The 288,358-nt window shown below is 35.2% G+C and overlaps 8 protein-coding genes and 2 long non-coding RNA genes across 27 annotated transcripts; 8 read left to right on the forward strand and 2 right to left on the reverse strand.

The window, feature by feature from the left end:
• Positions 1-1,286: 1,286 nt before the first annotated feature.
• Positions 1,287-59,104, reverse strand: MagR (Iron-sulfur cluster assembly 1 homolog MagR). 2 transcript variants are annotated; one of them, XM_076539285.1, is made up of 3 exons: positions 58,815-59,088; positions 31,760-31,813; positions 1,287-3,153 (listed from the first exon to the last, which is right to left on the reverse strand). In XM_076539285.1, the coding sequence occupies exons 1-3, from the start codon at positions 58,896-58,898 to the stop codon at positions 2,899-2,901; spliced, it is 393 nt and encodes a 130-aa protein (XP_076395400.1). In that variant the 5' UTR covers positions 58,899-59,088; the 3' UTR covers positions 1,287-2,898. The 2 variants fall into 2 exon arrangements, with proteins under 2 accessions (XP_076395400.1, XP_076395402.1); XM_076539287.1 differs by lacking the exon at positions 31,760-31,813 and having other exon boundaries at positions 58,815-59,104.
• On the forward strand, positions 6,472-8,830 carry LOC105663565 (uncharacterized). The gene is made up of 2 exons (XM_076538854.1): positions 6,472-6,586; positions 7,581-8,830. The coding sequence occupies exons 1-2, from the start codon at positions 6,472-6,474 to the stop codon at positions 8,828-8,830; spliced, it is 1,365 nt and encodes a 454-aa protein (XP_076394969.1).
• Positions 59,105-61,216: 2,112 nt separating the features above from the next.
• On the forward strand, positions 61,217-82,396 carry eIF3d1 (eukaryotic translation initiation factor 3 subunit d1). The gene is made up of 3 exons (XM_003705541.3): positions 61,217-61,446; positions 61,539-61,584; positions 80,812-82,396. Exons 1-3 carry the CDS (start codon positions 61,273-61,275, stop codon positions 82,278-82,280), a joined length of 1,689 nt encoding a protein of 562 aa, XP_003705589.1. The 5' UTR covers positions 61,217-61,272; the 3' UTR covers positions 82,281-82,396.
• A 5,905-nt stretch (positions 82,397-88,301) lies between these two features.
• Positions 88,302-101,179, forward strand: LOC100881760 (BRCA1-associated RING domain protein 1). Of its 7 annotated transcripts, none has more exons than XM_076539315.1 (10): positions 88,311-88,604; positions 88,941-89,485; positions 89,655-89,843; positions 91,147-91,324; positions 91,432-91,512; positions 91,617-91,813; positions 100,011-100,241; positions 100,348-100,454; positions 100,539-100,675; positions 100,737-101,179. In XM_076539315.1, the coding sequence occupies exons 2-10, from the start codon at positions 89,457-89,459 to the stop codon at positions 101,109-101,111; spliced, it is 1,524 nt and encodes a 507-aa protein (XP_076395430.1). In that variant the 5' UTR covers positions 88,311-88,604; positions 88,941-89,456; the 3' UTR covers positions 101,112-101,179. The 7 variants fall into 7 exon arrangements, with proteins under 7 accessions (XP_012146062.2, XP_012146061.2, XP_076395430.1 ...); XM_076539316.1 differs by having other exon boundaries at positions 88,941-89,127; XM_076539317.1 differs by having other exon boundaries at positions 88,312-88,604; positions 88,941-89,571.
• A 1,017-nt stretch (positions 101,180-102,196) lies between these two features.
• mas (trypsin-like serine protease domain-containing protein masquerade) lies at positions 102,197-171,126 on the forward strand. Of its 4 annotated transcripts, none has more exons than XR_013040391.1 (11): positions 102,197-102,579; positions 136,755-137,059; positions 137,662-137,695; positions 138,865-139,328; positions 149,417-149,608; positions 149,725-149,884; positions 154,604-154,783; positions 155,580-155,835; positions 156,960-157,237; positions 157,874-158,012; positions 166,542-166,611. XR_013040391.1 is itself a non-coding variant. In XM_076539312.1 (11 exons), exons 1-11 carry the CDS (start codon positions 102,477-102,479, stop codon positions 167,522-167,524), a joined length of 2,295 nt encoding a protein of 764 aa, XP_076395427.1. In that variant the 5' UTR covers positions 102,203-102,476; the 3' UTR covers positions 167,525-171,126. The 4 variants fall into 4 exon arrangements, 3 of the variants coding, with proteins under 3 accessions (XP_076395427.1, XP_076395428.1, XP_076395429.1); XM_076539312.1 differs by lacking the exon at positions 157,874-158,012 and adding an exon at positions 167,357-171,126 and having other exon boundaries at positions 102,203-102,579; positions 166,542-166,696; XM_076539313.1 differs by lacking the exon at positions 157,874-158,012 and adding an exon at positions 167,357-171,126 and having other exon boundaries at positions 102,204-102,579; positions 149,761-149,884; positions 166,542-166,696.
• A 21,739-nt stretch (positions 171,127-192,865) lies between these two features.
• LOC143265679 (uncharacterized) lies at positions 192,866-193,762 on the forward strand. The gene has a single exon (XM_076539235.1). It carries the CDS (start codon positions 192,866-192,868, stop codon positions 193,760-193,762), a length of 897 nt encoding a protein of 298 aa, XP_076395350.1.
• A 16,586-nt stretch (positions 193,763-210,348) lies between these two features.
• On the forward strand, positions 210,349-213,720 carry LOC100876994 (iron-sulfur cluster assembly 2 homolog, mitochondrial). The gene is made up of 3 exons (XM_003705508.3): positions 210,349-210,488; positions 210,735-210,956; positions 211,031-213,720. Exons 1-3 carry the CDS (start codon positions 210,412-210,414, stop codon positions 211,203-211,205), a joined length of 474 nt encoding a protein of 157 aa, XP_003705556.1. The 5' UTR covers positions 210,349-210,411; the 3' UTR covers positions 211,206-213,720.
• On the reverse strand, positions 213,111-219,448 carry LOC100877445 (uncharacterized). 3 transcript variants are annotated; one of them, XM_076539309.1, is made up of 10 exons: positions 219,328-219,448; positions 219,026-219,243; positions 218,003-218,184; positions 216,693-217,683; positions 216,364-216,514; positions 215,951-216,046; positions 214,955-215,806; positions 214,739-214,885; positions 213,424-213,657; positions 213,111-213,351 (listed from the first exon to the last, which is right to left on the reverse strand). In XM_076539309.1, exons 6-10 carry the CDS (start codon positions 216,011-216,013, stop codon positions 213,325-213,327), a joined length of 1,323 nt encoding a protein of 440 aa, XP_076395424.1. In that variant the 5' UTR covers positions 216,014-216,046; positions 216,364-216,514; positions 216,693-217,683; positions 218,003-218,184; positions 219,026-219,243; positions 219,328-219,448; the 3' UTR covers positions 213,111-213,324. The 3 variants fall into 3 exon arrangements, with proteins under 3 accessions (XP_076395424.1, XP_012145932.2, XP_012145931.2); XM_012290542.2 differs by lacking the exons at positions 219,026-219,243; positions 219,328-219,448 and having other exon boundaries at positions 218,003-218,331; XM_012290541.2 differs by lacking the exons at positions 216,364-216,514; positions 216,693-217,683; positions 218,003-218,184; positions 219,026-219,243; positions 219,328-219,448 and adding an exon at positions 216,139-216,357.
• Positions 219,449-221,585: 2,137 nt separating this feature from the next.
• On the forward strand, positions 221,586-228,982 carry LOC143265703 (uncharacterized). Of its 6 annotated transcripts, none has more exons than XR_013040383.1 (8): positions 221,586-222,026; positions 224,566-224,694; positions 225,108-225,639; positions 225,711-225,866; positions 225,935-226,055; positions 226,127-226,189; positions 226,289-228,102; positions 228,178-228,982. It is a non-coding gene; the product is annotated as an uncharacterized LOC143265703 (long non-coding RNA). The 6 variants fall into 6 exon arrangements; XR_013040381.1 differs by having other exon boundaries at positions 221,587-222,026; positions 225,108-225,866; positions 226,289-227,310; positions 227,402-228,102; XR_013040378.1 differs by having other exon boundaries at positions 221,587-222,026; positions 225,108-225,866.
• Positions 228,983-238,353: 9,371 nt separating this feature from the next.
• LOC143265704 (uncharacterized) lies at positions 238,354-247,135 on the forward strand. The gene is made up of 2 exons (XR_013040384.1): positions 238,354-240,723; positions 240,806-247,135. It is a non-coding gene; the product is annotated as an uncharacterized LOC143265704 (long non-coding RNA).
• The last annotated feature ends 41,223 nt before the right edge of the window (positions 247,136-288,358 follow it).

Consider the following 288,358-nt stretch of genomic DNA (forward strand, 5'->3'; position numbering starts at 1 on the left):
CACGCTTGTAATTTATAATGAATCCTACCTAAGTGTAATTCGGTTTCTAACTTAATATAAATGAAATTTTACAAAATTAGTAATGTTAGCGCTTTTATAGTCTACCACCGCGCCGCGAGGAATTCGACCTAAGTGAGATTCTCTAAACGTATTAGGATACGTTTTCGCAAAATTAGACAGATTTATCTGCTATCTAACGCGGTGTAGTCGACTACGTGAATTATACATTTATTACCGACAGTTTACTGAATTCTTATGATACTCGATTTGTCTAATGTCGCGGTCGGTAAGGGAGAAATACAGTCGATAATTGAAGAAATGACACTGCAATAAAAGTTTGAAAATTCTTCGGGGATGTTACAAAAATTTACGACACAATAATTTTTGTAGAAGGAAACACTTATTGTATTGAATAAATCCAACAGACTCACATTCATAATTAATACAAATGATATATTAGTTAAAGAAATAAAATTCAATTATTAATTAATTTTACGTCGAAGTCCGGTATATGCCGGAACATAACACACCATGGAAAAAAACCAAGTCTAGCGGGCTCGAACCTGTGACAAAAAAGCATACAGAGATTACGAGGTAGGACTCTTAACCTCTTAACCAATTCTTTAGTTGAAGTATCGTCTTACGTTCCGGAATATAATGGACTACAACGTAAAATTAATTAATAAATGAATTTTATTTCTTTAACTAATATATCATTTGTATTAATTATGAATGTGAATTTATTTAAAATTACTCAATATATATATATACATATTGACAAAAGAAGGCACGCAAAGCGGAAAGTACTGTTTAAAAAGAATATATTGGTTTTTGATTTTTTTAACTGCGGCGCAGCTCACCGAAAAATCTGAAAAAATTAGGGAATATTGGTTATGCAAATATGTAACTATCACATTAATATAAAAGTAGTGGTCCGACATCTTCATTAAAAAATCGCATTTTTTTTATTTTTTTGGGGGTTTTTAATTTTTTATAACTGCAATTTGCGATATAAGAATCTGAAATTAGCTGTTGCTTGTTTCAGCGTGTTTTTGTTGTATTGGAAATCTCCAGAAGTTTGATGAGCGCATATTTCTTCGCGTATTGTAAAGTATAGCGCGAAGTCCCTCTAATACGCCCTTCAAAATGTGTATCTAACAAAAAAGAAATGTTGACATATGAACTGATTGAATGATCCTTAATTTGTTACATTGTAAGCACGCTCTCTCAAATGGCGATGACTTCGCAGCTATGATTGTCGTCAAATCAGGAAGAACTCGGCTGGATGTTGTTTAAGACGTTTATTTTTCTTCTAACTGTTACAGTAACGCCCGCACAGAGTCAAGGTTAACTTAAAACTGAGTATATGGGTCCGTCGAAGGGCCTTCTTATATACTAGAATTTCGAAGGGGTGGTAGCCCAGTGGTAGGGAGAGGGTCCTGGGAAATGAGGTTTTTCCACAAAACCATAATTAGGTAGGGACATAGAAAGGAAACCATAAATTGGCGATAAGTGGTTTTCGTAGTCTAGCGGATGTTGGCTTGATAGGCAGGTCCCAAATCTTGGGACCGAGAGTGGTGTGACAAGGGATGGAAAAGTTACGGGGTATGGAAAGTTATGGGGGTCCTTCCGGGAAGCAGGGAAAGCTGGGCGATAGAGATCCGAGGGTTACTCGACATGATTAAGTGAAATATGCAACTTTGTAACACATGTCGTACGACCACACCCTAGGTTGTAAAATCTCGTGTCACCATCTCGAAACCGGAAGTAACTCCTTCAACGCGGCCGTAAATCTACAAGTACCAGTTTAAATACTAAAATAAAACTTTTTCTATTTCTTCGCATCGTCGATAAACTCTAGTTTTTAAATTCGACACCCAACGTAAATCATGCATAATCCTTTAAAAAATTCCGAGGTGGATAACAATAGTGTAAAATAAAGTTATGTTATATTACAAGTTGCAACATCTGTTGTATGTATATTAGTTTTAAAACATAATTTTCGTAAAATCCAATCGTATATACTATTTAAATTATGAAGTAATCTTGAGCAGCGAGTTGCCATTACATATTCGGCTTATTTATAAAAAATAACGGATCATTTTTTAAGACCGATTCCCAAAATTAGTGGATATAGAGACACGCGAATATCGAACCCTATTTCCTGAACCGTTAAGACGACTTTACTGTATATAGAATATCATCTGAAATGTGCGATTTATCATACATGATATTCGGTAATTACAAAAGGTATCTAGAATAAAAAATATTTAATTACATCATTTGCTGTAATTATTTCTAAAATTCTACCAAGAAAGTTTAATTATTATTTAACTGTATTTTGATAAAGAACATTATACATTTATACGGATTTTTATACAGATATAAATAAATACACTCATATACATACTTATACACTTCTGCAATATTTTTACAATAATATAAAAACATAAAACAAATTCAATCGTATTACATAACAAAGAGTTTTTATTAAAAAAGAAAACAACAAAAGTAAGATATAATTTCAAGATACTTGTACGTGTAATAGATATTACTGTCTTTGAGGAAAATTATTTCACAAATTAGTATATAATTTGATAGTACTTAACATGATTAAATTTAACATTTTTAGAACTAAGTTTAAAGATATCTACGGTAACGTTGATTGGTATTTTAAATACCGATGTTTTTTCACGCTATTTTGTACATATATATTTTGCTGTATCGCATAATGAATTACAATTATTATTGGTAGGCAAAAGTATTAACACTAATAAGTATGGAACAAAATCATACAAAGATTAACAGAATATTTAATAAAATCGCTATTTAGTGAGTTTACAGTTGATTCATTTCGTCATACTTTTAATCTATTTTAACTACAAGTGCTTAACCTAACTAAACGGAAAAGCTTTCCCCACATCCACAAATTCCTTTAATATTTGGATTATTAAAAATAAATTCAGAGCTCAATTTACTTTCTATGTAGTCCATTTCAGTGCCTAAAAGAGATAATTGTGCCTTTTTGTCAATTATAATACGAACACCATCCTGAACAACTTCTTCATCAAGTTTTGATTTTTCTGTGGCATAATCGAGAGTATAACTCAAACCGTTACACCCACGTTGTTTCACACTAACCTTTAAACCGATCTGAAACATAAAATAACAATTTCATTCAATATTTGATTTTAAATATCATTTGCAATATTAGACACATAACATTTAATATAAATTTCTCCTACTGTAAATAGATTTTTATAATTCTATTGCATTATGATAAAAAGTGATTTTGTTTAATATTTGCTAATATATCATTGATATTGGTAATATATATATATATATTACATGTATACAGTCATCATATGAATATATTACATTCATATGTTGTTAAGTATACAGGGTATCTCACAATTAGTATAGGTCTCGGAAATGGGGGGTCACTGATGTGATTCTGTACAAGACTTTCCTTTACAAAAATGAGGTTTAAGAATTCGTTTTCGAGTTATTAAAGTAAAACACGGACCAATCGGAGCACAAGAATTGCGCATGCCAAAACGTGAGAGCGACAGCCCGAGCCTGATGACCGAGCGTAATCCTGAACAAACATCTTTGCGCCGGAGCAAACTAAACGTTTAATAAGAAGCCCTTATGTTAATACTCAGTTATAGTGATTAAACGAATTAAAAATAAAATTTACTTATTCATTTTTCGCAAATACGTGATAAGCAAATTTGAGTCAAACTCACTTATTGTTTAAAAATAATTATGTTCCAGTAAAATTGTATTCTGTTGATTTCATCGACCTTGATCTTTCGTAAAAAGACACACTGCACGATATCTAATGTCACAGCCTAATCAGTGAACTCGTTTCACTTCGTTGTCACTTCTAATTGGGATTTTTAACTGCAATATTCTGCTATCACTGTTCACTAATTTCTTAATGATATAAACACAGATAAAGAACGCGAATGAAAACGCATGACGTTTATTCATCAATAATTTTAGTGACTTTTTATTTTCTCTTTGATGTTGAATACCCGACGATCTGTTCTAAACTTCCGAACGGAACGCGATGAACATCGACGGAAAATTTAGACAATAGTCCTTTGTGACAAGAACGTTTGGTACTTGAACAAAAGTAAGAATGTATTTCTTTAGCAAAATGCAAAAATCGTGTATGGTTTTTAGAAAGGGAAAGGAACAAGGATTTCCTCATCTTTGTGAAGTTGGTGAGACATTTATAAGAGTTCTAATGGCCCCCTTGAGAATTTTAGAATTCTCTTATAATTTTACAAATAGTTCCGGCATTTAAAGCTACGAAAATAGCATTTAAATTTACGGGAAGCTAACTTCATATTTTTTTGCAAATTTGAAATGGCAAAACTTTTTTATGACTAATTTTAACGTTCCCATTATTGAAAATAATTTTTAGAACTCTGTAACGTCCCTGAAAAAACTTTTTTTTTGATTCCTTCACCATCATGATATTATTGTACCCACCGATAGGAATAGTTAATTATCGATAGTAGTTGCCAAATTACCGACAGTACATCACGTATCTATTATCAATTCTATTAGATTCGACAGTCGGTAACCAATATATATACAGGGTGTTAGGCTACTGGTGGGCATAATTTTAGGGGGTGGTAGCTGGGGTGATTCTGAACAACTTTTTCCTTTACCAAAATGCTGGTTAAAGCTTAGTTTTTGAATTATTAATGAAAAACACTGACCAATCAGAGCGCGAGAATAGCACGCGCTCAGATGCGAGAGCGACGGGTGCAAGCGTGACGGTTGACCCTGGTCGCGAACAAACAAATCGCGCGATATCGGTAACATAGTTACCATCATCGGTAATACGTCAGCCGGTAAGTAGTTATAAAATTCACAACTATTAATAAGTATAAAATTATTAACGAAACTAATTGTATGGATTAAGCGAAAATAAAGGTAAAGATCAAGCGCAGTTTCTTTAGGTAATTCAAAAAAATGATTATTTGTTTAACGACATAAAATGAAAGAATACTCGGACGCTTACCTCATGAGTGAATTTACGATGCGAGAATTCCTCATTAATTTTGAAGTACATCGTCGTATGACAAGAAACCTATTTACTCGCTAAAATCCACAAGAGCATATCGATACCCGCTCTATGGGATTGTCAAGTAAAAAGGGTGACTGTCATATTTGATGTTTTCCGTATAATAATAGTACAATTTTCGGAACCCACACTAAACAAACACACAATCACACAAGCACCACGATTGTCCAGTCCTTAGTATCGAAACGTTAAAAATATCCACCTTTTTTACACATCAATTCGTTTACGAAAGTTCCTCACCATGTACACATGACACATTATGCGCGATGAGTAATTCAAAGAAAAGAATCAGTTATTGCAAGATGTATTATTGCGATCGCACAATTGAACGTCCACATTAAGAGTATAGTATATTCACTAACTTTTTGAAATATAACGCTTATTTTTGTTTTATTTTTAATTTTTTTGGCAAGAAAATAATCCCGTGTGATTAAATGTAATAATAATACTTGTTTTAAATGCTGGAACGACACAGCGACCGCTATACTTTCGTTTGAAGTCTTCAAATAGCGCTACAATTGGCCGTGAACAGCTAATTCGCCGCGCTGGTCCACTGTGCGTCGTTTTTGAGTTATTAACGAAAAACACGGACCAATCAGAGCACCGGGATTACGCGCGCCGAGAAGCGGGAGCGAAAGTTTCGAGCCGATCGCCGAATTGCGAACGCGATCAACTGAGTTTTCCTCGGAACTGTCTTAACGTCTAATAAGAAGTCTTTACATCGAAACTCAGTTAAATAACGAACAGAATAATTAAAAGTAATGTTCATTTATTCATTTCTCATGAAGGAGGATCGGAATTAGTAATGTGTAATTGACATGAAGTATGCAAATGGAATTGATTGAAAACTGCAATTCGTTATCGATAAGGAATGTGACATTAAATACCGAAATTTTTTTGTTTTATTTCCGACAGTAATATTGGTCAACGAATTTACGTATTTTAATAGGAAATATTTATTCTGTTTGTGAAAAAAAAGAGCTTCAATGTTCGATCTAACAAATGTATTGACGTCTCTACTAATTTACAAGAAATTTATTAAAATAAGACTCACCCATTCTTTGAAAATAATCCTGTTTGTTAATAATCCAACAGTGAAAGTGATGGGGTAATTGCCATTGCGTCGTCCTGCTGACGTTGGCCTGTCGCAAACATTGGCACCGTATAACACAGCTGGTGGCACTCACAGGTTACTGCACTGTCTTCATTTCAAAGCACTTTTGTTTTCACTTTCACCTTCTGGAGAATCCTTGGTAAAAAGTATTGTCCCTTCCGATGCCTCCGAGGGTGTTGCTCATTGTCCCGTTTAGGCTTGACCGTGCAATAAATTGTGCGAAGGCGAACTAACGAAAAGCTAATTACCTTAGATGACCATTTTAGCAGACATTAAACATTCTGGTATTGCACACGGTTTTCTGTCCACTGGTCACTATCTGTCCAGGTCAATACCTGGCCAGATAGCACGAAAATACAAAGCAGTCGGTACGAGAAATGGACTGTTTTACGGCGCCGAACGTTGTTTTGTAAAACGGCTGCTGGTACGTGCTATACTAGAATGTTTAATGTCTGCTAAAATGGTCATCTAAGGTAATTAGCTTTTCGTTAGTTCGCCTTCGCACAATTTATTGCACGGTCAAGCCTAAACGGGACAATGAGCAACACCCTCGGAGGCATCGGAAGGGACAATACTTTTTACCAAGGATTCTCCAGAAGGTGAAAGTGAAAACAAAAGTGCTTTGAAATGAAGACAGTGCAGTAACCTGTGAGTGCCACCAGCTGTGTTATACGGTGCCAATGTTTGCGACAGGCCAACGTCAGCAGGACGACGCAATGGCAATTACCCCATCACTTTCACTGTTGGATTATTAACAAACAGGATTATTTTCAAAGAATGGGTGAGTCTTATTTTAATAAATTTCTTGTAAATTAGTAGAGACGTCAATACATTTGTTAGATCGAACATTGAAGCTCTTTTTTTTCACAAACAGAATAAATATTTCCTATTAAAATACGTAAATTCGTTGACCAATATTACTGTCGGAAATAAAACAAAAAAATTTCGGTATTTAATGTCACATTCCTTATCGATAACGAATTGCAGTTTTCAATCAATTCCATTTGCATACTTCATGTCAATTACACATTATTAATTCCGATCCTCCTTCATGAGAAATGAATAAATGAACATTACTTTTAATTATTCTGTTCGTTATTTAACTGAGTTTCGATGTAAAGACTTCTTATTAGACGTTAAAACAGTTCCGAGGAAAACTCAGTTGATCGCGTTCGCAATCCGGCGATCGGCTCGAAACTTTCGCTCCCGCTTCTCAGCGCGCGTAATCCCGGCGCTCTGATTGGTCCGTGTTTTTCGTTAATAACTCAAAAACGACGCTTCAAACCCGATTTTTGCAAAGGGAAATTTTGCTTAGCATCACGTCAGCTACCCCCCATTTCAGGGACCTACACGAGTTGTGAGACACCCTGTATACAGCAGCGTCGCTAGTGTATGATAAAATAATTAAAAGTGCGGTAGAAGGGGAAAGAAGGAAAAATGCTGAAGCTGGAAACGTCGAAGATGAGCTTATCGTATCCGGAGATGGGACATGGAAAAAGAGAGGTTTTTCCTCTTTATTTGGAGTAGCTACTCTCATAGGAAAATACAGCAGAAAAGTCGCCGATATCGTTGTGAAGTCCAGTTTTTGTCGGATGTGCAATGTTTGGGCAAAGAAAATGGACGATGACGAATTTGAAAGTTGGCGTGAAAGCCACGAAGAAGTGTGTGCCGCAAACCACTCCGGAAGCGCGGGTAAAATAGAAATAGATGCTGTGGTTGAAATGTTTCTAAGATCTCTAAAAAGACATGATGTAAAATATACGACATATATAGGTGATGGCGATACAAAAACATTTAATGGAATATTAAAATATGAACCATACGGCAAAAACGTTGTCGTAAACAAAAAAGAATGCGTTGGTCACGTTGAAAAACGCATGGGTGCTCGGTTGCGGAATGCGAAAAAAACAAATAAGGGCATTGGGGGAAAGGGCGCTGGAAAATTAACAGATAAAGTAATCGGCGAATTGACTAAATACTATGGATTGGCAATTCGACGAAATTCCAATTCTGTTAATGAAATGCGTAAAACAATTTGGGCTACCTATTATCAGAAAAGTTCAACGAACGAAAAACCGCAACATAGTTTCTGCCCGTCCGATTTGCATAGTTGGTGTAAATATCGCAAATCTGAAGCTGAGGAAAGTGTAGAAAATTTTACACGTAATAAGCTATCTTTGAGCGATAAGGTTTTGAAAATATTAAAACCGATTTACGAAGACCTAACATCAACAAATTTATTAGAAAGATGCATAGGAGCAGAGACTCAGAATAACAACGAGTTGCTCAATTCCCTTATTTGGACGTTTGCTCCAAAACATATCCATTGTGGTGCACGGACAGTACAGATTGCAACGTTCCTAGCAACGTGTATTTTTAATGAAGGACTTTCATCGGTACTACAAATTATGCACGTTATGGGGTTGTCTATTGCTCCTCAAACTGATATGTTTTGCGTTCGGCGCGATTCACACCGAATTCAACGTTCCGAGAGATGGTCGACAGAAGCGGCAAAACGAGCCAGGATCGATATTCGCGAAAATAAAGTGGCCCAACAGGAATTTCATGAAACAGAGGAAGGTGTACTGTATGGGCCAGGTATAGCCGATTAGTGGTAAGTGTAACAGTCTGCATGTAAACTGCTTTTAAATTTCAAACGCGTTTTTCTCGAAACGACATTTTTCAGGCTGGTCACCATGATTTCTCAAAAATGATTTGACCAATAGGGTTCAGCTTATACATACATGTTTAGTAGATGCGTGGATGTTGTCCCTACCACAGGTATACGTAAATATTAGTTTGTTTAAACTTTGCAGCATAGAAAGTCACGAAAAAATGTGCCAAAATAACACATTCAATATTAAAATTTGCACCACTTTGAAAGCTGTTAATATCTATTCAAACCTGAGGTACGGGCGATAGCCATATTCATATATTTTAACAATCCTTTCGATTTTGTAACTACGGACCAACTGGAGGGCAGTAAACATGGTGACTAGTTGGATAGCTTTTCTCGAGGGGTTAACATTGTAGAAGATCTCAGCCGTCTAACTGTACATAACTTCACTTCGAAAAAATTATTTTTTATATACCTAAACATAGATAAATAAACGAGAAATGTTTCAGGACTGAAATGTGTTAATCAGTTATTGAAAAAAATTCTTGACTAACCGCTAAAAATAGTCGCGTCATACTGGAATACCCCCTTAAAAAAATATTTTAAAATAGGTCAAATCATTCGAACGAAGCAAAAGCAAATTTAGCTAAATCTGTTAAGTAATTTCTGAGAAAAAATTCGTAAGTGAAGACTATTTTTGTCACTGAAAAGGTAATAAAAGGCGGATGCAATATATAGACAAGGATATATATATTTAAACACAAAACTAAAGATAACCCAATTACTTTTACGCGCAATCCTTACGCATGTACCCAGCAGAGAGAAGTACGAATCGCTCGCTCTCGTCCCCACGCGATCCTGTTCCCCCACCATCACACAAGGAACAAAGGAATACAGATGTATTATATTAACACGCCTCCTTACATCTGTATTTCGCACTCTAATTCTATAAACATACTTTTACAATATTGGAATTATTTTGCATACTCTCGTCAAATTTACTTTATGTTCAACAAGTCTCTAAACTTTTCAAATTTTTCTTTACAAAGCGCCTTAGTAAACACATCCGCAATATTATCGGTAGAATCTATTTTAATTATCTCAATCATTCCATCTTTTACACACTCATGCACAAAATGATAATGAATTTCGATATGCTTCGAATTCTTTGTATAATTTCCAAACTTTGCTATATTTATCGCACTTGAATTGTCCTCATAAATCTTCACCGGTTCTTTCATACTTATACCGAAAATATTTATCAACTCTTTAATATATTTTAACTCGCTTACGACCTCTGATAGCGCTACGTATTCTGCATATGTAGATGCTTTTGTCACGCATTTCTGTTTCCTCGATTTCCAGTCAATTAAATTTCCATACATTTTTATAACATATCCGGACGTAGACTTTCTATCCAAAATATCTCCCGCCCAGTCAGCATCTACATAACAGTCCAAAATTTCACAGTTTTCATTCTTTCCATAACGCAACTTCAAATTTCTAGTTAAATACAGGTATTTTAATATTCGTAACGCATATCTAAAATGTGACTCGCTATAACAGTTCTGAAATCTACTCAAATAATTAACGCTATAACTTACATCAGGTCTCGTACTCGCACTTATATACAACAAAGCACCAATCAAGTTTCTATACTTAATGTCTACTTCACATAATTCAGCCTTTTCAATCTTTAGATTTGTTTCCATAGGTGTATTATATAATTTACTGTCTTGTATTCTATATTTCTCTGCTAACGCCTCAATATATTTTGTTTGACTTAGATTCATTTCACTTTTGTGGTAATCATATTCTATCTCAATACCAAGATATTCACTTATTCTACCTAGGTCCTTCATTTTAAATCTATCTGACAGGAGTTTTTTAACACTTTGTATTTTCCCTTCACTTTTACTGCAAATTAATAAGTCATCAACGTAAATTAGTAAATATATTATTTCGTCCCCTACTCCCTTTTTATATAAACAAAGATCTACTTTACTTCTTTCAAACCCTAACTTAATCATGCACTCATCGAAACACTCATACCAGTCTCTAGGACTTTCCTTTAAACCATATAGTGCTTTCATTAATTTATACACCCGTTTTGTACCATCTTCAAAGCCTTTAGGTTAATTGACATATACCTCCGTGTTAATCTTTCCATTCAAGAAAGCAGTTTCTACATCCATTTGTTCAATTTGCAAATCATTTTGGCAACAATAAAAAAACAAAATTTTTAACGTCTGATTTTTTGCAACTGGAGCGTATATGTCATCAATAACATCTGTTTGTTGGAAACCTTTCACGACTAGCCTAGCTTTATATCTATTGTCAGTCTTTCTTGTGTAGACCCATTTTACATCTAGGACTTTTTTTCCTTCTTCTCTCTCAACTAATTTCCATGTTTTATTTTTATTTATGCATTCTATTTCTTTATTCATTGCTTTTTCCCAATGTTTACTATCTTTATCACCTAGCGCCTCCTCAAAAGTACAGGGAGTATCTACTCTACAGTATCTTACACAAATGTTATAACTCTCATTTTTCGGATATCTAATGGGACTTTTTTTATCTCGTACAGACCTACGTGGAGGTTTACATTCTTCTTTTACAATATTTGTCACTTTCGCTTCATCTTGGTTTTCTTCCACTTCATCTGCGCTTTCAAAACTGTCATCCGATAGGTCATCATCTGTACCAGCTACACTTCTATCATTATAATCATTCTCATTTAGATTTATACACTTTACATCCCTTTCTATTATGTCTACATGTCTTGCAACAACTATTTTTCTATTCACAAGTACTCTATAGCCTACATCACTATAACCCAGTAGAATTCCCATGTCTGCCTTTTTATCCCATTTCGAAAGTCTTTTTTGCTCTGGTTTTCTAATAAAAACTCTACTGCCATACAGACGTAAATGTTCTACATTTGGTTTCTTTTTAAAAAATATTTCATACGGTGTTTTCTTTTCAATTGTATTTGCAAGAGTACGGTTTCTCAAATATGTTGCTGCGCATACTATTTCAGGCCAAAAACATTTATGCACCTGCGCTTCCGCTAACAAACAACGTGCCATATCCATTATTGTTCTGTTAAATCGCTCTGCTGTACCATTCAGCTCATGTACATACACTGGACAATTATTTATTATTATACCCTTCTCTTTGGCAAATTCATAGAAACGACTATTTACATACTCTTTCCCATTATCACATCTCAAAATTTTTACTCTTTTTCCAGTTAAATTTTCGCTTACATTTATGAATTGAATAAAACAGTCAAAAACCTCATCTTTGGACTTTATGCAGTAAACCTTAGCTATTTTGCTATAATCATCAATGAAAGAGACAAAATATCTTTCGCCATTTAAACCCGCTGTTTTAAAACTACCACATACATCAGTGTGAACAATCTCTAAAATATCTCTTGCTCTAGTTCTATTATTATTAAACGGTAAGTTATGCATCTTATTCTCTATACAGGTCTTACATTTCATAAATTCTGATTCGAGTTCTTTTGGAATGCCCATTAATAACTGTTGCCTACTCAAGGTATTCAAATAACTAAAGTTCACGTGACCTAAAATTCTATGCCACTTTTCTTTTTGACTCATGTTATTGTTTCGTTCAGCGCTACTTACAGAAATCGTATCACATTTAAGCTGACCTTTCATTTTAAACGTTCCACCCTCTTTAAATGCTACCGCTACAACTCTGTTATTCTCATTAATAATCTTTGTTATGTTTCCTTTCGAAATAATAGTATTCTTATCAGTTAACTTCCCGTAACTAATCAAATTTGCATTCATATCTTTCGCGTAAAATACATTTTTCATTTCCACTTCATTCTGCTTACCAAACGCATCAAAATAGTTTACTACAGTTCCAATGCTCGTTGCCTTTATCGACCTATTGTCTCCTAAATAAATATTTACAGGTTCTTTGAGCTTTATATAGTCTCTGAAAAAATGTTCATTGTTTATAATGTGATCGGTGCATCCACTATCTAGCAACCATTCAATTTCACCACTACATAACCTGTTCGCTTCGCTACTATGCGCCACGTGTGCCGATGCTATCCATGCGCTCGCTCCTGAGCCGCTTTCGTCTCTCGTGCTTGTTTCCTGCTGCGCGCCACGGAAGTTGCCGCGCCCTCTGCCGAAGCTGCCTCTACCGATCCTGCCTCGACCGCGACCACGTGTTGAGCCTCGCCATGTTGAACCGGTTCGTCCTGCTTGGCCGCCATCTTGACACTGTCTTGCAAAATGCCCAAATTTTCCACACCTGAAACAGCTTTCTCTTTGACTTTTCTTTGCCGCAAACACATTTGTCCTTTTTTCACTCTGTCCACTATGACCCTTCATTTCAGCCAACTTAATTTTATTTCTAACGTAGTCTGCCGTTTGATCTTCCTTGTTTAATGTATCAATCAAATCTCCAATGTAACTGTATGACTCTGGCAATGTGTTTAGCATATAGTTTAATTTTTCTTTTTCACTTATTTTAGCACCGGCACCTTTTAACTCATTAACTGTTTTTTCGAAATCACTGAAAAATGTCTCTGAATCACTATAACTATTTAATCGCATTTTTTCCAGTCTGTTCCTGCACACAATTTGTAACGCCGTTGACTCCTTCAGGTACATGCTGTCTAATTTTCTTATGATCCCAAAAGCAGTTGTTTCATCACACACAAATTCCAATTGTTTATTAGATATTGCACCATAAATAATATTTATTGCTTTCAGATCGTTCTCATCCCATACTGCACTTGTCTCTGTTGGGGACTTCTCTCTTTCTATTACAACATCACACTTTTTCAATTTTAGAAACATTGTTATCCTTTTCTTCCACATACTATAATCCTCTCCATCGAACACCGGTATTGAAATCTCTTTCTTTTCCATTTCGTCTACAAGAATCTCGAACTTTCCTTCGTGTTCGTAATCCTGTTTTTAACCGACTTCGAAAAAGGAGGAGGTTACTCAATTCGATCAGTATATATATTTTTTTTTTTTTTATTATTATTATTATTTTCTATGTGTGCCCGCCGATTACGCCTAGCTGGATGCACCGATTGGAACGAAACCTTTTGCATCTGGTAGGTTCTGACTCCCCATTGGTACCATTATCAAAAAATTTTTCATTTTTTAATTGCAAAGTGTTGTTATTGCAAAAAAACCGACAACTTTTGAAATAAACTTTTCTCGATTTTAGTGCGCTTTTAATATCTTATCACGGACATGATTCTGAACAATTTTGTTCATATAAAAATTTCGCGGAAAGCTTTAGTTTTCGAGATATTAGCGAAAAATTGTTGAAAAGTTTTGAAATCAACTTTGGACGATTTTAATGTCCTTTTAATATGTTATCAGGGGCACGATTCTGAACAACTTTTTCCTTATCCGCAATTAAGGGGAAGCTTTAGTTTTCGAGTTATTAGCGAAAAACTATTGTTATTAATGTATTGAATTCTACGTATGCCTCCGTGTCTCTGGTGGTGTATAAGGCAACATGCAGTCGCTGATTTTCTACTGTTTCTACAAACACGTCCTGTCGGCCGATAAAAAGCGTGAAATAAAATAATTTTAAGAAAAAAAATACGCCGACTTCGAAATGCACTAAAAAGTATAAAATAATTTCTATTTCCTAATGAAGTAATTTCTATTTCATTCAATCATACAATTACGTAACAGATATGAATGAAACCTATTTACTCGTTAGGTATTATATTAAATACATTTCAACCTTTTCGGAAGCGGCGCAAAATTAAATAACATATTCAAAATAATCTTTTAATTTTGCGCCGCCTCCGAAAAGGTTGAAATGTATTTAATATAATACCTAACGAGTAAATAGGTTTCATTCATATCTGTTACGTAATTGTATGATTAAATGAAATAGAAATTACTTCATTAGGAAATAGAAATTATTTTATACTTTTTAGTGCATTTCGAAGTCGGCGTATTTTTTTTCTTAAAATTATTTTATTCAAATATTATCTCTTCCTTTGTTTCCGGCGTCTCTTCTTTGTCCATGCACCCGCCACGTGTTTTCAGTTCAATTCGTAATCTATGCACATCACCACTTATTCACACTTTTTTTGCAAAACTTTTCCGTCTATTCAAAAGTCCGTTTATTTTATCTTCGAGTCTTACTTGTATTTTTCTTTCGTCGTTAATCAAGCACTTTGATTTTTCACTTTGAACTTTTCCACACCACGTGGCCTTTTTTTTTTTTTTATCTCACAAAAATAACGAAAATAATGCGAACCACGGATTGCTACCATGAAAAGGTAATAAAAGGCGGATGCAATATATAGACAAGGATATATATATTTAAACACAAAACTAAAGATAACCCAATTACTTTTACGCGCAATCCTTACGCATGTACCCAGCAGACAGAAGTGCGAATCGCTCGCTCTCGTCCCCACGCGATCCTGTTCCCCCACCATCACACAAGGAACAAAGGAATACAGATGTATTATATTAACAGTCACAATGGATAAAAATTGTAAACTTGGAAGGCTTATTATTCCTGAACAAATTTAAAACCGGCAAAATGATAACTTAACCCCCACACTCCACCCCGAATTCGACATGGACTACAACATATTTTGATTAGAGCAAAATAGCAGATGGTGACGTCCAAAAATGATCAATTTGACGTGGAATGACCCATTAAAAAACCAACACCGAGGGACGCCAGGCCTGGGGACGAGCCACCCCAGCTGCCACCCGAAGGGGCCCCAGGAACTGGCAAAGACACGCTACTTGGCCCATCCCTGGCGCCGAAATCCTCGGGGAAGGGAACTCCGCGCACCGAGGACCCGAGCCGCGGATACGGAGGGGGAAGTCAGCGAGCCGCGACGAGAACTGTACGCCACCACGCGCCTTGAATCTCGCCGTACCCCGAGTTCCTTTAACGCTAAATTTTCTGTTTCTTTTTTTGTTCTTTCTCTTTTTTTATCTTATTTTCTTTTCCCCTCCTCCGTTTTTTTTTTTTTCGTGTGTGTGATTATGTGGGAGGACGGCGACGTCGACACTGCGCATTTCGAGATACGCCCAACGAATAAAGGACCCAGAAAGGTAGGACCTTGCCTCCTGGCGATTTTCCTGTTATCGTGTGCGTGTGTGAGCGTGTGTGCGTGTGTGAGCGTGTGTGCGTGTGGGTGGTTCCTGGCGATAGGACCACCAGCCCCGGCGACGAGGACCCTAGTCCTCCCTAGACGGATTACCTACTAGATTACCTACTAGAACCCTAGTACGGATTATTTCTCCTCTTTTCCGCTGTATTTTGCATTTAGGTCCAGCGTTCCCTTTGCTGTCCATGACCCCCAAGAGGGCGTGCTCCCCCAAAGCGTACCGCGTTTCTTTTCGTTTCCGATTTTGTTCCCTTTCCGAACTTTGTACCACGAAAGGCTCGTTCGCGTTCTTCTCGAAGGGCTAGCTTCGGCCCTTAATAAAGCTAAAGTTATCTTAGATACTCGCGGATTCTCTACTTATTTTCTGTCCCCCCTTGAGTACCGCTCCCGGAAGAGCTGCCGGAAGGGCGATTCCCCCGGACGCGTGCGTTGCACTGGCGCCCCTTTAACCCATTGACTGCCAGCTACGAGATATCTCGTAGTAAGCGTGTGTATCAAAATTGCCAGCTACGAGATATCTCGTAGTGCGTGCTGCAATTTTAGATTAATTACAAATGGCTATTTCAGTTAAAAATATTTTAAAAAGGTGAATGAAAAATGCTATTTATTACTGTAAATGCTATTACAATATTATATCAGTAACTTAATATAATTATATTTTGTAAAATTTCATGTATTCTTCAAAATAAAACCTTGGCACCCAGGGCAAGACGCTCTAAATATGTCTGGCAGTCAATGGGTTAAAGAAATCGTCCGTGGGTGTGCGCATCGGGACGTGGAGGACCGCTTTCCCTGGCTGCCCTCCACCTCAGGGACTTTTCCTTTCGTCCCTCCCACCGATTCGTCACAGTATATCTTCGATAAAACTAACAAATCCAGTATAAAAGCACTGAAATATAAAAATGAAACCCAAATAAAACAATGTCAATAACGGAATTATGTAAATTATACTTTTCTCTCCTATTCGAACACATACATGTGATAATAGACGCTTTCAGCAAGTACATATATTGCCTTTGTTGGAAAACTTGCAAAACTTGCAACTGAGACAAGTGAGTCAACAATATTACGGCTTATTTGGCTGAATTATTCAATGGCTGCGTTCTTTTAGTGTATTTCAAATCATAACTGAAGCGGTTCGTCGCAAGCGCCGCGCCGCGGCGCGCCGCCTAACTACGCGGGACGTGAATTCACGTCAGCGGCAACCAGGAATAAAATTTAAAATGACGTGAATTCACGTCAGCGGCAACCAGCAACAGAACTTGAAAGGACGTGAATTCACGTCAGCGGTCGCGAATGTGTTAAGATCAATCATAACATTATTCGAGCGGGACCCTGCACTCCTCGAATAAACAACTCCTCGCATGAGTAACCATTGTAAGGTGGTATCAGAGCAATCACAACACTATTTGAATGGGACCCTACACTCCTCGAATAGGCCACTGTAGGGTGATATAGATATATCGTAACAATATTTGTGTGGGACCCTACACTTAGGTCAGGCTCCAGGCCCGCCGCGTTGCTGTCTTTGAAAATAAGTTCTTGCTTCCAGCGGGGCCGCAGAGAAACGCGCGGTCGGGGCGATTCTTGCACGCCTGGAACAGTGGATGGATCGCAGCCACGAGCGACTGTTGTTCCGAGTCACACAGGTGCTGACTGAGCATGGGTGTTTTGCCCAGTACCTGTGCCGGATCGGCAGGGAGGAATCACCGGGATGTCACCATTGTGGGGTGGGACCGGACAATGCGGAACATACGGTCGAGGAATGTCAGCGTGGGCGTGGCCACGCCACTTTCTTGAGTGTAAGGTAGGAATGAATCTGAGCGTGAGTGTGTTTGTGGAACGTATGTTACATAGTGAGTGTGAATGGAATGGCGTCGTCTCCTTCAGCGGGACTGTTATGTCCCTGAAAGAGTCGGCGGAGCGCGAGTGTCAGCGGCGCGGGGGCCCGTGGCACCATTCCATGCAGCCGCGGGGTCGAGTCGACGGCGGGCATGATGACGTCGTCGGCTCGACTATAGGGGGGTTGGTATTATTCTTGAGGTGGGAGGCTTCTCCTCCCACGCGAGTTGGGCGCGAGAACGCGCGAATCGACTGGTGGGTGGTGGCGCCGCTTATGCGTCGGGACCCATCACCCGTCAAAGCCGTAGAGGATGGGCATCACCGAGGGGTTCTAGTAAGAATCTCACACTCCCCCTGGTCCACCCCCGGAGGGGGGGTCCTATGAAAATTTCCCAGCGTAAAAAAAAAACCTTACACTCTCCGAATAGATCATCGTGAACAATCCTACGCAATGTGGATTATAACACGAATCGTGACAACATTGACCAAGATCCTGTGCTCCTCAAATCAATTAACAATCATACCCAACAATATACACAACATATACTCAATCATTCTCATTTTCACCGTTCAATCACGAACAAATATACATATACACAATATGTCAGAAAAATAACCGAATTTTTTAAATAAAAAGAAAAAAATTAGTTATTTTGCCAAAATTAATTTTTTTTATTTAAAATACATCCCTTCCGCATCAAAACACCGCTAGGCACGCTCAAGCACCGCGCGAGGGAAAGTGTAGAGCAAAAAGGCCGGTTTGCAAACATCCAACATGGCGGAGGAAGGGTCGCCACAAGCGCGTGGAGAGCAGCCCTTAAGGACGAAACTTAAGGGTAAAGCGGAGGCACGCGGCAACAAGCAAGATGGCGGAGACATGGCGCGCTTTTCAAATGGCCAGCGGAGAGGTTGAAGCAAGAAGACAGTGAGGAGGAGAAGAGGAAGAGGCGAGGCGACACGGAACAGAGTAAAAGGAAGGAATAAATAAATAAATAAATGAAGTGAACAAGATGGACTAATAGATTAATAAATATTAAATATTAAATTAATTAATTAATTAATATATAGTGAAGTGGTTAATAGATTAATAAATGAATAATAAATAATAAATAATTAATAGATATTCATTTAATTCGGTGTAGTGTTGGGAAAGTGTTGTGGAACGGCAGTGAAGTGCTATGAGTGCCATGAGTACAGGAAAATACACGGAACCACGTGCGCAGGTGCAGAAAAAGTAGTGCAATGCGGGAAAATGGCGGAAAAGCGGCGGAAGAGCAGTGGAAAGCGCTCCAGCACCTTGAGAAACTCCGAAAATCACAACGATGGTGAAGCAAAGGGGCCGGTTCGAGGATGTCCAGCATGGCGGAGGAAGAGACGCTGCAAACGCTTGGAGGGCGGCCCTAAATGGTGAAGCGAAGGGATGCGGCAGCAAGCAAGATGGCGGAGACATGGCGCGCTCTTCAAACGGCAAGAGGAGGAGAAGAAGCGAGAAGACAACGAGGGTGAGAAGAGGAAGAGCCGGAACGGAAGAGACGGGGAAACATAGACACGACCGATCGAACGACTCAAACCTGCAAGGCAGGAAACCGGTGTCAGCCTGGTCATAGCATCATTAGGGGGCGACAATGGGGACCGAGTGGGACCGGCAGGAGAGAGGAAGAAAGAAACTGTATCAACGAGAAAACATAAGACCCGAAAGTTTATTTTGCATATGCCCGGTTGGTCGAGGTAGCAGATCCGCAGCCCTGTTCGGCAGGGTCGGATTAAAAATACATCTGTCTAAAGTGACAAAAGCACCTTGTAGTGAAGTTCGTTAATGGGTGCTGTACTCGTAAACACTTCATTTTTGCAATATTCGAACGTTAAAGTCGAATATACGAAAATCGACTCATCTCTCTCACACCAATACGATGTGCGAAGGAGACGAAGTTTTACTCCACCTAACAATTTATTTTTCTACCGTGTCACACCCTGTTCCTACATTAAATAACCAAAATGGGCCAAAAACCGGAATTTCTCTTTGCCCTTTTATTACCCCCACGGATGAGATACGGGGTTGAATCTTGGTATGAAATTTTTTTTTGGATATGCTACCAACTAACGTATTGGGTTTTTTATTTGACTCAAGGGCACATTTGATTAGCTTATCCAGCTAAACCCTCTGATAATAGCACAAAATTTGATACAGTCGATCAAATGGCCAGAAAATATACAGTAAAAGATAGTTCTCGTAGATGGTCCCCATAAATTTTTTTCAATATTTCAAATTTGGCTACTAAAAATGCTTGGATCCCTTACAAAGAAACAACAGGAATAAAAATATATGTCGATGCCATCGAAAAATATTTATTGCCTTGAACATGGTCTGTTGTACTTGAGATTCAAATACTTCGTGGTATAAAATGGTCACGTTTTGAAAATCGCGTAGAATTTTGCTGTGTATCACATAATGAACCACTATGCCACATATGTAGGTGGCGTAGCAATTATTTCTGTGCTTGGTGTCGAAAACCATTCTGTTTGAGTCATTTCTTCGAGCAGTACCATTATTGCCGAGATTATGTTCCCTAACTTATTCAAACTGTTCTTTACCTAATAAAATTGACACATAGAATGCCTACGTACTATAACAATAAATGTTTTGAAATACAAATTTAATAAAATTAAAAGTTATTTATAACGCAAATATAATTGTTTCTCATCTATGCTTATGAATAACGTGGACTAATAGTGTATATTCGGTAATCGGTGAAAGGGACTCGGGAACTCGGGGGGTTTTCAATAACCCGTTCAAATAAATTTTACACTGTTTATTAAACACCAAATACATAAAACGAACTCACTCACTACACGCACACTTGGACGAACAACGACGATACGAAAAAGAATTATAAAAGTATAATAGAAATGTAATAGATCGGTTTCGCGCACCGCGTATTTACTATGTAGGATTATCGCGTCTTGCCTTGACAACGGTTGGCTTTGTTTTCTCCTTCGCAAGAGTCGGGCGATCACCTAAATTCGAGAATCCGCGGTAAGTGCCGTCATCACGGTCCAATCAGCTGTTGCTTATTAGACGTGACAACGACGGGAACCAATAAATTTTATTGTATATCGGTAATTTTATAATGGGGGGGGGGGGGGGGGGGGTGGTGTTCGGTATCTCTCGATCCTTCGAGAACGCACCGAAAGAGATCTTCCGATACGTCCAGGAGGACGAGAAACAGAAAACTTCACAGTTGGGATTTGAATTCAGGGATCGCCCTCTCCTACTTGCCCAGATACTGAACAGTGTAATATCGTCCGACTTGATCCGGTTTAGTATCGTGAGGGGCGTCAGCGGGTGCGAGCGCGTAATGTTTATAATAGAAATCTGAGGAATTGTTGGACGCAATATCCTATATATTGTGTGTATATATATATATATATGTGTTAGCGTCAATGCATTTTTGAGAATCGTTGGAGTCAATCAGCTGTTGCTGTTTTGTCTTCGAACGATTTATGAGTGGGAACGATGTTCATTATGAATCTGGCCACAAAGTGGGGAAGGCGAGGATGCAGAAAGAGTGAATGAAGTTCGGTATAATTGCTATGAATCGAGCTTAAAAGAAAAGAAGGATGTCGATGGTGTGTTGTTGTCGTTTACGTGCAGAAAGTCGTAAATGGTTCGGGCATTAATAATAAAATATAATAATTTTCAGAAAAAAAATACACCGACTTCGAAATGCACTAAAAAGTATAAAATAATTTCTATTTCCTAATGAAATAATTTCTATTTCATTCAATCATACAATTACGTAACAGATATGAATGAAACCTATTTACTCGTTAGGTAGTAAATTAAATACATTTCAACCTTTTCGTAGGCGGCGCAAAATTAAAAGATTTTCTTGAACATGTCAACCTTTGGACAGCCAAACATAGGCAAAGCTTGTATAGCTATTTTTTTTCTATACATATAACTCGACAGCACACCGCGAAGTAGGTGTTAGTGCGTATAGAATGTAACTATGGTCTATCTAGCCCTTTGCGGAGGGGACGGTTCGAAGTGAACCGTACCGTGGGGCCGAGCTCCTGCCGCGATAGTCATTAAAAATTGCCAGCGCAGATTTCTGCTTAAACGCGGTTTTCGTTCATAGCATTCCACGTCAAATTCTGGACATATTATATGTATATGCACAGATTTACGTGCATGCACACATAGTTAAGTTTCTCGGCCATACCCACGCATTTACGTGGGACACATATATGCGTTTCTCGGCTCAATCAACTGTTTTCGCCAAACGCATATATAAGTTCTTCGGCATAATTTGATAATTTACGCAGAACACATATATGCGGCTGTAGTCCGCAAAGAGCTTGTTCGGCCGCGAACCGAAACCTATGTCGCGGCTAAGCAATTTATTGCAGGGCCCAAGCTGTCGGCGCGTAGGCCACCGTCAATAGTTTTTACTTCGGAGTACGGGTCACCGAGTACCCTATTGTCTATCAGATCCGGTCCGAACGAATCTTACCGTAGACATGTACATACCATAAATCAGCTAACAGCTGAGTTTTTCGTTTTAAAAACAGTTTTGGGCAAACAAAAGCATAGAGTTCTTCCTAACCGTTACCTTCGGAAACGCGAGGGTATTTAGGCGATCTTTCGTACAACGAAAAACACAGTCGAACGTTGAAGCTTACACGGTTCGGATCGAGAGTCGAAGAAGTCAATCGTGACTTAGAAGTTTCCGCGTAATGCGACGTAGCATAGCCAATGCAGGGTGGTTCGGAAATCATTCACGACGCCATTCGAGTGAGACCCTGCACTCCTCGAATGGGCCACGGTAGGGTGGTTAAGTCACACACTGTATACTGTTCGTGCGAGTCCTACACCCTCGAACGGGCCACGGTAGGGTGGTTAACGTACATACACTGTACACTGTTCGGGCGAGCCCTACACCCTCGAACAGGCCACGGTAGGGTGGTTAAACGTACACATCAACATGATCCGAGTGAGTCCTACATTCTCAACTCGATCATCGTGAATAATCTCACGCAACGTGAATTATCACTCAAAACGAACAACGCTGAGCGAGACTCTGTTCTCCTCAAATCGAACGACATTGAGCGAGACCTTGTTCTCCTCAAAACGATTCTCATTCAATACGCAATCAACACAACGTACACGTACTCGAACACATTTTCACCGTAGAGTCATTAACGAACACATATTTTTGTAAGGGGTTTTTTATGCCGCAAGGCTTTTTCCCTTAATTCGAATCGCTAGAGCCAATAAACGATCACGATTTTTCAGGCTCAATTGTGTCTAAACAATTTTTATTTACCCTCTTCCTCAATCGAATTCATATATTCCTTGAAACACGAAATTTCTCCATGTTGGACAGATTTCGACGATACAGAGCTAGATTCATAGAGTGTGCGACGGTAAGACTCGATCGCCGCATATATTAGGTTGGGGAATAAGTTCGTGGCGTTTTGACATTTTCTTTTTTTTACAGCGACATTTTGCAATTTGCAAGAAGTTATAATATTCATTCGATAGAGCTCTTTCTGTTCTACAAAACTGTGTTAATCGTTTTTTTCAGTAGATTCATTCGTCATTGCTATTGAGGCTCTGAAATGGAATATCCAGGAGGTAAAAATTAGCACTTTCGACACTTGCTCTTCTTCGCTTTCCATCGCGGCCAAAAAGTTGTGAAAAGTTGTGAATAGTTGCTGAAACAGGCCGGGGTATTTGCAATGTATACGGAGAAGGTGTCATAGGTGAGTCGACAGTACGGAAATGGTTTGCAAAATTCAACCTAAGGTTGGGCAATAAGTTCGTAGCGTTCACTTCGTGAGGCACCCAGGCTCCCAATTTTTCGACAAATCCCATTGAATGGAGATGATTGAGAATAGTTTTGTGGTCGCAGTTCATTTTTTCGACTAATTCACGACTAATTTGAGGACCATCCTGCTTCACACGTGCTCGGAGACGCTCTTCGTCGAACTTAAAAGGTCTTCCGCTGCGGGGCGGGTTTTCGACGTTAAAATCGCCACTTTTGAATTTTGCAAATCATTTCCGTGCTATCGACTCACCTATGACACCTTCTCCGTATACATTGCAAATATCCCGGGCTGCTTCAGCAGCTTTTTTGACCGCGATGGAAAGCGAAGAAGAGCAAGTGTCGAAAGTGCTAATTTTTACCTCCTGGATATTCCATTTCAGAGCCTTAATAGTAATGACAAATGAATCTGCTGAAAAAAACGATTAACACAGTTTTGTAGAGCAGAAAGAGCTCTATCGAATGAATATTATAACTTCGTGCAAATTCAAAAGGTCGCTGCAAAAAAAAAGAAAATGTCAAAACGCCACGAACTTATTCCCCAACCTAATACTATAAAGATAGAGTCCATCTGCCGCAAATTTGGTAATTCCCGCGCCGTGGACTCCGTTTATAGGTTCTTAGATCCATAGCTTCCACACGCGAAAGAAGTCGATTCAATTTCATTTATATCAGAAACGTTGCGAAATAAAGATGCAGTCGTTACATTTATGTATATTACCAGATGTAACGACTCTGGAACCTAAGTTCAGATAGTTACTAGCGCTAAGAAGGTAAAGAGCGGCTTTTACCAATTAAACGACTCGTTTTGGAAAATAACTAAATCTAAAGATTGTGGGATTCGTGTGGTGTGCGGTTAAGGAGTGAAATCCACAGGCCAATATCTTTCAACAATAAGGGTTTATTCAATAAAATAACGAAGATGATGAATTTAACAAATAACAAGTAACAAATAACAAAATATGAAAAGTATACTGGTTTGATTAAAGAAACTAGAATAGACTTGATATAATATTAATAATAGAAATAACAGAACTTGGCAAATTAAGCAATACGTAATAGATAATTATGAATCTAACTAAATGACTCTCGCTAGGTAATACTTTATATTACTTCGTACCTAAGTCTGACTTCGCTTTTATATAATTACTGAATTTGATATTCTATATTATTTTAATTCTTGTTTCGAACGCTATCGCAATGACAAAGTTTATCTTGATTGATACGTTTGTAGTTTATATAATGAGTATTCTTTACGGAATTATTAATAATATTAGCGCGTGATAGTCTACCGCAGCGAGGAACACGACCTAAGTGTGATTCTCTAAGTGTACCTAAATACGCTTTCGCAAAGTTAGACAGATTAATGATTTTATCTGATATCTAACGCGGTGTAGTCGACTACTGAGATTACGCTGATGACAGAACAATATTCTTTTATTAATTCAAGTTCAAAATTTGTTTGAATCTAAATGAATTATTACCTCGGAACAGTTACTCTTTTAGTCTGACTCGACAACTAATTGTACATGACCCTTTTCGTCAAAACGAACACTGACAGCCAAAACCAGATCGCTTAATTGGGGAGCCTGCGTTAGCTAGCTACTAGAACGACCCAACGATACAGGAAAAGGGTGAACAGTATAAGTTGACAGGGTAGCAAATCAATTGATTCTAATATAAAATCGTAATTGCTGAACTGCCACCCAAAAGACACGGGCTTCAGAGACCAAGCCGCTCAAATGGGGAGCCTGCGTTAGCTAGCTACGAAACGACCCAGAGCGAGCTCCGAGAATCTGATGGCGCGTTAGCAATCCGATGTAAAATCAAATATGAGTAGCTGAGAGCTATCCTTTCGATATCTTAGCCTTTCTTGGCGCCAAGTATAGCACTCTCCTAAAGGAGTTTCAGATACGAGACCGTTTGAATGGGGAGCCTGCGTTAGCTAGCTACTAGAACGACCCACGACCAAGTATCCAAATGGCGTATACCCGCTTTACCAGTCAAGTATTAAGAATCGTTGCGACTCTTCACAGCGAAAACTGTTCCGGTTATACTTATCTGAAGACTTCTAGCTGGCTCGACTTCGAAAACTGCTCTGCAATTTTGGCGAGCTCCGCTCGGCCTTTTATACTCGCCAGCCTGGCGAATTCTCGGAAAACCCCCATAACGTCGAAATATATAATTGTCTTATAAATTCGTAATTAGACATTAATTGTACAAACGAACGGTTTAATTACATTATTAATATCGCATTCTACATAATGATTTATATTCCTGATATAAAAATAGTAATTTAATAGTGTTTTAATGAAATTGCATTTTCTATCCTTTTCTATGTACTACGCACGACTTCTATATGATTCGGAGCTAGATGTATAAGCATAGGATGCTTCTAGAATATTCCATTGAATAATATTATAATTTACAACATACACTCCGCGACAAAACTATAAGACATGTGCGAAATTCCGTGAAAATTCTATGTAAAATTTGAGTCTTGCCTTTCACAATTTATATTGTTACTATTTACGTTGTATCTAAGTGTATTCTACTGTTCTACGAAATTTCGAATGTTACAATTCTAGGAATGTGCGAAATCTATGTAAACAGTCTGTTCCATTCGCGACAAAACTATAAGACAGTTGCTTTTCGTCAGTCGATCTTACATTCTGATTGCAAATATTCGGTGTATTCGGAGTATTCGCAGTATTCGGAGTAATTATGGATTTGAAATTAAACATTTTTAATTTTATTTTCTCATAATATAACTATAATGCCGCGTGGGAAAAAGCTGACAGACAGTGAAATGCGAGTGATTGTGAATTTGAAGGAAAAGAATACTTCCATTTCGGAAATTTCGAAAGTGATTGGACGAAGTCGTTGTGCCGTGCTTAATTATTTAAGAAATAAGGACAATTATGCAAAAAAGCATCCTGGTGGACGTCCAAAGGCGACAACCGAGCGACAACGACGAGCCATTCTGAGGGTAGCGTCGAATTCTACTCTGACAGCACGTCAAATTGCAGCTGAAGCTGGCGTTCACACTAATATTCGTAATGTGCAACGCATAATCAATCGTGCTCAACATTTAAAAAGAAAAAAATTGCAAAAAAAACCGCCTCTGACGCATCGACACAAGGCGGCCCGCGAGGATTTCGCAGAAAAACATCTTCACTGGAAGAATAAGTGGAAAAAAGTGATCTTTTCCGATGAAAAACGCTTTAATTTGGATGGACCAGATGGTCTATCGTATTATTTCCATGATTTGCGGAAGGGAGAATTGCATTTGTCAAGGAGGCAAATGGGCGGAGGAGGCATCATGGTATGGGCTGCAATAGGTTACCATGGCAAGAGTGATATAAAATTTATTAATACCAGTCTAAATGCAAATAATTATTTGGAAATTGTAGAAGAACAGTTAACTCGACATGCAACAAGAATTGCATGTGCAGATTTCATTTTTCAACACGATAATGCGCCTGTGCACACAGCGAAACGCGTAAAAAAATATTTTGAAGACCGTAATATTCGAACTTTGCCATGGCCTGCGCGGTCACCAGATCTAAATATTATCGAAAATATCTGGGGAATTTTAGCGCGGGGTGTATATGCAAATGGAAAACAATTTTGGTCAGTACAAGAATTAAAAACTCATATCGAAGAACAATGGCACAAATTAAATCAAGAGCACGTAAAAAATTTATATAAATCGATACCACGGCGATTAATTGAAACTATCAAAAATAAAGGCGGCTCAACACATTATTAGTAAGTAGATTAAAAATAGTACTGATTAAATTCTGTCTATTTTTTCCTACACAAAATATACCCTGTCTTATAGTTTTGTCGTACCCTATTTCATAAAAAATTGAAAATTTTAGTGAAACTTAATTCGGTCAAATTCGATAACGTTGCCGCCTTGGAAATATATGTATTTTAGTTCATTCTTTGCATTAATAATAAAAATATTTATCGAAAGATTAGTATTAAGATAATATTAGCTAAAATCACAGGTGTCTTATAGTTTTGTCGTGGAGTGTATATTGCAATAAACTAACGTTTGACTTTAATTCTGGATAACATAATATTAGTACGCTTGATATGTAGTAACTGATTTGTTTAGCTAATAGTTTTTGATAATTAATAATATCGCAATTGTAAAATGTATTTCTATCCTTCTCTAAGACTACGCGAGAATTCCAGGAAATTCGGGGCGAGCTTCGCGGCACGTAAACACATAGCATTGCGGAATTTTCCTTATAGAATTATATTTATATATTTATTACCGACAGTTTACTGAATTCTTATGATACTCGATTTGTCTAATGTCGCGGTCAGTAAGGGTGAAATACAGTCGATAATTGAAGAAATGACACTGCAATAAAAGTTTAAAAATTCTTCAGGGATGTTACACAGATATATCTATAATGGAACGTATTCTTTCTCAGGATTTATTAATATCCAATACGCCATACCACAATCAACTGGTTATTGGCAGCAACGTTTACTGAGGTATTTTTAATTTTGCGCCTCCTCCGAAAAAGTTGAAATGTATTTAATATACTACCTAACGAGTAAATAGGTTTCATTCATATCTGTTACGTAATTGTATGATTGAATGAAATAGAAATTACTTCATTAGGAAATAGAAATTATTTTATACTGTTTAGTGCATTTCGAAGTCGGCGTATTTTTTTTCTGAAAATTATTTTATTTCACGTTTTTTAGTGGAATGGGGAGAATTGTATGGGATACTGTGAGATAGTTCTTCCGGGCTTTTTTTTTGTCTGCTTAAATGCCATGAACATAATTAAGTAAAAGACAACATGGATATTCGTTTTTCAATTTTTTTTGCAACAATAATCCTTTGCAACTAAAAAATGAAAAAATTTTTAGTAATGGTACCAATGGGGAATCAAACTCTACAAGATGCGAAAGGCTTTGTTCCGATCGGACCACCCACGTAGGAAAAAACCGGCGAACATGCATAGAAAAAAAAATAAGGGACACTCTTTCAGGGACAAGTACAAACTAATTACATCATGATTGAGGGTGCTTCATGCATTTGTTCTTTGTTAACTTTCTTTGCAAAAATTTACTGCGCATGTGTACCTCGTACGGTTTAGAACTGCGCAAGGGTCAAAGTATCCGTAAAATAATAACAGATCCTGCGCAACAAATTTTCTAACAAATCAAATTGATGCATTTTTAGAACGATACGGAGACTGTACCAAGCAATGGGAATAATACACCAACGTCAACGTGAACTCATCTTGCTATTTAAGTCGCGTGTTACAGCGGTAAAGCTTAGTTGTATTTTGGTACAGTGCATTGTAATTGCCCTTTCTTGTCTTTCCCGTGCATAGCGCGGGGCGTTCCACTAATATTAATAACAATAGTTTTTCGCTAATATCACGAAAACTAGAGTTTTCCGTCAATTATGCATAAGGAAAAACTCGTTCAGAATCATGCCACTAATAACGTATTAGAAGGACATTAAAATCGTTCGAAGTTGGTTTCAAAAGTTACCAACAATTTTCGCTAATATCTCGAAAACAAAAGCTTTCCGTCAATTATACAAGAGGAAAAAGTTGTCCAGAACCACGTCCCTACCAAGATATTCGAAGGACATTAAAATCGTTCGAAATTGATTTGAAAAGTTAATAACAATTTTTCGCTAATATCTCGAAAACAAAAGCTTTTCGTGAAATTTGTATATGAACAAAATTGTTCAGAATCATGTCCGAGATAAGATATTAAAAGCGCACTAAAATCGAGAAAAGTTTATTTTATAAAATAATTTTAAGAAAAAAAATACGCCGACTTCGAAATGCACTAAACAGTATAAAATAATTTCTATTTCCTAATGAAGTAATTTCTATTTCATTCAATCATATAATTACGTAACAGATATGAATGAAACTTATTTACTCGTTAGGTAGTATATTAAATACATTTCAACCTTTTCGGAGACGGCGCATAATTAAAAATACCTCAGTAAACGTTGCTGCCAATAACCAGTTGATTGTGGTATGACGTATTGGAAATTAATAAATCCTGAGAAGGAATACGAATCATTATAGATATATCTAGTAATATACGTGAGATGAGTGAAAATTGTGATGATGAATGATATATCTGAGGTCAGATATCCGATGCAAGATGGCCGAATGTACGGAGGGTTTTAAGAACGACGTCGCCGATACTGACGATGTGAATGTAATTAGTAATACCGTAGTGAATCGATTGAATGATACGATATCTTTTCATCATTTGTTTTTTGCGATGTGGTTGCGAGGTAACGAAGTATAATTTAAAAGAAGGGAGAGTCGTTGATAAGAATTTGAATTGTGCACATCGTGAAATTTGTTAAAGCGTGGTTAATTGTAATAAGGTTTATTGTATTTCGAGGTTTGGAGGTGTGGAGTTGTAATTTCGATTATTATTATTGTTTCAATTAAAATTATTTATAAAATTCTTACAGTAATGTTAAATGTTTCATGTTGAATTAACTAATTTTTAATCTATCAAAGGCAAAATAATCGTTCGCCATATTCAATTAGCCGTTAAGCTAGAGCTAGGTTGGCATTAATCTTATATTGTCGCATTTCCATAAAAGCGGTAAGGCATAGAAAATTTCTCTTTGATGGTACAAATTAGTACAAATTCAGTAGTAAATATATTAGCTTTGCTTTTTTTTTATTTTTATCAATTCTGACGTTTGCTCCTGCCAATTGAATATAGAACTGGCAACGCCACAATTTTTTTGAAAACGGCACGAAGGACAAAATTAATTTCTATAGTACAAATTAGTACAAAACAAGTACTAACAAGTATTCCGCTATATCTGAAATGATCTTAAAAGATAAAAAATACCTGAACATAAAGTTTTAGACGTTGGTCCCCCGCCCTCCCGCCGTTCTCACGATTTTATAAAAACAGCTGTGGCTGTACTTCCGAATGACCCCCATCGAGTTGAGTGCTGAAATTTTGTATGCACGTAACATTTTTCATAAAAATTCCACATCTGTTTTTAAAATTAACAAGAGTTTTACGGTTTAGGAGATATTCGTATTTTAATGTTTGAATTGCTTATATGATTGTTCATGGAAACACTAATGCAAAAGTGAAATACACATATCAAACCCCGATCTAACTTAATCTAACTTAACCTACCCTGATCTAACGTCATTAACACGCTGAACGCGACGCCGATTTTGCTATGCTTTCCGCTTAGCCGGCAATGAGCGAATACTTGGCAGCGAGCGCGATATTTGTGATGGAGAGAATAAACGGAGGACTACTTTGTTTTACTTTATGTTCCTTTCGAACTAGGAACAATAATGCTGCTACAAGTAAAACTGTATACACACTTCAAAAGACACGAGGAGAAGTGCATAAAAGGTGCTTAACGTGTTAATATTGTGTGGCACCCTTGGCACCACATACGCCATTGCCTTTTCTGTTTTCTAAAATTCTGTTTCCTGTTTTCTATCTTTTTTAGCTCTACGTTTTCTAATTGTTCACGTTTTCTATAGGGTCTCGTCTGGGCCTGGTCAGTGTCAGCGCTTAGGCTCTTGCGAACCTCTTCACTTTCTATTTTATGATTCACTTCCACTGTACCTCTCCTTTTCCGAACTTTGCAACGATTTTTCTGGATTTTCCCACTTTCTATATTTTCTCTCTTTCTAACTGTTTCTTTCTTCTTTTACTGATGAGTTTTCGAGGAGAGGTTTTGGCCAGCGACGTGAGCAGTCTGTCAGAGTCGTTCGAATACCTTACATCACTTTTTTCCTGCTCGTACGCATTTAATAAACTTGTGTGGAACGCAACTTAGTCTTGATTATTATGTTTAACCTTTTATGCGATTCCCACAATTGCAATGAACTTGAAATGTGAATATCTTGCGAACCGTAAAAGATCCGTTGATTTTGAGAACGGATATAGAATTCTCGTAAAAAGTTATGTATGTACACAAAATTTCAGCATTCAACTCGATGGGGGTCATTCGAAAGTACAGCCACAGCCTTATTTTGTATCACAATATGTAACTTAAACATTATAGGGTTATAAGTATATTACATTCACTCACATATTCAGTTTTATCTTTCAACAACTCCTTAATTTTTTTCACTGCATTTGGTGTCTGTAACAAAAAGATTTCATTATATGAATTATTAATGTAACTATAAATAAGAAAGCAGCGATATTAAGAAACAACGAAGACGACACATTTGTAAAACTGTTATTACGTCTATGTGAATGTTTACCCCCAATTCCAAAATGGTCAACATTTAGCGACATAAATATCTCTTATACAAATACAGTATTGCCTCGAAACAAGCAACAGTTTCGAGCTTCGTAATTAGCAAATTTTTATCCCCACTTCTTTGATTGAAGTCCGCCGCCGAGTGAGAAAGCATTATGTTCTATCCTTGTCCAAACAATAACAGCGCTCGGAAACAAAAGTAAATCAAATAGCATACCACCTTCGAAATAAGCAACTGGTCGGTCCCGAGCGTTTCGAGTAATTCTTACGGTTGACCGAACAGCTCAGTGAAAAAAGGACAGCATATCTATATTGTTTTCTCACTCTATCACATAGCGATATAAAAAACAAACGTAAGCCGAATAGCATACCACCTTCGAAATAAGCAACTGGCCGTTCCCAAGCGTGTTGCTTATTTCGAGGCAATACTGTATTTAATTCGGGAAAATACATATAACGTAATATTACAGGATTATTTTCCTGTTCGATTGCATCGATTGCAACGACGGTGTCATGATACGCGCAAGATCGTTTCCACACGAAACGTGAACCATGTCTTTTTAAAGACATAGTTAATGTCACGGACACATACAATTAGTCACTCTCCGAAAATTTAAGCGGCAAAAGAAAGAACGAGCCTGAGGCAAAAATATATGTATACACACACAGAAACAGGGTGTTCGACTACTGGTGGGCATAATTTTAGGGAACTATAACTATAATTTTGGTAACTGGGGTGATTCTGAACAGTTTTTTCCTTTACCAAAATGCTGGTTAACGCTTAGTTTTTGAATTATTAATGAAAAACACTGACCAATCAGAGTGCGAGAATAGCGCGCGCCCAGATGCGAGAGCGACGGATGCAAGCGTGACAGTTGACCCTGGTCGTGAACAAACAAATCGTGCGATATCGGTAACATAGTTACGATCATCGGTAAAATACGTTAGCCGGTAAATAGTTATAAAATTCACAACTATTAATAAGTATAAATTTATTAACGGAACTCATTGTATGGATGACACAAATATAAAGGTGAAGACCAAGCGCAGTTTTTATTAGACGATGCAATTAGCGCGACGATTCTAGCAGAAGCAGAATTTTGGAAAAAGCCAATTACGTTTGAAAATAGCTGAGGATTTTTCGCGAGCAGTTAATGAGCAGTTATAGGCTTCGTCCTGTCATCAGGAACTCAACAAACCGCTAGGGTACTGTAGCAACAAAAATTTTACCAACAGTATCAAAAAATGGAAGATCATGGGAGGAAACGAGCCCAGGATCCTTGGAACAACAAATAGCCCAAAACCCTAAGAGCCAAGATCCAGTTAACCCAACAATTCTGAAACGGCCTCCAATAGTTAAACCTTCTCCCCCTACTTGTACATTTTGTAACAACATTGGACATACAATCGAGCAACGCTGGAAAAAGGCGTATGAAGAAATAAAATAATTTTAAGAAAAAAAATACACCGACTTCGAAATGCACTAAAAAGTATAAAATAATTTCTATTTCATTCAATCATACAATTACGTCACAGATATGAATGAAACCTATTTACTCGTTAGGTAGTGTATTAAATACATTTCAACCTTTTCGGAGGCGGCGCAAAATTCAAAGATTTTCTTGAACATGTCAACCTTTGGACAGCCGAACATAGGCAAAGCTAGTATAGCTATTTTTTTTCTATATATATAACTCGATAGCACGCCGCGAAGTAGGTGTTAGCACGTATAGAATGGAACTATGGTCTATCTAGATTCATAGAGTATGCGACGGAAAGACTCGCTCGTCGCATATTCTATAAAGATAGAGCCGATCTGCCGCAAATTTGGTAATTCCCGCGTCGTGGGCTCCGTTTATAGGTTCTTAGATCCATGGCTTCCACATGCGAACGAAGTCGATTCAATTTCATTTATATCAGAAACGTTGCGAAATGAAGATGCAGTCGTTACATTTACGTATATTACCAGATATATCTATAATGGTTCGTATTCTTTCTCAGGATTTATTAATTTCCAATACGCCATACCACAATCAACTGATTATTGGCAGCAACGTTTACTGAGGTATTTTTAATTTTGCGCCGCCTCCGAAAAGGTTGAAATGTATTTATTATAATACACTACCTAACGAGTAAATAGGTTTCATTCATATCTGTGACGTAATTGTATGATTGAATGAAATACAAATTACTTCATTAGGAAATAGAAATTATTTTATACTTTTTAGTGCATTTCGAAGTCGGCGTATTTTTTTTCTTAAAATTATTTTATTTCACGCTTTTTATCGGCCGACAAGACGTGTTTGTAGAAACAGTAGAAAATCGGCGACTGCATGTTGACTCATACACCACCAGAGACACGGAGGCATACGTAGAATTCAATATTTAGTAACAATAGCTTTTCGCTAATAACTCGAAAACTAAAGCTTCCCCTTAATTGCGGATAAGGAAAAAGTTGTTCAGAATCGTGCCCCTGATAACATATTAAAAGGACATTAAAATCGTCCAAAGTTAATTTCAAAACTTTTCAACAATTTTTCGCTAATATCTCGAAAACTAAAGCTTTCCGCGAAATTTTTATATGAACAAAATTGTTCAGAATCATGTCCGTGATAAGGTATTAAAAGCGCACTAAAATCGAGAAAAGTTTATTTCAAAAGTTGCCGGTTTTTTTGCAATAACAACACTTTGCAATTAAAAAATGAAAAATTTTTTGATAATGGTACCAATGGGGAGTCAGAACCTACCAGATGCAAAAGGTTTCGTTCCGGTCGGTGCATCCAGCTAGGCGTAATCGGCGGGCACACATAGAAAATAATAAAAAAAAAAAAAATATACTGATCGAATTGAGTAACCTCCTCCTTTTTCGAAGTCGGTTAAAAATCAAAAGAACGAACAGGTCCGTAATACGATTTTAATAGTACCTACAAGAATCATAAGAAAACCCCCGATCATCGAAGTAAGGCGCAAAATCTTCCAACAAGGATCTACCTTATTCATGGTAAATACAGGATCAAATCTTAATTTGATCACGAAAAATGCATTATTATATCCCACTCATGACCACACTGATATTTGCCTGGAATTAAGTGGTATTACTAAAGTGAAAATTTCAACCATAGGATACATCAAAGTGAAGATTTACAACACCGAAGCTGTCCTACACATAGCCGAAAATTTTCCAATTGAACAAGATGGAATCCTTGGCAACGAATTTTTCCAAAATGCAAGAGCTATAATAAATTACCCCAAATCCGTGGTAATAACAAATGCTTCACAGTACCATTTCAAGAATCTATAATCGAAATTAAAGCCAGAGAAGGAAACGTCATCCTAGTAAAAGTATTAAAAACCAATAGTAATGTAACGTCCCTGGGGAAACCTTTTTTTTCTACCACTATCATGACGACAATCTTCTGCCCACCGATTAGAATACCCAATTATCGACAGTGGTTGCCAAAATTACCGACAGTATGTCACGTATCGATTATCGATCCTATTAGATTCGACAGTCGGTAACCAATATACAGGGTATCCCGCAATTAGTGTAGGTCCCGAAAAGGGGTGGTAGGTGGGGCGATTCTGAACAACTTTTTCCTTTGCCAAAATATTAGTTGAGGCTCCATTTTCGTGTTATTAGCAAAAAAACACTGACCAATGAGAGCGCACATAGACCGGGCGCGCGAAAGCGTAAGCAAAAGCTTCGAGTGTGACGGCTGATCGTCGTCGTGAACAAATGTATCGATACCGCGTCGGTATAATGTCGGTATAACGTCGGTATAATAGAAAACTGTTAGATGAAAGTTACATCGAATAATGAATAAAAAATCTGGATTATTCTTGAATTATCATTCATTCATGAATAAGAAATAACGAAATCAGTCCCTACTCACGTAATCAGAATAAATCGAATTTATTCGATACGTTTAATCGTTATGGCGAAGAAATAATGGATAAAATATGGAAAATTATTTTCGTTCGATATTGTGATGATGAAAAAGAACAAATTCTCATTTTTAAAAAATTAAATAACTTCTATTCAACAAATAAAAATTTGAATTGAATAATTAATAAATTTAAATGTAACTCACCCATTGAACCGCGAATAATCACAATAAAAATGCGTCTCTGTCACCGGTCCGATCCACCGATCCTTACTGTTAATATAAATCAATCACCATACAGAAACTCTCAAAAAACTCTCAAGAAACTTCATTATCACCCATCACTTTCATCTTTCATTATTAGTTCTCATTATCATTTTTCTTTCTCATTTTTCACTAATTTGCACTAATTTTCACTGTGAGTCCGACACGTAAATAGGACGAATGAAAACACGTGAACGAAAATTCATAAATAATTTAAACTATACTATCTTGAAAGCAAGAAAACGGAATTTTCGATTAAAAACAACGATACATTTTATTTCGACATGTTTCTTTCGACAATAAACGATGACTGTCGATCGACGCCGCAGTCGTTCAATAGATCATCGTTGCATGGCAACCGTTCGCGACGTATGCCTCGCGATCGAGAACAAAACCGCGATCCGTAGCCAGTCTAACAATGTCTTCTAATAAAATATAATATAATTTCGATTCCTCAATTCGAATATCTTATAATGAGAATAGTGTATCGTTAAACATACATATCTATGAATAATCGTTCACGCGTTTTCATTCGGTTCGTTTACTGGTCATGCTTATGCTGTGCAATTATTAGAAAGAGACAGTGAAATAAATTGAGAGTTCATTGACCCTACCAGGACATCAGCTGTTGATGCTCTGATCGATGGATCTACACGGTGACACAAATATTTTTTATCGAAGCTAGTTTTTCCATGAATCAATGAGTAAGTGTTATTTAAGTTACCTCTGTATTTTTAAAATGAAACGTACGCAGCAATAGATTTATTTCACTTCAATGAGATACTACATTAGATATTCTATTCCAATTCGATCTCATTTCATAGGCAAAATTGACAAAATTAATTTTCGTGAATTTATTCTTTTTCCTTTTTGAAGGCATAAAATAAATACAATATACTTCGTCTGGTTGTTGTAAACAACAACTAATTGGTTTATTTCTCATTCACGAATTACGAAGAATTTAATATTATTTTTAACATGTTAATTCATTACTCGATTTAATTTTTACCTAATAGCTTCCTGTTATACCGACGTTATACCGACGTTATACCGACATTATCGATACATTTGTTCACGACGACGATCGGCCGTCATATTCGAAGCTGTCGCTCACGCTGTCGCGCGACCGGTCTATACACGCTCTCATTGGTCAGTGTTTTTCATTAATAATTCAAAAACTAAGCTTTAACCAGCATTTTGGTAAAGGAAAAAGTTGTTCAGAATGGCCCCACCTACCACCCCTTTTCGGGTCCTACACTAATTGCGGGACACCCTGTATATTATCATTTATATTAATTATCTTATAATTTTGATTTAGAGTCGCTAATATTTCCCGTAAAAGTAATTGAATATTAAGTTAGAATGCTTAAACCAAGATTATGTATTACTTTATTTTAATTCTAATAAATAGTTTTGTATGAGAAATTTCCGTTGCGCTATGATGTGCCTACGTGCCGCGATGCTCGCCCGAAATCCTTGAGATCAGCGCTAATCCTAGAAAAAGATGGAGACACTATTTCTATTTACGGCATTATCAGATATTAAATTAATTAATTAACTAAATCAATTTATATATGTAAAATCAGTCAGTACTAAACTATTCATAGCCAGAACAAAAATTATTTCCTTCAATTAAAAAGCTGTAAATCAGAATAGATTCGACTCACGTAGAATTTGTGCTCAGTTCATTAGAAAAGGACAGAAAATGTATTTTTCGCTAAAACACCATTGTACTATTATTTTAATACCGAATTGTTAGCCAGAAATTAAAGAGCGACATTTAAAATATAATTAAACCATTCAAATTTATAATTAATATATAATAACGAATTTATATGAAAATTTAGATATTCTGACGTCACAGAAATTCCAGGAATTCGGCGAACTTGCGAGTATAAAAGGACGAGCGAAACCCGTCTACGAGCAGAACAGTTTTCGAAGTCGAGCTATTCACAAGCCTCATTAATAAGTATACTCGGAACAATTTTCGCTGTACGAACCGAACAGATTTTAAGTTCTCGATTGGCAAGCGAGCACATGCCATTTGGGTTGTTTTAGCAGCTAGCAAACAGCGGGCTCCCCGTTCAAGCGGTCTTGTATCCGAAACTCCGTCAGGAGAGTGCTATGCTTAGCCCCAAGAAAGGCTAAGACATCAAACCGAGTGTTCTCAGCTACTCATACTTAATTTTCTGTCGAATTACTAACTCGCATTCAGATTCTCAGAGCTCGCTCTGGGTCGTTTCGTAGCTAGTTAACGCAGACTCCCCATTTGAGCGACTTGGTCTCTGAAGCCCGTGTTTTTTGGGTGACAGTTAAGTAATCACGACTTACAAGTAGAGTCACTTTGATTTGCTACCCTGTTTGACGTATATTGTTCATCTGACTCTGGATCGTTGGGTTGTTTAGCAGCTAGTGAACAACGGGCTCCTCAAATAAGCGATCTGGTTTTGGGTGTCAGTGTGCGCTCTGACAAAAAGGATCATGGACAATTAGTTGTCGAGTCAAATTATAAGAGTAATTGTTCCGAAGAAGTAATTCCTTAGATTCAGATAGATTTTGGTCATTTGAGTTAATAAAGAATACTGTTCTCACTCTAGCGTAATTTCCGTAGTCGACTACACCGCGTTAGATAGTAGATAAATCTGTCTAATTTTTGCGAAAGCGTATTTAGGTACTCCTAGAGAATCACACTTAGGTCGAATTCCTCGCTGCGGTAGACTATAACACGCTATTTATAAATTTTGTAAAATTTCATTTATATAAATCTAAAAACCAAATTACATTTTAGATAGGACTCATTACAAATTATAAACGTGTTAGTCAAGTTAAATTCCGTCATTTCGATAGCTTCGAGCGCGAGAATCAAATATAAAAGTATAAAGAATATCAAATTTAATTACCTTTATAAAAGCAAAGTTAGCTTTATCAAAGATCAGATTTAAATACGATCCAACATAAAGTATTAACCAGCGAGTTTCGTTTCGTTAAATTCACGATTACCTATTACATATTGTTTAATTTGTCGAGTTCTATTATTTCTATTATTATTATTATATCAAGATCTATTTAGTTTCTTTGTTGTAATCAATCATTTCTAATCTATATATTTTCCTTATTTTGTTCTTATTGTTATTTGTTAATTTCATTTTTATCGTTTTATTGAATAAATCTAATTGTTGAAAGATATTTGACCTGTGGATTTCATTCCTTAACCGCACACCACACGAATCCCACAATCTTAATTTGCGAAAACGAGTCGTTCAGTGGATAAAAGCCGCTCTTTACCTTCCTAGCGCTTGTAGCTATCTGAACTTAGGTTCCAGGGTCGTTACATTAACACCGGATATATTCCAAAATTAAATTTACATCCAAATCTGCATCTTCGTAACGCTGTTGTAACTAATAGAAGCGGAGTAGCTTTTTTTATGCAATAAATGTTTCGTCAGTAGAAATTGAAATAAACATGCCAAAAGTAGAATTACAACCTTACAAAGAATCGCCAATTGAAGACCTGCATTTTGAAGATACAAAAAGGATAGAAAAATTATTTGAATTATTACGCTTAGACCATTTGAATGCCAAAGAAAAATCTAATGTAGAAAAACTAATTAAAAACCATGCCGTCAGATTTAATTTATCAGAAGAGAATCTTAAAGCCACTAACAAGATATATCACCGAATAATTACTACCGTTGATGTACCAATAAATGTAAAGCAGTATCGTTATTCATAGTGCCATAAAGAAAAAATAAATAAACAAATTAACTATTTATTAAAAAAGGGAATTATAGAACATTCCATGTCACCTTATAATTCTCCCTTATGGATTGTACCAAAGAAATAGGACTCACAAGGGAAGAAAAAATGGAGATTAGTCATCGATTTTAGACGATTAAACAAAACAAAAAATTGATGAAAGTGGTGTCAAACCAGATCGCAGGAAAATTGAAGCGATTGAAAAATTCCCTGTGCCACAAACTGTAAAACATATAAGACAGTTTTCAGGACTATATGGTTACTACAGAAGATTTATAAAAGATTTTTCTAAGATAGCAAAACCACTTTCAGATCTAACAAAAAAGGGGCGGAAGTTTGAATGGACTCACCTACAACAAAAAACATTTACAATCATTAGGGATAATTTATGTAAAGAGCCTATTTTGACGCATTCGAACTTTTCGAAGTGTTACGTTCCGAACAGGAATATTTTTCAAAATTTCCTTTGTAGTTCTTACCGACCGGATGTGTATCGATAATGCGTATTGCATTCTGGGAACACCCTGATCGAACGCAGTAACGGTATTTTATGTTATTAGATAGACTATCTTTTGGCGACTAAACTAAGATTGTTAATATAACACATTCCTTCCTTGAAATCAACGTGGTCCCACGGCCAAAATTTTAGATCATTCTACTTCTTCAAACCGCCAAATATAAACGGAAGTTACACTCGTGTGGTCTGATAACGCCAAGCGTTCTGGAATGTTCCTCAAGAGTCCGCGACGCAATATAGAATTATAATAGAAATTGTCTTTGTAACATTACAATATTATATAAATTGCCCACAATATTTCATTATACCGTTATTACAAATACACATACGTCAATCAGTCCTACAATAGTTACAGTACCGAGCGCAATTTAACTTTAATAATCGTAAAACCAAATAGATAATGTGTAGGACAGTGACAACGGTCGCGCCGCAAACGTACCGCGAAGTTTCGAGAACGAAAACATAAACCGCCGTCGAGCAAATTCGTTGCCGGTGAGCGTGTCGTTCCGAGTATGGGTGCGAGTGCGAGAAAGAGTGTGAGAGAGAGAGAGAGAATGAAAACGCGGCGAACGTTGAGAAACGATCGCGAGGCTTCGAGCAACCGAAGACTCGCGAAACGTTCGAATGCCGAAATTCGGGAATGTTCGATCGACAAGTAAATATAAGGGTGTGTCCGCGGTGCGAACGTTAGAAGCTAGAAGCTAAGAGAGAACAACGAGTGCGCGACGATTACGAATACGATCTTTACGGTTACGATTGCGGATCACGATTTACGGATTACGATTTACGGCTTACGATTTGTGGACTTTTGGATTACGATTTGTGGACTTTTGGACTTTTGTGTATTTTGTAGCTCGTGCGTGCGTGTGTGTGTGCGTTCGTGAATTTCCGTGTACTCTTCATTACTGTTTTTATCGTGTACTTCAATAAAGGTTTAGTTCTTGTAAATACTAATCCTACAATTGGGGGCTCAGCCGGGATCTCAACAACGATCCAAAAGTGCATGATAAAACAGTGTTTGTGAAACGGACAATTACGACAAAATGGAGGAAAAATCCTTGCAAGACCTGACCACGGCACGCTTGAAAGAGATCTTGCGGGAGAAAGCCCTTTCTACGAGTGGTACGAAAAATGAATTAGTCGCGAGACTGCTCGAACACAGCACCCAGGTGGATGATGTTTTTTACGGAGGCGAGACGTCGCACGACAACGACAGCAAACTGGGACCGACGCCTCATACACCAGCTCAGTCTACGGAATTGGAGCTGATGAAGCTACGACTGGAACTTTTGGAAAAAGAGAAGGAAATGGCCCTCCGAGAAGCAGATCTGGCGAGGCGTGAGCTGGAATTCGCGCGCGCGGCTCAACGCGGGTCAACCATCAACGAGAGCGGAGGTCGCGGCTGTGCCACCCGAACCCCTTCGCATGAACATCACGGCTATTGCGGATCTTTTGAACCATTTCGATGGATCAGAAGGCGCATTTGAAACGTGGTCGAGACAACTACAGCTTCTACGGGAAACCTACAGAGTGCAAGACGATGCATGCCGCTTCCTCATCGTGTCAAGACTCCGAGGGAGAGCGCAGGAATGGTTCCATTCCCGCCCCGAGCACATGACGATGACGATTGAGATCCTGCTGGGGCGAATGAGCTCTATGTACGATCGACGCCCAAATCGATTGGTGACGAGACGGCGATTTGAAGAGCGGACGTGGCACCGAGGGGAAACCTTCGCCGATTACCTTCACGAGAAAGTAATCCTGGCGAACCGTATTTCTCTAAACGAAGAGGAGCTCATCGACTACGTCATCGACGGGATTCCCGATCCCGTTCTCCAGGACCAGGCTCGTCTCCAGAGGCTCAAGACGAACGCCGATTTGCTGGAAGCATTCGGCAACATCACCTTGAGGCCGAAAGCGACGAACACCATGGGCAAAGGAGGAGAGTCAGCGTCGAAACCTCGAAGCGACAGTGCAGCCAATGCAGCAACGGCAACGAGAAGATGCATCAATTGCGGTGATAGAGGACATCCAACAGCGAAATGCCCCACACAAGACAAAGGTCGTAAGTGCTTCCATTGTAATCAATATGGTCATATTTCCCGCGAATGTCCGACAAAAAAAAACACGGTGGTTAAAAACGTCCTCGCTGTCGCAGAATCGTCAGATACGAAATGTAGAAAAGATGTTCGCGTGAACGGTTGCGCCGCGGTAGCCGTCCTTGACACCGGTAGTGACGTATCTCTAATTCGTGAAAACGTATACCGCGATATCGGGGCACCGGCTTTAACGAACGATAAAATACGTCTTCGCGGAATAGGCTCGCAAGAGTGCCGAACTCTCGGGAAGTTTAAAGCGGAAATTGTGATCGACGGGGAAATACGCGAAGCGATGCTGCACGTCGTTGAAAACGCAGTTTTGAGTTACGGAGTGTTGCTGGGTTACGATTTTATAAACGCCGCAGAATGGATAGCAAAAAACGGAACGATGATTTTAGCAAATCAATCGAACGCACGGAATTTCGCGCTTGAAACGCTGTACGTTGGTTGCGATCAGGAACACGACGCGATCGACTTGTCTCACGTCAAAGACGAGAAATTACGAAAAGAAATCGAAACGGTCGTTCGCAATTACAAGCCCGATCAAAGTCGTGACGTTGGGGTAACGATGAAAATCATTGTCAAGGACGACGAACCGGTATATCAGCGCCCGAGAAGGCTTTCACCCTCCGAGAGAGATGTGGTTAACAGACAGATAGACGAGTGGATGCGAGACGGCATTGTACAACCCTCTCTCTCAGAGTACGCGAGTCCGGTCGTTTTAGTTAAAAAGAAAGACGGTACCGCCCGTCTTTGCGTGGATTACCGACAATTAAACGCGAAAATTGTTCGAGACCGTTATCCCCTCCCACTAATCGAGGATCAGCTAGACGCTTTGCACGACGCTGTTGTATACAGCACGTTAGATTTACGAAATGCATTTTTTCACGTCCCAGTAGAACCGGGTAGTCGGAAGTATACGTCCTTTATCGTGCCCGACGGACAATATGAATTTTTAAAAGTACCGTTCGGATTGTGTAATTCGCCCGCCGTTTTTCAGAGGTTCGTAAACGCCGCGTTTCAGGATTTGATCGCGAAAAGGGTTGTTCTCACGTACATTGATGATTTAGTTGTACCCGATACGAATATTGAAAGCGCGGTTCAGCGGTTAAAAGATGTTCTCAAACGAGCGGCAGAATGCGGACTGCACATTAACTGGGCAAAATGCAAATTTCTTAAAACGCGGGTGGAGTACCTCGGGCACGTAGTGGAGGGGGGTACCGTGCGTCCATCCGAAAGTAAAACCCAAGCGGTAGCTCGTTTTCCAACTCCGACAACGATTCGACAGCTGCAGAGTTTTCTTGGGCTATCTGGATACTTCCGGAAATTCATCCCTAAGTATTCTACGATTGCACGACCATTGACACGACTATTAAAGGCCAACGTTCCCTTCCGGTTCGGACCGGAAGAACTAAACGCGTTCCAGTCGCTCAAGGAAGCTCTACTCAAAAAACCGGTCTTGCGAATTTACCGGCCTGAGCGGGAAACGGAATTGCATACCGACGCTTCAATGTACGGTTACGGGGCGATTCTGCTGCAGCGCGATAGCGAGGACGGCGCGTTTCACCCCGTGTATTACGCGCGCGGGATGACGACCGCAGCAGAGCAGCGGTATTCAAGTTACGAACTCGAAGTTTTAGCGATCGTAAGGGCTCTAAAAAAATTCAGGGTTTATTTTCTCGGTATCTCCTTCAAGATTGTTACGGATTGTCGGGCATTCGCACTGACCATGCGAAAGAAAGACTTTTGCGTACGCGTAGCGCGCTGGGCGTTGTTGTTAGAAGAATTCCAATACGCGATCGAGCATCGGTCCGGAAACGCTATGAAACACGTGGACGCGCTCAGTCGAAACCCGGTGGCGGCCTGCTTGACGATCGAGAGCGAGGACAGTCTGACAGCACGAATTTGCAGGGCTCAAGAACAAGACAACGACCTACAAAAAATAATAAACGGCGTGAAGGAACGCGGGGTTGATGGCTATGCGTTAAGGCGGGGGCTCCTGCTCCGACGAATGGACGGCGATTGGCGTATCGTGGTTCCGAGAGGGATGCGGACGCAGATCATACGCAGGGCACACGAACAGGGGCATTTCTCCAGTGCAAAAACAGAAGCAATACTCCGACGCGACTACTGGTTTCCGGCCATGCAGTCCAAGGTCGAAAAGGTTGTAAGCAACTGCGTAGACTGCATACTTGCCGAACGAAAGAAGGGTCGGCAGGAGGGACTGTTCCACACGATCGAAAAAGGAGACCGTCCTCTCGATACGTTGCATGTTGACCATCTCGGCCCGCTACCCTCCACCCGAAAGCAGTACCGACACATTTTCGTTGCAGTGGACGCGTTCACGAAATTCGTGTGGCTGTACGCCACGAAGACAACAAATACGGCGGAAATTATCGAACGATTGCGGAAACAGGCGGCAATATTCGGCAACCCACGCAGGATCATATCCGATCGAGGTACGGCCTTCACCTCACAGGCATTTAAGGACTACTGCAATGAGGAGGGAATAGAACACGTCCTTATCGTCACGGGCGTACCACGAGGCAACGGCCAGGTAGAGAGGGTAAACCGGACTCTGATTCCGCTCCTCACGAAGATGTCGGCTTCCAACCCAGCGGAGTGGTTCAAACATCTCTCAAAGGTCCAGCAATTTCTAAACGCCACCCCTCACCGCAACACCGGAGTGCCTCCCTTTACCCTGCTCGTGGGCACTCGCATGCGGCTTAAAGATGACCAGGAGGTAAGAGCGATAATCGAAACGGAATTCCGAGAAATGTTTCAGGCCGATCGGGACGAGATACGTCAACACGCCAAAGAACAGCTGCAGCGGGTTCAACAGGAGAATCAAAAACAATACAACAAGCGGCGTAAAAAGGCAAGAAGTTACAAGGAAGGCGATCTCGTGGCAATACAGCGGACGCAGCTCGGGCCTGGATTGAAGCTAGCCGGAAAATTCTTGGGACCATACGAAGTCTCTCGAGCACTCCGCAATGACCGATACCTGGTGGTCAAGGTCGGTGAGCACGAGGGACCTAATCAAACGTCAACGTCGGCAGACCACATGAAGCCATGAGTAGAAGAAAGCGAAAGCGAAGAGGAAGACGAAGAAGAGGTAGACGGAGGGTTATGAAAGGCATCTGGGGTCATATGCCTTTTTAGGATGGCCGAGTGTAGGACAGTGACAACGGTCGCGCCGCAAACGTACCGCGAAGTTTCGAGAACGAAAACATAAACCGCCGTCGAGCAAATTCGTTGCCGGCGAGCGTGTCGTTCCGGGTATGGGTGCGAGTGTGAGAAAGAGTGTGAGAGAGAGAGAGAGAATGAAAACGCGGCGAACGTTGAGAAACGATCGCGAGGCTTCGAGCAACCGAAGACTCGCGAAACGTTCGAATGCCGAAATTCGGGAATGTTCGATCGACAAGTAAATATAAGGGTGTGTCCGCGGTGCGAACGTTAGAAGCTAGAAGCTAAGAGAGAACAACGAGTGCGCGACGATTACGAATACGATCTTTACGGTTACGATTACGGATCACGATTTACGGATTACGATTTACGGCTTACGATTTGTGGACTTTTGGACTACGATTTGTGGACTTTTGGACTTTTGTGTATTTTGTAGCTCGTGCGTGCGTGTGTGTGTGCGTTCGTGAATTTCCGTGTACTCTTCATTACTGTTTTTATCGTGTACTTCAATAAAGGTTTAGTTCTTGTAAATACTAATCCTACATAATGTTTCATTCTAAATTTTTATAATGTGTATAAAATTAACATTTTATACTGTATTGGTTATGCATGTAAAAAAATTATTTAATAGTTATTCAACAGTCCATAGCTCAAGAGTAAAGGAAAAGAACTATATAGGAAGAGAGAGAGAGATAAGAGCTGGACAAGGGAGGAACACATATGCACCCACCATCACTACCTAATTAACGAATCACGATCTCTTACGCATTGGCCTCGCAGCCTAATTCGTTAGGCGCATATCAATGCAACATACACAATTTCGGACTAGGTCCACTCTGGTCTTCTCCGAGAGGTGCAAGTTGCGACACTCTTCAGTGTATAATCGCGAGGTGCGTGTCGAGGGTCCGTGAAGTGGTTTAGAGACGAATTTGTTCTTGAATTTGTTAAAGTGCAAAATTCAGACAAAGACTCTATCTTCACGTAAAGCTTTCGCGTTAATAATCACGTTAAATTTTTAATTCAATATATTATTTTATTTTTTCCACTCAATTATATTCAATTTTATTCTTTTTAATTTTTAAAGTATAATTTTATTTTATAGTTTAATTGAATTCAGTAATTGGTCAATTTCAAAATTCTCATTGGTGCAGCGCTTACATGTGTGTGTGTTCTTCCCAGGAACCAGGCGCAGCCGTTATTTCACATTTTACAAGAGGTTGATTTATTCTAAATTCATACAAGTACAGATATTTTGGGTGAGTTGTTTCCTTTATTGTTCCAGCTATTTTATGAATTTTTCGGCAAGTAAATCAGTAGTTAATTATTTAACTGTGGGATTTCACTGGATTATAATTTTATTTTGTATTTGGGTAATTGCTTCTCTTTCAAATCTTCGAATTGCGCGTCTCGGATATTTACAATATTTTTGTTCAATTCATTGTAATTCACATTATATTATATACGCTACCATTCTAATCGCTTCATATTCTATAAAATATAATCTTTTGAATATTTTAATTAGTTTGAATTACATTTCTTTAATTGCCTCCGTCATTTCCTCTAAACATTGCGATCTTGTGAAAGGGCCAGTATGGGACTAGCGTGTCTCCGGATCCACAAAAACATTAAGTCCCGTTAACAATTAATTTTGTTAGGGCAAACAAACCTTCGAGGCTTTATACGCGCGCTTCCCGCACGTAACAGAAGCCTTTCAATATCACTACAGATGCATCAGAAATTGCGATTGGAGCTATATTCAGTCAGGGTGAAATCGGTAAGGACCGACCAATCTCTTACGCCTCTAGAGTCCTTAACCCTGCTGAAACAAGATATTCAACAACTGAACAAGAATTGTTCGCCATTTCCGTCCATAAGTTTATGGACGAAAATTTTTTCTTATCATGAACCACAAACCATTGGTCTGGTTTATAAACCAGATTGTAAATTAAATGTAAATTACCAGAATGTAAATTAAATATAAATCTAGGAGTTTGAACGTTAACATAGATTCACTGTCATGAAATCTTATTCAAACAACAGTATTACCGATAAACTCTAAAAGACCTAGATCAACAACAAATTCAGACACTAAGAGAAAATTAAAAAGAAGGAAGAATGGCATCAATGTGTCATTCGAGAACGGGAATCAACGAAATTAAAAAGAAGAAATTCTATTTCTTGCCCTTCTTCTTCTATTTAATGCCCTACTCATCCGTTAGAAGATAAAGTTAATGACGCCCTACCAGATAAAAGGAGGAAAAAGATGCTACAGGAAGAAATAAATTCCGATGATTCTAATTATTACGACACAGATGAATCGAAACCCAAACAAAGGAACGAGGGACATAAGAAGAGAGTGAAAGCACAAACTCATCAACCACGCTCAGAATTTAAAGAAAGGATTTTATCACCTCAAAGTATAAGAAAAGACGAGCCAATAGTAATTGGGGACGAGGTAGAAGAATTAGATGACGAAGTTATTCTACCCAAACACATATTCAGGGATACCCCAAAAATAGACTCTTCTTCAGAATCCAAAAGGAGGAACCTTTTTCTAAACTTGAAGAAAAACATAGAGTCAGAATGCAGCCCAACAAAATCCGAGCCAGTAACACCAATTAAAATTAAAAGGAAAGATGGTAGACTTACTATCAGCAAAGCGGACAAATCCAAAATTATAATACAAAAATGACAAGAAAGAAGCCAATAGTAACATTTTGGGATCTACAGAGAAACCCTACAGACCCTAAATCAGAAAATTTTATCAGGAAGAAGGGAATTAAATCTACACCTGAAAGGAAAATAACATCAATTAAATTAAGAAAACAATTAGTATTTGAATTAAGTATATCATCGATAGAAGATTTACCTCAAGCTCTGAGAAAACTTGCACTGCTACTTCAAGAACAGAATATTAACAAAATTAGCTTACCACATGTAAAGAACATTAAGAAAATTTTGTACATTGTATTTGTTGATACGTCCATCAAAGTAACAGTCTGCACAGGAAACATTAAAACACCGCTGCGGGAAGAAAAGATTACGATTATTTAAGAAAACCATAAAACACCAATAGGAGTTGAGTATATCTAAACATGCATAGATTGCCAAAGAAATAAATTGGTACGCATCAAAAATAAAGAACCAATAGTAATAACAGATACTCCCATCGACGCATTGGACCAGATATCCTTAGACATCCTAGGACCCATACCATTGGCTTCAAAAGATTACAGTTACATATTAACAATTTAGAACAATTTGACAAAATACTTAATAACAGTACTCTCATATCTATCACTTCAGAAGACGTTGCTAAAGCTTTCACTGAGTAGTTTATTTGGAAGTTTAGGTGCCCCAAAGCGATCCTTACAGATCAAGGAATATGTTTCATCAGCGCTCAAATAAAAAAACTAGCAAGAATCTTCCACATACAAACATTCAGAACATTAGTCTTCCATCTTCAAACAAATGTGTTGGAGTTTTGAATTTACGCGCTCTTAGAGAGGAAATTCGCGGACTTCCGCTATTCATTTATTTTTTGGTTGTTGTGCGGTGTGTTGGCGTGTGTTGCATACCCCGTCGGCGCGTTTTTCTTTTCGATACCCGACGTCTTGCTCTTATAATGTAATTTGCATATTTGTAATAAAAATAACTGCAATTAATATCAAAAAACCATCAGGTCATGGACCCAAGGGACTCAGAGACTTACGTGACCCGTGAAAAATAATAATTAACACTTAACGATCGAATGCCGTCATACTCGCGACATTATAAATATTCTAAACAAATTGAATGCCGCCATACAGGCGGTATGACGTGATATTTTAGGAAATCTGTTATGTTTGGCCTTAATTATACATGCAACAATTAAAGGCGATCGGCAATTGTTTTTTGACGCGCTCTAGAGCATTCCTCTCCGAGCATTAAGCGAAAATACATCGTTTTGTATACGGTCAATAAAGTTTGTTATTGTCATTTTCGGAGCACTATCTGTTAGAAGAAAGAGAGACGGAGTCGTGCATGCATGCATGCTATTTTTATTTTTTCTATCCACAATTTAAGCCTCATAAAATATGGCGAAGAAAAGGAGTGTTGAAGAACCAAATACCAGTAGAAACCTGAAATTTTCTAGTAGCGAAGATGAATTTTATATGTTTGGAAAAGAAAATTGGAGAAATGTAGTAGATGAAGATGAAAGTGATAATTACGTTAGTTCTGATAGTGACTTACTTCTTAAAAAAAAAAAAATGTTATGCCTATTACGGATAGTGATACTGATGATGAACTCGGCCAGAACGAAAATATAAACGGTGATAGCGACGATTCAAGCGAATGGGAAAATGTTACTGAACGAGATGATATTTTTCAACAAATAAAATTTACAGTATCTCCAAAAGTTACAGGGCCACAAATTTCTTCTAATATTGTTGAGCCTATTGATATATTCAAGTTGTACTTTACAGATGAAATAGTTGATAATATAATAAAAGAAACTAATAATTATGCAAATAGCAAAATAAGTGGAAGGAGATTGACAAAACGATCAATTTGGAATAATTTTGGAAAAATATAGAAAATTTGGGGCTTTTCTTTCTGTAATTTTCAATATGGGCACAATGCCGTTATAAAATAAATTTGAATATCGGTCAACAAGCAATATTAGCAGAATTCCATTCTATTCGGATACATTTACAAGGGATCATTTCAAATATTTTGGATGCTGCACTTGAAGAAACTTCCGCCCGGGTATCCATCTTTGAAAACGCGAATTCAAAGAGCTAGTCATTTTTTGGAATAGATAGATTCCAAGTTTTCACAGTACTTTATACCAGATCAATGTATTTCGGTACATGAAGCAGTAGTTCATTTTGAAGGCAAAATTGGTTTCATTACCTATAATCCCATAAACCCAACTAAATGGGGTATAAGAATATATGTTTTAGCCGATTCAAAATCTAGATATGTGTATTCTATTCTACCGTACTATGGTTCTATAACAACGGAAAATCTTCCAATAACTACCAGAATACCATTATATTTATATAAAAAATTATTAGAAAAAATTCCATCAACTGAAGAATATCATGTATTCACAGATCGGTATTATACAAGTTTATCTTTAGCTACCGAATTACTAAAACTGTTTGTACCACCTTCACTTTCGTTTGTACCTCAAAGGGAACTCTAGAGTCTAGGAAGTTCTAGAGAGCTCTAGGGAACTTCTTCAGAAGGCGATACAAACGAACCCTTTAAAGTAAAAACGAAAGTGAAGGTGGTACAAACAGGTACAAACGATTAGGAAATAGCACCCGCAGGAAAATTTGAAATATCTTAATAAATGGGGAAGTTACCCCTTGGGGGTACTTTCGAAAGGCGGTACAAATGGACCCCTTGGGGTACAAACGAAAGTGAGGATAGTACAAACGGGTACAAACGTCTCTTTTTATGATGGCGTTGAAAGAAATAAAAAATGTTAAAGTGGGGTGCTGGGGTATTTTCACCCCCTAGTAACTTTTCACTCCTTAGGGTACAAACGAAAAGAGAGGTGGTACAAACGGGTACAAACGAAGGCGAATATGATAAAATTCAAAGAAATAAAATTTTTAAAAATCGGGTACCAGATTCAGGTAAGTCTAGCAGGCTCCCTAATTAAGCGATCTGGTTTCGGCTGTCAATGTTCGTTTTGACTAAAAGGGTCATGGACAATTAGTTGTCGAGTCAAATTAAGAAAGAGTAACTGTTCCAAGGAAATAATTCATTTAGATTCAAACAAATTTTGAAATTTTGAATTAATAAAAGAATATTGTTCTGTCATTAGCGTAATTTCCGTAGTCGACTACACCGCGTTCGATATCAGATAAAATCATTAATCTGTCTAACTTTGCGAAAGTGTATTTGGGTACACTTAGAGAATCACACTTAGGTCGGATTCCTCGCTGCGGTAGACTATAACGCGCTAACATTACTAATTTCATAAAAAAACATTTATATAAATTACAAACGTATTAATCAAGTTAAACTTTGTCATTGCGATAGCTTCGAAACGAGAATCAAATAATATAGAATATCGAATTTAGTTAATTTTATAAAAGCGTAGTTAGCTTTATCCGAGATCAGACTTAGGCACGATTTAATATAAAGTATTAACTAGCGGATTTCATTTTGTTAGATTCACAATCATCTGTTACGTACTGTTTAATTTGTCCAATCAAAATCTATTTACTTTCTTTTGATCAAACCAGTATACTTTTCATATTTTGTTGTTATTTGTTACTTGTTATTTGTTAAATTCATCATTTTCATTATTTTATTGAATAAACCTTATTGTTGAAAGATATTGACTTGTGGATTTCACTCCTTAACCGTACACCACACGAATCCCACATTCTTTAGGTTTAGTTATTAATACAAAACGAGTCGTTCAATAAGTAAAAGCCGCTCTTTACCTCACTAGCGCTGTTAACATCTGAACCTAGGTTCCAGAGTCGTTACACATGTATTAAATACTGTAAATATAGAAATATTAATACCCTGTGAATATAAAAATGTAGGGATGCGAAAAACATCAACAACCGTTGCCGAACGGTAACCGTTGCGACAAGGGCAAAAATTTGTGTTCTAAAAACAGCTGTTTAGGACGCGTGCAAAAATCTCCTTTGCCAACGGCTTCGGTAATGAACATTGCAGATAGGTGATTGATCGCGGTACTGTGTGCGAGACAGAGAATATTATGAAGGGTGATAACCGCGAAATCCAAGTGTCCGTAAATGTATAGAAGATTTATGTATATAAACCGCGGCCTAAAATAGGAATGGTAAAAAGAATCATACTGTAATACCAGCGAGTATATAGCGAAAAGATTGTGCTAAGATTATAAAAAGAAGATCTACGAATAAATTATCCAACCGAAAAATTACGAGGGATAGTTCTCTTAACGTACCATATCCTTACAGAAATGTATAACAATTAATCAAAAACACGTTGAATCTATATTAATTATGTTATCGCTCATTTCAATTAGATCCTCAAATGTTAAAATAAAATAGTATCTATATAATTTTTCTTTACTGTTCTCTGCAATTACGATATCGTACACGTATATTAAAAAGATTTTGTGTTTCATTTAAAGTTATTGCTTTCGTTTTAAAATAAATTCATTTACTGTTCAAATTGTGTTAATTGTGTTGTCTTATATTTAATAGTTTTCAATATTGTATTATAAATCTACATATACTCCCATTTCCATTAGACTCCTAACTTCTTAGCCAATTCTTCAGTTGATAGACCGTCTTATGATCTGGTATATAATCGACTACGACGTAAAATTAATTAATAAATGAATTTTACATCTTTAACTAATATATCATTTGTATTAATTATGAATGTAAATCTATTTAAAATTACTTAACACATTGACAGCCGGCCCCGCGAAAACGCGAGTTTCCGAGTCTGTCGCTTGAGCGCCGACCGCGCGAAAACGCGGATTTCTGAGTCTGTCGCTTGAGTAGCTGCCCCACGATTATGTGTATTTTTTTTTACTGATATAAGTGTTTTACACATCTATTTGTATTTACTTGCCATGGCTACGCCGATCTTCATTTGTCATACTCTAAAGACAAAACGTATACGCCGGTTCAGAAGCCTGTGTACTCCGCAAACAGTATATCTTTCGTACAGTTATGTTTTTGGTTAAACAGTATAACAAGTCTTTTTCTTCTGTAATTTTTTACCCATATAATATGAGTGAAATTATTAATGAGCATATTGTTAACTCTTTATCGGATTATTCGATACATTGAGAAGATCCTGATATAGAAGTCGAGGACATCGATAGTGATCTGGGTCCTAGAAGAAGATCAAGAGCTATTCCACTACAGCATTCAAGCTATTCCGATGATTTCAGTGATTGTGAAATGTCCACAGAACTGCATAGTTACAGTGAAGTATGGTCAGATGTCGATAAAATTCCTAACATACCAGATTTTACTGGTGAGCCCAGCCCAAAGATTTTTCCTACTAATAAGAAAAGCATAAAAGAAGTCGTCGAATTGCTTATTGGCAATGATTTGTTTCAATTAATGATCAATGAATCCAACATCTATTACCAGTAAAATAAGGACAAGATGAGTAAGAGGAAGAAAATGTCAAAGCGGCGTGATATTACTCTAGCCAAGATGAACAAATTTCTTGGTATAATTATAATGATGGGCCAGGTAAAGAAAGATGCAAAAGATTATTACTGGTGCTCCCATTTTTATACAAAAACCCCATCATTCTCCACTATAATGCCACGTAATAGATTTCGCCTTTAGAAGACATGGCATTTTTCAAACAATCAAACAATAACCGGTTTTAATAAGCTCGAGAAGATTCAGTCCATTCTGAGCTATTTATTAGATAAATTTAAATCAGTATATAGGCATAGGAAAGAACTTTCACTTGATGAATCCATTATTCCATGGTGTGGAAAATTATCTATAAAAACATACAATCCGGCAAAAATAATAAAGTATGACCTACTTTGCCTATACATACTATGCGAAGCTAGAACCGGATACGTTTCCAATATAGAAATATACTGTGCAGAAAGCAAAAAATTGGACCAGACAATTATATCATTACTTGATAAAAATATATGTTTGGGACACTGCTTATTATATGGACAATCTCAGATTGAAAACTGGAGAATATAGATGTAAAAGAAAAGGTGAAGTTTTGGTACAGGTGTGGAAGGCGAAACAGAAGGTCATATACATGGTTTCCATGATACATTTGGGAGAATTAATGAAAACAAATAAAATACAGTAGAAAACGAAACAAGAAATGATAAAACTGCATTCTGTCATAGAATATTATAAATATATGATGGGTATAGATTTGGCAGATCAGTATTTATCATATTATTCCATCATGAGAAAAACAGTGAAGTGGACAAAGAAGACAGTCTTGTTTCTTTTAAATTGTGCAACGTTTAATGCATTTAGATTATATGTACAAATGAAGTATAAAGCATTTTTCTTTTACTGTGTAATGTTTGGAAATTTATTTCATTAAGCATTAAATAATAGCTATGAGAAATAAAAAGTATGGAACAACTGCTATGCTTGGCAGCAATCCATACAAAGGGTATAGCCGGATAAGGTGGTCAAATGTGCCCTTGAGTCGAATTTGAGACCCAACTCGTCAGTCGGTAGCATATCCCAAAAAAACACCTCACACCAAGTTTCAACCCCCTATCTCATCCGTGGGGGTAGTAAAAGGGAAAAAACGAAATTCCGGTTTTTGGCCCTTTTTGCCTATTTAATTTCGTACAAAAATTCTGAAAAAATTCTAAAACATTGAGGTCCGGATAGCGCATCTTACAGAATTTTTTCAGATTTTTTGATCGCAAACTGTAGTCGTGAAAAATCAAAAACCGAAAAAAAATCCGAAAAAATGCGATTTTTTAGTGAAGATGTCGGAGCACTACTTTTATATTAATGTGGTAGTTAGGTATTAGTACAACTATTATTCTCTAATTTTTTCAGATTTTTCGGTGAGGTGCGCCGTAGTTAAAAAAATCAAAAACCGATTTTTTCGCGCGAAAAACTAACTTCTGCTTTGAATTTTTATACCATTTTCCCATAAAAGATGCATTAAGTAATTTTAAGAGGATTCACGTTCACACAATTGATCTATGGATTACAACAATGCAATTAACGTAATTAATTAGTTTTATGGTACGTTCTTTATATACTTAAATGTTTGAAGGGCTTTCAACGACATCGGTGGCGCAGCGGTTATGGCGTCTGACTGATAAACCACTGCATACTTTTTTTGACGCGGGTTCGATCCCACCCGACCTTACATTTTTTTTTCTTTTTTTTTTTTCTTTAAATTGTTAATTTTTTTAATTCTAATTATAGAACAATGAGTGTTACTTATTTAAAAACATTTCTAACGCACTTTAGATATATTTCAAGGTTTGTTTTTTTTTTAACTTGAAAAACTTTGACAACTTTAAATTCACATAAAAATAATTGTGGAACATTTTGACTATATATCTTAATTGTGCTACAAGTTTATAAATTTTCAGTTGAGTGCATATATCAGTACAATTTTTAAATACTTCATTTCTGGTAACTAAGTAATAGAATTATGTCTATTACTTGTTGTTATAAGCATTTTGTTAATCTTGAATAGTTGAAGATTAGGTTTTTTCCTACTCAGGTATCCGACCATTGTACGTCGGGATGTTGTAAACTTGATGTTTGAAAAATGGTTAATTCAATTCATCCTTGAAATAATCACGATGTACAATATTAAGCAAAATATGTCAAACAGAGCAAGTGATACCTGTTACAAATGAAGGCAGCAATGACGACGGATACATTTGACATAGTATTCCTTCAACAATGGAAAGTGATAAGTTACGAAAAATAAAATGTTTAAAAATAAAAATATATAAAATCGTAGCACAATTAAGACATGTAATCAAAATACTTACAATTATTTTTATTTCAACAGGTAGTTGGGGCTTTACTGGATAGTCTGCGATTAACGTAGGAGTCCCACGCTAGTCTAAGAACGTATAGACTGTGCGTAAATAAATCCTTTTCCCCAATGAAAAAAAAAAACAAACCTTGAAATATATCTAAAGTGCGTTAGAAATGTTTTTAAATAAGTAACACTCATTGTTCTATAATTAGAATTAAAAAAATTAACAATTTAAAGAAAAAAAAAAAAGAAAAAAAAATGTAAGGTCGGGTGGGATCGAACCCGCGTCAAAAAAAGTATGCAGTGGTTTATCAGTCAGACGCCATAACCGCTGCGCCACCGATGTCGTTGAAAGCCCTTCAAACATTTAAGTATATAAAGAACGTACCATAAAACTAATTAATTACGTTAATTGCATTGTTGTAATCCATAGATCAATTGTGTGAACGTGAATCCTCTTAAAATTACTTAATGCATCTTTTATGGGAAAATGGTATAAAAATTCAAAGCAGAAGTTAGTTTTTCGCGCGAAAAAATCGGTTTTTGATTTTTTTAACTACGGCGCACCTCACCGAAAAATCTGAAAAAATTAGAGAATAATAGTTGTACTAATACCTAACTACCACATTAATATAAAAGTAGTGCTCCGACATCTTCACTAAAAAATCGCATTTTTTCGGATTTTTTTTCGGTTTTTGATTTTTCACGACTACAGTTTGCGATCAAAAAATCTGAAAAAATTCTGTAAGATGCGCTATCCGGACCTCAATGTTTTAGAATTTTTTCAGAATTTTTGTACGAAATTAAATAGGCAAAAAGGGCCAAAAACCGGAATTTCGTTTTTTCCCTTTTACTACCCCCACGGATGAGATAGGGGGTTGAAACTTGGTGTGAGGTGTTTTTTTGGGATATGCTACCGACTGACGAGTTGGGTCTCAAATTCGACTCAAGGGCACATTTGACCACCTTATCCGGCTATACCCTTTATATTGAATTTATATTCAATACCTTTAACATGAAAAACATAATACAAATATTAGATTATTTTTCCATATTCTAAAACATGCTTTATTAATTGATACAATAGTCTTTTAAGGGTATTAGGGTTGACCTACAAGTTAAAAGCTACAAAAAATAATGTTTCTGTTACGTGTTGTAAAAGATAAATTAGATAAAAAAAATAACACAAGTATTAATACAAACTTTGTATAAGAACTTTGTAGAAGAAAAAGAAATCAAATTTTTAAAATGCAAATTAACAGTTAAAAGGAGTTATTGAAGAATTAATTTCTAATATTTTATGATATAGAACCATACGCCCTGAGTTACAGAAATAGCGGTGATAAAAATTTTATTTTCTGAAGGAAATTAATAATAACAGCTCTTTATAGAGCCATATGATGCGCAAAATCCATTCAGAAACCTCTGCATGATGCACATCAGGTAACGCTAATGCCAGTGGTATATGCCATAAATGCAAGGATTTCTTTAAAACGCTGTATCTTTGCAGAAAAAAAATGGCAATGGTGTTTCACATACTGGCAATTAAAAATAGAGGTTTGTACTTTATGCTCCTATAAACAGTATTGCCAGAAAAAAGTGGCAAGTCTACGCATTTCATCAAACTTTGTAATTTTCAATATAGTAAACATACCCCCGCATGTTACTGTCTACTCTTATCTACTCTCACAACCAATAGCTTATCAAATAGTGACTATACTTTTTAATATTTGAGCATAGCAAAATTCCTACACGTCCTAAAAATATATTTTCTTAAACTAATAAACATTGAAGAAAAGTAATTAAATCATTTTTCTAATAACTGTTTATGAAAATCACTGTCAATGTAATATTTCTAAGCAGGAATGTCTTCTTTAACACTAATTGTGCTACAATATACCGTGAAATAGTCAGGAAATCTGAAACATTAGTTAAAATTTGCTTTATTTGCCATTAAACAATGACAATATTCTAGCTTTAAATAAAATTGACACTAGTTCCTTATATATTATCTGAGTTATCTTGTACTTAAATACCTTAAATAAAATAAACATTCACATGTACTTGAGCCTATGCTCACGGTACAATTTCCATTTTCGTTATAATTGCCATTGATGGGTTTGATTTTAAATAAATGATTGTGAACTTCAATGATATGTTTAATGTTATTAAAAAAATACATGCTTTTATCTGTATAAAAAAGTACTTAAAAAAAAAAGTGCTAATATTTTATATCAACAGAGCTTTAATATTTCTTACATTACTTACATCTACATCACAAATACACATAATTTTTAATTTAATACTTCTAAATTTGAAGAGTTATATACTCAATTTTATTTATTAAAACTTCGTTTTTTGTATTAAACAAAACTTTAAAATATAGTACATTCATAGTAAATTTTTCAATGACAAATCGTCAAATTTTATCATTGAATTAGTCTACATAACCAATAAAATGATAATAATAGTTATATTTGTTGTGACATATTCGAAATTAGAAGCATTTGTTTAAATAATAATAAATTTTACATGCATATCGTTAAAAACATGAGGAGATATGTTATAAAATTGTTAACCTAACCTTAATTTTTTGAATTCGCAATTGTATTTATCAATGTTGTGCAATCAAAAAATATTATATAACAATAATTTAAAGCTATCAAATCAATATTAATCAGTCATTAACTCACCAACGTAAGAGCAGCTCTTGTAGCAAGTATCTTTCTACCTTTAATAGCACGAACTGTTGCAGTAGCAATTATAGAAGAAGCCATATTAAATTCACTGTAAATACGGATAAATAAAATATCACTGAACTGATTTAAAGTTCAGTAGCCAAAATACATTTAGGTTCCACGCGAGATTACTGTGACAACATACATATTTCATCTTATGAAACAATTTCAAAACATGTTCAACTAAGAGTAGGTTTAACAAGAGGTAACACTCCAATAAAAAAAAACTACGTTTAGAGAGAGACGAAATGTAAAAATCGAACAGAGTAGGGATATATTTTAGATAAAATACTCCGAAAAACAAGCATTTATTCAAACAAACAGTTTATTTAATACTAACATAGTGCTACCTGTCCTGTAAATTATATGAAATTATTCATGTACCATAAAATATATTGTAAGTTTTATCCATACTTACTACATAAGCAAACAAAATTATTTAGACATTTCATTTGTACATATATTTCCAATATAATGAAGAATAATAAAGAATATCTGAAATCTTCAGTTTATAGGTCCATTTTATTCTTCTAGTAAAAAGAAATTATAAAAATTCATCTTGAAAAATCAATGTTCCAAATATCATGCCATTTTGAGATTTGAAAACAAATAGCATATAATATTGAAAGAACAATTTAATAAACTGAACATTTAAAGAACATTTAAATTTCTAATCAAGCAATAAAAGATATTAATTAAGCAGATATATGCAAAACTTATTAGTAGCTCATTTATAGATAATTCTAACGATTGAAAGATAATTCTAAAAATTCATGCAAACTTCGTTTAGTATATGTATAATACAATATCTTTTAACATTTTTAATTTGTTTCAACTTGTGTATTATTTGATTTAGGAAGGGATAAAGCTATTAATTTCGATGAAAAATAGGAAGGCCTGACTTCAATTTACCTATAAATATTTTAATTACTCCATAATCAATTGGTTAATGTATTTTTTGTAAGTGGAGCACATTTATTGTAAAATTAATAATTAAAAATTAAGCAGATTTTTTTCAAACACAGTTATAAGAGATGTACAAGAATCTCCAAAAATAAAACATAAAATGTAGCTGTTACTATATGAAGGTGTTTCTCTAAATAGTGTTAGTTTTGAATGAGGAAAAAAGGATAATGTAATTAAAGGAGTATAGACATATAACTTTATAATGCGCATTTCAAAATTAAATATTTTTACACATAATACAAATAGTAAACAATAATCAAATGTATCAATATCGCGATGATTGAAAGTATATCCCTAACATGTTAAAAGCATTATGTGAGTTCATTATTATGTGTTGTTAAATTATATCAATTTTTATTTATATCACACTTTTATTACTATTTAGATAATATCTAATACTTTTGTTGTTTATATATATATATATATTTTTTTTTTTTTAATTTAAAATATATATATGAATTTCAGTTCACTACATCAAAATGTGTATTTGGTGCTAAAATTATTTAAATTTATTAATATAATCTATTTATTATTTTGTCCTGAATAAACTATTTAATTTAACATTGACATATTTTATTTTAATTGTATTTTAATTAAAAATAAATTAATACATATGTACAACAAAATAAACGCAAAGGTATTAATTATTTGTAAATATACACAATAATTTATGTACCATATAATTACAATGACTATAACTTTCTTCCCATCAAGTGAGTTATTACTCTAGAGTCTTATTTTCTTTTAAAATATTTAGTAAAATTCTTTCTTTCTTTTTGTGCTTTTCAAATTAGAGCCCGCGCACAACCAGCAACATGGCGATCTTTTAGTCATGAGATTAAAGGTGCCGACACCAAGTGAACCTACTGTGCTTTCTTATACTGTGACCCAAATCAGATTCAAACGATAGTGTTACAGTATCTTTCTCATGTCATCACCAATTCTTGTCATTTCTCTATTTTATCTCACTGCGTATATGACCATGAAGATGAAAGTAAACCATAGGTCATAACACTTGTGATTAGAAAACCTGCATGAATTAAGTCCTTTCTCTCATGAAACGAAGTATACTCTAAATTTGTAAAAATATATACAAAATATATACTGTTAAAAATAGCCTTGACAAGATCTAATACGAATATAGCAAATTAATAGCTTTTTATTTAAATTTTGTTTGCGACATTTCTTTTAGCATAGTCTGACTCATTAAATATCAAATACACGATATTTATCGCATGTGGGCTATGCTATGCGATATATGATATTCCAATAATAATTATAAAATATTGTATGCAATAGTTTTTTTTAGAATAAACCCCGTCTTTATTTGACTCTTAAGCCGCATTTAAATTAAGCGAAGGATGGTTCTGTGTCTTTGTCAATATGGCGTCTCCAACTCTTCCGTTTAATCGGCCATTTCGTTGTTCTGTGATATCAGAAGTGTACCATGAGGGACGACGTAACTACTTCGGACGATCCTGTTCAAAAAGAAGAAGAAGTAGCCCATTTTCAAGCACCAGCAATTCAACATAATCCTGATGGCTGGGGTCCTTGTGAACTACCTGATCAATTTAAGGATATACCTTATCAACCATTCTCGAAAGGCGATAGACTAGGAAAGGTTGGTTATTATTTTATTTTCCATTTTATTTCATATTATATATTATAAACTATGCATATTTTTCACATTGATTATTATTATTTTTGCTACAGATATCTGATTGGACAACACCAGCGTTCCAAGATAAGAAATTTCCTAGTAAGTGTCTTTTATATTCATTTAACTTATACGTATGTTTCTAATAAATTTTTTATTTTATTGTTTAGTAAAATTTAATTACAATGTATTTATTATAAATATAATGAAATTTATTCTCTAATATAAAATTATATTATGCTAAACATATTTACAAAAAATCTATAATTTTGAGTTAATCATTATATTTATACATTTCTATATTTTAGAATTATGAAATAAATATTTAATTATTTACACATCTTTTCAGTTACAAATGCATTAATAAGTATTCCTAAGGATTTATTCTTAATAATTTGTAAAGTATGTATTTTATAAAATCCTTTTTTTATATGGGAATAATATAATACTGAAATTAGAATGTATATAGAAACAGGTTTTTTTTTATGTAATTGTTTGTATACAAAGTATCAATGTGATTTTATACTTTTTAAAGCAAATATTTATATTTTCATTCCAAAATTTAAAAGAAAAGCAGATTTTTTATAAGAAAATACTAAATTTCACTTGTTTAAAAAAACCATATAATTAGCATTTATGAACATCAAATATTTATAGGAATGTTATTTGTGGCCCCAATAATCTTTAGTAATGGTAGATATATAAAGTGATATCCATCGACTTTCATATAAATGTGTAATCTATTAATTAATAACAACAGAATAGATTGAATTGTCTTTATAATAATAAATTTTGCATAGATCTTAATAATTTAGATTTATTGGTGTCTATTGTTGATGGTTCACAATAAATGACTAAGCACTATTTTTCTATAAGAATATGACCATGAAATATAGGGTAAATAAAGTTTAATACTTTAATAACTCACTGCTGTTTCAAATTTTGATACAAAATGTTATGTATTTCATTTAAAAAGTTCAAACCTGTCATGATATTTTAGTGAAAATTATTTTAAAAACCTGTTTCTGCACCATATGTTTTGTTTGATATCAAGGAGTTTTTATGTAAGATAAAAAATCTTCTTAAAGAAAACTTATTACAGAAGGTATTTGGAGTAGACATATGATACATTGTCTGTATAAAAGTAGTGATAATAAACTATGTATAATATTGTTTAAAATATTAATTTCAAAATTTTGGAAATAGTATATAGGAATATATTCATTATTACATTAGAAGTAGAAAAATATTGGCGCAAGTACAATGTACAAGCTGAATATTCAAATCAAAATGACACTTTAAAATAATCATTAACTTGCCTTGTTATTGAGATGTCTTAACATATTATGTATGTATAAGAAAATGATGGGTAGATATATTAAGGAATAAACTTAAACATAAATCTTTAATTGTTGTTTTTGATGAAGACTGAAATGTATTTATTGATAAATAATGCATATATATCAAGAAATGTTCCAAGTTTTCAAACTGATTTTGTTTGTTGTAATATAAGTTTTGAATGTGCAAAAACTTTTAAATCTTTTTAACGAGTCTAATTGTTTTCTTAATTTTCAATTATTTGTATATTTTAAAGTGATGTTAATAGCTAATCAATGAACAGTTAAATAGTATTTACTATTTATTAATTATAATGATACATATTACATATATGTATCATACTTACTATATATATAGTTTCAGTGACTAAATCTCGTAATTTCATTTAATGGTTAATATGTAAATAAAAATTGCTATAAATCTTGATTTTATAAATATAAGGAGTTATGTATATAATTTAATGTAGATAACAATTTAATTAATATAAATAATTTGCATGAATTACTATTACTGGATAAGAACATACAATTAATTTTATAAAACATGCATTATACACATTTAAAATTCACTGCGCAGTGACACTACCATAGTTCATACACCATCCATCTGCATACATCATGTTCGCATGTACAACCATTATATTACCTACCACTTGATTTACTAGTTTTGTTTGTGCTATTATTCTCTTCATTTTTATTAGTATCTATTATCAAATATTTTTCTCTTTTTATATTGTACAGGTCTGTAATGATTTTGTACTTGGGACAGTAAAAGATATTGCTTATAACAACCCTTCTGCAACAACAAAGCCTTTCCCAATTTTTGTAGTATTTTTTCCATATCCTTAATAGGATTTTCTGTTGTAACATTATTTAGTATACTACTATCACAGTATTTTTTCAACCTTTATTTCGCTTGAGAGAATCAATGTTTTCTCTACCTACCTGAACTTAGCACCCGACTTTCAAAAATTTTATTTCTTTCAATTGTATCGTATTCAGCTACGTTTGTACCCGTTTGTACCACCTTTCATTTCGTTTGTACCCTAAGGGGTGAAAAATACCCAGCACCCCACTTCAACATTTTTTATTTCTTTCAAAGCCATCATAAAAAGGGACGTCTGTAGAGGTTTGTACCACCCTCACTTTCGTTTGTACCAAGAGGTGCGCTTGTACCGCCTTTCGAAAGTACCCCCAAGGGGTAACTTCGCCATTTTCTGAGATATTTCAAATTTTCTCGTGGGTGCTGATTCCTAGTCGTTTGTACCCGTTTGTGCCACTTTTACTTTCGTTTGTACCTCAAAGGGTTCGTTTGTTTGCCTTTGAAAAGATCCCCTAGAGGTAACTTCGCCAATTTTGGGCAGTTTTCAAATTTTCTTGGGGGTTCTGTTTCCTCTTCGCCTGTAGAGGTTTGTACCACTTTTACTTTCATATATTTAGTTGTAATTTCAAATGCTGAACGTACATCGATGACTTTACTACAATAAGATATTGCAAGTAAATATAACTCAAATTACATCGTGTTTGGTATCATTTTAATCAGAAATACAAAGCAAATACGATGGTAAAAGTTCCATTGACGAAAAACCAAAAATAAAGAATTTTGATTTCTGAATTTAAAAAACAGAACACGCGCGAGTCTTTCGTATTTGTCGAACGCTTCAACCTTCTACCTCTCTTTCTTTTCCATTCGCCTTCCGTTTTTATGTTAAAAACTTTATTCACTCGTTACACATGCAATAGTTAACGTAATTATATCATGTTTGGTGTCATTTTAACCAGGAAAGCTAGATAAATACAACAGTAAAAATTTCATGAAAAATTAGTAAGAAATCAGAAAATTGCAATCTTTTCCTTTTCTTGCATTAGTATGTGTCTCATCGATACTCGATGTTCGTCGGCTCTGTAAACGATCGTATGTAGCCTTTAACTGTTTATTAATTTTTACTCTTACGACAAAGATATTTTTCACATTTACGAACACCATACTGTATATGTACAATATCGCAGTTAACCCAACGGTATTTTTTAAACAGTCGGTATAGACGAACCCTTTGAAGTACAAACGAAAGCAAAAGTGGTACAAACCTCTAGAGACGAATAGGAAACAGCACCCCCAAGAAGATTTGAAAAATTCCCAAAATTTACGAAGTTACCTCTAGGGGGTATTTTCAAAGGCCGGTATAAACGAACCCTTTAAAGTACAAACGAAAGTAAAGGTGGTACAAACCTCTATGGACGTCCCTTTTTATGATGGCTTTGAAAGAAATAAAAAATGTTAAAGTGGGGTGCTGAGGTATTTTTCACCCCCTAGTAACTTTTTACCCCTTAGGGTACAAACGAAATGAAAGGTGGTACAAACGGGTACAAACAAAGCTAAATACGATACAATTGAAAGAAATAAAATTTTTGAAAGTCGGGTGCCAGGTTCAGGTAGGTGTTTTTTCTGTCCATATTTTTGCATTCATACCAGTTTGCACATTGTAGCATCTTATTAAAAATTTTACTCTTTGATACATAATAATTGCATTCAATAATCTATTATTCTAGTAAGTGCTAATTTTTACGATCTTATTTTATCTATTTCTAGTTTTATCATGTAGCTGGGTTATTCCACGCCAAATCGATCACATTTGGACCTTATCATCTGTGATTTTACTCTAATCAAAATATGTTGTAATCCGTGAGAAATTTGAGGGGAGGGGGTTTAAAGTTATTTTTTTGCCGGTTTCGAAGTTGTTAAAAAATAACAAGCTTTCAAAGTTTTCAATATTTGCACATTTTAGCGAAAATAGGATTCACTTACGAATTTTTTTCTCAGAAACTACTCATCCGATTTAGCTAAATATTTATTTGTTTACTCATAAAGGATTGGTCTATTTTAAATTATTTTTTTTTAAATTCGTCAGTTTGTTATAAAATATAAAAAAAAAATTAAACAAATTATACTTTTTGCTTTTTTTTCAGTGAGGACTATAAAGGATTTAAATTTGGAAAAATATAGTCATATTCTTCAAAATTTCCCTTTTAATATAAGACCTTAAGAAAGATGGAGCTTCGAAAATTGATGTCTCAATAAACTGAAATAGGATGCGGTGTACCTCCGTTTCAAGTAGACGAGTCGTACGTTCCGCCATTATGATCGGTTGTTTTGTACCACTGTTCTTAAAGCAATACGAGAAGATTTTGTACACAACTAAATAACCCTATTCATACCCCGAAAGGTATACTAGCAGTCACTCTTGATCAATAATGCATATTCAGTTACGTCAAACCTAACACTGAAGCGATATGAGTGGGATCCATTTGTTCGGTCATCAGTTTCAAAATATTAAAATAGTAAAAATTGTTAGGTTGTAAAAAACATTGACAGGGGAGCTGCGCAATATAAAAGTAAAGAGAATTATATTAATTCCACTAATTATTTTTACGATTTCGATGTTTCTGTAGAATGACATTGTTTTGTAATAACTCATGGTAAGGGACCATATGCTGGTACTTAAAGGAGCATTAAGGCACTTGCATACTACACGCATACTACATGCATACTACAGTATTCTCTCCGTAAATGTTAAAATGATCTCTACCGTAAATGTTAAAATTCTATCCCCACTCCTGGGGGGATCCTCCTCGAAATTAGTCAAGAATGAAACACAATCAATCGCCGAAACGACGAGGATCTAATCGGTGAGACACATACTAATGCAAGCAAAGGAAAAGATTGCAACTTTCTTATTTCTTACTATTTTTTCATGAAACTTTTACTATCTTATTTGTCTAGTTTTCCTGATTAAAATGACACCAAACATGATATAATTACGTTAACAAATGCGTGTGTAACGAGTGATTAAAGTTTTTAACATAAAAGAGGACGGCGAATGGAAAAGAAAGAGAGGCAGAAGGTTGACGCGTTCGGCAAACATGAAAAAATCGTGCGTATTCTGTCTTTTAAATTCAAAAATCAAAATTCTTTATTTTGGGGTTTCGTGAATGAATCTTTGATTATCGTATTCGTCTCGTTTTTTTTATTAAAATGGTACCAAACGATATAATTAAAATCACAATTACTTGTATAGCAAGCCGTTAGGAGGAATTCGTATCTCTACTGTAAACGTAGTTTCCCGTAAGTGTGAAAGCCCGAAACTTTTATGGCTTGTTACATAAATAATTACGATCGTAATCATATCATGTTTGGTGTCATTTTAATCAGAAAGACGAGACAAATACGATGGTAAAAGTTCCATTAACGTAAAACCAAAAATAAAGAATTTTGATTTTTGAATTTAAAAGACAGAACACGCACGAGTCTTTCATGTTTGCCGACTGTTCGAAACTGTATCCCTTCTTGTCTTTTGTATCGCTGTCTCTTTCTACGTTTTTAAATGATCTGTACGATATGTGCAGCAAAGTTATCCCCACCACTGGGGGGAAGACCCCTTCAGACGCCAAGAAGCTCGATCGCCGAGAAATGTAACATGATCCGGGGTCGGGTATATCCGTGAAGCAATACATATGCAAATATAAAACTTTTTTATTTTTGATTTTTTCGAGAACCAACTTTTACCAATAGATTCTTTACATTTTTCTGATTAAAATGAGACCAAACACGACATAATTTGGGCTATATTTACTGGTTTAATTGACGATAAAAGTTTTTCATGTCGAAGAGGATAGCGAGTCAAAAAGAAAGAGACGCTACGATCGTGGCAGTCGGCAAACATCATAAAATAATTTTAAGAAAAAAAAATACGCCGACTTCGAAATGCACTAAAAAGTATAAAATAATTTCTATTTCCTAATGAAGTAATTTCTATTTCATTCAATCATACAATTACGTAACAGATATGAATGAAACCTATTTACTCGTTAGGTAGCATATTAAATGCATTTCAACCTTTTCGGAGGCGAAAATACTGAGGTATTCTTAATTTTGCGCCGTCTCCGAAAAGGTTGAAATGCATTTAATATGCTACCTAACGAGTAAATAGGTTTCATTCATATCTGTTACGTAATTGTATGATTGAATGAAATAGAAATTACTTCATTAGGAAATAGAAATTATTTTATACTTTTTAGTGCATTTCGAAGTCGGCGTATTTTTTTTCTTAAAATTATTTTATTTCACGCTTTTTAGTGGAATGGGGAGAATTGTATAGGATACTGTGAGAAATTTCTTACATAACAATACCAAAGAATAGGATTTTGCAATAACAATAGTTATTATACATGTGCAGTAAAGACTGGATAACTGCAACAAAATCGGGACCCAAGCGTTGCAGTTATAGAGTCGAGGTGTCGATTTTGTGTTTACATTTGGCTCGAGCCGAGCGCCGAACGTAGAAAAGGACAGAGACTGAAAGAGAGAGAGAGGTCCGAGGAAAGAAAACAATCGGCAGGACGTATCGATGTGACAACACTAATGCAACAGTAAAATTTTTTTATTTTTTGGTTTTGCTAAATATTACTTTTACCAATGTAATTGTGAGATTCTCCTGATCAAAATAAGACCAAATACGGCATAATTTGACCAACATTTGTTTATGTACCAATATTGTTTGTTTTTTCGAGTGTATTGAGGTGCGATTTTATATGGAACCAAAAGACCATTACTCACCCGACTTTACTAAAAATTTAATTTTTAATAGCCTCTCACGTTCGCTCTCTGTCCTTTCCTACATTTAGCGGTCGACGCGAGCCAAATGTAAACAAAGAATCGACACCTCGACTTGATAACTGCAACACTTGTTCCCGATTTTGTTGCAGTTATCGAGTCGAGGTGTCGATTCTTAACTTTTAAATAGCCTCTCTCGTTCGCTCTCTGTCCTTTCCTACGTTTAGCGGTCGCCGCGAGTCAAATGTAAACAAAGAATCGACACCTCGACTTGATAACTGCAACAAAATCGGGAACAAGCGTTGCAGTTATCGAGTCGAGGTGTCGATTCCTTGTTTACATTTGGCTCGCGTCGACCGCTAAACGTAGGAAAGGACAGAGAGCGAACGAGTGAGGCTGTTTAAAATTAAATTTTTAGAGAAGTCTGACGAGTAATAGTCTTTTGGTTCCATACAAAATCACGCCTCCATACACTCGAAAAAACAAACAATATTACTACATAAACAAATGTTGTTCAAATTATGCCGTGTTTGGTCTTATTTTGATCAGGAGAATTTCACAATTACATTGGTAAAAGTAATATTTAGTAAAACCAAAAAATAAAAAAGTTTTACTGTTGCATTAGTGTTGTCACATCGATACGCCGGTTCGGATTATATTACATACGCTGCTCGCTCGTCAAGTGTCAAAATTCAAGGGGGATCCCCCTAAGTGGTGGGGATAGTAACGTTGCAGTTATCCAGTCCATCGTTTGTCGCAGTTATCCAGTCTTTACTGTATACTGATTTTCGGCCGACAAGACGTGTTTGTAAAAACAGTAGAAAATCGGCGACTGCATGTTGACTCATACACCACCAGAGACACGGAGGCATACGTAGTATTCAATATATTAGTAACAATAGTTTTACGGTAATAACTCGAAAACTAAAGCTTCCCCTTAATTGTGGATAAGGAAAAAGTTGTTTAGAATCGTGTCCCTGATAACATATTAAAAGGACATGAAAATCGTCCAAAGTTGATTTCAAAACTTTTCAACAATTTTTCGCTAATATCTCGAAAACTAAACCTTTCCGCGAAATTTGTATAGGAACAAAATTGTTTAGAATCATGTCCGTGATAAGATATTAAAAGCGCACTAAAATCGAGAAAAGTTTATTTCAAAAGTTGCCGGTTTTTTTGCAATAACAATACTTTGCAATTAAAAAATGAAAAATTTGTTGATAATGGTACCAATGGGGAGTCAGAACCTACGAGATGCAAAAGGTTTCGTTCCGATCGGTGCATCCAGTTAGGCGTAATCGGCGGGCATAAATAGAAAATAATAATAATAATGAAGAAAAAAAAAAAAAAAAAAAAATACTGATCGAATTGAGTAACCTCCTCCTTTTTCGAAGTCGGTTAAAAAAGTCTATTCAATTGTTCACAATCCTAATACGTTGCTAACTTTTTTATTTTTTATCAAATTTTTATAAAACTTTCTCTATCATGTTCGTGACATTTTCCTGATTAAAATGAGACCAAACACGACGTAATTCGAGTTATATTTACTTGCAATATCTTATTAGAGTAAAGTCATCGATGCACTCGTAACACTTGAAATTACAAGTAAATATGGCTCGAAGTACATCGTGTTTGGTCTCATTTTAATGAGAAAAATGTTACAAATATGATGAAAAAAATTTCACAAAAAAAAAATAAAAAATAAAAAAGTTTTATTCTTGCCTTAGGAGTGTCCTTCTGGTAGGTCACTGTTTGTTTACGTTCAGCCTCCTTCGCTCGAAATGTAGGAACTGTACGATATCTGCACCAGTTCGACGTTCGGCAAAACATCAATCAATGTAGGAACTGTACGATATCTGCACCAGTTCAGACCCGAGAATGGTGCACATATCGAATATTTACTGTACATACCTACCCCGTAAATGTTACAATCAAGACCGGCAGAAGTACATTTACGAAGAGAATACTATAACTTAAAAAGACCGTAAAGAAATCAAATTCTCGCCCCTAAAAATCTATTGGAATGGACAGAATTATCTTTCTAAACATAGCATTTAATTATCTAACACAAAATGAATACATTAAACATGCGGATTGTTTACAAGCATACGTTTTAACAGCGTCATCAATAAATAGGCACTAGAAGTTTGCACAGCTTTGCGTCATTATTAAATAAAGAAATAAGACTTGCTTGTGCGATAATGAAGGCTCTGTGTTTAGTGTAATGAGACAGTTGTCATTATAATTTTTTCCACAATTCTTAAGTCTATACCATACAATGATGTTCTCCATACTTTTCATCATAAACCCCTTTATCCCATTACGATAGAAGAAAGCCGCCACTTTTTCACGGTTTCCATCGAGCAATGACGCTTATTTTCCAGAATACAAACAATAAATGTAGGAGCTTATGTATAAATGAAATTCTGATTAAAATATGTGATTGGCCAAAGATGGTTATTAATATACTTTTCGAGATATGAACAGGGTCATTTAGCATACGAAATCTTGCATTGCTTTGAGAACAGTGATATAAAACAACCGATTATAATAACAGAATGTACGACCGTCTATCTCAAATGGAGGTTACCATGTCCTTGTGACGTCACTTTTCGAGGTTCCATCTTTCTGACGGGCTCATTTCAAAGAGGAAATTTTGAGGAATATGACCATATTTTTTTAATTTAAACCCTTTACGTCCCTCATTGAAAAAAAGTGCAAAAAGAGAATTTATTTAAATTTTTCGATATTATAAAACAAATTGATGAAGTCGAAAAAAATATTTTTTGATAGCACAATCCTTTATGCATGAAGTAAAAAAATATAACTAAATCGGACTACTAGTTTTTGAGAAAGAAATTCGTACGTGAAGACTATTTTCACAAAAATGGATAAAATGGCTTCTTATTTCTTAACAAATTCGAAACCGGCATAATGGTGACTTACAGCCCCCTTTATTTCACACTGACTATAATATACTTCGATTAAAACAAAATGGCAGATCGTGAGGTCAAAAAGTAATCGATTTGACGTGGTATGACCTGTGTGATATCATCGAGATGTTTCCTAAGTTTCGGAAGAAATTATAACACAGTTGCTTTATTTGTTGCATCATTTTACAATATAAGGACAATTATACATTTTCCAAAAAGACATACAAGGATTTGTGAAGCGAATAAAAAAGTATTAACGTATATTTTTTAATTTAAAACTTATTTGTAGCTTACTCAAATTGTTCGCTAAAAGGACAAGCGTTGGCAAATTTAGAGCTACATAGTCAGCCACAAAAGTATTCGTCCATTTACCATATTCGACATATATGGAAGAAATAGTAGGCAAATAAATGTACAATTTTTCATATAAAAGTACAAAAGCAAACCTTTATTTACGTAAAATAAGACACCATTCGCGAAAGTTGATAGATAGTATATAGAAAAAATAATTAAAGGGTATGCTGAAGTATATTAGAAAATGGCACTATAAAAGTATTCGTCTATTGATGATTTTGTTAAATTATAGATATTTTAAACTTATAAATAGTTGTTTAATGTTATTAATTTAACATTTTATAGGATATCTGTTAAATCTGATTATAACTTCAAGTCTTCTAGGCATTGATTTTATTAATTTTTCTGTAAATTCCACATATATTGTTTGCCATTCTTCCTTAAATCGCTCTTTTAAATCTTCTTTATTTTTAGATGGTCGTTGCTTAATTTTCTTTATATTTTCTATAACGTCATAGATTTAAATAAAAACTCATTCTCGATTAAAACTAGAGGTATGTGTACATATATTGTGTACAATATGTTCATTGATTTCTACAATATATTCAAGGATCATCGACATCGGAAAGTATATATAATTTTGGTACATCTGTAACAACCCTGGAACCTAAGTTCAGTTTATTACAAGCGCTGAAAGGTAAAGAGCGGCTTTTACCCCTAAACGACTCGATTCTACAAATTAAGATTGTGGGATTCGTGTGGTGCGCGGTTAAGGATTGAAATCCAAAGATCAATATCTTTCAACAATTAAATTTATTCAATAAAAAGAAATAAAACTAACAAATAACAATAACAACAAATAAAGAAAAGTATATAGATTATAATTGATTAATTAGAATAGAGAAACTAAATAGATCTTGAAATAATAATAGTAATATAATTTGATAAATTAAACAATATGTAATTGATAATTGTAAATTTAACGATATGAAACTCGCTATGTAATACTTTATATTGGACCGTATCTGAATCGGGGCTCTGATAAAGCAAACTTCGCATTCGTAATATTCACTAAATTTGATACACGATTTTTGTGTTCGACGCTATAATCTAAGAGCAATTCGGTATCTAGATATATATATATATATATATATATGAAATTTTATAAAGTTAATAATGTTAGCGCTTTGTAATCTACCGCCGCGAGGAATTCGATCTAAGTGAAATTCTCTAAACGCACCTAAATACGCTTTCGCAAAAATTAGACAGATTTATTCTACTATCTAACGCGGTGTAGTCGACTACGGAAAACGCCAAAGTGAGAACAGTATTCTTTTAGTAGCTCAAGTTACCGGACTTTATCTGACTCTAATAACTTATTTCTTCGGAACAGTTACTCTTTATCATCTGACTCGACAACTAATTGTTCATGACCCTTTTAGCCAGAACGAATACTGACAACCAAGACCGGATCGCCTAATTGGGGAGCCTGTTGTTCACTGGCTACTAAACGACCCAACGATACCGGAATCAGATGAACAATATAGGTCTGACAGGGTAGCAACTCAACTGACTCTAATTGTAAAAGTCGTAATTGCTAGACTGCCCTCGCTGGCATGTCAGCAATTTGACCAAGATCAAGTACGAGTAGCTGTGGGCTTTTCGCTCGATGTCTTAGTCTTTTCTGGCGCAAAGTATCGCACTCTCCTGACGGAGTTCCGGTTACAAGATCGCTTGAACGGGGAGCCTGTTGTTCACAGCGACCAAGTACCCGAATGGCAAACACCCGCTTGACCAGTCAAGGCTTAAGAATCTGTTGGCCCTTTAACAGCGGAAACTGTTCCTATGTATTCTTAGAGAGTTGTAACTAATTCGACTTCGAAGACTGTTCTGACCCGAGACGAGTTTCGCTCGCCCTTTTATACTCGCAGGTCCGCAGAATTCCTGGAATTTCTGTGACGTCAGAATATCTAAATTTCATATAATTTCGTTATTATACATTAATTATAAAATTGAACGGTTTAATTATATTTTAAATATCGCTCTCTAATTTTTGACTAACAGTTCGGTATTAAAATAATAGTGTGGCGGTGTTTTAGCGAAAAATGTATTTTCTATCCTTTTCTAATTAGTTATGCACGAGTTCTACGAGAGTCAAATCTATTCCGATTTACAGTTTTCTTTTGTTGAAGGAGATAATTCTGGTTTCGGATATTAATAGATCGGTATTAATTAATTTTACATATATATATATAAATTGATTTAGTTAATTTAATTAATTTAATATCTGATAACGTCGTAGATAGAAACAAGAGAGACAGGGAATAGTATAATTTTTTTTTTTTTTCCCCTATGTGTGCCCGCCGATTACGCCTAGCTGGATGCACCGATCGGAACGAAACCTTTTGCATCTCGTAGGTTCTGACTCCCCATTGGTACCATTATCAACAAATTTTTCATTTTTTAATTGCAAAGTATTGTTATTGCAAAAAAACCGGCAACTTTTGAAATAAACTTTTCTCGATTTTAGTGCGCTTTTAATATCTTATCACGGACATGATTCTGAACAATTTTGTTCCTATACAAATTTCGCGGAAAGGTTTAGTTTTCGAGATATTAGCGAAAAATTGTTGAAAAGTTTTGAAATCAACTTTGGACGATTTTCATGTCCTTTTAATATGTTATCAGGGACACGATTCTAAACAACTTTTTCCTTATCCACAATTAAGGGGAAGCTTTAGTTTTCGAGTTATTACCGTAAAACTATTGTTACTAATATATTGAATACTACGTATGCCTCCGTGTCTCTGGTGGTGTATGAGTCAACATGCAGTCGCCGATTTTCTACTGTTTCTACAAACACGTCTTGCCGGCTGATAAAAAGCGTGAAATAAAATAATTTTTAGAAAAAAAATACACCGACTTCGAAATGCACTAAAAAGTATAAAATAATTTCTATTTCCTAATGAAGTAATTTCTATTTCATTTAATCATACAATTACGTAACAGATATGAATGAAACCTATTTACTCGTTAGGTATTATATTAAATACATTTCAATCTTTTCGGAGGCGGCGCAAAATTAAATAACATATTCAAAATAATCTTTTAATTTTGCGCCGCCTCCGAAAAGATTGAAATGTATTTAATATAATACCTAACGAGTAAATAGGTTTCATTCATATCTGTTACGTAATTGTATGATTAAATGAAATAGAAATTACTTCATTAGGAAATAGAAATTATTTTATACTTTTTAGTGCATTTCGAAGTCGGTGTATTTTTTTTCTAAAAATTATTTTATCTTGGATCAACGCTGGTCTCAAGGATTTCGGCGAGTATCGCGGCGCATAAACACATTATAACGTAACGGAAATTCTTATACAAACTATTTATTAGAAAAATATAATAAAATAACATATTATCTTGTTTTAATTATTCCAACTCAATATTCAATTCTTTTATAGAAAATATTACCTACTCTAAATCAAAATTATAAGATAATTAATATAAATGATAATATATATTTATTATATTGATTACCGACTGTCGAATTTGATAGATATGGTAATAGATACCTAATGTATTGGCAACTACGGTCGATAATTGACTATTCTAATCGATGGATAGAAGATTGTCGCGATGATGCCGGTAGAAAGAAAAAAGGTTCCCCAGGGACGTTACACATCTACTGAAGTTATTAAATGCTATTTGTATCGTATTGACTTTGATCGTTACGCAGTTTTTATAAAAATAATGAACAAGCAGTAATCTTATGCTAATGCATACATACATATATTACTATGGATACGTATGCAGGATTTATTGTAACAGTAGCTTTTGGCAAATCCTGAAAAGTAAAAAATCTGCCTATTACATACAGTGGAGGACAAAAGTATTCGTATACTTGAAATATAGAAATAAAAGCAACAATATTTTTTATATCATTAAGTATATTTAATCATATATAGCTGTATATTATACATAACACTTCTAGCAACAAATGACCCAAAGTCGAAGCCAATAACATCATGTAGTGACTTGAATTGATTTGAAATTCACGAGACCATAAGAAATCGTCGGGGCAAAAGTATTAATTTAGTCAGTAGTAATCGTGGCGAATATACTTTAACACTAATATTTGCAATGTATCGTCGAAATCTTTCTAACATGGAGAAATTTTTTATGTTTCAAAATAATGTATGAACTTGATCGAGCAGGAGGGTAAATAAAAAGTTAGTTAGACAGAATTGAGCCTGAAAATCGTAAAAAATTTATTGGCTCGAATGATCCGATTTAGGGGAAAAAGTCTTGTGGTATAAAAAACCCCTTGCAATATATATTTGCTCGTCATTGAACGGTGAAAGTATGAGCGAATATATGTATATACGTTGTGTATGTTGTTGAGTATGATTGTTGATTGATTTGAGGAGCACAGAGTCTCGCTCAATGTTGTTACGATTCGTGTTATAGTCCGCATTGCGTAGGACTGTTCACGATGATTTATTCCAGGAGTGTAGAGTCCCACTCGAATAGTGTTACGATATGTATTTCATGCCACCCTACATTGAATATTTTACGTTACTCTAGGTGGAACTTCTTGTTTCTCAGTCCGACGCGCACAAGATTCAACGATCGACAGTCTATTTAATATATAAAAATCGCCCGAACACCCTCGCATTTCAGAGGATGACAATTGAGAAAAACCTATGCCTTTGTTTGTTAAAACTGCGTGAAAAAAAAAGGTAAGACCGGTCCGGACAGGATTTGATAGACAAAAAGGTCCTCGCTGACCCGTATTTCGAGGTATAAAGTTATTCATGGTGGTCTATGCGTCGAACCACTTGAACTTTGTAATAAATTCTTTAGTTGCGGCAACGATTTAAGTTCGCGTGCGAACATGTAATATGGGGCAAAGCGCAAAGAAACAACATTGAAAGAAAGAAAAATTGTTATATGGTTACATGAAGAAGGTAAATCATACAGGAATATATCAGAAATACTAAAAAGAAATCGATCGACTGTACAAAGTATTATAAACAAGTATCAAGAAGGAGGAATATTGCGGAATAAGGAAAGAACCGGTAGATCCTGAAAATTATCTAAAAGAGAAAAGCGTAAAATCGTCGGAACTATTAAACAAAAACCAGATACCAGTGCATCTGAAATTACATTACACCTTAAAGAATATATGCTGAAGGAAATTTACCCTAAAACAGTACGAAAACTGATCGATATTGGACCGGATATAACAGTAGAGTTGCAAGGAAGAAACCACTTGTAAGCAAAGTAAACTAAAAGAAAAGATTAGAATTTATAGAACAATATATAAATGCTAATGACGACTTCTGGAAAAACATAATACTTTCCGAAGAGTCAAAATTTAATATTTTTGAGTCGGACAGTAGTAAAAAATATGGCGGAAAGCTAATACTGAATTGGATTTCAAAAATATGCAACCGACGACGAAACACGGAGGTGGAAGTGTGATTGTGTGGGGATGTATTGCTGTTTCTGGAAGCGGCAATTTAGCAATAATAGATGAAATAATGGATAAATATTTATATTTAAATATTTAAAAAAAAAAATTTGAAGTAATGCAGATGAATTAAAATGAATTAGATTTATGAATTAGATGAATTTTATTTTCTGCAAGACTGTGACGCGAAACATACAGCCTATATGTATAATGCGTTAGTTGTTGTCAATACCAATACTCTTCACAGGTTAGCAACTCCTTCACAATTGCTTGACTTAAATCCTATTGGACATGTATGGGCGAAATTAGAAAAAAATGTGCAAAAACATGATATAATGTCGAAAAAGCACTTGAAAGAAATATTAAAAAGAAAATGGTGTAATATAGAACCTGTCTTCGTTAAAAATTTGGTATTGTCAATGCCCGAAATATTACATAAAGCGATTCGCCGGAAGCGTTATAATACGAAATATTAATTTATAAAATTTCTGCGAAAATAATTATAGCAATAATTAAATGTACGAATACTTTTGTTCCGGCGATTTCTTATGGTCTCGTGAATTTCAAGTCATTTCAAGTTATTACATGATGTTATTGCCTTCGGTTTTAGGTCATTTGTTACTCTAAATGCAATGTTTAATATACAGCTATATGTGATTAAATATATTTAATATTATAAAAAATATTATTTTCTTATTTCTATGTTTCAAGTGTACGAATATTTTTGTCTTTCACTGTATTCAGAACAAAAATACTCAAGGTTCTGATTACCACAACATCTGTATTTGAACTTTATTTTGCTTTCTAAAATACTGATTTATATGCGAACAAATTTTCTACTATTTCTACTACTTTATCGACTTAGTTTCTTCAAGTACTACTTTATGTTTGGTTGTACAACTAGATCAGAAGCACAATACAATAATAAATCGCAATATTTTTGTATAAATATTATTTAAAATGTATTGCACGTATAATATATTCTACAGGGTGTCCGCGCCAAAGTGTGACAACGTGATATCTCATGAACTATTGATGCCACGAAAAAGTGCTTATATGGAAATTGCAGGGCAAAAGAGGCTCTATGTTTTAGCAGAAGCAAAATTTTTTTATTATTATTAATGTAAAAGATATGATGGTGAAATTTCGTTTTTTGAATGGAACTATATGTTTTTTTTTCCGATCAGGCGGTAGTGCTTTTCAAGACGCATTCATCAAGGTTTTATGTACTTACCCGATTTTGATTAGTTTTCGTGATATAACGGTTACAAATTTAGTGATTTTCAGCAGTGACGTCTCGGTTTGACGAGTAAGTCATAAAAACGGTTTTATTGTTACGGTAAGTGCCGCAGGTTTGACTCTGCCTGCCGAAACAGATAGCCGGGGTCTATGGTCGAAATATTAGGTTGTCCGGAAAGTTCTTTTCGTTTTTTTAATAGGTGTTAAGTTTGAAATATTTTGCGTTCAGTGTATTATTCTTAAGTAATATATAATCCGTTCTGTTCTACCACCCTTCTGCCATCTTTCTGGAAGCCTCATAATGCCACTTTTCCAAAATTCTCTTGGTTTACTGTTAAAATATTCTTCAAGACCGATTTTTATTTCATTAATTGATATGAATTTTTTATTGCGAAGAAAATTTTTTAGGGAAAGCAACAAATAATAATCCGATCACGCAATGTCTGGAGAGTATGGGGGATGTGGTAGAACATCCCAATCGAAGTCTAAAAGTTTCTTTCGCACAGGTAAAGAAATGTGTGACCTCGCGTTGTCATGGTGGAACGCGACACCACGTCTATTCACCAATTCTGGACGTTTTGTGAATATAGCTTCCCTAAATTTTTCGAGTTGCATGCAATATTTCTCGTTGTTAATTGTTTCCCTTGGTTTTTCATTGAGGTAGGCCTTGATAAGATCGGTGTCAGTGGTGGATGGACGGCCGCTGCGAACTTCATCTTTAAGATTGAAATTTCCGGCTTTAAACCTCCTAAACCAATTACGGACATTTTGAACAGTTATAGAATGATCTCCATAAACATCACAAATCTCTTTTGCGGTATTTCCAGGCGTAATGTCTCTTTTAAAACAGTAAAACATGACATGACGCAAATGCATCTTTTGATCTTCCATCTTTCACAACGCGAAAAATAGGGATTCAATTTCTACTGATGCTTAAAACAGTCCTCTTGTAGTGCCAGAGAATGACACTGGACCAAATAATTGATTTTGGAGTGATCTGGATGTTTGTTTACTTAAGCACAACAATGTAAAGCCTCGAGCGACAAACGCGAAAAGAACTTTCCGGACAACCTAATAGTAACTCCGAAGAGTAAGAAACGTGAAAATTATTATCCATTACGGTCTAAGTTTTCCGTATCGAAGATGATATTAATAATTTGGAAGGTTGGGATATTTATTTAAATGTTTCAGTAGAGGGTAGGTATAAAGACAATTTAACAAAAAATAATATGCAAAAAATTTATTCCACGTGCTTTCCGCTATTTGAAATACAAGTTTGTGGCTGCGTAAAGTATTCAACGACAAATGAATAGGTTGTGGTGGACCAATTTCTTGGCCACCGCGGTCACCTGATTTAACCTCGTGCAATTTTTTCTTGTGGGGTTACATTAAACAAGAGATTTATAAAACACCGATAAACGTTATAACTAACTTAAAAAATAGAATACACAATGCATGCGTAAATATTCCGTGCGAAATTATGGAAAACGTCGAGAACGAATTTGTAAAACGTATACAAACTTGTATTTCAAATAGCGGAAAGCACGTGGAATAAATTTTTTGCATATTATTTTTTGTTAAATTGTCTTTATACCTACCTTCTACTGAAACATTTAAATAAATGTCCCAACCTTCCAAATTATTAATATCATCTTCGATACGAAAAACTTAGACCGCAATGGACAATTCTTTTCACGTTTCTTACTCTTCGGACCTGCCGTTCTGACCATAGACCCCGGTTATCGGTTTCGGCAGGCAGAGTCAAACATGTGGCACTTGCCGCAACAATAAGACCGATTTTATGACTTACTTGTCAAACCGAGACGTCACTGCTGAAAATCACTAAATTTGTAACCGTTATATCACGAAAACTAATGAAAATCGGGTAAGTACATAAAGCTTGATGAATTCATCTTGAAAAGCATTATTGCCTGATCGAAAAAAAAAATATATAGTTCCATTTAAAAAACGAAACTTCACCACCATATCTTTTACATTAATAACAATACAAAAATTTTGCTTCTGCCAAAACGTAGAGCCTCTTTTGCCCTGCAATTTCCATATAAGCACTTTTCCGTGATATCAATAGTTCATGAGATATCACGTTGTCACACTTTGGCGCGGACACCCTGTACATTCTATTTACTTCACATTTTATACTTCGTTTCAACGTAATCACATGATTACATCTATATTTAATTTAATTTTTTAATTTTCAGTATTACACTGTTTCTTCTTTCAATGATACTGATTTGCAATTTTTGTCTTATGTTGGTCATAAAGAATGCTTAAAGTTAAGAATTTTATTAACGTCTTATTCTTAACTCATACTCATTTAATACATTTAATAATGTTGTTGAGTAATATATTCTTTTATTTATAAATATAAACGAATAATTTATTTCATTACTAAAAGTATGTGTTTTTTTTTTTTAGATAAATACACATCACAGTTTGGTTCAGGCAGCCAATATGCTTACTTCCACGATGAAGATGAGACAACCTTCCATTTGGTTGATACAACTCGTGTACAAAAACCACCCTATCAACGTGGTGGTCGTTTTCGTCATAATCAAAGAAATTTACGTGGCCGTGGAAATCAACGTGGAGCGTTAAGTCAAATGCAACAACTGGGTAAACTAAAACTTCGAGAAAGAGATCGTAAGGGTCAAACGAAACGCTGGGGTAGGCAGCAAGGCTTACGGAACCATAAAAATCAACCGCCAATTAAAATTCGCGATGCTTCTGTTACTGTAAGACCAGATTGGGTTACAATTGAAGAAATGGATTTCCTACGTTTAGCGAAATTATCTTTACCTAGTGTGAAGGATGGGGAAGACATTTTATGTTGTGGTTCCCTGGAGTATTACGATAAAACTTATGACAGAGTTAATGTCAAAAATGAAAAGCCATTGCAAAGAATTGATCGAATTTTCCATACCGTTACTACTACTGATGATCCAATAATTCGTAAACTTTCAAAAACAGAAGGTAATGTTTACGCTACGGATGCCATCCTGGCAACAATAATGTGTTGTACTCGTAGCAACTACTCCTGGGACATTGTAATTGAAAAAATAGGAGATAAATTGTTCTTCGATAAACGGGATAATACTGAATTTGACTTGCTAACTGTAAATGAAACCAGCGTTGAGCCTCCTCAAGATGATGGAAATTCTTTAAATTCTCCTCGAAACTTGGCATTGGAAGCCACATTTATTAATCATAATTTTTCTCAGCAAGTATTAAAATCTAATGAACCCAGGTATAAATTCGAAGAAGGTAATCCGTTTATTTCTGAAGAAGAGGAAAGTGACGTTGCTAGTGTGGCATACCGATATAGAAAGTGGGATTTAAATAATGGAATTGTCCTTGTTGCACGATGTGAACACGATGCTGTGATGCAAGGTCCTAATAATGAGATACAATTCCTAACAATCAAAGCTTTAAATGAATGGGATTCAACATTAGCCAATGGCGTTCAATGGAGGCGGAAGTTGGATACACAGCGTGGTGCAGTATTAGCTAACGAATTACGTAACAATGCATGCAAATTAGCAAAATGGACTGTCCAGGCACTATTAGCAGGTTCGGATCAATTGAAATTCGGATATGTGTCTAGAGCAATGGTCAGAGATTCTAGTAAACATGTTATTCTTGGCACTCAACAATATAAACCAAATGAATTTGCAACACAAATCAATCTTAATATGGATAACGCTTGGGGTATTTTGAGGTGTATTATTGATATTTGTATGAAACAAAAAGATGGAAAATATTTAATTATGAAAGATCCAAATAAACCAATGATAAGATTGTATGATATTCCGGATAATACATTTGAAAGTGAAGGAGAAGAAGATGAAGATGATGATGAGCCTGTCAATGATGCTTTCCAAAGTTAACATCTTTACCTTTCTAAAACTTCGCCGAATCATTTTCTTTAATAATTATTGCTATAAACGATTAATACTATAAACATGTATTATAATAACGAAACAATAAATACATTCTAATTTAATTTGCTCTCATATTTTTATAATAATCCTACACAATTTACATAGTTGAAGTTAAAAGAATTGTAATACAAACGCTAAGAATTATTGTCGTGCTTGTATTTTCACTTATTTTGTTTTTAATGTACAGTTCCTAGTCGTCGAATTAGGACCACATACGACGATTGTCTTAGGTCACTCAATTATTAAAATATGTTTAATGCGTTGATAACGATATACACTGCACAAAAGAAATATGGCATAGAAAAATTTTAGGCAAAAATTGACCAAATTTGACTGATGGTAACTCCGTGAAAAATCATCGCGAAGTTATGCTCTTTTTTTTAAATTAAAGCTTGAGATCTCTACTTTAAGACCCTGTAGTTTGATTTTAGATTTGATGCATCCCTATCATAATAATACCGTAAATGTAAGGTTATGTTTGCAATATTGAAAATTACAAAGTTGGACGAAATGCATAGACTTGCCACATTTTTTTTGGTGATACTGTTTACAGCAGCATAAAGTCCAAACCTTCATCTTTAATTTCCAGTATGTGAAAAACCGCTACCATTTTTTTCCCGCAAAGATACAGAACTTTAAAGAAACCCTTGCATTTATGGCATATACCGCCGGCATTAGCATTACCCGATATGCACCTGGGAGAGGTTGCTGGATAGATTTTGCACATCATATGGCTTTGACAAGAGCCTTTTTTGTGTGTGAGTATCTGTGTATGTGTATGAATTATCGTTGAGAGGCCTCGTTGAGAATCATTCTCGAATTTTGCAGTCCCAATTGAATTCGATTGCTTCCACATCCTGCAGTAATTCTCATCAGAGCGTAAGAATTACGCGCGTCAAGAAGCTTCGAGCTTTGCAGCTAAGCCCGATCATGATCAAGTGTCTATACGCTGGGACGGTCTAAACGTTTAATAAAAAGCCCTTACATTAAAACTCAGTTAAATAATAAATAGAACAGTTGCAAATAATGTTAACTTATTTGTTTATCATGAGTAAGGGACAGAATTAATTATGTGTAATTAACAGAAGTCGGGCAACTAAAATTTCTGTAACTTTAAATTTAAATAAAACTTCTGAACTATTAAAATAATCTTCGCCAATTGTTTAAAAATAATCCTGCTTGATTGAAAATGAATCCTCTTAACTAGATCGTTCTATCAATCGTAACTATTCGTAAAAATAATACGCAACCCACAATAGCTGATATCGCAGCCGGTTCACTTCACTATCATTTTTTATTATCATTTTTCATTGTAATATTTTGTTGCCATTTCTCATTAATTTCGTAACATAACAACGATGGATAAACAAGCAAAGATGCGGAAACGATTATCCGAAAATTATTTCTGTGATTTTTTACTCTTTAACGTTTCGCTTTGGACGCTCTGTCCTAAGCTGCCGATTGTGACTCCAAATATTTTGAGCCTAGAGAAAGCGAGAGTTCTGAACAACGTCTTTGGTTGTTCGGACCGTCGAGTCAGACAATCATAAAACAAGTAAACGACTCCATTTTGCACCCTGGACGGTCGCTTGAGACTCTAAAGTTTAGAGGCATCCGAGAAAACCGTTGTCCCTTTCTTTTTCTAAAAGGCAAAAAACGGTTTTCACATTTCCTAGAGAAAGGCATACTATCACTTTCGTTCGAGTATCGTATGTCCTTGTTGCGAGGGACTATTGTCTAAATTTTCCGTCGAAGATGTTCATCGCGTTGCGTTCGGCAGTTTAGGACAGATCGTCGAGTGTTCAACATCAAAAATAAAATAAAAAGTTGCTAAAATTATTTATGAATAATCGTTCATGCGTTTTTATTTGTGATATTTATCTGTGGTTACTTCGTTACGAAATTAGTGAACAAGGGTAGTAGAATATTACAGTTAAAAGTGACAATTAGAAGTGACAGTGAAGTGAAATGAGTTTACTGTCCAAGCTGTGACATCAGATTTTGTGCAATGTGTCTTTTTATGAAAATCAGAATCGATGAAGTCATGAAAACACAATTTTACTGGAACAGGATTATTTTTAAACAATAAATGAGTCTAATTCAAATTTACTTACGAGGTACGATCATTAAGTTCCGGGATTGTGTCTGCTGTGACCAAACGAATGACACGATTGACATACGCTCGCAGAACAACAATCTTCGAGACATATGACACGAAGTTTGGAAGCGATATCTGCATTCAATCCTGTGTTATACAAGTTTATGGTAGCATACGCACGTTCTCCTTTGCGAAATCACGATGGATTCCAAATTGGAACAGAGGGACAAAAAAAAAGAAACATGGAAAATTGTCGTTCTTCCTCACCCTCCGTATTTATCAGATTTGGAACCGTATTATTTCTTTTTGTTTCCCAAAATGAAATTAAAGCTCAAGGGTCGCCGATTTGATACGGTGGACGAGATTCAACGCGAATCGCAGCTGGTGCTTGACACGCTTCAACAAGAAGACTTCTAGGAAGCTTTCCAAAAATGGCAGAGGCTCTGGGATCGATGCATAGCTGCACAAGGGGACTACTTTGAAGGGGATAGTAGCCAAATTTGAAACATGTGACTTTATCTGCATAGACGGGACCAGTCCTGGAATTTAATGATCGCACCTCGTATCAAGTATTCACGAAGAATGAATAAATGAACATTACTTTTAATTATTCTGTTCGTTATTTAACCAGTTAACTGTGGCGATCTTTTTGCAAAGCGCGCACCAGTGTGTGTCGTGATAATCAAGCGATGACGAGTTACCTCTCAAGAATTTATGAATCCGTCTCAAATCATTTTCAATTTTTATTTGTTTATTTCATTTCGTGTTGACCCCTAAACATTTTAAATATATTACAATTTACGACTATAATTTAGTTTTCGTCAAAATTACAATTTAAATATCAAATAGTAACAAAATTTTACGCATGACGGATATAGTCGTCATGATACAAGATACTGCCACATCCCCATGACGGATATAGTCCTCAAACACACTTAACTGGTTAACTGAGTTTTTAACCGACTTCGAAAAAGGAGGAGGTTACTCAATTCGATCAGTATATTCTTTTTTTTTTTTTTCTATGTATGTTCGCGCGTTACGCCTAGCTGGATGGACCGATCGGAATGAAACCTTTTGCATCTGGTAGGTGCTGACTCCCCATTAGTACCATTATCAAAAAGTTTTTCATTTTTCAATTGCAAAGTGTTGTTATTCCAAAAAAAAACCGGCACTTTTGAAATAAAATTTTCTCGATTTTAGTGCGTTTTTAATATCTTATCACGGACATGATTCTGAACAATTTTGTTCATATACAAATTTCGCGGAAAGCTTTAATTTTCGAGATATTAGCAAAAAAAAAAAAATTGAAAAACAAATACATATTCATGTTGTCTTTTACTTAACAGACAAAAAAAAGCCCGGAAGAACTGTCTCACAGTATCCTATACAATTCTCCCCATTCCAGTAAAAAGCGTGAAATAAAATAATTTTAAGAAAAAAATACACCGACTTCGAAATGCACTAAAAAGTATAAAATAATTTCTATTTCCTAATGAAGTAATTTCTATTTCATTCAATCATACAATTACGTAACAGATATGAATGAAACCTATTTACTCGTTAGGTAGTATATTAAATACATTTCAACCTTTTCGGAGGCGGCGCAAAATTAAAAGATTTTCTTGAACATGTCAACCCTTGGACAGCCGAACATAGACAAAGCTTGTATAGCTATTTTTTTTTCTATACGTATAACTCGACAGCACGCCGCGAAGTAGGTGTTAGTACGTATAGAATGTAACTATGGTCTATCTAGCCCTTTGCGGAGGGGACGGTTCGAAGTGAACCGTACCATGGGGCCGAGCGCCTACCGCGATAGTTATTAAAAATTGCCAGCGCATATTTCTGCTTAAACGCGGTTTTCGTTCATAGCATTCCAAGTCAAATTCTGGACATATTATATGTACATGCACAGATTTACGTGCATGCACTCATGTACGCGTTTCTCGGCTCAATCAACTGTTTTCGCCAAACGCATATACGAGTTCTTCGGCCAATTTGATGATTTACGCAGAACGCATATATGCGGCGGTAGTCCGCAAAGCGATAGATTCATAGAGTATGCGACGGAAAGACTCGATCGCCGTATATACTATAAAGATAGAGCCCATCTGCCGCAAATGTGGTAATTCCCGCGTCGTGGGCTCCGTTTATAGGTTCTTAGATCCATGGCTTCCACACGCGAAAGAAGTCGATTCAATTTCATTTATATCAGAAACGTTGCGAAATGAAGATGCAGTCGATACATTTACGTATATTACCAGATATATCTATAATGGTTCGTATTCTTTCTCAGGATTTATTAATTTCCAATACGTCATACCACAATCAACTGGTTATTGGCAGCAACGTTTACTGAGGTATTTTTAATTTTGCGTCGCCTCCGAAAAAGTTGAAATGTATTTAACGAGTAAATATATTTCATTCATATCTGTTACGTAATTGTATGATTGAATGAAATGGAAATTACTTCATTAGGAAATAGAAATTATTTTATACTTTTTAGTGCATTTCGAAGTCGGTGAATTTTTTTTTTTGAAAATTATTTTATTTCACGCTTTTTAGTGGAATGGGGAGAATTGTATAGGATACTGTGAGACAGTTCTAGGCGTTTTTTTGTCTGCGTAAATGCTATGAGCATAATTAAGTAAAAGACAACATGGATATTCGTTTTTCAATTTTTTTTGCAACAATAATCCTTTGCAACTAAAAAATAAAAAAATTTTTGGTAATGGTACCAATGGGGAGTCAGACTCTACAAGATGCGAAAGGCTTTATTCCGATCGGACTACCCACCTAGGAAAAACCGGCGAACATGCATAGAAAAATAAATGAGGGACACTCTTTCAGGGACAAGTACAAACTAATTACATCATGATTGAGGGTGCTTCATCCATTTGTTCTTTGTTAACTTTCTTTGCAAAAATTTACTGCACATGTGTATCTCTTACGGTTTAGGACTGCGCAAGGGTCAAAGTATCCACAAAATAATAGCAGATCCTGCGCAACAAATTTTCTAACAAATCAAATTGATGCATTTTTAGAACGATACGGAAACTGTACCAAGCAATGGGAATAATACACCAACGTCAACGTGAACTCATCTTGTTGTACAAGTCGCGTGTCAGAGCGGTAAAGCTTAGTTTAGTGTTTTGGTACAGAGCATTGTAATTGCCCTTTCTTGTCTTTCCCGTGCATAGCGCGGGGCGTTCCACTAATATTAATAACAATAGTTTTTCGCTAATATCACGAAAACTAGAGTTTTCCGTCAATTATGCATAAGGAAAAACTCGTTCAGAATCATGCCACTAATAACGTATTAGAAGGACATTGAAATCGTTCGAAGTTGATTTCAAAAGTTAATAACAATTTTTCGCTAATATCTTGAAAGCTAAAGCTTTCCGCGAACTTTGTATATGAACAAAATTGTTCAGAATCGTGTCCGTGATAAGATATTAAAAACGCACTAAAATCGAGAAAATTTTATTTCAAAAGTGCCGGTTTTTTTTGGAATAACAACACTTTGCAATTGAAAAATGAAAAACTTTTTGATAATGGTACTAATGGGGAGTCAGCACCTACCAGATGCAAAAGGTTTCATTCCGATCGGTCCATCCAGCTAGGCGTAACGCGCGAACATACATAGAAAAAAAAAAAAAGAATATACTGATCGAATTGAGTAACCTCCTCCTTTTTCGAAGTCGGTTAAAAAGATACTTGCATATCATAAATCATAAAAATTGCTTCACTGATCTCAAAGATATCGCAATGTTTCCATTTTAGTCTTACATTTTGAAGGGTTATCTTATGCCCTAAATTTGTTTTTCCACAGATAAAAAAAGTGTGTCCTTTAATTTTTCATGTAATATAACATATCCATATTTCAGAAAAATATGGATATATAGAGAGTAACACTTCCGCAGGTTTACTTGTCAGAGATTGTGATCTCTAGTTGTATCCCTACTCTTTGACAGAGCATGATTAGTCTTGTTATATCTGAACTTTAATATACGGCGGTACTTCAATATACAAATATAAAGTGGAAAAGTAACACAGTTTTTGATTCTAACATTATAGAGTATTGTAAGGTAGTATTTAAATATGAATTCATCATGGAAGAATACTCGTGATGCTCTCAAAAACTTCGCAAGTGTATTAATATGTAACAAATGGTAATTTTTTACTTATAATATTAAACATATTAAATATTCCTAGGAAACGTTTTATTTAGCAATTGGGTAAAGTTATACATTATTCAATTTATTATGTGGCTTACATTATAAATTTGTATAACATTATTTGCAAAGATTCGTTTTTTTATATTAAATTGGTTATGAATTTTCAATAAAAAAGTAAAATTAAGAATATAATGAAATGATGAACTAATTAGACTTTGCGGTGAGCTTTATCTGATGAAAGTGAAACTCTCCTGGCAATCCTTGTTATTCTAGTACAGAAAGGTAGGCAAAAAAAGTAAATGTTTTGACATTCAAAAATGTAATTTCTAGGAATTTAAGGTTAAGAAGCAACATTTTTTACCGCTTTTATTCTTAAGTTCGATGTCAGTTGGATTATGTTGATGCAGATCAATGTTGCATTTTAAAAGTAACTAATTGTTTTTCAAATCACAGTAGCCCAAAGAGATGTAGCATTACTACTAATAATGCATTAAGAAGATGAGATGAATGCAATAAAGTAATGTAACATAGTACAGAGGAAAGAAATAATGACATTCATTTATTTTGACCTACAGATAAGTACATGAACATGTTGAAATATATTTTGCCTCATTTTTTTATTGGATGTTTATAGCTAATTGTAGGAGAAAGAATTTCCACAATTAATGACATACAAAGTATTAATGTGGTCAATAAAATGAATAACATATAATTAGTCACAATTGTTGAATAGACCATTCCCTGGAAATATATCATATTATTGTTTAAAAAATATAGTGGATTTCAGTTATTTCGAACAAATTAGGACTAGCATATTTTGTCCTATTTAAATCGACCATTTAGCTTATGCATAGCATCACATGTAAATACACTAGGTAAAATAATACCGTTCTACAAAGTTGACAAATGATGACATCTGAAATCATATAGTGTAGAGTAAAATCCACTATAATATGTTTTTGTATATATTTAATAACTTTTTTTTAAATTAATGTATGAAATATTATTGGTATTCTTTCTAGTCTATTTTTGTTTTTGTTTTAGTGGAAATAAACCAATAAATGCAATGAGGTATACCAATTGTGGTCATTTTTTTTGCAGTCACTGTATTTTAAATCATTCAGAATGTGTAAAATGCAATACACCTGTGCAACCACTTGAAATATCTAATGATCACTTAGTTAAGCATCTTGTTTCTTCCTGTGATATTATTGCAGAACTAATACAGGAAAAGTATGTAAATATTATTGAATTTGGGTATACATTTGTATGTTAATTTAATATAAAATCTATTGATTTAAAATTATTTTGTACTTTGTTGTACTTTGAAGAATCTCACTCGTGATGCACTCACAGCTCAAACATAACAAATCTTACTAAAATTGTTAAATATTATAGCTATGAATGATTAGTTTTAACTGATGCACCTGACAAATAAATTGTATGATAAGGGGTTAATATAATACATGTATTTTTAAGTTAAGTTGTATGTAATTATTTTGCGCTTATTTAATTTAATTCAGAATACATTCAATTCTCTTTTTACATGGTATCTAGGTTCCAAATATGTTATAACTGAAAATTATGTAAAATAGGGTGCATTATGTATGGAAAAGTCTAGGAGTGGTAAAAAGTGGAAACCTGATACGAATACATCTTTGTTTAAAATAAAACATGACAAGTATTAGATATGCTTCTTTTTAATTTTAATGGAATATTTTTTTACAGTGTATTATTAAAACAAAAAATCTAAAAAGCCTAAATATATCTCTGCATGTAGCTATTAGCTAAATTTTATTTGCCATTTTCTGGTCATTTTTTTACAGTAATCACATTTATTGATCACAGTAAATCACTTGAAACAATTTGGCCATTTAATTCAAACTGTAATAGTGAAACATTTTCCTTAGTACAATGAATTTTAGCATTTATTTTCAATAATTAAAAGAGATTCTTCAAAATCCAAGTTTAAGTGCATATATATTGCTTTGACAAATAATATATTTATTGCAAATACTCTTTTTAACGAAATACAAATAGGAATGTTAAAAGTAAGTGCCATTTAAATTATGTTTAATAGAAATTTTGTACGTAAAAATAAAATTATTTTCTTTTTCTGAACCATATGATTTTGAGATCATATAAAAGAAAGTCATGTAGCAAGAGAATTAAGTGTATTATACTATTTTTATTAATAACAGCTTTATTAGCATCAAATAAAAAATTTAATATCAGATATATTAGTTAGAAAATTAATCTGGAACAATACAATCTTTAATATGTTCCGTGCTATGTTTACCACTGGTGATACGCTCAGACATATTTATCCAATGAACCGAAAATATATGTTCATGATAAATTTAATTCTGTAAAAAAATATTTCTACTAAAGGATTGAGGCATTATACAAAATGCAGTTAAGAACAAAGCACATAAATTTGTTTAATTGTTATATTTACAATAATTAATAATTATATGTAATGGTTGATTTTGATTTTTCAATCTTTAGTCTTTAGTGTTTAATACAAATTTTTTAGAAATTTGTGGAACACAACAACTACAAATTTAAATAACCTAACTCAAATATCTACTCAAGTGTCTACTACAACAGAAGCCAGAACCAAGGTTACCAATGTGAATTATCGTATACCAAAGAAAAACATTGACAAACCAAATGATAAAGGAGAAACAAAACTACATAGTGCTTGTTTAAAGGTATACTTGTAACACTTCTAAAACATTAAAATTCTATATATAGGAATTAATAAGTACCTTCATTTAGAATAAAATCAAATTTAATAAAATTATCAAAACATATTTAGAATCAGGAAGAGCATGTAAAAGGACTTTTGCGTCTTGGTGCAAATCCAAACACAAAAGATAATGCTGGTTGGACTCCTTTAGTAAGCTATTTTTTTATTTTTTTTTTAAATATCTACATTTGAAAGTATAATTTTTACAGTTATATAGTTTATATTTTTCATTTTGCTTTTTTCTTTTTTTGCAGCAAGAAGTTGTATGTTATGGATATATTAATATATGTAAGTTACTTCTAGAATGTGGGGCATTGCCTAATACACCTGGTTTAGAAAATAGAAGAGCATTACATGAAGCTGCTTTAAATAACAGGTTGCAAGAAGCAGAGATGCTTTTAAAATATGGTGCTAGAAAAGATGTATTTGATGACTCTGGAAAGAAGCCCATGTATGTGTTATTGAATATTTTTAGACTGTGAATTTTAATGCATTCACGATATACTATGGTTCACAAAACATACGTAAATCATGCAATCTGTAATTCTCTATATCGGAATTATGTAACACTTTTGGTCTTTAGAACTCTGATCTTTTCTTCATCATCCTGAATACAAAGTATGCTGTTCTGAGATTTTCAACAAAGAGATTTATTCTTTCTGTCATAAGTAGAATCAAAGGGACGTAGGGTTCTTGTTGAAATGTTAAGATATTAACCCTTTGCACTCGGCTGTCCCCTCTGAAGGGACATTTTGAACGACAAAATAAACTTTCCGAGTGCAAAGGGTTAAGATCTTTGAGGCCTTGATTTCAGTACACATATTTTATACTTTATTAGTATTTTATTAATATTTTATCTAAATATTGTGATATCTGAACTTGATTTTTCTATGCAAAAGGGTGAAATTTATATGTTATGATAATTACAATTTTATTTTATATCTTTTGGATTAGTGAAGGTCTGTAAAAAGAAAGTTGTGGCATAACTGATCTTAATCTTCAAAGAATCTAGCCAAATAAGATCATCAAATGTGCAATTAAGCTAAATACAACTTTAATAGTACATAATTTAATAGTAGATCCGAATAAACATCTCACATCAAGTTTCAATCCTCTACAGATGAGCTAATAAGAAAAAACTGAACTTCTAGTGCTTGTTCTCTTTTTCTTATTTAATAATTCTCAAACAATCTAAAAAATGTGACTTTTAACTGAAGATATAGAAGTACTATTTTTACATTATTGTAACAATAACATATTCGCATAATCGTTATTTTGTAATTGTTTCAGGTTTTTCGGTAAAATGCACTATAGTTAAAAAACGCCATAACCGATTACTTTGCGTATAAAGTATCTTTTGTTTCGAATTTGCATGTTTTCTTTCAGCATATCTATTAAGTAGTCTTAAATATATTCACATTCATAATTGATACAAATAATACATCAATTAAAACATAAGATTCATTTATTAATTAATCTTTTGCTACAATTGGTTATACTCTGGAATGTAAAAGTTTGATGTAACAATATTGGTGAAATGATGAAGTAAGAGTCTTATTGCGTAATCGCTAAAGATTAATTAATAAATGAATCTTATGTTATAATTAATGTATTATTTCTATCAATTATGAATATGAATCTGTATAAAACTACTTAATAAATATACTTAGTTACTTAAAAATAGAAGACTTTATATACGAAAATAGATTTCAATTTTTTCTTGTTATTTCACCACCGGTAGGGGGTTGAAACTTGGTGAGAAATTTTTTTGAATATACTGTCAATTGACGTATTGCAAATTTCATTTAGCTGAAAGGCATAGTCGATCATCTTATTCTGTTATAGAGTCAAATTTTTTTCAATCATTATCTTAAAAAATTAGGTTAAAGTTTTATTATCGATAACGTGATACACGATGTGTAACCAGAAATTAATGATTTTATGTGAGAAAAAAAAAATATAAATTTGATATGCAGATTTTTCATCATGTACTTCGTTTCTAGGAAAAACGGTTTTGAACATTTGTCAAATCTGTATACGACTAGCTGCAATGTTACTGTTGCTATACGAAAGATATGTAACGTAATGATGCAGCAAACGTATGGATATTTATCGAAACATTGAAATCGATTTTCTCAAAAATAAGGTTTCAAACGAAAAAACTTTGTATAAAATTTTTCATTTGCTCTTTTTCGTAGAATCGTCCACTTTCTAAGTATATTTTGGTTATTATTCAGTCTTAAATTAGAATAATGAAATTTAAACATCATTTTTCAAGGGAACTTTTGAGTTTTGTTCCACTGTTCTTTAAAAATGTCTTATTTTCTTGGCACGTCCTGTAAGTTACGATAATAAAGAGATTTGACTTCGAATTTTAATGTTGTGGTAATTTTATGTTACAGATCTTTGTCAGTCTAAAGATGTAGAATAATGCCATTGCAGTCATGTCATATAATTTTCAAAATATCCTGCGCATTCCTTTACCGAAACACTTGGATTCCTTTTAAAAAAAAGGAGAACCGTTTTAATTTTGAACTAACTAATCTAAACTATTTGTAGCAGTAAGAGGTATTAATTCACCAACTGATGAGTATTCATTGTTTTAAAAAAAATGGTAACTGATTAGAATAATGGGAAAAAATGAAGGTCACTTTAAAAAAATGTATTATTTGAATTGTTCATGAAAGGTTAAAATATATCTTGTGCAGATTTAAGTACATTACATGTACGGTGAAAATTTCATCACAATTGGTTAATATACGGAGCAGCTATAAACAACTATAATAGTCGAAAACCATGTATTTTTACCTAAGAAGTTTACCATGACTAATTATAACCTTAGATAAAAATATTATTTTTATCAATTTTAATTGTTGTGGCTCTGGTAGCACATATTATACAGTGTCTTCAAAAAGTCCTGGACTGATTAAATAACTTGAAACGTAGGGGTTGCTCAAAAAATTGGTTGAAACAAAAATTGTAGGAAATTTCCCTGGCCATCCAACCGCGACCTCGGCTGTCACCTTGACCTTCAAGGTAACCACCAATTTTGACACTGGAAATAAAAAGGGTGGACAATTTTACGTCTAGATACGATCTTGACCATTCGAAAAATTTGGCCTTCATTAGCTGGGTATCACACCACCTTGCCTTAATTGACTGTGACGAATGCAAATCTCAGTTTCTTTACGTTACCTTACCTTAATTGGCTCGTATGAATGTAAGTTTCATTTTATCGAATTCTTTAAAAAAAATTATTCCTTAATATGACCTCACAGATCAAGATATTACCATGAGATAGCCAGGACAATTTCCTACAACGTTTTGCTGAAACATTTTTCTTCGAGCAACGTCTACTTTTCAAGATCTCCAACCGGTCACAGCTTGACTTTTACTTGATCTTCCGAGGTCATATTTTTCGAATGATTAAGATCGTATATAGATGTAAAATAGTCTGCCTTTCTCATTTCCAGTGTCAAAATTGGGTTGTTGCTATTTAAAAAAATGAACTTGGCCTTGAAATGGTCTTGAAGGTCAAGGTCAAGATGACGGCCGAGGTCGCGATTAAATAACCAGTTAAATTTCCTACAACTTTTGTCTTAACCGCTTTTTTGAGCAACGCCTACGTTTTAAGTTATTTAACCGGTCCGGGACTTTTTGAAGACCTTGTATATATAGCCATGTTATAAATTCTGTTTATGATGAAAATAACATAATTTAATATTTAATATCGCCATTTAACATATTATATTTGTAAAATATGTTGTAATATAAATGTTCAAATTCAGGGTCACATTTTGATTGTGGTAGCGTACAATGCTTGCCAAAGAGATGAATAGTTTTAAAGGATTCGTAAGTTAGAACTCAATAGGTTTTTTTTAAAATTATATTAAAGTTCGTTTGAGATTTATGTAATATACGATGTGATAGTAACAAAAGTTTGACTTTAAATGTAGAGATTAAGATTAATTTTGCGGTCACTTTTGTTTGCAAATATTCACCAATCCAGAGATATAGAATAATGTTATAGAATGCATGAAAAATTATTATAAATTATTGCCTATTATGTATATATATTTTAAAATCGCATGATTCTATATTCACTATTTTCTAGCATAAACGAAATTATTCGTCACACACGTTTGAACTTTCCGCATGATTTGTTTGTAGAAACAAATTATAATGTATAGCAATATTTTTCTATACGCAAAATCCTTAAGAGATTGATTTGCGTTTTTATTGCATTTATACAAAAACAATCAACAACTTTATATTATATCTATACAAACAAATCATGTGTGACAGATAATTTTACGAGAAGTAAAATTGACAGCATACAGATTAATATTCTCATAAATAAGTCGAACATATTCCTCAAGTTATGTATGGTGAAACCATTTTTGTAGGAATTTAGTATTCAAACCTTTTGACGTCAGAGTGTAGTGTTCAAAAAATATTTATAACAGTAACCTAATATTCAATTTTATGTTAACTGTTATGAATAAATTTAAATGGAATGTATTGTGCTTTGTTTTTGTGAACCTATTTAGTTAATAAAACAATATAGAATTATCAATTTTCAAGATTTTAAATAATATAAACACTTGGTTGTGTGCGATAGAATTTATAACATGGGTATATGTAAAAGACTAGTGTACTCAGAATGTGTATAGATAAATGAAGTAAAATATACATATTAATATTTAACTCAAAGGAATAAATCCTTATCAATATAGTACGGGGTAATACTTGTACTTATGGGTCAATCCACACCAAATCGATCACTTTTGGACGTCATCATTTTCGATTTTGCTCTAATTAAAATATGTTGTAATTTATGTGAAATGAAGGGGGGGTTAATGTCATCATTTTGCCAGTTTTAAATTTGTTAAGGAATAACAAATCTTCAAAGTTCGTCCATTTTTTTACCGACTTTTACGAAAATCGACTTTACTTATGAATTTTTTTCTCAAAAACTACTCAAACAATTTAGTTAAATTTTGTTTTGTTTTATTCATAAAGGATTGGGCTATTTTTAAATATTTTTTTTTAACTCCGTCAATTTGTCATAAAAGGTCGAAAGATTTAAACAAATTCTTTTTTGTGTTTTTGTCAATAAGGGGCGTAAAGGGTTTAAATTAAAAAAAATATGGTCATATTCTTTGAAGCTTCCCTCTTAAAATGAGCTTTTCAAAACGATGGAGCCTAGAAAACTGCCGTCACTACAGTTGCAGGGTACGAAGATAAGTCGCGATGTACCTTTGTTTTAGGTAGGTGAGTCGCGCGCTCAGCTTGCTTTGGGACCAATGACATGAAACAACCGATCATAATAACTGAGCACGCGTCTTGCTTATCTAAAACAAAGGTACCCCGCGACTTTTCCAGCTTGTAGTGACGTCAGTTTTCGGGATTCCGTCGTTCTGAAGGACTCGTTTTAAATGGGAAGCTTGAAAGAATATGACCATATTTTACTTAACTTTATACTCTTTACGCCCTTCGTTGAAAACAACGTAAAAAAGAACTTGTTTTAATTTCCCGGTATTTTATAACAAACTGACAGAACTGAAAAAATATTTTAAAATAGTCTAATCTTTTATGAATATAACACACAAAATTCATCTAAATCGATTGAGTAGTTTTTGAAAAAAAATTCGTAAGTGAAGCCTATTTTCGTAAAAATGGGCCCAAGTTGCAACTTCGAAGGCTTGTTATTCCTTAATAAATTTGAAACCGTCAAAATGATGACTTAAATCCACCTCCCTTCATTTCACACGAATTACAACGACGTCCAAAAGTGATCGCCTTGGCGTGGAATGATCCTTACAAATTAACTGAACTATTGTTCCATTGAATTGAAAGTATTGGACTTAATATTAAGTAGGTTAATCCTAAGATGTAATTATAATTTTTAAGTGTTTTAGTATTGATTTTATTAATTTTTCCGTAAAATGTGAAGAATTTATTTTTAACTCTTGTATAATGCTGCTATTTTAATTCATCGCGATTTTTAAGTTTTTCTGGAATATTTTTATTTTTACCAACAAACTTTGTATCCAATTTAATTCTTTATTCTGAAATGGGAATGTACAATATTCTTTGATGATTGGTATTGTGAGTTTTGAATCATTATGTTATTGAAACAGGAAATTGTTTTTATTATAGCTTGCACAATGGAAACTATTAAACAAGATTGACACATTTCTGTAACTGGGTTACAAAAAATATATTGTCGATTTTAGCAAAACTTTTGTAATTCAGGGAAAGTAACTGAAAGTAACTGAATTAATTGTAACTAAAGTTTGTAATTTGTATCCTAATATAAATTTTAAAAAATTTTATTTTAAGTAATTTTCTAATACAAATGAAACAGAAATGATCTAAAATGAAACAGAGTTGCGATTCATCTTCGTAATTTTTACTAAAAATTGAACGCTATTAACATGATAGCTTTATAATTTATAGTAAAAACCTCGGTTAGTGTAAAACGGAATCCTGTAAAATATTTATAACAAAATGAATAATTGACACAAAAGATATGAAACACGATGATTACTAAAAATCGTACAACCAATAATTTGTTTGACGTATCGTTCATAATTTCAATTTTGTAACCTCTAATAATCAATTGTTATAGATTATATATGTAAATCGTTGTATTACAATAATTATAGCTTTTGAAAAAATCAATTTAAAACAAAAATTGCAAATTTCTAATGCAGGAAATGTTTTGTAGATTTGTGATGATAATTATTTAATTCCTTTTGATACTACATTACTTTCTGAACGTATTTTGTTTATTTCATTACTTTTTCCTGAACGGCAAATGGTTTTCGGAAAAAACAAACGGAAAAAATATAAAGTAGTCTGAGCAAAACGTATTCAAGTTTGTTTTTGAAACTTGAACTTAATCATTTCTGACCAAAGAATATTAAAAAATATATGTAGTTTTTATTTCAAATGACTTTTTTCCTTTAAAATCAGAAAACGTCTTTACTCAGGTCGGAGAAAATTGTATTTTTGGATCTAATTGAAGGAAAACGTTTGTCGTAAGAAAATAAAAAAATATGCATCCTAATTATTAGGTCAAGTCATAAGTAACTTCCGTTTTTTTATCAGACATTTATTTTGTTCTCATTAAACAACAAAATTATATTATTTTATTATATATTCACCACTATTTTCTATAACCTTCTCCCATTTTCTTGTAAAATGTGGTTGGTTTGGACTGGAAGAAGCTTTACTTGAGAGTTACCCTTGCTGTATGCGGTCGCGCGTTGTCGTGTAAAAGAATGACATTTCTGCGATTGACGAGTGCAGGGCGCTTTTCTAGGAGTTTCTCTTGCACTCTTTGCAATTGCTGAATGTATTTATCCGCAGTAATAGTTAAATTTGACTTTAACAACTCGTGGTGACTTATACCTTCATAATCTCACCATACACACAATAAAATCTATTTAGCTGCATCGGAAGTTACTTAAGACTCGACCTAATAGATTTATAACTTGTAGATCTCGAGTGTCGAGTTATGACGTTACTGTTTTTTCTAATATTGATTATGCATTTTCTTGTATTTCAGAAGTTTTTATAATAAAAGTAATCAAGTAATCAATCCATGTGAGGATTTTATCTGATTACTTTCTTTATAAAATCTACAATAAGAAATAACCTCCTCTTTCAACAAGATAATCATCATAGAAGAATATGTGTTGCCATTGCAGCCCTCAAATATAATTTCAGTAGAAAATTTCTAGGCAGTATCAAAAAATAGCTACGGGAACATTGCTTAAATATCGGATACAATTAAAAGAGTAACTTTATACAAGAGTGAAAAAGTATTTCGTAAAACTATTGGAATTAAAAAGTAATACTTAGATTTAAGAAGTTTCCTACTAAATATTAAGTTTCATAATTTTAGGTCTAATACAATAACAATTAAATTAATTTATAAGTAATGGAATAGTTTTTATGTTCGTAGATATATTTTATTGATTTTGTCTTTGTTGCATTATAACTACGAATTTTTGCAAGTATTACATTTTATTTAAATGTTATATGCATATGCATTTTCTTTTATTATCTATACATATAGTATATTGGGTGGACAAATGTGGTTGATTGTAATTAATAATTGCATCATTATGTTACTGGTATAAATAGGAGAATGAGTTGATTTTGTTATTATTACTATTGTAATAGTTGTTAATAATAATATTGTTATTGTTAAGTTTATTGAAAGTGAAATAGTAACTTCTTTTAACAAGACAAACATGGTGTTTTGTTAACAATATTTTAATTACTCGTTAAACACATTATTGATCTTTCGTTAATTTCCAAAATTATTTTATTGAAGTATTAACAATGAAATTTTCTTTCGCATTTTACTCATACATCTGTTCCATCTGTTTTTAATTTTTGCTTCTGATCTGTTAATAAATTGGTTTTTTTATTTAATGCAAAATAACTATTTTTTATATCTGAAATAATATTATTTGAAGACCAGTATATTAAAAGTTAATAAATCCATATCAGGATCGTGATCAATGCGAAATTTCACAAATTTTTCAGTAGCATGGGAATGAGATTTTAACTTGTGCCCATTATGGCTTATAATAAATGACTTAATTTTATTCTGTATTTTTGCATTTCAGAGATTATTGTAAGGCACATAGCGAAATGTGGAATATTTTAAGTGATAAAAATGAGTATCACAATACAAGTGAAGAAGCTGTACTTCTTAACAGTACTTTACATCAATCATTTTCTATGACACAGTCATTTGACACAATTGTTATATTTGCATCAAATTTAAGGACACATAACAGAAAATATCTGGAACAAATGATTTCAAAACATAAAATTAAAACTGTATCTGTTTTTCGGTATGCTACTAATTTTAGTTCTTACTAGATTATAATTTTAAATTTAAATAAAGATAAAGGATATTAATATTTATATTTTTAAATATTATGTACTATTGTATTTTAGATCATGTGTAACTCACATCATAGTAGAAGCAAGTCAAAATGTTACTCGATTGACATATGATGTTATGATGGCACTTTTATGTGGTTGTTGGATACTTAATACTGCATGTAAGATAATAAATAAATTTAACAATAAATTAAACAACAAGAATTAATTGATCATTAGATGTTAACAAACTTTTTATATGAAAGGGATTCAGTACGATATGGACATAGTTGATATATTAAAAGGAGATTTGGAAGTATTGGAACTATTTGAAATATTTAAAACAACTGGTTCATCAAAAGAAGGAATTCCAAAAAAGGCTAGAGAAAATGCACAAAATCAGGTAAAGTTAATTATAACATCATGAAAAATCTTTAGAATAATATTTTGAATTTTATTTTTAGAATCCAAGACTTTTTAATAAATGTCATTTCTATTTTGCCATGGAACCAAAGAATAATTATCATATAAATGATATGGTACTAACAAAAGATGCTTTATCAAAACTTGTACAAACAGGTGGTGGGACAGTCTTGAAAAGAGAACCAAAGCCTGAAGATATAAAAAATAAGGAACAATTTATCAATTTTCATATTGCAAATGAACCTACTCATCCTTTATATAAGTGTACTCATTATATTATATATGTGTCAGATAGAGATGGGCCACACATAAAATATAATATGCCTCATATAAAAACACTACCAATTGCCTGGTTAATTGAATGTATAGAACAATTTACACTGGTTGATCCATCAAAATTAGGTTTACTTAGATAATAACGCAACTTATTTTTTATAATACTAACTATATTATATAACAGAATAAATGTTATTAACAAATTTAATATTGCTTTTTATATCTTCTTAAAGTAGTTATAATAGTTTACTCCGTGATCAAACCTATTCTTTACAAAATAATTTTTCTTACTCTTATCGTGATACTTAAAAATATTAAAATGAGGAATAACTTTTGATATTTAACTGTTATCCAAATTTTTAGAAGGAATAAGATAATAATTCGGTATTATGATTACTAAGAACTGGTTGTTGCGTAAAGAACGATAAATTCCAAAGAGAAATATCGTACGGTATCCTGTACATTTACGGATAAAGTACCGCTAGTCGCGTACATATACATATATATGCAGTGAGAAAGAGGGAACGAAAGAAACAAGGTTGGGGGAATAAGAGAGAAGTAAGAAGGAGAAATAGTATGAACATAGAGAAGGATAGGGACATAGAAATTCTAATATAGTTAATAATAGGCAATAAGAAATATCTAATTTAAACGAAAATTGGTAGAGAAATACATACAACTAATAATTTAATATATTAGAAATCAGTTTTAGTGAAAGAACATAAAGTATTATAATTAATTTAAGGATAATGTGAGTACTTAATAACATAATTATTATAATTTGTTCGTGCGAAAATGATATGAATTAAAATAATATATATAAAATTATATAATAAATTGAAAATAAGTAATTTACTAAAAATGTTATTAACTTTTAACAACAATATATCCAAATTGAAGTTATATAAAGTTTATATCTTGCGAATTCTTAATAGAAATAGAAATTATGTATTAGAAATTACGGTCACTAAATTGTAATTATTGATGGTTACAATTTGTGAAATTCAGAATTTGTTTTATTATTAAACTTTCGATTTCTATTAATATTATTTTTCTGATTTTATTAGTTTGTTACCAGTGTAATTCATGAAAATTGAAGTTTTCAGTAATGTTCACAGAATGTAGGTGTTTTTTAACTGTTCGTCCTCTTTTTGATTAATTCTCAGTAACGTCATCAACAATCAATATCTACTTTTCTGGTTTTATTATTTATTCTCTTTTTTTGATTGATGTAAAAGAGGGGATCCGCATGCTGACCCACAAGTGGGCTCCGGTACCTCTTCAGTCAGTCAGTCAGTCAGTCAAACAAGCCGAACAGGCAATGCGGGTCCGTATAATACCGTGGCTGCCGAACTCACGGTAAAGTAGTTTGACACGCACGTGTTCGAATCGGGTTACGATATAGTGTATCTTTTTTCAATTACTTTTACGGTTGCGTTTTAAAGTCGATAAAAAAGGAAGAAAGGAAATCAAATAAAAAAGATAGCAAACGAGGGAGACTGAAGATGATACTAAGAACAATTTCTGGGGGCATTGTCCTTTTCCTTCTACTTAGCGATTCAAGTGTTGCTCAAGATGACGATTCTCTGGCTGGTAGTTTTTTGTCAGGTAAATAAATTATTTATTTTTGCTTGTTATTGATGTCTATTATCATGTTCGATATTAACAACGTATCTGACGTATACAATTCTGTTAAAAGTGAGAAAATGCAAGTCAATATTTTTAGAAATGAAACTATACATTTTTGCTTACACAAATTGATCCTTAAAAAGGTTCTCGCTTAAAAAAGAGTATTGGAGTAAAATAGCAAATAATTAAATATTTCGGCAGTAAGATATTTCAATTTATCAAATATTTTATTTTTAAATTTAAAATTTATTATTGACTATTGATTTGCTTCATTTTATATATTCATAAAATGCCCTAAAGAATTAATTGTAAAAAAATATGCAATTTTATGTAGCTAAATAGAACACCCTGTATATATACATATATTGCTGAAATAGTGCAGTTTTATAACTTATCTTCAACCTAGTAGCTATAAATAATAGTAAATTGTAAATTTTTGAAGTATTTTAGTTCTATATTTTTTTTAGTTGGTTATGTTATTTAAATAAATCCAAAATGTTTTAAGCACTTATTTAGCAGTTTTAAATATTTTTGTATATTTTACTTCCACTTTTCGTTTTCTAAAATAAATTTGCACATTGTGGTGTTTAATTAACTCATTCATTCTCTTTATTTCAACCACATTTCAAAAATTTCTAACAAAATTATAACATACATTGATCTTGTTATCTATTGTTATTTAATTTCGACGACATATTGTTGTATAAACTTGCATATTGTTCATTGAAATTTATAGAGCATAGCTGTAAATATAGTCAGTTCGTACCAGAGGTTTCGAGAAATAGAAATTCGCGTTCGTGAACGTATGCTGTGCACGCTTATATAGGTAGCATCTGGAAGGATGCGACTGTCCCACTTAGGAAGTTTTACAACGCTATATGGATAGCGCTCAATCCACTGTTGGTGAGAAGGTCGTTGGCAACCTTGAAAAGTACACGTTGGTAGATATACGGGGTGTTACAGTAATTGTGGTGTAGCCAAGAAAGGATTGATTCTTTTTGAAAATATATAGAATTTACTTTTTTCGTTTTTATGGTTTCAAAAATTTATTAGAATCTTTCTACAAACAGTTTATTATAGCGAATTATTTAGGAGATTTTTAAATATTTATTTAATTTTAAATATTTGTCCGTTTTTACATTTTTGAAAAAGGTAAAAAGATAATCGTTCAAATGATCTTTCGAATGATATTTGGCGTACAGTAGCTGCAAGTACGCCGCAGTTTCTTAGTTGTTTTGTTCAGATAATTGATATCGGATAAACCTTGTGTTTCAAAACAGTTCCTACAAATGCACACATTTGATCTTCACTTTTACATTCCACCGTTTGTGTATACTTTTGCTCTCTCCTATATTAATCTATTATATGTATACTTAATTATATATTTGCCGATCTCCAAGATTTGTTACAAGTCGTAATTCAAAACTGGAATAACATTCCGCATGAAAAAATTAGGCCTTGCATTAACACGAGTAATCGGCAGCAAGAGGTAATTCAACAACGCTGCGGAAACACTGTTATTAGAATTTAAAGATACACACACGCATACACACATACAGAAAAACGACTCTTTTCAAAGTCATATAACGTGCAAAATCCGTCCGGCAAACTTCCCATGGTGCGCATCGGTTAATACCAATGCCGTCGGTATATGCCATAAATGCAAGGGTTCTTTAAAGTGTTGTATCTTTCCGAGAAAAAATGGCAGCGACTTTTCCCTTACTGGAAATTGAAGATGAAGGTTTGTACTTTATGCTCCTGCAAACATCTTCAGATACCTGTAGTGTCTTCGAAAAAAAATGTAATAAGTCCGTGCATTTCGTTCAACTCTGTAATTTTCAATATAGCAAACATGCGTTCACATTTAGTATCTTAAAGTAGAGACTTCAAAATTTAATTTAAAAAAAAAGAACATAATTTTATGTTGATTTTTCACGGAGTTATCATCAGTCAAATTTAGCCAATATTAACCCTAAAATTTTTCTATGCCATATTTCTTCTCAGCAGTGTATAATGATATTTGGGTATCTTGGAACATACTTATTTATGAAAGTTGTTTAATTGTTATGTATGACATGTTTATAAATACTGTAATATTTATATATAATCCCGAATCACAATCAGTTATATTTTAGTATTTATTTAATTTACTAGTAATGATAGATAATACGAATAATAAATTATACAAAATCCGTCAATTTGTGATTTTGAAAAATGCAAAACGTAAATCATAAAAAAGCTGCTGTTACGATATGTTATACTGAATATAATGAGATGAATTGAGATTATTAGATGGTTGAGGTAATGTGTAGGATTTGATATACGATATGTATGTCAAAAGGAAAATTATTAGAGATATATATACCAATTTTATATTAAATGTATCAAAGTTAACAGCCGGACTTTTAAAAGAGAGCGGAAGGAAAGCAAATTCTTAAAGAATATGTAATGTATTAAAAAAATGTGATTACAATATGCGAATTGGTCGGAAACAACCATACGCAAATGAAAAAAATAAATAGAAAACGTGTTGTTTTTAAAATGAAGAATTTAAAATTTAAAAACATTTGAGATATAGTTATTTAAACATTGCAGTTGGTGAATTAGTTTATATTAATAGTATAACTAAATAGAATACATATAATAAACATATAATAAACAAGAAACGAATGCTGTACAAGAATATTTAGTTTATCATCGTTGAAAAAATTTTAATAACTTAGACACGTCGGTGTGAAATAAGAATGATAGGATAGATCAAATGAATGTTCAAAAGAAACAATTTGTAGCGTGTATTAACGTTTGAAGCAGGTCATACAACAACAACATCCTGCAAGGTATTATCAGTTTTTTCGTAAGGAAATTAATACATATATAATTATACCATTCCAGTCTTAGAATATTAATTTATCGTTAAAATGATACATTACTTTGTTCAAAATACGCAATATGTGTAATAGCTGTTATAAGTTACGAACATAAAGTTTATATTTTTGTTAACTAAATAAAATTACAGGGTGTTGAAAAAAATGTAATATACTATTCGAATGTCGAAGTTGCTTTATGTATATATAGAATATTTTCATTCTTTTTACTCAGAAATTTTTCGTTATTTGTGCCAATGTAAAGAAATGTGTTGAAATCAATAGTTGTTTGTTTTTGAACAACAAATACTATGGGTCATGCTTTCCTATTCAATGTTATTTTTTAAAATTTTCAAAACTCTTGTGTTTTCAATAGTAGTGACATAGTTATCGTGCAAGGGGTGATGTAAATTTATGTTATGTATCATATATTGATTATCAAAAGATAAAATATTAAAAAAAGTTAAGAAAATATGTAGAAACGTAATCATTTGAACAATTTATTATTTCTATTCTAAATATTACCTTGCAATTCTTTCGTTTCTATTGAATCCTTACTGAATACGTTCAGTTTGGTAGTGTTTTTACAAATCAAGATGATTTCGCAAAAATGTAAATCCTTCATTACAAGTAAAGCCCTTTTATTAATTAACAAAGCCTTCGTTATAGATGTCTTAAAAATAATGAAAAACACAAGGAACATTTTTTAAACATTTAGAACAGAAATAAGTAGAATATCAATTCATCACCCTTTTTCTTTCACAAATTATCATGAATTCTTTATACCAAACGATATGAAAGTCTACAAATCATACATGCTATAAGTTTATTTTCCAATTATAACAATACAGATAAAAATATTATTGCTATTAAAACAAACAGCAGTGACTTCAAGAATTCGTAAAAGGTATACTTTGTAAGAAAAAATCATGAACCACATTATTTACTGTTTGAAATCAAAATAAGTTTGTGTCGATTCATTTTTCTCTGTCGGCAATGATAAGTTGAGCAAGTTATCAGAAATACTCTATATAACAAAAACACAGTATACGTTAGTTATTATTCTTCAATTATATTATTATAATTCAACGTTTATTGTGAATTTTAATTCAATTTTTGTTTTTTTTTTAAAGAAAGTTCGGAAAAAAATTTCAAATTACAGAAATAGCATTTTATATAATTTTTTCTGAAATTTTATATTAAATTAATATTGATTGTAATTTTCTATGTAACATTCTACTAGGTTTATTCCAATAACTAAATTTCCATAAATCTAAATTTATCATCAGCTTAAGATAATACGTTAGAACAGGAATATGTAGTACTCACGACGACTATGTGATGGAGTTGAACCGTTTAATTAACTACCGTTATGTTTGTTTGGGCCGTTATACCTGCCAAAGTGAAAACAGCTAGAAGTCTATGCTATAGTCTGTATGAACTTTTTCAAACTTTTTGACATTAATAATTTTTGCAAAATTTTTATCAATTGGATGTTCTTTTATCAAATCTGTAATATTTTTAATTCTGCTTTTTGCTGTGTGATGATATTTTCTATACATATTTTTACTTTATTTGCTGCATTACTACACGCAAATGCATATTGTTATCATCTCAATTTACGAAGATTACTGCGCGTGGAGAACAAATGGTTATATTAATGTATGATTGTAAAAGAAATTACATTTTTTTTTAAATATAAAACTTTGTAATAGGATTGACATAACTATCTGAAGCTTACCATTCAAGTTTCGATCAGTGGGGGCGCCAGGTTATTTTGTGCTCTACGTTAATTTAATTAGTGCACCTCTTTTATTACAAATTAGTTACGTTTCTTTAAATTGAACTTATGAAATAAAGAGAAGAATAGGAAACAACAAATCATCATACTTATTATTAGTTACACATACTATTAACAGTTGTATTAAAAATATTTCGAGATGTTGCTGAGCTATTTGCAAAGACACTTTCTCAAACCGTTAAGGGAGCCTTATTGTTTATTGTAATTTATTAATCGTGTTAAAGATACTGTATATCTTTTGCTCCATTGAATAAGGGCAGTTTGATTTTTATGTCTTTAGACTGCTTCTGAGTTAGTGTAGTTTAATGATAGCGACAGCCCTTGTACCGGTATTTGTTTGTAAAGGAATAGAATAATAAAAAGAAAAATTCTATTTATGAAAAATTTTTTACGTTATGACTATCTATATTAAGGTAGAAATAATACTGACAATCTATTAGATATACAAATGAATAATCCAATTTTTCTGCTTCATTCAAGGTTTATTTTAAAAGTTACTAAATTGAATTGTTCAATCAAAGTAGTCGCCATTTCTTTCTATAACTTTAAGCCATCTTTCTGGTAGCTGATGAATTCCATCTCGGAAGAATGTTACGTCTTTAGACGCGATGAAGTCGTCAAGGCATTTTCGGATCTCGTCCACTGATTGGAAGTGCATATCAGATAAGGCGTGTTGCATCGACCGGAATAGGTGATAATCTGACGGAGCAGTGTCCGGTGAATATGCCGGGTACTGCAAAACATCCCATCCAAGACTCATTATGACATCTTTTGTATTGGAAGCAATGTGTGGCCTCGCGTTGTCGTGCAACAGTTTCACTGGTCGTTCTCCTTTGCCAGTATACGGTCGTTTTCTTTCCAATGCTTGACTCAAGCAGATTAATTGTCGCTGGTAGCAATCTGCAGTAACTGTTTCACCTGGTTCTAACAACTCATAGTAAAGCACGCCCTTGATATCCCACCAAATGCATTAATTTTATAACAGCTTAAAATAATTTGGATTATTCATTTGTACACCTAATAGATAAGTAATAATATATATAGTCAGTATTTCAATATTGCTCGTATTACTAAATGTGTAAGGAATAGGGAAAGATATCTTATCGATATTGTATAACTTTACTATTTTGCTGGGACGGCATACGAGCACGACGTGTAGAACATTATTGCTTTCCATAGAATATCGTTATTTTGTATTAATTGTTCACCGCAGTTTGGTAGCGAATCTCTGACGCTAATTTCGCGATAATATCCGCATTTATAAACCACAAGAATCTGATATTTTTCTATAACCCTTTAAAAATGGATCAATCAATAAAACTAATAAAGATATTTTAACAAGTGTGACAAATAAAATGTGAAGAGATTTTCGCAAACTAACCTAACATAGTTAGATAACCTAGCAAGTATCATATGGCAAACATAATATGTAATGGTTTTAAAAGCAATTATGAAATCAAATAATCTTGAAGCCAGAATAGTAAGTTGTGAAATATTAGCAATGTTGTGACAAATTAGTTTCTTAATATATTGTATATTAGGTTATATTTTATATGTATGTAGATATAAATAAGAAAGTGATACAAAAGTTTTCTTAGTGAAATGGCATTGCCAGTGTATCATCATAATTTTATTTATACATAAAAGAAATTTGAATAGTTTTTGATGACGTGTGTGGCGGAACAATTCCGAAATGGCTTTGGGGACCTCGTGCGGCAAAACTGAGAAACTACGAGCGATCCTTATTTATCTTACGTTGATGAATATGGATTGATTGATTGATTCTTGTTGCGGGCGTCGACTACTGTGGTCATTACCCCGATGAATATGGAAGTGACAAGAGTAGTAACCAGCTTGATATTATAAAAAATACAACTTTGTTCATAACGAACGAAAACATATCAAAATATACTTTGTATGAAGTCGTGAAAGCAAAATTGCAAAGTCAAGCCTATAACATATTCTATGTGAGAATATGGCTTCTTCGCCTCAAATTTTTTGAACAATGAACTCTCACTTATGAATGTCAAAATGACTATTATCCTTACCTCTATCGCATTATAAAGCGGTCAATTTTTTATTACTTTTAAAACAATCGTGTAAATATAGTTCACAAATTTCATACGGTCAATTGATTAATGAAAACGTTTTCAAATAAAGTGGAAAATATTTACTTGATTCAAACATATCTCTATGTACAATATTATACGATTATAATTTAATAATTATACATTTCTATTACCGTACTTCTTATATTAAATAAAATAAAACATATTTCTAGAGTGATGTGAAAATGTTCAAATCTGAGGATCAAAGTTTTAGTTGATTTGGGTAAAGTGCTGCACCATGCGGCTAATTCTAGAAACGGTTTCATCGTATCGTACACAAGAAATACACTTTGCAGTATACAGTTACACGGTAGCATAGACAAGAACCGATTTGATGCCATCATACTATAGACAAAAAGTAGGGATAAAACAAGAGGCGACATTAGACAAGGAAACTTACCTCTTAGAGAAAGACAGAGGATACATACAACCGATTTAAATGCTCAAATCAAAAGAATCGGGGATGCGTATGTGCGTAGTGTAGAAGTATGGCTGTCAAAAAAGAATGTTTTCAACGGGAACACACAGAAAACAATGAGAAAAGTTGCCATATCTCTGTAACACATTCATCTGTAATTTCTTGTGATATATAGTTTTTCATTTTCTTATAAGTTATTTGTAATATTCATTTCCGTAATATATATTCTTCAAATATACATATTTTGTAGAGCAATTATTTTGGTATATTTTCTTTGTCAACTTTTCAATGTCATAAAATTGATAAAAATATCTCAAAAGACAATATTAGTAATATGCAGAAAATTTATTACAAATATATTCCAAATTATTAGCGGTTGACATGAAAGTAGATTTACTTGATTTAAATTTCTCGCTCGTTTATACAACCAACTTAAAGGGACAGCGTTTTCGAGAGATCAAAAATACCGACAGAGAGTGTCGCCTCTGATTTACTTTGTGCTATAGATATAAAGTCATTTAATTCTATAGTAGCATAGACAAGAACTTGTTTGATTTGAGGGTAAGATATATGTGATTAAAGTAAGTCTGACCAGGATTTCAAATAAATAATCAAATTTTTAATTCATTGATGAATAATTTAATTAACAATGAAAGATTAATTTTTAATGAAATGTCTCTTAATTAAATTTAATTCGTAACTGTTTATTGAATGATTTTCTAGTTACAAGTAAAAGTTTAATTTTTAATTTGAACATACCAGATTGAAGATGAAACATTAATCTTAATTGAGACCTTTTAATTAATGGTTGATGTTTAATCGATAACCAAAATTTCTTATTAAAAATAACATCTTAATTCTTTATTTATGGCATCTGATTAAAGATTAAAATTAGATATAATTTCTTGAAACTAATTATTACAATTTAACATCTGATTGAACATTATGTTAACAATTTAACATTTTAGTTAATAATAATATTTATATGTATCTTTATATAGAATGTACGTATTTAATCGTGCCTAAATTTAGTAAACAAACTAATGATTATACATGATATTAATTTATTATTATTTAAGTTTATTATTTATTGTTACTGTTAATAATAGAGATGGTCCAATAATAAGTATATATTAATAATAATACTTGAACGAGTAGAAGAATAGGTAGGTGAGCAAATAACAATAAGAATAATAATATTCTATACAAATTTCACCTTAATTAGTAACGAAAATACAGCTTAAAATCGAGAAATTAAGTGTTAATTTGCAAACAGAAGTATTTATATAAACTTTAATTAGAAATTAGATTTCAATTTTCAGTTTTTATAAATTACAATTCAAAATCAAAAATAAATTTTTACTTGACAAATCGTTGACTAGACGCGATTAAATTAAAAATTAAAGTATTCATAATTAAAGGTTGAAAATAAATCCTTAGTTGATAAAGTCTTCAATTAAAGTTAAGAGTTAATTTAATTTAGTTAATTATTGACAATTACTATCCAATTCTTAACTGAGAATCGTTCAATTACTGATTATAATGTAAATGATTACTTCTTAATAGAGTACTTAAGAATTCTGAAATCTTGAGACACGGAACTACAAAGAAAATTTTTAAAATAACAATAGAAATTAGCTTAACCACGGGCTTCTTCCTGCCATCAGTTCTAGACCGTTTAAGTAGCCATAAATTTTCACTTCCAAAAATCCACTTTCTTTCAATATTTTACCCAATCCCTGTTTCTTTCCTCCACCCTCGTTAAATAACTTCAAGCAATTACAATTCTGCAAGGAGTTTTTTTTAGATTTAGATTCCTACCAGTGCTCGGCTGTGCTGGTTATATTTAACTTGTTATTAGAACTAGAGTAAGATTATTTGTGTGATAATAAATTAACTATTTAAAGTTAAATCCACTTTATTTGAATCCGCTTCTTCAACAAAATAAAATTAGTGCTTTTTAAGTTTGTTTTTTTTTTCAATGAAACTTTTGTTAATACACTGATAGAATTTTTCAACGAATTTGTGGATTAATCGCATTATCATCGATTTTGAAGATTTTAAAATATATTGTATTGTATTGTAGAATTCCACATTCTGAACCGATTTTTGGGTCCTTTCATGTCAAACGATGTTCTATGTAAATGTTTTTTCTATTTCTGCAATTTTCACAAATACTCCTGATCTTGTCTCTCTCTCTATTCGTTTAATGGCGTGTTCCTAAATCTTTTTCATAAAAATAACGAATTTCTTTCGTCAAGTACTTACACCTTTTATAGTTTTAACCATTTTAATACATTATATTTGTTTCCCTGCCTTTTTTCTTATGTTTTTATTAAGGTTCGTAATTTTATAATGCCACTATTTTTATTATTCCCACCTTCCGCCTTGTTTTTTTTTCTTTAATGTTTCCATTTTATTTCCCAGATATTTCATTTTGCTCGCTAACTCTTTTCTCTTTTCATCATCCTTTCCTTTTCCTTTTTTCTTAATTTCGCTTTTTTTTTCATTCATTGTCGTTTATATGTTTTTTAGTGTCTTTATAATATTCTTTTCGCTGCTTTCCTTTGCGATACCCTAGTTGTCTTTTTGTATGTCTGCTTTTCCCTTTTGACTTTTTTTTCTTTGGTCTAGAAATCTTTCAATCCCATCGTTTGTTTTGACCTAGCTTACATTCTTTACATGTCGCTTGTGTTGTTTTTCTTCTTAATAACATAATGTCTTCGCGCATGCTTTTCGTTTCTGCATAAATCTAGCCTACAATTTCCTTGCCTTTTTACGCCTCCTACTAATATCTTTACATTCACTTCTAGCTAATTACTCGTTAGCTTTCTTTTCCCTTTATTACTGTGTCTTTCTATCCATCTCTATTTTATCATTTTTTTAACTTTTTCTTTTACTACTTCTTGTTCTTTTAACTATTCCAAATATAAGCTTGCGCTTTTTGATTCTCTTCCTCATACCTTAAAGTTATTTACATTAGTACTGTAGCGTACAAGAAACGAATTGTGTGAAACGCGAGCGAATAAGATAAATTGTTTATTAAGAATCAGATATAGAATCTGTTAGGAACCCCATAATAATTGTATAGAATAGACTGAAATAATATATAGCGTCGCGAATATTCTAGAAAAGCGGAATTTCTCGAGAAATTTAATTGTATCCCGACGTGAGAGATCGTTGTCTGCTCTGCGGAGCGAGAGACAAAGCGCGTCATGCGGACCTAACAACGAATGTGTTGATAACGCGGCCGCGTGATAGTAACCGGCAGATATAAACTAGAGGCGCGCGACAGGGATCGGCCTATTTGGCAATCTGAGAGAGAACGTGGTAAGGACCATTAGCCGTTCTTGGACTAGCCTAGGGACTCTGACAGGAGAGTTCGGTGACAAATACCAGGACGCCTGTAGAGTTAGTAGAGCTAGTAAAGAAACTCTGACAGGAGAGTACCTCCTGCCTGGAAAATATGGAGAGTGTATGGGAGCTTGTTCCTGGACACTTGTTCAACATGCAGAGTTTGGCAGCTGTCGGTCGAGAGAGGATAGAGCATCTCTCAGATGCCCCGAGTAAAGTATAAGAGAGTACGGGAGAATATTACTGGCCGCCCGTTCGCGAACGGAAGAGAATTATTTTCGTATAACGTTCCAAATATTATTTTATTAATAGTCCCAATGAATCTTATAAGGGAATCGAACCGCGACACACCTATTTCAATGAAACTTATGTGAAAGATAGTTCTCAAGAAAATATTTGACACGTATTTTTGTATATCGACCATCGTTCACATTGAAGGAGTGATATTAGCCCTTAAAGTTAAGGGCTGAAATCATATTTTTGGAAGTATGCCCGAAATTAAAGGAGATAATTAGAAGCTTTTTTTTGAATTGTGGGCCTTTCAATAGAAAATTTTTCTGCGTAAAAGAATTTTAATAAACTTTATTTGTTTAAATAATATTTTGAAAATTTACAGTATTTGTTCAAATTTTTTTACTAAATGTTGAACTATTTTTTTGCAACTTGTTGTACGTAAATTGCAGATTAAAATCGAGAATACGTGTTTTTGGAATTTGTTGATTGTGGCAATCTTTATTAGATATATGTATAATATAAAATCGCCTTCTGTGAAGAGGGGCAATTAGCATTTATATTAAAAATATCATTATTTTTTAAATCTTTTACTATATTCTGGATATTATATACCTCTTCATATGTTAATTGATTTCACAATAATTATTATAAGCGTTGCAGGTATGAGCATGACGCGGTTCTAATCACCGCCGTAAGGAACATAGGCTTTTATGGCTATTGTTGCTAAAAAATAATTGTTAGTAGTGCTTTTCATTTCCTGTTGCTCGATAATTTTCCCACAGTGTGGTAATATAATTCTTTGTATTTATACACTTCAATTATTGTTTTATTCAGTTTCTTTTCAAGGGTTTTGACTGGGCATGACGTTAAGAAATGCAAGGGGCACATGGTTTCTGATATAATATAATATTATATAGTAATACTACAATTTATGAGTATTACGATTGCTATGTAAGATGAAAATAGGTTAAATTTTGTTTAAAACTATATTTCTAGATTGTAATTGAGTGGACTGAATATGTAGTAAAATTTTATTTAGAAAGATGCATGATCCGTCTAACCTAAAAATGTATGGAATGTCGATGTTTAAAAGAAATAATTAAACTTATGAAATGAATATGATTAAGTGGCATATCAGCTACATACAGCAGAAATGCTCATATTTAAACAAGTATGAACAATTAATTGTGATTTTGTGTTAATATTTAATGCAGGGTTCTTGATACATGCATTCGCCGCTCTTACTTTTTAACAATAATATTTTTAATAGTTCACTATATCAATATTTTTTACAACACATTGATCAATCTTCTTAATGGCACTCTTTCAACCTTTACTCTGCCAAAGGTTAGAGTTAAAATATTATAATATATTTATTAAGAAAATAGCTTGATACTCATAGTTCTATGACTTGGCCATCTTATTTGCTGGATTTGAGTTCATTGATTACTTTTGGAGTTGCCATACTGTGAATTCATGTTGTTTTGGATGAGTTGTCAATTCATTCCATTGTTTGAATGTCAGTGTAAATCAACTAAAATATGTAATAAGAAATGTTAGCAAATGCATTAGTCTGTAGACTATTCCGGGTTAAAGGTAGGAAATCAATTAAAGGCCGACAACAATTTAACGAATAACGATACGGAGGAGGTTTAATCTTTCAATGTCAAATTCTTAGCGGAGACTCTCTCGCATCTTTTTTTTACAAAGTACATATAAACTTCTCAGGATTCTGAGAAGGAAGAAAATACGGGGTGGGAAATGTGTGACGTCTCCCGAAATCGGAAATTGTCACTTTCCCCTGCGGCGGTCATCCGGCCCAAAACCGTTGACCGGTGACCCATCCGACTTACAAATTACCGTAACAGTAATAAACCCAAGGATCGCCTCGACTTTTCAAATTACATGTACCGAAAAAAAGAAATACAACTACGCCAACCCTGGGCTTAATGTGCCTACCAAATGTAGTGTACAAGTAATGGTTCCTTGGTCTTTTATTACTGCTATGTCAAACCTTCAATGTCATAAACCGTCTTAAAATCTAACATTTTATCTACAAGTCAATGTTTAGAATACAATGATTTCAAGATCGCGATTGGACACATTTGAAGTTTTAGAACAATGATATTCTATTTGTTTTTGGGTCTTATGACATTCTGTGTAGGTTTGTCAAGACTTCTAGATTTGAGGTTTTCTCAAATGCCTCGTTAAGCGCAGTTGGCATTTATTATACAACCGCGTGTGATATACGTGTGTGGAATCTTCTAATGAAGGATTTACATACTATTCGATCAAAAAGTAAGAAATGTAATTGTTATCGTATCCATTATGGGCGCTACGAAAAGTCTTGTAACGTGATAGCATAAAATAATGAATATAACACTGTCCAATTTTTAACTTTTTTAATAGTTTTGTTATAGGTTTTGTAAAAGCGCGCGAATGGTAAGAGCGAATGGGCTAACGAATGAGCGATGAGGACGAGAGAAAGAGTGAGAGAGAGTGAGAGAGAGAAACGAAGGTGCGAGTCAGTAGGAAGTTAGGAGATTCAGATCGAATCAGATCGTTAGTAGAGAGCGACGCAAGCAATAGATTTTCTTCAGTTTTCCTTGTTCAAATATACAGGGTGTTCGGCTACTGGTGGGCCTAATTTTAGGGGGTGGTAGCTGGGGTGATTTTGAATAACTTTTTCCTTTACCAAAATGCTGGTTAAAATTTAGTTTTTGAATTATTAATGAAAAACACTGACCAATCAGAGCGCGAGAATAGCGCGCGCTCAGACGCGAGAGCGACGGGTGCAAGCGTGACGGTTGACCCTGGTTGTGACCAAACAAATCGCGCGATATCGGTAACATAGTTACCATCATCGGTAATACGTCAGCCGGTAAGTAGTTATAAAATTCACAACTATTAATAAGTATAAATTTATTAACGAAACTAATTCTATGGATTAAGCGAAAATAAAGGTAAAGATCAAGCGCAGTATTTTTAGATAATTAAAAAAAATGACTATTTGTTTAACGACATAAAATGAAAGAATACTCGGACGCTTACCTCATGAGTGAATTTACGATGCGAGAATTCTTAATTAATTTTGAAGTATATCGTCGTATGACAAGAAACCTATTTACTCGCTAAAATCCACAAGAGCATATCGATACCCGCTCTATGGGATTGTCAAGTAAAAAGGGTGAGTGTCATATTATTTGATGTTTTCCGTATAATAATAGTACAATTTTCGGAATCTACACTAAACAAACACACAATCACACAAGCACCACGATTGTCCAGTCCTTAGTATCGAAACGTTAAAAATACCCACCTTTTTTACACATCAATTCGTTTACGAAAGTTCCTCACCATGTACAGGGTGTCCGCGCCAAAGTGTTACACCTTAATATCTCATGAACTATTGATGTCACGAAAAAGTGCTTATATAGAAATTGCAGGGTAAAAGAGGCCCTATGTTTTGGCAGAAGCAAAATTTTTTTATTGTTATTAATGTAAAAGATATGATGGTGAAGTTTCGTTTTTTTAAATGGAACTATAATTTTTTTCTCGATCAGGTGATAGTGCTTTTCAAGACGAATTCATCAAGGTCTTATGTACTTACCCGATTTTTATTAGTTTTCGAGATATAACGCTTAGAAATTTACTGATTTTCAGCAGTGACATCTCGGTTTGACGAGTAAGTCATAAAAACGTTCTTATTGTTACGGTAAGTGCCGCTGGTTTGACTCTGCCTGCCGAAACAGATAGACGGGGTGTATGGTCAAAATGGCAGGTCCGAAGAGTAAGAAACGTGAAAAGTATTGTCCATTACGGTTTAAGTTTTCCGTATCGAAGATGATATTAATTGTAATTTGGAAGGTTGGGACATTTATTTAAATGTTCCAGTACAAGGTAGGTATAAAGACAATTTAACAATATAACTGACTTGAAAAATAGAATACACAATGCATGCGTAAATATCCCGTGCGAAATTATGGAAAACGTCGAGAACGAATTTGTAAAACGTATACAAACTTGTATTTCAAATAGCGGAAAGCACGTGGAATAAATTTTTTGCATATTATTTTTTGTTAAATTGTCTTTATACCTACCCTCTACTGAAACATTTAAATAAATGTCCCAACCTTCAAAATTATTAATATCATCTTCGATATGGAAAACTTAAATCGTAATGGACAATAGTTTTCACGTTTCTTACTCTTCGGACCTGCCATTTTGACCATACACCCCGCCTATCTGTTTCGGCAGGCAGAGTCAAACCAGCGGCACTTACCGTAACAATAAGAACGTTTTTATGACTTACTCGTCAAACCGAGATGTCACTGCTGAAAATCAGTAAATTTCTAAGCGTTATATCTCGAAAACTAATAAAAATCGGGTAAGTACATAAAACCTTGATGAATTCGTCTTGAAAAGCACTATCACTTGATCAAGAAAAAAATTATAGTTTCATTTAAAAAAACGAAACTTCACCATCATATCTTTTACATTAATAACAATAAAAAAATTTTGCTTCTGCCAAAACATAGGGCCTCTTTTACCCTGCAATTTCCATATAAGCACTTTTTCGTGACACTTTTTCGTGTAACACTTTGGCGCGGACACCCTGTACACATGACACATTATGCGCGATGAGTAATTCAAAGAAAAGAATCAGTTATTGCAAAATGTATTACAGTAAAGACTGGATTACTGCAACAAAATCGGGAACAAGCGTTGCAGTTATCGAGTCGAGGTGTCGATTCCTTGTTTACATTTGGCTCGCGTCGACCGCTAAACGTAGGAAAGGACAGAGAGCGAACGAGTGAGGCTGTTTAAAATTAAATTTTTAGAGAAGTCTGACGAGTATGTAATAGCCTTTTGGTTCCATACAAAATCGCGCCTCCATACACTCGAAAAAACAAACAATATTACTACATAAACAAATGTTGTTCAAATTATGCCGTGTTTGGTCTTATTTTGATCAGGAGAATTTCACAATTACATTGGTAAAAGTAATATTTAGTAAAACCAAAAAATAAAAAAGTTTTACTGTTGCATTAGTGTTGTCACATCGATACGCCGGTTCGGATTACATTACATACGCTGCTCGCTCGTCGAGTGTCAAAATTCAAGGGGGATCCCCCTAAGTGGTGGGGATAGTAACGTTGCAGTTATCCAGTCCATCGTTTGTCGCAGTTATCCAGTCTTTACTGTATTGCGATCGCACAACACGTATTACCGACAATATTAAATTTACTTTATTTATTTTGATGAGTCGAAAAATTTATCTTTACGACACGAATTACTTTTAACGAATATACTGAGTATAGTGGAAAGACAATACCAATGCAAGTTCTTTGTTTCTAAAATTCTGTACAAAACGTCAGTTGGTTGTCGATAATCGAACGGGTGCGCTTAGAAGAGAATGGTGCACATTTTAAACATTATAGTAAATTTAATATTATCTACACGTGTTGTCAACCGTCACGCTGGCACCCGTCGCTCTCGCATCTGAGCGCGCACTATTCTCGCGCTCTGATTGGTCAGTGTTTTTCATTAATAATTCAAAAACTAAGCTTTAATCAGCATTTTGGTAAAGGAAAAAGTTGTTCAGAATTACCCCAGCTATCACTCCCTAAAATTATGCCCACCAGTAGCCGAACATCCTGTATATATACATACATATGTAGTAGTATCAAAAGAAACAAAGTTGTGTAAATATAAAAAGGACAAAGTTATTATGATTGAGTCTGGAAAAAGTCTTACAGTTACATTTGCAGAAAAGTGACCAACAATTTGTTTAAACTAAAAATTGGTATTTTATTGGGTACGCACGACTATATGTATTTTACCGCACGCAATCTATTTCGCATGTATTTTGCCAATTTTTCAGTAAGACTGGGTTTAATTTTGCTCCATTCTTCTATTAATATTTAAAGTTTTTATTAATTAATTCTATTCCGCACGTCACTAATTATTATTAAATTATATTTTAACCTTGGTCACGAAATTGTGAGAATCTTTCGCTTCAATATCGGTCACGAAAAATATCAAGTGCAAAATCGTATTATAAAGATTCCAAATGTGCATATTAAAATGCATATTTTTGATACCAGTATTTTCCATAAATTTTCGTTTTAAGAGAGCTATTTTGGATGTTAATTCAGCCAAAATTTATTGTTAGGGACATGATTTTTATCCATTTTTTCCTACACATATAACGAGCAGACATTTTTAGAGTTTTGGTGGAATATGCATGATCCAAGGATCATCTTCTGTTCCTACGAATACATTGCTGATACTAGTAATCTGTATGCATAACGGATGAAATCGAAATTAATGTTTTTCTAACGATTGAACATTGACCGTACATATAATCTTATGTCTGTTGGCTTTACACTAAAAATTGCACTAGAAACCGTGGATTTCAGACTTTTAAAAAGTGCAGGAAATTACATTCGTTACATTTTAAGCTATAGTACTACTAAAACTACGTTCACAATTTGCATACTTTTTTAAAAATTGTTTTTCAAACTTTGAAGTTGAATACTTCTGCTCAAAATAGTCGAACTTTAAAAAACCAAAATCAGTTCATTTGCCCCAAGTGAAATAATCGGAAGAATGATTTTTAGATTATGTACTATTATTTTTATGGGTATCGTTCACACACTGAAATTTTGATCCTGAACCCAAAGTATAAGACGGTATAAAATAATATTAAATCTGATTGTGAGATTTTAATTCCAAGTCTTCAAAGCTATGATTTCAATCTTGAAAATAATTTTGTTCTCATTTGTGTACAATGACCCGTTTGCCTAATATGGTTTGTTACATTTAGAGAAATGGTTTTCTTAGTTAAAATGCAATAACTCGACAAGAAAAAATCATACGGCAAAAAGTACGAAACAAAGTGAAAGCTAAAAGAACAGCTTTTTATGCGAATTTATCACGGTAATAAAAAAAATCACTCTACGAGGCGCGATGCATTAAATTTGAAATTTTTATTTCCATACTTGCTCTATTCCATTTTAAGGTCATATAACTCCAAAATTGATGAGTGTATTATCACGTCCCAAAAAGCATTATAAAATAGATGTTTCCTCGCAGAGTTATAGCACTCTAAAGTTTAACAATTTAATCAAAAAAATATTATTCTCCCCTTAATTCTTTTGACGAGTGTATATTTCAAAATCGGCCATATTGTACATTTTCTTGTACATTTATCGAAGTTTGTAGTACTGATTATGCTGTATTGCTGCAATGTTTTTTTTTTTTAGAAACAGTAAATAAATGGCTACTCCGCTTACAGCGGAATTCATTGTAGTAATAGTAGTAGTTTTTAGTTTTGGTTTACGAGGCGCGATCATTAAGTTCCGGGACTGGTGCCGTATATGCAGATAAAGTTACCTGTTTCAAATTTGGCTACTATCCCCTTCAAAGTACACCTCTTGGGCAACTATGCACCAATATCAGCGCCTCTGCCATTTTTGAAAAGCTTCCTAGAAGTCTTCTTGTCGAAGCGTGTCAAGCGCCTGCTGCGATTCGCGTTGAATTTCGTCCATCGTGTCAAATCGGCGACCCTTGAGCTTTAATTTCGTTTTGGGAAACAAAAAGAAATCACAGGGTTCCAAATATGGTGAATACGGAGGGTGAGGAAGGACAACCATGTTCCATTTTTTTTTTTTTTATGTCCCTTTATTCCAATTTAGAGTCCATCGTGATTTCGCAAAGGAGAGCGTGTGTATGCTACCATAAACTTGTATAACATAGGATTCAATGAAGATATTGCTTTCAAACTTCGTGTCATATGTCTCGAAGATTGTTATTCATATATACTACGAGCGCAAGTCAATCGTGTGATCCGTTTGGTCACAGCAGACACAATTCCGGAACTTAATGATCGCACCTCGTACCTTGAAAACTAAATTAGTCCGCCTGTTGTACGTATATGAAAAAATTGTAAAAAATTATTTCCTCACCAAAATTTGATTGACTATTAACAAGTTGCAATAATAAAAATTTTCAACAAATTTTATTTTTATAAAAAGTTATTTAAATCTTTCCATAAGCATAATTTCATTCACAATAATTTTGTATTAATTGCTTTTATAGCGCTGCCTTGGCGAATTTCTTCGCACGTTGTATGACATATTCCATAGTTTGAAATAAATCAGCATGAAAAATCGATTGCAAATGATTCCATGTATCTTACATGTTAAATTTATTATATGAAGCGTAAAGTATAACATTTTATGTAAACTATTCAATGGATTGTATGTAGTATAATTAGTGCAATTATTGTAAGAGTGTTGATTTGAAACAACAACAGCTAAGCACAGGTGTTCCATTCAAAATAACGATGTGTAATGTGGTAAATACTGTGTGAACATAGTTATATGTAATTAATTGGGTAAATATGCATAACGCGATTGCACTTCCGCAGGTGTTTAACATTAGTTGCTATAAATAGTGTGAATTTTCCTGACTATTTTGCAAACACTATAATAAAGCAACCGCGATTGTTTATTTATATATAACAACTTAAAACAATAATTTCTCAATAACTTTTTACAATAGTACATTATCATATTTGTAAGTCCCTTCGAAATGTATACACGATATAGAAGCAAATCTTTTAAAACCCACTTCTGTATTAACTATAATAAATTAATTAGAGTAAACATGAATTTTCACGATTGTATATATTTAACGAATAACAACGCAGGTATGATTACATTTTTATATTCACGATAGTATTACACAAAGTACTTTTCAATAAAAATTATTTTTAATATGTAAAAAGTTCATCTTAACCTTTTGTCTATCTATTCACTTTAACCGTTCATTTATTGGTTTGATAACTCTATTATTGATTTTCATGAATTGCTTGTTCCTAATCTAGAAGCAAAAGCATATTGTTCAAATACTGTATCGTCGAAATCTGTCCAACATGGAAAAATTTCGTGTTTCAAGGAATATATGAATTCGATTGAGGAAGAGGGTAAATAAAAATTGTTTAGACACAATTGAGCCTGAAAAATCGTGATCGTTTATTGGCTCTAGCGATTCGAATTAGGGGAAAAAGCCTTGCGGCATAAAAACCCCTTACAAAAATATGTTTCGTTAATGACTCTACGGTGAAAATGTGTACGAGTATGTGTACGTTGTGTTGATTGCGTATTGAATGAGAATCGTTTTAAGGAGAACAAGGTCTCGCTCAATGTCGTTCGATTTGAGGAGAACAGAGTCTTGCTCAGCGTTGTTCGTTTTGAGTGATAATTCACGTTGCGTGAGATCATTCACGATGATCGAGTTGAGAATGTAGGACTCACTCGGATCATGTTGATGTGTACGTTTAACCACCCTACCGTGGCCTGTTCGAGGGTGTAGGGCTCGCCCGAACAGTGTACAGTGTATGTACGTTAACCACCCTACCGTGGCCCATTCGAGGAGTGCAGGGTCTCACTCGAATGGCGTCGTGAATGATTTCCGAACCACCCTGCATTGGCTATGCTACGTCGCGTTACGCGGAAACTTCTAAGTCACGATTGACTTCTTCGACTCTCGATCCGAACCGTGTAAGCTTCAACGTTCGACTGTGTTGTTCGTTGTACGAAAAATCGCCTAAATACCCTCGCGTTTCCGAAGGTAACGGTTAGGAAGAACTCTATGCTTTTGTTTGCCCAAAACTGTTTTTAAAACAAAAAATTCAGCTGTTAGCTGATTTATGGTGTGTACATGTCTACGGAAAGATTCGTTCGGACCGGATCTGATAGACAATAGGGTACTCGGTGACCCGTACTCCGAAGTAAAAACTATTGACGGTGGCCTACGCGCCGACCGCTTGGGCCCTGCAATAAATTGCTTAGCCGCGGCATAGGTTTCGGTTCGCGGCCGAACAAGTACTTTGGTAAACTACTATTTTTGAAGACTTTTGCATTTTTTAATTTTATTATAAGCCTATAAGAGTTAAATATCAGTTATCGGCATATTACGTCGACTTATCCTATTAAAACGCAAGCTGTTAACTAAATGTTCACATTGGTACACTTTCTTTAAAAGTAACAGTAAAACAGGTGTATTGTAGTGATCATATTTGTGGCGGTATAAACATACAAAGTAATATAAGCTACTTTATAATTTTATTTTATAATTATAGTATTTATAAAATAATAAAATTTTTGTGCTCAACAAACTTTAATTGAATATTAATTATATTTATAATTACGTATAACATATCCCATGCCGAACAAATTTTAGAACCACGAACAAATTGTAGAATTTTGAACTGGGAATTCTTTCCCATGACAAAAAGATAAAAATTCCGAGATATTTACGAAAAGACATTGTCCCACTACTGTAAATGTATAATCATGTATAATGCGTTTTAATTTTTTATTATCAAACTTTGTCAATACATTCCATGTGCAAAAATAATAAAAAGTTTGTTAGGAATGTCGAAGTAAATATGTATTCTGCTGGAATACAAGCATTCCGATACTATGTTTCTCTCTACTAGCAATACATGTATTTCTCGAAGGCTGAACCATTACTTTGAAATGGGCAAGTCATGTGGTAGACGGTTGTGTTCACGACGCAGATTTTGTTGAAACAGGTATTTTTGCCCTGACCTCCGATTGGACGTGTCATTCAGTAAAATACACAGGCATTAAAGAAAAATGTCTCGCTGCGGCCACCTTGCTTGTTTACATTAGTGTAACGTCCCTGCGACTAGACTCAGGTATTTTACAGCATTTATGAAGCAAAGAGCGGCTTTTGCATATTAAGCGACTCGTTTTTACTATAACTAATTCTAAAAGAATGTGGGATCGTGGTGGCGTGTGGTTAAAGAGTGAAATCTGCAGGTTAATACCTTTCATTAATTAGGTTTATTCAAATAATGAGAAAAAGAGTTATAATTAACAATTTCTTTAGCGAATATAAAAATGTATGTATGACTGAATTCTATAAGTAAATTGGAGTATAATAGACTTGTTGTTGTCGCAAATCGTAGAACGGTAGCTAACTACTTCAATTACGCGGTTTTATAATGATATATGCAACACAAAAATATAACACAATTTTACGATGGATCTAGATCCTAACAAAACTGTCAGAACAATATTTGGTTAATTACAAAAACTCTAAAATTTGTATTAGACGTGGAACAGTTACTCCTTGTTTGACTCTAAACTAATTAGTTCATGGTCCTTTTTGTCAGAGCACAAATCGACACCCAAAACCTGATCGCTTAATTGGGGAGCTTGCGTTAGCTGGCTACTAAAACTACCCAACGATGCAAGAATCAAGTGACCGACGTGTGACCAACAGGGTTGCAAATAAAAATGGCTCGACTTTAATTATTTATCGAAGTTACCGAAACGCCACCCAAAAGACACGGGCTTCAGAGACCAAGCTGCTCAATAGCATGGGGAGCCTGCGTTAGCTGGTTACTAAACTACCCAGAGCGAACTCCGAGAATCTGACGGCGAGTTAATAACTTAGGAAAGTAAGAAATATATATATATGAGTGACTGGAGAGCTCTTATTTGATGTCTTAGTCCTTTCTGGGGCTGAGCATAGCACTCTCCTTACGGAGTTTCAGATACAAGACCGTTTGAACGGGGAGCCTGCGTTAGCTGGCTACTAGAACTACCTAACGATCGAGTATCCAATTGGCTGATACTCGCTGTCCAGTCAAAATTAAGAATCTTGTAGGCTCTTACCAGTTAAAACTGCTCCAGTTCGTCGCTTCCTAAGAGGTCCGGCACGTAGTACTTCAAAGATTGCTCTGCGTTCGCAACCGCTGCTGCACGCCCTTTTATACCCAGAGAATCATGGGTTTTTCCCGCTCAAAAGCAGTTATTATTTTATTACGCTTTATTTAGTAGCAAATATATATTAGTTTGATTAATAAAAATACGCTTTGATTTATTATTAATTAGTTTCTCACAAGTTTTCCCGTTAAATCGTATTTTTAATAACTTTTAGATCCGCGAATTATAAGTGTTTTAATGGAAGAAATAATTAATCGCAAACAATACATAAAATAATATCTAAAAATATAACGCAATTTATAATGAGTGAATAATTAATAATATATATAATATAAACATTTAAATAATAATTTATAATAACTTCGTTTCGAAGTATATCTACTGTCTATTTCTAACTAACACGTGCACCATCGATCGGTGACTACTCTAAACAATGTTGTACGCGTGAGCTACCCCATCCAATTGCCACGCGAATTTTTATGGTGCGGTCGGTAATTTGCGGTCAGTAATGGAATAGAAAAAGATATTCGGATTAGATGCTTCTTTATTTATCGACAGGATTTAATGTGATGTTCCCGGGGACGTTACATTAGCGTCTGTCTCATTCCTGCACCTTTGAAAATTCGACTTTATTAAGTATACGGTATTTATTGCTGTCTAAAGAGACTAGATCACCTTGTAGTGAAGTTTACTGATGAGTGCTGTACTCGTAAAAACTTCATTTTCGCAATCTTCGAGTGTCAAAGTCGAATCTACGAAATCGCCTCGTCTTCTTCGCACATCGCATTGGTGTGAGTTTTCCGTTACTTGAACAGATCTGATATAATCTACTTTTTTTTAACGTGGCGGAAATCTTCGAAAAATACCCTCCTTCAAGGGTGCGGGATTATGCTGGATTTTTACCGGCTAAAACCCCTACGGTGGTCCTACCCAGACGCATTGGGGGCCCCAGGAACTCCAGAAGAACACAATTGGGGCCCCCGCGCCAATGTTCTTTTGAGCTCTTCCCGGAGGAGGCCCGGACCACCGAGGCACCGCCGTGCCATCCCGCTCGTGGTAGCGTGCAGGGCGTTCTGGGCCCTCACCCAGGACGCGACAGCCCCTGCGGCGGCTCTGCAAGAGGAGACATAAGGTCTCCCCGGAACCGCCGCTTTCCCACCGGAACCGATTAAAACAGCCCGGAAGGCCGGCGATCTCACTCTGCATGTGAGGAAGCGCCGGCCTGCAACGTTCAGCTGGGAGAGCCAGGCCGGGCCCTTCGGCATCCCCGGCTGCTCTCCTGTCTTCTTTTTAACATAACCTTCATGCCCACGGTGCCACGAGGTATACACCTTCCTCTGCTAGGGAGTGTTGAAGGTCCTTGACGGCTGCGCTCCCTAGCCCTTCTTCGCGGGTCCGCTCGCTCGCGAACCCGTTCCGCGGCCTTCTTCTGCAGTATACAGTATTCACTCCGTAAATGTTACTTTTGCCGGTCTCGATTGTAACATTTACGGTAGAGGTCCTACATTTTTTGTAGTGTGCCGAACGTAGAAAGAGACAGTGATACAAAAGACAAGGAGGGATAGAATTTTGAGCGTTCGGCAAACATGAAAGACTCGTGCGTGTTCTGTCTTTTAAATTTAAAAATTAAAATTCTTTATTTTTGGTTTTTCGTCAATGGAATTTTTACCATCGTATTTGTCTCGTTTTTCTGATTAAAATGACACCAAACATGATATGATTACGATCGTAATAACTTATGTAACAAGCCATAAATGTTTGGGATGTAACATTTACGGTAAAGGTGCGAATTCCTCCTAAAGGCTTGCTATACAAGTAATTATGATTTTAATTATACCGTGTTTGGTAGCATTTTAATCAGAAAAACGAGATGAATACGATAATCAAAGCTTCATTGATGAAACCCCAAAAATAAAGAATTTTGATTTTTGAATTTAAAAGACAGAAAACGCACGAGTCTTTCATGTTTGCCGAACGCGTCAACCTTCTGCTTCTCTTTCTTTTCCATTCGCCGTCCTATTTTATGCTAAAAACTTTAATCACTCGTTACATACGCAATTGTTAACATAATTATATCAAGTTTGGTGTCATTTTAATTAGGAAATCTAGACAAAAAGAACAGTAAAAGTTTCATGAAAAAATAGTAAGAAATAAGAAAGTTACAATCTTTTCCTTTGCTCGCATTAGGATGTGTTTCACCGATATTTGATCCTCGTCGTTTCGGCAACCGATGGTGTTTCATTTTTGACTGATTTCGAGGGGTATCCCCCCAGTAGTGGGGATACAATTTTAACATTTACGGTAGAGATCTTTTTAACATTTACGGAGAGAATACTGTAACTTGCGTACAGAAGGAGGCCACGGCCCTCCAATTCCTCTCGCCATCCAACAGTGCCCCAACTACTGCTGTGAGTGAGTGATTTAATCTACTGATTCAACTTACACGTACCGCTATCCATAATTTTAACTAACATTTTTGTTATTAAAACAAATATAATTCACGGTATTAAATATAAACTTTATTAAATTAACTCGAATCGATTGTTTTATTCGGCATCGCTCACTAAACCGAACTTTGCAACGTCGAGCGCGGTCGGAAATGAATTCGCGAACCTGAACCGGACGACACCCGCCAATTCGGCGATCTTCTTTCAAAATTTAATTGCTATACATTTTTAATTATTTATTCTGTTATATTCACATTACCGCTCAAAGTATCGAGACAGTTTGTTCTATAGGAAAAATCAGAAAAAACCGAAAGGTAGATTATAAAATTAATACAACGGTGGAACTAGATAAAATGTCTCGTTTATTCTGTGACGTGTTTCCACGCTCGCAGTCAGTACAAGAATGCCTCTTCGGCAAAACATTGGCCGTAAGGGCATCAATGCCACTATGGCCCTTGACGATTATTCATTATTCATTAGCCTAATGAAACTTTCCCTTGCAACCAAGAAAGCACCTTAACAAAACGCACATGGCCTGCTCTCGCTGTTTGCATCTATACAAACTCTAAAGTTCTAACAATTCTGTATGTTAAAACATACTTTAACTTTGTATGAAGGCTATTTAGAACGTTTGTATTTAAGTTGTTGCGTGGATAAAAACGCGATATTTATTTAAAACTAATTTATTAATGTAACTACTTAAACTATCCTTAATAAACTAAACTATATACAATGGTAAACGGACAAATGTTGTTGCGACTGAGCAAAAGTTGAGCTCAGTGTTTCCAGTGCGGACCGCACAACGACTACCTTAACCCGTTAGTCGATTTTTAAAAGGATCTCAGGTTTTACTTCATTTCATCTCTATGGTGCAGAACGACTTCAGAGTGTTCTTCGATATCTATTATGTGTGTATAAATTGTTGATAACATGTTTATTTTTTCTGGATAGAGATAATAGTGATAACGCAAGTTACTGGTGCAAGTTACATATATATTTTGCAAGTGTCCGGATACTTTTAAGCAGTAATGTACGTTTAAATTGAGTTAGGATTAGATTAATATTTGGGTCGCTATCATGCGACCGGTAAATTGAGCTGATATTCAAAACCATTGATTAAACTGTTTGATTTCCAAATTCGCCAGTTGTATAGGATAACACGGGTTAGCAGATCACTACTTTTTTGATCTTTCGATTCCAGTTCAGTGATTATTATAAGCAATATACTGATTTTTTGTGCTGATTACGAATTTGCAAGCCGTTTGTCTCCAGTGCGTACAGTTTTTGAGAAATTTGAGTTTGAAGAAAAACATTTTTCAAATTCAGTACGTAGTTGTGAGTACGTAGTTCAGTACGAGGTGTGACACAAAAGTAACGAGACTAGGTCTGTAGCTTGAAAAAACAATAGAATTGGCAGCAATTGTTTTTTGTGGCATCATCCCACATACCTCCTCTATCCATCTTGTCAATTTCGATTGAATCGGTCATACCATTTGGAAGTATTGCGTTATTTAGTGAACACGTGCAACTGCATTCTGCCGGAAAAATGTCTAACGTAAAAATCGAACAGCATATAAACATCAAGTTTTTTGTAAAATTTGTTGAAATCTTTTGTAACATGTGATGAGACTTGGATTTTTACCTATGACCCAGAATGTAAGCGCCAGTCAATGGAGTAGAAGTCTCCAGGAACCCCAAAACCCAAAAAAGCACGCATGTCAAAATCAAAATTCCACATTAATGGAATTGTAATGATTGAGTGGTTTCCCAGTGGTCAGACTGTTAACCAACACTAGTACCTTAAAGTCCTAAAAAGATTTAGTGAAAAAATTTGGAAAGAAAGGCCACAGTTATGAAGCGATGGATGGTCGTTGCACCAGGACAATGCATCCGCTCACACGGCACTGTCTGCCAAGTAGTTTCTGACCAGTAAAAATATTATTGTGATGGGGCATCCTCCTTATTCACCTGATTTGGCTCCATGAGACTTTTCTTTATTTCCTAAAGTAAATTTTTGCTTAATGGGAACCCATTTCACCTCACAAGGAAACATATCGAACCGCGACACACCGATTTTAATGAAACTTATGTGAAAGATAGTTCTCAAAAAAATATTTGACACGTATTTTTTTTTATTGGCAATCGTTCACATTGAAGGGGTGAAATTAGCCCTCAAAGTTGGGGGTTGAAACCATGTTTTTGGGAATATCTCCGGAACGAAAGAAGATAATTGAATTCTTTTTTTTGTAAATTGTTCGTCTTTAGATAGGAAATTTTTATGCGTAAAAATATTTCAAGAAACTTTATTTGTTTAAATAATATTTAAAAAATTCATCATTTTTGTTTAAATTTTTGCACTAAATGTTGATCTATTTTTTTGCAACTTCGTGTACGTAAACTATGGACAAAAATAGAGGATACGTGTTTTTGGAATTTTTGTTTGTTGCAATGTTTATTAGATATATAATTTAATATCACCTCCTGTGAAGAGGGGCAATCATCATTTTTATTAAAAATATCATTATTTTTACAATCCTTTACATTATTTTAGAGATTTTATACCTCTATATATGCCGTTAATTGATTTCTGAATAATTATTGCAAGTGTCACAGGTATGAGCGTGTCGCGGTTATGAATAACGCTGCGTCATAAGGAACATAGGCTTTTATGGCCAATACTGCTTTTATACTTTTACAGGCGTAAAGACTTTATTCTAAATAAAATATTTAGAACTTTTGGAAACATTGGGATTTTTTAAGAAACTCAGAAAATAAAAATAAATTAAATTATTTTTTAACAATATTGGCCATAAAAGCCTATGTTCCTTACGGCGATGATTGTAACCGCGTCACGCTCATACCTGTGACGCTTACAATAATTGTTCAGAAATCAATGAACGGTATATGAAGAGGTATAAAATCGCTAAAATAATGTAAAAGATTGTAAAAATAATGATATTTTTAATAAAAATGATGATTGCCCCTCTTCACAGGAGGTGATGTTAAATTATATATCTAATAAACATTGCAACAAACAACAAATTCCAAAAACACGTATCCTCTATTTTTGTCCATAGTTTACGTACACGAAGTTGCAAAAAAATAGATCAACATTTAGTGCAAAAATTTAAACAAAAATGATGAATTTTTTAAATATTATTTAAACAAATAAAGTTTCTTGAAATTTTTTTACGCACAAAAATTTCCTATCTAAAGACGAACAATTTACAAAAAAAAGAATTCAATTATTTTCTTTCGTTCCGGAGATATTCCCAAAAACATGGTTTCAACCCCCAACTTCGAGGGCTATTTTCACCCCTTCAATGTGAACGATTGCCGATAAAAAAAAAATACGTGTCAAATATTTTTTTGAGAACTATCTTTCACATAAGTTTCATTAAAATCGGTGTGTCGCGGTTCGATATGTTTCCCAGTTAAAGAGGTTCAGACAGAAACGGAGAATCTCCTAAAGGGACTTCCAAAAACCTCGTTCCAGAATTGTTATCAGCAATGGCAGCACCAAATGCAAAAGTGTGTGAATGCTGAAGGGGACTACTTTGAAAGTGATAATGTCACGGAGAACTGATTCTGCAGGTGCAATGATTTATTGGACTAGTCTCGTTACTTTTGTGTCACACCTCGTATGTAGCTGTTTGTGTCAAAAGATTTTATAGACATTCCTTAATACAACGGTATCTGTTTTTTATGCATTCTGAATATTTAAATTTGTTTAAACAATCTTTGAACATGGAGATAAACTAATTTGCATCAATCTCTCTGTATATTTTTCAACTTATTTTGAAATGTAAAAGCCTAGTGGAAATTTAAACTATATCACGCGATAGAGCAGATATTCACCTTTAAAAAACACTTTAAGAAAAGTGCAATGTCATTTTTTTTATGATTACGATTTTTTAAAACGTAAAATAGCAACGCTGAGTTCGAAGCAAAGACAGTGATGCTCCTTCAAAACGGTCCTTCGGTGTCCCATCTATGTTAACGCGATACAAGTTATTAAATATTTATTGTTTTTGTTGCTAGTATTATTAGTATTGATGTTATATTAATTATTGATACACTATTAGTCTCTTCATTACATAACTGTATGTACTATTGAAATAGTCGTTTTTACAAATAATGTATTTCATAATAAAGTAGAAAGTTTTTATATAAAAATCACAATTTACTTACAGAGTTTAGTTAATTACACCTATTTATAATGTTGTTTTATAGTCTTAGTTTACGATCCTATTGGGCTCTATTAATTATTAATAATAAATAAACTAATAGCATAGCAATGAGCAGCATCAATACGAATGATACTAACAACGACAACAATGACTGTAATAACAATAATTGTAATAAACTGATTCAGTTTACTAAAGCTTGCGTTAAGAATTGCGTCATTATAGACATCAACTGCTCGCTCCGACACGGAGCATCGCCGTCTTCATTTCATTTCTCGCATGGCTATTTTGCTTTTCGGCATCGTAAAAAAAAACGATGTTGCAACTTTCTTTGGGTGCTTCTTAAAGCATTTGTACTTTAACATTTTAAGATAAATTGAAAAATATACTTAAAAATTGGTGCAAAGTTGTCTCTCCGCATTCAATGATTGTTTATACAAATTTAAATATTCAGAATGTGTAAAAAACAGGTACTGTTATATTCAGAAAAGTGTATAGAATCTTTCGATTTAAACAAAATCTTAATAACTTTATATCTTTACACAATAGTTATCTCAGAAAATTGGTTTTAACTTGAAAAATGTTTTTTTCTGTGTTTTCAAAATCAAATTTTTTGAAAGCTGTACATGCTGGATATAAACAAAGTGCAGATTCGTAATCAGCTCAAGAAAGGCTATAAAAATCACTAAATGGATATCGAAAATTGAATTGACGGCTGGACAATGTAATCACACAAGTCATGGTTATATGCTGCCTTGGTAAGGACACTTGTCCGCTGTTACCTCTTAATTTATTTGTTCGCTGGTAAATTAAGAAAGTCCGATATTTTTGTTAAAAGAAGTAGTTACTCAAAATATCGAATTCTAAAACATATTTAGATCATCCAACTGTAGGGAAGGACTTAAATATATACTTTCACCAATATTTTGAAGCAGTTGGGAAAATTGACTTATATTAATTAATTCCAGAACATTGTAATTGTATTATAGTTATTACTTCATATTCTACATATAGTATATAGTGTAATATTGTGTCAATACTTTATAAGAAGACATGGACACGTGAGCTGCAGATAAGCTGCGTGAATCGTGTATACATAAAATAATTTTCAGAAAAAAAATACACCGACTTCGAAATGCACTAAAAAGTATAAAATAATTTCTATTTTCTAATGAAGTAATTTCTATTTCATTCAATCATACAATTACGTAACAGATATGAATGAAACCTATTTACTCGTTAGGTAGTATATTAAATACATTTCAACCTTTTCGGAGGCGGCGCAAAATTAAAAGATTTTCTTGAACATGTCAACCTTTGGACAGCCAAACATAGGCAAAGCTTGTATAGCTATTTTTAACCGACTTCGAAAAAGGAGGAGGTTACTCAATTCGATCAGTATATATTTTTTTTTTTTTTTTTTTTTTTTTTATTATTATTTTTATTTTCTATGTGTGCCCGCCTATTACGCCTAGCTGGATGCACCGATCGGAACGAAACCTTTTGCATCTGGTAGGTTCTGACTCCCCATTGGTACCATTATCAAAAAATTTTTCATTTTTCAATTGCAAAGTGTTGTTATTGCAAAAAAACCGGCAACTTTTGAAATAAACTTTTCTCGATTTTAGTGCGCTTTTAATATCTTATCACGGACATGATTCTGAACAATTTTGTTCATATAAAAATTTCGCGGAAAGCTTTAGTTTTCGAGATATTAGCGAAAAATTGTTGAAAAGTTTTGAAATCAACTTTGGACGATTTTAATGTCCTTTTAATATGTTATCAGGGGCACGATTCTGAACAACTTTTTCCTTATCCGCAATTAAGGGGAAGCTTTAGTTTTCGAGTTATTAGCGAAAAACTATTGTTACTAATACAGTATTCACTCCGTAAATGTTACTTTTGCCGGTCTCGATTGTACATTTACGGTAGAGGTCCTACATTCTTTGTAGTGTGCCGAACGTAGAAAGAGACAGCCATGCAAAAGACAAAGAGGGATAGAGTTTCGAGCGTTCGGCAAACATGAAAGACTCGTGCGTGTTCTGTCTTTTAAATTTAAAAATTAAAATTCTTTATTTTTGGTATTTCGTCAATGAAACTTTTACCATCGTATTTGTCTCGTTTTTCTGATTAAAATGACACCAAACACGATATGATTACGATCGTAATTACTTATGTAACAAGCCATAAAAGTTTGGGATGTAACATTTACGGTAGAGGTGCGAATTCCTTCTAAAGGCTTGCTATACAAGTAATTATGATTTTAATTATACCGTGTTTGGTACCATTTTAATCAGAAAAACGAGACGAATACGATAATCAAAGCTTCATTGATGAAACTCCAAAAATAAAGAATTTTGATTTTTGAATTTAAAAGGCAGAAGACGCACGAGTGTTTCATATTTGCCGAACGCGTCAATCTTCTGCTTTTCTTTCTTTTCCATTCGCCGTCCTCTTTTACGTTAAAAACTTTAATCACTCGTTACACACACAATTGTTAACGTAATTATATCATGTTTGGTGTCATTTTAATCAGGAAATCTAGACAAATACAACGGTAATAGTTTCATGAAAATAGTAAGAAATAAGAAAGTTACAATCTTTTCCTTTGCTTGCATTAGTATGTGTCTCACCGATATTCGATCCTCGTCGTTTCGGCGACCGATCGTGTTTCATTCTTGACTGATTTCGAGGGGGATCCCCCCAGTAGTGGGGATACAATTTTAACATTTACGGTAATCTTTTTAACATTTACGGAGTGAATACTGTATATTGAATTCTATGTATGCCTCCGTGCCTCTGGTGGTGTATGAGTCAACATGCAATCGCCGATTTTATTTACCAATTTTACAACAATTAATAAAAAAAAAAATTGAAAAACGAATATCCATGTTGTCTTTTACTTAATTATGTTCATGGCATTTACGCGGACAAAAAAAAAGCCCGGAAGAACTGTCTCACAGTATCCTATAAAATTCTCCCCATTCCACTAAAAAGCGTGAAATAAAATACTTTTAAGAAAAAAAATACACCGACTTCGAAATGCACTAAAAAGTATAAAATAATTTCTATTTCATTCAATCATACAATTACGTCACAGATATGAATGAAACCTATTTACTCGTTAGGTAGTGTATTAAATACATTTCAACCTTTTCGGAGGCGGCGCAAAATTAAAAATACCTCAGTAAACGTTGCTGCCAATAACCAGTTGATTGTGGTATGGCGTATTGGAAATTAATAAATCCTGAGAAAGAATACGAACCATTATAGATATATCTGGTAATATACGTAAATGTAACGACTGCATCTTCATTTCGCAACGTTTCTGATATAAATGAAATTGAATCGACTTTGTTCGCATGTGGAAGCCATGGATCTAAGAACCTATAAACGGAGCCCACGACGCGGGGATTACCAAATTTGCGGCAGATGGGCTCTATCTTTATAGTACATGCGGCGATCGAGTCTTTCCGTCGCATACTCTATGAATCTAGATAGACCATAGTTACATTCTATACGCACTAACACCTACTTCGCGGCGTGCTGTCGAGTTATATGTATAGAAAAAAAAATAGCTATACAAGCTTTGCCTATGTTCGGCTGTCCAAAGGTTGACATGATCAAGAAAATCTTTTAATTTTGCGCCGCCTCCGAAAAGGTTGAAATGTATTTAATACACTACCTAACGAGTAAATAGGTTTCATTCATATCTGTGACGTAATTGTATGATTGAATGAAATAGAAATTATTTTATACTTTTTAGTGCATTTCGAAGTCGGTGTATTTTTTTTCTTAAAAGTATTTTATTTTTTCTATATATATAACTCGACAGCACGCCGCGAAGTAGGTGTTAGTGCGTATAGAATATAACTATGGTCTATCGAGCCCTTTGCGGAGGGGACGGTTCGAAGTGAACCGTACCGTGGGGCCGAGCTCCTGCCACGATAGTCATTAAAAATTGCCAGCGCATTTCGTTCATAGCATTTCAAATCAAATTCTGGGCATATTATATGTACATGACAGATTTACGTGCATGCACACATGTACGCGTTTCTCGGCTCTATCAGTTGTTTTCGCGGAACGCATAGTTAAGTTTCTCGGCCATACCCACGCATTTACGTGGGAAACATATGTGCGTTTCTCGGCTCAATCAACTGTTTTCGCCAAACGCATATATGAGTTCTTCCACCAATTTGATGATTTACGCAGAACGCATATATGCGGCGATAGTCCGCAAAGGGCTAGATTCATAGAGTATGCGACGGAAAGACTCGATCGCCGCATATACTATAAAGATAGAGCCCATCTGCCGCAAATTTGGTAATTCCCGCGTCGTGGGCTCCGTTTATAGGTTCTTAGATCCATGGCTTCCACATGCGAACAAAGTCAATTCAATTTCATTTACATATATCAGAAACGTTGCGAAATGAATTACCAGATATATCTATAATAGTACGTATTCTTTCTCAGGATTTATTAATTTCCAATACGCCATACCACAATCAACTGGTTATTGACAGCAACGTTTACTGAGGTATTTTTAATTATGCGCCGCCTCCGAAAAGGTTGAAATGTATTTAATATATTACCTAACGAGTAAATAGGTTTCATTCATATCTGTTACGTAATTGTATGATTGAATGAAATAAAAATTACTTCATTAGGAAATAGAAATTATTTTATACTTTTTAGTGCATTTCGAAGTCGGCGTATTTTTTTCTTAAAATTATTTTATATTACTAGCTATCCCTGCTGCCTCTGCAAAACGTTTTCACATTTCTCCCATTTTATTTCAAAGTTTAACCAAAAAATATATTTTTTTTGAACTAAAAATTAAAAATGTATCGTCTAAAAATGCGTATTAATTATATATGGAAGGTTCATAATAAAAAGATTATCAGAAAGTATTTGAATTATATATTACATACTATGCTAATTATATTTTGTTCGAACTTCTCATGTTTATGCAGGTTTACTAGATTCCATAACGAGTACAGCAAATAGTGCAGATTGTCCAGGTGTGTGCGTACACGCATTCGCAACATTAATATGTTATGAAGTTCTGGAACATGTGCAATGTCCAACTAGTATGCGATGTTGTATTGAAGCACCTATAAACGGTACTACTGGAACTTCTGAAAATATTGCTAGTGATGATGGTTCAACTTCAGTTATGACGACTAGTGTTAAAGTAACAACTACAAGCACGACTGTACCACCGACGACCACCAGCCTTGCAATTTCACCGTTAACAACTTCGTCAAAAATTACTTCCGTAAGTGTATGGAATTATAATGTTAAATAATAAGAATTATATATAATAACTTATATGATAAACAGGATATATCTTATAACAAGATCTACGAATTTTGAATGGTTTTAAGTAATTTATCAAAACAATGATCTCTTAAAATTAATTAGTTCTTTATCACGTATAAATTGCAGTTGAAAATATTAAAACACGTTCTTTTCATATTGAAAAAAATGTAGATCGCCTTAATTTATTTTTTAGTAGAATCATGTATTAATCGATGCAGTTTGTTATTTTCTATAACAAAGGTTAAATAGGACTCCGTATAGTGCGACACTTCTGTGACGCAAACTTCTGTCTTCGTAGAACTGATAAAAATGCTGCTGAAAATAAATTTATTTGCGACATGAAAGGATATGCTTTATTGAACTAACTTAAAATTACAATTCCACATTCTCTTTTGTATTGAAAAGGTTGACTTGTTTAACGTGTATATTGCATGGCAGTTATTAATTTTTATTTTATGCTATATGCTCCCGAATGAAAAGCAAGGATAAATAGATTTAGAATTATACATGTTTTAAGAAAAGCAAAGATGTAAATTATAAGTATATTCTTGTTTTTAGGATATTCAGAAAGAAACAAACGACAAAACATCAAGTATGTAAGAAATTTTTATTATTAAACAAATTATATAGGGGGAGTTCCCCTAACGTCGAACAGCATCTAGTATCGGACATCAGCTATTCATCGCATTTGAAACACTATCAAGCCATTTCTTCAGTTTTGATTCAGTTTCGACAAGTTCCAGTCGCGTATGCACAGCTGAAGATATCAGTTGATTGTTGTATTTGACAGAAACCCGGTGCATCGTATGAATTATAAACTATTATATCTACCAATTTTCGTGGTTAAAATACGCGTAAGTTGCGTTATTATATTTTTTAGTAGGTATTTTTAAAATTATCTTTGTATTTTGGGTATGCAGTGCACTGGTTTTCATAAGAGAAATTTTTTAATAGCTTCACTTTCCCCTGGTTCCTGACAGAACATTTTTTTCTATTACCGGACGGTATTTATACTATTTCAGTCTTCTGTTTTGCTCTTCGTACTGCAACTTATTGTATTGATTTTAATGATTGAATGATACATCTGAAGAACATGAATAATACAAAAAATTAGAATGAAGAGTTAGAAGGTAGTAAGAACTATAATAAGATAATAAGATCAAGAAACATAAACCAGAGGTGATCAAAGGTGATCAAGGTTGCAGTTCAACGTACCAAAAATGGATACCTGAGTCTTCCGTCAATATCTTCGAATGTTCTGGCAACTGTGTTTGCAAAAAATTACTCGTATATTGAAAGCGTTCTGTGATACTTTATTAGTTTTTACTGTGTCCGGTATTAGGTGTCACTTAATGATTTCCCAGGATCATATATCAAAGTTAAACATTAATTTATGTTAACTCTTATGATAATTTTATTTTATGTTGCTTATGTTTATTTTGTTGCTTTATATTAAATTGTAACATCGTCAAATTACAAATAACGCAGAGTGAAAAGAACGAAATATTATTTGTTCTTATTTGTTTAAACAAATCTTAAGTGTCCGGCACTAGGGGAGCTCCCCTAAGTATTACAAATATTTGCATGATAATTTATTTTAAATAAAAACAACAACACTTTGTGATAATACGTAGCTAATACATAGCTATAAGATTTAGCTTATACATATCAATTTTTAATCTAATAATTGTAAAAGGTAGCAAGAAGAATGTTTGTCTGCGATGAAATGTATTTTCTTAACAAGGCATTGATTTTTTGCAGCAAAAGCTTGTTCTGGAATTTGCATGGCAGAGAGAATTGCCGATTACTGCGATGCTGTTTTAGCAATAGACACTATTTGCAAGCCGGGATATAAATGTTGCGTGTCTAGGGACGCATTTGGAGATTCACCTCCGGCGGAATTGCTGGTAATTGATCGTATGAATTCCAGTCGTTTTGATGAAAAAACCGGCATTAATATGTCATACAAAGGTTCTTCGACCTCTACAACAGTAATACCAAATACAGCTGTTTCTACGAACGTATCTACAAATTTAATAACAACAACTACAATAGCAACGACGAAACAATCAGCGACTACAATGAGACCAAAGATTACAATAAAAAAGCCATGTAAAGGCGAATGTGTCAGTGGATTTTTTGCACTTCTTTGTGATAAAGTGGACGGAGAAGCTGAATGTCCCGATGATGGATCCTGTTGCGTTATTGATGCATTCATAAAAACGGTAATTAGTCTATAACTCACTATGTTGTTAAGATTATTACTTTCAACTTCTTCTGAAGTAAGGTCAATTTATGCTATTTCGTATTGTCAGCGTGTTGTTAACATGATTTTCCTATTTCATGATCGTTTTCCTACATATACATAGATACTGTTACTTATGACCTATCTCGACATCGAAACGTTATTTATCTTTTTCCAGTAGCGGTAACGGCCCGATTTAGTCATAAATTGACCTTTATTTGCCATTTAAAAAAAATGTTTGAAGCGTATCTTGCTTTATTTCGAGAAGAACATATTATGAGCACACATCTAATTTAGATAAAAGCACTATCGAAGCTTTCAAGTAATTATTGCTTTGTTATGAAAGTAAATATTCATCTTTTTACATAAAACAATTTATCTAAACAGTGTAGTTAGAAAAATGTTAAAGTACAGTTTTAATATTTTATGTAGAATATTTTGTAGAACTGGCTTATGTATAAAAACGAAAATCAAATTATATAAAGAAACGTGCATTTACATTTTCTTGTTTATGAGACTGAATACTTATAATTACACAAACCTATTGTACAAAAATTCTACATAAAAGACATTAGATTCCAAAAATATTTCTAATTTTTGTATGAAATATTTGAGTTTGGAACTTACAAGATACCATGAATTATTGAGCGAGCGAGCCGAAGGCGAGCGAAGCTCTTATACTTGACTTCGCAACTTCTTTATCCGCGTTTTTCTTTCGCATCACTCAACCAATTCTCATCAAATTTTGCACGCACATGCGTATGTACATCCAGATGGACATAGAAAAAAAAATTTTAAATCGGACGTACCACGGAGGAATAATCACCGAAAAACCAGATCCCCGTAGACTTCAATGCAAAATTGAATTTGCTCGCGTTTATGTACTTGACTTTTCAACTTTTTTGTCCACATTTTTCTCTTGCACCACTCAACCAATACAACCGGATGATACGGTTGACTATTTTTGCTTTAGCGTGAAATTTACTCGCTCGCTCAACATTGTTAGGTTAGGCGCGGAGCGCCAATCAAACAGACTTAGTAATTTAATACTTTCCTAAACATAATATGTCGAAAAACTGACGTAGTTAACTTCAGCGTCGTTAAAAACAGTCATCCTGGCATTTCGACTGTTCTTCCACCTAAATAAGTTTTATATCCATAATATATGGGATGTTCATCATAAATTAGTATATGAAATTTATTTGAAACACTTATTTCAATAATAAATAATGTGGTTTATGGAAATTAATCAAACAGTAATTTATCGTAAAATAGTTCTTCATAATTTAATTAATGAACTTCTTCCTATATACATATACAACTGTTTATTGACTAACTCGATTGCTCATGCTATAACAAACAACACAAATTTATTCTTAACCAAATATCTCAATTCCAATTTCTATAATGCTTCCACAGTTTTTATACTTCATACCCTTCCTTCATATCATTCTTTCTTCGCTGTTATCACGTCTATATTATTCTTATCCATATCAGTTTACACGTGAAGATTTTTAATTGTCGGGAACATCAAAAGTAAAAATTTATGCAACTGAAATAGTTACACGTGATGTACTGGGATAACAAATTAAATTATACAGTTATACAGATTAATAGAAATCCTCCATGAATTCTCCGTGCCACAAACAAAAATTAAACGATTTTGCAATTTATGTTCTAACTTCGTAATGAGACATACCAGTAAAAAATGAATTAATATTTCGTTGCACATACATATATTTTACATATATTTTACATATATTTTCAGTATGAGTAAACTTATAAATTGGTTATAGCAGTCCCCCGGCATCAGTCAGATTTAAAAGTAAAGATGGTAGATGTACTTTCCTGAGTTCCTAAAGCTCATAGTGTAATGGATGCATAGTGCATGCGTATTTAATTATTCGCATAATTCAATTTTCGAGCCGAACCAGTTAACATCTTGACCTTGCATGAGTTAATGCTATAATTTGATAGATACGCAAAGTAGCAACGTTTCTATCGTTGAATAAAGTATGGAGAATTAATTTTTTTAAAAACCCATTCATTTAATGGCCAATGATAGTTAAACTCTTCTCCTAGTTGGTTCGATTGCTTGTTTGACATAGTTGTACACCAAGTGGGTTCCACGTAAACCCTACTTGATCATCATAACCATGTCTGTTAAATTTAGAGATACTCAAAAAGTATATTCATAAAAATTCTATACCATCAATGTGGAAATTATTTCGTAATAATATAATATATTGTTATAGGTAGCAGATCCTTAGAGGTTTCAAAATTAAGCCAATTTTTCCTTAATAGAAATAGCATATTATACAATGAATCCTATATGAAACATTCTATATAACAAAACATTTAGGTATTGTATAAAACATAATTTGTAACATATTTTATATGCAAGATCTGAAATACATAACGAATTATTATTTTTTGGACAGTACATCCTATTACATTCTTTTTATAAAAAATGGTCGATGAAAATTTACTTATACAACAAAAAAATATATAATTCCATTAAAAGAAAACGTAATTAGAATTTCATTTAAATTGACGAATCAAAAAACCAAATAAACCAAAAAATGGAAAATTCCTTTTTTTTATATTATTGTTTATAGTCGCACCAACCACTAATTGGGTTATTAGCGACTTAATAATTCGGTTTACAATTTATTATATAGTCTGGTATCTTTGTATTGATTTATCGTCCTTCAGATTATCCATCCATGTAGGTTTTACGATCAATTTCTGTTTGCCCTCAGTATACTTTGTGCATTGGATGATAAGGTGATTCATTGTTACGTTGATCTTATAATACATAGCTCGTAGATTGGGGGTTCTTTTGTACTGAGGAGGTGCTGATGTGTGATTTTTGTGTGATCAATTATGATTCTTGAGATGACAACTTGGTCACGTCCTTGTAAGGAGCTAGTAATAATTTTCGTGTAGAATTTGCTTTTGATTATTGTCAATTTAGGTTTAGGTTGAATAGTACTTGAGGAGTTAGGTAATTTTTGTAGTAGTCGCTGGAAATTTGCTGCTTCTTTGGCTACTCTATCCGCTGTGTCGTTACCCACGATGTCTACGTGGGAAGGGATCCAGACTATTCTAACTTGGTTGTTTCTTTGTATTGATTTGATATAGGTTAGTTGGTACTCTTGTATGGGGGTGTTGTTTGTCTATTAGTTTTGGATTGTGGAGATGGCGGTTAAAGAATCACAGAAGATGTTTTGTTCGGTAGCAGTGAGCTCAATGGCATATTTTTGAACCGTCAGTGTATATATGCGACTTGTTTGAGTAAGAATTTTTAAGCTCTTAGAGTGATGTCTTCAGTAAATTTGTATTTGTTTCTTCCTTACTGCATAGATTGCTTTACATGTTATAGCTTGAATTTCCATGTCATGTTCTTTCAAGAGGTTTCTTAATCTTTGATAGAAGGGAAGGTGGAATTTGTTCCTTTATTGCATCGATTGATTTTGTTTAAAGATTACTTGGTAAACAGGGTTTTGTGAAATAGAGGCGATTTTGATTGCAAATATGATGCTTAGCAATTTTCTTCTAACGTGTAGCGACAGTTCTGTTGCTTCACTAAGGATACCATTAATGGAGCTAGTTCGGAAGACGCCAGTTGCTATTCTTACAAGGAAAGGCACGCAAGTGTCCCCCTCCGATTTTGATGAAACTTCGTAGGTTTGTTAAGCAGGCAAAAATAAGGGACACGTATTTTTTTTTATCGGCTGAGACGCGGGTTTAAGGGGTGAAACGAGCCCTTAAAGTTTCGATCTCTTTTGGCTATCACGAAAATCATATGAGATCCATTAAAACTTCTAATAGGAAAGTTGTATGGTTTCTTGCGTATAATAACAGGATGTTAATGGATTTTGCAAAATGCAATTTGTTTATAACAAACAAATTTTTCATAACCTTATTTTACAATTTATTCAAATTTGTATAATGACAAAAAGTGTAGAGAATTTTATTACAAATCCATTGGTATATATATACGATATTGCCTCCTACAATTCCTCAGATTTTTATTATAAATATTACGCGCTCGCGTCCGCTGACGCCCCGCACGATGCTAAACCGGATGAAGTCGGACGATATTATACTGTCAGTCAACATTATTTATAAGCATAAATGAGAAACAATTACATTTGCGTTATAATCAACATTTATCGTTAAAGTGCACAGATATTCTATATGTTAATTTTATTAGGTAACGAATATTTTGAATAAGTTAGGGAACATAATCACGGCAATGGTGGTATTGCTCGAAGAAATGATTCAAACGGTTTTCGATGCACCATGTACATGAAATAATTGCTGCGTCACTACATATGTGGCATAGTGGTTCATTATGTGATGCATAGCAAAATATAGGATTTTAAAAATGAGGTGGTCTTGACGATATGTATCCACTTTATACCATGGGTTATTTGAACCTCGATTACAGCAGACCATATTTTTGTTATGGCATCGACATCCGGAAAACTTACAAAAGAAAATTTTAAAACCTGGTTAACAGAAGTTTATTCTCCAAATACAAACAACAAAACAGCTCTATTATTAGATTCTTAGAGCGTGCATTGTTGTCGTAGAGTTGACGAAGCTATTCCAATAAATAAAGAAATAACGTTATTTATGATTCTAACTGGAACTACAAAATATTTACAACCATTATACGTGTACGGATTTCGCGTATGGAAAAATTTTGTCCGACGCTTTTCGGACATAGTTGTTATATTCCAATATGACATTAATCTCCACACACGAAACAGCATTCTAAAACTACAATGACTTGTTCATAATCAGTTTTCTTCACCGTGATTTGAAAATTTCATTAAGTGTTCATGATATAAAAGTGAATACATATCGTCAAGACCACCTCATTTTCCAAATACAGTAGAATTTTGCTATGCATCACTTAATGAACCTCTATGCCATATACATATGCGGTGACGTAGCAATTATTACATATACTTAATGTCGGAAACCGTTGTGTTTGAAACATTTTTTCAAAGAATACCATTATTGCGATTGTGTTCCCTAACTTATTCAAACTATTCGTTACCTATAAAAATGACATATACATAGAATACCTATGTACTTTAACAATAAATGTTTTGTAATACAAATTTAATAAAATTAACAGTTATGTATAACGCAAATATAATTGTTTCTCATTTATGCTTAAAAATGACGTTGACTGGTAGTGTAATAGCGTCCAATATGATCCGGTTCAGTATCGTGCGGCGCGTCGCAGGCACGCACGCGTAATGTATATAATAAAAATCTGAGGAATTGTAGGAGGCAATATCGTATATATATATACCAATGGATTTGTAATAAAATTCTCTACACTTTTTGTCATTATACAAATTTGAATAAATTGTAAAATAAGGTTATGAAAAATTTTTTTGTTATAAAAAAATTGTATTTTGCAAAATCCGTTAACATCCTGTTATTATACGCAAGAAACCATACAACTTTTCTATTAGAAGTTTTAATGTATCTCGTATGGTTTTCGAGATAGCCAAAAGGGGTCGAAACTTTAAGGGCTCGTTTCACCCCTTAAACTCGCGTCTTAGCCGATAAAAAAAAATACGTGTCCCTTATTTTTGCCTGCTTAACAAACCTACGAAGTTTCATCAAAATCGGAGGGGAACACTTGCGTGCCTTTCCTTGTTAGTGCGTTATTGTGAATTATCTATAGTTTCGATCTAACTATTGGTTTGTATGTTAACCAAAGGGTGTTTAGGTCAGCTACTCAGTTGTTTGCTGCTATTATTTTGAATATGTTTAGATGTTGAAAACAGTCGGCTTTTAATTTGGCAATATGGAAGTTCCATGCCAATCGTGAATCGAAAGTTAAGCTTAGTAGTTTAATCAAGGATGTTTCAGGGAGGGTTTGGTTATTGAGCGTGTTCCGAGTTGCACCATTCTCGTTACTCGAAATAACATTGGCTTAATATTTATGGGTATCCAGACAAACCCAAAACGTGCCTACGTTTCATTCATGCAATTTTAATTGGATACTTAAAACGACATGAACATCTCCACAACTTGACGTTCTAAACTATTGTCAACAGCCTTATAACAGGCCAAAAAGCATATTACTCTAGTGCCAGTATATCTTCCTCTGTTTCCTTTATCCTAAACTATGCACCCTTGCAGGGTACAGTGTCTAAGAAGTCCTTGTCTACCCGACGCGACGGGCCAATGCATTCGAACTCGATTATTCAGCAATCTCACGGTGTACCTCATTGCCGAGTTTCTTTGAAAGACCTAAATTACTCAAGTGTTTGGGTCACCTATATCAACCAACAACTTTAGAGTGAGGATTAAAAGTCTCGCGTTCCCATTCGCTAAGTAATTTCACCAATCAGTGTTTTTACCAAATTACAAACTATTCTGATTCGTCCTTTATGGTAAACGTCTTTACGTCCCGACCTTTTAATCCTCTCTAGTCTTGCAGTTTCTGGGCAACTCGTTCTAAGTCTTGGTAAATCTCTGATAAAGTGCACACACTTTTACAAACCATCGCAACATTCAATATAAGAGATTCAAGTGATATACCACTATCACTCAAGACACGAGGGTATATGACGTACGAGGTGGGACGGATAACGCAACTTCTGTTGATCTGATCAGCTTTGTGACGATCCCCGAGCCACACGAGCCCGCAATAGAATTATACAACATTTGTAACACATGGGGCGGATAACGCAGCTTCCGTTGATTTAAACATACTACAGTGTGAAGATTCCTGAGCCACTGCGAATTCACCAACTGATTCCACTACAAACTCACAACCAAACTGAATCCACTAGGAATTTACAATTTGCTTTCTCTATATCGAAGAAGCCTATCAACTTTTGAGATGATGATTTGCAACCTTTGTTGATCTAGGCACACCAGTCCAAAGGTCTCTCAGCCACTATAATTAATCCTTTCTTATAAGATCAAGTCTAAACAGTTTAATATATAATCTCCATCACCGTAACAAGATGTGGAAACGCAATGGGTGGAAGATTTATAACCTCCGAGACCAGCCCACGGAAAGTTCATATTTACCCATTGCGCGAACAGAGCGTTAGTTGAATTTTTCTCGAATTATTCTCGATGTAGAGGTGGAGAGTTTTAATTCTGAGATAAGGCACCATTTCTCAAGCTTATTTAATATTTCCTGGAGTAGTACTTGAGAGGTTAGGGGGTTTCTTCTTTTGCATATTGTCAGATTGTTTTGTCGAATAACAATTCCGCGGACCTCTTTGAATGTATCTTTATTCCCGCACGGCTCATATCTAACTCGTGCTCGTTCGTCCCCTCACCTTTACATGAGCTCCGCACGCAACACGCGTTTTGGGGCAGATTTACAACACTCACGTAACACATATTATGGTAAGATCATCTGTAAATAGTAGGCTTAAAGCTGGGCTTATTATGTTATTCAAGATGTCATTGATGGCAATTAGAAATAGGGTGACGCTTAGGACAGAATGCTGGAGGATTCCAATGCCCACTACTTTTGTGGAGGAAAGGATGTTATTGACTCTTACTCGGTTTTTTCTGATAGCCAAAAAGCTTTTTATGAAATTAAAGATGTTTTCTTTCATACCCTGTTTTTGGAAGATTCCTAGAATACGGTTTCTCTATACTATATCATAAGTCTTTTCTATGTCAAGGTCTACAGCGATTGTATGTTGTTTGTTGACAAAGACGTCAAGTATTATCGTCTCTAGGTTAATAAGGTTGTTAATAAGAGGTTAATAAGATCGTAGATAATAGATCGTGAGAATTTCCAGTAACCATCTGAGTCTTAAGTTGACGATTTTCTCTATTAACTTGCACAGTGGTATTGGTTAGAGCAATTGGCCTGTAGTTGTTTGTGTCTAGTGGATTTTTGCCGGGTTTTAGAACAGAAACGGTTATAAGCTGTTAAAGATTGTAAAATGTACGTGCAACTTCAACGACAGTAATATTTTTTCCACCAGCGAAATTAAAAATTCCAATTTATCCATATTTTTTCTTTGGACCCATAGCTTATGTATGTGAAATTTGATCAAAATGGTACAACGTTTCATTAAAAAAATTTACAAAATAATGTTAATTTTTAACATATTTTTTAAACAAATACATTTTTCAAAAACCTACTTACGCCGTATTATTGGCCTTCTAAAACAGAAAAATTTGCACTTTGAATTTTTTATCTAGGCCTAATAGTTTCCGACATATTTGCGAAAATAGTTTTTTCAACCCCAACTTTAAGGGTTATTTTCACCACTTCAAAGTGGATGTTTGCCGATAAAAGAAAATACGTGTCAAATATTTTTTCGAATTCTATAACATATAAAAATTTCATCAAAATCGGCGTGTATCAATTGGGTAATGTCCTTTGTAAGATTATTGCAAACATAAAGATCCACTTCATTAATTTGAACGATTCTGTAATATGTTTTCAAAATTAACGTTGCGAGTAACATTTTTCTATGTATATAACTATTACTCGATGTTACTTTCAGAGATATAAGCAAAACTATTTTATATTGTAAATAATAATTACAGGTTTGGTATATACTTAACTTAGATTTAGAATATATTTAATAAATTCCGCTTATATTTTTTGGAATACATAAACATTGTTTTTTCAATTTACGAAAACTGTTGAATTTGTGGCACCTAAAGCTATAGCGAAACCAATTTCATCCATCTTTTTAAGTCTTATATGTTTATAAATTATATGTTGTCTTTATTTATTTTTCTAATATGTACTTCAAAGGATGATTATTATTATGTACTGCAATTATTCCTTTTGCTGTTTGCATGTTAAATAGTGTGACTAAAACAATCGTTTGAATCCATGAACACATACTTTTGATAATTAATATAACATTTGTATCGTCGAAATCTGTCCAACATGGAAAAATTTCGTGTTTCAAGGAATATATGAATTCGATTGAGGAAGAGGGTAAATAAAAATTGTTTAGACACAATTGAGCCTGAAAAATCGTGATCGTTTATTGGCTCTAGCGATTCGAATTAGGGGAAAAAGCCTTGCGGCATAAAAACCCCTTACAAAAATATGTTTCGTTAATGACTCTACGGTGAAAATGTGTACGAGTATGTGTACGTTGTGTTGATTGCGTATTGAATGAGAATCGTTTTAAGGAGAACAAGGTCTCGCTCAATGTCGTTCGATTTGAGGAGAACAGAGTCTTGCTCAGCGTTGTTCGTTTTGAGTGATAATTCACGTTGCGTGAGATCATTCACGATGATCGAGTTGAGAATGTAGGACTCACTCGGATCATGTTGATGTGTACGTTTAACCACCCTACCGTGGCCCATTCGAGGAGTGCAGGGTCTCACTCGAATGGCGTCGTGAATGATTTCCGAACCACCCTGCATTGGCTATGCTACGTCGCGTTACGCGGAAACTTCTAAGTCACGATTGACTTCTTCGACTCTCGATCCGAACCGTGTAAGCTTCAACGTTCGACTGTGTTGTTCGTTGTACGAAAAATCGCCTAAATACCCTCGCGTTTCCGAAGGTAACGGTTAGGAAGAACTCTATGCTTTTGTTTGCCCAAAACTGTTTTTAAAACGAAAAATTCAGCTGTTAGCTGATTTATGGTGTGTACATGTCTACGGAAAGATTCGTTCGGACCGGATCTGATAGACAATAGGGTACTCGGTGACCCGTACTCCGAAGTAAAAACTATTGACGGTGGCCTACGCGGCGACCGCTTGGGCCCTGCAATAAATTGCTTAGCCGCGGCATAGGTTTCGGTTCGCGGCCGAACAACATTCTATATTCTTTCAAGGTTATCAGGAAGTGTCCGCTCTATTTTTTATTATTTTTCTTAACAACTATCCTATCCAAAATATGGAAACATACAACATTACTAAATTTTTTTCGAAAATATTAAAAAAAATATGAATCGCTCGATTCTCCTGAATTTTAATAAAAATTATAGATAAATGTGATGCAAAAATCAAAATTATATGATAGAGATAAAAGTCAAACTTCGTTTAAACTTATGAGTTTATGTTCATTCTATTAATTAGGAAACGACAACAACAACAACAACAGTCCGACCAACACCGAAGCCATCACAACCAAAATTGCAACCGTGTCCAGGATTTTGTTTATTGACTATTATGGCGGCTTTCTGTGAACGACCGAATGTAATAATACCGAAGACATCAACTTGCCAGTCTGGATCTATTTGCTGTGACAACACAAAAAGCTCTCCACAGGTGATTCTATTTCTTTCTTTTCCGTAAAATCCTTTTAAAGGAACGATTAAATTGAAACAAGTAAGATAATGAATAATGCTTGCAAAAGGAAATTGAAATTTATCATTGATGTATAGAAAATAAACGTAGTTACACCATCTTCTTCGTATCAGACTACAAGGCCAAGGCCGAGGCCCACACCGAGACCGTCGATTACTACGGTTTCTTTGCCACCAGATCTTCGCCCAGAGTGTCCTGGTTCCTGCATTGTTTCTTACTTATCTTTCACCTGTTTCAGTAAGTGTTTTTCTGTCAACTGACAATAAATTTAATGCACCGCATGTTAGATTTTAATGCATAAACGCTATTATCTCCTTCAACTACTGAAAATGTGAAGAAGTGTTTCATATGAAAATTGTTAGATTTTATATGTAAAACATAATAGAATGTAAAAACATACTATCTGATTTCTATTTACGAGAATATTTATATTAAGATAATTTTAAGAATAGCTCATAAAAACTAACATATTATGAATCATTTTCTTTTTGACATATATTACAGAAAAATAATTTTAAGAAAAAAAATACGCCGACTTCGAAATGCACTAAAAAGTATAAAATAATTTCTATTTCCTAATGAAGTAATTTCTATTTTATTCAATCATACAATTATGTAATAGATATGAATGAAACCTATTTACTCGTTAGGTAGTATATTAAATACATTTCAATCTTTTCGGAGGCGACGCAAAATTAAAATAATTTCTTGAACATGTAAACCTTTGGACAGCCGAACATAGGCAAAGCTTGTATAGCTATTTTTTTTTATATACATATAACTCGACAGCACGCCTCGAAGTAGGTGTTAGTGCGTACAGACTGTAACTATGGTCTATCTCAGTGCTCGGATTTAGATGCCCTTTTCGAGCCGATTTCGGAGTCGACGCCTACCGTGCTCCTACTACCGCGCTCGACTGCCCACGTGACGCCGTGCGCCAGGGACGTCGCACAATAGATTTGTCGGGCCATGGGGCCCGTGATTAGAAATTTTCCTTACACTGTTAATAATTATTATTTTTATAGATTATTAAAATTGTTAATACTATGTTTGCATTTATAAACATCTTCCATATATACATATAATACCAATAACACAAGTTATAATAATTACATTTTTGTCAATAGCTTTCCACATCACCCAGGAGGTATTATTGTTGATGCGTTTTTTCTGTGGATATACCATCCCTTGTAGAATCGTGCAAACGACCCAGAATATCAAGAGACTTTTGAACTATTTTCGATTTCTATTTTCCTGCCAAGTCACTGTCGTTCTTCTTATTTAGTGGAATAGGCCTATAGGGGAAACCACTTTAAAAAAACGCATCAACAATAGTACCTCCTGGGTGATGTGGAAAGCTATTGACAAAATTGTAATTATTATAACTTGTGTTATTGTTATTATACGTATATATGGAAGATGTTTATAAATGCAAACATAGTATTAACAATTTTAATAATCTGTAAAAATAATAATTATTAACAGTGTAAGGAAAATTTCTAATCACGGGCCCCATGGCCCGACAAATCTATCGTGCGACGTCCCTGGCGCACGGCGTCACGTGGGCAGTCGAGCGCGGTAGTAGGAGCACGGTAGGCGTCGACTTCGAAATCGGCTCGAAAAGGGCATCTAAATCCGAGCACTGGTCTATCTAGATTCATAGAGTATGCGACGGAAAGACTCGATCGCCGCATATATTATAAAGATAGAGCCCATCTGCCGCAAATTTGGTAATTCCCGCGTCGTGGGCTCCGTTTATAGGTTCTTCGATCCATGGCTTCCACACGCGAACGAAGTCGATTCAATTTCATTTATATCAGAAACGTTACGAAATGAAGATGCAGTCGTTACATTTACGTATATAACCAGATATATCTATAATGGTTCGTATTCTTTCTCAGGATTTATTAATTTCCAATACGCCATACCACAATCAACTGGTTATTGGCAGCAACGTTTAATGAGGTATTTTTAATTTTGCGCCGCCTCCGAAAAGGTTGAAATGTATTTAATATACTACCTAACGAGTAAATAGGTTTCATTCATATCTGTTACGTAATTGTATAATTGAATAAAATAGAAATTACTTCATTAGGAAATAGAAATTATTTTATACTTTTCAGTGCATTTCGAAGTCGGCGTATTTTTTTTCTTAAAATTATTTTATTTCACGCGATTTAGTGGAATGGGGAGAATTGTATAGGATACTGTGAGACAGTTCTTCCGGGCTTTTTTTGTCTGCGTAAATGCCATGAGCATAATTAAGTAAAAGACAACATGGATATTCGTTTTTCAATTTTTTTTACAACAATAATCCTTTGCAACTAAAAATGAAAAAATTTTTGGTAATGGTACCAATGGGGAGTCAGACTCTACAAGATGCGAAAGGCTTTGTTCCGATCGGACCACCCACCTAGGAAAAAACCGGCGAACATGCATAGAAAAAATAATCCTTTGCAACTAAAAAATGAAAAAATTTTGTTAGAACGGTAGGGAGACTGTACCAAGCAAGGGGAATAATACACCAACGTCAACGTGAACTCATCTTGCTGTATAAGTCGCGTGTCAGAGCGGTAAAGCTTAGTTTAGTGTTTTGGTACAGAGTATTGTAATTGCCCTTTCTTGTCTTTCCCGTGCATAGCACGGGGCATTCCACTAATATTAATAACAATAGTTTTTCGCTAATATCATGAGAATTAGAGTTTTCCGTCAATTATGCATAAGGAAAAACTCGTTCAGAATCATGCCACTAATAACGTATTAGAAGGACATTAAAATCGTTCGAAGTTGGTTTCAAAAGTTAACAACAATTTTCGCTAATATCTCGAAAACAAAAGCTTTCCGTCAATTATGCAAGAGGAAAAAGTTGTCCAGAACCATGCCCCTAACAACATATTCGAAGGACATTAAAATCGTTCGAAGTTGATTTCAAAAGTTAATAACAATTTTTCGCTAATATCTCGAAAACAAAAGCTTTCCGCGAAATTTGTATATGAACAAAATTGTTCAGAATCATGTCCGTGATAAGATATTAAAAGCGCACTAAAATCGAGAAAAGTTTATTTCAAAAGTTGTCGGTTGTTTTGCAATAACAACACTTTAGAATTGAAAAATGAAAAATTTTTTGATAATGGTACCAATGGAGAGTCAGAACCTACCAGATGCAAAAGGTTTCGTTCCGATCGAATTGAGTAACCTCTTCCTTTTTCGAAGTCGGTTAAAAATACATTGTTAAATATCATACACTTTGAATTTTGTGGTACTCCATTAAGAGTATAGTCTTATAGAGTTGGCATTAAAAATGATGCAAACAAATTTAGTATAAGACTGACAAGAAAACTCTCATATTAAAGAGTTTTGGGAAACGTTAATATTTACTGAATATAAAAATCTTCACCTACAATAATTAATGATTTTCCGAAGCAGTAGCGCATGCTTTTAAAGAAAATTTGAGTATACTTTTTTTAACAACCCTCGTGGCTACTGCATAGAGTTAGCAAGCTTTAAACTAATGAACAAAAGGTAATTGCAAGTTCAGAACACTTTATTACAAATTTTATATAAAATATACATGATAATACCCGTAATTTTTTAAGATCAATTTTCTTCAGAATTGTGCCCTACTGCCTTGAGAAATCAATGTTTGAGTAAAAGTCTGTATATCAAGTATAGTTCGTAGGATCGAATAACTACATGAGCCTCTTCCCGTAAAAAACGTGAAGAATTTCTAGACTTCATTGTTAGACAATATAAAATTTCTTTGATTACGAAGTTATAAAGCTTATGATCGCCATATTAAATCCAATTTAAATGTAATTTCGACACTGAGTTTATAATCAGTGAGCTCAGAAATCTCGTGATAAATTCTATCAAATCAAACAAGTTTCGTACGAAATATTTCTTCACATTTTCTATGAACGACTTAGCCACCAATATAAATGGTGACAATACGGAAGTAGTCCGTAATTAAGTATATACATACTGAAATCGCTCGTTTGAGCTAAACACAAGGTGTTGCATGAACAAACCGACTTTCGTCAGGAAATATATGTACATATCTATATTTGGGACATCATTTTAAATAAAAAATGTTATATAAGCAATTGACTATTGATACATCTCTTATGTAATTGTCATATTAAAAGATAGTATTTGCGTTCTGATTGTAATGAACAAATCGTTCTTGCAACAACAGCAGACATATTACTTACGCTACTCATTCTTTGAGCTTATAATTGTATGTGAAAAATTTACATTCTATCAAATTTGGTAAAACCTACAATTGGTAAAATGTATACAAGTCTTTCAATCGAAAAATATATCGACATTATACATATCTGCACAGCTGGTATACACGAGTAATTTAACACGTTCCGTGCCAAGCCATTTTTGCCTGACTTGTCGTTTAGGCCATCTGATATTTTGACTAAAGATTAATATATTATCACACAATATTTCATTACATCCTCAATACATAAGTAATTCTTTTTTTCTTTTATTCTATACTGCATCTTGTATAATGCTTCATTTTTTAGGTAGAAATATAATTTATAATTTGTAATAAAATATATGTTTTCAGCGCATTGAATAAATATGACTGCGTGTACCACCGGTGGTACACGTGGCCTGACAATCAAGTTTACCGTGTACCACCGGTGGTACACGTGGCACGGAACGTGTTAAATACATTTAACCATTTGCGTTCTTATGTCAAATTTAATTCCATGCCAAAATTTTGGATTGTATAAGTAATTTAGATAAATAGATTAGATAAATTTATTTATATATATATATATATTTTTTAGTTATCATTTGCATGTTTTAAATAATAAACATTTTTAATAACTCGAAATATAACTAAAATTTAATATCGACGAGAAAAGTTATTTTGAATATATATTTTTGAACAATTGTTTTCTTGTTATACAGTATATTACGTATCATTTTTCTTGGTAGGAAATGCTGAACTGACAAACTTATTTAAGTGTAAAAAACAAAGGCATCAGTGTTGTGCACCCAAGTCATTGATACGAGAATTCAGTGAAGGAAATTCTAGCGTGCCAATATCGATTAACCGGAACGACACTATGTTCATTACATCGAAACCATATACAACCTCTCTTACAACAACAATGTGTAAGTTAAAAGATTACTAGAAGTATGTAAGCTATAAAATATCTCAAATAATTGTTCATTTATTAAAATTATATATAAAATGTGTAGTAAGAAATTCAGCTTATTTTAAAAGGTAAGGAAAATTTATTTTAAAAGGAAAAGGAAGGTTTAGTATATTTTATTTAATAGTTTGTAGTTTTAAACCGTTGACGGTTTTTGTAAAACTCTTTTGCAAAATCGCTACTGTTACATTATTTATGTTTAAATTAAAGCTGAGAATGTTTTTACTTATGGCATTTTCTCTTATGGCTGGCTTTTTACTTGCCCCTGTGCGAATTGTTTCAAGGCCAAAAGCATTACATAAAAAAAACAAAATAAAAAATTGTTATTTCGGTTTGGCTTTTTAAATATAATCATAAAGATGTATTACTTAAAACGTGTATAAAATTCAATTTATTACCTTAACGTAAGTAATATATTTTTCAACATCTTTATATTATAGTATTATTTTTCTAAACATGTACATATTATTATTATTATTATTATTATTATTATTATTATGTACAACATATTAAAATACCAGGCGTGAGAACATAACCTTCTTTTACCTTCATCTCAACTCTATATGTAGATCTGAAACTCCAAAAGCAGCCTGCAACATTATAGCTAAATGTTTCCTGTCATTTTTAGTAAATAAAATCAAATGTCTCAATAAAATATTGGAATTGCAAAGATACCGAAAACAACCGTACTATTTCATCATTATCTTTTATTATAATTTCATTATAAGCCAGAAAGATTATTTTTATTTTTATAGATGAGACAACGCCGATGACAACAACTGTAAGAAGTCCTGTTTACAGTAAGTACGTGTGTGGTGTAAAAGGAACTTATCGTGGACCAGTCCAAGCTCGTAACTTTAAAAGGGGAGCACGAGTTGTTGGCGGAGAAGATGCCGATGCTAATGAATGGTGTTGGCAAGTTGCTCTAATTAACTCCCTTAATCAGTACCTTTGTGGAGGTGCACTTATTGGAACACAATGGGTCCTCACTGCAGCACATTGCGTGACAAAGTAAATATGATTGCTTTCTAAAATTATAAACACAACATGTTATACTGATTGGAATATAGTTTCAGAATAGGGACGAAGATTTTAACGAATTTTGGTTTTTACGTTAGAATAATTACTAATTATTTACTTTTAAAGATTTCTCACCGATTTCGAGTATCTTAACTTATGTTGTCAAGATTACTGTTCTGAATAACCTTTCCCTATTCATGTTATCGCCGCGCCGCTCGGCTTTCGATTTCGAAATATTCGCAAAAAAAACTTCAATTATCTACTTCTATCATCCAGGTATCAGTAAAATTAGGTTAGATTAGATTAATATTCTAGCTAACGTGAAATCTTGTACAAAGTTAAAATGATGTAAATACTACGATTAAATTATGTCGTAACACTATTTGTAAACAGCCACAGATAAGGTATTCTACGAGCCGCTTTAGTGTTTACAAATGTATTTTGGGTATTATTTAAGTAGAGAAGATAAAGTTATATGAATTTTTAGGCATATGTAATGGAGATAACAAATTAATAGTTTTCTTTATTATTAAGAGTGATATGAATTGCAGAATGTTGAATTAAGTGTGGGAAAGAAATGAAATTTGACCGAACAAACTTTGAAGCGGCGCGCTGCAATCAATGTCGTGTATACTTCAATCACAAAAATGTATGGCCCTAAGTAATGGAATGATGAGATATAATCGTTGAATTTGTTTTAAAACCCATTATAATATTATACATAAAAAATGTAGGGTGTCAATTTTCTGATTATTCTCGTATACACACAATCTATATGAATTAAGATTGAATTACTATCAAGATGAATTTCATATTGATAAATTCCACGTTAGTGTGGAACAAGAAATAAATTTCCAGGATGTAGAATCCGGAGAGGATTATATTGGTTATATTGCTGAATTTTTGGTATAATGCAAATATGATTTCAGTAAAAGCACAGTTGCATTTTTTTATATTGATATTCCTCTAGCTTCTATTAATAATAATTGTCATAAAATTCGGCGAGAAATAGTTACAATAAATAATTATCGAATAATATTTCATGAAAATAATATATTTAACGCAGTATAAATAAATTATATGAAAAACCAATAACTTCAACAAATGCATTGCAGCATTGTGAGATCTGGTGATGCGATTTATGTGAGGGTGGGAGATCACGATTTAACTCGTAAATATGGAAGTCCAGGTGCACAAACTTTACGAGTAGCAACGACTTATATTCATCATAATCATAACAGTCAAACACTAGACAATGATATAGCACTGTTAAAACTACATGGGCAAGCAGAGCTTAAAGATGGCGTTTGTCTTGTATGTCTTCCTGCACGAGGAGTTAGCCACACAGCTGGTAAACGATGTACCGTCACTGGTTATGGATATATGGGAGAAGGTAAGTACTTATATTGAATATACAAAATATTTCAGTACACTTTGATTCAAAGTAATTTTGTTTAGTGTAAATTTGTTTCAAAAGAATATATCTTATTGCATAAACTGCACAAATTGTGTAGTTGTTATAATATAGATCAGTTCTATGGAACATTCTATATAAAAAAGTAGAGTTAAATTCTATAAAACTGATTTAAAAAAATAATTTTGGATAAAATGTGTCAATTTTATATTTAAAATTTTATAAAATCAACTTACGCAAAAAAAATACGTAGTTGAATTTAAGAAAACATTGGTGATTTTAAAATGTTGAAAAAATGCTTCACATAATACGTTGCCTTTCGAACAAAAAAATTCACCTTTTAAACTGTATAATAGATTTATTGAACACTCTACTGTATATTCAGCATGTAAACGATGCACAAGAATTATACAAAATATTTGCCATAGCTTTTCGTGTAGAATCGTTCTTAAAATTAATATTAAGATATTAATTTAATATAAAGAATGTTATATATCTTAGCAGTAGTAGTCCAGAAAACTTTAATACGGCGCAGTTTGTGGACATTATTATAAAATAATTTAAAATTCGTCATTTAAATCATAAAAGTTAATAATTATTTTATTTGTCTTCAAGGAATTTGACAATCATGAAGCAAAACGGATAAACATGTAATACTATTATGTTACAAAAATCGTTGCAACGAATAGATTTTTACACGTATTTGGACATATTATACTTATGTTCAATTTAAGGACAGTTTTAAATTTCTAAGGTTAGAAATAATTTTCAGTATTTAACTAACATTAATAAAAAGAATCATTTAAAGATAAAGGTTGCTAAGCTCAGGTTCTTAATTTTTTTTTATAATTTTAATGTCAAAGTATTTGATTATTATTGTAGTAAAACATTCAAAATACAAAAATATGTAACGAAGGCTCGAGTATAACTAACGCGGAATATATACTTAAATATATGTGAAATGTTAATGTTTAGTAAATATTTTTGTGAAAAACAATTAAAAAATAATATTTTTCTTTTTATTCATTTAGACTTTTCTTCTTATTAATAACTATAACGTTTACTTTTATAATCTTTGGATCAACACATTTCTTACGTACTCAAGTTTCCCACATTAAGTAATTGATCTGCCTTTCGTGATCATAAGTGGAAAAAAGAAAAATGAGATGAAATTGTTGGAATACGTTTAAATGAAATATTATATTTCATAATAATTAGACGATTGTTGAATATTTATGCCAACCTTAAATTCGCTTCACTATAAAGTACATACTTCACATTAGAACCTTTATACGTATAAACTACAATACTTATCGTTAGGATAGTGACATTGGTAACATTAAAAAACCCGCAACGAGCACAATTTACCCAAATATTAAACTAAAATATTTATTTTCTATACTTATTTATCAATTTGTTTCAAAAACGAATGATATAACTCCATACACCAAACATTTTGGTTCCACAAAACCGAAAATACTTGACAAAAAACGAATTCTTTACAGCAAATTTGTAAAAAATTAATCTCTTATAGATTTCGATGCTTTTGAAATATGTTATAAAATTTGAAATTCTAAATAATATTTTGCTGTGATAAAATTATAACGGGCGAATTATGAAACCAAACTTTGTAAGCGACTTTAATGATTTCGAGTTTCAGTTTGTGCAGCCGGCCATGTAATGACAGTCAAGATATTAATCTAACCCGACCAAACTTTTTTATTATTTCTTCTGTTACTTATACGTACAGGTTTGATTAAATAAACTCATTCGAGACGGCGATTTATTTTGAACGCGGTCCCCAAGAGCGATGCTTTTTTTCTTTATATTATTCATTTTTAATAAAACAAAACCTGTTTACTCAGAATATTTTTATTGCGAGGAGCGGTTTGATCACCATGTGTGTAATATAAGGTCTTACCTCGACAACTACTTTACTCACAAGGGACATCACCAAGGTGTTACACGCGGATTTTAACGAAAATTACATATGCGGTAGCTTTTCAAAAATCATTTGACACGTATTTTTTTATATCTGCGGATGCATGTTGAGGGGGTGAAAATAGCCCTCAAAGTTCGGGGTTGAAAACACATTTTCTTCAATATCTTGGAAACTAGAGGGTGCAGGAAGGTGAATTTTTGTTTAAATTGTGTAGTTTTTAGTCAGGAAATTAGTTAGTGACAAACCTTTCGGGAGAAATTATTTATTTAAATAATATATTAAAAAATTGGACTTTTTTTTCAATTTTTCACCCTAAACGCAGTTCAACTTTTTTGCAGATTTGTATACAAAAAATATGGATCAAAATAGGGGATACGTGTTTTTGGAATTTTTTGTTTATTGCAATTTAGCAATAATTATTACATATACAATTTTCTCCTACTTTTTACGGAGAAATAATTTGAGATTTGTTTTCGAAGAGGGTCAGCCCTTTTCATGCGATAATCTGTTACGTTTTTAACAATTAGACAATATCAGATGTTTATTGTGCCATCGGTAGCCAGGGAAGGTCCAGCGAACAGGTAAAAATCCGCTGCGGTACCTGTCGTCGCTATACGGAACATGGGTTTCTATGGCCAATGAAACTTTTAGCCGAAGGTATAAATTTATTTATTTGACTTTTAATAATTTGAACCGAAATGTTTAAATGATTCGTTTAAATGATTTGGTATTTCTGAAAAGCTGATTTTTATAGTTCTGAAAACAGCTGATTTTGGTAGTTCTGTAAAGAGCTGAAGATTTGAACAGTGCGCTGCTGTTGTTTCTTGGTTTTTTATACGTTGCTAAAGTGGAAGTGGGAAATTTCAGAAATTTGTATTGGTCGTTGAAATCCAGACAAGGGTAAGTAAGTAAATTATTCCAAAATATACTGTTGCAGGAACGTGGGTATAAATAAGTATATGGTAATTGTATTATTGTTTCCCTTTTTGAACATTTGTAAAATTTATTTTTTACAAGTATGAATGTTAATGCCATTAATGTTATAAATATTTTAATGAAAATATTTAACTCTAATAAGCAGGAAGCACACATAAATCGAAACAAACTTAAACTGGCATAAAGCATAACAGATGCAATTCATATGTATAAAGAATGGGCATATACAGATATAAAAATGCAATAAGAGGTTATATTTAATGACTGGACGTATGTCTAAATCTTGCTAATTTTTGCGAATTAAGAGGAAATAGAACAAGCTTCTACTTAAAAACCTGCCAATATATTTTTATTCCGTGTGAACGAGAAAATACTGTTTTGCTTCTTGATTCATGGAAAAGATATAGCGAAAACAAGTTATGTCAATCCTAGGTCAGAAACAGTGTAAGAAACAGGAAATGTTAAAAATACCAAAAAATACCATACCGTTTGTTCAACCATTTGACGCCGATAGGTTTCGAAGTTAAAAAAATTTTGTTCGAAAATTTCTAATTCTTTAGTTTTATTGACTTTAGATACAAGTTCATTCACAAAAGACAATGTAATACAAATTAATAAAGCTAAAGTTAAATGCTTGCTTCTCAAGATTATACTATATAGTGTGCACAACAATGAAATTCAATGAAGGAATTCATTATTAAAAATCGAATAAACGAACTTATATCTCCGGCTAAAAGTTTAATTGGTCATAGAAACCGATGTTCCGTAAAGCGACGACTGGTACCGCAGCGGATTTTTACCTGTTCGCTGGACCTTTCCTGGCTACCGATGGCACAATAAACATCTGATATTGTCTAATTGTTAAAAACGTAACAGATTATCGCATGAAAAAGGCTGACCCTCTCCGAAAACAAATCTCAAATTATTTCTCCGTAAAAAGTAGGAGAAAATTGTATATGTAATAATTATTGCTAAATTGCAATAAACAAAAAATTCCAAAAACACGTATCCCCTATTTTGATCCATATTTTTTGTATACAAATCTGCAAAAAAGTCGAACTGCGTTTAGGGTGAAAAATTGAAAAAAAAGTCCAATTTTTTAATATATTATTTAAATAAATAATTTCTCCCGAAAGGTTTGTCACTAACTAATTTCCTGACTAAAAACTACACAATTTAAACAAAAATTCACCTTCCTGCACCCTCTAGTTTCCAAGATATTGAAGAAAATGTGTTTTCAACCCCGAACTTTGAGGGCTATTTTCACCCCCTCAACATGCATCCGCAGATATAAAAAAATACGTGTCAAATGATTTTTGAAAAGCTACCGCATATGTAATTTTCGTTAAAATCCGCGTGTAACACCTTGGTGATGTCCCTTGTGAGTAAAGTAGTTGTCGAGGTAAGACCTTATATTACACACATGGTGATCAAACCGCTCCTCGCAATAAAAATATTCTGAGTAAACAGGTTTTGTTTTATTAAAAATGAATAATATAAAGAAAAAAAGCATCGCTCTTGGGGACCGCGTTCAAAATAAATCGCCGTCTCGAATGAGTTTATTTAATCAAACCTGTACGTATAAGTAACAGAAGAAATAATAAAAAAGTTTGGTCGGGTTAGATTAATATCTTGACTGTCATTACATGGCCGGCTGCACAAACTGAAACTACCACATTAATATAAAAGTAATGCTCCGACATCTTCACTAAAAAATCGTATTTTTTCGGATTCTTTTTCGGTTTTTGATTTTTCATGTCTACAATTTGCGATCAAAAAATCTGAAAAAATTCTATAATATGCGCTATCTGGACCTCAATGTTTTAGAATTTTTTCAGAATTTTTGTACGAAATTAAGTAGGCAAAAAGGGCCAAAAACCGGAATTTCGTTTTTTCCCTTTTACTACTCCCACGGATGAGATAGGGGTTGAAACTTGGTGTGAGATGTTTTTTTTGTATATGCTACCGATTGACGAATTGGGTTTCTAATTCGACTCAAGTGCACATTTGACTACCTTATCCGGCTATACCCTTTATCCATTATACGATTGATTACCGGACGGCGTATGATTATTCGAGTGTAATGTGCAGATTTTTTAATAAGAATACGTGCAACACACTTCTAATTGCCATAACTTTTTTCGTCTTCCTGCGTGTTAATATAAAAAATGCACCGTATTTTTTATACCGTTTTCTATTACATATTCTAACTTTGTGACAATATACAGTAAAGTTCCGCAAAGTGTTCGTAACGAAATACTGAAATCGAGCTGTTACGATGAATAATTGTGATTTTTGAAAACGAGTTACGTAAACAAATCGTTAGTATAACAAATGTAAAACAAATAAACGTCTGCTGATGTGGACGTAATATTATTTCAACGACAATATTGTCGTCATAAATGTTCGCACATCCGTTCATTCAGTTTTTTGCAAGACGGCAATATGCCTCCATTTATGTGTACCGCCATCAGCTGATATTTATTAAATTCCTTGTAGTTAAAGTTTAATCGAAAATTAACCGTAACATAATTGACTTTCAAAATTATACTTACCTAGGACTTTTTCACTACACTCGTCTCTGTGTAACTGTTGAAATACTCCATGTGAGTTTCACTACCAATATTAACGTGTCCTTTTGTAGTATAGTGGATATCACACAATTCTTGATTACAATCATACGACAGTCGCTTATGTTAGTGATGGTCTCGAACGTCTAATGATCATTTATATTTTTAACACAATTGTATTCTCCTTTATCAAATTTCGCTTGGTCGATTTTTAAAATTGTAGAAAACAGAGAAAATCACGGAAAATGACTCTGGACAAAATAACAATTAATTTATTTTAAATGAGATTCTATATAAATATTGTATTTAACCAATATAACCAAGAAAATGCACAGCATAGCTTTTAGAAACTATTCTCTTTCATTTAATTATTTAATATGCTGAACTAAGCTAGAAGCGTTCGAGAGATTTTTCCATCCATTCCCTGAAAAGCGCCCGGCGGAAGAATCAGCCATTGTTTCCATTTCAAGAGCGACTAGGATATACTCTATACTCTTCTCATCAATAGGTGATCGGCGGCAAAATGCGGCAGTTCTCTTCTATATTCCACAAATTAATAGACGTTGTCCGGCGATAAACTTCAACTGTTCTTTCCTATAACCCTAGTACGACCAAAGAGCACTCTCTCATTTGCTCTCCGTGGATGACATACGGCGATAGAATCCAGCTGTTCTCTCCATCCCAGAGGAAGTGACTCTCTGGCCTTCCTCAGGCGTCCGGGTTGTACCGCCGCTAATTTCTGGAAGGCAGATTAGAACCCCTGTACTCTCCTGTGGTAATCCAGTTTCCGAAATCTGGGCTTTGTGCTCTCCTTTACCCTAATGGGCACCGTAGTTGAATTTATCTCATTCTCTCCCAGAAAACCTTAGCTGGAATCGCGAGCTCGCTTCGGCGTCAGCGAAATTTCTATCTGTTTTTTAACCAACTTCGAAAAAGGAGGAGGTTACTCAATTCGATTAGTATTTTTTTTTTTTTTCCATGTATGTTCGCGCATTACGCCTAACTGCGTGGACCGATCGGAACGAAACCTTTTGCATCTCGTAGGTTCTGACTCCCCATTGGTACCATTATCAAAAAATTTGTCATTTTTTAATTGCAAAGTGTTGTTATTGCAAAAAGACCGGCTACTTTTTTCTTTTTCTATGTATGTTCGCCGATTACGCCTAACTGGGTGGACCGATCGGAACGAAACCTTTTGCATATGGTAGGTGTTGACTCCCCATTGGTACCAATATCAAAAAATTTTTCATTTTTTAATTGCAAAGTGTTGTTATTGCAAAACAACCAGCAACTTTTTTCTCTTTCTATGTATGTTCGCCGATTACGCCTAGCTGGGTGGACCGATCGGAACGAAACCTTTTGCATCTCGTAGGTTCTGACTCCCCATTGGTACCATTATCAAAAAATTTGTCATTTTTTAATTGCAAAGTGTTGTTATTGCAAAACAACCGGCAACTTTTTTCTTTTTTCTATGTATGTTCGCCGATTACGCCTAACTGGGTGGACAGATCGGAACGAAACCTTTTGCATCTCGTAGGTTCTGACTCCCAATTGGTACCATTATCAAAAAATTTTTCATTTTTTAATTGCAAAGTGTTGTTATTGCAAAACAACCGGCAACTTTTTTCTCTTTCTATGTATGTTCGCCGATTACGCCTAACTGGGTGGACTGATCGGAACGAAACCTTTTGCATCTGGTGGGTTCAGATTCCCCATTGGTACCATTATCAAAAAAGTTTTCATTTTTTAATTGCAAAGTGTTGTTATTGCAAAAAAACCGACAACTTTTTTCTTTTTTCTATGTATGTTCGCCGATTACGCCTAGCTGGGTGGACCGATCGGAACGAAACCTTTTGCATCTCGTAGGTTCTGACTCCCCATTGGTACCATTATCAAAAAATTTGTCATTTTTTAATTGCAAAGTGTTGTTATTGCAAAAAGACCGGCTACTTTTTTCTTTTTCTATGTATGTTCGCCGATTACGCCTAACTGGGTGGACCGATCGGAACGAAACCTTTTGCATATGGTAGGTGTTGACTCCCCATTGGTACCAATATCAAAAAATTTGTCATTTTTTAATTGCAAAGTGTTGTTATTGCAAAAAGACCGGCTACTTTTTTCTTTTTCTATGTATGTTCGCCGATTACGCCTAACTGGGTGGACCGATCGGAACGAAACCTTTTGCATATGGTAGGTGTTGACTCCTCATTGGTACCATTATCAAAAAAGTTTTCATTTTTTAATTACAAAGTGTTGTTATTGCAAAAACACCGGCAACTTTTGAAATAAACTCTTCTCGATTTTAGTGCGCTATCAATATCTTATCACGGACATGATTCTGAACAATTTTGTTCATATACAAATTTCGCGGAAATGTTTAGTTTTCGAGATATTAGCGAAAAAAATAGTTATTAAATTTTGAAATCAACTTCGAATGATTTTAATGTCATTTTAATATGTTGTCAGGGGCATGGTTCTGGACAACCTTTCCCTTATGCATAATTGACAGAAAGCTTTAGTTTTCAAGATATTAGCGAAAAAAGAAATTGGAAAACGAATATCCATGTTGTCTTTTACTTAATTATGCTCATGGCATTTACGCAGACAAAAAAAAGTCCTGAAGAACTGTCTCACAGTACGCTATACAATTCTCCCCATTTAACTAAAAAGCGTGAAATAAAATAATTTTCAGAAAAAAAATACACCGACTTCGAAATGCACTAAAAAGTATAAAATAATTTCTATTTCCTAATGAAGTAATTTCTATTTTATTTAATCATACAATTACGTAAGAGATATGAATGGAACCTACTTACTCGTTAGGTAGTATATTAAATACATTTCAACTTTTTCGGAGGCCGCGCAAAATTAAAAATACCTCAGTAAACGTTCCTGCCAATAACCAGTTGATTGTGGTATGACGTAGTGGAAATTAATAAATCCTGAGAAAGAATACGAACCATTATAGAGATATCTGGTAATATACGTAAATGTAACGACTGCATCTTCATTTCGGAACGTTTCTGATATAAATGAAATTGAATCGACTTCGTTCGCATGTGGAAGCCATGGATCAAAGAACCTATAAACGGAGCCCACGACGCGGGAATTATGAAATTTGCGGCAGATGGGCTCTATCTTTATAGCATATATCGAGTCTTTCCGTCGCATACTCTATGAATCTATATAGACCATAGTTACATTCTATACGCACTAACACCTACTTCGCGGCGTGCTGCCGAGTTATATGTATAGAAAAAGAAATAGCTATACAAGTATTGCCTATGTTCGGCTGTCCAAAGGTTGACATGTTCAAGAAAAGCTTTTAATTTTGCGCCGCCCCCGAAAAGGTTGAAATGTATTTAATATACTACCTAACGAGTAAATAGATTTCATTCATATCTGTTACGTAATTGTATGATTGAATGAAATAGAAATTACTTCATTAGGAAATAGAAATTATTTTATACTTTTTAGTGCATGTCGAAGTCGGTGTATTTTTTTACTGAAAATTATTTTATCGTTGCGCGATTCTTCGTTTCGCGACACAATATGCCAAAATGGCAAGTAGCTTCAAATCTTGTCCGATCTTTGTTAGCTTTATATCATGAAATATAAACTTAGTAAATAGATCTGATCCTTCAAAATGGAGTATTCATTGAAATATCAATTATTGTAAAAGTTATCTCAATTATTTTATTATACTTTTATAATTATTATGCTATTCATGTTTTTCTGTACGTTATATTTTTACAAATATTTATTAGTATACGTTCTAAAATAATTACATGTTTAGAATGAAATTTATATGTAACATATATTAATTTATGTACAGCTGGTCCTATCCCACTTCGAGTACGCGAAGCTGAAATACCAATCGTGAGTGATGCTGAATGCATACGAAAAGTAAATGCTGTAACTGAAAAGATTTTCATCTTACCAGCAAGTAGTTTTTGTGCTGGCGGTGAACAAGGCAACGATGCATGCCAGGTAACAAACATTTAATATTGATAATATTACAATTATTAATCAAATTTACAAAGAAATATGCATACACTAATCTAATTATAAAGAGTATAATGTAAAATGAAATTGTAACTTTTCTTATTTTAAACAAACTATATTGTGAATAACTTGTTAGCACCATGTTATTGTACACGATAAACCAGAAAACTCACATATTAGAAATTCTCATTTATCTCCTCTGATTTTCAAAAAGTACTTTAAATTAAAACTTTGAGAGGTGATTTCATCCTTTAAACTAGTGCCTCAGCTGATAAAAAATATGTATTTCTTATGTTTGGATATGTAACAAATATATACACATGTTATGTCAAAATTAATGTCATCAGAATTGCGTTCCAAAAAGTAAATACTTACTATAAATTTTTAAAGTCTGTTAAAAATTTACCAGGTTTTGAACTAGTGTTATCTAGTTCCATATTTATTATGTTAATAAATAAAACAATTAATTAAAATAACAACTGTATAAATTTGAAAAATAAAATTTCAAGGAAAACATAGATTGTTCTATCTACATGTATGTTTCTATCTACGTTCTATCTATGTTGTTGTATCTATGGAATCTACTGCTAAATATATAATCAAAACTTCATATTAATAATAACTTATAAAATTCAAATGTTTAAGGGTGACGGAGGCGGTCCTTTGGTCTGTCAAGATGATGGATTCTACGAATTGGCTGGACTTGTTTCATGGGGCTTTGGTTGTGGAAGATTGGACGTTCCTGGTGTTTATGTCAAAGTTTCGGCATTCATTGGCTGGATTAACCAAATTATCTCCGTAAATAATCTTTAGTTTTTTGTATACTGTTAATAAAAATAAAAGTATTTATTTATTAAGAAAATGTAGTACCTTTACGCGCTTGATGATGTTAATATTTTGTTACGTATGTAGCAACATCAAACAAAGTTGCTTTTGAAGGATAAGTGTACGACAAAATCGTTTAAAGAAATGTTCATTTTAAAATTGTTATAACGTCTAGAGTATAAATGCGTAACGTAAATCTTTATAGCTTTAATAATAAAAAGTAAACAAATTTTGTAATAACACTATAATTTTAAATAATTAATGCAGTAAACTTCTGTTTATTTATTTTAACTAATTTTTTAATTATCATCATATAATCATTCATTATTTTATATAAAAATAACAAATATTCATAAATCATCTAAAATTTGCAATCTTACAAGTTTTTAATAAAATAGTATTCTTTATGTATGCCGTACCTTTAAGGTAACAAATTAGAATTAAAATATATATAGACTTTTTTTTTGAACATCATATTGAAGAAATAAGTCACTTTTGTTTTTTACAATTACATCGTTTTCGCAATTATTAAACAAATTTGATTTCTTCACTTATCGAAAAATAACTTTACAATAATATGGAAACGAAAGTTTACTGCACGGCAATTGATAAATAAAAATTTATTACCGTCTAAATTCGGTGGTAAATTATATTAAGATTAATAATTTATAATGTTTATTTCGTTTGGGATAATCGTGCCATCAAGTGCGTCAATTTTAGATAACAAGGATATTTTTTATATGCGAAATGATTTTAATAAAATTATCAAATATTAGATATTTTAATTATTGGGTCTACCGAGAAATTCTATCCGCATCTACATATATTTAAAAGTAACTGATGATATATCCGTTGTAAATATATAAACTACTTTTGGTTGTTGAATTCTTATTGAAAATATTTCTAAAAACATCGTCGTTGATTTTCAGCAATCTTTTTGAATAAGGCTCATTTTCAAAACTTAAATCTCCGCTCCTATATCTTTCAAATCATTGCTAATTCAGAAATTTCGATCTTGCGAACTTTCCTAAGTAAATAACAGAAACTCTACTTTGTAACAATCGTATTGCCCACTCGCAAACTTTATTTGCCGAAACTCGCAAAGATTAGAGTGATGTAAATGGGTCTTATTCACTAACGATAGTTATATTACATGAATTAAGTGAATGACCATTAATTTATACACATATCACAGATCCGTTGAAAAATGGATAACATAATAGTAATTGTTAAAACCTGTTTGTGTCATGCCTGAAATTAAAAAATTCATAAAACGGTCAGAAATTTCCGATAGAACCAATAATAATAAAGGAAATTATTCAGTAAATTACAAAATTATTTGTACAAACATAAACTAATGAAGAAATGTAAAATAGGAATTTATGAAAATATTTTTAACATTTTCCTACTTTAAAATACATAATTAGTAGTTTGATGACTTATGTGTATTTTATGTATGTTAATAGGATAATTAAGAAACAGTGATGTGTTATTAAAAATCAATTTTAAAATACAATCATTTTCTATCTATTAGAAAAAATTGAAATAATAATTGAAATAGTAAAAATAACATATTTCGTTTCATATATTCACAAACAATTGATGAGCAACTTTTTTTTACCAATGACTTTATATGCAAAATACCATTTTCAAAATGACACCATACTTGATATAAAAAATAATCAAATAAATAAGACTGGTTTACATCATTTTTATTTCTTAGGACATGAGGTTATTTTTCTTACATTTTAATGAGTCGATTACGAAGCTGGCAGTAAAAATGTCGTATCATGTCAAGATTTCGAAATATTTTAATCTAAACTACAAAATGAGATTTTTTATTATTTTCCATGACCTATAAAACTTCTAATAATTCTTTTTTAGCATTCGCATTACTACCCTTCTAACGCGTAATCACTGGTCTTGACTCGACATTTTTTTGCCAAAATAAAGAAAATCGAATTTTAATTGGGTAGCGCAAGAGAGTATTGATGTGGAAAAAATTTACGTTTCTGTATATGGCAAACAAAATCGGATCATGACTAGTGACTTTACGTTAGGAACGATGACTATCAAGAGTAATTTATTGTAATGTTAGTATCAATATTAAAAAAAATTGGTTCATGATGACGACAAAGAGTACAGGTGAATAGGGGGTCACACGTGCCTTTAGACCAAATTAATCAATGAAAATTTGGAAAAAATTCAAAAACACATATTCTGCTCTATGCCGTATATGTTTGTGAATTTTTCCAAAATTTTTAAGCGCAAAATGAAATTTTGAGAATTTTAAAAGTTAAAAAATATTTTTTTTTAATAGAAATTATCAAATGACCATCTTTATATTTTTACAGTGGAAGTGCCTTGTCATGATTATTAATCTGTAATTTTTTCAGATTCTTTAAAATGGTGGAAGACAATTGCAAGAATCAAAAACCGATATCTGTTTGTATTATAATCTTAATTTTTCACGACACCATGTTCATATTTTTATAGTTTTTATACCTTATTAAAATTATTAGTATAGAAGTTTATCATATGTAAAAAAATTGCAAATCGATAACATGATCATTTGATAATTTCTATAAAAAAAAAATATTTTTTAACTTTTAAAATTTTTTAAAATTCATTTTGTACTTAAAAATTCTGGAAAATTTACAAACACGTATGCCATAGAGCAGAATATCTCTGATATTTTTTTAAATTTTCCGCACGGCATAACAAAAGATATAAAGCTTAAACTATAAACTGTATTTTGCCCTGTAACTACCTTTCAAGTAGGGATACCGGTTTGATACATGGCAAAGATGATTTTCTTTGCACAATCTCTTAACTGATGTGTTCATTTTTTTATTATAATCTAAAGACACTTTTAACCTCTTATAACCCCTTATGTATCCTTTATTTTTTATCGTTGGTTGAATACTTTCCAAATGTTATTTCTCTTAGAATTTTTATTACGGTGATTCTTCCCATTTTTGGCAGGTTTTACATTTTTGTAACTTTATCAGCGGCAGACATTTGTATACATAGTTGGTGGTAATAAAAATGTCTAATTAACACTTTGATTGCTATGTATGAATAACACTTAAATGTTCATACGAATCTGTCACCTACATTATTAAGAATTTGTTCACTCATCTAATTGGAAATACTCCTATTTTTTAACTGTTTGGATTTATGAATAATAAATATAAAGATGCATTGTGAAAATATCTGGTAAGATTTATTAAACATAAAAATATTACTTAATTAAATTTTGAGTTGCATCAGGACGGCAGTCAACGTGTTAATTGTCTGTGACTATATTTGTATAATAACTACATACTTTGCACGATTATGTTTTTATTTTTTCAGCGTTAATTTAATTTATTTTTTTGTGTAACCAATGTTATCAAATTTTCAACTCCGCTCCTTTCTGTTATTATAACAAGATGGATTGTTCTAATATGCAATACTTCTTGTCACAAACGCATTTCATGTATTTACAACGTTTTTATAAAAACATATACGTACAATTTAGTAGGAAATATCATGTCCTTTCAATTAGTTTAACAATTAAATTTCAAATATATTAACGGTCTGAAGAATATTTATTATTTTTACTGAGATCCTCATTTCCCATATTTGATTCATGATATCTGAAATATGAAATAATGTGCATCCGTTTAATATAATCGAATTTATTTCTTTCGAATAGAAGATGTAAGATATAAATATACAAGTGATGCGAGTGATAATTTATTTTATTTATAAGAGACAAATGAACAAAATGTGTTATCTTATACAAAATCAAACAAAAAGTATAGCATGTAGATAACAGTTCAATTTAATAAATATTTTCATGAAATTGATATAAATGCATTTGATTTGTACTAATGAATCATAATGATCATAAGAATAATTGCTATAATAATAATGTAGGATTGGAATTAACTCGGATAGATGTTTTAAATAACTTTAATATAATACAGTCTGTCTCGCTATTTTACAATTTCACACGTCGCGCCAAAAATTACTTTCACTCTCTGTTCTCGCTACTCACTTTGTCCTCATGCATCCTTCGCAAATATACTCCTCGTTCACCCGCATTCTCACATACACAGACTCTCAGGTTATCGCACTCAATATCTCTTTCTCACTTTTATTATCATTCGCACTCTCTTTCACTCTCTCTCGGTCATTCACCTGTCGCTTGTTTATGGTATTTTGACAGTTCATCGGTGGCCCTAACGACAGCTGGTATTTGCATTTCTTATTGCCGTTGTTTACATCCTAACTGTCGCTGGTTTAAATAGTAACGGCTTATACTCCTACAATAACTTTATTTTATATTTTGACTGTTGTTATTATTATTAATAGTAGTTGTAGTAGTGTTTGTACGATAGATGACACTTACATAACAAAAAACACTTCTTTTGTCATGTCCCTCATATAAGATTGCATAGACTGAGTTTTTCGAAGTATTTCATGTTAGAAAAATCATTGTTGTTTGAATCGTTAGAAATACTGTACTAACGAGACAGAAGTTTGGACTACATTTGAAACATAATTATACAAAAATAAACTGTTGCACTTACCTTTGGGTGTGTACCCAATTAAATTGGGTGTGTGTCCTGTATTATTATTGTTCGCATGCGTACTTGTGGCAGGAGACATGTTTCCATTGGGTTTGAAAACTTCAGAAAGATGTTTAGCAAACGTTTCGGCTATATCATAGTCTTCCCTGGCCCACGTATTATTTTCCTTGCAAATGGGGGGGATGTATTTTTCTGGCCTTTTAAGTTTTTTTGTAATTTTCCACAGTGAATAGTCGTCTTGTGGGTACGGGGACAGACTCTTGCAATTTGTCATTGTTCATTTTGCTAAGCAATTTTTTCAGTTCTTTAGATAGTTTATTTAGTTTTTTCTGATCATCTGTGTGTCTATAGTTTCGCCATCTTTTCCTGATGCTTCGTTTTTCAGCAATTTTTTAACCGACTTCGAAAAAGGAGGAGGCTACTCAATTCGATCAGTGTATATATTTTTTTATTATTATTATTATTATTATTATTATTATTATTATTATTATTATTATTATTTTCTATGTGTGCCCGCCGATTACGCCTAGCTGGATGCACCGATCGGAAAGAAACCTTTTGCACCTGGTGGATTCTGACTCCCCATTGGTACCATTATCAAAAAAGTTTTCATTTTTTAATTACAAAGTGTTGTTATTGCAAAAAAACCGGCAACTTTTGAAATAAACTTTTCTCGATTTTAGTGCGCTTTCAATATCTTATCACGGACATGATTCTGAACAATTTTGTTCATATACAAATTTCGCGGAAAGCTTTTGTTTTCGAGATATTAGCGAAAAATTGTTATTAACTTTTGAAATCAACTTCGAACGATTTTAATGTCCTTCGAATATGTTGTTAGGGGCATGGTTCTGGACAACTTTTTCCTCTTGCATAATTGACGGAAAGCTTTTGTTTTCGAGATATTAGCGAAAATTGTTGTTAACTTTTGAAACCAACTTCGAACGATTTTAATGTCCTTCTAATACGTTATTAGTGGCATGATTCTGAACGAGTTTTTCCTTATGCATAATGGACGGAAATCTCTAGTTTTCGTGATATTAGCGAAAAACTATTGTTATTAATATTAGTGGAACGCCCCGTGCTATGCACGGGAAAGACAAGAAAGGGCAATTACAATGCACTGTACCAAAACGCTAACTAAGCTTTACCGCTCTGACACGCGACCTATACAGCAAAATGAGTTCACGTTGACGTTGGTGTATTATTCCCATTGCTTGGTACAGTCTCCGTATCGTTCTATGCATCAATTTGATTTATTAGAAAATTTGTTGCGCAGGATCTGCTATTATTTTACGGATACTTTCATCCTTGCGCAGTCCTAAACCGTAAGAGATACACATGTGCAGTAAATTTTTGCAAAGAAAGTTAACAAAGAACAAATGGATGAAGCACCCTCAATTATGATGTAATTAGTTTGTACTTGTCCCTGAAAGAGTGTCCTTATTTTTTTTTCTATGTACGTTCGCCGGTTCTTTCCTAGGTGGGTGATCCGATCGGAACAAAGCCTTTCGCATCTTGTAGAGTCTAACTCCCCATTGGTACCATTACCAAAAATTTTTTCATTTTTTAGTTGCAAAGGATTATTGTTGCAAAAAAGATTGAAAAACGAATATCCATGTTGTCTTTTACTTAATTATGCTCATGGCATTTACGCAGACAAACAAAGAAAAGTCCGGAAGAACTGTCTCACAGTATCCTATACAATTCTCCCCATTTCACTAAAAAGCGTGAAATAAAATAATTTTCAGAAAAAAAATACACCGACTTCGAAATGCACTAAAAAGTATAAAATAATTTCTATTTCCTAATGAAGTAATTTCTATTTCATTCAATCATACAATTACGTAACAGATATGAATGAAACATATTTACTCGTTAGGTAGTATATTAAATACATTTCAACTTTTTCGGAGACGGCGCAAAATTAAAAATACCTCAGTAAACGTTGCCGCCAATAACCAGTTGATTGTGGTATGGCGTATTGGAAATTAATAAATCCTGAGAAAGAATACGTACCATTATAGATATATCTGGTAATATACGTAAATGTAACGACTGCATCTTCATTTCGCAACGTTTCTGGTATAAATGAAATTGAATTGACTTCGTTCGCATGTGGAAGCAATGGCTCTAAGAACCTATAAACGGAGCCCACGACGCGGGAATTACCAAATTTGCGGCAGATGGGCTCTATCTTTATAGCATATATCGAGTCTTTCCGTCGCATACTCTATGAATCTATATAGACCATAGTTAAATTCTATACGCACTAACACCTACTTCGCGGCGTGCTATCGAGTTATATGTATAGAAAAAAAAATAGCTATACAAGCTTTGCCTATGTTCGGCTGTCCAAAGGTTGACATGTTCAAGAAAATCTTTTAATTTTGCGCCGCCTCCGAAAAGGTTGAAATGTATTTAATACACTACCTAACGAGTAAATAGGTTTCATTCATATCTGTTACGTAATTGTGTGATTGAATGAAATAGAAATTATTTCATTAGGAAATAGAAATTATTTTATACTTTTTAGTGCATTTCGAAGTCGGTATATTTTTTTTCTGAAAATTATTTTATTCCCGTATGAATAGCAGATAGTTTATTGTATTTTTACCTGTTTTTATCTGCGGCGTAAATTGATATGCGGCTGTTTGGATTATTTTTGTTAACCCTTTCGCTTCGAGCGCTGGATATATCCGGCATCCACACGGCGACCTGTGCGTACGAGCGCCGGATATATCCGGCATCCACAAGATGTGTATACAAGTATCATCTGTGGTCAATGACAAATTCTTCGTTATCGGCAGAACACTACTAATTTCTAAATATTAGTATACTAACTAATTTGTGTTACATTATTAATAATATTAAACGTTCAATTTTAAAGTCTTGTAAATATGTAAATAGCTAAGAATTTGTCAACTGTAATTAGTCTAATGTCTTTAAAGTAACTAATATAATTTTGTTTAACTGTTTTCATATTGAAATGTGAGGAATACATGCTATATTAGAGCAACAATTGTTTTATTAAGCATAGTAATTATTTAAGACTTAAAAAATGTATGTACAAAAACCACGCGCACTGTGCACATTTCTGGCGTGTGCTTCCGTACGGTGACGACACTTCGGCGGACCGGACTGCCGAAGCGAAAGGGTTAATGACTGTACCGCTTCATCTATGTCTTTCTCTGTTTTTAGTCGAATTTTCAAGTCTACATTTTTATCAATATACGTTCTAACAGAATTCCAATCAGTTTTTGTATTGTATAGAGAAGGGCGCTTTTTTTTTCTACTATTTTTGAACTTAATGTTAATATAACTGGCGAGTGATCTGATGAGAGATCGAAGTTTGGATAGATATTGAGGTAGTTTATTGAAATACCTTTTGTTATATAGAAATCTAAAAGATTTGGAATTTTCGCTGGGTCAGATGGCCAATAGGTTGGTTTGCCTGTGCTGACATGATTGTATCCTTTAGACAACATTGTTTTTTGCAGTTCTCTACCTTTTGGATTTGTAAGCCTTGAACCCCACTGTGGGTGTTTCGCATTGAAGTCTCCTCCTGCTATGAATCGTTCTCCCAAAGTGCTGAAGTAGTTATCAAATTGTTCCTTTGTTACTTGGTGTCTTGGTGGACAGTACACAGCAGCCAGAACTATTGTACCACAAGTGTCCTTTATTTTGATACTGCTAGACTGAAGATAATCTTTTTCGTATTTGTCAAATTCGTAGTGCGAAATTCTCTCATTTATAATTATTGTCGTACCTCCGCGGGCAGTACCACTTGGATGTGGAGTATGGTATATTTTGTATCTGAAAATGTTTAGATAGTTTTTCTCTGTAAAGTGGGTTTCTGAAATTAATAATATGTCTATTTTTTGTGTGTTGAGAAAGGATTCTATTTCCAGTTTTCGTTGCAGTAGACCGTTGGAGTTCCACAGACAAATTCTGAGATCACTGTCCATTGTTTTATGAGATTTTATTTTTGATGAGAAATGTTAATAGGTCTATGAGGATATTGTTTTGATTCATGAGCTGATTTAAGAGGACTTCAAATTTTTGTATGAATTGATTAAGCATTGATTCAGTGTTATTATTGTCGTCGGCTTTCTGCGTATTACTTTTTGTCACTTGAGCATAGCTCAGATTCTTCCTTATTGTTTTGTATTGAGATGTTGTTATTCTGTTTTGTGTCTTATTTCTAGCTTTTTGTAAGTCTTTGTATACACTGCATCCCCTATAATTTGCAGGATGTGAACCATCACATAAAGCGCATTTTGGTGGAATGTCCCTTGGTTTGCTGCAGGTATTAGTGGGATGGTTTTCTGCGCACTTTAGACAGTAAAAGGGGTTTGTGTAATAAGATTTTGTGTAACCATATTTTTGGCATCGAAAGCATTGTGGTAGCTCTTTCTTTTTACGTGGTGGTTCTACGTCTATTACAGTGTTGAGAAGGTGTTTCAGATTATAAATTTCTTTATTGTTATCGTTTGGTTCTTGGTCCACGAAAAATAACGATAGTGGTTCTTTTGTTTTCCAGCTACGGATATTGGTAACATTTCGAATTTTAAATCCTTTCTTTTCTAATTCTTGTTTTATGTCTACTGTTGATACAGTGTGATGCAAGTTTCTAATGACTACTCTGTAAGCTCTTTCTTCTTTTGGTTGGTATGTGTGAAATGCAACTTCATTTAGTTTCAGAAAGTGGATTATTTTTCTATAGGCATCCAGAATATTTGTATTTATTTTGACAGAATTTGCTGAAATTGTTTTGCAAACGAATTCTTCATCGAATAAGATTGTTTTTATACTTTCTATCATAAGAGGATAATTGGTAATGTCATCCATGTGTAACGACTCTGGAACCTAGATTCAGATAGTTACTAGCGCTAGTAAGGTAAAGAGCGGCTTTTACCAACTGAACGACTCGTTTTAGAAAATAACTAAATATAAAGATTGTGGGATTCGTGTGGTGTGCGGTTAAGGAGTGAAATCCACAGGTCAATATCTTTCAACAATAAGGTTTATTCAATAAAATAACGAAGATGATGAATTTGACAAATAACAAGTAAAAAATAACAACAAAATATGAAAAGTATACTGGTTTGATCAAAAGAAACTAAATAGATTTTTATATAATATTAATAATAGAAATAATAGAACTTGGCAAATTAAACAATACGTAATAGGTAATTGTGAATCTAACTAAATCTGATTCTCGTTAGTTAATTCTTTATATTATATCGTACCTAAGTCTGATTTCAGATGAAGCTAACTTCGCTTTTATGTAATTAACTGAATTCGGTTTTCTATAGGATTTGATTCTCGGTTTCGAACGCTATCGCAATTACAAAGTTTATCTTGATTAATACGTTTGTAGTATATATAATGAATTATTCTTTTATGAAATTAATAATATTAGCGCGTTATAGCCTACCGCAGCGAGGAACACGACCTAAGTGTGATTCTCTAAGTGTACCTAAATACGCTTTCGCAAAGTTAGACAGATTAACGATTTTATCTATTATCTAACGCGGTGTAGTCGACTACTGAGATTACGCTAATGACAGAACAATATTCTTTTACTAATTCAAGTTCAAAATTTGTTTGAATCTAAATGAATTATTTCCTCGGAACAGTTACTCTTTTAATCTGACTCGACAACTAATTGTCCATGACCCTTTTTGTCAAAACGAACACTGACAGCCAAAACCAGATCGCTTAATTGGGGAGCCTGCGTTAGCTAGCTACTAGAACGACCCAACGATACAGGAAAAGGGTGAACAATATAAGTTCAACAGGGTAGCAAATCAATTGATTCTAATTATAAAATCGTGATTGCTGAACTGCCACCCAAAAGACACGGGCTTCAGAGACCAAGCCGCTCAAATGGGGAGCCTGCGTTAGCTAGCTACGAAACGACCCAGAGCGAGCTCCGAGAATCTGATGGCGCGTTAGCAATCCGATGTAAAATCAAATATGAGTAGCTGAGAGCTATCCTTTCGATATCTTAGCCTTTCTTGGCGCCAAGTATAGCACTCTCCTAGCGGAGTTTCAGATACGAGACCGTTTCAATGGGGAGCCTGCGTTAGCTAGCTACTAGAACGACCCACGACCAAGTATCCAAATGGCGTATACCCGCTTTACCAGTCAAGTATTAAGAATCGTTGCGGCTCTTCACAGCGAAAACTGTTCCGGTTATACTTATCTTTTTTCTTTTTTTTTTTTTTTTTGTTTAAGGAAGACAGAAATCCAGTAACGGACATCTGGGAAGATAGCCCAGATAGTGTGAGACTCCCGCTTCCGGCGCCCCTAGAAGAGGGGCGGTTTCCACGTCCTACTCACTAAAACTGTCTCTCGCCCCCGCTAAGCGGAGGTTGGCGGCAACCCGCCAGGCTTCCTTACCGGATGGGGCATAGTGTACCTGGTCTAGGCCATCGCTCGCAGTTGTGGATGAAGACTACCCCCCTCCCCCCCCCCCTTTTTCGCGAGTGTGGTCCATGCGTGGAGAGCGGATGCTTCAACCAAAGAGATTTGACCCGAGAGGCTGCGTCAGGGACTAGGGAAGGCTCCCGCGCGTTACGCACTGACCTTCACTGAACCTGCACGCCCCCTCAAAGCCGCCTCTCGGTGGGCGAAAACATACGGTAAAACCGCGACCTCTCCCCACCATTTCCCACCTAAGTATCGTTTATAATCTGCTCTTTGTTGCCTATCATTTGTGTTGCCTGTCGCTCATATCTAATTTTCTGTTTTTCCACCCCTACCCCCACCCCCCACCCCCACCCCCTACTCCCTCGCTCGTCGATTGATAAATACTCCGTGTTTAACTATCTGCCTCCTACCTATGCTTGATTACCGCTATTAATCCTATTCTAGCCTCTGCTACGGTCCCGTCGCCCCCCCACCCCCCCCACCCCTCGTCCCCGCGCTGTTTTATATGTAACGTGTTGTGCTGTTTCTCGTCCCCTCCCCCTGCGCAATTTCGGTGATATTTGCTTGTATCCCTAGCATTTCCGCTCCGCGTCTTATTTCCGTTTTTCGTTTTGTCGTTTCGCTTGTCCCGATTCCCCCGTGTTTCGCCGCCCGTTTTTCCCTTTTCGCGTTCCTATTTCGCCCCAGTCTTTCTCCACAACGCTACATGAGCCCATTGCTCTCGGTATTTATTTCTTTTCTCTCTTCCAGCACTTTCCCTCGGTTCTCAATCCGTCCCCTAATGGTGCTGTGACCAGGCTGACGACTGGGTCCCTAATTGAATCAGCAGTTGATCAGAAGGATCCTCTGCTCAGTTTAACCTCTCTCCCTCCTCTCCCCCGCTCCGTCGGTCCCCGTTTTGTGCTCCCTAATGGTGCTATGACCAGGCTGACACCGGTTTCCTCCTTTGCAAGTTTGAGTAGTTCGATCGATCGTGTCTTGTTTTCTCCTTCTTCTCTCCCGCCGATCCCACTCGGTCCCCGTTGTCGCCCCCTAATGGTGCCATGACCAGGCTGACGACTGGGTTCCTTGCTGAATCAGCAGTTAATCAGAAGGGTGTTTGGTTCAATTTGACCCCTCTCCCTCCTCTCCCCCGCTCCGTTGGTCACCGTTTTGTGCCCCCTAATGGTGCTATGACCAGGCTGACACCGGTTTCCTCCTTCGCAGGTTTGAGTCGTTATTTTATTCCGCGGTCGCGTCGGTCCGAACACTCGTTTCCTCGCTTTCGATTACTCATGGGTTTGCACCCCATGCTTTTCCTCGCGTCGCGTGGAGGTCGCCATTATCGAAATTTCGTTTTTTATTTATAACTTCACTATTCCACTTCCGATTTTCACGAAATTTCACCGCCCACTTCCCCCACGGTCTCCCCTCACTTCACAACATTATTTATCACACTTAAACCAATTTTTCCCACCAAAAATTGTAATTTATCGCGGAGCGACCCCCGAACACGTGCGCTCGCCACGACAGCCAACGCGCGCCTCCGGTTATACTTATCTGAAGACTTCTAGCTGGCTCGACTTCGAAAACTGTTCCGCGATTTTGGCGAGCTCCGCTCGGCCTTTTATACTCGCCAGCCTGGCGAATTCTCGGAAAACCCCCATAACGTCGAAATATATAATTGTCTTATAAATTCGTGATTAGACATTAATTGTACAAACGAACGGTTTAATTACATTATAAATATCGCATTCTACATTATGGTTTACATTTCTGATATAAAAATAGTAATTTAATAGTGTTTTAATGAAATTGCATTTTCTATCTCTTTCTATACGCTGTGCACGACTTCTATACAAATCGGAGCTAAATGTATAAGCATACGATGCTTTTAGAACATTCCGTTGAATAATATTATAATTTACAATATATACTGCAATAAACTAACATCTGACTCTATTTCCGGATATCATAATATTAATACGCTCGATATATATTGACTGATTTGTTTAACTAATGGTTTTTGATAATTAATAATATCGAAATTGTAAAATGTATTTCTATCCTTCTCTAAGCTTTGCTAGGATTCCAGGAAATTCGGGGCTAGCTTCGCGGCACGTAAACACATAGCATTGCGGAATTTTCCTTATAGAATTATATATTTATTACCGACAGTTTACTGAATTCTTATGATACTCGATTTGTCTAATGTCGCGGTCGGTAAGGGAGAAATACAGTCGATAATTGAAGAAATGACACTGCAATAAAAGTTTAAAAATTCTTCAGGGATGTTACACATGAATACTGGGGGTGGTTTTTGTATTCCTTTTTTGTTTTTATATATTTGAGTTATTTCGGGGTCGATATGACTTAATACAGTAAATCTATTAGAATTTTGTGAATTATGAGCATTGGAATTGAAAGCTTGTTTCTTTGCAATAGGTGTACTGTTTTGCACCGTTTGCCTATTTCTTTTGTATTTTCGTGTTTGTGTCTGTTGCCATGGAATATTTGAATCTGTAGTGTCCATATCGGTTTGTATTATATCAGCTAGTATTGATGGGTCTTGTGAAATTATCCGTTTGCGTGTTCTGTTTGTATTGAGAGTTTCGAAAATAGTCGTGTCTAAATGAGGTGAGTTGGTATGTGTGACTCGTGTCGACATAATAGGCATAGCTTGTTGTGTGTGCTGTCTATTTCGATAAGATATTGAGGTCGTAGTTGTTGTTATGACATCGGCAGTGGTAATAGTATATATGGGTGAGAAGGCTGGTCCTCTACTGGCTTGAGACATCGCTAGTGTTGAACACAAAAACCGGAATTTCGTTTTTTCCCTTTTACTACCCCCACGGATGAGATAGAGGGTTGAAACTTGGTGTGAGATATTTTTTTTTTGGATATGCTACCGACTGACGAATCGAATTTCAAATTCGACTCAAGGGCACATTTGACTACCTTATCCGGCTATACCCTTTTGTGAAAAAATGGTTCATAATCGTATTGTTATAATTTCATAGAAAAACATTGCTCAACCATTAGCACAGGCTTATTTTAAAGCGTCAGGCCTTACATTTTACAGCACTAAACTCATTTCTTTTAAGATGTTTGCACATCATGCATGAATAAGAAAATGGACGTACCAAATTTTATTTCATTGCAATCGAATACTGTCGGACATTGCATGATATTCGTTTTTGGCAATACAAAGTTACAGATACATAGGTAAGTAAGAAAACAAAATTATAATTTATCGTTCTTTTGCATTTGATTGCAATAACGACAGACCCTAGAATAGGATGGATACAGATTATATTGAAATTATACAAATATATCAACTTTACGTTATAATTTCTTTACTTTAATTACCAATCTCAATTTTTACATGATTAAATTTTACCACTGATTGGAATTGTACGCAAATTCCCGTCATAGCCTTTTTCCTTTGATTCTATCAGTAGAAAACTAGGTCATTCCACGCCACATCGATCACTTTTGAATGTCACCATCTGCGATTTTGCTCCAATCAAAATGTGTTGGAGTCTATGTGAAATTAGAGGGGGGAGGGGGAGTTAAGTCATCATTTTGCCGGCTTCGATTTTGTTAAGGAATAACAAGCCTTCAAAGTTTGGAATTTTTTCTCATTTTTGCAAAAATGGGCTTCACTTGCGAATTTTTTTTCCAAAAACTACTCAATCAATTTAAGTAATTTCTTTTTTGTTTTATTCATAAAGGATTGGGATATTTTAAAATATTTTTCTTAATTCAGTCAGTTTGTTATAAAATGTTGCAAAATTTAAACAAATTCTTTTTTTCCGTTTTTTTTTTTGGAGCGAGTTGCGTGTTCAACTAGCGAGCGGGATTAGTAGTACAAAACAACCGATCATAATAGCAAAATGATTACTTAACCCCCTCCCTTCTCTAATTTCACATGGACTGTAACAGATTTTTATTAGAGCAAAATCGCAGATAGTGACATCCGAAAGTAACCGATTCAGCGTGGAATGACCCAACGACGACTTTTTGATTACATTTATTCTTCAAATACAACTTATAGGCTCAGATAAACTACTTTTGTACCACATTTACGCAACTTTTGTGTAAGCCTAATTAAGTTACTTACTCTGAAAAGTGAGAAATACCGAAATTACAGAACATGACTGTTGGATGACCAACGCGTCCAAACAAATAAGATAGCAAACACTACAGACTCATCACCAACAAACACACAAATGGAAACGATTTCTACTCCTTACGCATCCTGGACCTTGCACCCGTCCTGAGTCACACAGTTCCTTGACCACCGTCCCTACCTGAACCTATCTCCAGCAATAGTATATACATATAAACCTTGCAATGTACAAAAGTGCCAGAAAGAGTCTAGAACTGATTGTTAGTCGACCTAATAAAGTTGTTCGAGTTTTTTATAATAAAGTGTGTTGTAAATTCTCCTGGAATCCAACATGACAATGGACGTTAACTTTCTTTTTTATTATAAAAATCAGCATAAGTTTGAATCATAAAGCACTCTCTGTAACGACCTATTCAAACTTACTATACGATTTTTCATTACTATTTTAGTACCTTTCTATGGCTACTGGTATTAGAAAAATCTAATATACATAATGAAAAGATTGCACGGTCGGACTTGTATTTATCTCGCATGTTTACAAATAATAATTACTCTTTGATTTTATAGATTGTGCAATTATCGTTAAATATTTCCCTTTATAAAGTTGGTTAAAACTCGGCTACATGTATTTGCGCCGTATTTGTTGGAGAAATAGTGATTAGTGTGTACCAAAGTTTTGCAGAGTCACAAAAAGCAGTCAAAAAAGTGCAAGTCGCATCAAATTATTATCATCCTTTTACAGGAGAATAATAGTCAATGATACATAGTGAGACGAATGAAAGTGAGTTAATTTTTGGTGTCTATATAAAATAAACTTGAAAAATTTTATATTTTCGTGAAAATAAGTTTGGGAAACTGACTGTCACTCACTTCTTCGCAGTTCCGAATAATTGCAACATTTTCAAAACAATAAGAACAGTAAACTAATTCTGCTAATTTCTCAAAAAGATTCAAATCATTTGGTGCAATTTAAAAGAAATATTGTACATAATTGCACAATACTTTAGCATTTTTTTTTAAGATTTTCCAACTACGGATGACGTATAGGACCCACACTATTACAATTAAATATACTTATTTTCAATATACACCTGACAATTCTTCACAATAACATTTGATTGGAAACAATTATGTGTCATTTTCCTTCATTATAATCGATAAGAATTTTTGGTTTTACACAATTGTACCTCCAGAACATCACGTCTGTTTTTCCATTTTAGTATAGTTAATCCATTCGAGCTTTCTTTTGCCATATATTCATCATGCTTTAATTTTGTTGAGACCACACCTTTTTGAAATCCGCGACCATTCCATTGCATCGTTCCAATTACATGTATTACGTTCCGAACAGGAATATTTTTCAAAATTACCTTTGTAGTTTTGACCGACCGGATGTGTATCGATAATGCGTATTGCATTCTGGGAACACCCTGATCGAACGTAGTAACGGTTTTTTATGTTATTAGATAGACTATCTTTTGGCGACTAAACTAAGATTGTTAATATAACACATTCCTTCCTTGAAATCAACGTGGTCCCATGGCCAAAATCTTAGATCATTCTACTTCTCCGAACCGCCAATTATAAACGCAAGTCACACTCGTGTGGTCCGATAACACCAAGCGTTCTGGAATGTTCCTCAAAGGCCCGTGACGCAATATAGAATTGTAATAGAAATTGTCTTTGTAACACTACAATATTGTATAAATTGCCCATAGTATTTCATTATACCGTTATTATAAATACGCATACGTCAATCAGTCCTACAATAGTTACAGTATCGAGCGCAATTTAACTTTAATAATTGTAAAACGAAATAGATAATGTTTCATTCTAAATTTTTATAATGTGTGCAAATTAACACTTTATACTGTATTGGTTATACATGTAAAAATTATTTAATAGTTAATCAATAGCCCATAGCTCAAGAGTAAAGGAAAAGAACTATATAGGAAGAGAGAGAGAGATAAGAGTTAGACGGGGGAGGAACACATGCACCCACCATCACCACCTAATTAACGAATCACGGTCTCTTACGCATTGGACTCGCAGCCTAATTCGTTAGGCGCATATCAATGCAACATAAACAATTTCGGACTAGGCCCACTCTGGTCTTCTCCGAGAGGTGCAAATTGCGACACTCTTCAGTGTATAATCGCGAGGTGCGTGTGTTATGGGGAAACTCTTACTCGCGGGTGACTTCCGTACCCCAAGCGGGAAAGGTTATGGAAATGAATAAAGATTAGACGTGCTTAACGTTGACAACCAAACTAATTTTATTCCAGTGTTTCTCGGGGTTCTTATACCTGTACATCTTTTAGGGGAGGGTGCGAGTTCCGGGTCTATGAGTCAGTACTTTAGCGAAAATTAGACAGGACAAGGTTTGCTTATTTTATGGTGGTTATTCTATGTATATGGTATGGGCCCAGGTATGGTCGTCGCTCGGTGTCCTTGCATCCGGGTGGTTATATTACCCGTTACGCGTATTGCCTCCGCTTGCCCGTTACACATCCCCCTTGTTATCTTCGATTTGATCCTCCAAATCTTATGCGTTTTTTTAAGTTTAGCGGTGTTGTGGAATCTATAGTGGGAATGTTGATTTCCTTGATGACTGACAGCTCTATAGGTTGTGATGAACTGCTTTGGGCGTGCGGGCGTGATGCCGATGGTTCTCCTACTGGTGTTAATTGATTCTGTGTGCTGGTTTGGCAGAACAGATTGATACAAATGCCGCTAGGTAAGAGCCTGCCTGCTCCCGCCTTTTTCAGTAGCCAGAGTCCGATAAGGCCTATTGATATATACCCAATGTAGTGCGTGGTTGACATAGCCGTTACTTTCCAAGATTTGGTGCGCCTATAAGTGGCTAGTCTTTCCAGTTGTTTTTCGATATTATCTAATTGATTATTATAATTACTTATAGTCTTATGATCTAATCGCAAGGGTAACTCTGGTATGGCATCTTTCAGGTCTTCTAGTTCGCAGGTAAAGTTAATATGTACAGCATTTTTATAAATTGATTCGAAAGTTAGCTTTCTGGAGCTTCCCATAGTTCTAAACAAGTTGTTATTTGTGACAAACGTGTAGTCATCTATATTGGATACGAGAGTAGGCTCTGAAAACCTAACTGTCTCGATCTTTTTACAGGCTATTTGTACATCGAGTGGTTTTTCCGGAACAATAATATATCTATTGCTAGCTGATAGGTGTATAAAAGTTATTTCATCGATATTAACGGGTTTTATCACACATTTTTCTAGGCGCTCGCTTGGTTTTAACAATATTTGGGATTCGCAGTTTGGTTTCGAAATAACATTGTGGATAGGTAATGTTTGCTTACAGAAAAGGTGTTCGTGAATGTTTTTACACTGTTTAGTCAGGTATGTTTCGTCTACAGCAATGTAATTTGTTTCTCTTGTAAGGTAATAGTAGTGCGGGATTATAATAATTGTGTGAGCTTTTACTAACGCATTGTAACGCGGTATTGGATACAATTTGGTCAGATGCCAAGTTTCGGCGTTTAATACAGGTGTATTAATATAATAAATTATGTTACTGCGTTGCGTAAGAATTTTTACAGTGCTAATACTAATTAATGTTTGGAAGTTATCTTCCGTTAGGGGAATAGAGGACCTTTTCAATCCCTTATTCTCTAGTTTCTTTAAGTGGCGGATGAACTCTCTAGGTTTTAAAATGCGAGAATGAATTATTCTGTTTTGTCCGATATGTATAGCAGTTATTAGTACATCTAGATCCATTTCTAATTTAGCTATTAATGATGTTATGGCGAGGAACCGATTTTGTAATGCTAGTTTTTTGTTCGTCTGATTATAGAAGTCTATACTTTCTTGGTAGAGATTTTGTAACAATTCTACATTTGGATTATTGATTGCAGCTTTGATGATTTTAGTTCGATTCGCAATTATTACATTCGTTTTATTTTGATTTTTAAATAACGCCTCGATATTTGCGTTTAAAAGTTTCAAATCGTCCTCGTCTAGCGTACCAAATAAGGATTTCGAAATGCTACCAATTACATTAATTAAACCTCTCCTATTTCTAGTTTTAGATCCTAATAATATACGTAAATTATCCTTAATCGTCTTTACATTAGATAACCGATTACGAAGAATGGAGATTTCATAGTTGGGTTTACTTCCTGTAACATAACTTCTCGATGTATTATCGAATAGTTCTAGAATATTGTTGTATTGTTTCTCAATAAAGTCTGTATTAATATTAACAATTAGCGTCCACTCTTGATTATATAACTGAACGTTGTTTTCTATTTCCGCAAATACATCTAATTTACCTAGACTAACGTTATGAAGCGTCAGGACTGTTTGCGTTATCGCAAGGAACATTATTAGAAGCAGCATCTGAAAATCGGAAGATACAGGGTTTTAATCTATTGCCGTGTACTTTAGCTGTAAGTGTGTCTCGTACTTGTATGGTGTAGGTTGGGGAGGAGGTTTCTAGGATGGGATACGGTCCAAGCCATTCTGGTTCTAGTTTATTTTTCCTAACATTGTCATTGTGTAAGAACACGTAGTCCCCCACATTGAATACCGGTTGAGTGCGGATGATGTTCTGGTTACTCCGATGCTGTGTCCTTTCTTTGGTTTTTTCCAACCGTTGTCTAGCCTGATTAATGTAGGAATTATGTCTTTGCTTCCAATGTTTGAATAATTCTTCCTTAGACAGTAGAGGCGTACTTGCTATAGTCGAAGGAAGGTTCGCTTTGTGACCGAATGTCAATTCAAATGGAGTATACCCGGTTGACTCGTGAACGGCGGTGTTAAAACCCATGCAAACGAACTGCAGGTTCTCGTCCCATTCATTGTTCTTATCGCGCATACAAGTTCTTATTAAATTTAATATCGTGCTATGCGTTCTTTCTAAACTACCGTTAGATTCTGGGTGAAATGCTATTGTTTTAATATGCCTGATTTGGAACTGCGATTCAAATTCTTGCATTAACCTACTAATAAAATTTGAGCCCTGGTCGGTTAATATATGTTTGGGTGCCGAAAATATATAAATGTAATGTCGTAGGAGTTCGTCTATAATTGTGGCAGTGCTAATCTCTTTTAATGGGACTAATACTAAGTACTTCGTCAGTACGTCTTGTATTGAGAGGATGTATTTGTTGTCTCTGTTGGTAGGTGTTAGTGGTCCAAGTATGTCCATCGCGATTTTGTCGTTTGGTTCGTGAGGTGTATCGGGGATAACGGCTTGCTCTTTTCCGCGGATCCTAATTAATTTTCCACGTTGGCACGTTTCGCAACTTTTCACAAATTCAACCACGTCTTTTTCCATATTAATCCACTTAGCCCTTTCCTGTACGCGTTTCAATGTTTTATTTTCCCCAAAGTGCTGTGCAATATTGCTGTTATGGCACTCTTTTACTAATTCTAATTGTTCTTCCCTGCTTAGTTCGATTTGATTTTCGGAGAACACGATTTCAATCTGGTCGGAGTATCTATATCCTAAGTATGTTAAGATTTGTCGGATTTCTAATAATTCTACTAATTCGAACCGTTCCGGTAAATATAATTTTAATATGGTATATTGTGACTCTACGGTAATTTGTATGATTCGATCTATCTTAATTAACCACTTTAAAGGATCATACGGGCCTAACATGCTTTTATGGAGTGGTTTCCATACTTTGCCTACTGGATTAGGACGAGTGGGTAAAACATATGTCGGGACAAGATTCTGTTTCCAATTATTGTAGTCTGTAAAAAGCTGAGTCTGTTCTAATGTGTCAGTATCTAAGTCCGAATTGTCTGTACTGTCTTGGGTTATGGGATACATGCGGGATAGGCAATCTGCTGCCGTGTTCTCCTTTCCCTTTGTATACTCAATTTCATATTCATATTCTTCGAGCCGTAGCCGCCAACGTAATAATCTGGATGATGGGTCTTTTACATTAAATAACCATTTAAGGGCTTGGTGGTCGGTTAAGATTTTAAATTTTTTCCCTAGAAGATATTGCCGCAATCTTTTGGTAGCCCAAACTATTGCTAACAATTCCTTTTCGGTGGTGGTATAATTTATCTCAGCTTTATTAAGGGTCCGACTAATATAGCAACAAGGATGTCCTTCCTGCGACAGGATTGCACCTAACCCGATGTTGGATGCATCAGTAGTTAAGGTGAAGGGTTTAGAGAAATCCGGGTATCTAAGTATAGGGGCTTCACAAAGTTTCTGTTTTAAAATATCAAAGGATGCTTGTTGGGAATCTGTCCAGCGGAATGGTGAGTCTTTCTGTGTTAAGTCAGTCAGGGGTTTAGCAAGTTTAGCAAAATTCCGAATAAATTTTCTGTAGTATCCTGCAAGCCCTAGGAAGGATTTTACATTTGTCGCTGTTTTTGGTAACGGAAATTCTTTAACTGATATAATCTTGTCCGGATTTGGTTTTACTCCCTCGGCAGTTATAATATGCCCTAAATATTCTAGCTCTGGTCTGAGGAATTTACACTTATCTGGTTGAAGCTTGAGTCCTAACTCCCTTAATCGTTGTAAAACCGTGGCTAAATTGCGATTGTGTTCCTCGATAGTTGTACCGAATACAATAATATCGTCTAAATAGACAAAACAAGTTTTTCCAATGAGTCCTCCTAAGGCTTTATCCATCATTCGCTGGAAAGTTGCGGGCGCATTTTTCAAACCGAATGGCATTCTACAATACTGAAAATGCCCTTGTTGCGTGCTAAAAGCTGTATACTTTTTTGAATTATCGTCCATTGGTATCTGGTGAAATCCGGAATTTAAATCTAACGCGGAGAAGAATTTAGATTTATCTAAGTGGTCTAAAATTTCATCTATGGGTGGTAAGGGATAGGCGTCTTGGTCTGTTTCTTGATTTAAGCGTCTGAAATCGATAAATAATCTCCACTTCCGTTTCCCTGAATCATCCGATTTCTTTGGCACAACCCAAATTGGCGAATTATACGGTGAATCTGATTCTTCTATAATTCCCTGATCTAACATTTTCTCTACCTGCCTGTCTATTTCCTCTTTGTGTACTTCGGGTGGTCTGTATGATTTAATGTTTATGGGTCGTGATGTTTTTAATTCTATGACATGCTTAGTCAAGCTAGTGCATGGTAAATCCTCATCGTCAAAAGAAAAGACATCATTATATGAAACTATCACCTTTTCTATGTTCGCCTTTAATGACGGGTCAACGTGTTCTAAACTAATTGTGTTCTTTAAAGTTTCGACTCTTTGTGCTAGGGAAGGATTCAATTCATGGATGGGGTAGATGAGGGTTTCGTTAGTGGGGTTGTATAAGTGTACCAGGTAAAGCTGTTCGTTAATGGGAATTTCTGTTGTATGGATTTTCTTTGGTGGAATAAGGATTTCCGTCTCGTGCTCTATGCTCCTTCCGTCTAATATTAGATTGCTGTTAGCTATGGAATATTGGTATTTCTCCAGGAAAGGAAGTCCGATTATGCCGTCTTCTAATAATGGAAAATTATCCGATACTATAAAAAATTCGTGTTCCCTATTAAAATAGTTTATCCTAATTTTATCTTTACTAGTATGCCTATCATTACCCATTAAAAATGTCCGTTCTTCGTTCACAATTTCGTGATCGCTTGCTAATTTAGATTTTATTAAATTTAATCCTGCTCCTGTGTCAAGGAGCAACCGGCCGAAGGTTCCATTTCTAAATCGTGTTCGTATGTACCGTAACTTCCCTGTTCGTGACTCGATCTTTGTAATTCTATGTCGTTCGTGCTCGAAGCATTTCGGGTTACATTTATTCGTGGCGGTGGTGCGATTTGAGGCGATAATCGAAAATTTTGGCATTGATTCGCGAAATGTCCCGGTCTTCCGCATCGGTTACATTTTGCTTGTACCGGTCGTCTAGGGGTGTTTTCGTATACTCTATTAAATTGTCGCAAGTTTTGGTGGGAATTTGTCGATCGTTCTAACGGCCTGGCTGGTCCTCTATTAGGTTGTCTACTCGATAATCGTTCATTCCTACGCTCGTTTTCTAACATCTCGGCCTCTAGCGCATAGCTGTGGGCTTCGGAGAGGGTGTTAGGGTTTTTCGGGTAAACTAATACGGTAAGTTCGTAACGCAAATGCCTAGTATATAATTTTACAGCTTCCCTATCCGCGATGCTAAGAGCGACTTGTCGAGTGGCTGGTCTTGTGTGATCGTTCTGGATCGCGTACCTATACTCGTTTAACTGTGGTCGAAAACCGAAGAGTGTAATTCATTGCGCTTTCGGTATGTCCTTGAGATACTCTACTTAGTTTATCCCTCGCGGTGTCTGGAGAAACTAGTGGCACGACATTTACTCTTAATGCATCGTATAATTCGTCATAACAATTTATTTGTATATGTCGAATACTACGTTCGGCCTGATCAACGATTTTTAGCGCTAATACTTTGTCTAACAAGAGGTTTGGTTCGCAGCAGCGAACTCTAGCACGATCGACCATTCTAATAAAATCTTCGACCCCGGAATCATCCCGACCTTTGAGAAGTTTGATAGTGTCTATCACTTCACTAGCTCTTAACTGACTCTCTTCATACCTTTGCTCCACATGAGGTTGGGTGTTCCTTGATCGAGGTGTGTTCGATTGACGCGGTGACTGGTAATTCTTGGCGGGTGGCACTCCTTCGTTTGTTTCGCCTGACCGTTGTACAGCGGGGCTGGCGCCGGTTTCGCCGTCCGTGAGGATAGGGTTCAGGATCCTCTGGATAGCCTGGACTTCCAGCTTCCTGTTTTCGTTCTCCGTACGTAGAGCCAAAATGTTCTCGTTCATTTTTTCTTACTCGATAGCAAGATTTTGAACGGTTTTGCTCAGGGCCAGAATGCCTTCTTCAAGGGGGGTAGTCATTTTGGACGTACGTGTTGGAGATATTTCTTCGTCGCTTGTGTCAACGATGGGGGGAGGAGGATTTTGATAGTCAGTGAAAGCCAGCGTCTTAGCTTACCCTGGTCCTCGTTGATCCGTGATACCAGCTGTGACAATTTTCTGGACTTGTCCCTCGGCGTCCAACAGGTTCCTTGGATCTGGTGGTGTTCCGAGTTGTCAAATTGTCTTCTCGCGCCAAAATGTTACCCCAAGTGGGAAAGGTTATGGAAATGAATAAAGATTAGACGTGCTTAACGTTGACAACCAAACTAACTTTATTCCAGTCTTTCTCGGGGTTCTTATACCTGTACATCTTTTAGGGGAGGGTGCGAGTTCCGGGTCTATGAGTCAGTACTTTAGCGAAAATGAGACAGGACAAGGTTTGCTTATTTTATGGGGATTATTCTATGTATATGGTATGGGCCCAGGTATGGTCGTCGCTCGGTGTCCTTGCATCCGGGTGGTTATATTACCCGTTACGCGTATTGCCTCCGCTTGCCCGTTACACGTGTCGAGGGTCCGTGAAGTGGTTTAGAGACGAGTTTGTTCTTGAATTTGTTAAAGTGCAAAATTCAGACAAAGACTCTGTAGCGGCACATGGTTCGCAGCGTTGGTAGAAATTAGCATTGACCGTTTACAGATGTTTAGGTGTAGGCAGTTAAGCCTACCCTAAAGTCTGTAAGTCGGCGAAATTATTTTATGTTTTTTGGACGTGCGTAGCTCAATAGACTACCCTACCATAAACGCTGCCAGCCATGTCCCGTTACGGTTCATTAGGCCACATGGTCAGCGCGGTCCGGAAGGACATTTTCGACTCTCAAATTCTAATTTACAATACTCTTTCCCCCGTCGAAAATGGGAGGACTCTGCGAGGAAAATAACTCCACCCTCAACTGTGTAAGGAGTTACGCCTTCTCCGAAAAGTTTATATATACTGCGGAAGGGCGTCAAAACAGATATAAACAGTCGAGCCTCTGATTCTGCATCATCGAACATTCTATACTAATTCCGTAACATTATATTCAATAGCATTTCGGTAATATCACACATAGTCTCCATAGTTCACATTAAAACACCTTACCTCTTGCAAACACACTGTTGCGAGTAATATTTATTCATTTCACACCTAGCCTATCTCGCGACAATTGGTGACCCCGACGTGATCACGGCGTGAGTGTTACGTGATTTAGTGGAAACACAGTGATAAAGTGCAAAAAGACACAGTTAAATATAAGACTTCATACAGACATTTACTTAGTTTACATAGAGACACACATAGTTATATTTAGTTCAATAAGTGCGAATTTAGTGTTAGTGATGGCTAATGAAGATAGAGACGTTTTCTTCAGCCCGCAAAAGAGTGGAAATCAGCAGCAAGGATCAAACCCCTTTGAGGTGTCGAACATCGACCGTGTGGGTATACGTGTCCCACCTTTTTGGTCCAGTAACCCGCTGCTCTGGTTTCATCAATTGGAATCACAATTCGCACTCAACAACATAACTGTGGATTCCACAAAATATTTCTATGTGACGTCGTTTTTGGACATTAAATGCTTGCAAGAGGTCGAGGATGTTATACAAAATCCTCCTGCAACTGGCAAATACGAGAAGATCAAGGAGGAGCTTATACGGAGGTTATCCAGATCGCAGGAGCAACGGATTCAGCAGCTCCTGGAACATGAAGAAATTGGCGATAGGACACCTTCGCAATTTTTACGCCATCTCCGCAACCTGGCTGGGGATATTAAAGTGCCGGAAAATTTCCTGAGGACGATCTGGATGAATCGACTGCCAGCATCAATGCGGACCATCCTCGCCACGCAGATGGATGCATCTCTCGAGAAGATGGCGGAATTGGCCGATAAGGTCAATGAAATCACGCCTATCGGGAAATGTGCTGCTGTGTCCACGGACACCCGATTCGAGCTATTGTGCGAGCAGATGGCGCGTTTAACACAGCAAGTTGCGGAGCTTGCGAAGCACAGCAATTCCACGCATCCAGGGAGATCCACTTTCCGCGGACGGAAAAAGTGGCGCAACTACGGCCGCAGCTCCAGCCGAGGCAGAAACAACAGCCGCAGCCCCAGCCCGTCGCAGCCAGGTGTATGCTGGTACCATCGCAGGTTCGGTGACAGGTCAACAAGGTGCACCATCCCCTGCACCTACCCGCAACGTCAACAGCAACACCAGGGAAACGAGACCGATCGACCTTAGATGCGGCAGAAGTCGTCGATCCAGCCACGAGCCGCCTATTCTTAAGTGACAAAGACAGTAAGGTAGAATTTTTAATAGACACTGGCGCCGATATTAGCGTTTATCCGCGAAAATTAGTCAAGGGACATCCTCCCAAAAGCACATACACTTTGTATGCCGCGAACGATTCTACCATCTCGACGTATGGCGATATCGTTTTAAATCTAAATTTAGGATTGCGGCGAATTATCAAGTGGAAATTTATAATCGCGGATATCACAAAACCAATAATCGGCGCGGATATGCTTAAGTATTACGGCTTGTTGGTAGATTTAAGGAATAAACAGCTAATCGACACTGAAACAAAATTAACGTCACGAGGAAAACTGGGGATTGCCGATTTAAATTCAATCAAAACAATTGTCGGTGACTCTCCATACCATAAAATCCTCACAGAGTTCATAGATATCACCATTCCCACACGTACACATACAGGCACAAAACACAACATTACACACCACATTAAAACGACTAAAGGACCATCCGTGTTTTCGAAACCACGTAGGTTAGCACCTGATAAATTAAAAATAGTAAAAGAGGAATTCGAGCATCTTTTGGCCGAAGGTATAATTAGACCTTCGAAAAGCCCGTGGGCTTCGCCTTTGCATTTGGTTCCTAAAAAGGACAAAGGTTGGAGGCCGTGCGGGGATTACCGAGCACTAAATGCACGTACAGTACCTGACCGTTACCCTTTGCCGCATATCGAAGATTTTTCTAGTTTATTACATGGCAAAACCGTTTTCTCCAAAGTAGATCTTGTTAAAGCATATCATCAGATTCCCATAGAACCTTCAGACATAGAAAAAACAGCAGTTACTACCCCCTTTGGTTTGTTTGAGTACGTCAAAATGCCATTTGGTTTGATGAACGCGGCTCAAACATTCCAAAGGTTTATTAATGAAGTATTATTTGGCTTAGATTTTTGTTATGCATATCTAGACGATATCTTAATAGCTTCGCGTAATGAAGAAGAGCATTTAGATCACATTCGCCAACTTTTCAATAGACTTCAAAAATACGGTATCATTATTAATCCTGCTAAATGTACATTCGGTCAAACTTCAATAGATTTTCTTGGTTATACAGTAAATAGTAAAGGTACTGCTCCAAATTCAGAGAAGGTAGATGCCATCAGAAATTTTCCAAAACCTCAAGATATTAAAGAGCTCCGACGTTTTTAGGGATGTTTAATTTTTATCGTCGCTTTGTCCCTAACGCCGCAAAATTACAAGTCCCATTAACAGATTTATTAAAGGGTGCACCTGCTCGTGGTAATCCTCGTATTGCCTGGTCGAAAGAAGCCGAACTTGCTTTCACCCAGGTAAAGGAAGCACTTGCTGAAGCGACCCTTCTGGCGCACCCGGTACCTGGCGCTAAGCTTAGCGTTACCGTGGATGCGTCTGATTTCGCAATCGGAGCGGCACTTCAGCAATGGGTGGATGATACCTGGCAGCCTTTGTCCTTCTTTACAAAAAGCCTTTCGTCAGCCCAACGAAAATATAGTGCATATGACCGGGAATTATTAGCCGCTTACACCGCAGTTCGTCGTTTTAAACACAACCTTGAAGGTCACGCATTCACAATTTACACTGATCACAAACCTCTGGTTTACGCTTTCAAACAGCGGCCAGAGCGTTCCACTCCACGACAGTTCAGACATCTAGATTTTATAGGACAATTCACTACAGACATTCAACACATATCAGGGAAAGACAACATAGTCGCGGACGCATTGTCCAGAATACAGGAGATTAATAAACCCGTTGATCTATCGGAATTGGCACAGTCTCAACAGGCAGATGAAGAGCTTCAAAGTCTCTTGCTGTCTGAGACTGCCCTTAAATTAAAAAAAATTAGGTTCCCGTTTAAAGATCGCGAGTTGGAAATTTTTTGCGACACTTCTTCTCCTACCGTTCGTCCATATGTACCCGTAAACCTACGTAAACAAATTTTTAACACACTACACAATTTATCACACCCAGGAGTTAAAGCCACACGCAGACTGGTTACTGATCGCTTTGTTTGGCCATCTATAAACAAAGATTGTAACACTTGGTCTAAACAATGCATTCCTTGTCAAAGAAACAAAATTACACGACACACCTCATCTCCGTTAGGCAATTTTTCATTACCGGTTTCACGATTTCATCACATTCATATTGACATAGTAGGACCATTACCCATTTCACAAGGATACAGGTATTGCCTTACCTGTGTCGACCGCTTTACCCGCTGGCCAGAAGCTTGGCCGGTCGAGGACATAACAGCCGAGACAATAGCAAACACCCTTTTAGTAGGTTGGATATCACGCTTTGGTGTTCCAGCTATTATTACTACAGATCAGGGTAGACAATTTGAATCTCAACTTTTTAAAGAATTAACACAGTGTCTTGGTTCACATCATATCAGAACTACCGCTTTTCATCCTTCATCTAATGGTATGGTAGAGAGATTGCACCGACAATTAAAATCAGCAATCCGTTGTCATGAGACCGACAAATGGACCGAGGTACTCCCACTAGTCTTATTAGGTATTAGATCCACATATAAAGAAGATTTGCACGCAACTCCAGCAGAATTAGTATACGGATGCACATTAAAATTACCGGGAGAATTTTTCAATAAAGAGCAAAATAGTCCAGTGACGTCCGATTTTGTTTCACGCTTCAAACACACAATGAAAAACATACAACCTTGTAAACCCTCACGACACGGCACACATACACCATTTATACACAAAGATTTACACACATCAACACATGTATTTATTCGACATGATGGCGAAAAACGTTCTTTACAACCGCTGTATGACGGGCCATATAAAGTTATCAACCGTAATAGTAAATATTTCACTGTGCTAATTAATGATCGTGAGAAAAACATTAGTATCGATAGGTTAAAACCTGCGCATGTAGAACCGACTCAACTTGTAACGAACAATACTTCCGATACACGAAATGCGAGCGATCAAGCAAGCCGTAGTCCTAAGAGCATTTTGAAACAAGCTGTGCCAATTAAAACACGGCATGGCCGTATAGTTAGATTTACCGAGCGTTATCAGGCATAAGTAACCGATGTAAATAGTTTTTCTTGTCTGTATATAGTTTTTTTTGCGCTCTATCTTGTATTACTGTTAGTGTATTTTCATGTATGTAAGTATGTATGTATGTATATAGACCATGTAAATTTTGTATAGCGTTATCACTGGCAAGGGGGTGATGTAGCGGCACATGGTTCGCAGCGTTGGTAGAAATTAGCATTGACCGTTTACAGATGTTTAGGTGTAGGCAGTTAAGCCTACCCTAAAGTCTGTAAGTCGGCGAAATTATTTTATGTTTTTTGGACGTGCGTAGCTCAATAGACTACCCTACCATAAACGCTGCCAGCCATGTCCCGTTACGGTTCATTAGGCCACATGGTCAGCGCGGTCCGGAAGGACATTTTCGACTCTCAAATTCTAATTTACAATACTCTTTCCCCCGTCGAAAATGGGAGGACTCTGCGAGGAAAATAACTCCACCCTCAACTGTGTAAGGAGTTACGCCTTCTCCGAAAAGTTTATATATACTGCGGAAGGGCGTCAAAACAGATATAAACAGTCGAGCCTCCGATTCTGCATCATCGAACATTCTATACTAATTCCGTAACATTATATTCAATAGCATTTCGGTAATATCACACATAGTCTCCATAGTTCACATTAAAACACCTTACCTCTTGCAAACACACTGTTGCGAGTAATATTTATTCATTTCACACCTAGCCTATCTCGCGACAGACTCTATCTTCACGTAAAGCTTTCGCGTTAATAATCACGTTAAATTTTCATTCAATATATTATTCTATTTTTCTATTTAATTATATTCAATTCTATTCTTTTAAATTTTAAAGTATAAATTTATTTTATAGTTTATTTGAATTCAGCAATTGGTCAATTTCAAAATTCTCATTGGTGAAGCGCTTACATGTGTGTGTGTTCTTCTCAGGAACCAGGCGCAGCCGTCATTTCACACTTTACAAGAGGTTGATTTATTCTAAATTCATACAAGTACAGATATTTTTGGTGAGTTGTTTCCTTTATTCTTCCAGCTATTTTATGAATTTTTCGGCAAGTAAATCAGTAGTTAATTATTTAACTTTGGGGTTTCCCTCACTGGATTATAATTTTATTTTGTATTTAAGTAATTGCTTCTCCTTCAAATCTTCGAATTGCGCGTCTCGGATATTTACAATATTTTTGTTCAATTCATTGTAATTCACATTATATCATATACACTACCATTCTAACCATTTCATATTTTATTATACAAAATATAATCTTTTGTATATTTTAATTATTTTGAATTACATTTCTTTAATTGCCTCCGTCATATCCTCTAAACATTGCGATCTTGTGAAAGGGCCCGTATAGGACTAGCGTGTCTCCGAATCCACAAAAAACATTAAGTCTCGTAATAATTAATTTTGTTAGGGCAAACAAATCTTCGAGGCTTTATACGCGCGCTTCCCGCACGTAACACATGAGTATCTTTTACAATTATTTGTCTAGTCAAGTCGATACTTGTATCACAATTATCGATACACCATGTGTGACTCTCACTAACTATATTATTACATGATGTCAAAATTACATTTGCAGGCGTCGTTTTTTTTGCATCTAATTTATTCTTGTAATAAATAGGAAATTTGATTGTGTACATCGGTATAGAACATAATTTAAATACATATTTTTATACCGTACTTGTGTCTTATCTTATGTATTACTTGAAAATGAGGCGAGCTTGAAAGGGAATCAAAGATTCATCAACACAAACAATTTCGTGTAGATAATAGCGATTCTAAAAATGTTCATTTGGCATATCAATTATAACTGTAATTATTAAAAGGAATGGAACGACTGATACGTATTTCAAAGTGGATATTGGAAATATACTTATTATTGCGTTGTGACACGCGTCCTCGCTTACCTGCTTTTGAAGTAATACAGCCCGGTAAAAAAAAAAAACGAAAAACGAAATAACATCGTAACCGTTGCGCTGCAAAACACACTTGAGGCATGTTCGAGCATGATTCGCCACAGAAAACAATTCGTGCTTTTTTCGAAAAGCAGAAAAAATTTCTCTACTTACAGAAAAGAATTGTAAGACACGGATGAAAATGAGAGACACATTACTCTGACAATGAGTGCGTTTTGCAAAATATATTCTTTAAAAAGTCGATTCCGAGGGTGAAGTCACGTCTTCGAATTGTCATACACTCCAATATTTGCCCTTACTCATCCCTGATTCCTTCAAATCTTTATCTTTCACTAGTCACCAACTTTCATCGTTACTCATTTTTGATCCGTCATCTTCCAACTCCCTTCGTTTGTCTCTGCACTGTCATAGCCCAAAGTTCACCTTCCGAAATATTTAATTGGCTTTAATTGTTCGTTCTGTAGTCAGTCTAGTTCAGAATTGTCACGTACACACCTCTGTCAAAATTCTATAATAAAGTCTATTTTTCTACGTAACGTTGATCCTTCATTTAATATATTTAAGTGATACTCCATTTCCTGAAACTCAATATCGAGATATTGAGACAAACCGGGCATCACAGAATGTTCTCTAAAGAATACCCTCTTCCCGTCCCGCGAGATCTCCTAGTTCCCCGTGAAATTTGGACCTCGAGGTTGTTTTATGGCCTGGACGTCACAACATCGAGCCTCGTTGCTGCCATGTGTCCCACGTCCCTGATTTACTGGGGTGCGTCATTGGGAACTTTGTATAAACGAGCAAGAAATATTGACATAACATGTAACGATTAGAATCTGTTTCTGAATTTGTTTACTCTTCAAAAAAGGAGATTAAGAAAGAAATTTAGAAAAATATTCGATATCTTCATAAAATGATTCTGGATGTAAATGCTTATGTTAAAATAGAAGGAAAAATAGAAAAGGATTAAAATTTTAGCTATATAGTTCAAATCTTCATGATCAAAGTTCCTTCATGAAAGATACATGAGTTTGTACATGACTTGAATTTTCCAGTGCCCTTAAATTAGTGTAAATATAACGGCCAAAGTGGGGCATGTGCGTTTTGTCAAAGCGTTGTCCCGGTCACGAGGGAAAGTCTTGCAAGTCCAAGAGTATAATGAGTAGTCGTTAAGGGCTAAATCGTTGTGATGTATGAAAACATCACAATATAAACCTAAAATTTTGTATGCATTGTCAAAGTTATTTTATATTATGACGCCCGCAGAATATATTCTTAATTTCGTACAAGAAGACTACTTTTGCCAGATAATTTACCCTTTGAAATCATATAACTTTCATTTACTTTCATATAAAACATGTTTAGTATCATTGATATTTCTGAATACATTTAATGAGACAACCTGTATAGTGTAAGAAAATTCGAAGACGTAGAAAGTTCAACGTAGATCATTGATATTTTGTTAATGGTCCTCGAAGAGAACCATTACATACACAATGGAGGATAAAAGTATTCGTACATTTGAAATATAGAAACAAAAAAGAACAATATTTTCTATGTTAATAAGTATATTTAATCATACATAGCTGTATATTAAATATTACACTTACAGCGACAAATGATCCAAAACCGAAGACAATAACATCAGACAGTAACTTGAAATGATTTGAAATGCACGAGGCCGTAAGAAATCGCCGGGACAAGAGTATTCGTACATTATCATTTATGTTGATAAATACAATTGCGATAGTATCGGGACATTCTGATCAATCACTACATTAGATGATGTTCTATTAGTGTAGTCAGTAGTAATCGTGGCAAGTACACTTTAGCACTAATATTTGCAATGTGAAAAAAAAACGTAATGAAACAACATTAGAAAGGAAAAAGTTGTTATACGGTTATATGTGTGGAGTGTATAAGAGCGAGAGCGAAATAGTCAATGGAATATTCTAGGGAATGGAATATTTGGGATATTCCAGAATATTCCATCGACGGTTTAACAAAAGAAAATCGCCGCTCGGCAACAGCGAACGATTGGAAAAGGCATAAAGTATACTCATCTTCATGTCACAGTATAGCGACTGTGATGTTGTTTTATGTGTTCTAATTTCTTTCCTACATATGAAATATATCAGAAATGCTAAAAAGAAGTCGATCAACTGTACAAAGTATTATAAACAAGTATAAAAAAGAAAGAATATTGCGGAATAAAAAAAAACCGGTAAACCACGAAAATTAACTACGGTAGGAAAGCGTAAAATCGCCCGAATTATTAAACAAAGACCAAATACCAGTGCATCTGAAATTGCATCACACCTTAAAGAATATATGCTGAAGGAAATTCGCCCTAAAACGGTATCGGAAAAGTAAAAGAAAAGTGATCGATATCGGGGCGGATATAACAGTAAAGTTGCGAGGAAGAAACCTCTCATAAGCAAAGTAAATTAAAGAAGAAATTAGAATTTGCAGAACAATGCATAAATGCTAGCGATGACTTCTGGAAAAACGTAGCACTTTCCGAAGAGTTGACATTTAATATTTTTGAGTCAGACAGTAGTAAAAAAGTATGGCGATAAGCTAATACTGAATTGAATTTCAAAAATATGCAACCGACAATGAAATACAGAGGTTGGAATGTGATTGTTGGAATTTCGGTTTTTGTTCGGTCCCCATTTACTCATTTTCCCAGTTAAAACTGGGAAGGATTAGATTCTTAATCCGTTGGAATCAAAAATAATTAAAGTAAACTTAAAGTATTATGTAACTCTTGCAAATTAGAGTCAACATTCAACTGACAAGTACATTCAAACACTTGTAGAACCTGGTTTTGGGAGAATATATCGAATTTTATTATATTATTTTTTTATTTAAATATTACCTTAATTAATTATAACCACAGTCCAAAAACCCACCTGACGGTGTATCTTAGCCGCTCCAGGTATTACCGTCAAAATCTAGTTACAAAACCTATTACACTAACATTTCCTCTGACACCCAGCATTAGTCATACGTCGACTAGTCTCCACGTCTTGACGCATTCAGCGTAGTCACATATCAACTAATCTTCAAGTCTAAAATCGTTTGGCATTCATGTCAATTAATAAATCTGACTTAGCCTAGTAACAAATACCGTAATTCACATACAGCCCCCAGCTATACAGCCGTACCCTTTCGGCTCGTAGCAAGCACATTGTAGGAATTTACATTACAATTTTGCTTCGAAATAAACAACACGCTCGAGACCAGTCAGTTACTTATATCGAATCAGATATGCTATTGTTCCTGAGCGTCACAAGACGGAACACGAAAAGGACGTGGGTTTCGGTGCAGCGGCAAACTATAAAGTAATCGAACAAACAGCGATTTTTTGGAAAAAGATATAACATAATATATTTTCTCATTTTAGTACTAGTCAAGAATTTTACGTTTTTCATAATACGCTAGAATCGCTAACATTAAAGTGAGAAAAAATTATAAATGTTTTATGCATTTTTCACTAAATTGTTCGAGCAACTGTAAAAATTTATGGTTTCTTATTTTCACGGATCTCTCACTCCTCGAATTTCTCACTCAACGGGCGACTTCAAGCAAAAAAATAGGGATAGCAAATTGCTTATTTTGAATCACGAAACGGTTAACTGTAAAAGAAGTCTACGGTGTAATGACTCTACTTGCATTATACTACAGCATACAGTAAAGTCTCGACTATGGAAGCAAAGAAAATGATTGTCATTACTGAGGGATAAATTCCTCAAGATACCAGGAACTTCATTCACCGAGAAATGTAACGTGATTCGGGTTCGGATATATTTGTAAGACAATGTGAACACAAATATAAAGCTTTTCTATATTTGACTTTTTTGTTATCACACTATTAACAATAGATTTTTGAAATTTTTCTAATTAAAATGAGACCAAACATGATATAATTGAAACTATATTTACTGGTTTAGTTAGTGATAATGAGTTTCGAATATAAAGAATAGTGAGTGAAAAGGAAAAAAATATAGCGATCGTGGCAGTTGGCAAAGATTGAAAGTTTGTTATATTGATTTCAATACTAACGTGTTGTTAACTTTCTTATTTTTAGTCCTTTTTTATGGAACTCTGCCCATCATATTCGTAACACTCTCCTGATTAAAAAGAGACCAAACGCGACGTAATTCGGAACATATTTACTTATAATAACTTATTGGTGTAAACTACTCGATATAAACGAAACACTTGGAACCGATTAATTTCTATAAATATTAAACGATTTATAAATTTAATGAACAAAATAAGGTTAAAAAACAAAAAATATTTTCCAGTAACACGACTATATAAATCTTCAAAAATGCTCAGTTTGTTGTTAAAACGTAATCTTCTAAGCTATCGGTCAATTTAAATAATTTTTTTGGCCAATCGACAAAGTAAAATACGTCATGATTTATAAAAGTAAAGTTAACAACTTATCAAAATTTAAGTATATTCGTACTTGCAAGAAAAAATTATTAACTATATTTAAAATAATACTGTGGCTAGAATATTAAAGATTACACTAGTTACAAGTATAAGTTTATATTTTAACTTATTTATATTTCTTATTAATTATGCTTAAAACAATATCACGTATTAATTAAACGGTATTTTTAATTTAATAATATAATATTTCGTACCGAGTTATTTTCTGTTGCTCGAATACACATCATTTTCTTCTGAATACGTACTCATATCATGTGAATTTAGTTTTGAGTATCACCTAAAAAAATAATTTTGAATTGCGCTTAGAGTAATATGATGCATTCATTAATATTTAGTAACGTAAATTAAAACTTGTCTTACCTAAAAACGATAATTTTAATCCTTCGAGATGTAATTGTGCCGAACGGGAGATCCGACTCTTATAACAATTCAAACGTATAAAAATATTCTCTAATTCTTTTCTTTCTTCTTGCTTGAGTAGAATCCCACATCCCGATATTCGTTCACCTTCATCACTTACTTCAGGCTTTTCTTCAACCCAATCTATGTCCCTTTCCTCATTCGTTCCTTCATCCGTTTCTTCATCCATTTCTGCCTCTTTTTCTCCGAGTATATGTTCATTTTTTCCTGTGTTCAACTCTTCAGCTTCTCTTAAAAATCTATTTTCCTCCTCCGTACATGCGGATAAATAGTCCTCGATATATTCTGCCGTTACATCGTATCCTGCAATCTGTGTGCAAATTTGTCGTATTTCTGTTATTACATCTTCTTCTTTTTCTTCTTTTATTTCCCCTCCTTCTTCTTCTTTTTCATTTTTAATTTGTAGTTGTATAATAATTTCCTTCCACATATTTTTTATATTATTGCGTGTCACTTCATTCCAAGCTTTACTAATTATTTCAATACAATCTTTAATTGTATACTTTTTATAAAACTCTTCAAGTCCATTTCCGTAATTAATAAGACACTGCATTACTTTATGTCGATAACATCTTTTCATTTTGTCAATTATTACTTGATTTATAGGTTGAATCAAAGACACGATATTTGGCGGTAAATATATCACTTGAAACTGATCATCATGTATATAGTTCGTTGGAAATTTATGACTTGACGAATTATCAATTAATAGTACAACTTTGCTGCATAATCCTTTTTCTAACTGGTATATTTGTACAGCTTTTTTAAAATAATTTTCAAACCAGTCAACGAATAAAATTTCATCTGGAGGTTGATTTGTGAAATTTCTTAAAGCTTTAGGTTGTTTGTATTTATTAATTACAAGAGGCATAATTTTATGCGTTCCTGTTGCGTTTGCGCACAGCCCTACAGCTACACTTTCTTTCCATATCTTGTGCTCACTGGCGCAATTTTCTATTTTACCTGCAAAAGTTCGAACAGGCAACGCCTTCCATAATAACAGACTTTCGTACATGTTATATACATTCCCTAAATTAATATTTTCTTGTTCAAAGAATTTTTTTAAATCATTCACGAATGTCTCTGCTCCATTTGTATCGGCACTGGGTTTCTCACTGTAAGAACGCACCAATCTAATCCTGTGGCGTCTTTTAAAATTTGCGAGCCACCCTCTACTTACTTTAAAATGTGAACACGCTCCAATTTGCTGTCTTAATTCGGCAGCTTTTTCTAAAAATAACGCATCTGTTACAACTTCGCTGACTGTTTTTCTTTCTACAAACCACGTAAGCAATTGTTGCTCCAGTTCTTCATATGTCGGTTTCCTTATCTTTTTACGCATTTTCTCATTCTTGTCTTTTTCTGCAAATTCGGTAATTGTCGCAGCTTTTTCTATTATTCGCCGAATCGTCATATGATGAACGTTATACTTTTTAGCGACACTTGAAATAGAGGATGTCTCTAAGTCTTTCAGAACATCCAGACGTTGTTCGAAAGTCAAAACATTTCTTTTACCATTTGCCATTATTATCACTTTAATACAGTAACTATTCGTTCACACTCACATTGGAACTTTGTACAGAATGTTAAATAATACAATTCATAGAAAAATATATAATATATAATTCAAAGATTGTCAGCTGACAGCTATTTCTGAATTAATTTATTTCACAATACTAATCTATCCATTATTTCTTGAACATTAGGAAGACTTGAAGGGTAGTATTTGGCCGTGAAAACGCTTGCCAAAGAACCTGTCAGTATTATCTAGAAAATAAAAAGACACTGATTGGTGACATGATTTAGTGAAACAGTGTTTAACAGATTAGTTCCTTTTGGGGATCCGCAATATACGCATTAATTAAGACCGAAGGCCGCTCTTTAAAATTATAGTTATACGATTCTAGACCCAGTCAATTTGGGCATTTATAACTGCAAGCAATGCATAAAAGCAGTGTTTTTATAAGGTATAAGTCTTGGAGTACGTACCAAATTTTTTGTCATTTATATTATTAACTGTATAAAAAATGCTTTAGCTAGCACAATATTTCTTCCTGGACAAAACATTTACAATTCTAATTTTAAGTAATAGACTACACTGTTCTCGAAAAAGTTTAATTCTTAAGTACACCCTGCCGACTATGACTTGCTAATTTGCTATTATAATTCGAATGCAAAAAAGATAGGTCCATTATTACTAAGCCACTTGAGTTGATGATCCGTTAATGTCTTACAGTAATTGTCACTCTGATAAAAACGAATTTCCACTTCCCCCAAAAACAGTTACAAAAAGATCTCTTAAAAGATTTCATTATACCAATTTTAAAGACTTTGTCTAACAAGGAAAGGCACGCAAGTGTACCCCTCCGATTTTGATGAAACTTCGTAGGTTTGTTAAGCAGGCAAAAATAAGGGACATGTATTTTTTTTTATCGGCTGAGACGCGGGTTTAAAGGATGAAACGAGCCCTTAAAGTTTCGACCCCTTTTGGCTATCTCGAAAACCATACGAGATTCATTAAAACTTCTAATAGAAAAGTTGTATGATTTCTTGCGTATAATAACAGGATGTTAACGAATTTTGCAAAATACAATTTGTTTATAACAAAAAAATTTTTCATAACCTTCTTTTACAATTTATTCAAATTTGTATAATGACAAAAAGTGTAGAGAATTTTATTACAAATCCATTGGTATATATATATATATATACGATATTGCCTCCTACAATTCCTCAGATTTTTATTATAAACATTACGCATGCGCGCCCGCGACGCGCCGCACGATACTAAACCGGATCATATCGTACGATATTACACTACCAATCAACGTCATTTTTAAGCATAAATAAGAGATAATTCTATTTGCGCTATACATAACTGTTAATTTTATGAAATTTATATCACAAAACATTTATTGTTAAAGTACATAGGTATTCTATGTATATATCAATTTTATAGGTAACAAGTAGTTTGAATAAGTTAGGGAATACAATCGTGGCAATAATGGTATTCTTTGAAAAACTGTTTCAAACACAACGGTTTCCGACATTAAGTATATGTAATAATTACTACGTCACCGCATATGTATATGGCATAGTGTATTTGGAAAATGAGGTGGTCTTGACGATATGTATCCACTTTTATATCATGAAATGAAATTTTCAAATCGCAGTGAAGAAAACTGATTATGAACAAGTCTTTGTAGTTTTAGAATGCTATCTCGTGTGTGGAGATTAATGTGCGACGAAAAGCGACGAACAAAATTTTTCCACACGCGAAATTCGTACACGTATAATGGTTGTAAATATTTTGTAGTTCCAGTTAGAATCATAAATAACGTTATTTCTTTATTTATCGGAATAGCTTCGTCAACCTTACGACAACAAGGCACGCTCCAAGAATCTAATAATAGTGCTGTTTTGTTGTTTGTATTTGGAGAATAAACTTCTGTTAACCAGGTTTTAAAATTTTCTTTTGTAAGTTTTCCGAATGTCGATACCATAACAAAAATATTCATCGCCTTGAATATGGTCTGCTGTAATCGAGGTTCAAATACTCCATGGTATAAAGTAGATACATATCGTCATGACCTCATTTTCAAAATCCCGTATTTTGCATGCTATGCATCACATAATGAACCACTATGCCACATATGTAGCGACGAAGCAATTATTTCATATGCATGATGTATTGAAAACTATTTGAATCATTTCTTCGAGCAATACCACCATTGCCGTGATTATGTTCCCTCACTTATTCAAACTATTCATTACGTAATAAAATTAACATATAGAATACCTTTGTACTTTAACGATAAATGTTAATTATAACGCAAATGTAATTGTTTCTCATTTATGCTTATAAATAATGTTGACTGACAATGTAATATCGTCCGACTTCATCCGATTTAGAATAGTGTGGAGCGTCAGCGGGCGCGCGCGAGAACCTTTATGATAAAAATCTGAAGAATTATAGGAGGCAATATCGTATATATAGATACCAATGGATTTGTAATAAAATTCTCTACACTTTTTGTCATTATACAAATTTGAATAAATTGTAAAATAAGGTTATGAAAAATTTTTTTGTTATAAACAAATTGTATTTTGCAAAATTCGTTAACATCCTGTTATTATTCGCAAGAAATCATACAACTTTTCTATTAGAAGTTTTAATGTATCTCGTATGGTTTTCGAGATAGCCAAAAGGGGTCGAAACTTTAAGGGCTCGTTTCATCCTTTAAACCCGCGTCTCAGCCGATAAAAAAAAATACGTGTCCCTTATTTTTGCCTGCTTAACAAACCTACGAAGTTTCATCAAAATCGGAGGGGTACACTTGCGTGCCTTTCCTTGTAAGAAGAAGTTTATTATCGTGCTAGCCAAAATATTTCTTATACAGTTAGATGAAAAAATTTTGTTTACACTTCGAGTCTTAGTCCCTATAATTAACCCGATTTATCTGCATCGCAATTATAAACTTCTGAATTGATTGTGTCAAGTGTTGCGTTTATAATACTATTTTAAATATGGTTAAGAATTTAGTTTTTTATTTTATTAAAATTCCAGATATGGTTAGGATGCAAGTTAACATAAATGAATTAAAATAGAATAACATTAATGCGACAATTATAGTGCTGTACTCTTAATAATCGAAGAACAGACCCGAAACGCTACTACAAATATTGCAGGTATGCGTTTTTATTCCAGGAATTGTTCGACTCATGTTTCATCGGCCCACTTGCCACCGGTTTGCTGCGTTGGGCACAAAAGGGGAAAGTGAGACACATTAAGAAGAAGATAGAATAAAATGATCTCTTAAAATAGATGTTTCATAGTAACATGAAATAAGAAATTGTGCTCATATATGCATTTGCAGATATACAAAATTTATATATCCTATTATACTAGCTATAAGAAACAGAACTTTTTTTTCTTTTACTTTATTAATATTTAACATTTGCAAAAAAAATAATGATTATCACGGAGTAATCTATAACAAGTATTGTATTATAATGTATATATATTTGCTTCTGTATTAATAATTTCTTTTATATTTCTATCTGAGTGTATTGATATTTTTATTATATCTTATATATTCATTTTCTTTTACACTGGTTCAATTTTTTTTGTTTGTATTTCGTCTTCTATCTATATTATACCTATATGATTTATCAGTTTTCTTACTATTTCTGGACATTTAAATGTGCGGTATAATATAAATGTATGAATTTTATATTCCGTTTATTTTTCAAGTTTTTAATTATTTATGTATTTTTTAAATAATAAGTAATTATTTAAATATATTTGTATTTAGTATTTAATTCTAATTGTAAAATAAAAAATTGTAATATAAAAATTACATTTTTTATTTCGATAAATCATAAGTCTTATATATTATTTTAAATGCGAAGGAAAATAATATCGAGTTCGGAGCGTCGGGCGATCAGTTTGAAAAATTGATGACGACTCGCAACTATTAAATGAGCAAAATATACAACTGCTAAGTGTGTAGCGCTATACTTTAAATATAAAAATATCTGAATCTTTACAACTTCATAACTTTACTTTTAGAAATCACAGAGTCATGACACTTGATCTAAAGTTTTCTTAAAAGAATTCAGATTCGACAAAAAAAGAATCATTGAAACTGACCAATATCTTGAAAGATTACCTTTCAACAATGAACAAATAGAGAGAACATTTTTATTCAAATTTACTGAATCGTGTTACAAAAAAATATTTATTTCTGCTTAAATTATAAGTTTATAGTTACCCCTCTTACTTTAACTTATTACATTTATAAATCGATTAATATCTACAAAAGTTAATCGGTTCCAAGCGTTTCGCTTATGTCAAAGGCTTTATTCTAATAAGTTATCACAAGTAAATATGTTTCGAATTACGTCGTGTTTGGTCAAAAATATCTTGGGAAAAGTGTGTCTCACCGATATGTTACTATTTGTTCTCACTCGGTCGTTTGGTCGTTTCCTTTGCTTGTTCTCCTTTTCTACGTATGATAAACTTTAATCAATGTAGGAACTCCACGACATACGCGATAGTTCAGTCCCGAATGATTCGCTTATATCGTAGTTTTACTGCAATATTGTATTCGAGTCGTACGCATGAGTTTTGGATAGTAGCGAACATTACACCTATGTTTACAACAGGGTAGTACAACTTGAATAAGAAAGAAAGATATTAGCGAGCAGTTATCTTTCTCAGACTAAATTTTATAGCCTTTTTTCATTGCAGTTCAGATTCCGGACGGTTTAGGGCATAGGTAATTGTTTAGAGATTTGCATAGACATATTGTGCCCATATAATACGTTTATGGAGTTTACTTGAAAACAATTTTCACGGAGGGAAAACCATAGACATATGTATATGCTACGGAATAAATTATAAGATATCGTCATGAGAGCCATTTGGTATAAAATTCGTAAATTATATTGCTTTTACAGACCTCTTGAGAGACATATTACTACTATATCGAATCTTAACAGTTCTTTTAGTTGTAGTATTTTTTATCCCTGAGATAAATATATATTGATTCTCTAGAAATAGTGCTTGAGGTATTACAATATTCTTCACCTCTTGCCCAATAGAAACACTACCGCTCCCTACAGTTTCCCTCTGCAAATCAAATTCTGAACGAGTGTCATCTCTTGTTATACTTACTCCTTGCCTGTGCATTAAATGACCACATATGATTGTGGTTGTGGCTTGTTGACTGTCACACATACAGAATCATGGCTGAATTAAGATCTGCGATCTGGAGCCTTTCTTCTAATTTCGTTGCAAATCGATATTTTTCGCGTTTATTAACGTAAGTAAATATAAGATCAAATTTTGTAATTATTTTACTTTTAACTTTAGATTAAACTGTTTTAAGAAAATGTATATAAAATTTATTACAGATAAAAATATAACAGAGTTCAAATTTGTATTGTATTTAATGATTAATATGCTCCTCATATGCTTTCGAATATTTATAATTTTATGTTATCAAAAAATATCTATACAACATTTATTAACATGTGATTGTTGTAAAATAAAAAATTTTAATTTATAGTTCTCAGTGGTATAATGTATCTGCGGTTTCATCATTAAGTAACATGTCAACGGAGGCTGCAGTTAAAACTGACAATGACATCATTATTACAGATAGCTGTGTTAAACGTTTGAAAGAAATTACAGATGATAATGCTTATTTAAGAGTTACGGTAGAAGGTGGAGGTTGTTCTGGTTTTCAATATAAATTTGATTTAGATGTAAATGTAAATGAAGACGATAAGTAAGATAAATTAATAATAATAGTTTACAAGATAATGTCCTATTAAAAATGTAACTAAATACATTATGTTACAGAGTGTTTCAAAAGGATGGTGTGAAAGTGGTGATAGACTCAACATCTTTAGAATATATTAAAGGAGCAACGATAGAATATCACACAGAACTGATACGTTCTGCATTTAGAATAACAAATAATCCTTTAGCTGAACAAGGTTGTAGTTGTGGTGCTAGTTTTTCTATTAAAATTTAGTTAATTGATAAATTTCCTGTTTAGTAAAATTATATGTAATTTATCTGTATCATATTTACTATTTTCTCTTATAAAATAATCATAAATAGTTTATCAACATTTTTTTTGAAGAACTATATTTTTTACTTTATTTAATTAGGCTGTAGGGTTCTGTTAACTGGCACTTACTTATCTAGTCTTCATGAAAGTTTCCTCATACAGGGTGTCCACACTTAAGTGTGACAGCACGATATTGCATGAACTATTGATGACACGAAAAAGTGTTTAAATGGAAATTGCAGGATAAAAGGAGCTTTATGTTTTGGCGTAAACGAAATTTTTTTAATGTTATTAATGTAAAAGATAAGATGATGAAGTTTCGTGTTTTAAATGGAACTATATATGTTTCTTTCGATCACGCAATATTGCCTTTCAAAATGAATTCATTAAGACTTAATGTGTTTACCCTATTTTTATTAGTTTTCGAGATATAACACTTAGAAATGAAACTGATTTTCAGCAGAGATGTCTCGATTTGAGTAACAAGTCATAAAAACGGTCTTATTGTTGCGATAAGTGTCGCAAGTTTGACTCTGCCTGCAGAAACCGATAGCCGCTGGTCTACGGTCGGAAAAGCAAATCCAAACAGTAAGAAACGTGGAAAGAATTATCCATTACGGTCTGAACATTCCGCGTCAAGAATGATGTTAATAATTTCACTTCATAAAGGCGACCGAAGTTACGGGTAAATGTCTTAATTTTTAATAATTGTAAGTCCTTCAACACAAGTTATAAAACAAAACTCAGTAGATTTAAAAAACAGAATTCAGATTTTATGTGAAAACATTCCCATAGGCATTCTAATGAACGCGGAAAAGGAATTTCTGGAACGTATAGAAATATGTATTTCGAACCGCAGAAGACATATAGAATAAATTTTTTGTTTAACAAAATATTTTGAGAAATTTAAATTAATTGTCTGTATACTTACTTTTAAGTAAAACATTTATTTAAATGTTCCAACCTTCCAATTATTAACAACCTCATTCTTGATGCGCAAATCATAGACCGTAATGGACAATTCTTTTCACGTTTTTTACTTTCGGACTTGCTGTTCGAACCATAGATACCCGGCTATTGGTTTCGGTAGGCAGCGTCAAATTTACGACACATACCACAACAATAAGACTCAAATCGAGACGTCTCTGCTGAAAATCAGCAAATTTCTAAGCGTTATAACTCGAAAACTAATAAAAATCAGGTAAATACATTAAATTTTAATGAATTCGTTTGTAAAAGCGTTATCATGTGATCGAAAAAAATATATAGTTCGATTTAAAAAACGGAACTTCACCATCTTATCTGTTACATTAATAACATTAAAAAAATTTCGTTTACGCCAAAACATAAAGCTTTTATCCTGCAATTTCCATATAAACAATGAATACATATGGCAAGTACTATGAAACGTTAAGAAATTCTTTACATTAGTGTTCGCCAAAAAAGTTATTAAATCCTGAGTACCTTTTACTATTGAGTAGTACTTGCTGTGTATGTAACATATGCCTATGCTCATATGTAGACATACACTATGAATGTAATGTGGAGTATGAGCATAAGTCTTTACTGATGTATCTAATGCTTAAATAAGATACTTTAAAAGTTGAACATGAAATTTTTAATAACCATGTACCTCGATAAAACTTGAAGAACAAATTGTAAGAGTGTAAAACAATGAAAAATCTTATAATCTGTTTTACTATGAAGAATTTGCAGCTTTAATGCTAAACAACTGTTTCAAAATATTCTGTACAATAAATGAGTAATAATAAAAATGTTAATTTAATTTACAGAGAAACAAACTGTGTAATTATATTATAACAATGTGATTAAAATATCGTATATTTTATAAATTGACACAACATGTTATTTATAAGTGTTGAATGTTAATATTAATTTTTAATTTTATTTCATGTATTGAACAAATTTCAAAATTGTTTAACCATAATGATTAAAATTGCAATTATTATTTACTACATGCAACTTTCATATGTACATAAAATTAAGGATATTGATAGTTCTGATTAAAACATGTTGCTGTTGGAATGTGATTAGTCGTTAATTAACAATCTGATGTATATCACTTCTGTTTTCCTTTTTTACTATTCTGAAAATTATAAAAATAATTATAAAATGATTATTTGAAATATTAGCATTTCCAAGTAATATAAACATTTACCTTATTTACAAGTTGAAATTTTAATTGTTGTATTTCTTCTGTCTGTGCAACAAGTTTCTCATTCATAATAGCAAGATGTTCACTCATAGTATTAAGTTGAGCTTTGTAATTTCCTTCTTGCACTTCTTTATCTTTTTGTAAAATATTATAATTTGAAAGTGCCTCTGCAAGTGCAGATTCACACTTTTCTCGATTTGATTCACTTGTGTCTAAATGGACTTGCATAACTTCACTCTAAAAAATTTTTGTTAAATAAAGTATGTAATAAAAAATTAATAAAATTATTTTTAACATGTTGACTTTTGCTCAATATCTTGATTTAAATTAATTGAATGATATAAACAAAAAAAGAAAAAGAAGATATAAGACAAAATTAATATTATACTAGTAACACTATCCAATATCCAATTTATAGTCCAGTTTTGTAACCTTCAATAGAAAATTCTTAAAAGTGTTTTCTTATATAAAAGTTTTTTGCTAGCTTTCTGCATGGTTTAATTCTATAAATTATCTCGAATAAAATTCTTCCTATATTGCATTTAAATGTATTTAAATAATAATTAAAGTGAAATGGACACACAAAACATGCAAATTTTTGCTATTATCAAATTTATTAAAAAAATGAAAAATTGTAACAGATGATAGAGTAAGCAATTAAGAAAACAATTAAAAGAAAATTACAAAAACGTGCAGAAACAAAACAATTTGGTAAAGCTTGTAACGGTAGCGTAGGTATTTTGCAGATTTTGTTTGGTGTAACGGAATTTAGTATTATTACCGTTATCACACGTTTTCCAAAAGTCTCCCTTCACAAAAAATAAAGCATGATTTCATAATTTTCTTTCATACTTGTCTTAGCAGGAATATTTGCTCTATCATGTGTTATGATTAGATTCTTTTTAAAATCTTTAGTTCTTAAAATAAATTGAAAAATATAAACAAACATTGGTACATTTGAATGTCCTTTTCATTGTAATCATTGTGAATAGTTTGTATTATTTTTACTTGTAAGAGTACAAAAAGAAACCGAAAGAAATTGAATAATTACCATGAAAAAAATACAAAAAACTTCTGAAGTTAAAAATTTGCAGTTCTTTTCAGAACTGATTTTGATGTTTCTTAAAAAGAACTGTAAGTACTACAAAAAATGATTAAAAAATTCGTATTCAGCTTTTTTAAAACTATAAAAAGTAAGTAATGTGGTGGCAATTCTTATAACAATTTTGCATTAATTTTAATTTTAGAAGTCAATTTGTTAAAAATAATGAATAAAGAGTACAGTTTTTATGCTATAATATAAAATAAGTTGAATTACGTTAGCAGCCATAGCTAAATTTTTCACGTGATAAATATGTTTTTCTGTAATTAATTTGTCCATTTCTTGCAGAAAATAATCTCGGATTTTTGTTTCACGAGCTTCAATTTCCTCTGGTATTGCAAAAGGTACAATTAGCTTTCCAATCTGTTATGAATACTTATTAATTAGAGTATTTATAATAAATTTATATAAAATAATTAAAATGAATATTACCATATGATTTATTTCTACAGGTTGCAAAGGTTCGTTCTCAATTTGTAAATGTTTTAAGCATTCTCTTTGTTCTACTTCATCATATTTTATTTTAAGTATGTGATATTGTGATTTCCAATAATTCATTTCCTTTTCTAAATCATAAGATTTTGAACTGTCACATTCATTATTGTCTTCCTGTACTTTAGGAGAATGACCTTCACCAATAGATTTTGATAAACGACGTGATGCTAATGGCGATGAAAATGGAGACAGTTCCAGTTGAGACTGACTAGAATGTCCTATTCTAGACTCAAATTCATAACCATCTCGTTTGCCTTCATTACTAGACCACGATACAGTTTCTTCTTGCCTCTGTTTATCGTTTAATTTTTTTAGCAATTCGTTTCTTTCCCTTTCTAATTTATCTGTGGTATTCTGATATTGGCATTCTAATTCAATTTTAGATTTTTCACATTGATCTAATTTATATTCTAATTGTTGTATTCTTTCATTCAGAGTTTCAATTTCACTATCTTTGTCATTGATTTGAGATAATAGTTGAGCATTTTCAACTATTTTCTTTTGAAATTCTTCATTTAGGATGTGGTTTGGTGGTGGTGGTGATAATTGACTATTACTTTCAGATAATTTATTCTTTCCCTTTTTAGATTTGTTTTGTACTTTATCCAATTCTTCTTGTAATACAGTTATACGTTTGGTCAATTGATGATTTCTAAATGATAAACTGTCTAATTCTTGCTCTGCTCTTCGAAGTTCCACCTCCTTTTCTTTTAATTGTTCTCGGATATCTGCACTGCGTGCTTGTTCATCAATCACAGCCTTTTTTAAAACATTTGCTTGGGCTCGAATCTAAAAAGAAAGAATGTTTGATAGTACATTTATCACAAATAAAATTTTCTATACTAGTAGTACGTATTATTAAGAAATCAAATATTTTATTGTACAAATATTTACAAAATTTTGATCGTGCATAATATGTAACATATTTCTTACTTTTGAATATTCTGTGGCAATTTTTTGATATCTGGTTTGCAACTGCCCATTAATACTCTCCATAATGTTATCCACTGTAGATTCTGCTATTTCTAGCTTTGTAATTTTTTATGATATTTATTAAAAATTGTTCATTATTATAAAATCCACTATAACATAATGTTTCGGGACAAAAATTGGACACATACTAGCACTTTCAACGTAAATGTCAACGACAGCAATGAACTTCTTAAAATATATGACAAATGATCATATTAAAATGAACAACAAATCATATATTTATAAACCCTAAATCACCAATAGAATCTCGTAAATGAAGAATATAATACATGAAACACGCCCCCAATATAATACACTTTAACATAAAATTTGATATTTAATGACTGCATAATAATCATCAATTGTCGAGATACCTTAATGATGAGAAGTTAGTTGTTAGTCAAGAGAAGTTTATCTTCGTTGGTAAATTATCAACTGAAATTTCAAATATTACCAATACGATACTACCTCAACCATAAATACAATAATAGACTGAGTGTCTCGTACGAGAAGTTGAAATTAAATCTAAAAAACAGAAATATACATATAGTTAGGTATAATTTCTCTCTTATGTATCACACAAAGAAGGAATAATTGAAGAATGAAAAAGTTCTTATTAATAATGGTTTGAAGGCACTGACACTTTCATTTCAGTTTTCTATCCTGCCTCCACCAAGTGCAATTTTGCAAAAAGATACCTTACCTATTTGTATTGCATTTTCTTTCTAGATTTGGCGTCAACGCCTATAATACAGGATGTTAAAAAGTAATTGCATTTATTTAATATTATGTGACAGAGAACAACAATCTAAGCAAATTAGTCCAATAACATTTTTGGATGTGAAACATGGTTTCATCCTAATTCCTGAAAATTAATGCATTAGCTAATCAATGCATAGTTGCATGACCAGTTCGGAATCACATGAACTTGGCTTTACTGCTAATACTGCATGAAGTTAGTCCAGTTCTTCCCACTTATTTCAGAGAAGTCACCAGAGAATTAACTTTGCTCTTTAGCTTGCTTTCTTTCCAGGTATGGGAATCAATTGTATCTTTGCATATATGCATCAGATGTCATACTGGAACGTAACGGCGAAATTTGTTCATTTATTCATTTGATCCACTTAATTCTTAAACTCAAGCTATTAACGCAAAGTTATGACCGATGACGTGCCATATCAATCTATACTTCACATCGTTTGATACCTGTTGACTTTGTTATGTCTATTTGCGTATTTCCAAGGATTTGGTTTTTACGACTTTGTTCGTCAAAATGTGTATGGAAATTAAAAAAGTACATTTTCTTCGTCCACCATGTATTTTACGTATTTATTATTTTAAAAATCTCGAATATGATATAATGGTTCTGCCCGCAGAAAAAGTCGGCTCTTTCAGTTTCGGCTCAATCTGTTTCTTTTGAATCCATGAATCCCTCCCCAGATTGCTCTGTATCCGATGTCTTTCTTTATTAATGTTAACCCACTCTTAATTGCAACAAAACCAAATCATGGCAAGCTGTCACGCTCGAATCTATTGTTAGCGCTATGAGCGTGCGCTTTTCGCACGTTCTTGTTTGGTGGTTTTCCTTAATAATTTAAAAACAAAACCTCAGTCAACATTTTCTCAAAGGGAAAAATTGTTCAGAATCATTCCAGCTACAATTCCTTTCCGGTTCTCATACTAGTTCTGTAACACTATGTATAATAACAATTTGTTTTGTCAAAGATAAATCAAATAACGAATATAACAAATAAAAATAATGTCCAATTATTCATTGCTCATGAAAAAAGGATGAACTAAGTATTTTTTATTCATGTAAATCGAATGAAATCGTATTTGTTCAATATCTATATTTGTTATTCAAAAGAAATAAGGAATAAAATATTACAAATTCTTCTCCCTTGCCATAAAAGTGCAAAATAACAAACGTATTTTAAAAGGAAAATAACTTTTTTATTGATAAAAAGAGATTTTAGATTTAATAATTAATAAAATGTATAAACTGCTACTTACTTTAAATTTAAAAAAGTTCAAATGAGATTCATATGTTGTTTAAGAACATAAACCTGCTTCGGTGAAAATGGGCCTTTGCGGGGAAATAAATACGCACCGTAGAACATGTATGTGCAGCGCATATGATGGTTGGGTTACCGAATTTATTTTACTTCACTGTCATTTTGTGCTGATTATATAACCTAAAGATGATCAGTGAATGAACCGAATGAAAAAGTGTAAATGATATTCATGGATATGTTTAGCAATTCTTTCTAAGTTCATGTTAGCACGATGGATGCAATACCGCGCATGTAGAGGTGGATGATCAGTGATTAGTCAATGAATGTTCCTAAAAGACAATAATAATGTATTGACAGTTTGATAGTTTCAGCTTTCATATATTTCCTTCTTCGATAACATATATTTTAGTACTGTCAATAATTATTTATGTATTAATTTTGATTTTTTATAACACATTTTAAGAATCTTGATCTTGATAATATTTTATAACTCAAGAAAAAAAATATAATAAATCATAATAAAATTCATGAAATGATAACTGATAATGTCTTTCATACCTATTTTCAAAAAAAGAACGTCGAAAACCTTTTATAAATAATTTGTAAGCACTTTAAATAATCATATAAATTTTTTATGCTACATAACAATGTGTGTTTTAATTATATTTTTGTTGTTCAAATTTATTTTAAATCTTAATTTTACTTGCATTTTTGGCGAAACTTTATTTTAGGACACAAAATTATTAACTTTGTTTTTGCTATTCAATAGTTTTCGATGCAGAGAATGCAAAAATGCAAGTTTTAATGTTAGGAATCTAACGGTTAAAAAATTATACGTATGTCCATTTGAGCATTTTTGGCATATTTGATTGGCTACTAAAACGTCACTAAGTAAATCAGAGGCGACACTATGACTAAGTTTCCACCGAGAGTTCAAATTGGGTTGGAGTCGGGTTAGAGTCGGGTTGAGGTAAGCGCTCTTATGGTGGAAACACCAAAGTTGAAGTTGAACTCTACTTACCCTATAAAATTGTAGGGTAGCGTTCGAACCCCCCAAGCGCCCTCTCGTAAGAGAAAATAAAGAACAGAACAGGGTAGCGTTCAATTGAGGTTCAGTGGAAACAACAAAAGTCGAGTTCATGTTGCCAACATAACAAATCCAAATTGCATTGTGTATCACGTGTTGTATTAATTGGTGTAGACAAGGTTATTATTACTTTTTGTCGGTGCTCTTGTAATCTGAGAAATAATTTTTGTATGTTATTTTGATATTGTAAAATTAATATTGCTCCGATCCATTTTAATAATATAACCTTTACATACCAGAATATGGTAGCTGACTTTGTGCAGTTGGTAATGTTCAACCCTGCCGCAACTCCAACATAACTTTGATCTGATGAAAACAGGCAAGGCAACTGAACTCTAACCCGACTCTAACCCGATTTGAACCCTCGGTGGAAACTTAGTCCGTGTCGGTACCTTTGATCTCTCAAAAACGCTGTCTCTTTAAATTGGTTGTATAAACGAGCGGGAAATTTAAATCGAACAATACTACTTTCATGCCAATCTCTAATAATGTGGAATATATTTGTAACAAATTTTCTATATATTACTAATATTGTCTTTTGAGGTATTTTTATCAATTTCACGACGTTGAAAAGTTGACAAAGAAAAGAATATATCAAAACGATTGCTCTACAAAATATATTTGAAGAATATGTATTACGGAAATGATTATTACAAATAAAATTACTGGTAAATATGCAGGTTTAAACTATTCTTTTTAACCGACTTCGAAAAAGGAGGAGGTTAATCAATTCGATCAGTATTTTTTTTTTTTTTTTCCTATGTGTGCCCGCCGATTACGCCTAGCTGGATGGACCGATCGGAACGAAACCTTTTGCATCTAGTAGGTTCTGACTCCCCATTGGTACCATTATCAAAAAATTTTTCATTTTTTAATTGCAAAGTATTGTTATTGCAAAAAAACCGGCAACTTTTGAAATAAACTTTTCTCAATTTTAGTGCACTTTTAATATCTTATCACGGACATGATTCTGAACAATTTTATTCATATACAAATTTCGCGGAAAGCTTTAGTTTTCGAGATATTAGCGAAAAATTGTTATTAACTTTTGAAATCAACTTTGGACGATTTTAATGTCCTTTTAATATGTTATCAGGGGCACGATTCTGAAAAACTTTTTCCTTATCCGCAATTAAGGGGAAGCTTTAGTTTTCGAGTTATTAGCGAAAAACTATTGTTACTAATATATTGAATTCTACGTATGCCTCCGTGTCTCTGGTTGTGTATGAGTCAACATGCAGTCGCCGATTTTCTACTGTTTCTACATACACGTCTTGTCGGCCGAAAATCAGTATACATGTATAATAACTATTGTTATTGCAAAATCCTATTCTTTGGTATTGTTATGTAAGAAATATCTCACAGTATCCTATACAATACTCCCCATTCCACTAAAAAGCGTGAAAATACGCCGACTTCGAAATGCACTAAAAAGTATAAAATAATTTCTATTTGCTAATGAAGTAATTTCTATTTCATTCAATCATACAATTACGTAACAGATATGAATGAAACCTATTTACTCGTTAGGTAGTATATTAAATACATTTCAACCTTTTCGGAGGCGGCGCAAAATTAAAAATACCTCAGTAAACGTTGCTGCCAATAACCAGTTGATTGTGGTATGGCGTATTGGAAATTAATAAATCCTGAGAAAGTATATGAACCATTATAGATATATCTGGTAATATACGTAAATGTAACGACTGCATCTTCATTTCGCAACGTTTCTGATATAAATGAAATTGAATCGACTTCGTTCGCATGTGGAAGCCATGGATCTAAGAACCTATAAACGGAGCCCACGACGCGGGAATTACCAAATTTGCGACAGATGGGCTCTATCTTTATAGTGTTGCGTTTACCGTCCACGGTCTAGGGATTTTAGGACGTGGGTAAGTTAACCCGTGGAGCGCTGAGCGCTCTGCTCGCGGTGTGTAGAAATTATTCGAAACAGATTTAAGATGGAAAACGACTAAGTCCAACTATTTATTCAGATAATTGTCAAAATACTTTTACAAGAGCGAACTGGAGCGTATGAAATGCAAAATTAGTCTGATCGTTCTGCGCTTGGCGGAGGAGATCTTTGGGTGATGCAGATCGATGCCCCTTCCTCGCTGGATCCTGGATCCTTCCTCAGGATCATCCCTTGTTCAATGGTGGAGGAGTCCACCCCCGTCCGATGTGGGCCCCTTCTCCCGCCTGTGGTCCACCTTCAGCCGCGTGGTGGTGGAGGCTTCGCCAAGACGCGGGAACGTAACATCGCACATGTGCTTAGAGAAAGCGTGGGACCCAAAGAACGCGAAAACAAAGTCCTTGTACTAGACGAAAATTTACGACCCTCTTCGAGTGCATGAAAAGACAGGATATTCGTAGATCTTGAAGCTTTCAAGAACCGAACGCGACTTAGTCGAAAACAACGAATTCGATACGGTCTCTAATAAATTAATCTCTACAAACATTTGAAGTGAAGCTATGTTTATTCTCTGGATTCCCAAACTTTTCCTAGCATGAAGACTCACGTCGAGTGGCTTTAACAATATAAGCTTTGTGTATTGTGCATGATTGCACGCTCAGATGGTTTAAATTTCGCTCTTAATTTATGGTCATCGATATAACAAAATACAGACGCGCTCTGTAAATATTCTCATGGCCGTGTCGCCATACTACACTGACTATATTCAGGATGATAACCAGTACGCTCGCGTTACAATAGTATATGCGGCGATCGAGTCTTTCCGTCGCATACTCTATGAATCTAGATAGACCATTGTTACATTCTATGCGCACTAACACATACTTCGCGGCGTGCTGTCGAGTTATATGTATAGAAAAAAAAAATAGCTATACAAGCTTTGCCTATGTTCGGCTGTCCAAAGGTTGACATGTTCAAGAAAATCTTTTAATTTTGCGCCGCCTCCGAAAAGGTTGAAATGTATGTAATATACTACCTAACGAGTAAATAGGTTTCATTCATATCTGTTACGTAATTGTATGATTGAATCAAATAGAAATTACTTCATTAGCAAATAGAAATTATTTTATACTTTTTAGTGCATTTCGAAGTCGGCGTATTTTTTTTCTTAAAATTATTTTATTCGACCGCCATACTTCTACCACAGTATAAGAAAGCTATACTGTGCTTATACTATGCTTCTACACTATGCACTTGCGCACCCCTATTCTTTTGATTTATGTGGCTTCGTGTCTCTCTCCAGGAGGTAGGATTCCTTGTCTAGTGTCGCTTTTTGTTATATCTACTCTTTGAAAACGTCATATTGTTTTTTTTCCATGTTCCATGTTGGTCAGTTAGGTAAAGATGTTTTCCCAATTTGTATGTAGTTATAAGCAGATGTCAGTTTTTTTTTTATTTAATAAACGACTAAGTAATTTATTTGTCAAATGCGTTAGTCAAAACTAACTATTCATAGCTATAATATTTAAACAAATAATAGAAATTAAAATGTGAATATTTTATATTCAGCGATCCTTGATAATGCAAATTATGGTTGGACCCAAATTTTAAGTTGAAAAGTATTAAGAATTTTAGTAAAATTTGTTATGTTTGAGCTGTGAGTTTGTCATGAGTGAGTCTCGTCAAAGTACAACAAGGGGCTAAATAGACTGAAAATGATCAAATTGATATACCCATAACTTGTACCTGTTGGATTCCTAACATTAAAACTTGTATTCTTGTATTCTAAGCAAAAAACAGTCAATAATTTTGTATGCCCTAAAGTAAAGTTTAACTGTGCTTTTTATAAGATAATAAGAAATATATACTGAATTGTGTTAGAAATTTAGAGTTTAGATAGATGCATTGGATGAGAGTAGGCCATGTGCGCTTCGTCAGAGAACTGTTCAGGTTGCAAAGGAAAGTTTTATGAGGCTAGAGTATAATGAATAGTTTTTAAGGGCCATGGTGACATTGGTGTCCTCACAGCCAAGGTTTTGCCGAAGAGGCATTCTTGTGCTGACTATGAATGTGGCAACATGTCACAGAAATGAACAGAATATTCGTTAGTTAAATCTTGTGTAATTCGTTATTTTATCTATTTTGGTCATTTTCCTGATTTTCCTGCAATTGGTTTATAGAAATTGAAATAAATCTGTTAAAGATTTGCTAGCAGACCAGTTTTATAGATTTTTCATCAAAAAATCATTAAAACAATTACTGATAGAATAACTGCTATGTTCTTTAAATATGTAAAGGTTGAAAAATATTTCTTAGATGTTTGAAATTATAATTATCTCAATTTTTTTAAATTGTATTATTTTAATTTTTGTGTAGATAGCTCTCTATTAACAATTGATTATTTGAATGAAATAAGTAATTGCAAACTAAAGATAAAATATATAACCCTAATTATATGTAAGCTATTATTTTAAACATAAAAAATTGTTATGCTAAAGTCGAAAAACTATAAAATAGTTGACTGAAGATGGTAATGTAATATTAAAACAAAAAAACTTTGGTTAAAATTAAAATAAAAGAGGATGTTATTAATTCCACTATTTAATAATAAATTTCAAACTATTGAAATTAATAGCAAAGAAAAAAAAAATAGTTGGGTCACACAAATCAATACTTATGACTATTTATGACAATGACTCAAAGTTCATTTTCTAAATGGACATAGTGTCCTTATTTTGTTTCTAATAAGTTTCGTTATAAAGGAATGATCACAGATGTTATAGAAAAATTAGGCAATGATGAATACAAAGTTGTAACAATTACAACAAATATGAGATTATTGAATACTAAAATTTGGAATTTGTTCAATGCTGGTATACAAAATAGTCCAGATTCTTTTGTTGATACTGAAAACAATTCTTTGAAAGTGTTTATTTTTGTTAATGCTCTAAATTTACTAATATTTATTAGAATTTTCTATGTACATAACAGATTCACAATAAGTAATAAGTTAACTACAAAAAATATCTCAAACAATTAATTATTCTAAATAAAAGTAATTTAAAAATAGCATATAAGCTCAAGCCAAAACATCTGCATGTTAGAATTGTGGAAAGATAATAAATTTTTCTTGCTGTGCATTTGTTTTCCAATAACACTATCGAACTATAGGATTTTGTGATACAAATAATTATTTATTCAAAGAAACTAAAAAATGATAAGACTATGAAAATTAAGTTAACTTTCAAAAATTTATGAATTGACTTGATATTTGAATAATAAATACAAATGTGGATCTAAAAGAGAAAACTAGAGGTATGGTTTTGGTCTAGAATATCAAAACTGTATCTTAAATAAAGTATCACGTACTATAAAACATATCAGAATAGGTAGTCACCATTTACTTTTATGATTTCAAAAGTTATCATTCTGAAAAATATATCACATTAATAATTGTTTTCTGGTATGAAACAAAAATAGGAGCATAATTTTGATATTTCATGCATATAACTATAAGACATAATCAAGTTGTATTCAGAAACATTATTTCATATTTCAGAGCCATGGCTGGAAGTCATTATAAACCATGCACATTACAATTTAAATATTGATTAGAGGAATACATTTTATTAGCATAGTATCGATATGCTTACTGATACATAATATTGAAACAGAAGAAGATAATAAGGTAATGAATTTTTTTATTCTGCAATTGTTTTTTAACAACATTGTCAAAGCTAGAAAATTCCGTAATTTGAATGGTTATTTAGTCAGAGACAGTAAAAAATGTTAAGACCATGATGGTATTGATTTAAAATTTGAATCATAAGTACAAATATGAATCTAACAGAGAATGCTATAGGTAAGGTGTTGATTTGAAATATCAAAACTACATTTTAAATAAAATGACAGGTACTATGAAATGATCAGAGTAGGTAATCATCATTTTGTTTTTACGTATTCTGAAAGAATGTCATACCAACATATACATTCTATCAGCCATTATTTCCTTATATGAAAATATAATCATAATTTCGAAATTTTATATTATGACTGCAAGATTTAATTAAGATGTACTCGGAAAACTTTTTCATATTTCAGAGCTATCGATGGAAGCAATAATAAATTTATATTACAATTTTAGTATTAATTACAGTAATATATTTTATTAGCACAATATCAATATGCTTACTGAAATATGTAATACTGAAAAAGATAAAGATACAACTTTAAGTTTTATACATGTATAGTTATTTGGATAAAGAAAAACAGTTCGGTTTTAAAGAAAAATAATATTTAATAAATATATTATATATATATTGAAAACAAAAAGAACAAAAATGGCACGTTCACACGTTTGTAACCGACTACCGAAAACCTCTAATATAATCGAATATGAATATGAACAAATAAATGTGCCGCTCATCCTCTCTAACGACGCGTATAGCATATTGAAGCACATAACGGGTGTTGAGATTTTCTTCAACAATACAAAACAGTGTACAATAAAATTTGGTTTCTGCAAACTAAGTGATGGAAAAAACAATAAGCTCACTATACAACGAAGAAATAAAAAGTGCTGTGCAAGAAACTGTTATGTATGTTAGTGTTAGTTATGATATTGGTGAATTAGGTACATAGTTACATTAGATTAATAATACTTCTAATATTAAAAAGTTTTGTAATCATATTTAATATTTGTAGACAAATTTACTTTGCTTTTCATATGAAATTGACAATGGCAAATCATCTCAAGAGCTATAAAAATTAATTTATTGCAAAATAGATATAAATTATATGTTTTTATAATAAAGACATTTCCGGAAACAATCAACTGTAAACAGTTTTATGCAAAAATAAGTAAGAAACGTTTATTATAGTTTTGTACTACAGTTTTATAATTATATTATTTCTGCAAAAATATACAGTTCGATATTTTCTACAAAATTGAATGTTGTTGCTGTGTTGCGTGTAACTTAATGAGACGCAAGCTAGTTTAGTTGTATATCAGTGACACTACTCCAAGAGACAAATGAACAACTGATTGAGGTAAATGTATATTGAACTTTATCTAAGTAATGAGTATTTGATTTGTAATACTTAAATAAAATAATTTTCAGGAAAAAATACACCGACTTGGAAATGCACTAAAAAGTATAAAATAATTTCTATTTCCTAATGAAGTAATTTCTATTTCATTGAATCATACAATTACGTAACAGATATGAATGAAACCTATTTACTCGTTAGGTAGTATATTAAATACATTTCAACTTTTTCAGAGGCGGCGCAAAATTAAAAATACCTCACTAAACGTGCCTGCCAATAACCAGTTGATTGTGGTATGGCGTATTGGAAATTAATAAATCCTGAGAAAGAATACGAACCATTATAGATATATCTGGTAATATACGTAAATATAACGACTGCATCTTCATTCCGCAACGTTGCTGATATAAATGAAATTGAATCGACTTCGTTCGCATGTGGAAGCCATGGATCTAAGAACCTATAAACGGAGCCCACGACGCGGGAATTACCAAATTTGCGGCAGATGGGCTCTATCTTTATAGTATATGCGACGATCGAGTCTTTCCGTCGCATACTCTATGAATCTAGCCCTTTGCGGACTACCGCCGCATACACTGCTGGCCAAAATTAACGCACCACTTTCTTTAGCCGTTTCTTTTTTTATGTTCTGTTGGAGGTAGGACTTTGAAATTTCGAGGATAGGTGGGCCCATGGGTTATCTCAATACTCGAGGAGTGCTATTGTTCCCTGCCACCCCCTTGCGGTATCGGCGACCCCTTGAATGCTAGGGAGTCGAAAAATCGACAAAAAAGGCTCTAAATTCGACAGAAAAAAAGAAAAAATCCGAAATTTTTTTACAGAATGAGGTTCTTTAGGTTGCGGCCTTTTCGAAAATGCCAGGCTCAATCCCCTGCGACACCCCCAACCCCCTCCCTAAGGGATGGTTTTTTCGAGTTTGCTCAAACTTGTACCAAAGCTTCCTCCCGACCCCAGTTATACCTGGTAAAAGTTTGGTCGCGTTTGCACCAACCCCTTGGTCGCTACACGCTGTCAAAGAACCACCCCTTGCTATTTTTTCACTTTTTTCACAGTTAAAAGTCAATTTTGGACCTGCAGTTCACGGAAAAACTTGTTTCCGTGCCGACGGTATCATTCCCGTTGTTGGTTTAGGCCTGGCGTGAAACCAACCCCCGCTGAGAGGGTTCTTACTCCCAACCCTCTCAATCCACCCTCGGGGGTGGGCGGGTAAATTGGGTGCATGCGATCGATTAAGGTATCATTGGAACAAATTTTCAAGTCGATTACTCGAACCGTTCTCACGCGATATGCAAAAAAGTGGAAATTTTGAGATTTGCAACCCCCAGTTCACCAAGCAACCACGACTTACTGGAGGCAGTTGGCACCCCGCGGATTGGCTTCTCACGAAGTTTGAACCCTCCTCTCTTCGATCTCAGAAGATGCAATCGCTTACATGATCCGCACAGCCTCCAGCGGCGCCGCGAAGATACCCTGTCACCGTCGTGTCGGCCGAGGCGAGCGCCGACGGCGCGTCTGGGTGGAATGCAAACCCTCGGACACGTCTCCGAGCGGAAGCGCTCGGAACGATAGGACTACCAACCAAAAATCACAGCGTTCCACACGCCAACACATAACAGACAATTTTTCAAACTCATTTGGTTCACATTTGTAGCAATCTCGCTGGTTTATTTTTCAAAGCAGAAGCAGAATTGCAACAAAAAATTTGGCACTTTTCAGTACAAGAAAAAAATGAAATAAAAAAAGATACTTTATTAAAAAATAAATAAAAAATAAAAAGAAATGTTCAAAATCAGTAGAGGGTTTGGCCCCCAGGAATGAGAGCCATGACATTGATCTGGGAGTGTTGATTGTTGACATGTCCATGACACTCTAACAACTAAAACAGTGGAGCAACGCCTGACCAAGATCCAAAAATGACCCTTCTCCCAAAAACATATGAAAATCGCGCAAAATCATAAAAATAGCGCCTGGGAATGTAGGAGCGTCAGTCTTTTGGAATTTCTTTGCCTAAACGTACATATCATTGGTAAGTAAAATAACTTTTCTTTGTATTTAATTCGTATACCATTGATTTTGCGCTCAAGTTCACTCAAATCATTAGGCACAGCGATGCAAATGAGTGAAGTGCAGGTCATGGAGGCTCTTACGCTGGTGGAGCAAGGCTTGAGTTTTCGTGCGGTGGGGCGCCGGTTCGGCATCGCCCACACTACCATCAGGAACATTGTCCACCGGTACCAGACAGACGGTCTGCTGGGCCGTCGGCCAGGGTAAGAGCGCCCTCGGTGCACCTCGACGAGGGACGACCGCTGCATGGTGCGAATGGCTGCCGCCGATTCCCTCATGGCGCGGCAGATCGCTGGATATCACGAGGAAACGACAAAGCACCAAATCTCCAGGCGGACGGTTAACCGGCGTCTCAACGCGGCAGGGATGAGAGGCAGAGTCCCCAAGAAGGCTCCGAGGCTGTCCGCGGAGATCCGGAGGTCTCGCCGAGCCTATGTGCAACACTACGGCAATTGGGGCATCCAACAGTGGCGGCATGTTCTGTTTTCCGATGAGGTGCCGTTCGCATTACATAAAACAACGGAAGATTGAAGGTGTGGCGTCGGCGGGGCGAGCGGAATCAACACTTCGTAGACCGCGTCTCTTATAACGGCGGGTCTGTCATGTTCTGGGGAGACATTATGCTCAACAAAAAAACACCTCTCATCGAAATTCCGCCCCCTGGCATGACGGCCCGTCGTTACATCGTCGAAGTGGTGGTGCCGCTTCGAGAGGAATACGGTCCTGCCTTCATCTTCCAACAGGACAACGCGGCGCCACACACCGCCAGAATCACGCGTGCCGCTCTGCTGGAACATTTCTTTTTATTTTTTATTTATTTTTTAATAAAGTATCTTTTTTTATTTCATTTTTTTCTTGTACTGAAAAGTGCCAAATTTTTTGTTGCAATTCTGCTTCTGCTTTGAAAAATAAACCAGCGAGATTGCTACAAATGTGAACCAAATGAGTTTGAAAAATTGTCTGTTATGTGTTGGCGTGTGGAACGCTGTGATTTTTGGTTGGTAGTCCTATCGTTCCGAGCGCTTCCGCTCGGAGACGTGTCCGAGGGTTTGCATTCCACCCAGACGCGCCGTCGGCGCTCGCCTCGGCCGACACGACGGTGACAGGGTATCTTCGCGGCGCCGCTGGAGGCTGTGCGGATCATGTAAGCGATTGCATCTTCTGAGATCGAAGAGAGGAGGGTTCAAACTTCGTGAGAAGCCAATCCGCGGGGTGCCAACTGCCTCCAGTAAGTCGTGGTTGCTTGGTGAACTGGGGGTTGCAAATCTCAAAATTTCCACTTTTTTGCATATCGCGTGAGAACGGTTCGAGTAATCGACTTGAAAATTTGTTCCAATGATACCTTAATCGATCGCATGCACCCAATTTACCCGCCCACCCCCGGGGGTGGATTGAGAGGGTTGGGAGTAAGAACCCTCTCAGCGGGGATTGGTTTCACGCCAGGCCTAAACCAACAACGGGAATGATACCGTCGGCACGGAAACAAGTTTTTCCGTGAACTGCAGGTCCAAAATTGACTTTTAACTGTGAAAAAAGTGAAAAAATAGCAAGGGGTGGTTCTTTGACAGCGTGTAGCGACCAAGGGGTTGGTGCAAACGCGACCAAACTTTTACCAGGTATAACTGGGGTCGGGAGGAAGCTTTGGTACAAGTTTGAGCAAACTCGAAAAAACCATCCCTTAGGGAGGGGGTTGGGGGTGTCGCAGGGGATTGAGCCTGGCATTTTCGAAAAGGCCGCAACCTAAAGAACCTCATTCTGTAAAAAAATTTCGGATTTTTTCTTTTTTTCTGTCGAATTTAGAGCCTTTTTTGTCGATTTTTCGATTCCCTAGCATTCAAGGGGTCGCCGATACCGCAAGGGGGTGGCAGGGAACAATAGCACTCCTCGAGTATTGAGATAACCCATGGGCCCATCTATCCTCGAAATTTCAAAGTCCTACCTCCAACAGAACATAAAAAAAGAAACGGCTAAAGAAAGTGGTGCGTTAATTTTGGCCAGCAGTGTATATGCGTTCTGCGTAAATCATCAAATTGGCCGAAGAACTCATATATGCGTTTGGCGAAAACAGTTGATTGAGCCGAGAAACGCACATATGTGTCCCACGTAAATGCGTGGATATGGCCGAGAATCTTAACTATGCGTTCCGCGAAAACAACTGATATAGCCGAGAAACGCGTACATGTGTGCATGCACATAAATCTGTGCATGTACATATAATACGTCCACAATTTGACTTGGAATGCTATGAACGAAAACCGCGTTTAAGCAGAAATATGCGCTGGCAATTTTTATTGACTATCGTGGCAGGAGCTCGGCCCCACGGTACGGTTCACTTCGAACCGTCTCCTCCGCAAAGGGCTAGATAGACCATAGTTACATTCTATACGTACTACCACCTACTTCGCGGCGTGCTGTCGAGTTATATGTATAGAAAAAAAATAGCTATACAAGCTTTGCCTATGTTCGGCTGTCCAAAGATTGACATGTTCAAGAAAATCTTTTAATTATGCGCCGCCTCCGAAAACGTTGAAATGTATTTAATATACTACCTAACGAGTAAATAGGTTTCATTCATATCTGTTACGTAATTGTATGATTCAATGAAATAGAAATTACTTCATTAGGAAATAGAAATTATTTTATACTTATTAGTGCATTTCGAAGTTGGTGTATTTTTTTTCTGAAAATTATTTTTGCAAAAACACTGAAATCACTTAAATGAATAGTTGAATTAGTAAAACTCTTTTTGCTTTCATATTGCGTAGCTATCTCGTCAGACATGTTTTCTACAACCTAATGACTTTTACGCTTTTATTATTTTCCAACCGATAACCAAACAAATAGTTCACACTTATATCATTTTAGGATTAAATCTGACGTAACTATAAATGTATTATTGGTCAAGAGTGAGTACTAATATACATTACAAGGTATGAACAGGGTCATTTAGTCGTATACGAAGTCTTGTCGTATTGTTTTGAAACCGGTGGTATAAAAAAAACCGATCATAATAGCGGAGCACACGACTCACCTACCTGAAATTGGGTTACCTCGTGTCCTCTTTCAGCTTGTAGAGACGTCAATTTTTGAGGTTCCATCGTTCTGAAGAGTTCATTTTAAAGGGGAAGCTTCAAGGAATATGACCATATTTTTTATAAATTTTAACCCTTTACGGCCCTCATTGAGTAAAACGCAAAGAAAGAATTTGTTTAAATTTTCCGACATTTTATAACTAATTGACGGAATTAGAAAAAATATTTCAGAATAGCCCAATCCTTCATGAATAAAACAAAAGAAAATTTAGCTAAATCGGTTGAGTAGTTTCTGAGAAAAAAATTCCTAAGTGGACTCTATTTTCTCCAAAATAGGCAAAAATTGCAAACTTTAAAGGCTTGTCATCTATTAACGAATTTGAAACCGGCGAAATGATGACTTAAACCCTCCATAATTTAACATGGACTACAACATATTTCGATTAGAGCAAAATCGGAGATGGTGACTTCCAAATGTGATCGATTTGGCGTGGAATGACCCCTATTTGTTAAATTCAGTTTCAATAGTAATTTACTAAATATTTCAATTTTTATATCAGTTTATTTACTAAAAAATGCTCTTAGGCGTGACAATGCATATAGGCAGAGAAGTGCACATAGGCAGAGAATTGCACATAGGCAGAGAATTGCACATAGGTAAAGAATTGCACATAGGCAGGTAGAGAGAGAAAGAAGTGCTGTACATAGACAGCAAGAAAGATAAAAGAGGTAGGAAGGAAGAATGCAGAAAGGAAGAAGGTAGAGGTAAGAAGGTAGGAAAAAAGGAAAAGAAATAAGGTTAATGGTGGGTTTGATGGTTGTAGGAGTTGTAGGTAGGTAAATGGTGGTAGTGGTGGATGCTATTCCAAGATAGCTGCACGCCAGCCACGTATTTAGGGAAAACTAATTTTACACTTGCTTTCACAAATGACTTTTACTTTGTCAAGCTTTTATTAACAAATTACAAGAAGTTAAAACTATAAAAACTATCATAAATGGTGTAATTTTTTATGCTCTTTCAGATTGTGCATTAAAAAGTACATATTAATTATTAAAAACATTATTTTTATCAAAATTGTTGTTACTTTCTTATCACTGTTTATTAATATATATATATACAAAATGAAAAATAACTATATTTGCCGCTGGCCAGTATTCGTATACTATGTATATCGCTCATCTATCCGTGCTTATCTATCGAGGACTGACTCGCGATTTCGGCTAAACGTATCGCGCTCGCTTGTACCCCCTTCAAACTACGGGCGCTCGTAACTTCTAACATACGAGGTCTGTTCAAAAAGTATCGCGAATTTTATATTTTTTCAAAAAATATTTATTTATTCATGAATATCTATTTTGTCCCCTTCAAAGTAATTCCCCTTGGATATAATACATTTATGCCAACGTTTTTTCCAATCCTCGAAGCACTTAAAAAAATCATTTTTTGTGATCTTGTTCAGCTCCTCCTTCGATGCCGTCTTTATCTCCTCAATCGTGGCGTAGCGTCGTCCTTTCATGGGCCTCTTCAGTTTTGGGAACAGGAAAAAGTCACAAGGGGCCAGGTCTGGGGAATACGGTGGCTGCGGCACCATTACTGTGTTGTTTTTGGCCAAATATTCGCGCACAAGCAACGATGTGTGAGCAGGGGCGTTATTATGGTGCAAAAGCCAGTTTTTGTTCTTCCACAAATCCGGGCGCTTCTGGCGGATTGCTTCGCGCAAATTGCGCATAACTTGCAGGTAATATTCTTTATTGACCGTAGTACCCTGTGGCAAGAACTCATGATGCACCACGCCCCTGCAATCGAAGAAAACTGTGAGCAAAACCTTCACGTTCGACCGAACTTGGCGCGCTTTTTTCGGTCTTGGCTCATGCGGCAGCTTCCATTGGGATGATTGAGCTTTGGTTTCCACGTCATAACCATAAACCCATGATTCGTCACCAGTTATGACCCTCTGGAGCACATTTGGGTCGTCACGGACCGAGTCCAACATCTCCTGAGCAATGTTAACGCGATGCTGTTTTTGATCGAAATTGAACAATTTTGGCACGAATTTCGCGGCGACCCGACTCATGCCCAAATCATTGGTTAAAATCGAATGGCACGAGCCAATCGATATGTTTAGGTCCTCAGCAACTTCTCTAACGGTGATTCGACGATTGGCTAATACTATTTTCTTCACTTTATCAACGTTTTCGTCTGTTGTTGACGTGATCGGGCGTCCGACACGCTCTTCGTCGTTCACATCTTCTCGGCCCTCTGAGAACTTTTTGTACCATCGATAAACGTTGCTTTGGTCCAAGGTAGCTTCACCATATGCCACAGTCAACATTCGGAATGCGTCCGCGCACTTTATTTTGTTTTTCACACAAAATTTGATGCAGATTCTTTGATCCATTTTTTGGAATAGGCAAAAATCGAAGACGAGCCAAAACACATCCAAGCAAAACAGCTGCCAATAATTAAGTAAACATTCAAAATGGCCGTCCTTGTCAGCATAAGTAAGGGACATGAGTACCAACATAACGCTACAAAAGAAAAACAAAAATCAAATATACGTAGCCCGGGGAAATTCAAAATTCGCGATCCTTTGTGAACAACCCTCGTATAATACAATCCAGTCTACACACTCCCCCTACAAGCAACGTAGTTGGATTTAGTCATTTTTGTATAATTTCGTCGATATCTATCAACCTGATTTTATTTAAAGACCATAGGAGTTTATCTCGCGTTATTGCTTTAGTAAGAAAGTCAGCAATCATGTATTTTGTATCTATGTGTATAACATTGAGTCTCCCGTCTTCAATTTGGTCGCATATAAAATGAAATCTTAAATTTACGTGTCTCGTTTTATTAGAGGAACGAGTATTTTTCATCCATACAATGGATGCTTTATTATCGCAGTACATGATTGTTGGCTTGGGGCAAAATATTTGTAAATTCATTTCGGTTAACATATTGATAATCCATGAGGCGTCTTATGCGCATCTTAAGCATGCAAATGGAATTTATTGAATACTGCAATTCGTTAACGACAAGGAATGTGACATTAAATATCGAAATTTTTTTGTTTTATTTCCGACAGTAATATTGGCCATGGAATTTACGTATTTAATAGGAAATACTTATTCTGTTTGTGATAAAATAGAGTTTCAATATGAGATCTAACAAATGTATTAACGTCTCTACTAATTTACAGAAAATTTATTAAAATAAGACTCACCCATTCTTTGAAAATAATCCTGTTTGTTAATAATCCGAGAGTGAAAGTGATGGGGTAATTGCCACTGGGTCGTCCTGCCGATGTTGACCTGTCGCAGACATTGGCACCTTATAACACAGCTAGTGGCACTCACAGGTCACTGCACTGTCTTTATTTCAAAACACTTTTGTTTTCACTTTCACTTTCTGGAGAATCCCTGGTAAAAGGTATTGCCCCTCCCGATGCCTCCGAGGGTGTCCGAAAGGGGCCGATTATTTTAATATTGTCCTGGACTGCTCCTGTGATTAACAATAATCCCCCAAGATCCATGTTGAAAACTGCAGGTGCTGTGAAAAGTCCTCAGAATTTAGATTATGCGGCCGTATAAACTTATACGGGTGCATCTCGTTCTCTTGAAGAATTCGATGTACCGCGGAGCGATGCATACTGAAATAAAATACAGAAGGATACTTTAATATTAATGTTTAAATACTATTAACACATTGACAGCCGGCGACCTAAGAGACATTTAAAGCCTGAAATCGATACATTTGTTCACGACGACGATTGGCCGTCATATTCGAAGCTGTCGCTCACGCTGTCGCGCGACCGGTCTATATGTGCTCTCATTGGTCAGTGTTTTTCATTAATAATTCAAAAACTAAGCTTTAACCAGCATTTTGGTAAAGGAAAAAGTTGTTCAGAATCACTCCAGCTACCACCCCCTAAAATTATGCCCACCAGTAGCCGAACACCTTGTATATAATGTTGAGGCGTCGAAACTCAAACCTCGTGTCTGAGTCACGTTGTTCATGCAAAAAAGGACAGGTGCCATTAAAATAAAAAAACAACAATAGTTTTGGGTGTAAACCCCGAGGAAAAAGACCTTGTAGCCAAAAAACCTCGTGAAAAATCGTGTATTTAACTCTTTTATGTAAGTGTGAGATGTGTGTGTGCAACTAGGGTGATTGCGCAAGGCGCAAACCCGAAACGGGTCATAAGAATGACCGCGTGCGGAGTCAGAGAGAGTGCGATTGACGCACCCCTCTACGGACCTTACGGCCGCCTGTGTGTAGTCAGAGAGAGTACGATGTACGTATCCCTCTACGGGCCTTACGGCCGCGTGTGTGTAGTCAGAGATAGTACGATGTACGTACCCCTCTACGGGTCTTGCGACCGCGTTTGTGTAATCAGAGAGAGTACGATGTACGTACCCCTCTACGGGCCTTACGTCCGCGTTTTTTTTTGTTATGGAAATGACTTAGGGGTATGATAGCTTACATACCTGATAACTAAACGGTGTTAGAATTCATTGCAAAATATATCAATGACTTTGAAACTGAATTTGAGAAAGAAGAACCACTAGGGCGTAACGCACAAAAAAAACTGACTCGCGTGCATCGCGCGTAGCTAAGCCTCGGTCCCTTTTTCCTCCTCTTTTAGGCGTTGGCGTTGCATCGCCCAGGAAGTGGCGCTAAAATATATTTTCGATGCGTTCAGCTGAAGAACCTCAGGAGAGGCTAGCAAAGCCGCGCGGGTTTCAAATATTTCCGTGTAACATATAACGTAAACAGAAAATAATAGTTTTAATATTTAAGGCAAGTGTGGTATTTCTCGAAACATTGTCCAAGATGTAAAGGTACTCAGCATTCAGCACACATAAAGCTACTCTCGCTTCTTTTTTTACCAGCAGAGCAAACTTTACACGGACGTCGTACGTATCGGTTTTTTTCCCTGATCCAAGAATTCTGGAAACTTTATGTTTCTTCATATCACCCGAAAGTCTCTGGGGGTTATCAAATTTCGGTATGCGAGGTGTAAGAACAAGTACAGAAGTACTTGAAGTATTAGAATCAGAATTACTAGAAGTATCATTCAATACATCTTGTGTATTTGCGAATTCCTCGATCCAAGAACGTCCAACAGTATGTAAAAATTGTTTATATTTTATAATGTTGCCATTCAATTCAATATATAATCTAAATGCATTAAGGGGGGAGACCAGTATGACGCAACCTAAAACGGGCCTATCTTTAAAAGATCGTCAGAGTTTTGTCGCTTAAGAAAAATCAAATCTTTTGATGAATTTGGTTGAAATGGACCTTTATTTAAATATTAAAAAAAAAATCAGTACAAATAAGGGCGGTATAGTTAAAAACAAGAAAAGATAGATGGTCTACACTTCGGCGCACTTCCTCACTGTAACCAGGGTACAGATCAAACGAGTCGTCAGAAATGCATAAAATAAAATTATAAGTAAAGGAAATCGATGCTGTTTTCGGCCTAACCTCCGACCTGATTTGATTATTCAACCCAATAGCATATAAAAATTATCAAAGTGGCAAAACACGTAATTACGCAAATTTTTCCAACATTTTATTTTTTTCTCCAAAATTAGATTTGTTTTCTGGGATAGGCCTGGGATAGGTTTTAGGTTAGGCCGATAACCATTGATTTGAAATACTACCACAAAAAATTTCAAGGTGATCTGAACCTCCGTTTAGGCTGTAGGCTGGTTGCAAGGTCCAAAAATGGTGTTTCGAGAAAAACGAGGTTAAAGTTATATGTGCATGCGCGGGATAGTGCTATGTGCGATACGGAAACAGGTCTAGCGACGAGAGTTTTTCGAATTTTTAAACCCGGTTTTCGGCATTATATGTAGGAGAGAAGGGAGAATTTTTTAAGATGATAAAAAAAAAATCGATTTTTTTAAGGTGTCATACTGGTCTCCCCCCTTAAACATTGCGCAATTTAAAAGAAACAAGACTGTCTTCTTTGTCCACTTTACCGTTTTTCTCATGATGGAATAATATGATAAATACTGATCTACCAAATCTACACCCATCATATATTTATCATACTCTATGACGGAATAGGGTTTTATAATTTCTTGTTTAGTTTTCCAGTGTATTTTATTTGTTTTCATTAATTCTCCCGAATGTATCGTGGAAACCATGTATACGACCTTCTGTTTCGGCTTCCACGCCTGTACTAAAACTTCACCCTTTCTTTTACATCTATATTCTCCAGTTTTCAATCTGAGATGCCGTAAAGACTCGGGAACACCCCTATTTGCTCTAATTGTACCATAAACTCGTGTACCATTTGTCATAAGCAATTCTGCAGTTTTAATGCTGTTATAATAGTTGTCCATATATAAGTGGTGTCCCAAACATATATTTTTATCAAGTAATGACATAATTGTCTGGTCCAATTTTTTGCCTTCCGCACAGTATATTTCTATGTTGGAAACATATCCGGTTCTAGCTTCGCATAGCATACGGCAAAGTAAGCCGTACTTTATTATTTTTGTTGGATTGTATGTTTTTATAGATAATTTTCCACGCCATGGAATAATGGATTCATCAAGCGAAAGTTCTTTCCTAGGCGTATATACAGATTTAAATTTATCTAATAAATAGCTCAAAATGGGCTGAATCTTCTCGAGCTTATTAGAACTGGTTATTGTTTCATTGTTTGAAAACATAATTTTAAGAAAAAAAATACACCGACTTCGAAATGCACTAAAAAGTATAAAATAATTTCTATTTGCTAATGAAGTAATTTCTATTTCATTCAATCATACAATTACGTAACAGATATGAATGAAACCTATTTACTCGTTAGGTAGTATATTAAATACATTTCAACCTTTTCGGAGGCGGCGCAAAATTAAAAGATTTTTGAAGTCGATTCAATTTCATTTATATCAGAAACGTTGCGAAATGAAGATGCAGTCATTACATTTACGTATATTACCAGATATATCTATAATGGTTCGTATTCTTTCTCAGGATTTATTAATATCCAATATGCCATACCACAATCAACTGGTTATTGGCGGCAACGTTTACTGAGGTATTTTTAATTATGCGCCGCCTCCGAAAAGGTTGAAATGTATTTAATATACTACCTAACGAGTAAATAGGTTTCATTCATATCTGTTACGTAATTGTATGATTGAATGAAATAGAAATTACTTCATTAGCAAATAGAAATTATTTTATACTTTTTAGTGCATTTCGAAGTCGGTGTATTTTTTTTCTTAAAATTATTTTATTTCACGCGTTTTAGTGGAATGGGGAGAACTGTATAGGATACTGTGAGACATTTCTTACATAACAATACCAAAGAATAGGATTTTGCAATAACAATAGTTATTATACATGTATACTGATTTTCGGCCGACAAGACGTGTTTGTAGAAACAGTAGAAAATCGGCGACTGCATGTTGACTCATACACCACCAGAGACACGAAGGCATACGTAGAATTCAATATATTAGTAACAATAGTTTTTCGCTAATAACTCGAAAACTAAAGCTTCCCCTTAATTGCGGATAAGGAAAAAGTTGTTCAGAATCGTGCCACTGATAACATATTAAAAGAACATTAAAATCGTCCAAAGTTGATTTCAAAACTTTTCAACAATTTTTTGCTAATATCTCGAAAACTAAAGCTTTCCGCGAAATTTGTATATGAACAAAATTGTTCAGAATCATGTCCGTGATAAGATATTAAAAGCGCACTAAAATCGAGAAAAGTTTATTTCAAAAGTTGCCGGTTTTTTTGCAATAACAACACTTTGCAATTAAAAAATGAAAAATTTTTTGATGTTGGTACCAATGGGGAGTCAGGACCTACCAGATGCAAAAGGTTTCGTTCCGATCGGTGCATCCAGCTAGGCGTAATAGGCGGGCACACATAGAAAATAAAAATAATAAAAAAAATAAAAAAAAAACAAATAAAAAAAAATACTGATCGAATTGAGTAACCTCCTCCTTTTTCGAAGTCGGTTAAAAATGCCACGTCCTCCAAATCTGGCGAAATCTATTACGTGGCATTATAGTGGAGAACGATGGTGTTCTCGTGTAAAATTCGGAGCACCAGTAATCATCTTTTACATCTTTCTTTACCTGGCCCATCATTATATTTATACCAAGAAATTTTTTCATCTCGGCTAGAGTAATATCATGCCATTTTGACATTTTCTTTTTCTCACTCATCTTGTCCTTATTTTGGTGGTAATAGATGTTGGATTCATTGATCATTAATTGAAACAAATCATTGTCAATAAACAATTCAACAACTTCTTTTACGCTTTTCTTATCAGTAGGAAAAATCTTTGGGCCGGGCTCACCAGTAAAATCTGGTATATTAGGAATTTTATCGACATCTGCCCATACTTCACTGTGCGATTCTGTGGACATTTCACAGTCACTGGAATCATTGGAATCGCTTGAATGCTGTAGTGGAATGGCTCTTGATCTTCTTCTTGGACCCACATCACTATCGCTGTCCTCGACTTCTATATCAGAATCTTCTGAATGTACCGAATAATCCGATAGAGAGTCAGCAATATACTCATTAATAATTTCACTCATATTATATGGGTAAAAAGTTACAGAATAATAAAACTTGTTATACTGTTCAACCAAAAGCGTAAGCGTACGAAACGGATAATGACTATGAAATGCACTGTTCGAGAATAATTCTGGCTTTGATTATTTCTGACCCATTCGCATACGTCTTATTTTTGGAGTATAAAAAATGAAGATCGACATAACTATGCAAGTAAATACAAATCGATGTGTAAGACACTCATACTAGTAAAAAAAATTCCACATCATTGTGGGGCCGGCGCTCAAGCAACAAACTCAGAAATCCGCATTTTCGCGGGGCCGGCTGTCAATGTGTTAACATTACTTACTCTAAACGGCGAGCGACGTCTCCTACACTCCCGGACAAAATGATAGCACATGTGTGCTATCTTTAATTTCTTGAAAACTACTTAGAATTTTTTAATGTAATATATACCATTCTAATTGTTACATGGCAGAGAGAAGGAACTTCTTAGTAAATATGGTTGAACTTGCTAGGTTTTTGAGCAAGCAGAAGAAATATACAAATAGTGCCGGCGAAATGATAGCATATTCACAGAATTTATACATATATTTTCATAAAAAAGAAAGTTATTATACATTAGCCTTACAGAGAGTCTCGCAGGTATCGGCTGTCGTATAATTGATTGTTTCGAAAAACCCGTGAGGACGTTCAAAAATGGCAATCAGATTCGGAGAAGTCCTTCAAACAATATGCACACTTTTGTTAAAATATCCAGCGATGGGGTGGGTAAAGGCAGAGTGGTTTTTGGAAAGAAAACTATATTTGACTCGCGAGCATTTTCGTGTGAGCTGCCGGACAGTAACCATCGGAATATCTCTGCAAAAGACTAACGCAGAATTTTATATTTTTTATATTTACGTCGAGTGCAAAAGGAACGCGAGGTAGTCGAAGAGTTCCATGAAGATGGAACGCTAAGCATAGGAGACGTCGCTCGCCGTTTAGAGTAAGTAATGTTAATAATATTTAAACGTTAATATTAAAGTATCCTTCTTTATTTATTAATATATTTCTGTATTTTATTTCAGTATGCATCGCTCCGCGGTACATCGAATTCTTCAAGAGAACGAGATGCACCCGTATAAGTTTATACGGCCGCATAATCTAAATTCTGAGGACTTTTCACAGCACCTGCAGTTTTCAACATGGATCTTGGGGGATTATTGTTAATCACAGGAGCAGTCCAGGACAATATTAAAATAATCGGCCCCTTTCGGACACCCTCGGAGGCATCGAGAGGGACAATACCTTTTACCAGGGATTCTCCAGAAAGTGAAAGTGAAAACAAAAGTGTTTTGAAATAAAGACAGTGCAGTGACCTGTGAGTGCCACCAGCTGTGTTAACACATCACTCAATAAGTCTCCGGTCTAACTAAGAGAATCAAATTTTTTTTTAAAAATTCCACTTTAATCATCAATATACTTTCCTTCCAGTGTGATACATTGATTCCAACGCTCCTCTAACTTTTCAATTCCCTTTATATAAAACGATTTGTCTTTGCCCCCAAAATAAGCCTCAGTTTCCGCAATCACTTCTTCATTTGAGCCAAATTTCTTTCCGTGGAGCATTTTTTTCATATCTGCAAAGAGTCAGTAGTCGCTGAGGTCCAAATCGGGGGAGTACGGTGTGTGGGGAAACAATGCAAAACGTAATTCGTTCAATTGAACCATCGTGTTCATGGATTTGTGACACGGCGCATTGCCATCGGGAAACAGCAAACGCGGCACTCACTTTGGAAGCAATTTGCACATGCCCAAATTTTCATGCAAAATTGTGAAGACACTACCTTCTGATATCTTCAAGGCATCAGCTATCTCACGTAACTTAAGTTTACGGTCTTTTAAATCTATTTTGTGGACATTTTTTATGTTTTCCGGAACACCTGCCGATTTTGGGCAACCAGAGCGTTCAGCATCATCGCACGCATTTAAATTCGTGATGTACGACCGCATTTAAATTCAGTATACCAGACCTGTATGAAGTTAGCACCCCATTTCGAAAATTTTTAAATTCTAAAAGTTGTGCCAGGTTGTTCTAGACTTGTTCTAAATTTTTCCAGAAGATAAAAGTTTTATACTAATTATTTTGATAAAAAATGAAAAAAAAAAACAGTTTTTTGGTCTGGCACCTCATTTTTCGAAAATCGAATTTTTTATGGTTGTTCCAGATTGTTCTAGTTGTTCCAAATATTGTTCCAAAGTAATAATTTCCCAAACAAAGTGTTTACAAAGATATAATAAAAAAACGATGTCGAGCGCGCAAAGAGTATTCTTATATATTCGGGTATTATTACCATTTTCTAAACACCAAATTACATATTTCATCTAATAATTAACGTAACAACCTGGAACAACTTTGATTTTTGCCCGAACAAATTTTTTAAGGGCACTTTACTCTTGGAAGTAAACAAATTTTTCACCCTGTAACGTAGCCGTTTCCTCCACCCGCGTTGCTAGGCAGCACGGTGGAGTACGCGGCTCACGGGCCCCCTTGTGCCGGACGCTTCAGCGCGCCAGGGTCGACGCGAGGGGGCCGATCGCGGAAGGAAGGGGACTGGTCGTGGGTGAAAAGAGAACACGATGTTTAGCTATAACTATATCTATTTATTAATATTGCTGCTACTGGAAGCTGCTTGGTCCGCGGGCTGTGTCGGTAGAACTTCTCGCGGTGTTCGCGGTTCGGACGGAGGGAACATCTCGCGGCGTTCGCGGTACGGTCGGCCGAACGCGTTCGCGGGTTTCGCGGTACGGTCGGTCGAACGCGTTCGCGGGTTTCGCGTACCTATTCCTACGGTTCGGCGCGATTGAGAGGAGGAAGGAAAGAGAGTAAAGTACACGGGGTAAGTGGCCAGTTCTGGCCTTGCCTTTCTCTTATTAAGACCGAGAGTGTTCCTGGAGTAGGCTCTTCCCTCCACGTTCTGGCAGGCGTCACGCTGTGGGCTACCCTCCAACGCAACGTCTACCCATGGCTTACCTTCCCCGAGGGCTATCCACGAGGTCGGATAAGTCGGTTGACCGTTGGTGCGGCCAGCCTCGGCGCGTGGGCTACCTTCCACGCCGATGCTGGCCTCCAGTCCACCCAGCCCGAGACTATCATCGGACTAGGAAAGCCTTACTACCTTGGAGAGGGCCTCCGAGAGTGTTCCGGGAGTTGGCTCTTCCCTCCACGTTCTGGCAGGCGTCACGCTGTGGGCTACCCTCCAACGCAACGACTACCCACGGCTTACCTTCCCCGAGGTCGGATAAATCGGTTGACCATTGGCGCGGCCAGCCTCGGCGCGTGGGCTACCCTCCACGCCGATGCAGGCCTCCAGTCCTCCCAACCCGAGGCTATCATCGGACTAGGAAGACCTTACTGCCTTGGAGAGGACCTCCAAAAAGATCCTTTCGGGGCCGAAGCCCCAGGCCAACTCAATCGATCACGCGATCGATCTCTAACTAACAAGTAGTATCGGGTCGCGGTGGGTGGTCTCGGTGGGGGGTCCCCACCTTGCGGTGCGCGGTTGACGGTGCGCGGTCAACGGAGCGCGGCTGACGGAACGGCTCGTGACGTAATCGTCATAACCTTTTTTTGACGTTTTTGACCTATAACGGCGTGATAGCGGCACCAAACTGGAGAACAATATCAAATGAGCATAGAACAACCTGGAACAACTTTGATTTTTGCCAGAAAAAATTCTTTAAGGGCACTATACTCTTGGAAGTAAACAAATTTTTTACTGATGATGACGATTTTTTTTGTTTTTTTTTTTTTTTTTACGTGGGGAAATTTTCGAAATATACCCCGCATCCCTGAGGGAGGGCGCGGGGTTATGTGGGATTTTTGCCCACTAAAACCCACACGGTGATCCTTCCCCGGCGCATGAGGGGGGCCCACGAACTCTTAAGGAGCACGACTGGGGGGGTGGGGGGGGTGGGGGGGGGGGGGCTGCCTTTTATCACTATCTTCTATTTTGGCGGCACTATGTAATGTTTGCTACGCGGCATTTCGCGGCTAGCTCGTTAGTTGCCCGCGACCCCGCTTCGCCCGCGAATTCTCGAAACGGCTCTTCCGGCCTAACCCGCGACCACGACCATCACGGCGCCTCCGCGGATTCGCGGACGAGTAGCACTTCCGCGCCCGATTCGAATTCGTTCAATATCGCTTTGATTTGTTAATTAATTGGGCGCCAGACGCGTTTCCGCGTCGCGATAAGGAACTTTAACGCGAGGGACTCGAACCGGCGGCGGAACGGCTCGGTAACTCAGTATCCGTACGCGATGGTAGAGTGGCGGGATTCTTACAGGGTAAGTAGGCTAGACGCGGAGGCGGATTTGAGGAAATATCCCGGGATAATTCGTAGGAGACCTCGACTCAACAGTATTCGTTAAAAGCAGCGCTGTTTATTTAAATCTAATTAATCTAGGTGATGGACAGTATGATCCCGTACCGACAACCAGTTCGCTCGTTACTGCTTGGCGACTGACAGATGTCCGAAAATCACGTGATTCTGATCCCGTAAACGGGAACTAATGCCAATTCCTAAGCTCGATACAGTCGTCGATTTTCGGAATGATACGCGACGCAATTATCTATACGCAACTCTAATGACTAACGAAACGCGACGCAATTATTCTACCGCAATATAACGCGACGAAACGCAAAGATCCTAACGCAATATAACGCGACGAAACGCAAAGATCCTAACGCAATTATCCTAAACGCACGAAATCTAACGCAATTAAACTAAACGCGACGCGATTTATTCTTACACGCGAATTGATTCTGTATCGACGACCGTCTAGAGAGAGAAGGCGAGAACTAGCGCGACAAACTACGAAATGTCCGATACGACAAAACATGCACTTTCCGATCTGCTCCCGCGAAAATGAGAATTCGAAATCGAGACGTGGGAGGGCACAAGACTTGCACGCTTTCGCGAGACTAAGAAACTAAATTATGGCTAACGCGGTACCAATCCCCCAGGTCCGATTCAGTGACCTGCCGAGCGTGGCTTATAGGAATATCGAGAAGTGATCTTCCTATTTCACGATACTTCCGGATTTTCCCCAATTACTTAACCTATCTAGTAACTAACGCTCAATGCCGACGCTCCGGCCACGTTTTGCAGAACCGGTCGGTGATTGGCACGCCCGGTGGTCGACAACCCATGGTACGTTATTCTCGATTTCGAACTCTTTACAACGATATAAGGTGAGGGGCTTACCGAGATGTCCGGAACTGGGCGACTAAAGGCAGGCGGCAGCGATCGATGTAACACACGAAAAACTTAACGACTGCGACAAAGCGGAAAACTTTTGGTGAGGTAAAGGCCGAATACAGAATGCTAAACCGCGTGCCCTTACGCCGGTATTCGGACACCTTGTGATCACCCCCACCCCAGGCCGAAGTCTCTGTCTTCTCGCGAAGGTATCTTCGGCAGGACCTCCTCTTGCTCCGCGACCTCTCTTCCTCTATCGCAGGTCCTTAGCGGGGAAGCGGCAAGGTAGCGGAACCTTCCTTAGGCGTACGTCGCTCTCTCGCAGACTTTCCTCCCCTTACTCCGCTGCCTCTCTTGGTCTATTGCTGGATCCGAGCGGGGTAGCGGCAGGGTAGCGGTGCGTTCCCTCGGCGTACGCTGTTCCTTCGCTGGTGTTGACGTCGTTATCCGATGGTACATACAAAATAAAGCGGCGACAGATTCTGATCGTACGATATATTAACGTAACATCATTTAATCAATTTCAGCAAGTGTCTTCTGAATCTTCGTTTCCAACGTCTTCGTCAGCAGAAGATCCCTCTTTTCAAATTTACGAAAATATTCATGATGAACAAAACAATTTAATTGAAGTGCCATTTGCTAGAATTATTTCAAGTCATGGATATTGTTTCATATGTGGATCCAAGTTAAATATTATTAATGTACCAGCTGAAACTCGTAAACAGGTATTTATCATGCGAAGATTATATGTACCCAAAGGAAACCGGTACTGTCCTGGTCATTTATTAAAAACCCGTTTATTTCAAGCTTTGATTCAGAATTTACGCGTACATTTACACCCCCGGACAAAAAGATAGCACATGTGTGGGTGTGGGTGGTGTAATGGGTGTGGGTGGTGTAATGATTTGGGCTGGAATTTAAACGGAATGGATACAAAGGCAAAACAAATGTATAGTTTCTTGAAGGAAAAATGAATTATCAAAAATATATAAATTTACTCTCAAAACAAAGTATTGGACACGCACTACGAATTACCACTGATAAATTTATTTTTTAACATGGCAATGCTGCAATTCTCCGAATTAAAGTCGAAGAACAATTTTTTCAAAGAGAAAACGTATCAGTTTTTCCGTTGCCCGCACGCTCCCTGGACCTGAATATTATTGAAAATTATTGGGGAGAACTAGCACGTGCTGTATATAAGAATGGAAAACAGTATGATAATATTAAACAATTAAAAGAAGCTATTAAGATACATTGGGATAATTTGCCACAAAATACAATTAAAATGTTATACAAATCCTTATCAAAGCGAGTACTCGAAGTAATAGAAAATAAAGGCGGATTATTATTATTATCATATCATTATTAACTTTGTATTAATTGCAATGTAACTTTCTTTTTTATGAAAATATATGTATAAATTCTGTGAATGTGCTATCATTTCGCCGGCACTATTTGTATATTTCTTCTGCTTGCTCAAAAACATAGCAAAGTCAACCATATTTACTAAGAAGTTCCTTCTCTCTGCCATGTAACAATTAGAATGGTATGTATTACATTAAAAAATTCTAAGTAGTATTCAAGAAATTAAAGATAGCACACATGTGCTATCTTTTTGTCCGGGGGTGTAAATAATAGTTTCCTTGATAGCTAACTTAGAGTTTATTTTGAATATCTAGAACATGATAGTTCAGATATTAAAGATAAAGTTGGCAATTTTACTTTATCAGAGAAGCGATTAAAAGCATTTACCGGTTTAAGTTGGGAAAATATAATCGATGTTCGGGAAAAATCTCGAACCATCGAAACATCCAAACCGCGTTCTCGTTCTCTCGCTCCCACCTCTTGCGTGTCTCTCTTTGTTTTGAAGCGTACTACGTGGTGAGGGGCGCGGAGAGCGAGACGAGCTAGCTCGCGAAAGATCGCGAAGGCCCGCTCTACGCGAACCTTCGCGGTCGGTTACACCTATTTTGTAAATATTGCGTCGAGAAGGTTCGTACTTCGAGAACTATCAACCTCGTTAGGTTTATATACGCGCCGAATTCTCGGAAACAGTCAGTGTATGTTTGGAATCTATCAACTGTTCAATCGCTTGCGCTCAATCGACGTCATTGTAATTTTGCGGCCCTTTTAATAAAATCTGACCTAAGCGAACTTTTCTCGTGGTGACTTACACCCTCGCAACTCCTTCCTTTACAACGCGAACGCATCGGGTACGATCCGGACTTTTTGCTCTCTTAGCGTAACGAGATTAAACCAGGAAAATTCAAACTTTCGGCAATCGAGTCGCACAATCGAATTACAAGATATGATGACATCTATGAGGAAATCAAATCGTCGCGATATAATTCAGGCTCTGGTAGTTTTCTTATTTGAATTTCATACTGGTAATTCTAATAGTATGATAGCTGCAATTCTGGGGTTAGAACACAAACAACAAGTTCCAACATTTTGCAAATCAGTATTAAACGCGTTCGAAAAAGATATTTTACCAGTACATTTCGGATTCGCGGCTTATTTAATACAGTATGAAACATCTGTTGTTGCCAAACATTTATATAACCTTACTGACCAACTAGCACTGATTTTTGATAGAATGTATATTCGGCATGAAAAAAATTCAAATAACGAGTATCAGCGAGTCATATTCCGGTCAAAAAAAAAGTTCCTCTTTGTAAACCATTCATAATCTGCACTACAAATGTCCACTACAAATGGCATAGTGGACATACTTGGTCTTTATTATGCAACACAAAATGATGCTCAAATCATGAAAATAGTCATGCAAGATCCGAATGGTTTACAAAGTCTCATGAAATCAGGGGACATCTGTATCGTTGATAGGAGTTGTCGGGACGTAGAATCTTATTTAAAACAATAAGGCTACAAAGTTTTGATGCCCGTATTGAAAGACAACCGGAGCCAATTAACAACCGCAAAATCAAATGCTTCTCGGCAAGTAACATAAGTTAGATGGGTCGTAGAAGCCATACATGGCATTATAGGGCAAAAATATCGTCTGCTCCATAATCAGCTAGATAACAAATTGCTTCCATCAGATGGTTCGTACTGTAGAATTGTAGGGTTGTTAAATAATAAGTTTGGAAAACGTTTGAATTCAGACGAAGGGTATACAAATGAAATTATAAATCGAATTTTGAGTCAAGAGCATGTTAGTAATTCCCTAGCACTAGAAGTAGAGACAAACTGTTGGTATAGACGAACAGTTCCATTCAAACCGATACTCCTCGACTTTCCGGAGATGGCGGAAAATGATTTAAAAATTCTATTCACCGGCTTATATCAATTATCGCAAGCAATTTCTTATTTAGCCGAAATAATGGATGAAAACGATAATATTAATATTTTCATCTTGAAGGAACATGAACACATAGTCAATTTTCAGGTTAGGTCGCGTCATATAAATAGTAAAACGTACAAATGTTTCATTGATTACATCCCAAATTCAATTGGTTATGCAGGTATTAAACGTTATTGTTGCGAATGTGCGAATGGTAATCGTACCATTGGTCGCTGTTCGCACGTAGCAGCAATAATTTATTATTTGAGTCACGCACGGTACTTGTCAACGATTATAAGACCTGCAGAGATATTAAGCAAAATAATTCAAACGGAGCAAGTGATACCAGTTATAAATGAAAACAACGATGATGACAGATACATTCGACATAGTATTTCTTCAACAATGCAAAGTGGTAAGTTACGAAAAATGAAATGTTTAAAAAGAAAAATATATAAAATCGTAGCACAATTAAGACATACATATAATCAAAATACTTAAAATTATTTTTATTTCAACAGATAGTGGGGGTTTTAGTGGGTAGTCTGCGATTATTGTAGGAGTCCCACACTAGCCTTAAACCATAAGGATTGTGCGTAAATGAATTTGCCCCACTGAAAAAAAAGACAAACTCTGAAATATTCCTAAAATGCATTAGAAATGTTTTTAAATAAGTAGTATCCATTGCTACATAATTAGAATGAAAAAAATTAACAATTAAAACAAGAAAAAATTATTAGTTCGGACGGGATTCAACCTGCGCCAAATAGAGTATGCAGCGGTTTACGAGTCAGACGCGCCACTGACGTCATTGGAAGACCTTCAAACATTTAAGTATATAAAAAATGTAACATGAAACTAATTAATTAAGTTAATTTCATTGTTGCATACCATAGATCAATTGTGTGAACGCGAATCTTCTTAAAATTACTTAATACATCTTTTATGGGAAAATGATATAAAAATTCAAAGCAGAAGTTTGTTTTTCGCGCAAAAAAATCGGTTTTTGATTTTTTTAACTACGACGCGCCTCACCGAGAAATCTGAAAAAATTAGAGAATAATAGTTGTACCAGTATCTAACTATCACATTAATATAAAAGTAATGCTCAGATATCTTTACTAAAAATTTTTTCGGATTTTTTTTCGGTTTTTGATTTTTCACGACTACAATTTGCGATAAAAAAATTTGAAAAAATTCTATAATATGCGCTATATGAATCTCAATGTTTTAGAATTTTTTCAAAATTTTTGTACGAAATTAAATAGGCAAAAAGGGCCAAGAACCAAAATTTCGTGTTTCCCTTTTACTACCCCTACGGATGGAGATAGGGAGTTGAAATTTGGTGTGAGATATTTTTTTTTGGATATGTTACCGACTGACGAATTGGATTTCTAATTCAACTTAAGGGCATTTTTGACTACCTTATTCGGCTATACCCTTTAGGCTTCCCGAACAGCCTTTGTTTTCCTAGATGGGTCGAGTGTCTTGAATTTGTCGCACTGATAAATTGAATGAGTCCCTTTGCAAACAGGACATAAATCGGTATTAACTACGTGTGAAGTGACTGTATTTACGCGCTGAGTACCTGACGCACGGGTTCACTGATCGAACCTTTGCGTTGATACCTGCAGACCATTAATTGCAATATTGCTTAAATATTTTGAACGCGCTTCAAGAAATTCTGAAAACTGTGCAAAGGGCGGCATTTGAGAATGAGTGGAAATTTTCCTCTCCCACTTCCTAATGGAGACTGAATCTAATTTCTTGGACAATAAAGGAATAATCAGGGTATCCTAACCATTCACGGATTCGCCTAATGCTTTAAGAGCTAAACGTTCATTTCTCGCATCGTCTAGAAATTCTCGCAACGCGATTTCCGATTGCTTCTGTATCGGGTTTAATTTGAACAACACCGTCACGTGATGTTGTGTGAGAGTCATAGAATTTTCATATCTTGAATTTAACAATTCGCACGCTAATTTGTAATTGGCTTCAGAAACTCCAAGAGAATGAATTACACGTGATGCAGCCCCTTTGAGCGAGGAATTTAGATAATGAAACCGTTGCACATGTGATAATGTCTTATTTAACGAAATAAACGAGTCACAAAATCTTAACCAATTACTATAGTTGCCATCGAATGACGGTAGCTGTATTGTTGGTAGTGTAACATTAATAGCTACCCAAATAGCGCTACAAGCTGCGGGGCTAACATTTGCCTCTGCCCGTTGTGGACCCTCTAACTTTGCAATATGCGTTTCTATTGCATCTACTAGATCAAATTACGAATTCTCAAATGTCTCTCTTTCTAGAGCATGTGACTCCGCTGCTTCATTATCCGCTATTAGAATCTCGATTTGTGTTTGAACGCTGTTAAACTTATCGTATAATGCAATGTTCACTGCTAATCGTTTCCGGAGTGAACCTACTGTTGTAGTACATGCGTTTTCTCTAAAAAATCTCTGTAATCGCATAAGCGCCACCTTGATCGAACCCCGCTCGATAACTAGTAATTTTAATTCCCCGTCCATAATGCGCGTGTTGACACAAGAGAATGGGATAAAGGACTTACTTGGTGACTATTAATTTGTACTACACTACTGATGGCCTCAGTGTAGTTATTCGTTGTCTACTGCTACTGACTCCTTTGATACGTCGGTATTAATTATCGTAGACCTCCTGGTTGAGTCTTGACGAGCCACTTCGAATCCACCAACTTCTGAATCACCTGCGGATGTTTCCTATAGCGTTGAACTGATTTCCGATCTTTGTTGAACTGCTTAACACAACAACCGATAGACGAAAACAAAACGGAAACTAACGGAAATCTTACCCTTGATCGGGCCGCTGCGTGCGAGCGCGACGGAAATCTTGGGTGCAACTAATTTGGCTCCGAACACGACGGAAATCTTGACGCGACAATAATAACGATTCGCAGCGATCAAGATCCAACCGCGGAGGCGCAACATACCGGTCGAGAGAAAAAGATGAGAGTCTCCGGAAATTACAATGGCGCAACACGTGTGGCCACGTGTTGTGATGACGGCAACGGTAATTTTCGTAAATCGCATGAATTAACAAACGAGAAGGAAAGATATCGCGGGCACGATATTCCTTCAATGGGATTTGTATTCGGTGGATCGGAACAACGAAAATCGCTCGGCGGAAAACTCGGGTGCGTGTTGTTACTTCAAGAACTGGAACAAGAAGAACGATGGAAAGATATGTTGGCAGCAATCAGCGAAAACGGGGATGCGTGACATATCCTAATCGATATAAGACGCAGGTACGCAGGAAGACAAAGACCGCAAATAGTAACTACAATTACACGTGAAAAGGATCGGTATTCCGCGATGCCTCGTTCGCGAGGATATTTGTGATTCACGAATTCGTCTCGTTATGGTCGATAGCGCGACATTTAAGGTTTCCGCGGAGACTCTCAACGATATTCGGACGTTCTAGAACATACTGCCCGCCTCGAGTGGTATCATTCGAAATTAACACTTGGCATGCGGGTATACTTCGTCGCCGAATTACGCGTGTAGAAACTTTTTTTATTTTACACTTAAATATATACTGTATGATTATTTAACAAAAAAAAAACTATATTTTTACGAAATCATAAATATAAACAATTTTTAAAATTTTACTATGTATTAAAAACTATTTTTTCATTACAAGTACAAATAGAACTGATAACACGTTAATAGTTTTTTACACGTTTGTAAAAAAACGTTTCACTTCGCACTTTTTTAGCTGCGCACACGCGACATTGTCTTTGTGGATTTTTCTTCTTCCCGGCACCAACAATTTTCTCCAAAGTGTGTTTGCGCATATCCATGGATAATCTTCCAGGTGGGTCGCGTTTTAATATCATTTCCTCTGGTTCTTCAGTGCTGATTTCAAATAGTTCATCAGCAACCCAATGCCGTGCGATGTCGTACAAAAATTTCTTGTATCTTATTTTTTGCGTCTTTGTCGAATTGTATACTACATATGCATTGAAAAATGCACAATTCATCATGTACATAGCTAAGCGCTTTGTCCACTTCGCTGTTTTACACAAAGTATTATAGTAGGACAAATACTGATCGGCCCGATCTACTCCTTTCATGTACTTGTTGTAGTCGATCAAAGCATTTGGCTTTATAATTTTTTGTCTCTTGATACGATCAACATTACTACTTTCTTTCATTTCCGCGGAATGGATTGAAGAGATGAGACTGACTTCTTTCTTGGATTGCCAAACTTGTACCAATATATCATTTTTTCTGCGAAAGATTGTTTCTCCTTTTTTCAAATTAGTTTTTTTCAGGCACTCTGGTAGACATCTATTCTTCTTAATTATCCCGCAAATTCGTATTTTTTTTTTGTAAAAGGGCTTCCGTGTTACCGACGCTGTTGTAGTAATTATCTATATACAAATGATGCCAGACATCAGTATATGGCGAAACTACTGTGCGTATCGTTTCGATCAATCGTGATCCTTGAGCTGCATAAACTTGAAAATTGCAAATATAACTTGTGTCGCTTTCAGACAATATTCGTATGAGTATGCCGTATTTTATAATTTTTCCAGCATTGTAAACTCTAAAAAACAATCGTCTTCTCCAAGGAATTATGCCCTCATCTAACGATATTTGTTGTTTCGGTTTGTAAATGTTATTGAATTTTTCCCTGTTCGGGCGCCATGTAACGTAGCCATTTCCTCCACCCGCGTTGCTAGGCAGCGCGGTGGAGTATGCGGCTCACGGGCCCCCTTGTGCCGGACGCTTCAGCGCGCCAGGGTTGACGCGAGGGGGCCGATCGCGGAAGGAAGGGGACTAGTCGCGGGTGGAGAAAGAACACGGAGTTTAGTTCTAACTATGAATATTTATTAATCCTAAAGTTACGGGGCCGAGGTACTTGGGCCCTGATCCGCCGGTGGTGGTGGCGTCGCCGGTGGAGGCGCCGTTGCCTCCGCAGTCTTCGGTTTCTACAATTATAATCGGTTCGTGTTAGTCGGTCGGTGTTACAAAATAGCGGCGGTGGCGGCGCGGTTCTTACATGCTACGCGGCTATAATACAATCCTATTCGGTACGCTTATACAATAGAATCTTACATGCTATCCTTACATACTACGCTATCCCTATTCTTACACTCTATCTTACAAACTATACTCGGCGGCGCTCGCGGTCCGGTCCGGTCGGTCGGTCGGTCGGTCGGTCGGTCGGGGGGAACGCCTCGCGGAGTACGGGTCGGTTGCGGCACGCGTTCGCGGGTCGGTCGGAGGAACTTCTCGCGGCGTTCGCGGTTCGGACGGAGGGAACAGCTCGCGGAGTTCGCGGTACGGTCGTTCGGTCGAACGCGTTCGCGGGTTTCGCGGTCCTTATATCTACGGTTCGGCGCGATTGAGAGGAGGAAGGAGGGAGAGTAAAGTACACGGGGTAAGTGGCCAGTTCTGGCCTTGCCTTTCTCTTATTAAGACCGAGAGTGTTCCTGGAGTAGGCTCTACCCTCCACGATCTGGCAGGCGTTACGCTGTGGGCCGCCCTCCAGCGCAACGACTACCCACGGCTTACCTTCCCCGAGGGCTATCCACGAGGTCGGACAAGTCGGTTGACCGTTGGCGCGGCCAGTCTCGGCGCACGGGTTACCCTCCACGCCGATATTGGCCCCCAGTCCGAGGCTATCGTCGGACCAGGAAGACCTTATTGCCTTGGAGAGGATCTCCGAAGAGATCCTTTCGGGGCCGAAGCCCCGGGCCAACTCAATCGATCACGCGATCGATCGCTATCTAAGTAGTATCGGGTCGCGGTGGGTGGTCTCGGTGGAGGGTCCCCACCTCGCGGTGCGCGGCTGACGGTGCGCGGTCGACGGAGCGCGGCTGACGGAACGGCTCGTGACGTATTCGTCACAAACAAAATAATTTAGTATAGGCCTGACTTTGAATAATCGATCAGAATCGTCTGTGATGTCTTCGTTGTTATTGAAAAGCCTTCCATATTTGGCGAAATCTATCCCTTGGCATAGTTTTTGAAAAAAACGGTGTACTTGTGCAGACATCAGTTGACCAATAATCGTCTCGGGCGTCTTTGCGAACTTGTCCCATGAAAATAATAAGCCCCAAAAATTCATTTCCGGAATCGTAATATCTCTCCATTTCAGGCTTTTGGGAGATATTTTGAACTGATTCATATTTTGATAATAATATCTGTTTGATTCTGCGACTAAATATGCAAAAAATCGTCGTCTATAAATAACTTCACTGCATCAGCTGTGGATTCAAGAACATTAGCCATATTAGTTATCCCAAGATGACCCAAAAACTCTTCAAGATCTGGAGGATTGTCAATCGATGACCATTTATCCGCTTCTTCATCAGAAGTTGTTTCAGAACTACTAGAAATTCCTCTTCGGATGAACACTCGAGAACGTGGAATAATGTCATCATCGTCGCTCTGTTCGGTATCTTGACTTTCAGAATCACTATCATACGAAAAGTTCGATAATCTGTCAGCACATATTTCTTCATCACTACCTTTATCACAACGGCTCATTTTATCAATTTTGTAATCAATAATAAAACACCAAGCTTCAAATTGACAAAACACGACTTGTACGTTCTGGAGCTAGGAATTCGAAATTAAAATATCAGGCCCCCAATGGATTTTCGATTGGGATATCGCATTTTGTTCGCCTCGAAGGGGGGGGGGGGGGGGGCACACATTGAGCGTGTAGTTAGAGTGGTCCGTCGAATGCATTTGTGTGCAATCAATGAATTTTAGTTCCTCCACTCGGTAGCATCTTCATCGCTACTTTCTTAATACTTGATACACGCATCAGAAAGTACGTTTCTCCAGCTTTCCAAAGAACACTCGATTAGCTCTGTAGCCCTAAACGCGGGTGAGATATGAGCATTTCAAGTCGCCGTATGTCCGATGTACTTCGACCGCTCGGGAGACATTTCCTCCTCTTCTGCAGCGACGACGGTGATTTGGAACGCCAAACATGGATACGTGTGGTCTACTCGAAGCAGGCTACACGATCCATATGGTTTTTTTGAATCTTGTTTCCTGGGGCCGTTAAACACTCAGACCCTTTGTGGTGGTTAGCGGGTATCCACCACAAATCTACTAAATACGTATTTTTACGTGACCCGCGCTCCAGTGACAGACTGCAAAAAACGTAAAAATACGTTGCCCGCATGCCAAGTGTTAAAACTATAACGATCACAGGCGATGACCCGAACAGTTACAAAACGGCAGTCAAAAAAAGGAGCTTTTTTTGTGCAAAGAATGACGCAATACAATAATTTCTTAACACAAGTATGTATGTACATTTAATCGTAATCGGTACCGCCCGCCGTGGCGGAACTTTGATCGGTTTCGTGGTTAATGTCGATCGGTCAGAAACACAGTTTTACAGTCGGGCGCTTATACTCCGAACGCGCGGTGCGTGCGGTAACGACACGAGTTAATCCGTCGTCACCGGGATGACATTCGGTAATGCGTCCGAGTTCCCAGTGACACGGAGGCGCAAGTGTATTTCGCAAAAGAACGGTTCGGCCTACGGTCGCAGGTCGTTGTGCAATTTTCCATTTTGGCCGCTGTTGCAACATTAATAAATAGTCGTTGGACTATGATTTCCGAAAATTCTCGGTAATGTGTTGCAACAATTGCCAACGGGAAAGACGAGCTTCATTAAAATCGAGAACGCTAGGCTATGGCGCAGCCAGAATTAGTCCTTCGATGAGGAAGTGTCCTGGCCTTAGTACGTTATAATCGTCGAAATTGTAGGACACTGAACCAATCGTACGCGAATTAAGACATACTTCGATTCGGCCAAGGACGGTTGTTAATTCTTCGAATGTCAAGGTGTGTGACCCGATACAGCGTTTTAAGTGGTATTTGACGCTGCGTACGACAGCTTCCCATAATCCACCGAAATAAAGAGCGGAAGGTGGTAAGAAATGCCACTTCATTCCCTCGGTCGAAAGCATGTTTAGGAAGTCCGAATTTTCGATAGCTTTAGCAATTGCAATTCTAAGCTCACGATCGGCACCTTGAAAGGTAGTTTCATTATCTGAATAAATGGACGTAGGATATCTGCGGCGTGATACAATACGATGTAGTGAGGCGAGAAAAGCGTCTGACGAGTAGTCGCTGACGAGCTCAAGGTGGCTTTGGTCGTCATACAAACGGAAACGGAAATGTAGGTTTTGTGAGCCTTATGACCGCGTCCACGAGCGGTACGTACGAAGATAGGACCGGCATAATCGACACCGGTATGTTCTAACGCTCAAATTGAGCGATTCATTCTTACGTTCGGAAGGTCACCCATGAGTTCGGTAGGAATCTGAGCCCTCTCTCGTGTACAGGGTACACATTTGTAAAATACTGCAGGGACTAGAGAGCGTGCTAGTAAAATCCAAAACTTTTCCCGGAGGCGAGCCAACGTTAATTGGGATCCAGCGTGCAGAGTTCGTCGGTAGGTGTCCACAATGATCACCCTGACCAAGGGATGGTCCTTGAGGACAATCGGATTGCGAACGTCATCTTGCAAGGTGGCGTTTCGAAGCCTATCACCAACTCGAATGTTTTGGTTATCGTCAAGATACGGATTCAATGACAGCAGTGGGCTTGTTTTCTTTATTGGAGTCGCTTTGCTAAGTGACGATATCTCGCACGGCAAAATATCTCGTTGTATGTAACGGATCCAAAAGATTTCGGCAGACTGAATCTCAGTCGGAGTCAAATAGATTTGAATACTAGGTTGTCGGATCTTTATGTTGGTATTTCAAGCGCGGGAATTTTTTACGAATCGATAGATATAGGCTGTTATTCTAAGGAGCTTGTTCCGCGGTGAATAGCGATGTGAGAGATCCCACGATGCGACAACGGTAGCATTAAGCGATTGTGATTGCTCGCGTTGTTTACTGCGTGCGTGGGGATCGAAATCCGAATGAGAGTTAGGCCAATATTCGGAAGATTTAATAAGCCAATCGAGATCTGACTACCATTGAATGTTTGTGGCAAGTTCGTCTGGAGAGATCCCATGCGACGCACAGTCGGCAGGATTTTCCTTTGTCGGTATATGACGCCATGAAGTGTCTGGGAGTAACGCGTGAATATCGGCTACTCTATTGGCGACAAATGTCTTCCATGTAGTGGAAGGTCGACTCAACCAAGCAAGGGTGATTGTGGAGTCGGTCCAGCAATGAACGTTTACTTCACGGAAATCGAGAGTTTCACGAAAAAAATGAATGAGTCGTGCGAGTAACTGAGCGGCAAATAACTCAAGTCGCGGAATGCTCATTGTTTTAACGGGAGCGACTTTTGATTTTGCGGCAAGAAGATTGACCGAGACCATTCCCTCCACCGTGACAACGCGAAGGTAGACAGCGGCAGCAAATGCCTTTGTTGATGCATCTGAGAATCCGTGCAATTCTCGATAGAGGACGTGATGACCGAATTTAGTCCAGCGCGGAATCGTCACCTCTTCCAGGTGTTGAAGACGAGTGTGATATTGTTGCCAGGCCTCAAGCAATTTCGGCGGAACGACGTCGTCCTAATCACATTTGGCTAGCCAAAGTCGTTGCATCAGAATTTTAGCACGAATAATTACAGGAGTTACCCATCCGAGTGGATCGAAAAATTTAGCAATAGCGGACAAGATTTGTCTTTTGGTATTGCCAGGTGGAGTGGAAAGAGTAACGGCAAATTGAAAGGTGTCGTGATCTGGTTTCCAAGTGAGAACGAGAATGTTTAAACACTCATCTTCTTATAATTCTCAGCTTTTAGCGAGACCATTGTCGGTAGCTTCGATATCGTCAAGAAGCTCAGACAGGTTGCTCGCCCATTTTCGAAGCACGAATCCACCTCTTTTGAGAAGGGAAACAATCTGCTCGCGTGTTTGACGAGCAAGAGCCTTGTCATCGGCCCCAAAAATGAAATCGTCGATGTACATTTGGCGATCGACAATGGAAGTGACTAACGGAAATGAAGCGCATTCATCGATAACGAGTCGATTCATGACCTTCAATGCTAAGTATGATGCTGACATCATACCGTACGTTACGGTACAGATACGGTATGTTTCAATTGGTGATGATGCAGACGGCCGCCAGAAGATACGCTGCTAATTACGATAACATTTTGCCACGTCGACGGAATAAACGTATCAGAAGGTGCGCCAACGCAGAACAACCGCGGCAAGATCCTTTTTATTGAGGATCACTAATAATAAGAATACTCAATCGCTTAGAGTAAGAAAAAATGTTTATTAAAAATGAATATAACGGAAGCGAAACCTTGTGGGTGAAACGTTACAGTAATTGAGGTTGTCGCACGACTGACCCGAAAAGCGGAAAACTGCTGTTATATAGCATCGCCCCATGGTCAGCAGGCCCTTGACTTTTATTACCAGCCCTGAGTCGACTTCAGCAATGTAAGACGCAAACAGGAAGGAAAATACGCAGGGAAAAATTCAAAATATCATCTAATTTCAATACTTTTGCAGTTTAGGGCCCGAAAACAGATGATCGTTTAACGACGTACCGTTGGATGTTCGGCTAGAAGCGTTAAAAACTATACAGATCTGCGTTGTTAAGCTGTTAGCGCGGAATACGGCATATTGCGGAATATACACGACTTCAGTAGAACTATCTAACTCTTCGGTCTCCGAGACGCGTTGCATGTGTGTCAGATCGGAATATTCCTGCAGGAAATTGTGATATTCCGAGGATTTCGTTGAATCCGGTTTAAGGCGGTTTTCGGTACGAATGTAATTTTGAAGTGCGGGCGTGTCGAGACTCTCCGATGTTGATTGGAGGTCCGGTTTTGAATGGAAATCTGACAGTATAGCGACCTTCGGAATTTCAAGAATGAAACGAATTGAAATGGTCATCGCAAGGCTTTTCTTCAGGGGTTAAGGTTGAGGAAGCGGGCACCTCCTCGATTTCCCAGAATTGGCGTAGAGTTTGATTGAGATCATCCGTGACCGAGAGGTGGTGCACGGCAATCGACTGTTGAGAGGACGGTTGCGGATGCGCTGTTGGCCCGAAAATGATCCATCCTAGCACAATATTTTGAGCGATCGGTTCGTCAGCGGCGCCTTTACGAATGCCATCGAGAATGAGCGAGCCGAATAGATCCGCTCCGATTATGATTTCTATTGGATCTGATTCTGCGGGATCGGGATCCGCTAATGGGAGTCCATTAAAATGTGGCCATTGCATTTAAATGTCGAGACGATTTGGCAAATATCTCGTGAGAGATTTTAGAATTAACGCAGTGGTTGCATAAACCGGAGAATTCGCGTTACTGGGAGTAATTGTGAATACTCGTCTGCGTTTCGCCGATACCCGTTACTCTTACAACGGTATTTAATTTCGGAAGTCTTAGTGACTGTACTAAATTTTCGGTAACGAAGGATGACGCTGATCCTTGATCGATAAGAACCCGTGCCCTTTGACTACGACTGTGCGTTGAATGCACGCGAACACGGGCAGTCGCAAGGAGAACGTGACGCGCAGTGACAGCTTTTGCAACGATATGCGAGGAAACGTCGGTGGGAGAAGCGAAAGTAGTCGCCGCTACGGGAAACGATAACGCTTGAACAGCTGATTTCAAAGCGTCGGAAAGATGTAAAAGTGTGTGATGCTTTTTCTGGCATTCTTTACACGAGCGAGTACTCGTGCATTTTTTCGCTTGATGCTTCGTACTTAAACAATTAAGACCACGTTTGCCATTACGGATTATTTCGTATCGCTGTGTCGGAGTTTTTGCGAGGAATGTAAAACATTGATACAACAGATGATTCGGGACACCAAAATGTATTAGCACTCGCGGTGTGCGATGTGATCGCCTTTTGTTTTGGTTTGACGCTTGATTTATCGCTCTGTTTGTCAGACGTCGCGTCGGCATAATCGGCATAATAGCGTTCAGAGCGCGGATATGAGAATCTAAGAACTCACCAAATAAAACTGACAGTTTCAAGCATTCCAAAAAACACTACTAGATTGATACTACCTTTGGATGTGTAGCGGCTAGCTATAAATCTGTAAATTTTGTAAATAGCTTTTAACGTGCAAACGGCTAGCACGGTTTATGACATGGGCGACAGCGGAACTGTTTTTGAGAAAATCGTTTTAGAATTTTTAGTGAAAGCATGACCGTACTTAGAATTTTGCCAACGGTCTCAACAGTAAAACGCTTAAGTGTCATAAACCCTGGGTTTCCCCGTGGGCCTGCAACGAGAGGTCAAGTGACCATCAGTTGGCCGCGTAGCTGACCTAGGGCCCGGGGAAATTCCGCTGCGTTGCCACCTTTACCAGCAAACGCACCCCCGTCAAATCGTACCCCCGCTTCAAGAAAGCGTTCTTCGGGCATAAGAGGGAGGTCGTACGATTTGGCGGGATTTAGGTTTTCTCTAATTGGTTAACTCCACCTATTCGGGGGTTGGCCTAGCGTAAAGCATAGTTTTTGAAAAACGAGAAGCTCTAGCGAAAAGTTGAGATATAGTTAAAAGTTCGAGGAGTAATCTTGCAAGCTTCGGAGAAGCAAGATATACGCGTCTTTAATAAAGCCAACAGGAAAACGCAATACTTGTGATTTATTTCAAACACGCAACCCACTCCTAAACGAGTGATCCCGTCGGATCCGGTATGGCAGTGCGTTATTTGTCCGAGTTCCCATTTGCAGGGAGGTGCGAGAGGGTTTCGAATTAAAACCATACGCCCAGGTTTCGCAAGGTCGGTTCTAGTACGCCATTTCGGTCGCTGTTGTAACGTGTGTAAATAATCCGTAGACCAAGCTTGCCAAAAGCTCTCGTTCATTTGTTTTATTAATTGCCATCGTGACAATCGTGTTTCGCGGACGTCGGTGATGGGATGGCATTCAGAGCGGAGCCGATGAGGAAGTGACCAGGTGTTAGTGAAGTATAATCATCATAATTATCATCGGACGTGAATTTAAGCATGCTTCGACTTGGCAAAGCAGTGTTATAAATTCTTCGAAGGTTAGTGTATGCGCACCTATAACACGTTTAAGATGATATTTCACGCTTCGAACTCCAGCTTCCCATAACCGTCCGAAGTGAGGAGCGGAGGGAGGAATAAAATTCCATGTGATATGCTCACTGACCAATTTATTACGAAAATCTGGATTACGTGTCGCGGCTTTAAACATTTGGTTCAGTTCCTTTTCGGCTCCTTGGAAATTTGTACCATTGTCGGAATATATAGTGGTTGGTATACCTCGACGGGAGCAAAAACGCTCGAATGCAGCTAGGAATGCTGCTGTTGAATAATCGCTAACTGTTCCGTACCTAGGCAAGTAGGAGAGGGCGATCCCTGAATTCAAATCCCAACCGTGAAGTTTTCTGTCTCTCGTCCTCTTGGACACACCGAAAGACCTCTTTCGGTGCGTTCTCGAAGGATCGAGAGACACCGAGAACCCCCCCGTTTCCGATATAAAATTTATTGGTTCCCGTTGTCGTCACGTCTAATAAGCAACAGCTGATTGGGCCGTGATGACGACACTTACCGCTGATTCCCGAATTTAGGTGATCGCCCGACTCTCGCGAACGAGAGTACAAGGCCAACCTTTGTCAATACCAGACGTGATAATTCGTGTAGTAAATACGCGGTGCGCGAAACCAAACATTCCATTTTTATTATACTTTTCTAATTATTTCTTGTTACCGTCGTCGTTCAAGTGTGCGTGAAGTGTGTTAATTTCGTTCTGTGCATTTTCGTGTTGAATAAACAGTGTAAAATTTATTTGAACGGGTTATTGAAAACCCCCCGATTTCCCGAGTCCCTTTCACTGATTACCGAACACTAACTAACTCTAGATGAATCGCGCGGGTGGTTAGGCGTATAAACAACGCAATATATGCCTTTCTCGATTTGTGTCCGCGTCCGGAGGCTAAACGGACGAGGACAGGACCAGCGTAATCCACGCCACAATGAACGAATGCGCGTTCGACTTTGTTTACTCGCGGAAAGGGAAGATTCCCCATTAGTTCGGTAGCGGTACTTGCGCGTTCACGAGCATAAACCACGCAACGGTACAGTACAGAACGGATAAGTTGACGAGCGCGAAGGAGCCAAAACTGTTGGCGTAGAACAGTAAGCGTGAGCTGGGATCCGCTATGAAGCGTGCGGAGATGTGTAAAATGGATAAGGAGCTTGATAAGCGGATAAGAACCAAGAACTATTGGATTTTTGGAATCTTCAGGTAATTTTGATTGCTTTAATCGTCCCCCAACACGAATTAATCCGTCCGCGTCAATATACAGGGTGTCCCGTAACTAGTGTTATTCCCTGAAAGGGGTGGTAGAGGACGTCATTCTGAACAAGATTTTCCTTTGCAAAAATGGGGTTTGAAGCTTCGTTTTTGAATTATTAAGTAAAAACACGGACCAATCAGAGCGCGAGGATTTCGCGCGCTGAGAAGCGAGAGCGACAGCTTCGAAAATGACAGTCGATCGTGATCGTGAACAAGCGTATCGATACTACGTCGTTATAACGTCGGTATATCGTCGGTATAACAGGAAGCTATTCGGTAAAAGTTAAATCGAATAATGAATTAAGAATTTAAGAATAATATTAAATTCTTTGTAATTCATGAATGAGAGATAAACCAATTAGTTGTTGTTTACCCAGACCAAGTATATTGTATTTATTTTACGCCTGCGAAAAGGAAAAAGAATAAATTCAAGAAAATTAATTTTTCGACTCTTCGAATGAAGCAAACGAATAAATTCACGTTTCAAAACGAATGAGTACCTTGTTTATGAAATGGGATAAAACTGGAATGGAATATCTAATGCAGTACCTCATTGAAATGAAATACATCAATTGCTGCGTACATTTAATTTTAAAAATACAAAAACATCTTAAATAAAACTTAGCCATTGATTCATGAAGACTAGCTTTGATAAAAAATATTTGTGTCACCGAGTAGATTCACCGATCAGAGTATCAACAGCTCCCTGTCCTGGCAGGGTCAATGAACTCTCAATTTATTTCACTGTCTCTTTCTAATAATTGCACAACATAAGCACGACCGGTAAACGGACCGAATGAAAACGCGTAAACGATTATTCATAGATATGTATGTTTGACGATACGCTATATTCCCATTATAAAGTATCCGACTTGAGAAATCGAAGTTATATTACATATTTTATTAGAAGACATTGTTACATTGGCCACGGATCGCGGTTTCGTTCTCGATCGCGAGGCATATGTCGCGAACGGTTGCCATGCAACGATGATCTGTTGAACGACTGCGGCGTCGATCGACAGTCGTCGTTTATTGTCGAAAAAAATGTGTCGAAATAAAATGCATCATTGTTTTTAACCGAAAATTCTGTTTTCTTGCTTTCAAAATAATATAGTGTAAATTATTTATGAATATTCGTTCACGTGTTTTCATTCGTCCTATTTACGGGTTGGACTAGCACTGAAAATTAATGAAAATTAGTAAAAAGTGACAGAGAAAAGTGATAATAAAAACTAATAATGAAACATAACAATGAAGTTACTTGAGCGTTTTTTGAGAGTTTCTGTATGGTGATTTATTTATGCTATCAGCAAGAATCGGTGGATCGACCCGGCGATAGAGATACATTTTCATCGTAATTATTTACGGTTTAATGGGTGAGTTACATTTAAATTTGTTAATTATTCAAATTCAAATTTTTATTTGTTGAATGGAAAGGTTATTTCATTTTTTAAAAATAAGAATTTGTTGTTTTTCATCATCATAATATCTAAGGAGAATAATTTTCCATATTTTATTTATTATTTCTTTGCGCTAACAAATAAATGTATCGAATAAATTCGACATATTTTGATTACGTGAGTAAGGACTACTTTCTTCATTTCTTATGCATTAATAAATGATAATTCAATAATAATTCAGATTTTTTCATTCGTTTTTCAATGTAACTTTCATCTAACAGCTTTCTATCATACCGACGCTATACCGACGTGGTATCGATACGCTTGTTCACGATCACGATCGACTGTCATTTTCGAAGCTGTCGCTCTCGCGTCTGAGCGCGTGAAATCCTCGCGCTCAGATTGGTCCGTGTTTTTGCTTAATAATTCAAAAACGAAGCTTCAAACCCCATTTTTGCAAAGGAAAATCTTGTTCAGAATGACGTCCTCTACTACCCCTTTCAGGGAGTAACACTAGTTACGGGACACCCTGTATACATTTAGCGATATAAGCGCGCTGTTTCGAGGAAGCGACTGGGTGTTTTGTAAACATTGCAATTCATTCAAGAATAGGCTACGCTGAATGTATTTCAACCAGAATAGACGGGCTTGTTGTGTTTCACTCGGATTTAACACACCACTATCACCTTTATCATGAATGGAATCACGTGAGATAATCGTCAGCTTTGGGAGAGAGGACAGTCGCCTTAATCTGTTGATAAATCTAGATATGTATGCGGTGACTCGTATTAATTTTGTCCAATTGGAATATCGGTCGGCAAGATCCCAGGTTGGTACGGGGGTTGCCATATTTACAGGGAGAGAACGCTCTTCCAGCGAAGTGGACGCGATCACGGAGGTATCATGCGGCCAGTCAGCTGAGGAAAGTTTAAGCCACAACGGACCAGTCCACAAAATAGACTGGGTACCTAATTGATCGCAATTTAATCCTCGAGATGCGCAATCCGCTGGGTTGTCATCGGTAGGCACGTGGTGCCATTTTTAACCGACTTCGAAAAAGGAGGAGGTTACTCAATTCGATCAGTGTATATATATATATTTTTTATTTTTTTTTTTTATTATTATTATTATTATTATTATTATTATTTTCCATGTTTTTAGTGCGCTTTTAACATCTTATCACGGACATGATTCTGAACAATTTTTTTCATATAAAAATTTCGCGGAAAGCTTTAGTTTTCGAGATATTAGCGAAAAATTGCTGAAAAGTTTTGAAATCAACTTTGGACGATTTTAATGTTCTTTTAATATGTTATCAGGGGCACGATTATGAACAACTTTTTCCTTATCCGCAATTAAGGGGAAGCTTTAGTTTTCGAGTTATTAGCGAAAAATATTGTTACTAATATATTGAATACTACGTATGCCTCCGTGTCTCTGGTGGTGTATGAGTCAACATGCAGTCGCCGATTTTCTACTGTTTCTACAAACACGTCTTGCCGGCCGATAAAAAGCGTGAAATAAAATAATTTTTAGAAAAAAAATACACCGACTTCGAAATGCACTAAAAAGTATAAAATAATTTCTATTTCCTAATGAAGTAATTTCTATTTCATTCAATCATACAATTACGTAACAGATATGAATGAAACCTATTTACTCGTTAGGTATTATATTAAATACATTTCAATCTTTTCGGAGGCGGCGCAAAATTAAAAGATTATTTTGAATATGTTATTTAATTTTGCGCCGCCTCCGAAAAGATTGAAATGTATTTAATATAATACCTAACGAGTAAATAGGTTTCATTCATATCTGTTACGTAATTGTATGATTGAATGAAATAGAAATTACTTCATTAGGAAATAGAAATTATTTTATACTTTTTAGTGCATTTCGAAGTCGGTGTATTTTTTTTCTAAAAATTATTTTTTACAGTAAAAATAAACACTCTAATGAACTCTTAAGTACTTTATGATCAAGAATAATAGAACTTTATTTAATTATAACTCAAGATTATTATTATAAACGTCGTTGACGCGCACCACAGCCAAACGCCTCTTCATCGTGACCGTACGACATATTTGCATATCCGAAATTCATTTGTTCTTTGCAAACGCGTCCGATCTTGCAGCGCTGCACACACACACACACACACGCACACGCACACGCACACGCACACGCACACACACACACACATATTCCCGCGTAGCAGACAAAATTACATATACATCAATTATTACATAAACAATTAAACAAACAATATTAAGTGTGGTATGCGTGGACAAGAAGGATGGGATAAAATATCCATAGAAGAAACTAAAAAGTTAGTAAATTCGATGTATAACTGTTTGCGAAATGTGACAAGAAATAAAAATGGTAATTCCATTTATGGTTTTCCACCTACATCGGCAGTAGAAAGAATTAATCAACAATAGGTATGCAGATTATAGTATAGGGATGTATATATTTATGATCTTATTGGAATTCAAAGTTAACTTGTTAACTAGAGAGATAATTATCATGAGAATATTATTATGCAATGAATGCACTAGATGAAAAAAATGCTTTCAGTTGGATAGTATGAATTATTTATTATTGTTTACTAAAACATAAATGTGACCACATGGTAGTACTATCGTGGACACGCCAGCCTTACAGCAGCAAACCTTTTCTACAGACTTTTCTCCTAATTAATAACATACAAAAAGAATAAATCGAAATTAAACGACTGCAAAATATACTTATTATAATGTACATTTGTGAAATTTAATTTTAAATTGATAGACAACAAAACAAAATGATATTTTGTGGTATGTAGTATAGTAAAAATAAGTTAAAAAATATACCTTCCATTAAATTCTGTTCATTAATTTGATTACCACTTGCACAAACATCGGTATCTAAAAAACAATTTTAATTAATAAATTAGTATCAAAAAATGTAAACATTGTCTGAAAATGTTTTATCGTATTATCCTCTTATCGTATTATACCTTCTATCGTATTATCTTCACTTATACGTAATTTTTGTAAATCCTTTGTGCAAATACTGGTAGTTTTGTCAATGGAAGTTGGAGCATCACCTAAAACGCATAAGTACACATTAAATAAGGCCCTAATAAAATTTAGTAACTTTGTAATACATAATCAAAATATTAATAAGGTAGACCGATGATCAGAACTTTACCTTCCATTGTTTTTTTTTTGTCACCATTTTGTAAGTGTGGAGGAGACTGACTTTCAACAGAACCATGTATTATAAACAGGTCAGTTCCTAAAAAATATGATATGCATAAATTATTAATTGTTGACTATAGCAACACTACAAACAACTTAATATAATTCCAAATTTTTCTAGTATTTTACTCTCAATTCGCTTGAAGCAAGAAGAAAGGAAAAATTAATATGTACGACATAACGTACCTTCTACAGAATTATATGTACATATTCCTTCACTTTCTGTACATGTATTAATACTATCCAACGATATTGTTAGAACATCATCTATAAAAGATAGTATATGGTAAGTGTTGCGTTGAACAGTAAATATGATTAATGACAAGAATAATTACAAACACGAACCATCGTTATCGATATCATTGACTGATGTGCTCTCTATTTGAACAGGGTCTTCATTATGTTGGATGTAACAAGGCAATCTATTCTCTGAAAATGATTAATAAATCACTGAAATTCGTTAAAATTAAACGAAAATTTAAGAACAGTGTTCATGTTAGTTTTGGGACAGAATTATTTCCCAATATTACCTATACTAAACGTTTCATCAATCGCATTATTTTCATCGCAGTCTAAAAGCAAATTAAAAAAATATTACTCGAAGTGAAAATTGTATGCTGCATCATTGAAATATGGAAACATACCTCTTGGTAAGAAATTGTCCATATATCGCTGTTGGTCATAGTCTCTATCGAACATGTTTAAAAATTGTTCCAGTGATAAAATCCCAGAGACTAAATTTTCTTGTGCTAATCTAATTTTAGCATTCTTCTCTCTATTCACTCGAGTACGAATTCAAGTAATTTTTAAATTTTTTATCAAACGTTCGTAATTAATAGTTTCATCTTTAATTAGTTTTGATAAATTATCTGTAAAACAATTTTAGAAAAATGTTAATACACAACAAAATAAAAACAATTACACAAATGACAAAAGCGTAAAAACCAGCCTAAGAAAATCCATAAATTTGGTCGCGTTGTTTGGAATCGTTGTGATAGAGTATTATGGAAGGATTCAACAATATTGTTAGTCCTCACTGCAGAGCCATATACGCTGACCTTTGAAGCAATTGGTAATCACACACTGCGTAGATACACCATAAATTGAAGCACATTTGGAAAGGTGGCAGCAAACCGATCAGCGACTAACTGTATTTGATTCAATGCTTGTGGAAACATATCGGGTGGAGCTGGGGGCATAGTCATCGCCATTGAGAGAACCTTTTTTTCTGTATATTGTAATCCTAACTTTCTCCACTTTCTTAATAGAGTCTAAACAGTAAGAAAAGGACCATTTAACTCTTCGCTGAGCACTTTAATGAGGTAAGTTATGGAAAAAAACACTTGAGCAACGTTAATTATTATACTGTACCTGATTAAAATGGAACCAGCAGTCATGTATGGTGACTGCAGGGAATTGTACTCGTATTCCCTCCATAGCAGCTTTTTCGTAATCACACATTACAGTTTTTAAATTGTCTTGTAATCGTGGAGCAAGAGATACTATTTTTCTCCATATGGCTTTATACATTGACAAGGTTCGGCACTCGCACAAAGCAAAAACTGTAGCGATCCCCTGTAAATTGATATTAGTTTTTAGTGTGATAGTATGAGATAACTTTAACAAAAACTATTAATAGTGGTATACCGTATCATTGTAGCGTATATGTACAGTATACAACTGTTGAAAAACGGGAATTTGTGGCACAACCTGTCAAGAGATCAGAAATGATAAAAATTAAACAATTTTCTCTACCTGAAAAATATTAACATTATAAGTTGTTTGCCTTAAATACTTAAGGAAAAGGTACCATCCATGTGAATTTCTTTGGCACTTTCTAATGCACTTAATAGTACGGTGTTTGAGAAAATCAGAGCATACTTATTTTCATTTGATATTGTACATCCCTGATAAATGTCTTTTAACACATCGTAATTTTCAAGCATTTCATGCGCACTTTGTACAGTTTTAGGACGTGGTGGTCTTGATTTCGCCTTTTCTCTCGACATGATAGATTTCATACTATTGTATGAAATATACGCTGCTGCGTCAGGGTTTGTTCGACAAATATTATCAAAAATGTCCTTATTATTTATACAAGGATTTTCTTTGCATTCCTTTAACATCATCGACTTTAATTTTAACACTTCTACACATTGTGGATTATTAGGGTGAGTGTGTGGTTTTTGGATAAAAAATTGTTCATTTCTATGTAAAAAGTAGGAGAAAATTGTATATGTAATAATTATTGCTAAATTGCAATAAACAAAAAATTCCAAAAACACGTATCCCCTATTTTGATCTATATTTTTAGTATACAAAGCTGCAAAAAAATCGAACTGCATTTAGGGTGAAAAATTGAAAAAAAAGTGCAATTTTTTAATATATTATTTAAATAAATAATTTCTCCCGAAATTCTTGTCACTAACTAAATTCCTGACTAAAAACTACACAATTTAAAAAAAAATTCACCTTCCTACACCCTCTAGTTTCCGAGATATTAAAGAAAATGTGTTTTCAACCCCCAACTTTGAGGGCTATTTTCACCCCCTCAACATGGATGTCGGCAGATATAAAAAAATACGTGTCAAATGATTTTTAGAAAGCTACAACATATGTCAGTTTCATTAAAATCCGCGTGTAACACCTTGGTGATGCCCCTTGTGAGTGTAAGAAGCACTGTTGCGCACTGTCCATTTACTTGATCCCTTAAAACCTAATGGTAGTACTGTGGGCCCTTAAAAAATATGACCCCTTGACCCCCCAACCCTTTAACTCCCTTTCAGGAGTCAAAATAAAAAATCGCGCAAAAGGTAAAAAATGATTCTCTTTTTCTTTCATCGTATAAACAGGAAGCACCGTCACATCACATAGCCACCGTCTATGTGGCCCTAAAAAGGTTTTTGTAGTTTTTTCTATTCCTCCGTTAGAATTTCAACGTTTATACTCTCCTGATACTCTCTATTAGCGGCATCTCTGGTCGTATTTAAAAGACTGCCATCCGGATATTTAACATACCTTTGATGCCGAGCAACACCGTTACTCCTACTCTAATGGAATTGTTGACAAAACACAGAAGACGCACCGCTCTCCCCGCAACGCTATCACCAACTGCCGAATTCTATTGTTATATTTGCTATCCTACAGTACTTTATTTAAGTGGCCTTTTCACTTGTCCTATTAGTTTTGAAGAAAGTAATGGCTCCGAGAAGTAGATGTTTTGTTTGTAATTTTTTGGGAAATGTAAGGCAAATGTCTCGAATAGGCGATGATGAAGCTAGACAACAGATTGCAATATCGCGCCGTGACTCTATGAACTTACCGAATATAGACATTCAAAATGATACTCGCATTTGTTTTAATTGCAACCAGTCTCTTACAAATGAACTTGAAACAATTAGAAATAACCCAACCTGTTTACGATTGAATATTGTAAAACAGAAGCATAATCGTGCCTGCATTTTTTGTAAAGTAGTGGATAATACAGTTCGTATATCTATGGAAAATCCAGGCCCTGAGTTACAAGTTTTTCTCGAATAACTTCGCGAAGAAGCAAACCATCAGAGGAGATTAGAAGATCTCGATAATCTTGACAATGAAGAATTCTCGTGCTTATTTTCTTTGAATAAAGAACAGTTTCAAGATCTCCTCAAGTTTTGTGATCCTGTTCCAGATCCGTATGTTAGAAATATTTCGAAGAAAGATTTAATGACATTCTTATGCAAGTTAAGCCAAGGGTTATCCGATGAATTTTTAAGGGTAATTTTCAATTATCCAAGCAGACAAGCTACTAGTATGGCGATAAGTAGTGTCAGAAAATCATTAGAAGGAAGATTTGTTCTTGGAAACTGTTTTTTGCGAAATACGCGGTACACTGCGACTAACCGATTTACTGAATCGAAGTCGACAAGGGTCGTAAATCCTTGCCTGATTATTACACCAGTGCGGTCGCGTACACCCTTACGTCGTTTTACTGAGGTAAGGACAATATTGGGCGTTGAATAGGTAATAAAGATTTTAAATTGATTTTAAAGTAACACCAAATAAACTATTTAATTTTGATGAAAAAACTTAACCAATTTCAAGATTCTTATTACAAGTGTGAAATGTTTGTGTGTACGAGGGAGTATAATGTTTCCCTATAGTTACAATGTTCCTTTTTGTGAACAGAATATCAAACTGTTACTATGCAAAGTTAAAACGTTTCTTTAAGAGAACTGTACGTGTGAGATTTTTTAAGAGAGATCTTTATCGTTCGATACTTTTTCCGAGAGTGCTCGTGCAAGGTTTGATTTTAAGGAGGAAAACTAAGAAAAGCTAGAAGATGTGGAAACTGTTCTGATTGGTTGTACTGATTGCCAATAGTGTTACTTAAAAAAGGACGTCACCCTACCCCGTGCGCCCTTAGCGCGATCCGTGCGGAGTACGGTGGGCCTTGTGGAGGTGGAAAGAGAAAGTGAACGTAAGACAGAATTTCCATTGGGTTGTCAACAAGGGAACCTGGTTTATGTCTCCTAGGCCCTGTCCTCGGACCCTCAGGAAATTCACGTTTATGGCATTGGCAATTAGCTGTTGAGACCGTCGAAAGAACTTGGACATAGGAATCGTAAATTTAAAAAGTACAAAAAGACTCTCAAAAACAGCTCTGGTACTTGCATGCCATGAACGCGCTAGCAACGTGCAGGCCAAATGTTAATCCCATGTGCAAATTGCTAGCTGCCTTCGTGAAAAACAAAGTCATAAATTTAAAGTTTTCTGAAGCTATTGTAAGGAACGCGACTTTCAAAATTATACTGTGGAACAGAAACATTGGCGTTAAGGCTATTAGTAGAGAGGAGTTTATAAATCGCCATATAACACCCTTTGCAAATGAACTGTTTAATAACGAACCTGACATTCCGAAAGGCATTGTTATATGTGATGCGACCTATGCTTACATTCACAAGAGTAGCAACTTTCGTGTCTTGAGACAATCTTACTCCCTTCACAAAGGAAGACATTTATTAAAACCGACCATCATTTTGGCATCAGATGGATATATTTTATCCATTTTGGGTCCGTATTTCTCAGATTCATATAATAATGGTGCCTCAATACTCGATAATGAATTCGAAAGAGATGCTCAAGGTCTAGGTAACTGGTTCCAGACTGGCGATATTTTTCTCATCGATAGAAGATATAGAGATTGTACACCTATTTTAACGCGCTTAGGAATTGCTTATAAAACGCCTGCTCTTCTAGAAAGAGGTCAACGACAGTTACCTACTCTAGAAGCAAATGATACTCAGATTATTACAAAAGTGAGATGGATTGTTGAATCCAGAAACGGACATTTTAAAACAATCTTTAAAATCTTGGCTCAAACGTTTAACGTGCAGAATGCTAAACATATTGGAGATTATTATGCAATATGTGGTGCTATCATTAATAAGTATTATCCTCCTATCAATATGCAAAGTGCAACGATTGAATTAGCCAGAAATATGCTTCGACGAAGGAACGACGTCAATGCTGTTCAGGCACGAGTGGAGGTAGACAATCTGCTATACCGAAACGCTCACTGGTAGAGACTACATGATTAAGTGCGCAGATTTCCTCAACTGGATATCGATTACTTGCGCGATTTGACTATTGGTGTATATCAGGTCAATCTCGCACCTCCTTATATTCAAGATAAGCTGCAAAGGGATGATGACGAATTACAGATTGATACTGCATTGGTAGATAACAACCTTATAAGACTCAGAATTTATTCACGATTTCGGAATCGTAGGAAACATCAAGTCTTTACTTCTTACATTCCGGAAAATGAACTGGAGCTAGAAGACGACATAATAAGTGGTTACTACTGCACCTGTCAATCCGGTGCCAGAACATTAAGTACATGCGCACATGTTGCAAGTGTTTTATGGTATTTAGGATTTGCTCGTCACCAAAGGCATGTTAAATATCCGGATGGCAGTCTTTTAAATACGGCCAGAGATGCCGCTAATAGAGAGTATCAAGAGAGTATAAATGTTGAAATTCTAATGGACGAATAGTTAAAACTACAATGGGCCTTTTTAGGGCCACATAGTGTGCAAAATCCGATCGAGCAACCTCCTCGTGGTGCACACTGGGTAATGCTAATGCCGACGGTGCTTCATGTTTATACGATGAAAGAATAAAACAATTTTAAGAAAAAAAATACACCGACTTCGAAATGCACTAAAAAGTATAAAATAATTTCTATTTCCTAATGAAGTAATTTCTATTTCATTCAATCATACAATTACCTAACAGATATGAATGAAATCTACTTACTCGTTAGATAGTATATTAAATACATTTCAATCTTTTCGGAAGCGGCGCAAAATTAAAAATACCTCAGTAAACGTTGCTGCCAATAACCAGTTGATTGTGGTATGACGTATTGGAAATTAATAAATCCTGAGAAAGAATACGAACCATTATAGATATATCTGGTAATATACGTAAATGTAACGACTGCATCTTCATTACAATAATAGCAGATCCTGCGCAACAAATTTTCTAACAAATCAAATTGATGCATTTTTAGAACGATACGGAGACTGTACCAAGCAATGGGAATAATACACCAACCTCAACGTGAACTCATCTTGCTGCATAAGTCGCCTGTCAAAGCGGTAAAGATTAGTTAGTGTTTTGGTACAGTGCATTGTAATTGCCCTTTCTTGTCTTTCCCGTGCATAGCACGGGGCGTTCCACTAATATTAATAACGATAGTTTTTCGCTAATGTCACGAAAACTAAAGTTTACCGTCAATTATGCATAAGGAAAAACTCGTTCACAAGCACGCGCTTAACAACATATTCGAAGGACAGAGTTGGGACGCGTCCAATCGGCACCTCTTCGAATTGGCACGCATCGAATCGGGACCGTCCAATCGGGACGCGTCCAATCGATCGGCGCACAGTGGCGAAAAACGGCGAAAACGTGGACAAAAGTCAAAAAATGAAAATCGCAATTCTTGAAATCCGTTTAATGGAATTAGTTTATAAGGAATCTGTGCATACTGTTTTCACAGTTTTAATGATTTTATTACTACCATTTCGAAGATATGAGCTTCCAAAGTTGAACATTTTTTAAAGTCAATTTTTCCGGGTAAAGTTTAACATAATGCTGTTCATTATTTTTTAAATATTATGTTCATCCATTATTATCGGCTGTTTATATGATACTTTAACATTATAATTATGTAGGTTGCACAACAAAATGTTTATTATTAACACTGATATGGAAAAACATATAAACCATAGTCATATTTAATGTTTGTGTAAGGTAAAAGTTGTGATCTTCACCTCGGTTCACCTACCAAATAGGCTTAAATGAAAGCTGGAAGCTTCCCGAACAAGAATCTATAACAATATCTTGCGGTAATTTGCGGTCTTATGAGTTATTCCCATTTTTGTCCATATGCGCACCCTATTAACGCGCGCGACAACAGCAGTCCCGGACGTTTCACAGTTAACAAAGTTTAACATAATACTACTTAATTATTATTTAATTATTATATTCATCCAGTTTTATTGGCATTTTTTATGGTACTTTAGTATAATAATTATGTAGGTTGCATATCAAAAGGTTTATCTTTAACACTGATACAAACTGAAAAAGGAGATATAAACCATAAACGTACTTAATGTTTATGTAAGGGAAAAGTTGTGAATTCCACCTCGGTTCACCTACCAAATAGGCTTAAATGAAAGCTGGAAACTTCCGGAACAAGAATCTGTAAAGATATCTTGCGGTAATTTGCGGTTTTCTGAGTTATTCACATTTATGTTCACGCGCGCGCCCTATTATCATATGTGACAACAGCGGTTTCGAACGTTTTTCAAATATGTCGTCGCTGACCGTTGCAAAAAGTCTTGTTTTGTAGGTGAGATTTCAATATCCACACCCATATATATATATTACATATTAGATATTTAAACATTATTAAATAATTTAAAAAATAAAAATTTATTTGCAATTTCTGATAATAAAAAATGAATTTGCTAATGAAAAAAATATTATTATGATAGTTCAAACATTCAAGTTTAAAATGCAAAAAGATTTAATTAATTTCGATAAATAGTTTACGAGATAAAAATTCATACGTACTAGTTAACTAACCGTATTAGTTAACTAACAAATCAAAATTCGATTTTTAACACAAAAAACTAATTTGTAACACTAATGTAATCATTTTATCGAAAAACATTTAAATAATTTATCTCAGAATCGAAGATATTAGTTTTGTCCACGTTTTCGCCGTTTTTCGCCACTGTGCGGCGTCCAAGTGGGACACCCCCCTTAATGATTGCAAGTACTTCTAACTCGTAACTCGTATATCGCGACTCCGCCTGTGTAGTTTTCCCGCTCGCGTAATACACCGGGTGCATCTTATCATCCTCCACGCTTCTTTGAAGGAATATCGCGCCGTAACCGAATATTGACGCATCGGTGTGTAACTGTGTCTCAGCGCTCTGTCTATATAGGCACGATATGGGTTTCTCGCTTAATATTTCTTTTAATCGAACGAAAGCTGCTCTTTCTTCTTCACCGAATTTGAAACGTACTCCCGTTTTTAGCAGATTGCTTAACGGACGCGCTATGCTAGCATATTGTGGTACGAACTTCCGGAAGTATCCGCTTAACCCTAAAAAGCTCTGCACCTGCCTTATAGAATTCGGTTCGGGAAATGTCCTAACGGCTTCTACTTTGCGCTCCGACCGGCGCACACGCCCATTCTTGACTATATGCCCTAAATATTCTACTTCCTCTTTCAAGAAGCAACATTTTTTCCAATTTATAACTAATCCAGCCTCGCTGGCTGTCGCTAATACCGCTCTTAATTTACTTATTCCCGACTCGCGATCTTCGGAAGGTATTATAAGATCATCTATGTACGTTAACACAACTTTGTTGCGTATAAGGTCTTTGAAAACGGCGCTTATGTATCTCTGAAATACCGACAGTGAATTACATAACCCAAATGGGACTCGTAGGAGGAATTCGTAGTGTCCATCGGGCGCGATGAAAGCGGTGAATTTCCGGCTCTGTTCTTCTAATGCTACGTGGAAGAACTCGTTTTTTAAATATAACGTGCTATAAAACTTCGCGCTTTGAAGCAAATCTAGCTGATCTTCAATGAGCGGTAGCGGATATCGGTCGGGGACTATCTTCTCGTTTAAGCGTCTGTAGTCAACACACAAACGCATTGTACCGTCCTTCTTCTTAACTATTACCACGGGACTCGCGTATTCAGACAGGGACGGTTGAATAATATTCTCACGCAGCCACTCCTGTATCTGCTCGTTTACTTTCTATCGTTTCGCCGGTGCTAGTCGCCTTGCTCGCTGGTAAACCGGCTCCTCATCTTTCAGGACGATTGACATTTTTATCCCTACTTCTCGCGTTCTATTCGGTACATATTCGCAGACTAATTTTTCTATTACTTCCCTCCCTTCAGCACGCGGTATGTGCGTGACGTCAACGCTTTTATGTGCCGCCTCATCGTACACGTTTATTTGGAAAACTTCCGGAATGTCGTTATTTTCTACATTTCGCTCAGATAACAGACTGATATGTACACTTCCTGCTCGTATTCTAACATCTACCGTATCCAAAAAGTCCGCTCCTATTAGAAATTTATACTCTAAAATTTCGTTGGGGACTACCCGAATGACGATGGGATCCCGTCCACCCGCAGCCTCGCTTCGAATTCGCCTAGCGTTAGATTTTCGCTTGAACCGATACCGCGAATCCGGACTTCGTTGTGACTAAGCGGGGGAGAACCTATTCTGACGTACAGTTCTTCGCGTAAGAGACTGAGATCACTCCCGGTATCGATAAGCGCACTTATTTCATGGCCATTGATCTTTAACTGTTTGCGAAATTTTGGTAGGCTCATTTTACTCGCCGCAAAGCTAGTCTTGGGTGGTTCACTGCCCTTCCTTGGACACCTTTATGCCAGATGAATTCTCATGCCGCATTGAAAACATACCGGGCCCTCCGCACCGGTGGGACAATTAGCCCCGAAATGGCCTCGCCTGCCGCAGTTTGTAGCAACTCCGCTCTCTTGGCTGCTCTGCATACGCTCGCTCTCTTCTTCCGTCATTCTGTCAGCTGCTCCTCACTTCCTGGCTGTCCATCCTCCTGCTGGTTCCTTGTTGCCCACCTCGTAGCGTTATCTTCTCTAGCGCTTTCGTCAGCGCCGCTGTTGAGGAATACCCTCCCATCCGGGCTTGGTCCCTTAGGCGCACATCAGGGATTCCCTCGATCAGGTAGTCGAGCACCTCCTCCTCCTCGTTCACTGGTACGCGAATGGCCAAGATCATTTTGTCATGTGCGTATTCCTGGAATGTCTCAGACCTCTTCCATGTCCTCTCCTCAAACTGACGCCTTCGAATCAATTTGCTGAGAGGGAAATGGAAAACACCCCTTAATGCGGTTAAAAGTGTGTCGACGTTCATACCTACGTGCTGGGGTTTCGAATGAAACCAATCCAGTGCTCTTCCTTTCAGCCGCATTACGATCAGTAGATTCGTTGAACCTTCATCTAATCCGTAGGTAGTTCTAAGCAGAGTCAGTTGCCATTCCCAATTCTCATATTCACTTGTCTGGCCGCTAAACCAGTTAAGTAAATCAGCTACTGCTGTGACATTGACCCTCGATTGCTGCGCCATTGCATTTTCGGAGACAATATGCTGCGTATTGCTGGGTGTGGACAGGCGTTGCAACTCACGCATCATCTGGAGCTCTCGCCTTGCGATGTCTATTTCGCACTGTACGAGCTCCAGCTCCTTGCGATACAGGTCCGCTTGTTGTTGCTGGGTGGGAGTTTCCATGCCTCCGTGCATGGCAACACCACCTGAAGCTCCTGACTCTGACCCTGCTCCACCGAGTGGTTCCTCCGTCTCTTCTAACTCCGTTTTCCACGAACCGGGATGGATCCTGCTTGTTTAACCTCTTTATGAGCTCGCTCTTCGTCCCCGTGGATGATATACCTCGTTTTTGCAGTATCTCCTTTAATTGGACGACAGTGGGGCTGTCTGCACTTCTCTCTTGCTCCATCGCGTACATGTTTTTGAAAACACTTAAGACTTATGTTTTAATCAGATTTCGATCAGCACGATGATCCCGGAGGGGCCCCCAGATGTGGGATCGGAATATGAGAAAATGACCGAAATCACTTATTAAAACAATAAAACAGTTTATTTCTACTCTTGCTCTGCTCTTTACACTCTTTTTATCTCTCTCTCTCTATACAGGGTGTTACCTGTAACGCTACTCACGATTTTTCTCCCACTTGCAGCCACCTTACGAAAAAAAGTTTAGAATAAAATTTGCAGGATATGAAGTGCACAATAGATATTAGTAAAGCAAATTTTGAAAACAGTTTCTTCTCTTAGCAAAGTCAAGGTCACCTTGGGTTTCTTAAATAGGAACATACATTTTTTTTATTCATAGCTTTGGAGGACATCGAGACGAATTCAAAACATATATTACATGGTATTTTTATTAACATATTACTCGATTTACAGATGTAATTCCTTTAATTGCACGTATTGTACATCATTATGAAGATAGTACACTTCGCACAAGTACAATTTATGCGTTAAGATCCTCCGTGCGTCGAATACTGCCACTAGTACGCGCCCATAACGAGGATCAAATGCGATATATGACTCGAACGACATATTTTTATAGAAGCACCTTTGGACCTTCAAATTCTTTTTTTAAATAAGTTAGTGTAAAAAATGTAATATAATACAATTTCCAGAATATTACGTATAGAAATCAGTTGTGCACCGAACGGAAGGTATAAAATGTACGTATAACTTCAACGACAATAATATGTTTTCCACAAGCGAAATTAAAAATTCCAATTTATCCGTATTTTGTCTTTTGACCTATAGTTTACATGTGTAAAATTTGATCAAAATAGTACGAAGTTTTATTAAAAAAATTTGCAAAATAATGTTAATTTTTAATATATTTTTTAAACAAATAAATTTTTCAAAAATCCACTTTGGCCATATTATTGGCCTTCTAAAACAGAAAAATTTGCACTTTTAATTTTTTGTCTAGGCCTAATAGTTCCTGAGATATTCGAGAAAATATGTTTTGCAACCCCAACTTTAGGAGGCATTTTCACCCCTTCAGCATGGACGATGGCCGATAAAAAAAATACGTGTCAAATATTTTTTTGCGTTCTATATCATACTCAAAGCGCATCAAAATCGGCGATTGGCGATTGGGTAATGTCTCTTGTTAGAAACGGTACCCGAGTCGGGCGCACAAAACACTATAGTGCCAAACGCGACGAATAAATCGCTTCACTCTATCGCAAAAGAGGCTGTTTTGGACAAATTCGACGGTAAAAATTCTAACGCCGATACATGGCTAAAAACCTTTGTATTAGAATGTACGCGGTTGAACGTTGATCAACAAAGATATGCCGAAATGCTGAGATTATTTTTAGACGGTATGGCGTTAGAATGGTATGCAACATTTGTTATGACTCATAAATTAACAGATGCATGGGATCTGTGGAATAACTCATTTTTAGACACCTTCAATGAAAGGTCATGGGCAGACATAGCCTACGCATATATATTTAAATATTTACAAGGCGATATATTAGAATTCGCTTTAAAAAAAAAGACGCCTCTTACTAGTGGCAGATCCAACATCGACTGTCACTACCCAGATCAATCTAATTGTAACCGCCCTACCGAATTTTATTAGAACGCGTCTACATAAAAATGATATAAACTCCATCGATAATCTAATGTCCGCGCTAAGGCAATTAGGCCTAATTGTAAACAAAAACAAAAAAAACGGAAGATAAAAGTAACGAATCCAAACCTTCATATAAGCCCCGCAGGCACTGTGAAAAGGCAGGCTTTTCAAATAGATTCCACCCCGAGAATGTTTGTCACACGAAATTAAATAATGAAAAAAAATCAAACAATGATAGAATTAAAGTCGTTAATAACACGGAACTAGAGGCTACTGTTGCGCAAACAGAAGAAGCAAAAAACTAGTGGTACACCCGCTTATTAAATTGAAAATCTTAGCGAACGGTTTACCGGCTACAGCTTTATATGATTCAGACGCCAACGTATCGCTAATAAATTACAACTTTTACAAGATATTAAACATAGAGGAAAACGTAAGTGGGGGCAATATTATAAAAACGTTAACAGGCATCTCCCAGGCACATGGAATGACCCGTATAAATTTGAAAATTCTAGACATAAGCGACACACATGATCTCTTTATCGTTAAAAACGAATCTTTTAACGATGACATATTGCTAGGTTTAGACAGTATAAATAAATTTAAATTGTGCCAAGATGAAAACTTAAAAGTAAGTCAAAACTTAGAAATACATAAAGCCAACACATATAATATGAAATAAATAACATAAAAACTAGTCAAAAAAATAAAAACATACATACGCAATAACACACAAAGTAACGATATTGAAAATAATAAAAACTTATACGACTTACAAAGAATATTAAATAAATATAATCACATATTTGCCACGGGCAAACACGACGTAGGTACGGTAAGAAATTTCGAAGCAACCATTAAACTGACGGAAAATAAATTCATCGCGAGAAAACCCTACCGCTGTACAATTAACGATATGTCCGAAATAGAAACGCAAATCGAGGCATTACTTAAAGCAAAATTAATTGAAGAGTCGAGTAGTCCGAATGCGGCACCAGCCAACCTCGCTTTCAAAAAAGATGAAGGCCGAAGGTCTCGATTGTGCATTAACTATCGAGAAATGAATAAAATAGTAGTCCTGGAGAGTCAAGCGTTCCCGCGGATTAACGATTTAGTACGAGGGTTGCCTTTTAAGTTTTTACAATCGAACAATAGGTGGCGTTAATGAGTTATGGCACCACTGTATTTGTGAACATTGACGTTTGTTATTGCGAAGCCAGTGGCAATTTAGAAATTGACTGAGTAAGTTGTTGATAGTGAACGTTTAAAAGAAGCAAGTTTGTGCAAAAATGGAAATCACCCGTGAAGGCTTACGTTGGATGATTTTTTATGATTTTAAAAAAGGCCTTACTCAACAATAATGCATAGAATCGCTTCGTGCAACTTTTGGTAATGAAGCACCATCAGAGAAGACTGTTTACAGTTGGTTTGCAGAATTTCGTCATGGTCATGCATCCGTCAGTGATGAATGTCGAGAAGGTCGGCCAAAATCGGTTGTCATTCCGAGAAACATCGATGCTGTGCGCAACATGATTAAAGAAGATCGGCATGTGACTTACAGACAGATAGAGGCGTCTCTTAGGATATCGCAGACTGCAATACAATCGATTTTGCATGAACATTTAGGTGTGAGAAAGATATGTTTCAGATGGATTCCGCATAATTTGACCGAAGCGCAAAAAAAGGGTCGCGTTGATTGGTGTCAGGAAATGCTGAAAAAATTCGACCGAGGACGTTCAAAATCCGTATACAACATTGTTACAGGAGACGAAACTTGGATATATTCGTATGATCCTGATCATGCGATTTTCATCACCTCAAGAAGCTGTTGAAGACTTTCGAAACCATGTTTCTACGATATCAGCTTCAGAGTGGAAAAAATGTTTCCAGAATTAGTTTGAGCGTATGCAAAAATGTATGGACCTTAAGGGCGAATATTTCGAAAAGCAATAAAACACTTTGTTTCGATCTTCTTCGTTTCTGCTTCACTTTTTGTAAAAACTTAAAAGGCAACCCTCGTATTAGGCGCGAGAGACTGTACACATTTTACAAAACTTGACGTGAACTCAGCGTTCTGGTCAATCCCATTACGAGCTAAAGACAAATACAAAACAGCTTTCGTAACGCATCACGGACACTGGCAATGGTGTTGTCTACCATTCGGGTTAAAATCGTCGCCCGCGATTTTTCAAAGAGCTCTGTCAGGTATACTTCGAAATAATAAATTGAATAAATTTGCAAGTAATTATATAGACGATATCCTAATATACTCAAAAACATACAATGAACACATAAACCATATACAACTAACCTTAGCGGCAATAGGAAAAGCGGGTTTCAAACTAAACCGAAAAAAATGCAAATTTGCACAAAAGAAAATCACATATTTGGGTCACGAAATAGGATGTAATTCCGTCAAACTGCTAAACGATAACATCATAGTCATAAAAGAATTCCCAACTCCGTCCTCGAGAACGAATATACGTCAATTTTTAGGCAAAATAAATTTCTGTTTGCAATACATCCCTAACGCAGCAATACTTCTAAAACCATTACATAAATTATTGAAAAAAAATATACAATTTGATTGGTCGGAACAATGTCAACAAACTTTCAAAAAAATAAAAAACTACCTCTGTGCAGAACCGATTCTAGCAATTTTTAATCCTGACAATCAAATATACATATATGTATACAGACGCATGCGAAAAAGCAATAGGAGCAGTGCTCAAACAATATCAGGAAGACAAATCACTAAAACCGGTTTTTTATTTCTCGCGAAAATTAACGGACAATCAGAAAAGGAAAAAAGCAATTTATTTGGAAAGTCTCGCGATAAAGGAGGCTATCCTATATTGGCAATACTATCTAATGGATCAGAAATTCATCATATACACGGATCATAAACCGCTAGAGCACTTTAATATCAAGAATTGTCAAGACCCGGAGTTAAGAGAAATATTAAACTACATTTCACAATATAATTTAGAGATCATTTATAATCCGGGAAAGAACAACTTAGAAGCGGATTGTCTATCGTGAAACCCGGTATTAAAAGAAAATACTAATACCGAAGAGCTCTCGGCAATAAAAACAGTTAATTACGTCACAACATCCGAGATAAAACAAAATAAAAAATTGTTAACCTTAGATGACAAACACGACCTAGAAAACGACATTATATATAAAAAATTAAACAACATAAAGAAAATCTGGGTTACCGAACAATTCGGGACAGAATTAATAAATAGAGCACATGAAAAACACGGGCATATTGGAATCAAACAATTAACCTTAACAATAACGCGAAAATTCTATTTTAAAAACATGCACAAACACATCAAATTAACTTGCCGCTCTTGCGAGACGTGCGTGAAAAATAAATCTCGAATTCCAAACTGTAAAGCTCCCCTATCGCAATTAGGACCGGCAGAACGTTCTTTTCAAATCGTATCTTTAGATACGATAGGCGGTTTCGCGAACAATAAAAGCCCAAAGAAATACCTACACTTGGTAATAGACCATTGTACAAGATTTGCGTTTATAGCCACGTCGAGAACACAAACGACAAAACATTTTATAAGCCTTATCGACAACATACAAAAAAAAACAAAATCGAAATGTTGTTAACAGACCAGTACACAGGCATCAATTCAAAAGAATTTAAACAATATTTAAAATCAGAAAATATAAAACTAGTCTTTACTGCCGTAGACTGTGCGTTTTCGAATGGCCTAAACGAAAGATCAAACCAAACGCTTGTAAATAGATTAAGATGTAAGATATATAATAACAAAAATCGACCTTGGTCCGTATTGGCACGAGAATGCGTAGATGAGTATAACAGAACAATACATAGTTTGACAGGTTTCACGCCAAAATATTTGTTAACAGGAGAAGATAATTTTATGTTACCAAAAGAACTAACAAGGGACATCACCAAGGTGTCACACGCGGATTTTAATGAAATTGATATATGTTGTAGCTTTTTAAAAATCATTTGACACGTATTTTTTTATATCTGCGGACATCCATGTTGAGGGGGTGAAAATAGCCCTCAAAGTTGGGGGTTGAAAACACATTTTCTTCAATATCTCGGAAACTAAAGGGTGTAGGAAGGTGATTTTTTTTTTAAATTGTGTAGTTTTTAGTCAGCAATTTAGTTAGTGACAAAAATTTCGGGAGAAATTATTTATTTAAATAATATATTTAAAAAATGCACTTTTTTTTCAATTTTTCACCCTAAATGCAGTTCGATTTTTTTGCAGCTTTGTATACTAAACATATGGATCAAAATAGGGGATACGTGTTTTTGGAATTTTTTGTTTATTGCAATTTAGCAATAATTATTACATATACAATTTTCTTCTACTTTTTACGGAGAAATAATTTGAGATTTGTTTTCGAAGAGGGTCAGCCCTTTTTATGCGATAATCTGTTACGTTTTTAACAATTAGACAATATCAGATGTTTATTGTGCCATCGGTAGCCAGGGAAGGTCTAACGGGCAGGTATAAATCCGCTGCGGTATCAGTCGTCGCTTTACGGAACATAGGTTTCTATGGCCAATGAAACTCTTTACGAAAATTATTCCAAAATATACTGATGCAGGAAAGTGGGTATGAATAAGTATATGGTAATTGTTTTATTGTTTCCCTTTTTGAACATTTGTAAAATTTATTTTTTATAAGTATGGATGTTAATCCCATTAATGTTATAAACATTTTAATGAAAATATTTAACTCTAATAAGCAGGAAGCACACATAAATCGAAACAAAGTTAAACTGGCACAAAGCATAACAGATGCAATCGACATGTATAAAAAATGCGCATATACGGATATAGAAATGCAACAAGATGTTATATTTAATGACTTGACGTATGCCTAATTCTTTCTTATTTTTGCGAATTAAGAAGAAATGGAACAACCTTTTATTTAAAAACCCGCCAATATGTTTTTGATCCGTGTGAACCAGAAAATACTGTTTTGCTTCTTGATTCATGGAAAAGATATAGCGAGAAGAAGTTATGACGATCAATCCCTAGGTAAGAAACAGTGTAAAAAACAGGAAATATTAAAAATAGCAAAAAATACCCTACCGTTTGTTCAACCATTTTGGAAAGGGGTGGGCTGATCACCCCCTAACAATTATGTGCACAATAGTGCCTCCTAAAACTCGAAGGACCACCCAATGGCTAAATTGGGAACAAATGACACCCAAGCTGATCCTCAGATAACAATTTATTCAGTAGAAGTGTGTGGTGTCGAGTGTACGTGTGTTGATGTGTGTGTATGAAAGTATTAATTACAATTTGTATGTGATCCCTGAACTAAATAATTACAACTGACTGATCCAGTTGACTGACTGAAAACGACTAAGTACTTTGATTGACTGATTCGGTTGTCTAACTGATTTTGACCGACTGATCTGGTCACTGATTTTTGCTGAACTGAACTAATTGGAAAATCTTCGCTTCCTGGTCACCTTCCCTTCCAGTGCGCCCTTAGCGCGCTTCCCTGTGGAAGGGGAAGACGAAAACCAGAGTGGGCGAAAATTAGACCCAAGGCGAAACCAAGAGTCCCAGGAAACTGTTTTTCGTCACTCCTTGAAACCCCTAGTCCCTGCCATAAATTAGGCCGTACCCTAACATTTCGCCCACCTTGAACGACTAATCGTTCAACTCATTTACTATAACCCTTGTTACGGATAGAACTGGCCAATTGAGGCATTTCAGAGCATGGGATGAGAATTTAAAGATAAACATAAGATTTAATGAATTTAGCGGGGTTTTCGGGGACGACTGGTCAAAAGCAGCAGGCATGGCGAGTTTCCATGCCTCGAAGCCCTACGTGCACGGAGAAACCTGTGGCCGTATTCGTCGAACACCATGAGTGTCTCGACATGAAAAACACCATCGTAGCACCGGGGGTAACCAATCCGCCCGGGAGTGGTGGTGCTCACCAAAACACCGAGGGCCACTCCGCTCGGGAGAGGTGAGAACCCGGGCGAGGGCGAGCTTGCTTGCCCTGCGCTCCGGCTAGCTGTCTGCGGGATCGGTCGCACTCGAAGACGATAGATAATTAATTTTTCTAAGAAATGTACAATTGCGTGGTGCACGTGGCAATGGCACGTGGCAAAAGTGGCACGTGGCACATGCTCTGAAATTCCGAGAAAAATGCCAATTAATAAGTATTTGATCCACCGCGAAATGCCGGCGAACCCAGGTGCGCACTTCGGCAGAAAAGAAAGGCACTCCTCGGCGACGTCTCCTGATGCGTAATTTTCGAGAAATGAGTACAAAGGCGCGGACCGCTCCGTTTGACGGCGGGTACCGGCAAGTGCCGGCGCGACATCGGTATCGGCGCGCGGCGTGGCGGCGCGGCGGCTCGGCCGCAAAGGGCGGGCGGCATCGCGAGGATCGGTCGTAGAGGGATGACCGCGAAGCCAAGGTCGACGGAGGGCACGTGGCAGATTTCGAAGAAATCGGGTGGTTGCTAGGAGACGTCGTAGGGGAGTGAAACGTATAAAATAAGCGAGGGCACCGGGCCCGCACTTCATACGCTTCATTCTCTTATATTTGTTGCTACGCGTTTCATTCTTTATATTTGTCGTTACGAGGCTTCACTTATAACTTGTCACTACGGGACATACTTGTTTGTCATTACGGACTTTACTTTATATTTTGCAAAGACTTTCGTTGCGGGATCAAGTATTTTGGCATTTGATTGTAATATTGATGTCACTCGCAGACTAAATTATAGTACGTGTGTTATATAATAATTGAAATAAACTGTGCGTATTCAACCCTAAATAAACTTATCCTAAGTTACCTACAGTTGACAACTAATCTGATCAACTAAAGATAACCCTAATCATTACTAACTAAAAATGTACATCGCATAATATTATAACTAATCTAACAAGTAATACACAAAGTACATACATGATTTCAATTACTATTATATATATCTGAAACAATGAACTAATTCCCTTATACACCTAACTATCTAAATTTGTGTGTGTGTTGTCTACATTATCAATTATCGGTAGTATACAGATTTTCGTTATGGGACGCTTATATGTTGAATCTGCTGTCTTGACTGTGACAACACGTATCGCTCCATCCTTCCCCTTGTGTGTCTGCATGATCCGACCAAGACACCATCGCAGCGGAGGAGAGTTGTCTTCCTTCACGATGACCAACATTCCCTCAACTGGGTGCTGAGGTGGAGTGATACGCCATTTATATCTCTGCTGCATCTGATGAAGATATTCCTTGTGCCACCTTTGCCAGAAGTGCTGAAACATCTGCTGGATCAATTGGTAGTGATCTAAACGATTCAGAGCAACGTCCCTCAAATCGCTGTCTGGCAATGCGCACAGAGCGTCGCCGATCAAAAAATGACCTGGAGTCAGAGGATTCATATCGTGTGGATCGGAGGAGAGGGGACTAATAGGACGGAAATTCAAACAAGATTCTACTTGCGTCAAAAAAGTATACAATTCTTCGAAAGTTAATCTTTGCTCCCCAATTATCCGCTTTATATGATATTTTGCGGATTTAACCGCACTCTCCCAAAGCCCACCAAAATGTGGTGCCTGTGGAGGAATGAACTTCCACTCTATACCTTCCTTCAATAAAAATTCAGAAATACTATTATTGTGCTTTTGATCGTTCAGTAAAATTTCTAATTTATAATTTAAACAAAAAAATTCAAATTAAAAATTATTAAATTTAAAAGAATTCAATGAAACAAGATAATTAAAAAATTAATTATTTTTCCTCTAAATAAATTTATAAAAATATTATAATTTCCATGATTAATATAACTAAAAAAATATAAAGAATATATAAATCTTAATAAACAATAAAAAAATAATTTTAATATAATAATTTTTAAATAACTAACTAATCTAATTATTAATATAATTTCACTAACTAAATTTAAAGAAAAAGGAGCTGCTATATTAGATGAACATAATAAAAATCATATTAATGTTATAGAAGGTATAAAAATTATTATTCCTTTATTAATAATTATTAAACGTCTATTAGTTATTAAATAACATAAATTTAAAATATAAAATAACCCTGAAGAACATAAACCATGACTAATTATTATTAAATAAGAGTCAATAAATCTGTTAGGATTAGCTCCAGGAAAATAAACTGCAGTGCTGAGGTGAACGGAAAATACTTTAATAATATAAAAATGTCTTTACAAAATGCGCGGTGCTTCGTAGACGAAGGTAAAACTGTAACTGTAGGACAAAGCATCGTGATGCGTGTTCGGACGCGCATAGCGCAGTTCATTTGTTTTGTCCGTTACTTCCAACACTCCCCCTCAAAACAAGGATGTACGCTTATCGCTGATGTATACAATGTTTCGCTAATTAATTACTAC

This window comes from Megachile rotundata, chromosome 13 (assembly GCF_050947335.1).
Source record: "Megachile rotundata isolate GNS110a chromosome 13, iyMegRotu1, whole genome shotgun sequence".
In the NCBI taxonomy this organism is placed as follows: domain Eukaryota; kingdom Metazoa; phylum Arthropoda; class Insecta; order Hymenoptera; family Megachilidae; genus Megachile; species Megachile rotundata.

What these genes read in the sequence shown, in the direction of transcription:
- LOC105663565 (XM_076538854.1), top strand. Translation starts at nt 6,472, where the DNA reads ATGACCATTTTAGCAGACATTAAACATTCTGGTATTGCACACGGTTTT. An exon ending in ACGAAAATACAAAGCAGTCG is followed by an intron (nt 6,587 to 7,580) that starts GTACGAGAAATG and finishes ACGAGTTGTGAG; the next exon opens with ACACCCTGTATACAGCAGCG.
- MagR (XM_076539285.1), bottom strand. Translation starts at nt 58,898, where the DNA reads ATGGCTTCTTCTATAATTGCTACTGCAACAGTTCGTGCTATTAAAGGT. An exon ending in CAAGAGCTGCTCTTACGTTG is followed by an intron (nt 31,814 to 58,814) that starts GTGAGTTAATGA and finishes TTTTTGTTACAG; the next exon opens with ACACCAAATGCAGTGAAAAA. An exon ending in TGAAAGATAAAACTGAATAT is followed by an intron (nt 3,154 to 31,759) that starts GTGAGTGAATGT and finishes TTTATGTTTCAG; the next exon opens with ATCGGTTTAAAGGTTAGTGT.
- eIF3d1 (XM_003705541.3), top strand. Translation starts at nt 61,273, where the DNA reads ATGAGGGACGACGTAACTACTTCGGACGATCCTGTTCAAAAAGAAGAA. An exon ending in AAGGCGATAGACTAGGAAAG is followed by an intron (nt 61,447 to 61,538) that starts GTTGGTTATTAT and finishes TTTTTGCTACAG; the next exon opens with ATATCTGATTGGACAACACC. An exon ending in CCAAGATAAGAAATTTCCTA is followed by an intron (nt 61,585 to 80,811) that starts GTAAGTGTCTTT and finishes TTTTTTTTTTAG; the next exon opens with ATAAATACACATCACAGTTT.
- LOC100881760 (XM_003705542.3), top strand. Translation starts at nt 88,534, where the DNA reads ATGAATTCATCATGGAAGAATACTCGTGATGCTCTCAAAAACTTCGCA. An exon ending in GCAGAACTAATACAGGAAAA is followed by an intron (nt 89,844 to 91,146) that starts GTATGTAAATAT and finishes CAAATTTTTTAG; the next exon opens with AAATTTGTGGAACACAACAA. An exon ending in TTGGATACTTAATACTGCAT is followed by an intron (nt 100,455 to 100,538) that starts GTAAGATAATAA and finishes TTTATATGAAAG; the next exon opens with GGATTCAGTACGATATGGAC.
- mas (XM_076539312.1), top strand. Translation starts at nt 102,477, where the DNA reads ATGATACTAAGAACAATTTCTGGGGGCATTGTCCTTTTCCTTCTACTT. An exon ending in GCAGCACATTGCGTGACAAA is followed by an intron (nt 155,836 to 156,959) that starts GTAAATATGATT and finishes AATGCATTGCAG; the next exon opens with CATTGTGAGATCTGGTGATG. An exon ending in TTATGGATATATGGGAGAAG is followed by an intron (nt 157,238 to 166,541) that starts GTAAGTACTTAT and finishes ATTTATGTACAG; the next exon opens with CTGGTCCTATCCCACTTCGA.
- LOC143265679 (XM_076539235.1), top strand. Translation starts at nt 192,866, where the DNA reads ATGGCTAATGAAGATAGAGACGTTTTCTTCAGCCCGCAAAAGAGTGGA.
- LOC100876994 (XM_003705508.3), top strand. Translation starts at nt 210,412, where the DNA reads ATGGCTGAATTAAGATCTGCGATCTGGAGCCTTTCTTCTAATTTCGTT. An exon ending in TATTTTTCGCGTTTATTAAC is followed by an intron (nt 210,489 to 210,734) that starts GTAAGTAAATAT and finishes TTTAATTTATAG; the next exon opens with TTCTCAGTGGTATAATGTAT. An exon ending in AATGTAAATGAAGACGATAA is followed by an intron (nt 210,957 to 211,030) that starts GTAAGATAAATT and finishes ATTATGTTACAG; the next exon opens with AGTGTTTCAAAAGGATGGTG.
- LOC100877445 (XM_076539309.1), bottom strand. Translation starts at nt 216,013, where the DNA reads ATGGAGAGTATTAATGGGCAGTTGCAAACCAGATATCAAAAAATTGCC. An exon ending in TTGCCACAGAATATTCAAAA is followed by an intron (nt 215,807 to 215,950) that starts GTAAGAAATATG and finishes CTTTCTTTTTAG; the next exon opens with ATTCGAGCCCAAGCAAATGT. An exon ending in CTGTAGAAATAAATCATATG is followed by an intron (nt 214,886 to 214,954) that starts GTAATATTCATT and finishes TATTCATAACAG; the next exon opens with ATTGGAAAGCTAATTGTACC.